The sequence below is a fragment of the Salmo salar genome, chromosome ssa21 (assembly GCF_905237065.1).
Source record: "Salmo salar chromosome ssa21, Ssal_v3.1, whole genome shotgun sequence".
Taxonomy (NCBI): Eukaryota; Metazoa; Chordata; class Actinopteri; order Salmoniformes; family Salmonidae; genus Salmo; species Salmo salar.
In genome coordinates, this window is record NC_059462.1 from 48,280,105 (window position 1) to 48,568,462 (window position 288,358).

The 288,358-nt window shown below is 41.9% G+C and overlaps 3 protein-coding genes and 1 pseudogene across 4 annotated transcripts; 1 reads left to right on the top strand and 3 right to left on the bottom strand.

Moving 5' to 3' along the window:
- Positions 1-20,542: 20,542 nt before the first annotated feature.
- Positions 20,543-181,130, top strand: LOC106582440 (glypican-6). Its single transcript, XM_014165554.2, has 9 exons — positions 20,543-21,047; positions 53,825-53,983; positions 87,559-87,950; positions 93,869-94,034; positions 143,216-143,346; positions 144,507-144,653; positions 166,451-166,590; positions 175,859-176,034; positions 178,023-181,130. The coding sequence occupies exons 1-9, from the start codon at positions 20,894-20,896 to the stop codon at positions 178,238-178,240; spliced, it is 1,683 nt and encodes a 560-aa protein (XP_014021029.1). The 5' UTR covers positions 20,543-20,893; the 3' UTR covers positions 178,241-181,130.
- A 16,524-nt stretch (positions 181,131-197,654) lies between these two features.
- Positions 197,655-202,490, bottom strand: LOC106582441 (L-dopachrome tautomerase). Its single transcript, XM_014165555.2, has 8 exons — positions 201,968-202,490; positions 201,319-201,618; positions 200,950-201,050; positions 200,692-200,858; positions 199,226-199,411; positions 198,950-199,091; positions 198,333-198,534; positions 197,655-198,195 (listed from the first exon to the last, which is right to left on the bottom strand). The coding sequence occupies exons 1-8, from the start codon at positions 202,284-202,286 to the stop codon at positions 198,023-198,025; spliced, it is 1,590 nt and encodes a 529-aa protein (XP_014021030.2). The 5' UTR covers positions 202,287-202,490; the 3' UTR covers positions 197,655-198,022.
- Positions 202,491-203,848: 1,358 nt separating this feature from the next.
- LOC106582423 (L-dopachrome tautomerase-like) lies at positions 203,849-213,366 on the bottom strand (annotated as a pseudogene).
- A 34,237-nt stretch (positions 213,367-247,603) lies between these two features.
- LOC106582442 (transcription factor Sox-21-B) lies at positions 247,604-250,704 on the bottom strand. Of its 2 annotated transcripts, none has more exons than XM_014165556.2 (2): positions 250,431-250,704; positions 247,604-250,223 (listed from the first exon to the last, which is right to left on the bottom strand). In XM_014165556.2, exon 2 carries the CDS (start codon positions 250,199-250,201, stop codon positions 249,476-249,478), a length of 726 nt encoding a protein of 241 aa, XP_014021031.1. In that variant the 5' UTR covers positions 250,202-250,223; positions 250,431-250,704; the 3' UTR covers positions 247,604-249,475. The 2 variants fall into 2 exon arrangements, with proteins under 2 accessions (XP_014021031.1, XP_014021032.1); XM_014165557.2 differs by having other exon boundaries at positions 250,456-250,701.
- Between the last annotated feature and the right edge of the window lie 37,654 nt (positions 250,705-288,358).

Below are 288,358 nucleotides of genomic sequence, written 5' to 3' on the forward strand. Positions count from 1 at the left end.
ATCTGCCAGCCACATTGTCACAGTGAAGAGTAGATCCTAACATAAGGGAAGTGGTGGGAGTAGGTATACAATCCGTATGGGCCTACTCCCTTAGCCTCATTCTCCTCCCTTAGCCCCAACCTCCCTTAGCCTCAACCTCCTCCCTTAGCCCCAACCTCCTCCCTTAGCCCCAACCTCCCTTAGCCTCAACCTCCACCCTTAGCCTCAACCTCCTCCCTTAGCCTCAACCTCCACCCTTAGCCTCAACCTCCTCCCTTAGCCCCAACCTCCCTTAGCCTCAACCTCCTCCCTTAGCCCCAACCTCCCTTAGCCTCAACCTCCTCCCTTAGCCCCAACCTCCTCCCTTAGCCCCAACCTCCCTTAGCCTCAACCTCCTCCCTTAGCCCCAACCTCCTCCCTTAGCCTCAACCTCCACCCTTAGCCTCAACCTCCACCCTTAGCCTCAACCTCCTCCCTTAGCCTCAACCTCCACCCTTAGCCTCAACCTCCTCCCTTAGCCCCAACCTCCCTTAGCCTCAACCTCCTCCCTTAGCCCCATCCTCCCTTAGCCTCAACCTCCTCCCTTAGCCCCAACCTCCTCCCTTAGCCCCAACCTCCCTTAGCCTCAACCTCCTCCCTTAGCCCCAACCTCCCTTAGCCTCAACCTCCTCCCTTAGCCTCAACCTCCTCCCTTAGCCCCAACCTCCCTTAGCCTCAAATAGCTCAGAGTGTTGCTGGCATGTTCAAAACAAAGTGAACAGACAGGAGGAAGTGGTTCCTAATCCTCTGACAGTTTCAGCTGCTCCATCTCAGCGCTGTGTACTCTACTGTAAGCCTTTGACTCACTGAGGGAAGGGATATAATAAAACTTGTCGGTGAGATTTATTGGCAGCTAAAATGACATAAAATTGATTTCCTGCAAGGAAATCCAAGGAGAGGAAGAAGTCTGGGGCCTCTTAGCAGGTTCTCATTAATTAATAGGTTGTCTCAGGGGGTGAAGACGTTATGTAACACTGTGGTGATTCAGTCCCATGGCGGAGACAGGGAAGCACTATAGGTGTCTCACACGATAAGCCTAACTAGTGCATTGAAGGAAGGAATTCTTCACCCAGATAATACATGTGTAGCGTAGCAAGGACAATCTGAGCAATAACGCCAATGAATCCTGGGATTTCAAATGAATAACATTGAATTCTGTCAGCAGTGTCATTTACTAAGGGGCTGCACCAAAGCCCACAATTAAGTGGGAAGGAATCTGAGATATTAATTTTCACTCTATTCCATTTCATGGATGAGAAACTGTGATTCAATTAAAGTGTCAATACACATTGTTTTGTCCTTGTTAGTTTAAGAAAAGAGAGCAACATAGCAAATCAGGTGTGAAAACTGCTAAGGCAGAAAGTCAGTCCCATTAGACCTCTCTTGTCACCCTGAAATCTGAGCTAATGACAACTCATGTGTGTGATCTAGATGTGCAAATACAATCCAGCTAATGTGATGCTCCTCGTTCTATCGGTCTCATCATTTTGGGGCGGCAGGTAGCCTAGTAGTTAGATGGGCCAGTAACCGAAAGGTTGCTGGATCGAATCCTCAAGCTGACAAGATGAAACATCTGTTGTTCTGCCCCTGAACAAGGCAGTTAACCAGTCTTGTTACAGTCCACCAAGTTAATCATATAATTCCCCTATCATCACGTGGTTCCCCTCTGAGCTAGTGTTACACAGACAACAATCAGAAGCACTGTATTCTAATTACTCAGCATTAATTAGAATATCAAACTTCAGCCTTATCCTCTCACGAAGTTTACAAAGTAAAGCTGCAAGTAATTATCTGTCACACCATCTTCATTCGGTTGTTGAATTGATGATTTGACTCTGTCAGAAGATCACATTGACACTTGTACTCCTGAAGGCAATGTTGAACATGACAGTGGGGGCAAACCCCATTAAGACTGACATCACCAGAAGTGCTGTTACCGATCATGTAATTTCACTGATATTTAAGTCATATTTCTAATGAGAATCAAGTCGATATCTATTTATTGGGCCTTAATGATACTAGCAATGGGATTGAAAACACATTATCATGCACAACAACAACAACTTGTAAATGTTGTAGTTGGTTTTGTCCTCTAAAGTACATATACTTGTTTTATGTCAAGCACCAGCATAGACCTGTTATTTCAGTGTTTTTATCCTACGACGCTGTCACAGATCCACTTCACACTTGTGAGGTGAGAGGTGAGCGGTGTCTCTGCCCCATGGTCTCCTCCACGGGAACTCTGTGAAGGTGGGAGACAGGGCCTACTGCTCTCAGAGTTTTGACACTGAACCTGTCATGGCTGTCAGATTGGATGCTGGAAGAAGTTCAATCTCATCCCCCAGAGAGACAGCCATCACTGTGGATTGGGTCAGCCGCTGTGATGGCTGCTCTGAAGGTTACCTGGCTGTACCTGTTCCTAGGACAAGGTTTGAATCTTTGGCTGTGTTCCAAGCGACAAGGACCCTGCCTTTGGAGGCACCATTTCAGGACGTAAAAAAATCCTGCGATTTAGAAGTCATCATCCAATGTATCCTCAAAAATGTTTTAAGATATATATCTTAGAAATATATAAGATAGCTGAGATAACATTAGATACAGTATATTTCTTATATCTCTTAGAATATGTTTTGGGTAGGATATCCCATAACATCTTGCGACTTAGCTAACTAAAAAAAAACAAGGTCTGTTAAATTTATGGCGGACGTAAGTCCCGCTTCTGAGAAACATTTCCAGAAGAATGAGAAATAACTTCATGAAATGTGAGTATTACATTTATTTATTCACCAAATGAATGTTAACATTTTCAACGAATTATTTTCATATGAATTTTAAATGCACTCATTTGGACATACAATTCCCAGTTTGCCCCACTAACAATTGACATGATCCAGTTAGCTTGCAACCGATCTCATCTGAATCAGCGGTTTAGATGTACAACTAAAATAATGTTAACTAGCTAATTGTGAATTCATGAATGTGTAAATGATGAAAAACTGGACAGTTTGTAAATCCTGAATTGGTGAACTTGCTAGCCAGCTAATGACAAATCTAGCAAAACATTTTCTTACGGACTTAAGAGGACATGCGCTCATTTCACTCCATTCGCAGGACACTCTTCCAACTAGTTTGGAGGTAAGACATTGTAACATTGTCTAGCTAGCTAGCTAGTAGTTTCTTTTGTCACTTTCCCTCCTCTCGTGTTGCCCCATTGTGTCTGAGGTCGATGTTACCAGTTCAAATGAGAGCCTAAGTCTATAAATTATTAGACTAACAGGTGATAACTTGAAGGTCTAAATCTCCTCTACCTTCATCCCCAGCACCTGCCATTGGATAGAGAGATTTAGACCTCCATTTAGACTAAATCATGAGTTTTTCTTTAAGTAATGCACAGCGGATCATAGGAAAAAGTAGCAACAATAGGTTTATGTAATATGCACTGTTTTCATATTATTATTAACTTACTACAACGTCAGGTTGACTGAGATTGTGTTTATTCAAATAAGCAGACTCTTTTCTCATGCATCCTGGTGTGACAGACTCCAAGGCTCTCCACAAACTTGTCGAAAAAAAGCTTCTTCTCATATTAATGTAGACTATTGCCTTATTTATTCAAAGTGACTCATTTCTTCCCACACTAACCCATACAGTAGCTATATTATGCCAAGAATACATGTCAGAGAGATACATCAGACTACTATTTTTCACCATTGTTATTCCCGTTTTTCTCCGTAGCTCCATGACTACCGAAAGTGTGGACCAAGCCTGAGAATCTGATGGCGCCATGGGCAACTTCCTGTGGCGGTTGTCATGGGTCCTGGCCCATCAGCGAATCACAGGCCACCCGGGCCGAGATCACTAACCTCGTACAACTTGTGAGACAAGTTTACATTCTGTTTCGCTACATGGATTCCGTGATAACGCAGCAGTAATCAGTCTGGTAATTATGAGGTCACCACAGAGAGCCAACAAAACAGCCTGCCCAACAGCATAATCTCCCAAACCCAGATCCCGCCTCTGGTAACTCTACTCAATTCTATTTAGTTCTAATTTATTTAAATAACTTCTTATTTGAAAAAGGTACATGCAGTCACTTTACATGGCTACTGTATGGTCTTTGCTTTCGCAAAATAACCACAAATAAAGTTTGTCTGTGCTACTAATAATTCAACAAAAATACAATTTGAAGAGGCACTAATCTAAGTGTTATTACAAAATGGTTTAAAATCCCCATCAGAGTATTACACTAAACAACTCTATATTGTAGACATATCCCTCTTAACTAAAGTGCTTCTAGAAATACAGAGGTTATCAACCTATAAAGGGTGCTACTCTGACATAATCTTGGTGTTCCAGGCATTGACTTAATGAGCTGCAGCCTGGGTGCAGCTGGCAGCGTCATTTTGGTAATGGACCATGGACTGGCCAAGTACACATCATTCAGCTACCCCTTTCAATAAACCACATAGTTGTCATATTTTAGCCCCTCAACCATGAATCTGGTTGGTCATTAGTTTTAAAAACTCTAATAGAAGATCCAATCAAAATCCTCTGAGCTTGTCACTCTTCTAGGGCTAAATGTGTGTGTGCTCACTGTAGCCCTTTCCTGCAGTTAAATGACCAAAGCACCCTCTAGTGGCCTTATGGGTGGAATGTTTCTCATTTTTTAAATAATTTCATAATGAATAAACATTGTTAAAAAAACGGATGAAAATCCAGTGTTTCTATGTCAAACGGGTTTTGTTATATTTCAGTATTCTGTGATGTATATAAAGTGTAATATTGGGATGCAAACTCAAAATGTAATACATTTCAACTCTATATCTGACATGGTACAGGTGTCTTCGTTTTTTTAAGCCCATAACCATATGTGTGAGGTGGATACTTTTGTTTCAAAGTAGATTTGTTTAAGACTACCAAGAAACACTGTGTGACCCTGACTTAGCCCAGTAATAATAATATAGCACTACTTCAGTCAGTGAGAGTGTGTCGCTGACTGAAGCGGTACTATATTATCAGACTCACACGTGTCCTAGCTTCAGCTTCAGCTTCAGCTTCAGCTGTATCCAAACCCTCACCCTGGTCCCTGCCATTACTCCAATCCATATTGACTCCCTGCCCAGTGCTTAAGCCATTATGACAATGGCTGACAGTGCAAAAAAGCCTACCAGTTATGTGTTCATTAAGCATTATCCTACTATAAGTGCTTTTTCATTGATACACAGTTAGTGCAGTTGCTGAGCTGAAAGTCATCTATCACACATTCAGTCTCCAGTTTCCAGTCAGCAATTCTTTCTAAATGCATTATTCTATGGACTGTGTTGTTTGTTTGCTACTCATTTCAAAGAATACATTTGCGTCTGAACTCTGTTATGTAATACTGAGTGTTATTTACATTTTTGTCTGCCTGGCAAGAGGACAATTGATGGCACGATAATAAACCGTTATACAAATCTGAGTCAACAAATCACAGGATAACACACGGTCTAATTTCTGAGCTCTGCACTTAAATGTATGGGGTGTGATAGAAAAGCATGTGTTCAAACCATCCTGGTACACTTAAGAATATAAAGCCTTTGGCCCTAATTCCCTGCTTGGATAAACATGTGGGAAGCAAATCTTATTGTTTATGTATTGTTGTTGTCCAGGCCTGGATGAATTTGTGTGACTTCTGAATTAAACATAATGCTATTTGCTAAAATGCAACGAATATGCCCCATTTTTTTTCTCCCAACCAATCAATTGTCTGGCCATATACAGTACTGCTTTGAAGAATCTCAAATATGATTTGAGTGATTTGTTCAACACTTGTTTTTGGTGTTATTTCATAGTTTTGATGTCTTCACTATTATTCTACAATGTAGAAAATAGTAAAAATAAAGAAAAACCCTTGAATGAGTAGGTGTGTCCAAACTTTTGACTGGTACTGTACATTAGCTTAGAACAATGGATCAGACAGTGGCTTCAAAACTTGTCAAACAGAATGATGATTCCTTGATTTTCATTCAAAGGGGATTTCATTTATGTTGCAAGCAGTCTGATGTCTGAAATTGGATCTGAAATTGTAAGGGTCTCTGAGGTGCTGGGACCCTTACAGGGTGGTGGTGCGGTTCAGCACTCTCAGAGCGTGGCACTTCCTTGATGGAAATTCTCTTTAATCAGAAGTTTCATCATCCCTTCTTTACTTGTTCACATCAGTTTGATTTGTTTTTCTGGGTTAGGGTTGGGGTTGGCTCTATATTCAACAAGACACTGGCAAAGTCTCAAGGTTGGTCAACAACAATTAGTATGCTGAAAACAAATGATTTACTTTCATTGCGATGATGCCTTATCTGTGAAGAAGTTATGTATTATTATTATTCCTAAAAAAATGTGTTTGGTAAGCCTTAGGAGCATGTGTGGATCACTGTTATTTACAGAAATAACAATCCAGTCTTACCACTGCAAATGTCTGACAATAAGAAATATATTGGAAATGTGTCAAAATGCTTACTGTATGACTTTCTCGGTAACTTGAGGTTACAATAGCTTTTCAGTGCTAGTTTTCGTGGGTGCCTTGCATGGAGTGGTATTCTTCTGGACTTTTGTGTATTGAAGAAAGAGAAACTCATTTTATTTTGCCTCCCAGTTTAATTGTTTTATTTAACTAGGCAAGCCAGTTAAGGACAAATTCTTATTTACAATGATGGCCTACCCCGGCCAAACCCTCCCCTAACCCAGACAACGCTGGGTCAATTTTGTGCCGCCCTATGGGACTCCCGATCACAGCCGGTTGTGATACAGCCCGGGATTGAATCAGGGTCTGTAGTGACGCCTCTAGCACTGAGACGCAGTGCCTTTGACTACTGCGCCACAGTTGTCTTGTGGCACAGAGCTTTCAAGATGTCTCTGGTGAAATGGAAACATATCCCAAAAAACATTAATTCAAATAAAAAGCAAAGTAAACTTTTACAATGGGATGGCAGCAAATGATCAGTCATGACGGAGGAGAGTTTTCGAGTTATTACTAATTCAACACATAGCACCAAAGCTTTTAAACCAGTAGCTGTTTTTAAAAGAATTTCTGAATGAATATGACAGGTTGTTTTTGGTTCAGTGTAGCTACCTTCATTGAAAATCATTTCATCACTAAGGTAAACTATTAGTTTCTCTTGATTTCCCATGATTAACCCTCATTTTTAAGTTCAATTAAATCTAGTTTTCACACTCAATTTCCTGAACTTGAAGAGACACACTCATGCAGGCACGTACGTAACCACCACGGGTGGCTGGTGGCACCTTAATTGGGGAGGATGGGCTGAACGTAATGGCTGGAATGGAATGCTATCAAACACATAGTTTCCATGTGCTTGATACCATTCCATTCATTCAATTCCAGACATTATTCTGAGCCATCCTCCTCTCACTAGCCTCCTGTGGTACCAACACACACCCACTCACCCACCCACCCACCCACCCATACTCCTGGGCACCTCTGACAGCTCTCCTAGAGGGGGCATTCTCTGCCCCCTGATGATGCCTGGTACAATATATCATCCACATCCGGTCTACTACATAGCAAGGGCAAGGGAATCCTCTACTGCAGGGTTTAGGGATAGTTAATGGATCACAGAGTTAATCAAGCAAAGAGGGCGCCTCTACAAAGTAAATTGTTATCATTTGAGATTACTGGATCAGATGCAGCGTTTTAAACAAGCCCCAGTGATTACAGGGTAAGACACAGTGCTTTAAAGAAGCCCCAGTGATTACCAGATCAGATGCAGCGTATTAAAGAAGCCCTAGTGATTACCGGATCAGACGCATTGTTTTAAACAAGTCCCAGTGATTACCGGATCAGAAGCAACGTTTTAAACAAGCCCCAGTGATTAGTGAATCAGACGCAGTGTTTTAAACAAGCCCCAGTGATTACCGGATCAGAAGCAACGTTTTAAACAAGCCCCAGTGATTAGTGAATCAGACGCAGTGTTTTAAACAAGCCCCATATTATCGCGTTTTAAACAGCCCCATATTATAATCAGACGCAGTGTTTTAAACAAGCCCCAGTGATTATTGAATCAGACGCAGTGTTTTAAACAAGCCCCAGAACAGACACAATTTTATAAACAAGCCGCAGTGATTAAAATCAAATCAAAGTTTATTTGTCACATGCTTGGTAAACAACAGGTTTAAACTAACAGTGAAATGCTTACTTATGGGCCATTCCCAACAAGAGAGAAAAAAAGTGAAAAAATAAATAAATTATAACACAGTAATGATAACTTGGCTATATACACAGGGTACCAGTACCAAGTCGATGTGCAGGGGTACGAGGTAATTGAGGTAGAAATGTACATATAGATGGGGATAAAGAGACTAGGCAACAGGACAGATAAACAGTAACAGCAGCATATGTGATGAGTCAAAAGAGAGTGCAAAAAGGGTCAATGCAGCTCTTATGGCCTGGGGGTAGAAGATGTTCAGGGTCCTATCGCTTGCCGTGCAGTAGCAGAGTGAATAGTTTATGACTTCGGTGACTGGAGTCTTTGACCATTTTTAGAGCTTTCCTCTGACACCGCCTGGTATAGAGTTCCTGGCTGGCAGGAAGCTTGGCCCCGGTTATGTACTGGGCCGTACGCATGACCCTATGTAGAGCTTTGCGGTAGGATGACAAGCAGTTGCCATTCCAAGCGATGGTGCAGCCAGTCAAGATGCTCTCAGAAGATTTTGAGGCCCATGCCAAATCTTTTCAGCCTCCTGAGGGGGAAGAGGCATTGTCGTGCCCTCTTCACAACTGTGTTGGTGTGTGTGGACCATGATAGATCCTTAGTGATGTGGACACAGAGGACTTGAATCTTTCCTCCTGCTCCACTACAGCCCCGTCAAGTCTTTGAAAATGTTTAGGGTCTTCCTCTGACAACGCCTGGTATAGAGGTCCTGAATGTCAGGGAGCTCAGCCACAGTGATTTTTTAAAATCTTATTTAACCTTTATTTTATCAGGGAGTCATACTGAGACCAAGGTCTCTTTTACAGATGAACCCTGAATGACAAATTACATAAAATACCCACATCAAAATATAAATACATAATGCAAGCAGAAAGAAAAACATGGTCATAAAGAACAAACACATTGATCAGTAATACGGTCCTCAATCAGCTTTCTGAATTGACCTAGAGGCACCAGAACATCACATTTAAGAACATTTTGAAGTTTGTTCCACAAATAAGGTGCAAGAAAACTCAAAGCTGATTTACCTAACTCAGTAGAGACCAAAGGAACTCCTATGTCTGAAGTTTAGTGATGATGTTAGGTGTAGTGGGACTTTTTGTAACAGGGCTTTATAAATGAAAACATAGCTATGTATCAATCTACGTAACATCAAAGGGGGTTAACCAACTTTCTGGTGATGTACTGGGCCGTACTGGGTCGTACGCACTACCCTCTGTAGCGCCTTGTGGTCTGATGCCAAACATTTGCCATTCCAAGCTTTCATGCAGCCAGTCAAGATGCTCTCAATGGTGCAGCTATTACCGGATCAGACGCACTGTTTTAAACAGGCCCCAGATCAGACGCAGCGTTTTAAACAGGCCCCAGATCAGACACACTGTTTTAAACAGGCCCCAGATCAGACGCAGCGTTTTAAACAGGCCCCAGATCAGACACACTGTTTTAAACAGGCCCCAGATCAGACGCAGCGTTTTAAACAGGCCCCAGATCAGACACACTGTTTTAAACAGGCCCCAGATCAGACGCAGCGTTTTAAACAGGCCCCAGATCAGACGCACTGTTTTAAACAGGCCCCAGATCAGACGCAGCGTTTTAAACAGGCCCCAGATCAGACGCAGCGTTTTAAACAGGCCCCAGATCAGACACACTGTTTTAAACAGGCCCCAGATCAGACGCACGTTTTAAACAGGCCCCAGATCAGACACACTGTTTTAAACAGGCCCCAGATCAGACGCACTGTTTTAAACAGGCCCCAGATCAGACGCAGCGTTTTAAATTAGCCCCAGATCAGACGCACTGTTTTAAACAGGCCCCAGATCAGACGCAGCGTTTTAAATTAGCCCCAGATCAGATGCCCCAGCGATTCCTGTTTATTCCCTTCTATCATGTATACTCAGCTGCTATTAGAACCACTCACATGAAGAGTATCACCTGTTTTGTTACAGTAATGTAACTGATTGATGTTTCTGCAGTTGGGTAACATTTTGCTGATAAATACCAGTGAGTTCTATGGAGAACAAAGTATATCTTCACAGTCAAACCGTACTGTTCACATGGGTCATTGGTTAGGGATGCAGCATACTTTTTGCTTTTCAACACAAAGTTGTCTCCAGTACAAAACGTATGATCATGAAAGTCTGTATGGTAGTATGGTGTACAGTAGTAGCCTGGTGGTGCTATATGGGTATATGGGTGTATGGTGTACAGTAGTAGCCTGGTGGTGCTATATGGGTGTATGGTGTACAGTAGTAGCCTGGTGGTGGTATATGGGTGTATGGTGTACAGTAGTAGCCTGGTGGTGATATATGGGTATATGGGTGTATGGTGTACAGTAGTAGCCTGGTGGTGATATATGGGTATATGGGTGTATGGTGTACAGTAGTAGCCTGGTGGTGATATATGGGTATATGGGTGTATGGTGTACAGTAGTAGCCTGGTGGTGATATATGGGTGTATGGTGTACAGTAGTAGCCTGGGGGTGATATATGGGTATATTGGTGTATGGTGTACAGTAGTAGCCTGGTGGTGCTATATGGGTATATGGGTGTATGGTGTACAGTAGTAGCCTGGTGGTGATATATGGGTATATGGGTGTATGGTGTACAGTAGTAGCCTGGTGGTGATATATGGGTATATGGGTGTATGGTGTACAGTAGTAGCCTGGCCATGTTGGTGCTATAACTCTTTAAATCTCTGTGCCCTTTCTCTGCATCATCCATCTTCCCTTATCAGTGTTTATACACCATCAGGTTTGCAGTGTCCTACACAGTCCCTCTGGTAATTTAACTTGGAATATGTTTTCAGAGCATCTTCCAGGCCCCTAGAATGCTCCAAGTCATTATTGTCTCTGGCAGGTACATAGAAGCAGATTAAACTAAAGAGGAGAGCCAGGGAGGATGTCAGGAGAAGGTCTGCCTGTTTCTATTGTTTATTTACCAAGCAGAGTCAGGGCGTTCAGCCGAGCCCCAAGGAGAGAGGAGGACTGTGGGACATCAGCAGCAATGCCAAGCTGACCCTCCATCTTCTCCTGTCCTCATCTGCAGGCTTCCTGTTTCAGCGTCAAGTGATTGACCATTGGCTCTAGATTAGAATTGATTGCATCATAGAAATAACAATGGAAGCCTATTAGTATTCACACATACTGTGGCAGGTAGTGTGTCTCACTGTGTAATCAGCAGATAGCAGAACAACTGGATCCATTATTAACAACACATTGTCTAGCAGGCTGATGCTAAAGATGAGACTGGGGCCTTTTGATTTGAGTAATGCAGTGGTTCTAACTGGGTCGTATCGATCCGTCTATCCGGCTCCTGTTCATGACTGAACAAGGATGGATGCCCTGGTGGTCGTTGAAGGGTAAAAATACTGGGGTAACCTGAGAAAAGCTATTATGTGCTGTTAGCTCATGTAGAGGTATGAGAAATACGTTTTTTTGCTTGACTTTCCATGGGAATGGCTTGGAAGCAGTCATGGTCTCCTTTAGAGGACAGGAGAGGGGAACAGGCTGCTCTTGTGTGGAGGATTGGGTCTGGCATCTTCATGGCTGGACATGACTGTTATCATTACCATGGTCTTTGATCCTGTCTCTTCAGACTAGAAGTGCTTTATTGGTCCATTTGCACGAATATTCTTTTTTTTTTGCTGTCACACTAACCAACCTGACACACAACACATAGATCCCAGAGCAGCAACCCTGGAACGCTTAAGTAAAGTGCCTTGCTCAAGGGCACAACGGTGGTAGGTAGTATACAGGGATATTGAAGCCGGTAACCCTCCGACAGCCGGGTCTTTCCCTGCAGATTCCCCAGCAGGCCGCTCAGGGGTTCAAACCGTCTCTCTAACCTCGAGGCTACAGGCGAGTTACCGGCCCGCCTCTCTAACCTCGAGGCTACAGGCGAGTTACCGGCCCGCCTCTCTAACCTCGAGGCTACAGGCGAGTTTACCGGCCCATCTCTCTAACCTCGAGGCTACCGGCGAGTTTAGTATCGCCTATCAAAGGGATTCTATGTGTGTCAATCATCCGTTATTGTATTGACACTGCAGAATTCAATGGTCTCTTTTATCCCAAGTCTATAAAAAGTAATAAAGTGGCTGACATTTTCTCTGGGGTACTTCCAATGGCTACATCTGTGATTCAAACCTGTAGCCAGGTGCAGCTAAACCCCTTGGCTACTCGCCCTTGCTCTTGACTGGGAGATGCCAGAAGCTTGGACTTTTCTAACAGCCTGATGTTTTTAACATTGACCTCTACATGCATTAAAATGACTTGGCTATATTATGAGTCATGTCCTGGTCTTTCACTCTGTCTAAAACATATGAATTACTAGGTGTCATACCTTAGATGAAATAAGAAGTATAGGCTTCCTCTAATGGCTAGGACCAATTTGAAATGTTCTTTCACCTTTAAAAAAAATCTGAGATCACTCCATCATTCACATTACCCAGGTGTCTATTTTAATGTGAATTACTGTAAAACATTGACTACACGTCTCGGAGCGTGCACAGACAGCTATGACGTAAAACATGCTGACTACACGTCTCGGAGCGTGCACAGACAGCTATGACGTAAAACATGCTGACTACACGTCTCGGAGCGTGCACAGACAGCTAAGACGTAAAACATGCTGACTACACGTCTCGGAGCGTGCACAGACAGCTATGGCGTAAAACATTGACTACACGTCTCGGAGCGTGCACAGACAGCTATGACGTAAAACATGCTGACTACACGTCTCGGAGCGTGCACAGACAGCTAAGACGTAAAACATTGACTACACGTCTCGGAGCGTGCACAGACAGCTATGACGTAAAACATTGACTACACGTCTCAGAGCGTGCACAGACAGCTATGACGTAAAACATGCTGACTACACGTCTCGGAGCGTGCACAGACAGCTATGACATAAAACATTGACTACACGTCTCGGAGCGTGCACAGACAGCTAAGACGTAAAACATGCTGACTACACGTCTCGGAGCGTGCACAGACAGCTATGACGTAAAACATTGACTACTCGTCTCGGAGCGTGCACAGACAGCTAAGACGTAAAACATTGACCACACGTCTCGGAGCGTGCACAGACAGCTATGACCTAAAACATGCTGACTACACGTCTCAGAGCGTGCACAGACAGCTATGACGTAAAACATTGACCACACGTCTCGGAGCGTGCACAGACAGCTATGACGTAAAACATTGACTACACGTCTCGGAGCGTGCACAGACAGCTATGACGTAAAACATTGACTACACGTCTCGGAGCGTGCACAGACAGCTATGACGTAAAACATTGACTACACGTCTCGGAGCGTGCACAGACAGCTATGACGTAAAACATTGACTACACGTCTCGGAGCGTGCACAGACAGCTATGGCGTAAAACATTGACTACACGTCTCAGAGCGTGCACAGACAGCTATGACGTAAAACATGCTGACTACACGTCTCGGAGCGTGCACAGACAGCTATGACGTAAAACATCTGACTACACGTCTCGGAGCGTGCACAGACAGCTATGACGTAAAACATGCTGACTACACGTCTCGGAGCGTGCACAGACAGCTATGACGTAAAACATTGACTACACGTCTCGGAGAGTGCACAGACAGCTAAGACGTAAAACATCTGACTACACGTCTCGGAGCGTGCACAGACAGCTATGACCTAAAACATGCTGACTACACGTCTCAGAGCGTGCACAGACAGCTATGACGTAAAACATGCTGACCACACGTCTCGGAGCGTGCCCAGACAGCTATGACGTAAAACATTGACTACACGTCTCGGAGCGTGCACAGACAGCTATGATGTAAAACATTGACTACACGTCTCGGCGCGTGCACAGACAGCTATGACGTAAAACATGCTGACTACACGTCTCGGAGCGTGCACAGACAGCTATGACGTAAAACATGCTGACTACACGTCTCGGAGCGTGCACAGACAGCTATGGCGTAAAACATGCTGACTACACGTCTCGGAGCGTGCACAGACAGCTATGACGTAAAACATGCTGACTACACGTCTCGGAGCGTGCACAGACAGCTATGACGTAAAACATGCTGACTACACGTCTCGGAGCGTGCACAGACAGCTATGACGTAAAACATGCTGACTACACATCTCGGAGCGTGCACAGACAGCTATGACGTAAAACATTGACTACACGTCTCGGAGCGTGCACAGACAGCTAAGACGTAAAACATGCTGACTACACGTCTCGGAGCGTGCACAGACAGCTATGACGTAAAACATGCTGACTACACGTCTCGGAGCGTGCACAGACAGCTATGACGTAAAACATGCTGACTACACGTCTCGGAGCGTGCACAGACAGCTAAGACGTAAAACATTGACTACACGTCTCGGAGCGTGCACAGACAGCTATGAAGTAAAACATTGACTACACGTCTCGGCGCGTGCACAGACAGCTATGACGTAAAACATGCTGACTACACGTCTCGGAGCGTGCACAGACAGCTATGACGTAAAACATGCTGACTACACGTCTCGGAGCGTGCACAGACAGCTATGACGTAAAACATGCTGACTACACGTCTCGGAGCGTGCACAGACAGCTATGACGTAAAACATTGACTACACGTCTCGGAGCGTGCACAGACAGCTATGACGTAAAACATTGACTACACGTCTCGGAGCGTGCACAGACAGCTATGACGGAAAACATGCTGACTACACATCTCGGAGCGTGCACAGACAGCTAAGACGTAAAACATTGACTACACGTCTCGGAGCGTGCACAGACAGCTATGACGTAAAACATTGACTACACGTCTCGGAGCGTGCACAGACAGCTATGACGTAAAACATTGGACTACACGTCTCGGAGCGTGCACAGACAGCTATGACGTAAAATATGGTGACTACACGTCTCGGAGCGTGCACAGACAGCTAAGACGTAAAACATTGACTACACGTCTCGGAGCGTGCACAGACAGCTATGACGTAAAACATTGACTACACGTTTCGGAGCGTAAACAGACAGCTATGACGTAAAACATGCTGACTACACGTCTCGGAGCGTGCACAGACAGCTATGACGTAAAACATGGTGACTACACGTCTCGGAGCGTGCACAGACAGCTAAGACGTAAAACATTGACTACACGTCTCGGAGCGTGCACAGACAGCTAAGACGTAAAACATTGACTACACGTCTCGGAGCGTGCACAGACAGCTATGACGTAAAACATTGACTACACGTCTCGGAGCGTGCACAGACAGCTATGACGTAAAACATTGACTACACGTCTCGGAGCGTGCACAGACAGCTATGACGTAAAACATGCTGACTACACGTCTCGGAGCGTGCACAGACAGCTATGACGGCGCAGGAAATAGTGTAAAAAGGGAAAGATGGGATCATGCTAATCTTGCCCTAAAGCCTATTGATTTTGAACAACGTAATGTTTTATTGTCCTGACATTTGAATATGATTAGTGTAGCACCAATCCGTTCAGGAATGTTGCGTGGATGATATTGTTGTTGCTGCTCTAATCCATTGACATTAAGCAGTCAGTCAGCTCAGTGCATGTCTATGTCGACTCTGCCGACATTTAAAACAAGAGCTTCATTCATTAGTACACAAACCACAAGTCCTGTAAACTGTAAATCTAGAAGAAATGTACTGACAAAAGTTTCAGGATTGTCTGGTTGATATGGACCACTGTTATGAGCAATGTTGTGGCAGTATATATTGATTGGACTGTTGGTTAATGCCACGTTGGTAAATTAACCACAGGGGAGACCATATATTTCACAGCTTAAAGGCTCTGCTTAGGCTGCTTAAACTGCCTGCACGTTAAACCTGTCCTGTTTAACATTCATGCAAATTCATTGGAAATCTGCAGAGACAAAGACATCAAAGAACCCACATCTGGAGAAAATGAATGATACAGCAGTTCGCTGTTATACAATTAATACTCTGTGGGAAAGGTATGTAAATGTAAATTGTCAATGTCTGAGGATATGACAACAGGACCAGAATCCTTCCTTTAATCTTGCATTAGAACAGGCAACCTGCTGTCACGCCGACGATGTCAGACAGCGACAACTGTCCATGACCATTCGCTGGTTATTAGATGCATCGACACAGTGGAAATTCTTTCAAGTGGTGTGCAGAATGTCAACATAATGGCCATGTTCAAGACAATCAAAACCGTAATGCATCATGGGTAAATTGTGACTGATCTACAAATTATAATGAGTAGTTATTTATGATGCAAGGTTCTTTGTAGATCAGTGTGCAATGTCGAAACAAGCCCAATGACTCTTCTGCAGGTTTCCAATCAACATTGTAATTCAATGTGCTCGATGTGAATACTGCCTGTAACTGCCTTGAGGCCACTCATTAGTGGATCGATCTAAAGTATCACGTCTCACGACTTCATAAAGTTTTAAGAGTAATTATTGTAAAAGCTCCTCATTAACACTTATCTTATACAAGTATTGCAAATGTTCTTAATTCCCCCGAAAATAGGGTCAATGTCTGTCGCCGTTAGCCGCAGATTGTCTTGATTAGATAAAGTGGCTTCATTTGAAACCAGAAAAAAACGAAAACATTTTTGATCTGAAATGAATGTGCCTCCATGTTTCCTATATATTTATTCAGCAGATTGCTTACATTGCCAGTTTTCCTCCCACTGCCCTGTGGCTGATCTACAGGCATCATTCATACTAAGCACTCAGAAATCCCCTAATGCCAGAGGATGTGGAGGTCAGAAGTGCATATTCATATTTATTTATTACGTCATGGTCCGAATTCTACGAACGCTTTACCCTGTCTTTATTCCTGGAGGTCTAAACAGGGAACACATAACAAAATGAAATCTAGCCATTTACCAGAGTGAGATACCTTTGGTCCCAGAGCGTGAATTAAACCAAGCAGGATGCTATGTTGTGGGGCGGATTAAGTCTGTTGGTCAGGGTATCATCCCTACTGTAGGTCTCAATCCTTCCTAGGGAAAAGGTTGTGTTTTATCAGGGAGTGATTCTCAGATATGTTAAGCCATGAACTGTAAAAAACTATTATCTTGATGCATCCAAAGCATAGGTTAACTCATTCATACCACAATAAGGCACATCACAATATCGAATTTCAATCAATTAAAATGCACAGGGATGCTATTGAAAGATTTGGCACAATTACACAATTATCTAGCTAATGATTCAATTGGACCTAACCTAACTGATGTACAACATTTGAATGTATAATTCTCTGCATTGGATGTCTGTACTGTTTAATGTTCATTATAATCAGAAATCTGCGTTTGGTTTTGTCCTTGTTTCGTCCTTGATTCCTCCTTGCGCCAGATGAGTCGGCATGAGATGCACAATAGGATGCAAAAAGCAAAAGATAGAAGTCTTGCAGAGCAAATGTAAATTAATAAAAAAACATTTATTTATCCATGATGTCTTTCCCCAAGACATTTCCGACAAGACTTTGAAATAGTGGTTGACTATCACAGCTTTACAGACAGTAATGATTTTTGGGGTGTGTCGCAGTGCATATAAAAGCCAAACTACAACAGCAGCAACCTAGATAACAGCAATCCTCTGTGACACGGTAATGGGGTCTTGTCTACCATCCTTGAACAATAATGTCATAAAAATTTCAGCCATGACTAAATTATTTCAGACCCATGTACTCCAGAGATACAGTAGATCATTGAAATGGTAAAATGCAATGGCAGTGCATTTACTTTTATTTCCTAATCAACCCAGTTTTATTGCTTCACCGGGCTGTTTGCTGATGGTTCACAGGCTGTGTCAGGTGAATTCCCTACTTTGGGTTGGCTACATTCAGATGATCCTGCTATGCTATCGCTGTTAAGATAATTATGCTAATTGGGGTTTGTGAAGTTGACAGGTCCTGGGAAGGAGTTTAGATTTTGCTTTTAGAAAGATCAGGAAGGGTAATGATTTTTAGCACTTATCATAACATATCTGAATTCCCAACCTGTCCTTTTCTCTTTGACAACTAAACCATGGTTTTCCACTGGTGTGTGACTATATTGAATATAATTGTTCTGCTATTGAATTAAATCAAAAGCCAGAGTCTGTCAAGGAGAACATTAATACAGTTGTTATTTCTCACTGTATATGCATACTGTTTGTTGTTACTTTTTATTATTCAGTAGCTTAATTTCTCAGAGTCAAACATACCCCAAGGACGTGTTTGTCTGACACAATGAGGAATTTCCTGAAAGTGAGGGAGGACTGAGCACTGTAAATGTATTCTGAGTCTTCACTTGCCTCAGGAATCTCAGAATGTTCGTGGGGAACTTTCTGACCATGCTTTTTACACTCCTATTCTTTGTGGAACAACTCTTCCAGAAAAGAGAGTTGCCTGGAAGATATCTAGCTCAGGAGCAATTGTCTTTGACATTCAATGAATATATTCAACAGACCTATGCATTGTGGCGTATATTTCTCCATCTCCCATATTCTATGATAAGATTCCTGTCATTACTATTTCCAAACAAACTTTGAGAGTTATTTGTTAAAGACATGTTTCTGAACTTTGTCGACTACTGAGCATTTTTTAAACCTTCTGCTTTGGGCTGGATGTGTCAATGTGTAGTTCACACATGCATAATCTATGAGCAGAATTACTGTTTTACCTCAATTAGCCACAAAATCCCTAATTTGAAAGTGACTGTTTTCTTGAAGCTGTGCCGCAACATTTTCCCTACATTTCCCCCCCACGTGGGCCAGCCCCCTAGCAATTCGAGTTCTAACCAATGAGCTTCAGCCCCTCGCATTTGAGTGACAGTTAGCAAGAGGCCTGCCCAGCATTATCCAATGAGGTTGCAGGGCGGGCTCAATGGCTCAGTGGACACAGCAGAGAGAGAGGACAGAGAGAGAAAGAGAGCTTAACAACTTGGTGCACATATCTGCACATATGTGACGTAGTACACAATTTTCGTGGAACACTTTTGGCTCATGAGTGTTACTTTCAGAACTGCTGGCTAAAACGTATACAAGAGGATCAGAGAATCGCTTTAAGCCTTGGAAATAAGCTGGGGGGGATAGCCTACCTCCCATGTGAATTAAATAATTAATGTGTCTTACACAATATGTAGCAAAGCCAAGGTAATATCAATGCTTTGTTGACATAGAACATTTCACTGTGCCTAGATACAATCAGTTCATCTACCGTTTTTCAAATTTCCACAATTGGTTATCACACCCTAAAGGGTCAGTAATGCAGTATTTGGTTAACATGTTGCATTTTAGCTCACTATGGAGAAAATACCCTGTCACTGGAAGTGTAATGATGTCGGACTATGGAGAAAATACCCTGTCACTGGAAGTGTAATGATGTCGGACTATGGAGAAAATACCCAGTCACTGGAAGTGTAATGATGTCGGACTATGGAGAAAATACCCTGTCACTGGAAGTGTAATGATGTCGGACTATGGAGAAAATACCCAGTCACTGGAAGTGTAATGATGTCGGACTATGGAGAAAATACCCTGTCACTGGAAGTGTAATGATGTCGGACTATGGAGAAAATACCCTGTCACTGGAAGTGTAATGATGTCGGCTACAGTATGCTGTGTTAACACCCCTGAACACTGTGCGCCAGTCAGTCTGAATGGAACCGTACATGTAACTCTGACATCTAACGGAGGTGGAAGTGTAGCTGCTATTGCAGCCATTATGATAATCCACTGTTGATCTACTCCGCTACTAAAGCTGCTCAAAAATCATTAAAGCACTGAAAGGTTCAAGCATGGTCTCCACACAACACAGCCAATATACCAGTACCACCTCAGTCACACCGCGGCTGTAAGAAGATTACACCTGAGCTAGTCATAAAATCCACTGATAATCAATGTCAGGTTTGACCAAATCCATCAATCATTGTCACCTTGTCCTGATTCAGTCGATTCCACGTACAAGCACAGCCCCATTGTTCAACACAGGCTCTGAAATGGAGAGTTCTCTCATAGAGAACCACTGTCATAGACAATAGGCTGTAAACTACTGGGGTATATTTATTTGGTAGGCTTACCAACTGACTGTTGAGTTGATCAAGCAATATAATAATGTAATAAACATATAATATGGTGTAATATGAAGAAAGACATATGAAAGAAATGCTGTTAAATGCTGTTAAACCAGGACAGTACATCCCTTTAACTGCCAGTAAAACAATTATAGGCTTTATCACCAATTCAGGAGCAATCCAATCCATGTGAAATCTAGTTTGACAGTCTGGCGAGACTGACTCCACTCCGTGTTTTCCCACCCTCTCTGATTTATTAATGCATCATAGGTGTCTCCCTCCTCTTCAGTTCTGAGTATTTTGACTTTCTACAGTAACGTATAACAACACCCAACGGCGCTTTCTGAGTGAAGTTGAGTGAACACGTTGAGATCCCGTTCTCTGTTGGATCAATGTGGTTTTACCTGGACTCACAACAACATTCTGTTTTGCGTCAACGCAGGACCGTCAACCATCGTTGGCAAAATAAACAGATTTTGATTGAGAAAGATGTTATGATAGACAGTTGTAGAAAAGTGGTGACCATTAGACGTTGAGTTGTTAGTACCTACTACGTCCGGATGCACTGCAGTGGAGTTCCTCTCTAATCGGGAATCTGCAGAGGATTAAAGAAGGATTAATCACAGAAGTGCACGATGTTGAGAATACGGACCGTCCTATGGACTTTATCTGTCGCGCTGTCCGTTGTCGCTGGACCAGATTTTAAAGCACATAACTGCAGTGAGGTTAGACAAGCTTCTATCGCAAAAGGCTTCAGCTTTGAAAATGTTCCTCTGCAAGAAATGTCAGGTAAGAAGGGAATGTAAGATGTCAGTGCTACCTGTCAATATAATGATGTATTGAACACAGTCGTAAAGTGGGTATAGTTATGGCATAATAAACCATATCATGTGGATAAGAAGAACAAATCTTATACTGTATTATGCAAAACTGTAATGTTCTAATTTACATCACTTACTACTATAATGCGCGTGAATGGACATTTTGATAACCGGCGCCTTGGCTTTAGGCTACAAAGCATTTTATTTAGGGATATAGTTGTTTATTATGATAATGCACAGCCATATGAAAGTATTGTTGCTATTGAGTGAAGGCTATACTCGCCTGTCATCCATGAAGTTGTGGTTGATTTTGCTTTATGAAGGAAATGTATGTGTGATATAAAGGTAGCCAGAATAATGAATATAACTGAACACACACGGACCTTAGGCCTACCTAGGTTACTTTAACATTGTACAACATGTTTAACTGAACCTTTATTTAACTAGGCAAGTCAGTTAAGAACAAATTCTTATTTACAGTGACAGCCTACACCGGCCAAACCCGGATGACACTTGGCCAATTGTGTGCCGCCCTATGGGACTCCCAATCACAGCTGGTTGTGATACAGCCTGGATTCGCACCAGAGTGTCTGTAGTGACGCCTCAAGCACTGAGATGCAGTGCCTTAGACCGCTGTGCCACTCAGGAGCCCCAGCCTATAATACAAACCCCTTAGAAATAAAACTCTAGCCATTTAAAACTCTCGATTAATTCCTAATCAAAGTAGCCTAATGCAGATATGTCTCAGTAGCCCAGTTTATAACGTTCCCATTCGTGATACTTTCGTTCATTGTTTCAAAGTTAAACCTAAATATATCCATTAGCCTACATTTAAAATATAATAGAAGTAGTCCTGGACATAATGCTATTTTAATATTTGACTGAATAAAGTCAATTTCTTTGTTTATCTAACATTGTGAATAATATGTAAATGGAAGCAACAGAATAAACCTGCTGGTGTGTCCAGTAGAGGTCTCTGAGTCTTCTTTGTGCCTCTGTGTCGAAATAATTCAGAATCGTCAGCCATCCATTCACTGGATTGAGTTCTGTCTTGTTAATAAAGTAACAATGACGCCGTCATATAATGCTACCTCAAGTCATTGCAAACATCAGTGCAATTCAATTATCCAACCAATATCCATTCTCCTTCACATGTGTATCAACCACAGGGTAATGCTGGCATGATGCTATTATGATGCTTCTTGTTAATGTAAATACATAATGGTAGCCTGCTGGTCTTCAGAAATATTTATATGGACTTTCCCTATTTCAGGCCATGGAGGCTTGAATTTTTCAGACCCACCCAAGTGAAACTGTGACTGGCTCAGTCAGAACCTACATTATTGCTCCAGTGTTCTGCTCCAGGGTTCTGCTCCAGGGTTCTGCTCCAGGGTTCTGCTCCAGGGTTCTGCTCCAGTGTTCTGCTCCAGCATTCACAAGGATAGATTTGCTCAAGGAGAGTTGTCATAAGGAACATTTGAATTATTTTGTTTAGGTAATAATTATCGATTGCATGCATGAAGTGGATCAAATAGTTGTTTCCTCTTTCCCTTCCCATATGAGTATAAACTTTGTCCGGCCAGACCATTAATATCATGATGTCATGATCCCATAATTCTGTAGTTGGACAGAAATCTGGCACAGGTGAAAGGTTGTGTATTTGATAACAAGCACACCTGTTCATAGACGGGCTTGAAGATCTACCTGATTTGAATCCCTCAGATGTAGGCACGCTCCTGTCATTGACGTCTAATCTCCAAATGAATGAAAAGCTCAGTCTGTCATCTCTGAGTGATGCAGCTGTATGGAAGCACTGTGATCACATCCACAAGGGTGTTGACCTCATTTGTCTTCAAGAATGGCAATGACCGATTTAATGCAATGTCAACACCTCAGCAAATTGATTGCTGAAAGTCTGAGAGAGTGCATATTTCAGATTTGTGCACTGTGCATATTGTCTGTTTAGCCGACACAATTGTGTACATATCCTTTATTTATTAATAATAGTGATGTAAACATCTCTGTGTCACTGCCACTGGTGCAAATGGTGTCTCATCTAATATCCTTGTACAACCAGCATGCCAGTCAATAGACCATACAGAGCTGAGCATGCCCTTAGAAAAACGGTTTCCAAAAGGTTTCTTTGGCTGTCCCCATAGGAGAACTCTTTTTGGTTCCAGGTGTAATCCTTTTTGGTTTCAGGTAGAACCTTTTTGGGTTCCATGTAGAACCCTCTGTGGAAAGGGTTCTACCTGGAACCCAAAAGGGTTCTTCAAAGGGTTCTCCCATAGGGACAGCTGAAGAACCCTTTTAGGTTCAAGATAGCACCCTTTTTTCTAAGAGTGTGTTACAGTATTGATTCAATGTACAATTGAGATGGAAAAAACCCCAAGTCTCTATATTGTATAATCAGGTTGATATTTTCATTCGCTAGCCTATTGGTGTGAAGCCAATCCTTCAAATATTTAATGTGAATTCTAACCGTAGTATAGAGCAGGAAGCTCTGTGTATCGTTTTACTTTGTGATTGAATCCTGTCCAAAGCTCTTCACTGCATAATCAGTTGAGTTGAGGTCTGTTGCTTTTGGCCATGTCCTCAAGAGGAGAGCCGTCAATTTCTAGTTGTGGTCAAAGAGAGATGGGTTGATGTCTGACACCTCAGAGACTGATGATATTGTACATCATCAAATTATATTGAAGGCACCGGAATTCCCCTCATATCCTTACAAAATCCCTTTGGCTTCATATTGTACATGGTTCTACTCTTTTTCAGTGGTGTCTGATATGCAAACATATGTGATTTTTATTCGCTATAGGCTAATTGAGCTCAGTTGACTGACTTTAGTGCTTGAATATTGTGCTCAGCTTTTGGAGTGAATGAAAGATGTCCGTGGCACTGTCTCAACCCCGTTGCTTTGTATCTCACTCGTTATAATTCATTAGGGGTTTAAATATAGCTTCATTTGATTGTAATTCCTTCATTTAACCAGATGGTGTCTCTGCACAACTTCTTGTGAAAACATGAATTTACAGGTTATTAGCATTAACAATGTCAAGGTAAACAAGTTGTGAATGATAATTTAGGATTATTGAAGGTGATTAGGCTTGTTCAAAGCTACTTTCAAGAGAGTCTAATCTGCAGTTAGCATGCTATTCCACTCCTATTGTTTGAGACCGGTGGTTTATATTGAATGTGTTTGTGGGACTCAGTTGGAGCAGCCAGGTCCTGACCAGAGTGTGTGGTCAGAATTAGCCAGGTCATGTAGAATGTCAGCAGGGGTGTCAGCATTATTGACAGAAGTGCTGCTATGTGTCAAAGCCTGCAGGCCCGGATGGAACGGTAATACCGTGGGCCCTGGCCTGTGCATTTTCAATAGGCCCTGGTCCAAGTTGACAGGAAGTACAGTGGCGAAGGCTTAAAAACTAAGAGTGACTGGGAAAGTGGACCGGCTGCACAATGCACTTCATGTCCTTAGTCATTGGACTGTCAGCGCAGCTAAAATTGTCTGGTGCTCCTCCAGTTCTCCTCTACAGGTTATTGACTCTGTATTTAATTTTTTTTTTTTAAATCGGTCAGTGAGTTCATTATATACCTCCTTAATCCAAGCCCATCACTGCCCTGGTGAAAGACTAGCCCTGCACGCAGGCTTGTGACAGATCTGTCTCAGGTTCCATTCACTGACCCAATGAATTACCCAATGCCTGAGACGAGACGCGACGACAGGGGGACTTGGAAGATGAGTCAGACAGACTGCTAGACCCTTCCTGGTAGATGTGTGTTATTAGGAACACAGACACACACACACACACACGTCCAAACTGTGTCTGTGGAACTTCTCAAGCTGTCCCAGCTCCACCCTATCATTTCACGTCCTGCTCAGCCTTCCTGTTCCCAGCAGTGGAATGGGACAGAAATAACGGTGCTGATATTTGATGTGGTCCATGGCTGCATATACAAGCAGCCAAATGATCTCTGCTGAGCCGTGTAATGTGTGGAATGGATTGAAAATAGCTAAATGGGAGAGCCAGGCCAGCAGAGAGAACAGCCAAGTGAATGTGCTGGTCTCTGGCATGATTCATCCGTATTACTATGCTGCATTATCAGATTATTATGTCCCACCCACTAAACACACAGTTGAGGTGATGGATCAAGGATCACATGTGATGGTGTGGTGGTGGTGGTAACCCTCTGCATTTCAATGGCCAACTCATAAAAAGGATGGTGATGGAATTGTTCTTGATTGGACAGTTGGGATTGGCATTGATTGAAAGTGTTGTAAATAGCAGTGTTGGCGGTAGGGCTGTTGGGGTTATAATCTGTAGATTTAATCATGTATCATCAGGAAAGCCAGGGACCCAAACAGTCTTTTTCTCCAAAGTGGATTTCTCAAACGCCTCTTCTATCTCCATGCCAATAATCATGCTCATGAATACTAAAATGGGCTGCATGACAGGGTTTCTCTCTTGGATCAGGAGGAACGACTCCGGTCTGTCTGCTGCTGTTTCATCCTCGCAGGGAGAATAACAGAATAAAAGGGCAGTCGCTCAAAGCATATCAACAAGCTCCTGCAGCGTAGACGCTGGTGGCAGTATCTTTTGTCAAGAAATTAAGTTGTCAAGGGGACACTGTTTTCTCCTCCACTTTTGTCTTTAGTTCTTTTATATTGGATACAAATGTGTAATTGAGCATTTCAATTAAATTCAATTTAAGGGCTTCATTGGCATGGGAAACGTATGTTAACATTGCCAAAGCAAGTCAAAATGGATAATTAACAAAAGTCAAATAAACAATAAAAAATGAACAGTAAGCAGCAAGAGCGTTTCTCTTACTGCTGCATACTCAATCTATTTTTCATTCTAGGGTTCTTGTTGATATTTTTTATTTATTTAACTAGGCAAGTCAGTTAATAACATATTCTTATTTACAATGACGGCCTAGGAACAGTGGGTTAACTGCCTTGTTCAGGGGCAGAACGACAGATTTTTACCTTATCAGCTCGGGGATTCGATCTAGCAACCTTTCGGTTACTGGCCCAACGCTCTAACCACTAGGCTGTATAGCTCACTGTTTGTTCACACTTGCCACTGTTTTGATCATATTCCCAACAGTACAATTTTAGATACGGTATAGTGTCATTATACTTCACATTATAAAGGAGATATCTTTAGATACGGAGCTTGGAAGATGAAAGGCTCATTTCTGTACCACTACACCCCTGTAGTTGATTTTTAGCACGTTTTCAGTGTTGTCATTCTTCCTAAGCATCTTTTCTTTAAGGCTCTCTGCACACTTGTTGATTTTAAATTAGTCTTAATAAGGAATACACACCATAATATATCTCTTAAAAGTCATTGGTTATGGATAATAGTCAAAAGTAAGTCTCTCCATTTATATAAAACAATATATATACTTGTCCCTGTTTGAACTTGAAGGTCTCGACCAATAGTGTGAGGGTTTGTTAAATTATTTTCATTGTTATTTAAGTTAGACTTGTCAGCTCTCTCATGTAATCTCAGAGAAGATAACACACTGACTCTGTATCGGTACCCCCCTGTATATAGTCTCGCTATTGTTATTTCACTGCTGCTCTTTAATTGTTTGTTACTTTTATCTCTTATTCTTATCTGTATTTTTGGAAACTGCACTGTTGGTTAGGGGCTCGTAAGTAAGCATTTTACTGTAAGGTGTACACCTGTTGTATTCGGAGCATGTGACTAATATGATTTGATTTGACACATTGTCACAGGCAGGGCATCCTCCTTGGCACTAATAATGATAAATGATTAATAAATCAAACATGTCTGACAATCTCATCACTGTCTAATTAAGTATATATAGCATACATATTTACAAGAAATTACCAGTGATTCTCGTGAGATTGTAAACAATAAATGTTTTAAAAATGCAAGTCATCATTACTTTTTTGTGTGAAAGAATATACTTTCACTGTCGGAATGGAATCCATGTCTTTCAGAATCTGTCAGAGCTATCCACTTAAAATACAACCAGAAGCTATGGAGAATAAGTTATTCAATTGCTTTGTCATGTTAATATAATCCAACATTAATATATGGTTTTGGTTGGGGATCTTGTTGAAGATTATTTGATTGGAGTGATATGAAACCTATGTGAAAGAGCACTATTTTAGGAAATTGAAAGTCATGTATAGTCACCTTAGCCCACAGCAGTGAAAATGTGTGTAACGTTTGGTCAACTCTTAACTTTTTAAACAACTCTGGAAGTAATGATCACTTACATACACCCCCGGTGAATCAGTGGATCTTCTTGGATTAACAAAGACCTGGCCCGTGTCTACAGCAACAATGTTCAGTCATACATACGTTATATCTCCCTATTCCTCCTCAACCTGTCAAAGCAGTGAGCCATCAAAAAACAAAGCCCCTTAGATTCCAACGGCGGTGGCTAGGTATTCAATCTTTAGCCCCATGTCTGTCACGTCAGTCCTGTTGACAACAGACTAGACATGTGTACCTGTAGGAGTGCTTTGCCTTTTCACCGCTCCTGGGCAGGGGCCAACGAGGTTGCGTAAGCGGCCATGGGGGATGTATTGAGCGCTCCTCTCAGTCCACTTGGCCACAGAGTGGAGGTATACCAGAAGAGTAACAGGGCACGAATGAAGACCAGAGCTGCGGTACGGTAGTAAGCTGTAAATGAGTAGTGAAAGGTAATGATCAGTACAGGCCTTAGGGCCTTCCTAGTGTCTAGTCTCAGCCACCAGCTGCTACCTGGCTGTAAGTCCTTAGCCATGCTCCAGTTAGCAAGTTGATGCAGAAGAGTCACACTTCTAGGCCCGCTGCCCATGAATATCAAATGTCCTCAGCCGTGTTTCCATTCCTGCACCACTCCTTTTATTACATACTGTAGTCCCCAATAAATATCAAAGCCAGACATGGTTGTACGTATGCTGATTATGCATAGCTTGTCATTCCACACTGTAATATACATAGTGTTTTGGGATCCTCTATAGGTTTACCATTCTTTATGGGATCCTCTATAGGTTTACTATTCTTTATGGGCTCCTTTATAGGTTTACCATTCTTTATGGGATCCTCTATAGGTTTACCATTTCCAGTGTATGCCATCTAGTTGTGTGTATCATTGTTGAAGGTAGCTATTCTGGTATCATCATAGACATTCTTATCCAATGAGGTGCTATCCCAGTCAGATTTATAGTATTGGTTCCAGATCCAACATTTAATCATCTTTATTTTACTCTTATTATTATTATCTATCTACCTCAAATACCTTGTACCCCTGCACATTGATCTGGTACTGGTACTCCCTGTATATAGCAGCACATTGATATGGTACTGGTACTCCCTGTATATAGCAGCACATTGATCTGGTACTGGTACTCCCTGTATATAGCTCCACATTGATCTGGTACTGGTACTCCCTGTATATAGCAGCACATTGATATGGTACTGGTACTCCCTGTATATAGCTCCACATTGATCTGGTACTGGTACTCCCTGTATATAGCAGCACATTGATCTGGTACTGGTACTCCCTGTATATAGCAGCACATTGATATGGTACTGGTACTCCCTGTATATAGCAGCATATTGATCTTGTACTGGTACTCCCTGTTTATAGCTTCATTCTTGTGTATTTTATTTTTTCATTTTAATATTTTTTAAAACCCTATCGTTGGGAAGGGCTTGTAAGCAAGAATTTCACAGTAAAGTCTATACCCGTTGTGTTACTTTGAAGTGACTTCCACAATACTTTTGGGAAGTCTTTTTTTAGACAGTAAACCTTTAGCGTTGAACTTTAAGGGAGTCCACAGCAGGGCGATCTATGACGTACAAGTCACCTCAGCTGCAGCATGAGGGCCTTTAGAAAAATGGAATGGACCAGATTTCAAATGTCATTGAATGGCTATTTTCTGTATATGGCAGAATCAACAGATCCTGAAAGTACGTTATATTGGCTAGAGAGCTCATTTACCTACAAGCCCTTTTCAAATACACCTGAGAATAAGGCACATGAATATGGTCTTTGAAACAGCATTTCTGTGCAGTAGCAGAGGGACTAGCCTAATTTTAAATGATTTTTCTTGCTTGTGTGAATTCCCTTAGGTGATTTCTTTCCCTTGCAATGAAACATCTTATTCTAATGAGAATGAATTCGCTTACAAATCAATTCTTCTTGCCACACACCCCTACAATGACAGAGTTGCGAGTTTGTGGCACATTTTGAAATGCATTGACAATGGCATTTCATCATTGTGACATTGGTTTAGATATTAACATTTTGATATTCCATCATATTTGACTCTCCTGAGGACACAGACCACCATGTCATTGTGTTGAAGGTACACTGTGACACTGTCATGTGTAGTCCTACTGTGCTGCTTTTACCTCTCTCTGAGGACATGTTCAATATTCATATAAGAACATACACTGATTATACCAAACATTAGGACACCTTCCTAATATTGAGTTGCACCCCTCCCTTTTTGCCTTCAGCACAGCCTCAATTCGTTGGGGCATGGTCTCTACAAGGTGTCGAAATGTGGACCATTTTTGATACACACGGGAAACTGTTGAGCGTGAAAAACCCCAGCAGCCTTGTAGTTCTTGACACACACCGGTGCGCCTGGCACCTACTACCATACCCTGTTCAAAGGCACTTAAAACTTGTTGTCTTGCACATTAAACCTCGAAATGGCACATAATCCATGTCTCAATTGTCTCAAAGCTTAAAAATCATTCTTTAACACTGATTGAAGTGGATTTAACAAGTGGCGATCATAGCTTTCACCTGGATTCCCCTGGTCAGTCTTTGTCATGTTTTGTATAGTCAGTGTATAATACATGAAACATGTCAGAGGTTTTGCAAAAGAGCTCTTGAGAGAAACCTTCAGCACCACAGAGGAGATGGAGAGAATTTATGCAGAGTAAAAGCATTTGGCTGCATACCTATGTCACCTGGTGATGAAAAGCTTATTTTTTTTCCTCATGTTTGTTTTGAAACGTTTGCTGTGCCAACCTAAAAAACATTGGACATCCCTCTCATCTGAAGTCTTGGCATGGTCTAGTCATTCCATATTGATTTATGTAAGTCCTAGCTAGAATCCGCTATTCTAAATAACACTTCATGGGATATTGTTAAAAGGATGAGGCTCGGGTATTGAGGAAAACACTGAAGGCAATTTTCACTTTTCATAAATGTTAATATTTTTTAACACCCATTGCATATTGAAATTGGCTAACACTCAAAAAGGCACGATCAAGTTCCTTCTCCATAACCTCAATCACTTTATTTAGAACGTTGTGATAACTCATCTTAATAATTCGCAAGGACACATTTGAAGTTGCTGCAATGTGTGAATATTAAAATGAGGGGGAAAGTGCTCTGACATTAATGGGTGGTAAAACTCTCTTGTTCTTGCTGGTTTTACCATAATACCTTTACTGTCTCACTCATAAATATTGTGCCACAGGAAAATATTGTTTTTCTAACTTGGCATTTGTACCAACATGCATGCTGTATTTTTTGTTGTTGTAATTTTTATTTATATATTTAACCTTATCCTATTAACCTATCTCAGGTTTTGGCCTGCCAAATGAGTTCTGTTATACTCACAGACACCATTCAAACAGTTTTAGAAATGGAGTATTTTCTATCCAAAGCTAATAATTATATGCATATTCTAGTTTCTGGGCAGGAGTAATAATCAGATTAAATCGGGTACGTTTTTTATCCGGCCGTGAAAATACTTTTTCAGTTTTTTTGTTTTATTTCTTGTTTGTTTCACTTTAAAAAATATTTAGCATCTTCAAAGTGGTAGGCATGTTGTGTAAGTGAAATGATACAAACCTCAATTTTAATTCTAGGTTGTAAGGCAACAAAATAGGAAAAATGCCCAGGGGGGGTGAATACTTTCGCAAGCCGCTGTATACCAGATGGCAGACCCATACTTTTACTGTTTGACCCACCCTTTCTGGAAATCAGGCTAGTCCCAGTAGAGTAACTTGTAGTGTTACTTGTAGAGTAACTTGTTCTGCAGTGGTGGTCCTAATGTTTTTGTAAGTCATTTGAAATAGCTCAGTGTAGGTTGGGAATGTAAAATATTGTGACAACATTTTTTATATTTTAATGGCACTGCAATGAATAGCTGCCATTTTATGGGCTGCTGACCAATTCTGCTGTTTTGTGTGTTTTTTTGCACTGTAACTTTTGTTTTTACATAATGTTTCTTTATAGTAAAGTGTACTGTTAACTAGCTAACGTTCAGTGTATGCTCTCCACTATCTGGAGAAGCGAGTTTTGAAATCAGTGGAATTCGAGTATGATAGCTGGGGCGGCAGGTAGTCTGGTGGTTAGAGCGTTGTGTCAGTAACTGAAAGGTTGCTAGATCGAATTCCCGAGCTGACAAGGTAAAAATCTGTCATTCTTCCCCTGAAAAAGGCAGTTAACCCACTGTTCCTAGGCCATCATTGTAAATAAGAATTTCTTCTTAACTGACTTGCCTACTTAAATAAAAACAGCTTAGGAGATGGAGAAAACACCGGTCTCCAGATCACATCTTCAAACTAAGCTCAACGATGGCATCCGACGGGAGACACGTCCACCCATCAATGATGTATACGGGTAAAATAGTCTATCAAGCATGAGTTGGGATTATTGTTCATTGCTTAGCTAGCTCTCTAGCTACATGTCTTAACAAAATACTCTACTATGCAAGTATCCATTTCAATAGAATGTCACTGCAACAACTGTTGATAGACGTACTAGCTGGTAAATTCGCTCTGGGTATCGATTTCAGACCACGGGTAAGATAATCTAGCTAGCTATATTTTTCATATATTACACATTTCTATTTTCTACAAAGTGTACTGTTAGCTAGCTAGCTAACGTTAGCTGGCTGGCTGGCTGGCTCGCTAGCTAACATTATGTGTATGATTTATTGGCCAGTTTGCGATTATTATTTACCAGCTAGTATGTATTTTTATTGCCCAGTCTGAGATATGGCTTTTTCTTTGCAACTCTGCCTAGAAGGCCAGCATCCCGGAGTCGCCTCTTCACTGTTGATGTAAAGACTGGTGTTTTGCGGGTACTATTTAATGAAGCTGACAGTTGAGGACCTGTGAGGAGTTTCTCAAACTAGACACTCTAATGTACTTGTCCTCTTGCTCAGTTGTGCACTGGGGCCTCCCACTCCTCTTTCTATTCTGGTTAGAGCCAGTTTGCGCTGTTCTGTGATGGGAGTAGTATACAGCGTTGTACGAGAGCTTCAGTTTCTTGGCAATTTCTCGCATGGAATAGCCTTAATTTCTCAGAACAAGAAGAGACTGACAAGTTTCAGAAGAAAGGTGCAAAAAGGTTTTCTAATGATCAGTTAGCCTTTTAAAGTGATAAACTTGGATTAGCGAACACAACGTGCCATTGGAACACAGGAGTGATGGTTGCTGATAATGGGCCTCTGTACGACTATGTTGATATTCCATTAAAATCAGCTGTTTCCAGCTACAATAGTCATTTACTACATTAACAATGTCTACACTGTATTTCTGATAAATTTGATGTTATTTTATTGGACAAAAAAAATTGCTTTTCTTTTAAAAACTAGGACATTTCTAAGTGGCCCCAAACTTTTGAACGCTTGTGTGTATGTGTGTGTGTGTGTGTGTGTGTATTTTATTATTATGAACAAAACAAATACAAAAACAGAAATATACAAACAAGAGTACATAATTTACATCCATTTGTCAAGTTTTATGGTACGTATTGCTTTTTTGTTTTTACACTGACTTAAAAGTAAGTGGTTTGTTCTCTGTCCACTTCATTTTATGGATAAAGAATCTGCATGGAAAAATAAACAAATTAACAATGAAAGTTAAATCAGGGTCCATATACTTTGGATCAAAATAAAACCTGATATCAGAGTCTTTAACATTAATAGTAGTTTCTTTTCAAATAAAATATTCTAACTCACTCCCAAATCTTCTGACATAAGAACAGTCCCAAAATAAATGGTCAAGAGTCTCTGGGTCACAACCACAAAATACACATTTGTTATCAATAGCTATTTTGAATCTGTGTATAATAAAGGTCTTTACAGTGGTGCTTCACTGCTGTTGTTAGCACAGAATGCTCGGATCAACCCTTCAAGAGATGGGTGGGGCTAAAGCTTAAGAGTGTAATGAACGATGCTGAATGGGTGTAGACAAAGAAGGGCTCTCCCATAGTAGAACCAAAACATTCAAAGGCCATTTTCTCAAAAGTGAGTTTACAAGTTTATCAACTTTTAAAGCAAAATTACTTCCCCATTGTTCCTCAACTGTAGTGTATGATATACCATTTTGTAGCTCTGAAATGTAAAAAACACAATTTCAAATTTTTCTACATAAGACCGATTTGAGCCGGTGCACATGCTGAGCACTTGCTGGCTGCTTTTCCTTCACTCTGTGGTCCAACTCATCCCAAAGCATATCAATTGGGTTGACGTTGGATGATTGTGGAGGCCAGGTCTTCTGATGCAGCACTCCATCACTCTCCTTCTTGGTCAAACAGCCCTTAACCTCTCTGGGCTAGGCGGGACGAATTCGTCCCACCTACGCAACAGCCAGTTGAATCCCGTGGCGCGATTTTCAAATACCTTAGAAATGCTATTACTTCAATTTCTCAAACATATGACTATTTTACAGCATTTTAAAGACATGACTCTCGTTAATCTAACCACACTGTCCGATTTCAAAAAGGCTTTACAACGAAAGCAAAACATTAGATTATGTCAGCAGAGTACCCAGCCAGAAATAATCAGACACCCATTTTTCAAGCTAGCATATAATGTCACATAAACCCAGAAGACAGCTAAATGCAGCACTAACCTTTGATGATCTTCATCAGATGACACGCCTAGGACATTATGTTATACAATACATGCATGTTTTGTTCAATCAAGTTCATATTTATATAAAAAAACAGCTTTTTACATTAGCATGTGACGTTCAGAACTAGCATACCCCCCGCAAACTTCCGGGGAATTTGCTAACAATTTACTAAATTACTCACGATAAACGTTCACAAAAAGCATAACAATTATTTTAAGAATTATAGATACAGAACTCCTCTATGCACTCGATATGTCCGATTTTAAAATAGCTTTTTGGTGAAAGCACATTTTGCAATATTCTAAGTACATAGCCCAGCCATCACGGGCTAGCTATTTAGACACCCGGCAAGTTTAGCCTTCACCAAAATCAGATTTACTATTATAAAAGTTTGATTACCTTTTGTTGTCTTCATCAGAATGCACTCCCAGGACTGCTACTTCAATAACAAATGTTGGTTTGGTCCAAAATAATCCATCGTTATATCCGAATAGCGGCGTTTTGTTCGTGCGTCCCAGACACTATCCGAAATGGTAAATCAGGGTCGCGCGCATGGCGCAATTCGTGACAAAACATTTCTAAATATTCCATTACCGTACTTCGAAGCATGTCAACCGCTGTTTAAAATCAATTTTTATGCAATTTATCTCGTAAAAAAGCGATAATATTCCGACCGGGAATCTCCTTTTCGGCAAACAGAGGAAAAATCACAAAGACGGGGCGGCCAGGGCACGCGCCTAAGCCCACAGTCCCTTGATCGGCCACTTGAGAAAGGCGATAATGTGTTTCAGCCTGGGGCTGGGATGACGACATTCAGGTTTTTCCCCGGGCTCTGAGCGCCCATGGAAGACGTAGGAAGTGTCACGTTAGAGCAGAGATCCTTTGTAAAAGATAGAGATGGCAAAGAAGTTCAAGAAATGGTCAGACAGGCCACTTCCTGTAAAGGAATCTCTCAGGTTTTGACCTGCCATTTGAGTTCTGTTATACTCACAGACACCATTCAAACAGTTTTAGAAACTTTGGAGTGTTTTCTATCCAAAGCCAATAATTATATGCATATTCTAGTTACTGGGCAGGAGTAGTAACCAGATTAAATCGGGTACGTTTTTTATCCAGCCGTGAAACTACTGCCCCCTAGCCATAACAGGTTAACACAGTGTCCAAAGAAGGGCCAGATGTATACAGAATGGTGTTGTCTGCGTAGAGGTGGACCAGGGAATCACCCGCAGAAAGAGCGACATCGTTGATATATACAGAGAAAAGAGTCGGCCCGAGAATTGAACCCTGTGGCACCCCCATAGAGACTGCCAGAGGTCCAAACAACAGGCCCTCCGATTTGACACACTGAACTCTATCTGAGAAGTAGTTGGTGAACCAGGCGAGGCAGTCATTTGAGAAACCAAGGCTGTTGAGTCTGCTGATGAAAATGCAGTGATTGACAGAGTCGAAAGCCTTGGCCAGGTCGACGTATACAGCTGCATAGTATCGTCTTTTATCGATGGCGGTTATGATATTGTTTAGTACCTTGAGTGTGGCTGAGGTGCATCCGTGACCTGCTCGGAAACCGGTTTGCACAGCTGAGAAGGTACGGTGGGATTCGAAATGGTCTGTGATCTGTTTGTTAACTTGGCTTTCGAAGACTTTAGAAAGGCAGGGCAGGATGGATATAGGTCTATAACAGTTTGGGTCTAGAGTGTCACCCCCTTTGAAGAGGGGGATGACCGCGGCAGCTTTGCAATCTTGAGGGATATCGGACGATACGAAAGAGAGGTCGAACAGACTGGTAAAAGGGGTTGCAACAATTTTGTAGGATAATTTTAGAAAGACAGGGTCCAGATTGTCTAGCTCAGCTGATTTGTGTGGCTCCAGGTTTTGCAGCTCTTTCATAACATCTGCTATCTGGATTTGGGTGAAGGAGAAGCTGGGAGGCTTGGGCAAGTTGCTGCGGGGGGTGCGGGGCTGTTGGCCAGTGTTGGCGTAGCCAGGAGGAAAGCATGGCCAGCCGGAGAGAAATGCTTATTGAAATTCTTGATTATCGTGGATTTATCGGTGGTGACAGTGTTTCCTAGCCTCAGTGCAGTGGGCAGTTGGAAGGAGGTGCTCTTATTCTCCATGGACTTTACAGTGTCCCAAAACTTTTGGGATTTAGAGCTACAGCATGCAAATTTCTGTTTGAAAAAGCTAGCCTTTGCTTTCCTAACTGACTACGTCTATTGGTTCCTGACATATCGCGGTGACTTTTTGATGCTAGTGCAGTCCGCCACAGGATGTTTTTGTGCTGGTCGAGGGCAGTCAGGTCTGGAGTGAAAATGGAGTACCATGATTAATGAACAGTCCAGCAGGCATCAGCTATGTAGCCAAGTGATCATAGTGTCCAGTGAAGAGCAATAGATGAAACAGGGAAGCTGCTAGGTAGTCATTACTATGCTAGCAAGCGGGAGACATGGCGTTCAAAAATAAGTTTGCAGGCCGGGGCTAGTAGAAGAGTCTGCGCCGACGTGACCAATACATTTAGATTTGTACATTTGGGCTGCAATTTCTGAGGCTGGTTACTCTAATGAACTTATCCTCATAAGCAAACAGGAAAATGCTCATCCAGAGGTGGCACTCCTAGTGACCGATGATTTTAATGCAGGGAAACTGAAATCGGTTTTACTTCTACCAGCATGAGGAGACAAAACTCTAGATCACCTTTTCTCCCCACACAGAAACACTGGTTAAAATACAAAGCGCTCCCTCACCCTCCATTTGGCAAATCTGACCATAACTCTATCCTCCTGATTCCTGCTTACAAGCAAAAACTCAAACAGGAAGTACCAGTGATGCGCTCAATATAGAAGTGGTCCTACAAAGCGGATGCTAAACTACAGGACTGTTTCACTAACTCCGGCTGGAATATGTTCTGGGATTCATCCGATGGCATTGAGGAGTATATCACATCAGTCACCAGCTTCATTAATAAGTGCATCGATGACGTCGTTCCCCATAGTGACCATACGCGTCAAGACAAAGCATCAATACAGTACTAAGATCAAATCCTACTACGTCGGCTCTGATGCTCGTTGGACGTGGCAGGGCTTGCAAACTGTCATGGATTACAAAGGGAAACCCAGCCATGAGCTGTCCAGTGACGCAAGCCTACCAGATGAGCTAAATGCCTTCCATGCTTGCTTTGAGGCAAGCGTCTGTGAACCATGCATGAGAGCACCATATGTTCCGGACGACTGTCTGATCATGCTCTACGTAGCCGATGTAAGACCTTTTTAAACAGGTTAATGTTCACAAAACCTCAGAGCATGCGCTTACCAGCTGGCAAGTGTCTTCACTGACATTTTCAACCTCAACCTGACCCAGTCTGTAATGCCTACATGCTTCAAACAGACCACCGTAGTACCTGTGCCCAAGAACGCCAAGGTAACCTGTCTAAATGACTATTGCCCCATAGCACTCACATTTGTAACATGAAATGCTTTGAAAGGCTGGTCATGGCACAGACCAACACCAACATCACAGGCACCCTGGACCAACTCAAATTTGCATACCGCCCCATACTGCACTCCACAGTACCCTCTCCCACCTGGACAAGCGGAACGCTTATGTGAGAATGCTGTTCATTGACTACAGCTCAGCGTTGAACACCATTGTGCCCTCCAAGCTCATCACTAAGCTAAGGACCCTGGGACTGAACACCCCCCTCTGCAACTGGATCTAGGATTTCCTGACGGGTGGTGCCAGGACAATAACCTCTTCCTCAACGTCAACAAGACAAAGGAGCTGATTGTGGACTACAGGAAATGGAGGGCTAAGCACGCCCCTATCCACATTAAAGGGGCTGTTGTGGAACAGGTCACGAGCTTCAAGTTCCTCTGTGTCCACATCATGTTTGTTCTATCATGCTACACACACACCAACACAGTCGTAAAGAGGGCATGTCAGCGCCTCTTCCCCCTCAGGAGGCTGAAAAGATTTGGCATGGGCCTCAAAAACTTCTGAGAACATCTTGACTGGCTGCACCATCGCTTGGTATGGCAACTGCTTGGCATCCGACTGCAAGGCGGTACAGAGGGTAGTGTGTACGGCCCAGTACATCACTAGGGCCATGCTCCCTGCCATCCAGGAACTCTATACCAGGCGGTGTCAGAGGAAGGCCCGAAAAATTGTCAAAGACTCCAGCCAAGTCATAGACTGTTCTCTCTGCTTCCGCACGGCAAGCAGTACCGATGCACCAACTCTGGAACCAACAGGACCCTGAACGGCTTCTACCCCCAACCCATAAGACTGTTAAATAGTTAGTCCTGGTCGCACTAACTCATCACATCCGCTGCTGCTACTGTTTATCTATCGTGTTGCCTAGTTACTCTTCCTAGTTATATGTGCATTTGGAAAGTATTCAGTCTCCTTGTTACATTACAGCCTTATTCTAAAATGTATTAAATCTTTTTTTTTCCTGATCAGTCTACATACAATACCCCATAATGACAAAGAAAAAACAGGTTTTATACATTTTTGCAAATGTATTGAAAATACAAAATAAATGAAATATTACAACCTCAAGCCTCTTCTAGGGTCTGATGCTGCAATCTTGGCACACCTGTATTTGAGGAGTTTCTCCCATTCTTCTCTGCAGATCCTCTCAAGCTCTGTCAGGTTGGGGAGTGTCGCTTTACTGCTATTTTCAGATCTCTCCAGAAAAGTTTGATCGGGTTCAAGTCCTGGCTTTGGCTGGGCTACTCAAGGACATTCAGAAACTTGTACCGAAGCCACTCCTGTGTTGTCGTGGCTGTGTGCTGAGGTCCTGAGTGCTCTGGTGCAGGTTTTCATCAAGGATCTCTCTGTACTTAGCTCTGTTCCCTCGATCCTGACTAGTCTCCCAGTCCCTGCCGCTGAAAAACATCCCCAAAGCATGATGCTGCCACCACCATGCTTCACCGTAGGGATGGTGCCTGGTTTCCTCCAGAAGTGACCCTTGGCATTCAGGCCAACGAGTTCAATCTTGGTTTCATCAGACCAGAGAATCTTGTTTCTCATGGTCTGAGAGTCTTTAGGTGCCTTTTGGCAAACTCTAAGTGGTCTGTTATGTGCCTTTTACTGAGGAGTGGCTTCTGTTTGGCTACTTAACCGTAAAGTCCTGATTGGTGGAGTGCTGCAGAGATGGTTGTCCTTCTGGAAGGTTCTCCCATCTCCACAGAGAAACTCTAGAGCTCTGTCAGAGTAACCATCGGGTTCTTGGTCACCTTCCTGACCAAGGCCCTTCTCCTCCAATTGCTCAGTTTGGCCCAGTGGGCCAGCTCTAGGAAGAGTCTTGGTGGTTCCAAACTTCTTCTATTTAAGAATGATGGAGGCCACTGTGTTGTTGGGGACCTTCAATGCTGCAGAAATTTTTTGGTACTTTCCCAGTTCTCTGCCCTGACAGAGTCCTGTCTCTGAGCTCTACGTACAATTCCTTTGTACAGACAGGTGTGTGCTTATCCAAATCATGTCCAATCAATTGAATGTACCACAGGTGGATTCCCATCAAGTTATAGAAACATCTAAAGGATGATCAGTGGAAACAGGATGCACCTGAGCTCAATTTCGAGTCTCATAGCAAAGGGTCTGTATACTTATGTAAATAAGGTATATCTTTTTATTTTATTTTAATACATTTGCAAACATTTCTAAAACCTATTTTTGCTTTGTCATTATGTGGTATTGCGTGTAGCTTGATGAAGAGGTTTTATTTAATCCATAATAAAATAAGGCTGTAACTTAACAAAATGTAGAATAAGTCAAGCGGTATGAATACTTTCTGAAGGCACTGTATCTACCTCAATTACCTCTTACCCCTGCACATTGACTCGATACTGGTACCCCGTGTATATAGCCAAGTTATCATTACTCATTGTGTATTTTTTATGACTTTTACTTTTTATTATTTCTCTATTTTCTTTCACTCTGTTCTGTTGGGAAGGGCCTTTCACTGTTAGTCTACACCGTGTTTACGAAGCATGTGAAGAATAAAATTCGATTTACACAATGACTTGCCATGACTTGATTTAGCAGTATAATTTTCTGTCCTTTTTTAGCTGACTGTTTTTAAGAACATTGCACAAATGTCTTCGTGTAGATTACAGGATGATTATCTAGACTAATATGTACGGGCGTCTGTGCTTCTGTCATGGTTGACCTGTGATCTTCTGAACACTAAAATCATAGCACAGTTAGAATCAGAATCAATCCATGAGTAAATTCATGTCTAAGTGCCAGTAAGGAGCTTTCTTACTACCTGGCATTGAGTATGTGAAGTCAAGACGAGAAGACCTTTAGTGGGGGAGTGTATGGAATATGAATGTCTTCCTGTATTAGGCCCCGGGAAAGGATTCATCAGCACAGATAATGGGAGGGGTGATCTGACTGACACCGCTTGATTACAGACACTGGAGTGACAGGAAGTATTGCAACTCACGAAGGCAGCTCATATAGCTGTTGATGAAACACTGAATGCATGCATAAGCCCCCCTCATTACTTCACTGCATTTGCACATTTACAGTCAGGGTTGGGGAGTAAGGGATTACATGTAATCCGTTCATTTTTTGGGCATTTAACTCTGATTTAACTAGCTATGTATGTTGTCAGGTTTCGACATGAGAAAATTAGTGAAGTGTCAAATTCCCCCCAGATACTGCGAGAATTAGCGAACTCACGGATACAAAGCCTCAGAAATAAAAGATCCAGTCACAGATTAGGAGTCACTTACTGTAACTGTAATCTGTTACCAGCTAAAATATTGTAATCAGATTACAAATACTTTTGAAAAACTAGATTACTTCTAGGATTACTTTTAAATTCTGAAACAGTGTTTCTGAAAGAAATACATTGACACCTTTCTGTATTCCCAATGACATTCACATCATTTATTGGTCACATACACATGGTTAGCAGATGTTATTGCGAGTGTTGCAAAATGCTTGTGTTTCTAGTTCTGACAGTGCAGCAATATCTAACATATAATCTAACAATTCCACAACAACTACCTAATACACACAAATCTAAGTAAAGGAATAAGAATAAATACATATAAATATATGGATGAACAATGACAGAGCGGCATGGGCAAGATGCAATAGATGGTATAAAATACAGCATATACATATGAGATGAGTAATGCAAGATATGTAAACATTATTAAAGTGATTTGTGATCCATTTATTAAAATGGCCAATGATTTCAAGTCTTAAGTGATGGCTGTTTAACAGTCTGATGGCCTTGAGATAGAAGCTGTTTTTCAGTCTCTCGGTCCCAGCTTTGATGCACCTGTACTGACCTCGCCTTCTGGATGGTAGCGGGGTGGACAAGCAGTGGCTCGGGTGGTTGATGTCCTTGATGATCTTTTTGGCCTTCCTGTGACATCAGGTGCTGTAGGTGTCCTGGAGGGCTGGTAGTTTGCCCCCGGCGATGCGTTGTGCAGACGCACCACCCTCTGGAGAGCCTTGTGGTTGTGGGCGGTGCAGTTGCCGTACCAGGCGGTGATACAGCCCGACAGGATGCTCTCAATTTTGAATCTGTAAAAGTTTGAGGGTTTTGGTTGACAAACCAAATTTATTCAGCCTCCTGAGGTTGAAGAGGCGCTGTTGCGCCTTCTTCACCCCACTGTCTGTGTGGTTGGACCTTTTCAGTTTGTCTGTGATGTGTACCCTGAGGAACTTAACTTTCCACCTTCTCCACTGCTGTCCCGTTGATGTGGAAATGGGGGTGCTCCCTCTGCTGTTTCCTGAAGTCCACAATCATCTTATTTGTTTTGTTGATGTTGAGTTAGAGGTTGTTTTCCTGACACCACACTCTGAGTGCCTTCACCTCCTCCCTGTAGGCTGTCTTGTCGTTGTTGGTAATCAAACCTACTACTGTTGTCGTCTGAAAACTTGATGATTGAGTTGGAGGCATGCATGGCCACGCAGTCATAGGTGAACGGGGAGTACAGGAGGGGGCTGAGCACGCACCCTTGTGGGGCCCCAGTGTTGAGGATCAGCGGAGGGGGTGTTGTTTCCTACCTTCACCACCTGGGGGCAGCCCATCAGGAAGTCCAGGGCCCAATTGCACAGGGCGGGGTTGAGACCCAGGGCCTCAAGCTTAATGATGAGCTTGGAAGTTGAATGCTGAGCTATAGTCAATGAACAACATTCTTACATAGGTATTCCTCTTGTCCAGATGGGATAGGGCAGTGTGATGGAGATTGCATCGTCTGTGGACCTATTGGGGCGATAAGAAAATTCAAGTGGGTCTAAGGTGACAGGTAAGGTGGAGGTGATATGGTCCCTGACTAGTCTCTCAAAGCACTTCATGATGACAAGTGGGGCGATAGCCATTTAGTTGCCTTCTTAGGTACAGGAACAATGGTGGCCATCTTGAAGCATGTGGGGACAGCAGACTGCAATAGGGAGAGATTGAATATGTCCGTTAACACTCCAGCCAGCTGGTCTGTGCATGGTCTGAGGATGCTGCTAGGGATGCAGTCTTGGCCGGCAGCCTTGCGAGGGTTAACACGTTTAAATGTCTTATTCAGCATTGAAAAAAGGCGCAAGTTATAGTTTGTTCCGCCTGAGCGAGCCTGACCACAAGCCAGAGACCGCTGTGACGGCACCAAATGTGTTTGATGGATTGCTGTTAAAGAGCAGGAATAGGCTTTTGCAGGCTACAGTCCATGTCTTCCAATGGTGCGACTGCTGTCGGCATCCAAAGATTAGCCTATACATCCACACTTGGAGGTAAGGATGACAGAAGTAGTGTAGGCAATACAGGTATTTATTTATCCAGACAAATCAATTAACAACAAATTCTTATTTACAATCACGGCCTTGCCCGGCCAACCCCGGACGACGCTGGGTCAATTGTGCACCGCCTCTATGGGACTCCCAATCATGGCCAGATGTGATGCAGCCTGGATTTGAACCAGGTATTTGAGTGAGACCACTTCCACTGAGATGCAGTGTCTTAGACCACTGTGCCACTCAGGAACCCACTTATTGAGGTCTACATTGATGTGAATCACACTGCTGCTCTCTCATTGATGTGAATCACACTGCTGCTCTCTCATTGATGTGAATCACACTGCTGCTCTCTCATTGATGTGAATCACACTGCTGCTCTCTCATTGATGTGAAACACCGCTGCTGCTCTCTCATTGATGTGAAACACACCGCTGCTCTCTCATTTAGCCATTTGCGCCTTACAGATTTGCACCTTACAGATTGTGCCTTACATAAACATTTGTGGATGGTTGTTCACAAATGTATATGTGTATTGTAACCCAATAATGGTTGAATTAAGGAAGTTTAACCTGTTTGGGCTAGGGGGCAGTATTGAAAAATATGTGCCCATTTTTAACTGCCTCCTACACCAACTCAGAAGCTAGAATATGCATATTATTGTTCAGGTTTGGATAGAAAACACCCTAAAGTTTCTAAAACTGTTTGAATGGTGTCTGTGAGTATAACAGAACTCCTATGGCAGGCAAAAACCTGACAAGGTTTCACGCAGGAAGTGGCCTGTCTGACAAGGAGTCGTGCGTCTTGCATCTGTTTATTGAAAAGTAAGGATCTTAGCTGTAACGTGACAATTCCCAGGGCTCCAATAGGCTCTCAGGACGCGGGAAAATCATGAAGGTTGACGAGGCAGCCTCAGGCTGAAACAGATTATCATCTTATTCAAGTGTCCCATTAGGTGACAATGGAGTGAGGCGCGTGCGCGATTAGCCCCCGTGGAGTATTTTAATTCGGCTGTTTAGTTTATTGCAGATTCCCGGTCGGAATATTATCGCTTTTCTACGAGATAAATTGCATAAAAATTGGTTTTAAACAGCGGTTGACATGCTTCGAAGTACGGTAATGGAATATTTAGACATTTTTTGTCACGCCATGCGCTATGCTCGTGACCGTTGATTACCATTCTGATAGTGTCTAGAACTCACGAACAAAACGTCGCTGTTTGGATATAATGATGGATTATTTGGGACCAAACCTACATTTGTTATTGAAGAAGAAGTCCTGGGACTGCATTCTGACGAAGAACAAGAAAGGTAAGAACATTTTTCTTAACGGAAATGTGATTTTGGTGAAGGCTGAACTGCGTGGGAGTCTAAATAACTAGCCCTGTGATGCCGGGCTATGTACTTAGAATATTACAAAATGTGCTTCATCCGAAAAGCTATTTTAAAATCGGACATATCGAGTGCATAGAGGAGTAAAGAATCTATAATTCTTAAAATAATTGTTATGCTTTTTGTGAACGTTTATCGTGAGTAATTTAGCAAACTGTTAGTAAATTCCCCGGAAGTTTGCGGGGGGTATGCTAGTTCTGAACGTCACATGCTAATGTAAAAAGCTGGTTTTTGATATAAATATGAACTTGATTGAACAAAACATGCATGTATTGTATAACATAATGTCCTAGGGTTGTCATCTGATGAAGATCATCAAAGGTGAGTGCTGCATTTAGCTGTCTTCTGGGTTTTGGTGACATTATATGCTGGCTTGAAAAATGGGTGTCTGATTATTTATGGCTTGGTACTCTGCTGACATAATCTAATGTTTTGCTTTCGTTGTAAAGCCTTTTTGAAATCGGACAGTGTGGTTAGATTAACGAGAGTCTTGTCTTTAAATAGCTGTAAAATAGTCATATGTTTGAGAAATTGAAGTAATAGGATTTTTAAGGTTTTGAAAATTGCGCCACATGCTGCAAGTGGCTGTTACGTAGGTGGGACGAATTCGTCCCGCCTAGCTTAAGCTGCCTATCAATCAATGTTTTTGCGACCAGTGGACAGTCAGTGAAAAATGTGTTCTTGCAACAGCGCTGCATAGTCGCGCTGATCCCAGTGGTCCGCTCCAAGTTTGAGGGACTTCCTTCCTTAATCTCCTCCATGGTATTGTGCTCCATACTGTCAAAAACCAAGTTTATTTTAAGAAGACCACAAGAGGGGCTTTTATTGCTCAGTGTAATTTGTGCTGATCAAAAAAATTATAATAATTCATAGGCCTAATGGACACATGCTCAAACTGCACACTTTTGAATTGAACAGCTGTAACTGATCAAGATATCAAAGTGTCACCAACAAAAACATATAAACAATAGGCAAATAAAAAATGCAACATATGGCATACATTTTTCACATGCATATAGCATTTTCCGGTAGTGCTCAAAGCATTCCATTCCATGAGAGCAGCATTTCTTCTTCAACTCGAAGCAATGAGACCAATCAGTCCTCCATGAAAACAAAATCATAAACTACAGAGAGGCTAATAAGTCCTTAGTTTTGGGGTTATGATCAGGTAAAACAATTTGGCTAATCTACATTTCCAAGTCCTATTCTTGAAGAAGAAGGGTTTTTTAATGAATAGTAATGGCTGGAAATCTGTAACACTTTTGTTTTAAATGTAAAAATATAGCCTAATCATATTATTATCTATATTGAAGTAGAAAGCAATGGGTTAGAAGAAGCCTACATAACTCATAACGTAAAGTAAATTGCAACATCCATTTATGGCAAGCTATGTAAACTCTAACATGGATTTGTCCTGCAATAGATGTCATTCAATTGGTAATATTCATTTGTCTTATTCTGAGGGGAAAGTAATGTAAAATAACACTAAGTGTGGGTAATCCACTAGTAACTGATTACGTTTAGAAAGTAACTTCCTGACCCTGTGTACAGTGAGGAATCTGTATGCCCCCACTCACCTTTAGTTTGTGCCTTTTGAAGAAACATGCAAGTATAGCCTATTCATTTACATCATTTAGCAGATACTCTTAACCAGAGCGACTTACAGTAGTGAATGCATACATTTCATACATTTTTTTCTCTCCGTACTGGTCCCCCGTGGGAATCGAACCCACAACCCCGGCGTTGCAAACACCATGCTCTACCAACTGAGCCGCATGTCTGTGAACGTTATTGTTCAGGATCTGACTCACTCTCACCAGTATGCTAATCACTGCAATGACATTCTATATATATATATTCTATATATATATATATATATAATTTTTTTTCACTTACATGACAATGTGAGGACAAGCAGATGCTTGCATGCATGTGTGAAATGTGCCGTGTCTGGGGGAAGCAGGAAGCAGTGGAGCCCTGTTCTGCACCCTGACAGCTCTGATAACCAACTGAGTGGACAGGGATTGGGCTAGTGCTGATGTGAGGTTGCATTGGGACACATCTCTTCATTTCACCATCACAGCCCTCTTAATACTAGATGACTGCCAGAGGCACACTTTGATGCCAGGATATTAGCAGGAAATAATGTCCTCCTCAGCCATCAGAGACCAGGTTCACTCCGGATCACATTCAGCCATCAGAAACCAGGTTCACTCAGGTTACATTCAGCCATCAGAGCCCGGGTTCACTCCGGATCACATTCAGACATCAGAGACCAGGTTCACTCAGGATCACATTCAGCCATCAGAGACCAGGTTCACTCAGGATCACATTCAGCCATCAGAGACCAGGTTCACTCCGGATCACATTCAGCCATCAGAGACCAGGTTCACTCCGGATCACATTCAGCCATCAGAGACCAGGTTCACCCTGGATCACGTTCAGCCATCAGATACCAGGTTCACTCAGGATTACATTCAGCCATCAGAGACCAGGTTCACCCCGGATCACATTCAGCCATCAGATACCAGGTTCACTCAGCACCACGTTCAGCCATCAGAGACCAGGTTCACTCAGGATTACATTCAGCCATCAGATACCAGGTTCACTCAGGATTACATTCAGCCATCAGAGACCAGGTTCACCCCGGATCACATTCAGCCATCAGATACCAGGTTCACTCAGCACCACGTTCAGCCATCAGAGACCAGGTTCACTCAGGATTACATTCAGCCATCAAATACCAGGTTCACTCAGGATTACATTCAGCCATCAAATACTATGTTCACTCAGGATTACATTCAGCCATCAGAGACCAGGTTCACTCAGCACCACGTTCAGGACCAGAGTGAAGGAATGGAGAGAAGCCTATTATCATTGACCAGGTGACCCTGATATACAGTACAGTATTCTGCACTATAGTCAGACATGCGGTGAAAGTAGCTTGCAATCTGTACAACAATACTAAAAAACATATTCCTTTCACCAGAAAGGAATATAATAAATGTGTTTATCATACTGCTGGCATATTCTGTGTTCCTCTAAAGATAGGCCTTTAATAAAAGAAAAGCTATTCAAAGAGTATGCTCTCTGTATCACTCTTTCTTCTCTGGCTAATGGGGAATTTATTGTATTCCATTGTGTACCAACGGAAACATATCCCTGTGTTCACTGTGCTGTTTTAACCTTGGCTGTGTAGCACATGCAGGGCACCTTGGTTGAGTGGAGAGGTCCCTTGAAAGCTCCTTATGGGATGTAGACTCATTTTAAGTGATGTTTTTCTCTGTTGAGACTGTGGGAACACACTGCTGTGTCTACTTGTCGGTGCGGAGGACCTCTTTGTGTGTGACACGTTGCTGATGGAGAGCTGCACTCAGACCTTTGACCAATAGGACCTCCCTGACTCCCACCAACCTTTGGCCCATTAAAGTGTTCACTAGATCTCAAACGTTTCCTTTTATAGACAGTCAGTGACCTACCTAAAGCTGAGTTTTCTTTTGACCTGTGAAGTAAACAAAACCAGTGTTTATGGTGCAGTCATAAGCTGTGGAAAAAAGAAAAATAGCTCCGAACAAACTGTGCGTGGGTTCAAACCTCATGCCTTCACATAATGCAGGTTGGCATTTACTTGGATGACTCATGCACTGGAGGCAGCTCTGCATGGTAGTCACTAGCTGGCACAGCCACAAAGTCATAAAGTCTGATTTAAACCTAACCTGAACTCTGTTAGGTTCTGAACAAACAGAGTAAAAACTCAAACGGACGACTAGGAAAATCTCAAACCATGTTTATTCACCCACTGGGTCATACAGCTGCAAATACATAGACATGTTTACAGAAGCACATACAGTATATTTATACCCTCCTACTAGGTGACGTCAACTCCTTGCACATCTAGACAGCCAATGCATCTCTGTTGCTAGTCAGAAACTTAATTGGTTCCTCTCACTGGTGTAGTCATGGCCCTGCCTCATGCTAGAAACAATTTTTTGGCCGTGGATGTGTATGCGTGTGGGATACGACTGTTCCTTCTCACTTCATCTGACCTGACCTCGGGCAAAATTCCTCACTTCTCCCTAATCCACGACTGTCCTACCTTATCAGTGACTGAAACCTGACTGTTGCCCTTTGCCTCCCTCCTTAGGAGCCATGAGATTTAACAATAACATGTTTTGACAGAATGTAAACTTCCTGCACTCCCCCTTGTCTCACTCCGTAACTTTCCATACACCTAGTTGTTATCCACCCTCCATTGACCCCAACGCATACATTCCTTATATATGTAAAGTAATCAATAAGTTCTAGTGTGGTGACATAAATAAGTATATTTCAAGCTAGAATCCAACAGATAATCCGGGTGGCCATTTGATTAGTTGTTCAGCAGTTTTATGGCTTGGGGTAGAAGCTGTTAAGGAGCCTTTTGGACCTGGACTTGGCGCTCCGGTACCGCTTGCCATGCAGTAGCAGAGAAACCAGTCTATAACTTGGGTGTCTTTCACAATTCTTTGGGCCTTCCTCTGACACCCCCTAGTATATTGGTCCTGGATGTCAGGAAGCTTGGACCCAGTGATGTCTGTTGTGCAAGCTTGGACCCGTCGTTGTTAATGGGGACCTGTTCGGCATGCCTTTTCCTGTAGTCCACGATCTGCTTCTTTGTCTTGCTCACCTCACATTGAGAGAGAGGTTGTTGTCCTGGCACCACACTGCCAGGTCTCTGACCTCCTCCCTATAGGCTGTCTCATCGTTGTCGGTGATCAAGCCTATCACTGTGTCGTCAGCAAACTTAATGCTGGTGTTGGAGTCGTGCTTGGCCACGCATTCGTGGGTGAACAGCAAGTGCAGGAAGGGACTAAGCACGCATCCCTGAGGGGCCCCAGTGTTGAGGATCAGCGTGGCAGACGTGTTGTTGCCTACCCTTACCAGCTGGGGGCGGCCCGTCAGGAAGTCCAGGATCCAGTTGCAGAGGGAGGTGTTTAGTCCCAGGGTCCTTAGCTTAGTGATGAGCTTTGTGGGCACTATGATGTTGAACGCTGAGCTGTAGTCAATGAACAGCATTCTCACATAGGTGTTCCTTTTGTCCAGGTGGGAAAGGGCAGTGTGGAGTGCGATTGAGATTGTGCTGGATATAATGAAAATTAGGTTTAAAAGTGGTGGAATTGCCCCAACATATTTCTTTTTTTTCATGAATGTTTACGCTGACTTTGCCACTGCCCATCTAGTAGAAATAGCTCAGCTCTACCTCCAGGACGAGATTTACCCAATAAACGTCAACCTACTCACATATCTCCTACCCTAACTGGTGGATGTTACTGTTCTTCTTCATGGTCAAATTTATGGTCAAATCTTTAAGGTCAAATCAGCTCCTACCAGAGGAAGCTGAACTGATTCCCAAAGTTTGGTTAACCTGCAGGTTTCTGACTAAATAACATCTAAATTCTATTTTGGCAGTGAGAGGGCGAGGCGAATTCTGAAATTAGCCCATTTTTAGAGGGCTGATTGAGGTACTTGCTTGGTTGCTTTTAGGTTTTTAACAAAAAAATGACAACACCCTCAACATATTTTTTATGTCAAGAATCATTGGTTCGCCATCACGTGATTTAGATGATTTCTCCACATTTGGTCTTCAAAGTGATTGTTGTCATAGTGTGACATGCAGAGAAAAAAGGTGAATCAGCGTTGTCCATGGAAAATAGAATGGGGATGTAGATCATTAACTTGTAATTCAGTTCAGCTTTTCATGCATGTCATCAATAGTAATGTGATTTTCATCTGAATGGCAATATCAGAGATCACATTTAACTCTGTTCTCTCTACAGGCTACACACAGAATACTTATTGGCAATATTAACATTTACGTTATGAAAAATGGGAAAATAGAAGCCAGAAAGACATGGAATGTGTTGATTAATACATTATGATCTAAGGACATTGGACAAGTTGTAAATATTATTAAACAATCACCTATCGTCCCATACAAATGTAAATCCTTTAGCCAATGTCATATCAGTTCTCATGATTCCTTCATGTACTGTAAATATTTTGGGCAAAAACCACCAGGAATGTTTTCTGAACGCTCTCCTAGTATGATAAACAAGACAGAAACATGATGATAAACAAGACAGAAACATGATGATAAACAAGACAGAAACATAGTGATAAACAAGACAGAAACATGATGATAAACAAGACAGAAACATGATGATAAACAAGACAGAAACATGATGATAAACAAGACAGAAACATGATGATAAACAACACAGAAACATGATGATAAACAAGACAGCAACATGATGATAAACAACACAGAAACATGATGATAAACAAGACAGCAACATGATGATAAACAACACAGAAACATGATGATAAACAACACAGAAACATGATGATAAACAAGACAGCAACATGATGATAAACAACACAGAAACATGATGATAAACAACACAGAAACATGATGATAAACAACACAGAAACATGATGATAAACAAGACAGAAACATGATGATAAACAACACAGAAACATGATGATAAACAAGACAGCAACATGATGATAAACAACACAGCAACATGATGATAAACAAGACAGAAACATGATGATAAACAACACAGAAACATGATGATAAACAACACAGAAACATGATGATAAACAAGACAGAAACATGGTGATAAACAACACAGAAACATGATGATAAACAAGACAGAAACATGATGATAAACAAGACAGAAACATGATGATAAACAACACAGAAACATGATGATAAACAAGACAGAAACATGATGATAAACAAGACAGAAACATGATGATAAACAACACAGAAACATGATGATAAACAAGACAGCAACATGATGATAAACAAGACAGAAACATGATGATAAACAAGACAGAAACATGATGATAAACAACACAGAAACATGGTGATAAACAAGACAGAAACATGATGATAAACAAGACAGAAACATGATGATAAACAAGACAGAAACATGATGATAAACAACACAGAAACATGATGATAAACAAGACAGAAACCTGATGATAAACAAGACAGAAACATGATGATAAACAAGACAGAAACATGATGATAAACAAGACAGCAACATGATGATAAACAAGACAGAAACATGATGATAAACAACACAGAAACATGATGATAAACAACACAGAAACATGATGATAAACAACACAGAAACATGGTGATAAACAAGACAGAAACATGATGATAAACAAGACAGAAACATGATGATAAACAAGACAGAAACATGATGATAAACAACACAGAAACATGATGATAAACAAGACAGAAACATGATGATAAACAAGACAGAAACATGATGATAAACAACACAGAAACATGGTGATAAACAAGACAGCAACATGATGATAAACAAGACAGAAACATGATGATAAACAAGACAGAAACATGGTGATAAACAAGACAGAAACATGATGATAAACAAGACAGAAACATGGTGATAAACAAGACAGAAACATGATGATAAACAAGACAGCAACATGATGATAACCAGCACAGAAACATGGTGATAAACAAGACAGAAACATGATGATAAACAAGACAGAAACATGATGATAAACAACACAGAAACATGATGATAAACAACACAGAAACATGATGATAAACAAGACAGAAACATGGTGATAAACAAGACAGAAACATGATGATAAACAACACAGAAACATGATGATAAACAAGACAGAAACATGATGATAAACAAGACAGAAACATGGTGATAAACAACACAGAAACATGATGATAAACAAGACAGAAACATGATGATAAACAAGACAGAAACCTGATGATAAACAACACAGAAACATGATGATAAACAAGACAGCAACATGATGATAAACAAGACAGAAACATGATGATAAACAGCACAGAAACATGATGATAAACAAGACAGCAACATGATGATAAACAAGACAGCAACATGATGATAAACAAGACAGAAACATGATGATAAACAACACAGAAACACATGTCTTTGTCCTCAAGTGATAAATTAATCCTGGCATGAATTTCATCTCTGGGCTGCTGGCAATTTTAATTTCATTTGTTTGTGTTCTACCAACATAGGGAGCTGGCTGAAAGTTGTGAGAACGGAATGATTGCATGGGGAGAGGGAACAAGTCTGACAAACGTGTGTGTGTGTGTGTGTGTGTGTGTGTGCGTGAGAGAGAGAGATAGGAAGCAGCGTCTGCCACTGTCTCATCCAACCAGACCTAAGATTACTGTTATATACTATTTCTGGTTATGTTTTCAAGGCCTTTACTTTGTGACACTAGCTAGTGCTGATAAATGCTGCATGTATTAATGCTGCTTTGGACTGAGGTGTGCTGTAGCATGATTTAATGGCTGGCTTCACAGTCACGCACCATGGCTAATTCACATAGAGGGATCGAATCCCCGAGCTGACAAGGTAAAAATCTGTCCTTCTGCCCCTGAGCAAGGCAGTTAACCCACTGTTCCCCGGGCGCTGACGACGTGGAGGTCGATGAAGGCAGCCCTCCGCACCTCTCTGATTCAGAGGGGTTGGGTTAAATGCGGAAGACACATTCCAGCTGAATGCATTCAGTTGTACAACTGACTCGGCATCTCCCATTCCCCTTTCCCATCAGGCACAACCGACTTTGTTCTGCAGGAGAATGTCATACAGTACATTTCACAGGCACACCCTCATCCCTTTTAATACATTAATACATTAACATGTAGAGTCAACAGAAACACTGTAAAGCAGTGATCATACACTAGTTTCAGCTGCGGGACCATTTTTTCTTGAGCGGATGGTCAGGGGGCAGGAACATAATTACAAATAATTTATAGACTGTAAAGTGACCGCAAGAAGCCAAAACAGAGGACTAAAATATAATCACTTCAAACATAGCTTGCATTTGTATACAATCACATATATATCTATTTTATGCGTGGTAATACTTTGGAACAGATTTCCAAAATGAAAATCAATTGGAGCTGATTTATTTTATGCCCCCCCCCCCCCCCATGTTTATTTATTATTTGCTCAGAAACGTTGGGGGCCAAATAAAATCACCCGCAGGCTAAATTCTGATTACGGCCCACCAATTGTGGAACTGGAACCCTGCACTAGAGGAATCACTGTATTTTATTCACTCTCATAGCATTGTGTTACAGGCCCTCAAAATATAATGTAATTCTCTTACCGGTAAACCTGAAATTATCTGGCAGTTCTGGCTCTTTAATTAACTTCAGTAATGGTTGCATGCAGAGACTGGATCAAATTGAGAACACAGTGTAATAAAAAGCTGTTATTAGAATTGATCCAGTCATTTTAAGCAGCTAACCCCTAGGCTTGTGGAGATATTGTGGATTTAGGCTCCCTCTCATTTGTCTTAAAGACATTGACAGCACTTTATTATCATGTTTTGAGTAGCACAGTTTGACAAATGACTTTTTAAATAATTAAATAGTGAAAAGTGACTGCACATTGACAGTGAACGAGATGTGCACGGCATTGTTAGAGCATCAACAATACTTCAAATGTCTAAAGATGAGGATTTTTTCTATTTTTAGTCTGAAATCAAAGAGTAATATCAATCTATAGAGAAATCACTGATATTACTTTATTACAAAAAAATATTAAAATCAGCGTCCCGTTTGTCAGAGAAGAACCGTAGTTTATTAATCAGCCCTCCTTGTGTTAGTTGAATATGATTCATAAATGTGTTTGTGACTGAAGAGCATCTCTGTGTTTTTCCAGGCGACCATCTTCGTGTATGTCCTCAAGGGAGCACCTGTTGCACCTCCGAAATGGAGGACAAGTTTGGCCAACGGAGCAAGCTGGAGTTGGAGAACCTGGTCGATGAAACTAGTCATGAATTACGAAGCACCTTTGTCTCCAGACATAAAAAGTTTGACGGTAAGACATGTTTCTGGTGTTCTTTCTAAAAACTCTGCTTTTGTTTACCTGCATACCCTCTTCTCAATTGTTGCTCACCTACGTATTCTTTCATTTTGAGCCACCTATAGCAGGCGGCTGAGGGGAGAACGGCTCACAGTAATGGCTGGAACTGAGCGAATGGAATGGCATCAAACACCTGGAACCATGGAAATTATGGTTTGTTGTATTTGATACAAGTCCACTTATGCCCCTCCAGCCATTAACCTCTATGGGCTAGGTGACGCTCGTCCCACCTACTCAACAGCCAGTTGAATCCTGTGGCGCGGTATTCAAATCCTTAGATATGCTATTACTTCAATTTTTCAAAAATATGACTATTTTACACCATTTTAAAGATAAGACTCTCGTTAATCTAACCACACTGTCCGATTTCAAAAAGGCTTTACAACGAAAGCAAAACATTAGATTATGTCAGCAGAGTACCCAGCCAGAAATAATCAGACACCCATTTTTCAAGCTAGCATATAATGTCACATAAACCCAAACCACAGCTAAATGTAGCACTAACCTTTGATGATCTTCATCAGATGACAATCCTAGGACATTATGTTATACAATACATGCATGTTTTGTTCAATCAAGTTCATATTTATATCAAAAACCAGCTTTTTACATTAGCATGTGACTAGCAATCCCACCGAACACTGCCGGTGAATTTACTAAATTACTCACGATAAACGTTCACAAAAAGCATAACAATTATTTTAAGAATTATAGATACAGAACTCCTCTATGCACTCCATATGTCCGATTTTAAAATAGCTTTTCGGTGAAAGCACATTTTGCAATATTCTCAGTAGATAGCCCGGCATCACAGGGCTAGCTATTTAGACACCCAGCAGGTTTAGCACTCATCAAAGTCAGATTTACTATAAGAAAAATGTTCTTACCTTTGTTGTCTTCGTCAGAATGCACTCCCAGGACTTCTACTTCATTAACAAATGTTGGTTTGGTCCAAAATAATCCATCGTTATATCCAAACAGCGGCGTTTTGTTTGTGCGTTCTAGACACTATCCTAAAGGCTTAATAAGGGTGACGAGCATAGCGCAATTCATGACAAATGAATTCTAAATATTCCATTACCGTACGTCGAAGCATGTCAACCGCTGTTTAAAATCAATTTTTATGCCATTTTTCTCATAAAAAAGCGATAATATTCCGACCGGGAATCTGCGTTTAGATAAACAGACAAAGGAAAAGAAAGCATTCGGTCGAAGCGGGCACGCGCCTAAGCCCATAGTACTCTGAGTGGCCACTTGCCAAAAGCGATAAAGTGTTTCAGCCAGAGCCTGCCTCGATATCGTTCAACTTTTTCCCGGGCTCTGAGACCCTATGGAAGACGTAGGAAGTGTCACGTTATTGCACAGATCCTGAGTCTTCAATAAAAAGAGCCAAGATGAAACACTACTTCTCAGACAGGCCACTTCCTGCTAGAAATCTTCTCAGGTTTTGGCCTGCCATAGGAGTTCTGTTATACTCACAGACACCATTCAAACAGTTTTAGAAACTTTAGGGTGTTTTCTATCCAAAGCCAATAATTATATGCATATTCTAGTTACTGGGCAGGAGTAGTAACCAGATTAAATCAGGTACGTTTTTTATCCAGCCGTGTCAATACTGCCCCCTAGCCCTAACAGGTTATCAAGAGCCTGTCCTCCCCAATGAAGGTGCCACCAACCTCCTGTGCTCTATACACAGCTACTTGAGGATCCTTGAACAAAGTTTGTTCTGTTGACTTCTATTTCAGTTTTGCTTACTGTTGTGTTTGCAATTTAGTTGACTTTCTCAGGAGGGCATTTGAATTCTAAATCATCATGAAGTCTGTGAGGACCTCCTTTGGGTTAGACAAGCATGGCCTCTTGCACAACAGATTGACAGCTGGAACTAGTAGCGTAGAGCATCCTCCTCCTCTAATACATCTCCTACAGCAGGTCTGCTGCGGCAGTATGGAGGATCCTGACTTCCACAGAGACTCTTCTGACTACCTCTCCTGACCCCCCTCGGCTCAGAGAACGGACTTTCTCTTTGCGGAGATATATTTGTTTTTATGCCTCAGCCTTGACTTTCACACACACGTCCTGCTGATCGTCCTCTTCCCAGTGAGTCCCTGCTTGTTATGGTTTAATGAGCAATAACACAAATCTTTCCAATGGCACCTTCAGCAGTGTGGGCAGCAGCTGCTCATCAGGACTATGAAGATAGAGGAGATGGGGGTAAATCATGTCAATTATGGGATGCCATCCCACAGCCATACATCCTCCTGTCACATCTCAGTCAGCGGCTTTTTATAAAATATAATTTTAATATGTGATTTATGTTAGAGAAACTCTGTGGAGAAGTGTCTGTGTGCTGGCTCTCCCTGCTCCAGATGGGGCTTATTTTAACCTTTATTTGGTTAAACCAAAACCATATTGTGCTTCTGTTTTGGGTTGGATATGCTTCAGTTGGCTCACTGTTAACACAGGGAATTCAGGGAGTTTGTAAACGTTAAGCCAAGCAGTGGCCTTGATTCAACAGTGCTCTCTCCAGTGTGAGGAGCTAAGGGCTTTCATAGATTAGTCCACAGTGTCAGTGCAATGCTTCTCAATAACAATGATCTCTCTCTCTCTCTCTCTCTCTCTCTCTCTCTCTCTCTCTCTCTCTCTCTCCACATTTCAATCTCCCCACTTTCTGCACAACTAAGCCAAACGCTTTATGATTAAATAGTATTACACTTTTGACTGTTAACACTTGTTAAAAAAAATACATTCATCTAAATGTCTAGGGCAAACACTGCTTTGATGTTTATTGTGTGGGATGTGAAAAATGAGCTAAAGCTGTTGAGTAAGTGCCTCAAATCTGAGAGCAGTGCTGAAAAAGCATATATTGAATACAGGCCCCACAATTATTCAATGGAGAGCAGTGCATGTTAAATCCTGCAGTCATCTGCACCTGAGAGTTAAAGCAGAGTCATTTTTCATGCAATACGATGCAGAAGGAGTATTACTACACATCTCCACATCTCCCTAACAGCATTAGGGCCACTACTGATTGTTGGAATACACTAGCAAAATAGTATAGGCTAATATTTATAATGATTCCACTTCTTAAGGATTGGCATTCCGTCAACAGGACAGTTGTAATTTCATGCAGCGCGTTATATCAAGATCGCACATTTTTGAGTAACAACAAATGTCGGTACATAGAAGTGTCTTACATCGGCGGAAAGCTTAAATTCTTGTTAATATAACTGCACTGTCCAATTTACAGTAGCTATTAATGTGAAAAAATGCCATGCCATTGTTTGAGGAGAGCTCCTAACAACAAAACACTTTTTTCAACGTTCTGAAAGAGCTGCAAAACCTGGACCCGTACAAATCAGCTGGGTTAGACAATCTGGACCCTCTCTTTCTAAAACTACCCACTGCCATTGTTGCAACCCCTATTACCAGTCTGTTCAACCTCTCTTTTGTATCGTCCAAGATCCCTAAAGATTGGAAAGCTGCCGCGGTCATCCCCTCTTCAAAGGGGGTGACACCCTAGACCCAAACTGTTACAGACCTATTTCCATCCTGCCCTGCCTTTCCAAAGTCTTCGAAAGCCAAGTTAATAAACAGATCACTGACCATTTCGAATCCCACCGTACCTTCTCCGCTGTGCAATCCGGTTTCTGAGCCGGTCACGGGTGCACCTCAGCCACGCTCAAGGTACTAAATGATATCATAACCACCATCGATAAAAGACAGTACTGTGCATCTGTCTTCATCGACCTAGCCAAGGCTTTTGACTCTGTCAATCACAGTATTCTTATCGGCAGACTCAATAGCCTTGGTTTTTCTAATGACTGCCTCGCCTGGTTCACCAACTACTTTGCAGACAGAGTTCAGTGTGTCAAATTGGAGGGCATATTGTCCGGCCCTCTGGCAGTCTCTATGGGGGTACCACAGGGTTCAATTCTCGGGCCGACTCTTTTCTCTGTATATATCAATGATGTCGCTCTTGCTGCTGGCGATTCCCTGATCCACCTCTATGCAGACTACACCTTTCTGTATACTTCTGGCCCTTCCTTGGACACTGTGCTACCTAACCTCCAAACGAGCTTCAATGCCATACAACACTCCTTCCATGGCCTCCAACTGCTCTTAAACACTAGTAAAACCAAATGCATGCTTTTCAACCGTTCGCTGCCCGCACCTGCCCGCCCGACTAGCACCACCACCCTGGACGGTTCCGACCTAGAATATGTGGACCACTACAAATACCTAGGTGTCTGGCTAGACTGTAAACTCTCCTTCCAGACTCATATTAAACATCTCCAATCCAAAATCAAATCTAGAATCGGCTTTCTATTTCGCAACAAAGCCTCCTTCACTCACGCCGCCAAACTTACCCTAGTAAAACTGACTATCCTACCGATCCTCGACTTCGGCGATGTCATCTACAAAATAGCTTCCAATACTCTACTCAGCAAACTGGATGCAGTCTATCACAGTGCCATCCGTTTTGTTACCAAATCACCTTATACCACCCACCACTGCGACCTGTATGCTCTAGTTGGCTAGCCCTCGCTACATATTCGTCGCCAGACCCACTGGCTCCAGGTCATCTATAAGTCTATGCTTGGTAAAGCTCCACCTTATCTCAGTTCGCTGGTCACGATAACAACACTCACCCGTAGCACACGTTCCAGCAGCTATATCTCACTGATCATCCCCAAAGCCAACACCTCATTTGGCCGCCTTTCATTCCAGTTCTCTGCTGCCAGTGACTGGAACGAATTGCAAAAATCGCTGAAGTTGGAGACTTTTATTTCCCTCACCAACTTTAAACATCAGCTATCTGAGCAGCTAACCGATCACTGCAGCTGTACATAGCCCATCTGTACATTGCCCACCCTATCTACCTACCTCATCCCCTTACTGTTTTTATTTTATTTACTTTTCTGCTCTTTTTGCACATCTTCATATGCTCATTTATCACTCCAGTATTAATCTGCTAAATTGTAATAATTTGCTCCTATGGCCTATTTATTGCCTACCTCCTCATGCCTTTTGCACACACTGTATATAGACTTTCTTTTTCTACTGTATCATTGACTTGTTTATTGTGTTATTGGCTTTTTTGTTTACTCAATGTGTAACTCTGTGTTGTTGTCTGTGTCACACTGCTTTGCTTTATCTTGGCCAGGTCGCAGTTGTAAATGAGAACTTGCTCTCAACTTGCCTACCTGGTTAAATAAAGGTGAAATAAAATAAATAAAAAACACGATAGGTTTGATAAATTCACCTCTGAAGGTGAAATGTGTACTTACATTCTGAAATCTTGCTCTGATTTATCATCCAAAGGGTCCCAGAGATAACATGAAGTGTTGTTTTGTTAGATACATCTTTTTTCATATCCTAAAAAGGTCCATATAGCACGCATGATTGATTTTGTATTTTTCCACTCGTTCAATTTGCAAAGAAAGGAATCTGTGAAAATCTCACCCTAAACGTTGTTTTGAACGAGTCAAATCACATTCGTATCTATTCTTCAGAGATTCTAGAAGGTAACAAGACTTCACTATTTCATTAGGGGTGTAGTATATCCTATAAGACACCATATTTGGTCAGAGAGCGACGCCTTCATGGCATGCCGATGACGCGGGCGGCCATCACTTGAACAACTGTATCTTTGTCAAATAAGCACCAATCAGGGTCAAACAAAGCCAGCTAGATAGCCAATGAGCAGGGCTTTACGGGAAACCATATATATGTCGTAAAATGTACCTTCTAACCTTGCACGACAGCATGCCTTTTCATTTTAGACAAAAATTATAAGGCTATTCAGAGTTATGAAGTTATGAAAACTGGTTGTTTTGCAAATGTTGAGCTTATAATATGGCTACTATCACTTGGTAAGATGAAATCAAAGTTTAAGTATACAGATTTGACGATATTCTTGCAGAAAAATGTAATATGAATGCGAATGTCTTCTTCACGATTTGCCCAAATGTACCTGGGGACTTCACACTAAAAGTCTTGTTGTTCACTCATTTTTCAAGTTATCCATCTGAAACTTTGCACATACACTGCTGCCGTCTTGTGGACACTATTGGAATTACAACCAGAGTGATGGTCATAACTATAACCTTTCTCTTGCATTTCAAAGATGGTGGCAGAAAAAGACTGGTTAGTTTTTCTTTGCATTTTCTTCTACCAGATCTATTGTGTTATATCTCCTACATTCAATTCACATTTCCACAAACGTCAAAGTGTTTCCTTTCAAATGGTACCAAGAATATGCATATCGTTGCTTCAGGTCCTGAGCTACAGGCAGTTAGATTTGGGTATGTCATTTAGGCGAACATTTAAAAAAAGGGGGCAACCCTATTAATAAATCAGTCATTGTTCATGCAATACGATGCAGTATTACTACACATCTCCAGTAACAGCATTAGGGCCACTACTGATTGTTGGAATACACTAGCAAAATAGTATAGGCTAATATTTATAATGATTCCACAAATGACGATGAATATGTTTTATTACCAAGTCGTTACCAGTTTACTGTTGCTAATGTTGTCAACTGACTTTTATTTGGCAAGGGGACCCAAAAAGATTTAAGAGTAAGCAAATGTTTAAATTTATGGCTATATATTTAGCTATGAATAATTTAGTCCAAATTATGCATTTCCTTCTGCTTCTGTTTTCCCAAGTTTATTGTAAAATGGTTATGCTGTTGATATTGTTCTTCCACTGTCATCTCATACTTTATTATAATACACCAAGTTCAATGGCTCTCCATGTGAGATGTCCTCATTAAACCTGCTCTCACCATAGTAAACTACAACCTAAGTTCTTGAAAATCTCACGAAGACTCCAGTCACCCTGGTCATAGACTGTTCTCTCTGCTACCGCACGGCAAGCGGTATCGGAGCACCAAGTCTAGGTCCAAGAGGATTCTAAACAGCTTCTACCCCCAAGCTATAAGACTGCTGAACAATTCATCAAATGGCCATCGGACTATTTACATTGACACCCCTCCCCCCTCCGTTTGTTTTTACACTGCTCCTACTCGCTGTTTATTATCTATGCATAGTCACTTTACCCCTACCTACATGTACATATTACCTCGACTAACCTGTACCCCCGCACATTGACTCAGTACTGGTACCCCCTGTATATAGCCTCATTATGGTCCCGTGTGGCTCAGTTGGTAGAGCATGGTGTTTGCAACGCCAGGGTTGTGGGTTCGATTCCCACGGGCGACCAGTACGGAGAAAAACATTTATGAAATGTATGCACTCACTACTGTAAGTCGCTCTGGATAAGAGCATCTGCTAAATGACTAAAATGTAATTATTGGTATTTTATTGTGTTACTTTTATTATTTTTTACTTTAGTTTATTTGGTAAATATTTTATTAACTCTTCTTGAACTGCGCTGTTGGTTAAGGGATTGTAAGTAAGCATTTCACGGTAAGGTCTACACTTGTTGTATTTGGCGCATGTGACAAATAAAGTTTGATTTGATTTTAAAACACAACTGCATCAATCTCTGTATTTTGAGCCCAATAGCCCTCTATTTAGAAGACCAGAGTTTACCTTCATGGAAGACAACTGTCACTTTTTAGTTTTCACACATTTTATAAACCAAACACAATTGCAACTTCAGACACCTCTTTGAGTGTTTCGGATTTCAGCCCAATTCCCAGCAGCAAGTGACATGATTTACCATGCCCACTCCTTTTAAACTGTTCCTCATCGTATCTGGGGCTATTGAATTACAGCCTATAACTCTCAAATGATCGGATAGTTGCACAGAAACTCAATGTCAGAACGTCGGTGTGTTCTTTTTTTCCAGGAAAACAAAAATCTTTAGCACGTGTGCCGTTCCTGGAAGCAAGCGTGCATCAATAAACAGGTGTATATTTTGATCGGCCTCTGTCAGGGAGAGGAGGGCTCCAAGGATGAAGATGGGGGAAGTAAATGGGGTTTGTCCAGCAGCACTTATGTCCATGACTCCAGGCACCCACGTTTCTCTAGGGGACTCCTGCCACTCTCCATAATTTAATCAGTGTCAGGATGGATGCTGTGTGCAGGTTTCCATGCTGCAGCTTTCTGCTGGCTGCGAGCTTTACAGGAGACACAGAGTCTGGAGAGGGTCTCTGCTGACTAGCAACACAGGAAACATGAGACATTCCTATTTGGACTCTGATTTAATTTATGTGTTGGTTATCTATACTTTCAATCACATTGGAGAAATGTTCAAACCTGGAGAATTCTACAGTTGTTTTGGCAAGGTCAACCTTCACCTCCCTGGACGCCAAGGAATATTAGGAATATTTAAACATCTAGACTGGCTTTGGGTTTCACCAGCTAGTGTATATTAGGAATATTTAAACATCTAGACTGGCTTTGGGTTTCACCAGCTAGTGTTAGGAGGATGGAATCAGAGACCAACTATTGTACAGTATTTGATGAAAAAGTCAACACCAGGGAAATGATTGGAGTCTGGTTAAACCAGGATGGCTCATCATTTGTTTGAAGTGAAACAATGTTATTTATTTACTTGTGTTACACTTTTTAAAATTTAAAATAGAAATAGTATCTTTAACTGATTTAATTTATTTGAATGGTGAGAACGGCGTTTAACCAGGCTACAATTATTGTGTCAACAACATTGAGTATGGTCACATGCACATGTAACAGTATAGCTTCCGTCCCTCTCCTCGCCCCTACCTGGGCTTGAACCAGGGACCCTCTGCACACATCGACAACAGCCACCCTCGAAGCATCGTGCCACAAAAGCCCCGGCCCTTGCAGAGCAAGGGGAACAACTACTTCAAGGTCTCAGAGCGAGTGACGTCACCGATTGAAACGCTATTAGCACACACCACCGCTAACTAGCTAGCCATTTCACACCAGTTACACTCACCCCCCTTTTGACCTCCTCCTTTTTCACAGCAACCAGTGATCCGGGTCAACAGCATCAATGTAACAGTTTAGCTTCCGTCCCTCTCCTCGCCCCTACCTGGGCTCGAACCAGGGACCCTCTGCACACATAGACAACAGCCACCCTCGAAGCATCGTTACTCATCGCTCCAAAAAAGCCGCGACCCTTGCAGAGCAAGGGAAACAACTACTTCAAGGTCTCAGAGCCAGTGACGTCACCGATTGAAACGCGGTTAGCGCGCACCACTGCTAACTAGCTAGCCATTTCACATCGGTTACACAAACAATAAGACAATTATAGTGGATAGTCAGATTAATATAATAGTTTGATTTAAACGTTTATGTGCTTTGGAAGAAGAACGTCTTCCCTAAAAATCCTGTTAACATGGACACATCTGAAATCAGGCTACCTGATCGCGCTCTGATAAATGCTGAAAATCACTAATCAAAATGAAGGTTCTACCACAGCGATCATGTTATTTTTGGGAAGCATATTTGATTCTGAGTTCGGGACATATAAGTTTGTATGTGAACTACTTCTAAGACGCATACGTTCAGTTGTGCCGAACTCACTTCACTCGCGCTAAAGAGGGAGGCTCTCGGCTGGTGCTAGCTCTAAAGAGGGAGGCTCTCGGCTGGTGCTAGCTCTAAAGAGAGAGGCTCTCGGCTGGTGCTAGCTCTAAAGAGGGAGGCTTTCGGCTGGTGCTAGCTCGGCGTATGACGAGTGAAAGCAGAATGAATTTCTTCCCGGTACAGGACCTCTTATATTTTTATGGGCCTAATTATAGAATTACATACACACTGAGTATACAAAACATTAAGGACACCTTCTCTTTTCATGACATAGACTGACCAAGTGAATCCAGGTGAAAGCTGATCCCTTATTGATGTCACTTGTTAAATCCAAGCCTTGAGACATGGATTGTGTACGTGTGCCATTCAGTGTGAATGGGCAATACAAAAGATTTATGTGCCTTTGAACGGGTTATGGTAGTAGGTGCCAGGCACATCGATTTGTGTCAAGAACTACAACACTGCTGAGTTTTTCACACACAACAGTTACCCGTGTGTAACAAGAATGGCCCACCACCCAAAGGACATCCAGCCAACTTGACACAACTGTGGGAAGCATTGGAGTCAACATGGGTCAGCATCCCTGTGGAATGTTTTCATCAACTTATAGTCCATGAGGCTGTTCTGTTCATGAGGCTGTTCTGTCCATGAGGCTGTTCTGTCCATGAGGCTGTCCTGTCCATGAGGCTGTTCTGTCCATGAGGCTGTTCTGTCCATGAGGCTGTTCTGTTCATGAGGCTGTTCTGTTCATGAGGCTGTTCTGTCCATGAGGCTGTTCTGTCCATGAGGCTGTTCTGTTCACGAGGCTGTTCTGTTCACGAGGCTGTTCTGTTCACGAGGCTGTTCTGTTCATGAGGCTGTTCTGTTCACGAGGCTGTTCTGTTCACTAGGCTGTTCTGTTCATGAGGCTGTTCTGAGGGTGGGGCCGGGGGGCTGCTGCAACTCAATATTAGAAAGTTACAAATTTTTGCTATACTCAGTGCAGAATCCCTATTCATTCAATAGGATCTCTGGGGCCTTGTCCTAAAGATTTGTCATTTCACTTTTTAAATATATAAACTTTTTTATTGTGGTATAAAAACAACCAGTCATGATGGTGTTTTCATCTGATTGTCAAATAATCACTTCAAATCACTTCTGCCTTGGCAAAAATGTTTGTGTTTTCGTGGAACCACATTGCATTTTGGAGCGTAGACTATACCACCTGTTTTCAAGTCCACCACTATTTATTTTGCCGGGACGCCGTACCGTACCGGACCGCATTACTTTCACCCCTGGTGTGTGCTTACTTCCATTTTGACCTTACTCCAATTTAAGATAAGTAGAGTAAGGTGTTTACATGACTATTCGATAATCTGCCCACTGTCAGTGTAATATCAAATTATTAGTGTGTATGTAAACGTACTCATTGAGTAGGAGGACACTGAACAAGTAAGCCTCACCACTATGTACAGTGCAAGCTGTCTCATTTAAATGCTATTTACCATGTATTTAACACCTGTTCGTGGAGTCCCACCCACATAGAGTAAGAGTTCATGTATTTCTTACAGTCTGTGTGGAGTGGGCCCATGATCTTTACTGTAGCTGACAAAGCAGCCTACGCATACCTTGACAACATTGCCTACGTGTCACTTCCACAACAGTGAGAGGACACCGTCGCTATCCTCTGCCAAGCTGTTCCAGGCAGAAGTATCCCGCATCACCCCCAAAGATCTAGACTACTCCGTCAGTGAGCCAGCTGTAACACAAGACCTACAAGAGAGAATAGAGGCCATCATCTCAACTATCCATGTCACCAACATGGCTCCTATTAGTGGGATTTATTATGATTTTCCTCGGTTCTGGTGGATCATTTATGCATGCGTACCACGTAGCATATTTTTCAGTGGCTTGGCTCCAATCCATATCCCAGGACCCTGGGAAACAGTACTGTTGTGCTCTGAGAAATTAGAGAAAGAACAGGCCTGCAGATTTCTCTCCCGTTAAGCTCATTAAATGCTAAGGTGGGGGTCTTAATTACTAATCAATGTCCTAGCTCTCCGCTGACCACTAACACCATGGTGCTGCCGATCTACACAGAATATTAATGTAGTGAGACCGGCACGATCGATTCCATCTAGAGCTGCAGACTCTTAAACAGCCCTATGCCTGTGGTGCAGTGCTTTTAGCTGAACATTTGAATATTTGAGTTTTTCACACATACAGATGAATAGCGTCTTTTGCTCGGACAGGTCTGTCTGCTCTGTGGTAACCATCTTTGCTCTGACAGTTGTCTGTCTGCTCTGTGGTAACCATCTTTGCTCTGACAAAGGTCTGTCTGCTCTGTGGTAACCATCTTTATTCTGACAAAGGTCTGTCTGCTCTGTGGTAATTATCTTTGCTCTGACAAAGGTCTGTCTGCTCTGTGGTAATTATCTTTGCTCTGACAAAGGTCTGTCTGCTCTGTGGTAATTATCTTTGCTCTGACAAAGGTCTGTCTGCTCTGTGGTAATTATCTTTGCTCTGACAAAGGTCTGTCTGCTCTGTGGTAATTATCTTTGCTCTGACAAAGGTCTGTCTGCTCTGTGGTAATTATCTTTGCTCTGACAAAGGTCTGTCTGCTCTGTGGTAACCATCTTTGCTCTGACAAAGGTCTGTCTGCTCTGTGGTAACCATCTTTGCTCTGACAAAGGTCTGTCTGCTCTGTGGTAACCATCTTTGCTCTGACAAAGGTCTGTCTGCTCTGACAGAGCAAAGATGAGATAATGATGTGTTGTCATTTAGAGATCATGTGATCATGGCGTCAAGAGTTAGTGTTTATTCCAGTTGTATTTCTCTTCCACACTAATAGGTCAATGTGATTTGAATTGGGCTTCTTAAAGACTAAGAGGCGTTTGTCTATCATATTACCGGCCTGAGATCATATTGGTTTCCATTGCCTCTCATGTGGGTGAACACTATGCCATAACAATTATACCCACTCAAGGAGAAGAGGGGAAATATAAATCTGTTTAAATTTTTTTTTTTTTTGAACTAGTTGATTTGACAGGGCCCACTCCAAACAGCCCTCTCACCCAGCAACGACACAACAGCAACCGCAGAGGAATAATCCCCAGGCATGCATGGTATAAAAGGTCAGGCTGTCATGTTCTCCACAGTAACAGAGGTCCTCCTCTCAGACTCATTCCTGTCCCTCAGACAGCACCCTCCCTATTAGACTGATGGCAGGATCCTCTCCTCTCGGTAATGCCAGCCTCTGATTGACAGGTGGAATTAGGATGCTTTTCCCCAGAGAAAAGCATCTCTCTCTCTCTCTCTCTCTCTCTCCAAAATATATAGAGTACTGCACACATTACAATTACTTAGGTTTAAAAATAAGCTCAACTGGACACCTTAATGATGCAGTGAATTAAATTTGGCTAAAACTAATTGAATGTGTCATTGAACCAATTGCACATTATGGCAGCGAGGTGTGGGGTCCACTTGCAAAATAAGATTTCACCCAATGGGACAAACACCCCATTGAAACCCTGCATGCAGAGTTCTGTAAGATTCCCTTACATGTCCAGAGGAAAACTACAAATGATGCATGCAGGGCAGAATTAGGCCAATATCCACTAATAATAACAACTAAAAAAAGAGCAATTACGTTTTGGAAACATCTAAAATACAGTGACCCCCTCTCATATCACCAAGTCCTGCAAGCCAAGAGAGAAAAGAGTCCCCTCATCAGGGGCTGAGTTCACAAACCTGTTCTACTAACACACTGAATCCTCAGGACCCTCATCCAGCTGGTCCTGGGGCTGAGTTCACAAACCTGTTCTACTAACACACTAAAGCCTCAGGACCCTCATCCAGCTGGTCCTGGGGCTGAATTCACAAACCTGTTTTACTAACACACTGAAGCCTCAGGACCAGAACATCTAATCAATCAGAATAAAACAAATTACAACACAGTCAAAACAAAACTACATTGCTTATTCTGGGCCTAAATCGACAGTACACCGTGGCTAAATATTTGACCATGGTTACTGATCAAAACCTTAGAAAAACCTTGACAAAGTACAGGCTCAGTGAGCACAGCCTTGCTATTGAGAAGGGTAGACCCAGGGAACCTGGCTCCCTGTAGAGGAAAGGCTGTGCAACCACTGCCCCACAGCAGAACCTGAGACGGAGCTGCATTTCCTGACAAAATGTAAAAAATATAAAACAATTAGTGTCATTTTCCCAAATTTGAAACCCTTATTCAAGGTTTCAAAGACCTCTCTGATGAGGATAGGCTACCCGTCCTGTTGGGGGAGGACGCAGAGAGCTGTGGGTTGGCAGCGCACTACATTGCTGCCTGCCACAAGATGAGGGACAGTGTCTGACAGACCAATCAACCTGCACATGTACTCTACTGTATGCTTATTGTTATTGTTGAATGTATGGTTATTTTGACCCTTGGTTATTGTTGTTACTGTTGTCCCGTTGACAATTTTGATTCTCATTTTTATTTATTTTTATATTGTAAATATCCAAAATAAGCTTTGGCAATATGTACATTGTTACGTCATGCCAATAAAGCAAATTTAATTTAATTGACTTGGATAGAGGGACTGAGAGAGAGACTGGGAGAGAGAGAGAGAGAGAGAGAGAGAGACTGGGATAGATATATATATATATATACTGCTCAAAAAAATAAAGGGAACACTTAAACAACACATCCTAGATCTGAATGAAAGAAATAATCTTATTAAATACTTTTTTCTTTGCATAGTTGAATGTGCTGACAACAAAATCACACAAAAATAATCAATGGAAATCCAATTTATCAACCCATGGAGGTCTGGATTTGGAGTCACACTCAAAATTAAAGTGGAAAACCACACTACAGGCTGATCCAACTTTGATGTAATGTCCTTAAAACAAGTCAAAATGAGGCTCAGTAGTGTGTGTGGCCTCCATGTGCTTGTATGACCTCCCTACAACGCATGGGCATGCTCCTGATGAGGTGGCAGATGGTCTCCTGAGAGATCTCCTCCCAGACCTGGACTAAAGCATCCGCCAACTCCTGGACAGTCTGTGGTGCAACGTGGCGTTGGTGAATGGAGCGAGACATGATGTCCCAGATGTGCTCAATTGGATTCAGGTCTGGGGAATGGGCGGCCCAGTCCATAGCATCAATGCCTTCCTCTTGCAGGAACTGCTGACACACTCCAGCCACATGAGGTCTAGCATTGTCTTGCATTAGGAGGAACCCAGGGCCAACCGCACCAGCATATGGTCTCACAAGGGGTCTGAGGATCTCATCTCGGTACCTAATGGCAGTCAGTCTACCTCTGGCGAGCACATGGAGGGCTGTGCGGCCCCCCAAAGAAATGCCACCCCACATCATGACTGACCCACCGCCAAACTGGTCATGCTGGAGGATGTTGCAGGCAGCAGAACGTTCTCCACGGCGTCTCCAGACTCTGTCACGTCTGTCACGTGCTCAGTGTGAACCTGCTTTCATCTGTGAAGAGCACAGGGCGCCAGTGGCGAATTTGCCAATCTTGGTGTTCTCTGGCAAATGCCAAACGTCCTGCACGGTGTTGGGCTGTAAGCACAACCCCCACCTGTGGACGTCGGGCCCTCATACCTCCCTCATGGAGTCTGTTTCTGACCGTTTGAGCAGACACATGCACATTTGTGGCCTGCTGGAGATCATTTTGCAGGGCTCTGGCAGTGATTCTCCTGCTCCTCCTTGCATAAAGGCAGAGGTAGCGGTCCTGCTGCTGGGTTGTTGCCCTCTTACGGCCTCCTCCACGTCTCCTGATGTACTGGCCTGTCTCCTGGTAACGCCTCCATGCTCTGGACACTACGCTGACAGACACAGCAAACCTTCTTGCCACAGGTCGCATTGATGTGCCATCCTGGATGAGCTGCACTACCTGAGCCACTTGTGTGGGTTGTAGACTCCGTCTCATGCTACCACTAGAGTGAAAGCACCGCCAGCATTCAAAAGTGACCAAAACATCAGCCAGGAAGCATAGGAACTGAGAAGTGGTCTGTGGTCACCACCTGCTGAACCACTCCTTTATTGGGGGTGTCTTGCTAATTGCCTATAATTTCCACCTGTTGTCTATACCATTTGCACAACAGCATGTGAAATGTATTGTCAATCAGTGTTGCTTCCTAAGTGGACAGTATGATTTCACAGAAGTGTGATTGACTTGGAGTTACATTGTGTTGTTTAAGTGTTCCCTTTATTTTTTTGAGCAGTGTATATATATATATATATATATATATATAGAGAGAGAGAGAGACATAGAGAGAGACACTGGGATAGATATATATATATATAGATGGAGAGACATAGAGAGAGACACTGGGATAGATATATATATATAGAGAGAGAGATATAGAGAGAGACACTGGGATATATATATATATATATATATAGAGAGAGAGATATAGAGAGAGACACTGGGATATATATATAGAATAGAGAGAGACACTGGGATAGATATATATTATATATATATTAAGAGAGAGAGAGAGACACTGGGATATATATATATATATATATATATATATATATATATATATATAGAGATAGAGAGAGAGAGAGAGAGAGAGAGAGAGAGACTGGGATAGATATGTATAGAGAGAGAGACACTGGGATATATATAAGAGAGAGAGAGACTGGGATATATATATATATATATATATATATATATATATATAAAAAGAGAGAGAGAGAGAGAGAGAGAGAGAGAGAGAGAGGAGAGAGAGAGAGAGAGAGAGAGAGACTGGGATAGATATATATAGAGAGAGAGACACTGGGATAGATATATAGATAGAGAGACATGGAGAGAGACACTGGGATAGATATATATATATATATAGAGAGAGAGACACTGGGATATATATATATATATATATAGAGAGAGAGAGAGAGAGAGAGAGAGAGAGAGAGATTGGGATAGATATATATATATAGAGAGAGACACTGGTATATATATATATATAGAGAGAGAGAGAGAGACAGACTGGGATAGAGAGAGGGACTGGGATAGAGAGACTGGGATAGAGAGAGAGACAGACAGACTGGGATAGATAGAGAGACAGACTGGGATAGAGAGAGAGAGAGAGAGAGAGAGAGAGAGAGAGAGACTGGTGTCGTGTCTTTGGCTATGCCGGATTAAGTGATATGACATGCTGTTCTATAAGATCCTTTCTCTGTAATTAATATTACCTGATTAAGCTAATCATGTAAATGTAATTAACTCCTTTCCTAGCCCACGTTTACAGCGGCCGCTGCTAACTCAACGGCTAGGAGGTATCACTTCTGTAGTGAATAAGAGTTCAAAGTTCATACCATTCGCAACCAAAGCTCACGCTGAGGTTGGCTTAGTTCTGTAGTTGACATGTTAGTCCTTTTAACGTGGAACCGTCATCCTCATGTCCTCGGAACAGCTTATTATCTGAATCCTTCTGACATCGGACCGTCGCCCTAATGTACCCGGAACAGCTTATTATCTGAATCCTTCTGACATCGGACCGTCGCCCTAATGTACCCGGAACAGCTTATTATCTGAATCCTTCTGACATCGGACCGTCGCCCTAATGTACCCGGAACAGCTTATTTATTATTCATAAAGGGCTTATATAGTGGAGGGAGAGAAGGGCGTGTTTCATAGTTTATAACCCATGTCTCTTCACATGGGCGGGCCACTGAGTGAGCAGAGCTCTAACCTTATGAAAACCCAATTCTCTCATTTGGAAGCTAAAATTACATTTCATCTTTTCAGAAATAGTTTCATATTTAAATATTTAAATTGCACAACAATTCCATGTGAATCTGATAACTATAATATGTAGACTTTCCCAGATACAGTTTATGTCGTCCTGTCATCAGTCATAATGTCTCAGATGACTGAACTGAACTGACATCATATTCATTAAGTACCAACGCATATTTTCAACTGCTTGGATTACCGAAATATGGTTCCTTTCCCCCCACCTTTTGATGTTCCCGACTCTCTATGTTTAACAAAGGCTTTTCAAGAGTCCTTCAGTAGTGTCATGAGAGGAAAGGGAGAAAGGTATTTATGGGGGAACATAAACTTTACCCACAGGCCAACGTCATGACACTGGGATAGAGCGAGAGAGAGACTGGGATAGAGCGAGAGAGAGACTGGGATAGAGAGAGAGAGAGACTGGGATAGAGAGAGAGAGAGAGACTGGGATGGAGAGAGAGAGAGACTGGGATAGAGAGAGAGAGACTGGGATGGAGAGAGAGAGAGACTGGGATAGAGAGAGAGAGAGTCTGGGATGGAGAGAGAGAGAACTGGGATGGAGAGAGAGAGACTGGGATGGAGAGAGAGAGAGACTGGGATGGAGAGAGAGAGAGAGACTGGGATGGAGAGAGAGAGAGAGACTGGGATGGAGAGAGAGAGAGACTGGGATGAAGAGAGAGAGAGAGAGACTGGGATGGAGAGAGAGAGAGACTGGGATGGAGAGAGAGAGAGACTGGGATGGAGAGAGAGAGAGACTGGGATGGAGAGAGAGAGAGACTGGGATGGAGAGAGAGAGACTGGGATGGAGAGAGAGAGACTGGGATGGAGAGAGAGAGAGAGAGAGAGAGAGACTGGGATGGCGAGAGAGAGAGACTGGGATGAGAGAGAGAGAGAGAGACTGGGATGGCGAGAGAGAGAGAGACTGGGATGAGAGAGAGAGAGAGACGGATGGAGAGAGAGAGAGACTGGGATGAAGAGAGAGAGAGAGAGAGACAGACTGGGATGGAGAGAGAGAGAGAGAGAGAGAGAGAGAGAACTGGGATGGCGAGAGAGAGACTGGGATGAGAGAGAGAGACTGGGATGGAGAGAGAGAGAGACTGGGATGGAGAGAGAGAGAGACTGGGATGGAGAGAGAGAGAGAGACTGGGATGGAGAGAGAGAGAGAGACTGGGATGGCGAGAGAGAGAGAGACTGGGATGAGAGAGAGAGAGAGACGGATGGAGAGAGAGAGAGACTGGGATGAAGAGAGAGAGAGAGAGAGACAGACTGGGATGGAGAGAGATAGAGAGACTGGGATGGAGAGAGAGAGAGACTGGGATGGCGAGAGAGAGAGACTGGGATAGAGAGAGAGAGAGAGAGAGAGAGAGAGAGAGACTGGGATGGAGAGCGAGAGAGACTGGGATGGAGTGCGAGAGAGACTGGGATGGAGAGAGAGAGAGAGACTGGGATGGAGAGAGAGAGAGAGACTGGGATGAGAGAGAGAGAGACTGGTATGGAGAGAGAGATGAGAGAGAGAGAGAGAGAGAGAGACTGGGATGGAGAGAGAGAGAGAGACTGGGAGAGAGAGAGAGAGACTGGGATGGAGAGAGAGAGAGAGACTGGGATGGAGAGAGAGAGACTGGGATGAGAGAGAGAGACTGGGATGAGAGAGAGAGACTGGGATGAGAGAGAGAGACTGGGATGAGAGAGAGTGAGACTGGGATGGAGAGAGAGAGAGAGAGAGACTGGGATGGAGAGAGAGAGACACTGGGATGGAGAGAGAGAGCCTTGGATAGGGAGAGAGCCTGGGATGGAGAGAGAGAGAGAGCCTGGGATGGAGAGAGAGAGAGAGCCTGGGATGGAGAGAGAGAGAGCTTGGGATGGAGAGAGAAAGACTGGGATGGAGAGAGAGAGAGAGAGAGACTGGGAGAGAGAGAGACTGGGAGAGAGAGAGAGACTGAGATGGAGAGAGAGAGAGAGACTGGGATGAGAGAGAGAGAGAGAGAGAGAGAGAGAGAGAGACTGGGATGGAGAGAGAGAGACTGGGATGAAGAGAGAGAGAGAGAGAGAGAGAGACTGGGATGGAGAGAGAGAGAACTGGGATGGAGAGAGAGAGAGACTGGGATGGAGAGCGAGAGAGACTGGGATGAAGAGAGAGAGAGAGAGAGACTGGGATGAGAGAGAGAGAGACTGGTATGGAGAGAGAGAGAGAGAAAGAGAGAGAGAGACTGGGATGGAGAGAGAGAGAGAGAGACTGGGATAGAGAGAGAGATACTGGAAAAGCGAGAGAGAGACTGGGATAGAGAGAGAGATACTGGAATAGCGAGAGAGAGAGAGACTGGGATGGAGAGAGAGACTGGGATGAGAGAGAGAGACTGGGATGAGAGAGAGAGAGACTGGGATGAGAGAGAGAGAGACTGGGATGAGAGAGAGCGAGACTGGGATGGAGAGAGAGAGAGAGAGAGAGACTGGGATGGAGAGAGAGAGAGACTGGGATGGAGAGAGAGAGCCTTGGATAGGGAGAGAGCCTGGGATGGAGAGAGAGAGAGAGCCTGGGATGGAGAGAGAGAGAGCCTGGGATGGAGAGAGAGAGAGCCTGGGATGGAGAGAGAAAGACTGGGATGGAGAGAGAGAGAGAGACTGGGAGAGAGAGAGAGACTGGGAGAGAGAGAGAGACTGGGATGGAGAGAGAGAAAGACTGGGATGGAGAGAGAGAGAGACTGGGATGGAAAGAGAGAGAGACTGGGATGGAGAGAGAGAGAGAGACTGGGATGGAGAGAGAGAGAGAGCCTGGGATGGAGAGAGAGAGAGAGCCTGGGATGGAGAGAGAAAGACTGGGATGGAGAGAGAGAGAGAGACTGGGAGAGAGAGAGAGACTGGGATGGAGAGAGAGAAAGACTGGGATGGAGAGAGAGAGAGACTGGGAGAGAGAGAGACTGGGAGAGAGAGATACTGGGAGAGAGAGAGACTGGGATGGAGAGAGAGAGAGACTGGGATGGAGAGAGAGAGAGACTGGGATGGAGAGAGAGAGAGAGACTGCGATGGAGAGAGAGGGAGAGACTGGGATGGAGAGAGAGAAAGACTGGGATGGAGAGAGAGAGAGACTGGGATGGAGAGAGAGAGAGAGAGAGACTGGGATGGAGAGAGAGAGAGACTGGGATGGAGAGAGAGAGAGACTGGGATGGAGAGAGACTGATAGATAGATAGAGTGATAGATAGATAGAGAGACTGATAGATAGATAGATAGATAGATAGATAGATAGATAGATAGATAGATAGATAGATAGATAGATAGAGAGAGAATGATAGAGAAAGAGAGACTGTGATAGATAGAGACAGAGAGAGAGACTGATAGAGAGAGAAAAATACCGCAGTGAGCAGTCACAGCAGCAAGATGTGTGTCCCGTTAGCAAAAGAAAAGGGCAACCAGTGGAACACAAACACCACTGTAAATACAACCTATGTTTATATTGTTATTTATTTTACCTTTCATACTTCAAATATTTTCACATTATTACAACACGGTATCCAGTAATATAATATTGTTAAAACACAGTAGCCAATAATATAACATTGTGTCATGTTTACTGATGATATATTTCCCTTGTTTATTTCACTTTTGTTTGTCTATTCCATTTGCTTTGGCAATGTAAATGTTTCCCAATTCAATAAAGCCCTTTGAATTAAATTGAAATTGAGAGAGATACTGTGATAGAGAGAGACTGGGATGGAGAGAGAGAGACTGGGATGGAGAGAGAGAAAATGGGTTTGAAAGCGAGATACTGGGATGGAAAGAGAGGCTGGGATGGAGAGAGAGAAAATGGGTTTGAAAGCGAGATACTGGGATGGAGAGAGAGGCTGGGATGGAGAGAGAGAGAGAGACTGGGATGGAGAGAGAGATACTGGGATGGAGAGAGAGACGGATGGAGAGAGAGAAAATGGGTTTGAAAGCGAGAGGCTGGGATGGAGAGAGAGAGAAAATGGGTTTGAAAGCGAGAGACTGGGATGGAGAGAGAGAAAATGGGTTTGAAAGCAAGAGGCTGGGATGGAGAGAGAGAGGCTGGGATGGAGAGAGAGAGGCTGGGATGGAGAGAGAGAGATAGACTGGGATGGAGAGAGAGAGAGAGACTGGGATGGAGAGAGAGAGGCTGGGATGGAGAGAGAGGCTGGGATGGAGAGGGAGAGAGAGAGGCTGGGATGGAGAGAGAGGATGGGATGGAGAGAGAGGGAGGCTGGGATGGAGAGAGAGAGCCTGGGATGGAGAGAGAGAGAGGCTGGGATGAGAGAGAGAGATGCGTCAACAGCAACCTTGGTAAAATCCTCTGCATTATCATTAACAGCAGACTCGTACATTTCCTCTGCGAAAACAATATATTGAGCAAATGTCAAATTGGCTTTTTAACAAATTACCGTACAACAGACCACATACTGTATTCACCCTGCACACCTTAATTGACAAACAAACAAACCAAAACAAAGGCAAAGTCTTCTCATGCTTTGTTGTTTTAAAAAAAGCTTTCGACTCAATTTGGCACGAGGGTCTGCTATACAAATTAATGGAAAGTGGTGTTGGGGGGAAAAACATACGACATTATAAAATCCATGTACACAAACAACAACTGTGTGGTTAATATTGGGAAAAAACAGGGCCGTGGGGTAAGACAGGGATGCAGCTTAAGCCTCACCCTCTTCAACATATATATCAACGAATTGGCGAGGGCACTAGAACAGTCTGCGCAACCTGGCCTCTAGAATCTGAAGTCAAATGTCTACTGTTTAAATGATGATCTGGTGCTTCTGTCACCAACCAAGGAATGCCTACAGCAGCACCTAGATCTTCTGCACAGATTCTGTCAGACCTGGGCCCTGACAGTAAATCTCGTTAAGACAGAAATAATGGTGTTCCATAAAAGGTCCAGTTGCCAGGACCACAAATCCAAATTCCATCTAGACACCGCTGCCCTAGAGCACACAAAAAACTATACACACCTCGGCCTAAACATCAGCACCACAGGTAACTTCCACAAAGCTGTGAACGATCTGAGAGACAAGGCAAGAAGGGCCTTCTATGCCATCAAAAGGAACATAGAATTCGACATACCAATTAGGATCTGGCTAAAAATACTTGAGTCGGTTATAGAACCCATTGCCCTTTATGGTTGTGAGGTCTGGGGTCCGCTCACCAACAAAGAATTCACAAAATGGGACAAACACCAAATTGAGACTTTAAAGCCCCTTAAATCAAAAATGAAATTGAATTAAATTTGTCGCGGAGGGAGAGCGACGCGCGACGCGGAGGGAGAGCGACACGGAGGGAGAGTGACTGATTAGAGACTGATAGAGAGAGCGAGCTCTCTGTGGACTGGCTTTCTTCCTGCAGGATAGCCCCCAGAGTAGAATAGGTGGAGATAAGATGGTGTGTGTGCTATGCTCAGAAATCACTGGCAATGTTATTTTTATTATGTGATAAAACTCAATGGGGAACTTTGTGGATACAGTACTCTTGAATGACTTTCTTGTATGAACGAGTGTAGCTTTTTTATCTATAGATGAGGTGTGGATTTAGGGTTTTATCACATGATAGAAACCTGCCCAAAACTTAATTAAATACCCAGCTGTTAGCTAACTCTGACGATAATTTATGGATCTATTCAATTCAAACATTATTTGAAGTCTATAATTGAAAGCATGATCCTTTGATCATTTCTGTGTAGTGATCTATTGTTCCATCCTGCTGTGATGAGGTTCACTCACAGAGATCTGCTTTGTGAATTCTGGCTCAAACTCTGATGCTCCATGTTGCCAAATTATGGTCATGTAAGGTCAATGTTGAGGGGCTGTATCTTAAACATTGAGGCTGTTATAAATGACCTGCCGTATGGTGATTGATGACAGTGTTGAAATAGTCTCCCGTTATCGAGGCATGTTGCCTTAATTATGTAACGTCCATATTTTGACTGTCAGTTTAAACGCTTGTGGCTTTGCGTATTTGCTTGAAGGTATAATCTCTCACGGCAGAAACATCAGAACATTCTGGGTTGCATTTAGGATCCACAATGTCACTCGGTGAATGCTGCAACTGTCAAGTGTAGTTTTGAAGAGTGGGGGCATTTTTATTTGTTTCTTTTTGTGCAGAAGGCTTTAGATCACTGGGAATCTCTGTCATTTTGATTTGTCCCATAGCTTTCATGAATCACAATTACACGGCTGCTGTGTTGTTTTACAAAGCCCTGTAGTGAGAGTTACTGCTGGTCATGTCTCGGGGGGAGTTGCTGTAATTAACTATAGCCCCGCAGGGCCTAGCTCTACACTGTGGCCATGAACAATGTCCCAAAGCAGCTCACTGTCATCGCTATGCACATCTGCTGCTGACGGGTAGATGGTGGCCCCAAAACAATTTTCTTCAAAATAAAGATCGAGACACTTGAGCGCCTCTAAAATAAATCTTAGTTTCCAAAGAGTTGTGAAAAGCATGTTTTGGCTGTTCTCTCTGTGTATATTCTCTTATACAAATATTTAGATTTTGTTAGAACAGATTTGACGTTCTTCAGAATGCTTTGGCAAGAGACTGGCTGACCTCATAGTGACTCCTAGTGAAGCGGAGGTGTAGCTACACTTGTCAAAGTGAGAATGGCTCTGTTTAGCCTGTCCTCTCCCAGCACTGTGCTCTGTGTGAGGAATATGTGGCCATATTGAGCTTAATCTGCTGAAAGTAATGAACTCTGTGCCAGTTATAAGTCTGAACATTTCTGCCTCATTGTTCTCTCGGGCTCACAGCCTTTCATTTTTGGTAGATCTCTTAATTACTGCCATGTTATTGAGGCCTTACATGAGATCTACATACCCCTTAATACCAGATTTGGAAAAATATGATCCTATTCATGGATTTTCTGTAATTATACTAAGTTGTCTTTTTTCCTAAATGTAAACATTCACTGAACTGTGTTATGGTCACCCCATAATGTCTGTGTTTATTATTCGTCCTAATTATACTGATATTGAGCTTGGCATTGTATCAAATATTCCGACTATATTTAAAATGAATCCCACCTCAATTATGTTGATTATATTGGATTAATAGCCGAGCTGATCCGGAAAGGAGAAACATTGACTCCACTGATAATTCTGATCCTCAATTCAGTTTCAAAGCTGTCATTAATCACAAAGGATATCAATGGGTGCCATGCACTCTGATTTTGTATTAATGAAGCCAATTCGAATAAGCACAAGACAAGTTTAAAACACAAATCTTTACTTAAATAATTCACTGTATATTCTTCCACTGTATCTCAATTCTCTCAAGGGTGATCAAGAATGACCTTATTTAAACAAACTTCACTGAAGTCAAAACTTTACTTTCTGGACGTTGTTTGTAAGTACTAAGCAAGTGCCACTTCTTTCTGGAAGTGATAAACAAGTAAATATACTCAATTAAATGACATTCTTTCTCATTATTATTTCTTCTGAACGCGTCACACTGGTAAAAGGTAAAGGTCTGGAAAGATAATTTGATGTAATTATGTCCCACGGGACACAAACATGTCACTGGAGTCCAACAGCAGTAACATTAAAGAACCGGTAAAAACAGAAATAACAAAGGATTTGTTCTAAACTGAAAATGGAATTCAGACATGCCAATAACACTCCATAGTACAAACACCCATATTCTCTGACATTTCAATCTGTCATGCCTCAGAGAAGTGTAAACAGTCAACCACCACACTCTTTCAGCATACTGCATTACTATTAGTATAACGAAAGCCCTTAATACACGTTTGGACCAAGATAACAACTGTATGCCTCGTTAGTATTTTTTTAATTATTTTTTTTACAAGCATTTCGCTGCACCTGCTATTAACATCTGCAAATCTGTGTACGCAACCAATAAACTTTGATTTGATTTAGTACCGCTCATCTCTTTCCTCTCAGCGGGCTTTAGATGTGTTAAATACTGAGCCGTGTTGATTAGCAACAAACTGCTGGTAAATCTGAAGCAATCTATTTTAAGGGACAAGGATGTAAATAATCAAGGATATTTTCAGTCACAGATGGGCAGGTGTGAGACAGCCCCTTGAATTGAATTGAATTGATAGTAATGAAAGAGCAATGGTGTCGATTTGATGCACCAAGAACATATAACAGGTAGTTGGATAAAGAGTGCATATGGAGTTACAGTAGCTAGATATCTTCAGGTAGGGTCATTAATGACGGAAGACAGAAATAGAGAGCAACACAAGACAACTTGAGAATGTCTTAAATGCAGATGCATTGAATGAAGATGGCAAGCACATCCTCCAGCAAAAGATATTGAAACAGATACGATTCAGCATTACAGGATTTCAGATCAGATTTCCCATGGATCTTTTCTCTCTGGTGTTTAGAGTCTCACTAATGTGTTGCTCCAAATGTAATTTAATTTCACTAGCTTTGCAGAGCGCTAATGAACACTTAGAGCCATTACAGTTTGAACAAGGCCCTTTGATTCTGGCCTGATAAGTGAGAGGAGAGCATCTCTGGGCTCCTGGCTGAACAGCATGTGACCCAACATGAACTGCACCAAAGACTGCCCAGGGTATTACTTCCTATATCATGCACTGTCATATTTAAGAAGATAAGAACATCTTGATATTTTGCCTGTAGTATGAATAACTGAGCCAGTAGTAATGGATTTCAACCAAGCTCTGATGCTTTCCTATGTTTAGTATGGAAGCCATGGAAATGTCTGCTATGATTAGTCTTAAACTGTTGCACCCTGTCTCCTAATTTGGAGGAAGTGGCATGAACTCTATTCAAATTGAATCTGGTTCCTTGAGAGGCAAGGCTATCATCATCCATAGCAGATGGTGGGAAGACCTAATCACCTCATTCTTGTTACTGACAACCCATAGAGGCCATTCGGTAAACAATAAGCTGTGTGTAGGAAGTGAATAATAAGTGAGTGGGTCAAGCATTCCCTCTGTTCTTTATATCGTCACTTGAAAAGTTTTTTGTTGTTGTAATATGTTGTATGTATTCCATGCGTTGTCATTCCCATTAACGTGCATTGGACAGTTTTTGGAGCATGGCAGGTGTCATTTAAACATATATAACGATCCACCTTCACTGCAATAACAGGCCTTATTAGTTTCTACCTTCACCACAAACACAGTCCTCATGGGTTTCTACCTTCACCACAAACACAGTCCTTATTGGTTTCTACCTTCACCACAAACACAGTCCTCATGGGTTTCTACCTTCACCACAAACACAGTCCTCATGGGTTTCTACCTTCACCACAAACACAGTCCTTATTGGTTTCTACCTTCACCACAAACACAGTCCTCATGGGTTTCTACCTTCACCACAAACACAGTCCTCATGGGTTTCTACCTTCACCACAAACACAGTCCTTATTGGTTTCTACTTTCACCACAAACACAGTCCTTATTGGTTTCTACTTTCACCACAAACATGGTCCTTATGACTTTCTTCATTTTTCACAAAGTTGTTCTGGTATTCTGGTTGTTCTGGTATTCTGGTTGTTCTGGCATTCTGGTTGTTCTGGCATTGTAGTTGTTCTAGTTGTTCTGGTTGTTCTGGCATTCTAGTTGTTCCGGCATTCTAGTTATTCTGGTTGTTCTGGTACTCTGGTTGTTCTGGTATTCTAGTTGTTCTCATATTCTAGTTGTTCTGGTTGTTCTGGTATTCTAGTTGTTCTGGTTGTTCTGGTATTCTAGTTGTTCAGGTATTCTGGTTGTTCTGGTATTCTAGTTGTTCGGGTTGTTCTGGTGTTCGGGTTGTTCTCGTGTTCGGGTTGTTCTGGTATTATAGTTGTTCTGGTTGTTATGGTATTCTGGTTGTTATGGTATTCTGGTTGTTCTGGTATTCGGGTTGTTCTGGTATTCTGGTTGTTCTGGTATTCTGGTTCTGGTATTTGGGTTGTTCTGGTTGTTATGGTATTCTAGTTGTTCTGGTTGTTATGGTATTCTAGTTGTTCTGGTTGTTCTGAATATTCTAGTTGTTCAGGTATTCTGGTTGTTCTGAATATTCTAGTAGTTCAGGTATTCTGGTTGTTCTGGTATTCGGGTTGTTGTTCTGGTATTCTGGTTGTTCTGAATATTCTAGTTGCTCAGGTATTCTGGTATTCTTGATATCCTTTGTCCTCGTCTTGTCGTGTCCCGTGTACAGTGGGGAGAACAAGTATTTCATACACTGCCGATTTTGCAGGTTTTCCTACTTACAAAGCATGTAGAGGTCTGTAATTTTTATCATAGGTACACGTCAACTGTGAGAGACGGAATCTAAAACAAAAATCCAGAAAATCACATTGTATGATTTTTAAGTAATTAATTTGCATTTTATTGCATGACATAAGTATTTGATCACCTACCAACCAGTAAGAATTCCGGCTCTCACAGACCTGTTAGTTTTTCTTTAAGAAGCCCTCCTGTTCTCCACTCATTACCTGTATTAACTGCACCTGTTTGAACTCATTACCTGTATAAAAGACACCTGTCCACACACTCAATCAAACAGACTCCAACCTCTCCACAATTGCCAAGACCAGAGAGCTGTGTAAGGACATCAGGGATAAAATTGTAGACCTGCACAAGGCTGGGATGGGCTACAGGACAATAGGCAAGCAGCTTGGTGAGAAGGCAACAACTGTTGGCACAATTATTAGAAAATGGAAGAAGTTCAAGATGACGGTCAATCACCCTCGGTCTGGGGCTCCATGCAAGATTTCACCTCGTGGGGCATCAATGATCATGAGGAAGGTGAGGGATCAGCCCAGAACTACACGGCATGACCTGGTCAATGACCTGAAGAGAGCTGGGACCACAGTCTCAAAGAAAACCATTAGTAACACACTACGCCGTCATGGATTAAAATCCTGCAGCGCACGCAAGGTCCCCCTGCTCAAGCCAGCACATGTCCAGGCCCGTCTGAAGTTTGCCAATGACCATCTGGATGATCCAGAGGAGGAATGGGAGAAGGTCATGTGGTCTGATGAGACAAAAATAGAGCTTTTCTGTCTAAACTCCACTCGCCGTGTTTGGAGGAATAAGAAGGATGAGTACAACCCCAAGAACAACATCCCAACCGTGAAGCATGGAGGTGGAAACATCATTCTTTGGGGATGCTTTTCTGCTAAGGGGACAGGATGACTGCACCGTATTGAGGGGAGGATGGATGGGGCCATGTATCGCGAGATCTTGGCCAACAACCTCCTTCCCTCAGTAAGAGCATTGAAGATGGGTCGTGGCTGGGTCTTCCAGCATGACAACGACCCGAAACACACAGCCAGGCCAACTAAGGAGTGGCTCCGTAAGAAGCATCTCAAGGTCCTGGAGTGGCCTCGCCAGTCTCCAGACCTGAACCCAATAGAAAATCTTTGGAGGGAGCTGAAAGTCCGTATTGCCCAGCAACAGCCCCGAAACCTGAAGGATCTGGAGAAGGTCTGTATGGAGGAGTGGGCCAAAATCCCTGCTGCAGTGTGTGCAAACCTGGTCAAGAACTACAGGAAATGTAGGATCTCTGTAATGGCAAACAAAGGTTTCTGTACCAAATATTAAGTTCTGCTTTTCTGATGTATCAAATACTTATGTCATGCAATAAAATGCAAATGAATTACTTAAAAATCATACAATGTGATTTTCTGGATTTTTGTTTTAGATTCCGTCTCTCACAGTTGAAGTGTACCTATGATACAAATTACAGACCTCTACATGCTTTGTAAGTAGGAAAACCTGCAAAATCGGCAGTGTATCAAATACTTGTTCTCCCCACTGTATATATATATTTACATATTTTCTTCGCATATCTTTTTATATATTTTTTTCTAAAAACTCAACTTCAAAACACTCTCCTGCAACCCGCCTCACCAATTTAAAAAAAAGAAAGTATTTTTACCTCAAATCTGAAATCCAGAACAGAAGCTAGCCAGAAGTTAGCCAGAAGTTAGCCAGATCACTAGCTAATGTTAGAATTCAGCTAACCACGGTTGGCAGTCATCAGCTATCCCTTAGCTCGAAAAGCTATCGCCAGTTTTGTACAACGCGACTCAGACCAGAGCATACCGGATCTTTTTTCTCTCCATATCCCCGGATTTCTACCGCAAGCTCTGGACATTTACACCTGGATCTTGCAGCTAGCTAGCTGCTATCCGAGTGACTATTGGCTAACGTCGGTCCCGGAGCTAACATCAATTATTCCGGAGCAAACCAGCTGAAGAGTTCCGTCAGCCACTCCTGGGCTACAATCACCTATCCGGACCCGCTTTACTGCCGATGCGGAGCCCCATCGGGCCTTCATGACTGGACTACCGACGTTATCTGCCCGAGGGAGTTATCCAACTGGCCCCTCCGTTGCGATGTAACCTGAACGCTCATCTGCGGCCAGCTAATCGTTAGCTGTCTTATCGGCTGCTATCTGAGTAGGTCTATTGGCCAATTTTCTTGGGCCACTATACCTATAACTATTTTTGCAAGGATTGGTCCCCTCTACCACACGGCACCCCACTAATCTACCGACGGAAACGCACGAGGTGGCTAAAAACAGACCATCTTCTGCCAACTTGCTACCCATGACCCGGCTAGCTGTCTGAATCGCCGTGACCGCAACCGACCTTACTACTCACTGGACCCTTTTGATCACTTGGCTAAGCATGCCTCTCCTTAATGTCAATATGCCTTGTCCATTGCTGTTCTGGTTAGTGTTTATTGGCTTATTTCACTGTAGAGCCTCTAGCCCTGCTCATTATATCTTATCCAAACTCTCAGTTCCACCACCCACACATGTGATGACATCATCCGGTTTCAATGATGTTTCTAGAGACAATATCTCTCTCATCATCACTCAATGCCTAGGTTTACCTCCACTGTATTCACATCCTACCATACCTTTGTCTGTACATTATACCTTGAAGCTATTTTATCGCCCCAAGAAACCTGCTCCTTTTACTCTCTGTTCCGGACGTCCTAGACGACCAATTCTCATAGTTTTTAGCCGTACCCTTATCCTACTCCTCCTCTGTTCCTCTGGCGATGTAGAGGTGAATCCAAGCCCTGCAGTGCCTAGCTCCACTCCTATTCCCCAGGCGCTCTCTTTTGATGACTTCTGTAACCGTAATAGCCTTGGTTTCATGCATGTTAACATTAGAAGCCTCCTCCCTAAGTTTGTTTTATTCACTGCTTTAGCACACTCTGCCAACCCTGATGTCCTAGCCGTGTCTGAATCATGGCTTAGGAAGACCACCAAAAACTCTGAAATCTCCATCCCTAACTACAACATTTTCAGACAAGATAGAATGGCCAAAGGGGGCAGTGTTGCAATCTACTGCAGAGATAGCCTGCAGAGTTCTGTCCTACTATCCAGGTCTGTACCCAAACAATTTGAACTTCTACTTTTAAAAATCCACCTCTCTAAAAACAAGTCTCTCACCATATCTGCCTGCTATAGACCACCCTCTGCCCCCAGCTGTGCTCTGGACACCATATGTGAACTGATTGCCCCCCATCTATCTTCAGGGCTCGTGCTGCTAGGTGACCTAAACTGGGACATGCTTAACACCCCAGCCACCCTACAATCTAAGCTTGATGCCCTCAATCTCACACAAATTATCAATGAACCTACCAGGTACCACCCCAAAGCCGTAACACGGGCACCCTCATAGATATCATCCTAACCAACTTGCCCTCTAAATACACCTCTGCAGTTTTCAACCAAGATCTCAGCAATCACTGCCTCATTGCCTGTATCCGTAATGAGTCAGCGGTCAAATGACCTCCACTCATCACTGTCAAACGCTCCCTGATACACTTCGGCGAGCAGACCTTTCTAATCGATCTGGCCCGGGTATCCTGGAAGGATATTGACCTCATCCCTTCAGTAGAGAATGCCTGGTTATTTTTTTTAAATGCCTTCCTCACCATCTTAAATAAGCATGCCCCATTCAAGAAATGTAGAACCAGGAACAGTATAGCCCTTGGTTCTCTCCAGACCTGACTGCCCTTAACCAACACAAAGCATTTTGTGGCGTTCTGCATTAGCATCGAACAGCCCCCGTGATATGCAACTTTTCAGGGAAGTTAGAAACCAATATACACAGGCAGTTAGAAAAGCAAAGGCTAGCTTTTTCAAGCAGAAATGTACTTCCTCCAACACAAACTCAAAAAGTTCTGGGACACTGTAAAGTCCTTGGAGATTAAGAGCACCTCCTCCCAGCTGCCCACTGCACTGAGGATAGGAAACTCTGTCACCACCGATAAATCCACTATAATTGAGAATTTCAATAAGCATTTTTCTATGGCTGGCCATACTTTCCACCTGGCTACCCCTACCCCGGTCAACAGCAAGTACCCCCCACAGCAACTCGCCCAAGCCTTCCCCATTTCTCCTTCTCCCAAATCCAGTCAGCTGATGTTCTGAAAGAGCTGAAAAATCTGGACCCCTTCAAATCTGCCGGGCTAGACAATCTGGACCCTTTCTTTCTAAAATTATCTGCCGAAATTGTTGCAACCCCTATTACTAGCCTGTTCAACCTTTCTTTCGTGTCATCTGAGATTCCCAAAGATTGGAAAGCAGCTGCGGTCATCCCCCTCTTCAAAGGGGGGGACACTCTTGACCCAAACTGCTACAGACCTATATCTATCCTACCCTGCCTTTGTAAAGTCTTCGAAAGCCATGTCAACAAACATATTACCGACCATTTCGAATCCCACCGCACCTTCTCCGCTATGCAATCTGGTTTCAGAGCCGGTCATGGGTGCACCTCAGCCACGCTCAAGGTCCTAAACGATATCTTAACCGCCATCGATAAGAAACAATAATGTGCAGCCGTATTCATTGACCTGGCCAAGGCTTTCGACTCTGTCAATCACCACATCCTCATCGGCAGACTCAATAGCCTTGGTTTCTCTAATGATTGCCTCGCCTGGTTCACCAACTACTTCTCTGATAGAGTTCAGTGCGTCCAATCGGAGGGCCTGTTGTCCGGGCCTCTGGCAATCTCAATGGGGGTGCCACAGGGTTCAATTCTTGGGCCGACTCTTTATCTCTGTATACATCAATGATGTCGCTCTTGCTGCTGGTGAGTCTCTGATCCACCTCTACGCAGACGACACCATTCTGTATACTTCTGACCCTTCTTTGGACACTGTGTTAACTACCCTCCAGACAAGCTGCAATGCCATACAACTCTCCTTCCGTGGCCTCCAACTGCTCTTAAATACAAGTAAAACTAAATGCATGCTCTTCAACCGGTCACTGCCTGCACCTGTCCAGCATCACTACTCTGGACGGTTCTGACTTAGAATATGTGGACAACTACAAATACCTAGGTGTCTGGTTAGACTGTAAACTCTCCTTCCAGACTCACATCAAACGTCTCCAATCCAAAGTTAAATCTAGAATTGGCTTCCTATTTCCTATTTTTGCCTTTACCTCCCTTATCTCACCTCATTTGCTCACTTTGTATATAGACTTATTTTTCTACTATATTATTGACTGTCGGTTTGTTTTAATCCATGTGTAACTCTGTGTTGTTGTATGTGTCAAACTGCTTTGCTTTATCTTGGCCAGGTCGCAATTGTAAATGAGAACTTGTTCTCAACTTGCCTACCTGGTTAAATAAAGGTGAAATAAATAAATAAATAAATATCCACAGCAAATGCTCATCATTCCCAAAACCACGCTATCTGTGAAAATCCATTGTCTTTTCACCACTAAAGAAATAGTTACAAGTAAATATAGCAATTTGCATGCGACAATCTTTTCATTTATCACATATCAATGGCAGTATTGAATGTATGAATATACAAACCTCTACTTCAAAGTCACACTGCCAACTCCACTGCATTTCTACAAATCAACGTGAGCAATACAGATTCTTATTGCTGAAGCAGTATGTACAGTAGCAAGTCCAAGTGTGTTTGAATAGGGCCAGCCTATAGAGAGTGACTGACAGTATAGCATTACTAATCTTTAACACTTCTGAAGTCTAGAGGAGAATATGAAGATGGGTAGTATTGGTGTGAATAAACACTGTGTTAACCTGAGAAACCTCTGCCTGTTCTCCGTTTAATTTTAGCAACAGTGTAATGTAAAAACCTCATGGAAGTATGCCAATCTTTGACCCAGACACCCTTCAGCTATGAAAGACAAACTGGTGTACAGTGTCTTTACATTTTAAAGATTACAAATGTTAACTCAAGTCAGTAGGTATCTCATTCTATTAGCATGCCCATCTTAACAGCATCAGAGTGCTCGTATTTGAAGACAGATGTAGGCCTACATAAGCTATAATGAACAATATTTTAATTGTCTCCTATTCCTCTTGACCCAGAGTTCTTCCTGGAGTTGTTGGAGAACACGGAGAGGTCGTTGAACGAGATGTTCGTGCGGACCTACGGAAAGCCGTACATGCAGAACTCGGAGGTGTTCCAGAACCTGTTTGCCGAGCTGAAACGCTACTACACGGGAGGTAACGTGAACCTGGAGGAGATGCTCAACGACTTCTGGTCGCGGCTGCTGGAGCGCATGTTCACGCTGCTCAACTCCCAGTATGTCATCACTGAGGACTATCTGGAGTGCATCAGTAAGTACACGGACCAGCTAAAGCCCTTTGGAGACGTACCCAAGAAGCTCAAGGCTCAGGTTACCAGGGCCTTCATCGTGGCACGCACTTTCGTCCAGGGCCTCTCGGTTGGTAGAGAGGTGGCCAGCAGGGTGTCCAAGGTAAGCCCTCCGTCTCTGCCATTCATAAGAAAACTGAGTTGAGTGGTTTTAGTTTGGGCTAATTTGCTGCTATTGTGCAGCAGGGGATGATGGTAATTTTAATAAGGAATATATACCACTTCCCCAATGGGAATTTCTCCCTGAAACCTTTCACCCAATTTGATCATGTAAAATTAATGTCATAGATTTATATCAACACTTTCCCCTGAATTGAACAATTGACTGATTTTGTTGGATCCATCATTATCACATATCAATATTATATTTCAAACCTCATAGATCATAAAACAGAGTATTTTGTTGGTGTTTGGGGCTGGAATGGATTGTGCTGGTGGAGAGAGAAGTACAACATAATATAACAGTGTATCCAACACATTCTTAAACAAGCTGAAGGTCTCTGTTTTGCTTTTTGGGTTTTCTTTCCTCTCAGGAGATCCCCCACAGGCTGGTATTTCGATCATACACTCTTCTGACTGACTTACCACTGCCTTCCCACCACTACCATCTCTTTGTATGGGCCTATGGGCTGGTGGGTTAAGGCTCAGGGCTGCCTTTTCAAGGATCCTATAATGACCTCTGGTGGGGCCTCCCATTGTTCAGGAGGAATTCTCAAGCATGGGAAGACTATTTGGCTCCAAGCTATGGGGATATATATGTATTTCTTTGGTATCTCTATCACCTAATATTTTTTAAGTCTGTATACCGTCCCCATTAATCTTGCTGTAAGTATTCTGTTTGATGTAATGTTAATGCAGCTAGCTGCTTTTGCTGTATATCATTGCCTTGGGAGTGTGTAGTTTCGATCTTATGCAAAGGAAGATTTAAAGGCATAGCAAGAGATGTATGCTTGACATTGGCTCGACTCAACAACAACAGCTGTTTTCTAGATGTCTTGTTTTCAGTTAATATCAGTGGTGGAAAAAGTACCCAATTGTCATACTTGAGTAAAAGTAGAGATACCATAATAGAAAGTTACTCAAATAAATGTGAAAGTCACCCAGTAAAATACTACTTAAGTATATTTAAAACCAAATACTTTTACTTAAGTATCAAAAGTATAAATCATTTAAAATAACTTATATTAAGCAAAGCAGACGGCACCATTTTCTTGTTTTTAAAATGTATGGATAGCCCAGGGCACATTCCAACACTCAGACATTACTTACAAAAGATGCATTTGTGTTTAGTGAGTCCGCCAGAACAGAGGCAGAAGGGATGACCACGTGTTCTCTTGATAAGTGAGTGAATTTCACAATTTTCCTGCCCCGCTAAGCATTCAAAATGTAACAAGTACTTTTGGTTGTCAGGGAAATTGTATGGAGTTAAAAGTACAATATTTTCTATAGGAATTTAGTAAAGTAAAAGCTGTCATAAAAATATGAATAGTAAAGTACACATACCTCAAAAAAATTACTTAAGTCGTACTTTAAAGTACTTAAGTACTTTACACCACTGGTTAATATCAACATTAGAACACTGGCTAGACTTGTACTGTAGATCAAGTTTGCTTCCATTGCCTCGTGGTCTCAAGCAATTTATCTGAATTGTATGCGTTTGTTACCGTTATTGGTGTTAATAGTAGTGTGTACACTGTTCTGTGTTGTTAGAGGAGAAGCCTGGACATCAAGGCTAGTAAACAGTTAATATACTGTTTGGAAATGGAGTCCTTTTGCAACGGTTGCTGGCCAATGAGTTTATGTTCACCATAATTCATGATGGGGTGTGTATCATGCAGATTGTAGCACAGCTATGAGTGGTCAAAGGCACAAGGAAACCCAAAGCAATAGGCTGCCTGGGGAGAATCACATGTATAACCCCCGAACATAGAACAAACTCAACCTTTCCACTGCTGGTCATTCATTACCGGCAAGCATGGTGAACTCTGTGAACCTCAATGGTGTGATCACGTCATGCACCTCCAGGCCATATCACTTCCCTATGTCCAGCCAGGGCTGCCTGATGAAGCACTTTCATGAGGATGAGTTGTTACTGTCTGTGGTAGTGACACACGTCCTGGGTTCCCTGGCAGCCGCCGTGTCCCCACCTCAACTCTGACATTTCCCAGGGACCTGTGACACGAGTCATGTGGCGGGGCCTTTGATCCAAGGGGCCTCAACTCATCTGGAGAGATTGGGTGTAAGCATAATGGAATAGGACACCCCAGAGGAGGGGTGGGACATGTGACATCTATGCCTAGTGCTGCTGAGGGGCTTTATTGAGTTCCAGGAGCTGCTGCACTACCTCACATCACAGCAGTTTACAGTTTATGACTAAGACACTACACTGCTTATCTATATCCCAGGTCAGGTCAGTTTATCCATGGTCAATCAGAGTTTATCCATGGTCAATCAGAGTTTATCCATGGTCAATCAGAGTTTATCCATGGTCAATCAGAGTTTATCCACGGTCAATCAGAGTTTATCCACGGTCAATCAGAGTTTATCCACGGTCAATCAGAGTTTATCCATGGTCAATCAGAGTTTATCCATGGTCAATCAGAGTTTATCCACGGTCAATCAGAGTTTATCCACGGTCAATCAGAGTTTATCCACGGTCAATCAGAGTTTATCCACGGTCAATCAGAGTTTATCCACAGTCAATCAGAGTTTATCCACGGTCAATGAGAGTTTATCCACGGTCAATGAGAGTTTATCCACGGTCAATCAGAGTTTATCCACGGTCAATCAGAGTTTATCCACGGTCAATCAGAGTTTATCCACGGTCAATCAGAGTTTATCCACGGTCAATCAGAGTTTATCCACGGTCAATCAGAGTTTATCCACGGTCAATCAGAGTTTATCCACGGTCAATCAGAGTTTATCCACAGTCAATCAGAGTTTATCCACGGTCAATCAGAGTTTATCCACAGTCAATCAGAGTTTATCCACGGTCAATCAGAGTTTATCCATGGTCAATCAGAGTTTATCCATGGTCAATCAGAGTTTGGCATTCAGTTACACTTATTTCTGCATAAATACCAGCATGGACTAATGTTTTCCCATTTTCTAAACCTCTGAAATGAAAAGATATGCCCAGGGATATATCAAGGCTCCAACACTGTCATTATGGGCACACAGCGTATTTCTATTATTCAGTTTTGCAAAGCGGTGATGTGGCTATTGATTGATTCTAATAATAGGACTCTCTTTGATGAGCTCGAATCATTAGAATAATATCTGCTCTGCAAACGCTATAATGCACTCAAAGAAGCCAGCAGTCCAGGGAGATAGGGGGAGAGTCATGCAGACATTATGGCAACTTACTGAGTGCTGGTCTGCACCAAAGCCATTTGTGGAGGAAGAAAGCATTTGTCAGGTGTCAGTTCTGCAAATTGAAAAGGGAGGAAGCAACGCTATACCATATCTTACTGTACGGAAATGCACATTAAGGATTCTGTCAGTAGAGTATTTTAAAATAAAGTGCATCTCAGATTCAAATGAATGAAATTGGAATCTGAAAAAGACAAATTTTTATAGTGTCAATGTGAAATGTATGAATTGTGTTTACCAACAGTTGCTATGTTGCTAGATTATAGTGACGACAGGTACCAGAGATTATAGTGACGACAGGTACCAGAGATTATAGTGACGACAGGTACCAGAGATTATAGTGACGACAGATACCAGAGATTATAGTGACGACAGATACCAGAGATTATAGTGACGACAGGTACCAGAGATTATAGTGACGACAGGTACCAGAGATTATAGTGACGACAGGTACCAGAGATTATAGTGACGACAGATACCAGAGATTATAGTGACGACAGGTACCAGAGATTATAGTGACGACAGATACCAGAGATTATAGTGACGACAGATACCAGAGATTATAGTGACGACAGGTACCAGAGATTATAGTGATGACAGATACCAGAGATTATAGTGACGACAGATACCAGAGATTATAGTGACGACAGGTACCAGAGATTATAGTGACGACAGGTACCAGAGATTATAGTGACGATAGGTACCAGAGATTATAGTGACGACAGATACCAGAGATTATAGTGACGACAGGTACCAGAGATTATAGTGACGACAGGTACCAGAGATTACCCCCTTGATATTTTAAACTCGCTACTCGCAACATGTGAATTTGTGGGGGTGTCAGTGGGAACATGACATTGTGTGAGTGATCAGCATCAGACTGTGTGTTAAATCAAGCCTATGACGGAGGAAGCTAGCAGTAGATGTTTAAGGCATATCAGTCAGTCACGGTAGTGTATGTATTTGATCTACTAGCCTGACTCTGTGGAGGCGGCTGATGATGCCTCCCTCTCCTCAGCAATCCTCACTGGTGGGTTGGGAGAAGCAGGGGTCCAATCATATCAAACATGAAGACAGCTCAGAAACCACTCAAAACACTGACTTCCAGCCGAGCTGTGGCTCTTCTCTCACCTCATGCGTGCAGTGTCTGGGTACTTTGGAAAATTTAGACCAGTACCTGACAACTCCCTTTCGCCCCGCTGGGACATCCCTACTCCTCCCTCTAGCTTTGTTGGATTTGGTCTGAAATACACAAAATAGTTTGAGCCTTGTGTAAAATTAGACTTCTTTCAGAATTTATTTTTTAAATTCAGAACAGAGACTAGGTGTTTTATTTTAATTTTAACAGATGTTGTGATTAATTGGAAAATACTCTGATGAAATGGGAATGTTTTTATTTTATCGATTTTTGCCAGAGTAACAAGAATCTTTGACACTTAATAAAATGCATAAAACATGTAGAAACACACACAAACGAAAGCAAACTGAAGCACTGACAGAAATTATGGTTAGGGAATAGCTATTTCATAGAGGGCTGAGCTGCAGTAACAAGGTTAAGAAATGATTTAAGAACCTGTCTGTGTTTGAAAAAGAGATGAAGCCATTAGCCATTACCTGGGAGTCTTGACTTTAAACAATAGGGTGTGGATATTTGCATTATTGACAAAAACATTTCTGGTGCTGTATTGTTCACAGATTTTCAATTTCTCCAGCTACAACTGTTCCTGTTTATGTATGCTGAGCTTCTGTTCAGCAACATAGATGTAAGAGCTGTATGTGGAGCTAGATGGAGGACAGTGGCGCAAGATGGAGGACAGTGGCGCTAGGTGGAGGACAGTGGTGCTAGGTGGAGGACAGTGGCGCTAGATGGAGGACAGTGGCGCTAGATGGAGGACAGTGGCGCTAGATGGAGGACAGTGGACAGTGGCACTAGGTGGAGGACAGTGGCGCTAGATGTAAGAGCTGTATGTGGAGCTAGATGGAGGACAGTGGAGCTAGATGGAGGACAGTGGTGCTAGGTGGCGGACAGTGGCGCTAGGTGGAGGACAGTGGCGCTAGATGGAGGACAGTGGCGCTAGATGGAGGACAGTGGCGCTAGGTGGCGGACAGTGGCGCTAGGTGGAGGACAGTGGCGCTAGATGGAGGACAGTGGCGCTAGATGGAGGACAGTGGCGCTAGGTGGAGGACAGTGGCGCTAGATGGAGGACAGTGGCGCTAGGTGGAGGACAGTGGCGCTAGATGGAGGACAGTGGCGCTAGATGGAGGACAGTGGCGCTAGGTGGAGGACAGTGGAGCTAGATGGAGGACAGTGGCGCTAGATGGAGGACAGTGGCGCTAGGTGGAGGACAGTGGCGCTAGGTGGAGGACAGTGGCGCTAGGTGGAGGACAGTGGCGCTAGGTGGAGGACAGTGGCGCTAGATGTAAGAGCTGTATGTGGAGCTAGATGGAGGACAGTGGCGCTAGATGTAAGAGCTGTATGTGGAGCTAGATGGAGGACAGTGGAGCTAGATGCTTTTTAATCCAGCTGATTTCTTTATATACATGAAACACGGAAAAATACAGTTTACTGGATTAATTTCCATGTGTAGAACAGCCTTGTATGTTGTGTCCGATGTATAGCTGGCCTTTGTTCTCACATCTACCCACTAGGTGAGCAGCACCCCAGCGTGTATCCGAGCTCTGACCAAGATGATGTACTGCACATACTGCCAAGCCATGCCCTCCGTGAAGCCCTGCAACAACTATTGTCTGAATGTCATGAAGGGCTGCCTCGCCAACCAGGCTGATCTGGACCCAGAGTGGAACCAGTACATCGGTAAGAGCCCTCCCTCCCTCCCTTTGTCTCTGACTTTGATTTGGACTGTTCTGACTTTGCTTCGTATAAAAAATGCATTCTGTGTTGAATTGTTGTTCAGTGTTGTCATTTGTCTGCATTTAGTTCCATGGGCAGAACTTGGGCGCTGTGATAAGGTGCTTTTTACTGTTTGAAGCCTTCTTTTTACCTTTGACAATTTATACTGGATGAAAATGCCATTATTCATTGGCTGGTGGGCTCGTGCTGTATTGAATGGGCACTTGCAGTGTGGTAGCTACACACTATGAGGAACGCAAAGCTTTGTGAAAAGCAGTTCAACAGCAGCTTGTTCAGCTCGGGGAGATTACAAACATGAATATAACATGGACATTATTTATTTATTAGAATACCTTATTCAGTTTGGAGCCTTCATTTTGACATGTCAGGACTGCTGGAGTGATCTAAAGCAGATCAGGCTAGCTGTGAGCTGCACTTTAAGAGACACATGTCAAGAATGCCACTGTCAGAAACGGGGCCACAGCTCTCTGGATAGTTGTTTCATGTCAGAAGTGCAGAGGTCCAATGTAAAGTACAGCGCACTGAGATGTTGTTGGAGCAGCATAACGTGCGTCAGATGAATATTCAATGGTAAAATGAGGTTGACTGTTAGAACCTTGTTACTCACAGGTAAATGTAAGCTGATGGTATGTGTTTTACTGTCTGATGTCCTAATACAGAGCTCGGCTACTTCAAAGGCTCCCTACTGTAGACTACATCAGTCACTACAGTGAATGGTCCAGCAGTACTTGTCACTGAACCACTTCGTTATAAGATTTGTCTAAGTGTATTACAGAAACCTTTTGTCATGGTGTGTTTTTATGTTCTTCTATTTGAAAATTGGGTGGTCTACACTGTTGCACAAATTGTTGGACAACCTACCTGAAATAGTCATTTTTTTCCTAGGTTTGAATTGTTCATACTCTAAATTGGAGGATTGTTCCCAGGGTGTAGAGTAAATGTCAGTTTCATATATTTTGGCTCTCTGACATTTCATATTCATTATAGGCTCAAAGATTTTCAATTAGCTCAAGGTCCAACCACAAAGAGATATCGATCCTGCTTTCAGAGCTTACAGTAGTGATTGCATGTCTGCCAGATGTCCCCTGAGCTTCTCGTTGTTCTTTAAGTAGTTTACATTTTTTTTTAAATAATAAACTGCTCAAATAATTAACTGCCATCTGTAATAACACTAGCATTGGTGGTTTCTGCTGTGATGGTGAAATCCATTTAGTTTGCATACGAGCTCACAAACAATGTAGGATTATCATACACTTCAACATGCCTTTTCATCCACAAATAGGACTACAGTGTAGTAATGTACTTCAAACTCACATGAAAACCAGCTATTCCAGTTGCTGTGAATAGAAGGGAGAAGCTGGTGACTGCAGGGCTTTGAGTGAAAATAGAACACAAAAGCCTGGACTGACATGGAACTTGCATGGAACCCCTTACACTTGTGGGAATTGGCCTATATAGATAGGGTTAAATTGAAATGTGTCTTACAGCAGAAATATGGAAAGCATATGCATAACCATGGTAGCAATTAACAGTTTGGAGATTATGGGAAAATTATGAGATTAAAGGTGAGGACAAAACAGTTCACCTGACACAAGACTGAATCCAAACATTACACTGTTGATTTGATGTGCATTTTACATCTACTGTACTTTTTGCCGCATTTGTTGATAACGAAATCTGAAAATACTCTGGATACATTCAGTAACATTAAAATAATATTATTGGAAAATTTGAGGTAGGTGCAACACAAGACAAAAAAATGACAAAGGTTTGAGTGAGGGTCTAACTGGGGTTTCCAAGTGGCTACAAACCTCTCCAAAGTGTGCACAGTTCCTAAGTCATTTCAATGCACTTTTATGACTCAAAGAAGAGTCTCCAACTATAAGGTGTTTTTTTGAGCTCTCCTAGCTGTGGTGTTGAGGAACTAGAACAAGCACACTTGTACAGTAGTTGTTTTGTTTGGAACACAGCCCTGCATCCCCGCCTTTAAACAATTACTGTTGTTGTTTACGCAATCCAAAAACGGTCCATTATAAATCGTAATATGGGTCAGGTGGGCATAATTTGAAAGCTTGTTGTGTTGCCAACATGACTAACTAAATGATAAAATAGGATCTTACAGTGTTAGGCTTTCACAAGGCAATTCAGAGAAGCAGATGGTAATTTTACTGCGCAGACTGGAGTGCATTCAGATGCCACGGCAAACGTTCTTCACAATACAACAAACGGGCTCATTCTGTTCAGGGCAACCCAGGGTATGACGCCATGTCATTTTGCAACTCTACATCAAACACCGTGATTATAAACTCTGTCACTGTGTATTACATGAGTTTTATGTGCACATTTGGACTCTCAGGTGTTTGGCTTGCTTGTATGACATCAAAGCAGTATTTATTATAACCCTCAACATTTTATCTTATACATAGAATCCTTGTCATTTACAGCATTTCCCTCACTCGGACATTAAAACATTTGCAAAAGTTGCCCAATTAGCTGGAGGGATAAGGGCAACTTCTTGTCACGTGCGGTGTTCAAGTTCACATTGGCTGTCAGTCAAAACCCATTCAGAGCTGTGAAGCGCAGAGCCAGGGCTCTGACGTCATGTATAGCACATTACTGTACAGCCACTGTGTTCCAATTTAGGTGCTTATCATTGTCCAAATCTGCCATTTTCAACCCGTATAGGGGTACATAAAGGTATTCATCTTGATTCCAGTGGCATCTATCCAGCCCTACAGTGTCTGCTCCACTGACTAGACGAGATACCGGAGAGGTGAAAAGCTAATTCAACCAAGGACTGAAAAATCCTTTTTCAGCTGGAAGCTGAGCTCCCGATAGCAACGATTTTTCCCTCAGCACCTGCTCGTTGCTAGAACTCCACCAGCAGGAAATTTCACTCTCTGACACAGTGCATAGGAACTCCTGACAGAACTTGGACAAGAGGGCAGTCATTCACATTACCCTCAGCCTGACCTTCATTTATCTTCAGTGTGTGTGGGGTTAGAGGAGGGACTCTGGTAGCACGACCTTGAGCATTCCAAAACAGATGTTCATTCAATGCAACTGTGCTTCTGCTTCCATTCATTCATTCAGTCAAACTAGCTAAATATGTCATGCTTAAATATCCATCTCTTCTCAGAATAGCTGTGTGTATATGATGGTGTGTATAGACATTATGGGCAGTATATGAATACAAAAGGTATGCACAGCAGTAGTTATACTACAGTAGGATGAGCCTTGACTAGAATAGAGTATATACAGTTGAAGTCTTATGTTTACATACACTTAGGTTGGAGTAATTTAAACTTGTTTTTCAATCACTCCACAAATTTCTTGTTAACAAACTATAGTTTTGGCAAGTCGGTTAGGACATCTACTTTGTGCATGACACAAGTCATTTTTCCAACAATTGTTTACAGACAGATTATTTCACTTATCATTCACTGTATCACAATTCCAGTGGGTTAGAAGTTTACATACCATAAGTTGACTGTGCCTTTATACAACTTGTAAAATTCCAGAAAATGGTGTCATGGCTTTGGAAGCTTCTGATAGGCTAATTGATATCATTTGAGTCAATTGGAGGTGTACCTGTGGATGTATTTCAAGGCCTACCTTCAAACTCAGTGCCTCTTTGCTTGACATCATGGGAAAAGGGGGAGGCTTGCAAGCCGAAGAACACCATCCCAACCGTGAAGCACGGGGGTGGCAGCATCATGTTGTGGGGTTGCTTTGCTGCAGGAGGGACTGGTGCACTTCACAAATAGATTGCATCATGAGGGAGGAAAATTATGTGGATATATTGAAGCAACATCTCAAGACATCAGTCAGGAAGTTAAAGCTTGGTCGGAAATGGGTCTTCCAAATGGACAATGACCCCAAGCATACTTCCAAAGTGGCTTGAGGACAACAAAGTCAAGGTATTGGAGTGGCCATCACAAAGCCCTGACCTCAGTCCTATAGAAAATTTGTGGGCAGAACTGAAAAAGCATGTGGAGCAAGCAGGCCTACAAACCTGACTCAGTTACACCAGCTCTGTCAGGAGGAATGGGCCAAAATTCACCCAACTTATTGTGGGAAGCATGTGGAAGGCTACCTGAAACGTTTGACCTAAGTTAAACTATTTAAAGGCAATGCTACCAAATAATACTAATTGAGTGTATCTAAACTTCTGACCCACTGGGAATGTGATGAAAGAAATAAAAGCCTAAATAAATCACTCTCTCTACTATTATTCTGACATTTCCCATTCTTAAAATAAAGTGGTGATCCTAACAGACCTAAGACAGGGAATTTTTACTAGGATTAAATGTCAGGAATTGTGAAAAACTGAGTTCAAATGTACTTGGCTAAGGTGTATGTAAACATCCGACTTCAACTCTATGTTTAAGAACTACATACAAATAATAGCGCAACTCAAAAGGTATAATCAGTTTCTACATAATCATTTTATTCTATTGATCTGTTATCAGATAAAACAAACCTCGCATAAATTATGCGTAAATGCTATAAGGGTTGGTGAAATGCCAATGAATTTGTTCCTGCTTTACAGTGGCACTATTTCAATAGTGTAGTTTCAATATTATACTTTTTAAAACCTTTACCCCTTTTTCTCCCCAATTTTTGTGATATCCAATTGGTAGTTACAGTATTGTCCCATCGCTGCAACTCCCACACAGGAGTTAAATGTATTTGGCTAAGGTGTATGTAAAATTCCGACTTCAACTGCACATACTGTATGAAGTGGGTACAACTAGTGCATCTCTGTTTGTGTGGATCAACCATTTCAGCTTGTCAGCACGTCGAGGATTTTGAAGCTTTTCACCGTGTCAACTGGATGGAGGCTCTGAAGTTCATCAGCTCCTTCGTTTTGTTGAGGGAGAGGTTATTTTTCTGGCATCACATCCTCCCTATACGCTGTCTCGTCGTTGTTAGTAATCAGGCCTACCTCTGTTGTATCGACTGCAAACTTTATGATTGAGTTGGAGACGTGTGTGGCCACTCAGTAATGGGTGAACAGGGAGTACAGGAGGGGGTTGACCATGCGCCTGTGTTGAGGATCAGCGTAGCGGAGGTGTAATTGTTGGAGTAGACGAACATCCACAGGTAGCCTAGTTTTTTTTAAGTGATTTGTTTGACAATAAGATGAAAACATCATAACTGATTGTGTTCATGCCAAATTAAAAGGTAATAATAAAAAAAAGACTGTTAAATGAAATGTTTAGCTAGTAACGTTAGCATATCAAAGGGCTGAGATTAAGCTTGGCAGATGCACTGTGTACTGTAAACCATGGAACTATTAGTATGTTGAGCACAAGAGGCTGGTGAGGGGAGGATGGCTCACAATAATAGCTGGAATGGTATCAAACACATGGAAACTGTGATACCATTCCATTTATGCCGTTCCAGCCATTACTATCCACCCGTCCTCTACAATTAAGGTGCCAACAGACGCCTGTGGTTGAGTGGCACTACAAATCAGTTCAATTATTTGTGGTTTTGCATGTGTTAATGTAATAATTGATTGGATTTATATAGCACTTTTCTACCAACTGAGGTAGTCAAAGCGCTTTACATAGTAGGGGGAAACTCACCTCACCCACCACCAACATGTAGCACCCACCTGGGTGATGCACGGCGACCATTTTTGTGCCAGCGCGTTCACCACACATCAGCTATCAGGTGGAGAGGTGAGGAGAGATATATGGCTATTAAAGGAGTCCATAGCCAACCCCCACTGCCAACACAACCCAAATGATATACCCCTGCGGGAACCTGCTTTCAGTAATTTATTTATGCAAAGAAAATGTTGTTTGTTTTATTTGTCTCTCAGTTGGTAAGACTAGCAAGTTTGCACTTTCTCTTTTCTTGCCTTAGGCGGGAAACAAATGGGCCAAGCGAATGACAAATGACTGAGTTATTTCACGTAGAATAAAATGTCAAATATTCAGTGAACCTAGATGAATTCACTGCTTAAATAAGCACTGCTTAATTTCAGTATTTCAAACTATTAAGAAAAGGGCTGAGTGGGAAAGGTGCTGTACCTTTTAAAGATTGATTGAACCCACTGTGACTATTAAAACCTACCCAAACCAGAAACCGTGGATAGATGGAAGCATTCGCGCTAAACTAAAAGCGCAAACCATCGCATTTAACCATGGCAACGTGACTGGGAATATGGTTGAATACAAAACAGTGTAGTTATTCCCTCCATAATGCAATCAAACAGGCAAAACGTCAGTACAGAGACAAAGTGGAGTTGCAATTCAACAACTCAGACACAAGAGATTGATTAATCGTAAAGGTCATGACGCAGTTATCACACGCATAACATATCAGACACCAAAACATTTCCAGACTAAGCCAGTGGTTAAGACGTATCAGATTAAACATTACAGCATTGAAGATCATTTTCAGAGGCTTTTATCTATGCATACCACCTGTCTGCACATCGAACATATGCCTACTGCTGTTTTAACATGAATCAGACAGTAGAAAGGACAAATGTTTAAATATGCTAATCTGTCAGCTGAATTCAAGCAAAATGGTTAAAGGCGTTGTTTTTCTTATACATGTAATTAAAATAGAAGCAATACATCATGGATTATATTGGTTCCACTGAGTGGCCAGTGTCTAATCCATTTGTTCCCATTGCAGGATAAATCCATGCTGACCCCTGCATGAAAAAACAACAAGAATGGCTCAGTCTATGAATTATGGAAACAGGTGGCAGACATCCTTTATTCAACCTGCATTATGAATTATGGCATGCATGTGAATCATTTCACTTCAGGGGTTGTTTGGTTTTACAAAAACGATGTTCATATTGTATGCCAGCAAGAACATGTACTCTTACATTCTCCACCTAGCACAGCCAGAAGAGGACGGGCCACCCCTCAAAGCCTGGTTCCTCTCTAGGTTTCTTCCTAGGTTCCTGCCTTTCTATTGAGTTTTTCCTAGCCACCGTACTTCCACATCTGCATTGCTTGCTCTTTGGGGTTTTAGGCTGGGTTTTTGTAGAAGCACTTTGTGACATCTGCTGATGTAAAATGGGCTTTATAAATACATTGGGTTTGATCCAGTAATAGAAAAACTGAGTAGTCATGTGAAGGAAGATTAGATGAGATTATATTTTGTAATTTTTTTGATAGGATGAATCATCTGAAGCATTTAGTAAACTAACTGATGAACATCTGTCAGTCAACACCTGATTACTCCTCACTGAACATATGCTGCGTTCACCAACCAAGGGTTTAGTACAGAGTGCAAATTATGTGGGGCCCAAGGGTGGTCTCAGACCCCCTGAATGGGGGGGGGGGTCTTTAAATAATGCTAATTTAACTAACCCCTAAATGAAACGAACACCCCCACCTCTGTCATGGCTTAATCTTGTTTTTCCCCATGTGGCTGTACTTGTCATCTCGGGATAGACCCGCCCCTTCTCAGGTGTCCCAACTTTTCTTTCTACCCCCAAATATATTTTTGTCAGCAAGACGCATTAAATTCATTTAGGCTACAAGTGTCATTACAATCACTGAATGTCATGAAACTTTTTGGGGTGTTGTGTAACAGATGTTTCTTTCCATTCATCAAATGGCACTAGTGAACTTTTTGAATTCTGGAGTGGACGAACATGCGCAGGTAGCCTACTATCATGACTGGTTGTGTTCATGCCAAATGAAAAATATATATTGTTAAATGTCTAGCTATTAATGTCAGCATATAAAACATGAATGTTTACCCCTCTCATATGAATATAAAAGTACAGTTTCAGCGTTTTAAAGTTACCTTAAAACAAACCATCAATATCATCATTATACTGTACGAGTCACTATATGAGGCAAATGCAAAATTGTGACTGAAGATGTTGATAATTTCCCTGGTGAGTTAATCAGCTTCTTGCTGCATGCATCCTGCCTGGACGGTGGCTCAGAGCAGCCAAGGTGGGGAATAACACCCTGTCTTAAAGATACAGCGACAGTTTCAGAATGTAACAGGCTGTTACTGCTATTTCAGGTAAAACTTCAATAAAACAAGTCTCAAATATAATGTCCAAATTTCAGCTGTGCTATTAGTATTTTTACTGTAAGCATTTTAGGATCAGTGAGACAATTCTGTTTACACTTATATTTATTTATTTATTTATTTCACCTTTATTTAACCAGGTAGGCAAGTTGAGAACAAGTTCTCATTTACAATTGCGACCTGGCCAAGATAAAGCAAAGCAGTTCGACACGTACAACAACACAGTTACACATGGAGTAAAACAAACATACAGTCAATAATATAGTAGAAAAATAAGTCTATATACAATGTGAGCAAATGAGGTGAGATAAGGGAGGTAAAGGCAAAAAAGGCCATGGTGGCGAAGTAAATACAATATAGCAAGCAAAACACTGGAATGGTAGATTTGCAGTGGAAGAAAGTGCAAAGTAGAAATAGAAATAATGGGGTGCAAAGGAGCAAAATAAATAAATAAATAAATAAATACAGTAGGGGAAGACGCAGTTGTTTGGGCTAAATTATAGATGGGCTATGTACAGGTGTAGTAATCTGTGAGCTGCTCTGACAGCTGGTGCTTAAAGCTAGTGAGGGAGATAAGTGTTTCCCGTTTTAGAGATTTTTGTAGTTCGTTCCAGTCATTGGCAGCAGAGAACTGGAAGGAGAGGTGGCCGAAGGAGGAATTGGCTTTGGGGGTGACCAAAGAGATATACCTGCTGGAGCGCGTGCTACAGGTGGGTGCTGCTATGGTGACCAGCGAGCTGAGATAAGGGGGAACTTTACCTAGCAGGGTCTTGTAGATGACCTGGAGCCAGTGGGTTTGGTGACGAGTATGAAGCTAGGGCCAGCCAACAAGAGCGTACAGGTCGCAGTGGTGGGTAGTATATGGGGCTTTGGTGACAAAACGGATGGCACTGTGATAAACTGCATCCAGTTTATTGAGTAGGGTATTGGAGGCTATTTTGTAAATGACATCGCCGAAGTCGAGGATCGGTAGGATGGTCAGTTTTACGAGGGTATGTTTGGCAGCATGAGTGAAGGATGCATTGTTGCGAAATAGGAAGCCAATTCTAGATTTAACTTTGGATTGGAGATGTTTGATGTGAGTCTGGAAGGAGAGACACCTAGGTATCTGACCAGACACCTAGGTATGTGTAGTTGTCCACATATTCTAAGTCAGAACCGTCCAGAGTAGTGATGCTGGACGGGCAGGCAGGTTGAAGGTCATGCATTTAGTTTTACTTGTATTTAAGAGCAGTTGGAGGCCACGGAAGGAGAGTTGTATGGCATTGAAGGTCGTCTGGAGGGTAGTTAACACAGTGTCCAAAGAAGGGCCAGAAGTATACAGAATGGTTTCGTCTGCATAGAGGTGGATCAGAGACTCACCAGCAGCAAGAGCGACATCATTGATGTATACAGAGAAAAGAGTTGGCCCAAGAATTGAACCCTGTGGCACCCCCATAGAGACTACCAGAGGCCCGGACAACAGGCCCTCCGATTTGACACATTGAACTCTATCAGAGAAGTAGTTGGTGAACCAGGCGAGGCAATCATTTGAGAAACTAAGGTATGTGTAATGGCAGGTTATATTACCGTAGACTCAGTTTGTGTAATGGCTGGTTATATTTACATGTCTTTGAGGTGCCTTTGAATTTTTGTATAGGGAATTGTACTTTTCATTGAATAATGTTTTGAAGTGTCAAATTTTGTACAAAGTTTTTTTATGAGGCTTTTGTTGGGCTGTCCTAGAGAATTGATGTCTCGATCAGCCTATGCCGTTGGAACATCCATCACCTGCTGTGGTGATGAATGTGGCCCTCTCTAGTTTACACCCCACGTGACATTATACTTTTTTGTGTTGACAGGTGGTTGAAACCGATGATAGTAAGCGATTTTCCTTCCTGCTCGACTACTGCAGTGCACACAACAAGACCACCCGTTGTCCTTGACTCACAGTTTTCTGTTCAATTATTTGGCTTCGTTGTGATATTGACTAGTGTCGTTCTCTCTGGAGGCCGTATGTCACCACACTGATTTTATTAGCTAATTTATTTTTAATTTGTGTGATTTGTTTCACCGGGGTAACCGGAGACAGACACAACCTCACTATTCATGACATTTCTAACCAACAACATTTCTTGTCCTTTGTGGAGATATCCTCATGAATAAAATATAGCAGAGGAAGGGAAGAAACTCCCAGCAGCACACCACTAAAGGACTGGCTGAGAATTAGACCTCACAACTGGCCAAAAGATTGTCCTCTTCTGCAAAGGCACTGCACTAAAGGGAATTGAAATAGTGAATATATTGTTCATTAATTGTGTGTCCTGTCCTTACATTTGTTTAAACATTGATCTAATTAATTGCCTCAACACCACAGCTGCTAATGAAGTCAGTCAGTAGGGACCTAATGCAACAGGGTTTTATTAAAGGTCAGGCACAGTCAAACTTGCGTTATTCATCAAATTGGGTCATGTGTGGAGGATGCCAGGTGAAAGTATAATCAATAAAGTATGAAAAATGACAACTGTTGGCTCATCTATAAAACCCAGTGTGAAAACGCCTTGATCAAAAGAAGGAGTTCAGGGGGAGCAGCCTATTGGTCGAACGAGTCATGTCACCCGTTCATAAATGTGCATACACCAATGGGAATCCTTATTTGCCCGCCAATCACAGGTCTCCCTCCGAATAGGGGTTGGCTCACCATCTTCCATGCCAAGAATGCTGCCGGGCAAAACAAACTTCTAGCTAGCCAGTAGCAGTGTGTGGGTAAAATCACTAGGGTAGCCAAGCCCCCCAAAAAAGAAAAAAAGCCATAATACAACCTATGTGTTGTGATAATTGCGTTGTTTGCTCTATAACCTCTTAATTCGAATGTCTTGCCACCGTGATATATAGACCTAAGGCTGAGACAATAAGAAGACACAGTGGCAGAATAAATTCAAACACACCTTTGTTTCATCACAAAACCAGATATCAGCCTCTGTCCGGTGAAGTCCACAAAGCATTTTGCATGTAACAAACAGTTACATGACCTACAGCATGGTCAAGTAAGTTAATGTTTCCGACATTTTCAGACCACTAAACAACTATTGATTTAGAACCACAGAGAGTTACCACAAGTCACAAAGAAAACAGGGGCTGCCTCCACTATTCCAACACCATTTTAACTTTAACATTTCAACATCATCAAATCACCTATGCTTAGTCTAATACAGTGACAACTAAAAGATACCAAAAACAATTTAGTCCAATCAACGTAAGCAAAATATGATGTGGCTGTCCATGGTTCTGATTTATGTGCGCGTGCGTGCAAGTAGAAAAACATGGTGACTCACTAATACCATCCTCCTCTCTTTCATGTTGATGAAACGGTCTATCACTCTGCCATACAGTACACACTTTTATTTTGAGTTGTCCTAGGCTACCTGGCTAAAATGTTTGCCTGCTAGCCTAACTTCCATTCATGGGCAACGTTAGCTAGTTAATATTAGCCTTCTACATCTAGCTACATATTGAACCTCCATCTCCTCAGGCCAGGGGCACAACAATGTAATAATTATTGATTGGATCAGAATAGTTGTTATAAACATTGGCCATTACGGAGAATTAAGTAAAACCACAAGTCCAAATCCCTATCTCCATCCATGGCTAAATTAGGAAAGAGCTAATTTTAGTTAGCTGGCTAGATAGCCACCAGAGGACAACAACACAACGAGATGCAACAATTCAAGTTTTTCTGTCAAAGACGTATGCTCTCAATGGGATTTTTAGGAGTGATGCCAAATCCAAGCTGGTTTCCCTTGATACTTTTTTTGGTGCGCTCAGACCATTCACAGCTGAGCTCGCTCAGTTTAGGTCAACACTGATTGGCTAATTCTGGATACTTTTTTTGTCAAGGGAGAGCAGATGCTTGCTGGCTTCCCTTGCCTTCAATGCTACGGGCGGCAACAATGTCAAATTCGTTGGACCAAACAGCATCAGATAGATGGCCTACACGTAGAGAGACAGAGGGGCGTTGTTTCGCTCACTCGGATGTTTTCTCCTGTGAGATACATTCAGCCTTTTGCGAATTGAAGGAAAATTCTGAAACACAGAGAGACGAAAGATAAATAATTTTATGTTTATTTATTTTCCCAATTTTTTTAGGGGAGCCTGGAATCCTTGGCATCCATGAATACACGCCACTGTAGCTAGCTAGCAGGTGTTCAGCTAACATGGCTACGTATCGCATTGTGCCACGATGCCAAAGTAAAGATAAAGATTTGCCTTTATTTCCATTATGGATCATATTTCATACATTTCTGCTCTCAAATCAAACAGCATACAGCCTCACTGATAGTCAAAGATGAGAGGTTTAATTTGATCAAATTCAGGTTAATTTTTATCGGGAAACAATATTATGGGTGATGTTTTTTGTCACTCTAAGACTATTTTTCTGGGAAATAGGATGACTGTGCATTCCCTTTAAGCTTCGTATGTCTCTGTCGCTCAGAGAAATATAAATCTTGGTGTTCACCATTTGACTTGCATGGTGTCTCAAAGAGACACTCTTGTTTGCACAAATGTAACCTTGAGTCACGTATAATTTGAGATGGATCTGAATGAAAGACAAAAGCACCAGATACATACTATGAAGCAACACAGCAGTACTAAATGGATAATTATGATGGTTGTAATTGTCTTTGTATCTGGCAGACAGAAGAAGTGAATCTTCCCTATCTGGATTCTCTGCTTTGTTCACTACGCAGCGTGTGTAAGTCTTGGCTTGACTGTATGCTTAGAAGAAAAGCAGAGAAATGACATGCAATTTGATAATGTATCTAATAATAAAACATATGAAGGTGCAATCAGGGGGAGGGAGGGAGGTGGGGTGTGTGATTTAGCACGGTCTTCTTCCAATGCTATTCCACCCCACCACTGGAACCTCTGCTAAATGGATTTATAATGGTTGTTTGCTCTCGGACAAATCTTTGTGGCCAGTTCCACCACACAGGAACACATGGTTAAGCAAATACAAATAAGTAATCTTATATCCTTTGTGATATGTGTCCACAGTTGATAGAATCCTGGAATCCATTCATGTCCCTAGGTGTGGGGAAAGGTAAGGGTTGAATAGTCAAAGCTGTTAGAAGAAATGGCAATGAGCCCTGCCTTGCTGGAACATTATCCCAAATACATTAAGAATATATTCCTGATGGACTGTAGGCAGAGCCTTTGAAATAATGTATTTACGTAATCTGTCACCAGATTGAAGGCAGACCAGAAAACATGTTTTCTTTAATAAAGACGTAGTGGAAACAGTAGTTGTGAGCCTGTTACTAAAAGATGATCATAATTCACCTGAAATAAATTACTTTCACCATCATTTTTAACAAAAATGTTAAGTTTTGTAAAAGAGTTGCTGAATATGTGTATATATACAGTACCACTCAAAGGTTGGACACACCTACTTCCAAGGTATTTCTTTATTTTTACTATTTTCTACATTGTAGAATAATAGTGAAGCCATTAAAACTATGAAATAACACATATGGAATCATGTAGTAACCAAAAAAGTGTTAAACAAATCAAAATATATTTGTATATTTGAGATTCTTCAAAGTAGCCACCCTTTGACTTCATGACAGCTTTGCACAGTCTTGGCATTCTCTCAACCAGCTTCATGAGGTAGTCAACTGGAATGCATTTCAATTAACAGATGTGCCTTGTTAAAAGGTCATTTGTGGAAATTCTTTCCTTAATGCTTTTGAGCCTATCAGTTGTTTTTTAAATGTTTTATTTAACCTTTATTTAACTAGGCAAGTCAGTTTAGAACACATTCTTATTTAACAATTACGGCTTAACATGGTAGGGGTGGTACACTGAAGATAACCCTATTTGGTAAAAGACCAAGTCCATATTATGGCAAGAACAGCTCAAATAAGCAAAGAGAAATGACAGTCCATCATCACTTTAAGACATGAAGTTCAGTCAATCTGGAAAATGTCAAAAACTTTCTTCAAGTGCAGTTGCAAAAACCATCAAGCTCTATGATGAAACTGGCTCTCATGAGGACCGCCACAGGAAAGGAAGACCCAGAGTTGCCTCTGCTGCAGAGGAGAAGTTCATTAGAGTTAACTGCACCTCAGATTGCAGCCCAAATAAATATTTCACAGAGTTCAAGTAACAGACACATCTCAACATCAACTGTTCAGAGGAGACTATATGAATCAGGCCTTCATGGTTGAATTGCTGCAAAGAAACCATTACTAAAGGACCAATAAGAAGAAGAGACTTGCTTGGGCCAAGAAACACGAGCAATGGACATTAGACTGTTGAAATCTGTTTTTTGTCTTGATGAGAGATTTTTGGTTCCAACCGCCATGTCTTTATGAGACCCAGAGTGGGTGAACGGATGATCTCTGCATGTGTGGTTCTCACCTTGAAGCATGGAGGAGGAGGTGGGGGGTGCTTTGCTGGTGACACTGTCAGTGATTTATTTAAAATTCTAGGCACACCTAACCAGTATGGCTACCGCAGCATTCTGCAGCGATACGCCATCCCATCTGGTTTGCTCTTAGTCCCACTATCATTTGTTTTTCAACAGGACAATGACCCAACACACCTCCAGGCTGTGGAAGGGCTATTTGACTAAGAAGGAGAGTGATGGAGTGCTGCATCAGATGACCTGGCCTCCACAATTACCTGACCTCAACCCAATTGAGATGGTTTGGGATGAGTTGGACTGCAGAGTGAAGGAAAAGCAGCCAACAAGTGCTCAGCTTATGTCAAGACTGTTGGAAAAGCATTCCAGGTGAAGCTGGTTGAGAGAATGTCAAGAGTGTGCAAAGCTGTCATCAACGCAAAGGATCGCTACTTTGAATCTTAAATATAAAACATATTTAGATTTGTTAAAGACTTTTCTGGTTACTACACGATTCCATGTGTGTTATTTCATAGTTTTGATGTCTTTACTATTATACAATGTAGAAAATGGTAAAAATAATGAAAAATCCTTGAATGAGTAGGTGTGTCCAAACTTTTGACTGGTACTAATATATATATATGGTAGCTCTTTTGCAAATCTTCAAAATCTCTCTATATAGAGACATCAATGGGTGTCATAATGCCATGTGCCTGCTGCAGTCATTGCGTCTGAAAAAAGCTTTTCATTGCATTGGTCACATTCCTTCTCTGATTTAAGAGCAGTCCAGCTGGTGGGACTGGGTGCAGATTATGTTGGGTTTTGTGGTGATCATGTGTTCTCAAACATGTGGTTTTACGAGGAGAAAATGGATGTTGACTGGAAACAAGGTTTTCCTCTACATATTTGTGGACAGAATAGTTGAAACAACCCTGTCAGCTTGCATTAAAGATCTGTGGACAGATGCTCTGTTCAAAAGACAATCCCCATGACATCCCTCACCCCATTAGTAACGGGATCCATTGGAGAATGCCTCACTATTGGGTTCTGCTGCAGAGTTTCATTAGGCTTAGCTGCTCTGTGCATTCACAGGTACCCCAGAGAGCATACTGGTTTCCTATAGCAAAACTATGCCTATTATCAGCTATTGTACTGTTACAAGTGATAATCACATGTTGGATCTGAAGAAAAATCAGATTAACGCATGCAGCATTTCCCTGTTTTGTATAAGTTCAGCTGTCATGTGAGCACATCCTACAGTAATAGTGTAACATTTGGAAGTATACGTTGCTGTTCTGTGTTGCTGAGGGCAATACACACCTACAGTTGTTGTGGGAAGTTTACATACACTTAGGTTGGAGTTATTAAAACGCCTTTCTCAACCACTCCACAAGTGTCTTGTTAACAAACTATAGTTTTGGCAAGTCGGTAAGGACATCTACTTTGTGCATGACACAAGTAATTTTCCCAACAATTGTTTACAGTCAGATTATTTCACTTATAATTCACTGTATCACAATTCCAGTCAGAAGTTTACATACATTAAGTTGACTGTGCCTTTAAACAGCTTGGAAAATTCCTGAAAATGGTGTCATGGCTTCAGAAGCTTCCAATAGGCTAATTGATATCATTTGAGTCAATTGTAGGTGTACCTGTGGATGTAATTCAAGGCCTACCTTCAAACTCAGTACATGTTTGCGTTATACATCATGGGAAAATCAAAATTAATCAGCCAAGACCTCAGCAAAAAAACTGTAGACCTCCACAAGTCTGGTTCATCCTTGGGAGCAATTTCCAAATGCCAGAAGATACCACGCTCATCTATACAAACAATAGTACGCAAGTATAAACAACATAGGACACGCAGCCGTCATACAGCTCAGGAAGGAGACGCATTCTATCTCCTAGAGATGAACGTACTTTGGTTCGAAAAGTGCAAATCAATCCCAGAACAACAGCAAAGGACCTTGTCAAGATGCTGGAGGAAACAGGTACAAAGGTATCTCTATCCACAGTAAAATGAGTCCTTTATCCTAAGAACACCATCCCAACCGTGAAGCACGGGGGTGGCAGCATCATGTTGTGGGGGTGCTTTGCTGCAGGAGGGACTGGTGCACTTCACAAATAGATGGCATCATGAGGGAGGAAAATGATGTGGATATATTGAAGCAACATCTCAAGACATCAGTCAGGAAGTTAAAGCTTAGTCGCAAATGGGTCTTCCAACTTGACAATGACCCCAAGCATACTTCCAAAGTTGTGGCAAAATGGCTTAAGGACAACAAAGTCAAGGTATTGGAGTGGCCATCACAAAGCCCTGACCTCAATACTATAGAAAATTTGTGGGCAGAACTGAAAAAGCGTGTGTGAGCAAGGAGGCCTACAAACCTGACTCAGTTACACCAGCTCTGTCAGGAGGGATTGGCCAAAATTCATCCAACTTATTGTGGGAAGCTTGTGGAAGGCTACCCGAAACGTTTGACCCAAGTTAAACAATTTAAAGGCAATGTTACCAAATACTAATTGAGTGTATGTAAACTTCTGACCCACTGGGAATGTGATGACAGAAATAAATCACTCTACTATTATTCTGAGATTTCACATTCTTAAAATAAAGTGGTGATCCTAACTGACCTAAGACAGGGAATTTTTACTAGGATTAAATGTCAGGAATTGTGAAAAACTGAGTTCAAATGTATTTGGCTAAGGTGTATGTAAACTTCCGACTTCAACTCTGTGTTTAAGAACTACATAAAAATAATAGCGCAACTCAAAAGGTATAATCAGTTTCTACATAATCATTTTATTCTATTGATCTGTTATCAGATAAAACAAACCTCGCATAAATTATGCGTAAATGCTAGAAGGTTGGTGAAATGCCAATGAATTTGTTCCTACTTTACAGTGGCACTATTTCAATAGTGTAGTTTCAATATTATACTTTTAAAAACTTTTACCCCTTTTTCTCCCCAATTTTTGTGATATCCAATTGGTAGTTACAGTATTGTCCCATCGCTGCAACTCCCACACAGTCTTGGGAGAGGTGAAGGTCGAGAGCCATGCGTCCTCTGAAACACGACCATGCCGAGCCGCACTGCTTCTTGACACACTGCTTGCTTAACCCGGAAGCCAGCTGCACCAATGTGTCAGAGGAAACACCATGCAACTGGCTGCCGTGTCATCGTGGATGCGCCCGGCCCGCAACAGGAGTCACTAGAGCGCGATGGAACAAGGACATCCCCCTCCCCTAACTCTCTCCTTTACTTATAATGGACTTCAACAATCAAGGACTGCTGTTCACGAGTTGTCTCTCCAATCCATATCCTCTTGAGATTTAAGGGATTACTCCTATTCACAAGGGGCCCGATTCAGACCTGTACGCCTTTCGTACGCACGCCTTTCCTACGCACTTACATTATGCAGGTGCTTAATGGGCTTTGCAGGCGTGGTTCTCTTGCGCACGGTGAATAAATGTAATTCAACTGCTGAAAACCCTCCCACTTCCTGGTCAACAGATTATCTCGTGGAGTTTTCATTCAATAGCACTGTCAATAAATGTATCTAAAGCCATCCCATTAAATGTGGTTTACCTTTTTAATTAGAATTTTCGCAATAGACGCACTAGAATACATGGAGAGAACGGTTCAGAATATCAATGACAGAGGGCCATGCTGGCCTAAATACATACATATTCATCTTCTTTACAGAACCAATTGGAAGATTTAAAAAATACTCTAACTTGTATGTTATTTAGAGTTAGGAAAGTAAAAAAAACAAGTAGGGGTGCCTTTACACACAAAATATATTAGTAAATAAAAAATGGTGGTTTGATTCATCCTGAAAGTTGCCATATTTAATTGTTCAATCCATGAAATATTGGAAGGTGAGAAAACTGTACAATAGGGGTTGAACAGTAGCCCTATTAATCTACACTAATAATCCTCACTAATCATGGAACTGTGATGACAATGATCCAGTCATCGTGAACCTTGTGCCAGGCTGCAGGTTTAAATGGCTACGTGTGGTCTGTGTTCCATAACGATTCCAATAGGCTACATGCCCCAAATTATTGCACAACTTGTAATACATTGGCCTAATATGATCCACTATCGGTAGAGATCATCAAGAATATCCACATGAACGTGACAGAGGAAAGAAAGGTAAACTAACTATGTAATGTAATACTGTAAGGAAACTAACACTAAAGTGACAGTTATAAATCTACTGTACAGTATGTGGGTATAACTGACGGTGGCAAAAGACGGTGGCTAATACTTAACAAGATACACATTTTAACATACAGTGAAAAGTCTGGGCATATAATTAAAACATTATTGAAATCATAAATCAACTCTAGGTTTGGCACTACACATTTGTCTCCAGAGATCACAAGGTAAAATAGGTCTAAAACAATCGTCATTCATATTTACAATCCCCTTATTCAAACGGCTTATTCATTTACCTAGCTCTTATGAGTTTGTAAATTACAGTGCATGGAGAATGCTGTTATTTCTATCGGAACAAAGTAGATGCTCCACTTGGATCCGAACGGTTGCTCCACCTTACTAATCATTTAATTGTGCGTAAAGGTGGTGGAATTATTAGAGAATTAAGTCGAGGTCAGAATATGGCGTATCTGTTGACTAGGGCTGACCCCGTTTAGTCGACTGGTCGATTGTTTGGTTGATAGGCTGTTGGTCGACCGAGATTTTTTACGGCGAGCAGTGACAAATGTATATAAATAATTTATGGCACATGAGACACTTGTCTGATTCATGCTTGTCTGAGTGGACTAATCCATTACCTGTCTGAGTGGACTAATCCATTACCTGTCTGAGTGGACTAATCCATTACCTGTCTGAGTGGACTAATCCATTACCTGTCTGAGTGGACTAATCCATTACCTGTCTGAGTGGACTAATCCATTACCTGTCTGAGTGGACTAATCCATTACCTGTCTGAGTGGACTAATCCATTACCTGTCTGAGTGGACTAATCCATTACCTGTCTGAGTGGACTAATCCATTACCTGTCTGAGTGGACTAATCCATTGTAGAGGCCTGTCTCACTGGACTAATCCATTGTGGAGGCCTGTCTCAGTGGACTAATCCATTGTAGAGGCCTGTCTTAGTGGACTAATCCATTGTAGAGGCCTGTCTTAGTGGACTAATCCATTTTGGAGGCCTGTCTCAGTGGACTAATCCATTGTAGAGGCCTGTCTCAGTGGACTAATCCATTGTGCTGCTCGCTGTTTATTATTTATGCGTAGTCACTTTATCACTACCTACATGTACAAATGACCTCGACTAACCTGTACCCCGGCACATTTACTCGGTACCGGTTCCTCTTGTATATAGCCTTGTTATTGTTATGCAATTTCTTTTTTTTTCTTTCTTTTTTTGTACTTAAGTTTGTTTAGTAAATATTTTCTTAATTCGATTTCTTGAACTGCATTGTTGGTTAAGGGCTTGTGAGTAAGCATTTCACGTTAAGGTCTACATCTGTTGTATTCGGTGCATGTGATTTGATTTTATTATTATTATAGTCTTACCGTTGTAATTGTAGGAGTGGACACCTTGTTTGCAGAGCGCAAAAAAGTTTTGTTTTATTTTATTCCATTTATGAGTTGTGAATTTATTCATTGTCTTTTGTTTGGAGCGCTTCTGTCAATCTTGAGTAAGGACACGCACCTCATTACACATAGAAGTAGGACTAGGCTACCTGGCCTGCGCGCAAATGTAGGCCTATAAATGTTCCCATTTGGGGATCTGATACTATTTCTGAGTGTCTAAACTCACCATCACTGTGGAGCTTCTCAAAGTATTTTATTAATCTCCTCAAAAAGCAAGTAAACAAAGTCTGTTTTTACATCCATTGAGAATGACAATAGTTCCTCAACGTAGCCTATTCAAAAAATCTTTCCAGCTCTCTGCCTTTCGATAACCACTCAGCATGAAAGGGGAAAAAAATGTCATGCTCTGATCCCGTGGAAACGTCATAAAATAGGCCTACCTGATTACTTCTCATCCTTTGTGGAAATAGCCTACGGCTGTGTCTTTCCAGAGCTCACTGGCAGAGAAACTCGGAGGCTCCAGAATATTTGATACAATGTTGCAAGTTTGTTAGCACAACCAAGTTAATAGTTGATACAATGTTGCAAGTTTGTTAGCACAACCAAGTTAATAGTTGACACAATGTTGCAAGTTTGTTAGCACAACCAAGTTAATAGTTGATACAATGTTGCAAGTTTGTTAGCACAACCATTTAAAAATGTGATACAATGTTGCAAGTTGTGAGCACAACCACGTTAATAGTTGACACAATGTTGCAAGTTTGTTAGCACAACCAAGTTAATATTTGATACAATGTTGCAAGTTTGTTAGCACAACCAAGTTAATAGTTGATACAATGTTGCAAGTTTGTTAGCACAACCAAGTTAATAGTTGATACAATGTTGCAAGTTTGTTAGCACAACCAAGTTAATAGTCAAAACAATGTTTCAAGTTCCTTGCAGACAGGCCATGCATATGATTTATAGGAGGTTTATTTTTATCAGGATATTTTCTACCTGTGGGCTGCAATATTTTCATTTGTTGGCTCTATGTAGGCTATTTTTACATATTGGCAATGGCAGTAGAAGTTACTTTTTAGGTTTGTATTTTCATTTAGGTAGAATTTTGATTGACCTCATGACTATGATTTTGAGATATGAAGACTTTATTATAAATATTATTGAAACTGTTCCACGAAAATGTGCATATGAAAATCATAACTGGCATGAAGATCAGTAGAAATGGTATGATAACTTAGCACTCCAAATGGAAAAGGTTGCCGAACGCTGGTGTAGCCTATTACTACTGGCAACTTCAGGAGCATAAAGGCAGAATCTGCGAAGAGGAGGAAGGTTGGGAACAGGTTTTTTTCTTCTGGTTAGGCTATACTGATCTCTGGTTTCCTCTTTAGTAATTTGTGTCTTCATTTTTAATTGCCATGCTTTAAGCATCACACAAGCTCAGTAGCCTACATACATATGATTTTATTCAAACATATGGAAAAATACACTTTTTACAATTTTAACCAATCGATTGGTCAAAAGACCAGATGACTCTTGGTCGACCAAGATTTTTTTTTAGTCGGGGACAGCCCTATGTAAACACATCTCCAACACACCTTTATTTCTTAGATATATACCCCAAACTAATATTGGGTGAATAGCATGCTATTCTCATGCTTAAATTCAAGGTCAGAATACGCTTAGAGAGAAATGTGCATAAAAAGGGAATTACGTTCCATTTACGCACGCTTAACTCTGGTCGGAATTCCCTGTTTTTCGTCGATCAGCTTGGAAAGGACGTCATCTATGTAGATCGTTTTATCTGTAAATGAAATATTCAAGGCTGTGTTTAAAACGAGGCTATTTCCCCAGTGTTATCCTAAGATTAAAGGCAAACTGTGTCAGACATCGGCTGCTTCTCTAGTTGTAAAGCTGAACATGATGTAAGTGCCAGTGGTGTCAGCACTATCAGATGTGAGCATTTCAATCTTCTCTAGACATATCCTGTACATTTAAACCAGCAATTACTACTTTCTTGCATGTTTCATTTTGTTTGACTATTTGTAAGCTTTACAAGTCAAATAAGCTTGCCTCGTTGGATCTATGAATCAGAAAGAAAATGAACTGTCTGTGATTTTGTCTTTCTGGTAGAATAGAAAGAACAAGTCTCCAGAGAAAGGTATCAGGAATCTGCTACTGTCCGGAGTGATGTGGCCGTTTGGAAACTAACTATGTGAATGAATAGAGAGCTTTTTAGGAAATTCATTTCTGTTTGGGAAAGGAAATTACCATGTGCACAAAGCTTTTAAGGCTTGAGAGAAAAAGATTAAACTCATCCATTTGTCTTTTTTTTATGTGTATCATAGCTATAAATGTTTCAAAAGAGCAGTGGATTGTCTCATCTGTTAATCTCTGGTCTGTGTGGAAGAGTGTGTGTGTGAGAGAGAGTGAGAGAGAGAGTGTGTGTGTGAGAGAGAGAGTGTGTGTGTGAGAGAGAGTTTGTGTGTGAGAGAGAGTGTGTGAGAGAGTGTGCAAGTACGTGTGCTCAAGGACTTTTTTTTATCAGGACAAATTGTGAACAAGGAACAATATGCCCATTTTTTTTCAGTGCCATACTGCACCATTCGTTGGCTGAGTGAACTGCAGATGAGCTATGCTTTACAGAATCCAAATTACACGAGAGCCATTTTTCATCCCAGGGATTTCTTCAGAGCCATAGATGGGCCTTTTCACTTTCCGTATTTGTCCTTGTCTGCTGGAGGTTTTGTAGCAGATGGCCTCTATTTTCGAGGGCAACCGTTTCGATAGCTGAAGATAGGAGAATGTCTATAGGATGGGCTTTTTGTGTGGCTGTATTACAACATACTGTAATAGAGTGTTCAAATAAATTTGGCTAAAGGCCTCATCATAATTTTTGGTCTCTCGCCTCAAAATAGGACAAGATGGGCCCTATTTGCTGTCTGGTGATGATAACCAGATTTCATCCTGTTGGTCGGTGGCCTATTGCCAAACTGCAGCAGTGATGACTGGGAGAGCTTAGCTTGGCTCGCAGCAGCCCTGGCACAGTGGACCAGATTCTCTGATCTCCTCATAAAAATAAGACTTATTCATTCTCCATGTAGGTAGAGAATGTTGCTACGTGCCGCCTCCTCCTCAGGGAGGTAGTGTTGTGGCTAACGACAGATAACTGCCCTGACTAGGGCTGTTACGGTGACCGTGTTACCAGCACACCAGCAGTCATGGCTGGTGGGCGAAAATCTGATATCAACTTTGGAGGGGACAATTACATGAAATTTTCTCCTAACTACCGGTACCCAAAACTACACAACTAATCACAACAGCAATACCATTGCCTTTAACAAATCTTAGTTCAGTCACCAGTTTAAGTTGAGAGTGGGGGTATCCATGGCATTTTCCAATTATGTTCCTATTTTACAAGTTAAAAAAAATTGAGAACCTTTCATAATGTTGCCAAACAAAGACTCAACAAACTTACCTGAGACTCCCTGTCTCTGCCAGTCTGTCCCTGCATATCTGTCCCCAACTCTGCTGTCTGTGTGCCATCTGTTGCCTGCTCTGCATAATGACATCATTGTGAAACATTTCCATTAGAATTTCATTTCTTTCTTATGAACATTTTATCAACTAGTCTTTGAGATATTAGGCTACTAGGGTTCTTACTTTGCGTTTTGGTGTACTGAAAAATACTCTGATGTCCGTCTTTTATTTTTCCTGCCATTTTTCTACCTGGCTGGCTGTCTACACACACACACAGTGTGTAGGTTATTTACAGTAGGAGATGGGCTTCTATCATCTTATCTTTTATCATTCTATTTGGGCTTTGATCTAAAAGGTAGCTAGCAAATGTGAAACGGATTAAAATGACAAGAGTTGACAGCTGTATGAGTTCACCATTTACACAACATATGCTGCAACCTTTTGTAATTTCAATAGTTTGTTTCATATTGGCTGGCTTCCAACAATAGCTGAATTTGCAAAGCTAGCGAGCACCAATTCAGTTTCAGTGGTGTTTGCTATAATCTTTGCTACCCGGGTTAAATAAAGGTGAAATAAAATAAATAAATAAAAGTTCCCTTGCGACAAATTTAGCTTTTGCAACGAGACCATTAAATATATTTAAGACAATGGTAGAAGAGAGTGTAGTTCTGTTCAGTTTGGATTTCAGTTTATCGCTAACCTTATCACAGGGACTTTGAAGCACTAACTTACATCATCTGCATGCTGATCTTGGAATAAATTGACGATAGCAAAGATTCCATCTTTGACGACGCTACATAAATGGAATAGGTACTAGCTAGCTTAATAGTTAATATTTGCGCGCTACCTCTGCATATTCAGCTAGTGTGTGTGCGCGATTGACTGGATTAACCTCATGTCATTTGGCATTGAGTGCCTTTCAGACAGTAGATACGACCTCTCTGTTACCTAGCAAGCTAAGGAACTGGCAGTGGATCAAACCATTGTGAGGCAAAGAGTGGGGGGGTCGCAATCTTTTGAAACTTAAAAACACGCTATTAAGTGTCTATAATCAGCACAATTGCTTTCATTGCGTATTATTAATATTATTTAAATTACATAGTTATGTTTCAGTGATATATTGGGGGGGGACAAATCATATTTTTCCCAGGATGGGGGGGTCGTGTCCCCCCCGTCCCCCCCGGGATTTCCGCCCCTGCATGTGACCGTTGAGTCACTGTAACTAGGCTTCTCTAAAATGGCACTCTTCAAATTAATCAAATCAAATGTTATTTGTCATATGCTTCGTGAACAACAGGTGTAGACTAATAGTGAAATGCTTACTTATGGGTCACTACCATCAGTGCAGAGAGAAAAATATAGAAACAAACGGAATAAATACACAATTGTAACGACTGTCTTGAAGAGGGAACCAAGGTGCAGCAGAGGATGTGTTCATCATTAGAGTTTTAATTCAAATAAACAAGAGAACACTACAAAATGAACAAAAAACGACAGCAAACAGTCCTGTGAGGAAAATACTCAAACAGAAACAATTACCCACCCCAGTGACAAACAACTCCTACATATGTGACTCCCAATCAGGAACAACGATTCCCAGCTGTTCCTGATCAGGAGTCACAAGACACACACCAGACTGCCACGTCCTGACCCCCAAACTACTACACCAGCTCCATCTGCTGGTCAGGACGTGACAGTACCCCCCCCCCTCAAGGTGCAGACCCCGGAATGCACCTAACCACAACAACAAAAAACCACCAACAAACAAAATCCCCAACAAAACCCTAAAACAGTAACCCTAAACAATAAGGGAGGGAAGGGAGGGTGGCTGCCGTCAACGACGGCACTGTGCCTCACCCTCCCTCCCCAACCCACCTATCCTGGAGGCGGCTCAGGCTCTGGCCGTTCCAGGCAGTCTGGGCAGTCTGGCAGCTCGGGGCAGTCTGGGCAGTCTGGCAGCTCGGGGCAGTCTGGGCAGTCTGGCAGCTCGGGGCAGTCTGGCAGCTCGGGACAGTCTGGGCAGTCTGGCAGCTCGGGACAGTCTGGGCAGTCTGGCAGCTCGGGACAGTCTGGGCAGTCTGGCAGCTCGGGACAGTCTGGGCAGTCTGGCAGCTCGGGACAGTCTGGGCAGTCTGGCAGCTCGGGACAGTCTGGGCAGTCTGGCAGCTCCGGCAGTTCAGGGCAGTCTGGCAGCTCCGGCAGTTCAGGGCAGTCTGGCCACTCCGGCAGTTCAGGGCAGTCTGACCGCTCCGGCAGTTCACGCGGGCAGCTCTGGCCACTGTTACCGGGCAGCTCTGACGCAGTTGACTGGCGGGCAGCTCTGGCCGACTTGACTGGCGGGCAGCTCTGGCGACTCGTTGACGGGCAGCTCTGACGACTTTGCTGGCGGGCACTCTGGCGACTGTTGACTGGCGGGCAGCTCTGACGACTGTTGACTGGCGGGCAGCTCTGATACGACTGTTGACTGGCGGGCAGCTCTGATGCGACTGTTGACTGGCGGGCAGCTCTGATGACGACTGTTGACTGGCGGGCAGCTCTGATGACGACTGTTGACTGGCGGGCAGCTCTGATGACGACTGTTGACTGGCGGGCAGCTCTGATGACGACTGTTGACTGGCGGGCAGCTCTGATGACTGTTGACTGGCGAGGCTGGGTTGACACACTAGACTCCTGATGCGCGGGGCTGGTATAGGACGTGCCAGCCCGGAGACACGCACCTCCATGCTAGTGCGTCTGGCGGGAAACACCGGACCGAAATGGCGCGCTGGCGGTCTTGATTGTAGGGTTGGCATCACCCCTTTCCGGCTCGATGCTCCCCTTGCCCTGGCACCTGCGGGGCGCTGGTACTGGGCGAACTGGGCTGTGCGTCCGTATCGGCGAGATGGTGCGTACCACAGCGTAACATGGCGCCCTCCACCTCCTATGCACCTCCCTGTAGTCACGGGTAGCTGGCTTACGGCTCTTCCCTGGCCTGGCCAAGCTACCCGTGTGCCCCCCCAAAAAATAATCTTGGGGCTGCCTCTCGGGTTTCCTAGCCAACCGTGTTCCAGCGTAACGTTCCCGATGGTTCCTCTGTCCAGCTGCCTCCACTCTCCTGAGTGCCTCCACCTGTTCCCATGGGAGGCGATCCCTTCCGGCCAGGATCTCTTCCCAGGTGTAGACTCCCTTGCCGTCCAGGACGTCCTCCCATGTCCATTCCTCCCTTTTTCTCTCCTGTCGCTGCTCCTTCCTCTTCCGCTGCTTGGTCCTTGTTTGGTGGGTAATTCTGTAACGACTGTCTTGAAGAGGGAACCAAGGTGCAGCAGAGGATGTGTTCATCATTAGAGTTTTAATTAAAATAAACAAGAGAACACTACAAAATGAACAAAAAACGACAGCAAACAGTGACAAACAACTCCTACATATGTGACTCCCAATCAGGAACAACAATTCCCAGCTGTTCCTGATCAGGAGTCACAAGACACACACCAGACTGCCACGTCCTGACCCCCAAACTACTACACCAGCTCCATCTGCTGGTCAGGACGTGACAACAATGAGTAACAATAATTTGGGTATATATTGTACACGGGGTACCAGTACTGAATCGATGTGCAGGGGTACAAGGAAATTGAGGTAGATATGTATGTATAGTTAAGGGTAAAGTGACTAGGTAACTGGTGTCATGACGTTGGCCTCTTTTGGTACAGGGAGGACAGTTGACCCCTCCCTTTTGCACCACCAACCCTTACCTTCCCCCCCAATCCACCCTGTGTGTAAAGGGTCATAAAAACTCTAAAATTCCAGGAGAGTCTCTGGCCACATGGCCCATAGAGAGACACAGGAAATTCTTCCAACTCATAGAATTGGAGAGCCAAGCGACATTTTGTGTTCTGGAGAAGGTATGGAAGATTGGTGAAGAATCCAGCTACGAACTGATCCGCTTGGTACAATTTTGTGATACTCAGAAGAGACAATATAGCCATATTACCATAAAACTGTTTATATAATAGCATCATAATGGTTGTATAGAATGTATTAATAAGGATAAAGCTTTTGTAAGACATTGAGATGCTATTGTACTGATGTAATGTGATAGAATTGTATTTCTGTAACCAAATCTAACTCAGTCATAGGCACGCCCCCAGGGACCCATACAGGACCAGGCGTCATTTGACAAGCCTGTTCTATGGGCACTATAAAACACCCCCTGATTTACATTTCTTCAGACCAGGCCTACACTCTATGGCCAGAGGTTTGACCATCCAAGTACTCTACTGAAAGTGAACTATACCACGTGGTTAACTTTTAGACTATTGATACTGACAGAATAAGAACAAGTCTTTGATATTAATTATTAGTCTGCAGCTAAGTAAATTATATCATTGAACGCGAAGACCAACGAAACAACCATTCGATGACGACATTAATGAATGTCGCTTTGAAAGATCCATTCTAACCGAGAGAGAGACTCTCCAACAGAACCGAACTCTCCAACAAAGAACGACGACACACTGAGCGTAAATATATATTGATTGCAATTGTTCCCGAATGAGTGAGCCTTCAATTGTCAATTGTTAATATTAATGAACTCTGTGTAACTTCTCAGCTGACCGTTTATGACCCATTGTCTAACAGACCAGCCATGCTTGTTAGCCATTAGGGTACATTACTATACCAATCCTTTGTGACGATAATTACTGTTTATGTTTTCTGTTAATTACTTAGTGTAGTAAATAAATGATTTTAAGACAATTGATGTATGGATGATTTTAGTAAAGACTGGGTTCGTGCAGATACAACAATTTACGACGTTTGGAATGAGACTGGACTAGAGGTAAAATACACCATTTAAACCAGAAGATAATCGGCCTATACTATAATAGAATATAATATTATAGTACAGGAAAGTTATATTAGGAAAATTATAGCTTTGTAATCTGAATATTCTCCTTGGTGCCCCGATCTCCTAGTTAATTACAATTAAACGATTAATCAGTTTAATCGCGTGATAATAATTACAGGGAGCTAATTGATAAACATATCTTCAGTTTAACGGTACCCCAAAGACACGACACTGGATAGATAATAAGTAGTAGCAGCAGCGTATGTGATGAGGCAAAAGAGTTAGTGCAAAGAGGGTCAATGCAGATAGTCCAGGTAGCTATTTGGTTAACTATTTGTAGTCTTATGGCTTGGGGATAGAAGCTGTTTTGGGTCCTGCTGGTTCCAGACTTGGTGCATCGGTACTGCTTGCAGTGGGTAGCAGAGAGAACAGTCTGTGACTTGGGAGGCTGGAGTTCTTTGACAAGTTTTTGGGCCTTCCTCTGACACCGCCTGGTATATAGGTCCTGGATGGCAGGGAGCTCAGCCCCAGTGATGTACTGGGCCGTACGCACTACCTTATGTAGCACCTTGCAGTCGGATGCTGAGCAGTTGCCATACCAAGCGGTGATGCATCCAGTCAAGATTCTCTCAATGGTGCAGCTGTAGAAATTTGTGAGGATCTAAAAGTCCATGCCAAGTCTTTTCAGCCTCTTTCAGAACTGTGTTGGTGTGTGTGGACCATGTTAATTCCTTAGTGATGTGGACACCGAGGAACTTGAAGCTCCCCACCCGCTCCACTACAGCTGATGGTGGTCAGTAGCCTACCAAAATTGCTAACGGCCCTGAAGTCGCTAATGACCTGGTGCTCAGCGCTCTACTGTCCCTCTTATCTCTTTGAAATCAATGCAAATGAGATTTTGTTTCAAAACACAGCTACAGCCATTTGGTACATTTTGGATGCGAGGCTAATAATTAGCTGGTTAATAAGATGAATCAGGTTAGTAACATCTGAGTTTGGAGTGAAAACCTTCAGGAGGGTAGATATTCAGGAACCGGGTTGGAGAGCCCTGACATTCAGAGTTTGAGCTGAATATCAACTGTCATACAGCGAGAGCCAGCTCCTCAAATAGCTGGTTGATGCATGGAGTGAAATAAGTGTTTTTATAAGCCCAGTCATTGTGCACCATTTCTATAGACTATGCAATTGTGTGTGGAAACAGAGTTTTGATGGCCTGTATTAGGGCCAGGCACCACAGGCAGATTTTTGCATCAACCTATCAATTTTGAGATTTGCTCCATTCATATTAGTATGTCAAAAATGTATGAAAATGTATATTTTCTTTGGTTTATCATACTACCGTCATCAAGCTATATGGAATTGTTTTAAGAAAGTCATACCAATGATCATTTAGCTATTTGATTTAAAATGTTAAGACCCCTTGAAGTTTCAAAAACAATATATCCCCAAAATGTTATGAAAAATAAATTGGGCCTTACTGCTATTAGCCCATGCAAACGCATTGAATATCAGATTCACTACATGGAACAACAGATCCATAGATGGGTCATGATAGTTTTGTAGGCCAAACCGTTCGGACGCTATAGACGATTTAGTGAGAAGACCGATTTTCATGATGTCTCATGGTCTAACCAACACCGCTTTAATCTCAGCAAAAAAAGAAACGTCTTCGCTGTCAACTGCATTTATTTTCAGCAAACTTAACATGTGTAAATATTTGTATGAACATAAGATTCAACAACTGAGACATAAACTGAACAAGTTCCACGGACATGTGACTAACATGAATGGAATAATATGTCCCTAAACAAATGGGGGATCAAAATCAAAAGTAACAGTCAGTATCTGGTGTGGCCACCAGCTGCATTAAGTACTGCAGTGCATCTCCTCCTCATGGACTGCACCAGATTTGCCAGTTCTTGCTGTGAGATGTTACCCCACTCTTCCACCAAGGCACCTGCAAGTTCCTGGACATTTCTGGGGGGAATGGCCCTAGCCCTCACCCTCCGATCCAACAGGTCCCAGATGTGCTCAATGGGATTGAGATCCGGGCTCTTCGCTGGCCATGGCAGAACACTGACATTCCTGTCTTGCAGGAAATCACGTACAGAACGAGCAGTATGGCTGGTGGCATTGTCATGCTGGAGGGTCATGTCAGGATGATCATGCAAGAAGGGTACCACATGAGGGAGGAGGATGGCTTCCCTGTAACGCACAGCGTTGAGATTGTCTGCAATGACAACAAGCTCAGTCCGATGATGCTGTGACACACCGCCCCATGCCATGACGGACCCTCCGCCTCCAAATCGATCCCGCTTCATAGTACAGGCCTCGGTGTAACGCTCATTCCTTCGATGATAAACGCGAATCCGACCATCACCCCTGGTGAGACAAAACCGTAACTGGTCAGTGAAGAGCACTTTTTGACGATCCTGTCTGGTCCAGCGACGGTGGGTTTGTGCCCATAGGCGACGTTGTTGCCGGTGATGTCTGGTGAGGACCTGCCTTACAACAGGCCTACAAGCCCTCAGTCCAGCTTCTCTCAACCTATTATGGACAGTTTGAGCACTGATGGAGGGATTGTGCGTTCCTGGTGTAACTCAGGCAGTTGTTGTTGCCATCCTGTACCGATCCCGTAGGTGTGATGCTCGGATGTACCAATCCTGTGCAGGTGTTGTTACACGTGGTCTGCCACGGCGAGGATGATCAGCTGTCTGTTCTGTCTCCCTGCCTCCTTGCAGCATGCCTAAGGCAAGTTCACGCAGATGAGCAGGGACCCTGTGCATCTTTCTTTTGGTGTTTTGCAGAGTCAGTAGAAAGGCCTCTTTAGTGTCCTAAGTTTTCATAACTGTGACCTTAATTGGCTACCGTCTGTAAGCTGTTAGTGTCTTAATGACCGTTCCACAGGTCCCATTTCCGTTCATTAATTGTTTATGGTTCATTGAACAAGCATGGGAAACAGTGTTTAAACCCTTTACAATGAAGATCTGTGAAGTTATTTAGATTTAGATTATCTTTGAAAGACTGGGTCCTGAAAAGGGGACGTTTCTTTTTTTGCTGAGTTTATCTATGCCACCTTTCACTGCAGGATCCAATGCAAAAAAATGATATCTTTAGCTTAAACTGACAGATTTTTATGGAGATGTTTTGATTATGCTAATTCGATTTTGGCAACCTTAAAAAAAAAAGTAGGGGTGTGGATAAAAAGATAGAATTAGCGCAAAACATTATCATGCTGAAACATGAGGTGATGGTGGCGGATGAATGTCACGGAAATGGGCCTCAAGTTATCGTCACAATATCTCTGTGAATTAAAATTGGCATCGATAAAATGCAAACGTGTTTGTTGTCTGTAGCTTATGCCTGCCCATACTACAACACCACCGCCGCCATGGGGCACTCTGTTCACAACGTTGACATCAGCAAACCGCTCGCCCACACAACGCCATTCTGTGGTCTGCTGTTGGAGGCCGGTTGGACGTACTGCCAAATTCTTTAAAATGACGTTGGAGTGATGTCACCAACATTGAGAGAAATAAGCTTTTTGTCCATATGGAACATTTCTGGGATCTTTTATTTCAGCTCATGAAACATGGGACCAACACTTTACATGTTGTGTTTATATTTATGCAACACGCAAAACACTTGTGTAATTAAACTGTCATTCCTGACAATAGTGTATCATCATAACAAATTGTTATGTGGATTTGGCACACGAAATGAATTACCGCATCTCATTGCAGCAACACAATATTATGTAGCATGAACGCTTCTGGGGGTAAATTCAATTTCTATGTAGGTTAACGCAATGGAGTCAATATAATTTAGTTATACAAAATAAAATGAACAGTGTTGATGAGTCATTGTTTTAATAGAATTTCTCAAAACGAAGCACTTTGAGGTCTTATTTACATCTCTCCCTCTCAACTCTCTCTCCTCCCCCCTCCTCTCTCTACTCGCCATCTCTCTCTCTTTTAATCCCCCGCTCTCTATCTACTCTCTCTGCTCGCGCTCTCTCTCCACTCTCTACTCTCCGTCTCTGCCTCTTTAACCCCCCTCTATCTGCTCTCTCTCTCCTCCCCCCTCCTCTCTCTACTCTCCGTCTCTCTCTTTAATCCCCCCTCTCTATCTACTCTCTGCTCACTCGCTCTCTCTCCTCCCCCTCCTCTCTCTACTCTCCGTCTCTCTCTTTAATCCCCCGCTCTCTATCTACTCTCTCTCTCGCTCTCTCTCCTCCCCCTCCTCTCTCTACTCTCCATCTCTCTCTTTATTCCCCCGCTCTCTATCTACTCTCTGCTCACTCGCTCTCTCTCCTCCCCCCTCCGTCTCTCTCTCTTTAACCCCCCCTCTCTATCTACTCTCTCTGCTCACTCGCTCTCTCTCTCCTCCCCCCTCCTCTCTCTACTCGCAGCTCAGTTTCCACTTCATTTTGTGAGCAGTGTGCACATAGGCAGACCTGGCTCTCAAGAGAAGACAGGCTATCTCTCAATAGCAAGACTATGCTCACTTAGTCAAGTATTTTCTTCATTTGGGTCAGCTACGGTGGTCAGGTATTCTGCCACTGTGTATTCTCTGTTTAGGGCCAAATAGAATTCCAACTTGCTTTGTTTTTTGGTTGATTCTTTCATGTGTGTCAAATAGTTACAGTATCCTTTTGCTTTCTCATAATTCGGCTGGTTCTAATTGTGTTGCTGTCCTGGGGTTCTGTGGGGTCTGTTTGTGTTTGTGAACTGAGCCCCAGAACCAGTTGGCTGTAGGTACTCTTTTCTAGGTTAATCTCTATGTAGGTGAGGGCTTTGCTGTGGAATGTGTGGGCATTGCTTCCTTTTAGGTGGTTGTAGAATTGAACAGCTATTTGTGAGTAAAGTTATAATTCTGCTCTGCATGTATTGTTTAGTTTTGCATTGTATATTCTTTCCATGCAGTCTCAATTGGGTGTTTGTCAAATTTTGGTGAATACTTGGTTAGTGAGTGGAGCCCAGACTTCACAAACACAGAGGGCAATGGGTTCTATAACTGATTTGAAGTATTTGTAGCCAGATCCTAAATGGGATGTCGGGTTTTATGTTCCTTTTGATGGCATAGAAGGCCCTTCTTGCCTTCTTAGATTGTTCACAGCCTGACAAGTTACCTGTGGGGTTGATGTTTAGGATGAGGTAGGTATAATTATTTGTGTGCTCTAGGGCAGTGGTTCCCAAACTTTTTATAGTCCCATACCCCTTCAAACCTCCAGCTGTGTACCCCCTCTAGCACCAGGGTCAGCTCACTCTCAAATGTTGCTTTTTGCCATCATTGTAAGCCTGCCACACACACACTATACGATACATTTATTAAACATGAGAATGAGTGTGAGTTTTTTGTCACAACCCTGTTCGTGGGAAGTGACAAAGAGCTCTTATAGGACCAGGGCACAAATAATAATATTATAATAATCAATAATTTTGCTCTTTATTTAACTATCTTGTATATAAAACCTTATTTGTTCATCGAAAATTGTGAATAACTCACCACAGGTTAATGAGAAGGGTGTCTCTCCACCCGGCACAGCCAGAAGAGTACTGGCCACCCCTCATGCCTGGTTCCTCTCTATGTTTCTTCCTAGGTTCTGGCCTTTCTAGGGAGTTTTTCCTAGCCACCGTTGTTCTACACCTGCATTGCTTGCTGTTTGGGGTTTTAGGCTGGGTTTCTGTACGAAGGGCTTTATAAATAATTTTGATTTGATTTGAAAGGATGCACATAACTCTGCAATGTTGGGTTGTATTGGAGAGAGTCTCAGTCTTAAATAATTTTCCACACACAGTCTGTGCCTGTATTTAGTGCCTGTATTTAGCTTTTGCGCCATCAGTACAGATACCAACATGAGCAGCAGCTACGTTTGGCTACACTCGGACCGTTAGTGGAATTCCCGAGAGAGAGAGTAACGGTTAATGTGATTGGATGTTAATTATCTGACTAGGCTACCTGTATTTGAAATTGTGTTGTTATTTTGCTGAACACTAGATGGTTTAATTGTATTTTTGGCAGTGAAACAAGGCTTCTCAGGCGAGGAAAAAAACTCACCCAAATGTATAGCCCCGTTGGAAAATATAAATGGACTGTTTGAAAATGTGAAGAATTATTATTATATTTATATTATTAATGTGAATCACATTTTTATTTGGCATACCACCGACGGCATTGCGCGTACCCCAGTTTGGTAATACCTGCTCTAGGGCAACGGTGTCTAGATAAATATCATTTTTATTTGTTGTCCTGGCCACTGGACCTTTTTTGGAACACCATTATTTTTGTCTTACTGAGATTTACTGTCAGGGCCAAAGTCTGACAGAATCTGTGCAGAAGATCTAGGTGCTGCTGTAGGCCCTCCTTGGTTGCGGACAGAAGCACCAGATCATCTGCAAAACAGTAGGGTGAGGCCGGGTGCTACAGACTGTTCTAGTGCTCTCGTCAATTCATTGATATATATATGTTGAAGAAGGTGGGGTTCAAGCTTCATCCCTGTGTCACCCCACGGCCCTGAGGAACGAAATATGTGTGTTTTTTGCCAATTTTCAACTGCACACTTGTTATTTGTGTATATTGATTTTATAATGTTATATGTTTTTTTGCCAACACTGCTTTCCGTCAATTTGTATAGCAGATCCTTATGCCAAATTGAGTCAAAATATTTTTGGAAATCAACAAAGCATGAGAAGACTTTGCTTTTGTTTTGGTTTGTTTGTTTGTTTGTCAATAAGGGTGTGCAGGGTGTATACTTGGTTTGTCATACAGTAGTTTGGTAAGAAGACAATTTGACATTTGCTCAGTACATTGTTTTCACTAAGGTCATGTTGGAGTCTGCTGTTGATACTGCAGATGGTTTTTCAGAGATTGCTGTTGATGCAGATTCCATGGTAATTATTGGGGTCAAATACGTCTCCACTTTTGTGGATTGGTGTGACCAGACCTTGGTTCCAAATATTGGGGTTGATGCCAGAACTAAGGATAGTGTTGAAAAGTTTAAGAATAGCCCATTTGAATTAGTGGTCTATATATTTTATCATTTTGTTTAGTATACCATCAACACAACAGGCTTTTTTGGGTTGGATGGTGTGTATTTTGTCCTGTTGCTCATCAAATCAAATTGTATTGGTCACATACACATGGTTAGCAGACATTAATGCAAGTGTAGCGAAATGCTTGAGCTTCTACTTCCAACAGTGCAGTAATATCTAACAAGCAATCTAACAATTCCCAACAACTACCTACCACACACAAATCTAACAAGTAATCTAACAGTTCCCAACAACTATCTAATACACATAAATCTAACAAGTAATCCAACAATTCCCAACAACTACCAAATACAAACAAATCTAAAGGAGTGAATGAGAATATGTACATATAAGTATATGGATGAGCGATGGCTGAGCGGTATAGGCAAGGTGCAGTAGATGGTATAAAATACAGTATATACATGTGATATGAGTAATGTAAGATATGTAGACATTATTAAAGTGGCATTATTCAGAGTGGCATTGTTTAAAGTGACTAGAGATCCATTTATTAAAGTGTCCAGTGATTGGGTCTCAATGTAGGCAGCAGCCTCCTCTGAGTTAGTGAGATATTTTGGATTCTCCAATGTAATTGGAGATTCCAAAGGGTTCTGTGGTCTTAAATAGCTGATTCTAAGTTTTTTAATGATCATGTATATGTTTTTGCTCTTGATTCTTTGTTATATGGCTGAAAAGGTTGGAGGACTGGTTTATCCATAGATCTCCATTTTGGATAGATAGCCCTTTGTGTTGTTGTTTGTTTAGGGTGTTCCAGAAGTAATTTCCTTCAATGGATTCTTCAATCACATTGAGCTATTTTCTGACATGCTGTTCCTGCTTTTTTCTGTATATCTGTAGTGTTTTAGTGTTTCCTCATAGTGAAGGCGTAAGCTAAGGTTTTCTGTCTCTGTGTTTTTGATTGGATAGGGTTCTAAATTTCTTTAAGGTTTTTGCATTCCTCAGCAAATCATTTCTCTTTGTTTGTTTTCTTAGGTTTTCTGCTTGAATTTAAATGTGATATGTTAGCTGATAGGTCAAATATACTGTTCAGGCTTCCTACTGCTATGTTTACACCTTCACTATGCCAGGTAAACATTTTGTCCAGGAAGTTGTCTAGGAGGGATTGGATTTGGTTTTTGGTAGGTTTCGACACTACCTTCCTTCTATCTTTCTGTGGGCGCTGCATCCTGGGCTCCCTGTGTTTGTAGTGCCCATCTGATTAAACGTATCTTAACTCCACACGACTGGGAAAGATTGCCATCTTCCCTGGTGCTGCTGACGGCAGCTCCTTTCACTCTTTGCATTAGAGATCAGAGGAGGACCTCACCACTGACTGCTCTGACCTGGATTGTCACTTTTTGATTTTGAAATACTGTTTCTTTGAGTTCTGGAACTGTTTTTTGTCCCTACAACATTCCTAAGGCCTGTTGCATACATTCAGATTATACTGTATGTATATTATCAACATGGATACTGGCACTGTCTGATAAAGGATTATGTGTACGTAAAGCTTTGTTGACGTACATTCTTTGAAAGTACAAGGTTATTGTCTTCAGATCTGCATAATCATATGAAAATATAATTTGAAGCTTAATTTCTTGCTCAGGAGGTAGGAAACCACAAGATCCAGCCTAGTCCCTGGCCTTAGCTGTGTTGATGGATATCTTACAGAACGTCACAGGCTATCTGCCGCCTCAGTGTAAACAAACAGTTTACTCGTCAAAGCGCCGGCCTCAGACATAAAGGAAATGGTACCGGAGCTGACTGAGGTAACATTGCCCAGCCATTTCTCAGCTCCTTTCCCTGCCATTAATGATAGGAAGTCCCCAAAGACCACTGTCATCCATATTCTGAAATCATCTAGCCTAGCTATGGGACACTGGGAGTTTCACTACTATACAGTGCATTCTGAAAGTATTCATATACACCCTTCCCTTTTTCCAAGTTTTGTTACGTTAAATAATTATCCCTCGTCAATCTACACACAATACCCCATAATGACAAAGCAAAAACAGGTTTTTAGAAATGTTTGCAAATGTATTAAAAATGAAAACAGATACCTTATTTACATAAGTATTCAGACCCTTTGCTATGAGACTTGAAATTGAGCTCAGGTGCATCCTGTTTCCATTGATCATCCTTGAGATGTGTCTACAACTTGATTGGAGTCCACCTGTGGTAAATTCAATTGATCAAATCAAATTGTATTGGTCACATACACATGGTTAGCAGATGTTAATGCGAGTGTAGCGAAATGCTTGTGCTTGTAGTTCCGACCGTGCAGTAATATCTAACAAGAAATCGTAGACCTAATTTGGAAAGGCACACACCTGTCTTTAGGTCCCACAGTTGACAGTGCATGTCAGAGCAAAAACGAAGCCATGAGGTCGAAGGAATTGTCCGTAGAGCTCCGAGACAGGATTGTGTCGAGGCAGAGATCTGGGGATGGGTACCAAAACATGTCTGCAGCGTTGAAGGTCCACAAGAACTCAGTGTCCTCCATCATTCTTAAATGGAAGAAGTTTGGAACCACCAAGACTCTTCCTAGAGCTGGCCGCCCAGCAAAACTGAGCAATCGGGGGAGAAGAGCCTTGGTCAGGGAGGTGACGAAGAACCTGATGGTCACTCTGACAGAGCTCCAGAGTTCCTCTGTGGAGATGGGATAATCTTCCAGGAGGACAACCATCTCTGCAGTACCAATGGTAGAGTGGCCAGACGAAAGCCATTCCTCAGTAAAAGGTACATGACAGCCCGCTTGGAGTTTGCCAAAAGGCATGAAATACAAAATTCTCTGGTCTGATGAAACCAAGATTTAACTCTTTGGCCTGAATGTCACATCTGGAGGAAACTTGGCACCATCCCTATGGTGAAGCATGGTGGGGGCAGCATCATGCTGTGGGGATGTTTTTCATCGGCAGGGACTGGGAGACTAGTCAGGATCGAGGGAACGGAGCTAAGTACAGAGAGATCCTTAGTGAAAACCTGCACCAGAGCACTCAGGACCTCAGCACACAGCCAAGACAACACAGGAGTGGCTTCGGGACAAGTCTCTGAATGTCCTTGAGTGGCCCAGCCAGAGCCTGGTCTAACATATCTGGAGAGACCTGAAAATAGCTGTGCAGCAACGCTCCCCATCCAACCTGACAGCGCTTGAGTGGATCTGCAGAGAAGAATGGGAGAAACTCCCCAAATAAAGGTGTGCCAATCTCATAGCACCATACCCAAGAAGACTTGAGGCTGTAATCGCTGCCACAGGTGCTTCAACAAAATACTGTAAAGGGTCTGAATACTTATGTAAATGTGATATTTCATTTGATTTTACTTTTTTTTTTGCAAACATTCTAAAATCTGTTTTTTGCTCTGTCATTATGGGGTAGTGTGTAGTTTGATTAGGACATTTAAAAAAAAATACATTTTCGAATAAGGCTAACGTAACAAAATGTGGAAAAGGTCAAGGGGTCTGAATACTCTCTGAATGGACTGTAAATTCTTTGAAATCATCAAAGCTCCGCTCTATATCATTTTATACCAGTAAGCTATGATTTTCAAACGAGGAATTTCAATGTTTATGCGCAATATCGCATTAACAAATTGTTCCCCTTGTTCTGTCTGCATTCTTTTAGTTCTACCATTTCATGGCAATCAAAAGCCAACTGTTCTCAAAAATTACTTATTGAATGATGAAGGCGAGACTGTGGCAGCAAGCCAAAAGGATTTGTATTACAACACAAATCCACATCATAGAACCAATATTTATTGTATTTGAACAAACTGGAACTGTGATGTTGGGATGGTTGCACTCCTGGTGAAGACATAAAAACAGAACTGTTGTATTGTCACACAGTGGATAGGTGCAGAGAAATGTGGTGTTTTACAGGGTCAGCCAAAGTAGTATGGCGCCCCTGGAGCAAATTAGGGTTAAAAATCCTTAAGAGTCTATTGACACACCAATGCGTCAATCTAAGTAAAATCAAATAAAAATGCCCATCAAAATTTGTCAATTTTAGCTAGAGACATCCCGAAAATCAATACACCACATTCGCCTATGACGGCCTTCCGCATCTGCGGTGGAAGGTGACCGAGCTACAGCGGTGTTTCAGACCACCATCCCGAAAATCGGTCTTCTCACAAAAACGTCTGTAGCGTCCAAGCGGCCAAATGAAATCACATGGTATTTGTCACATGCACCGAATACAACAGGTGTAGGCGTTACAGTGAAATGCTTACTTACAAGCCCTTAACCAACCATGCAGTTTTAAGAAAAATACCTAAAAAATAAGAAATAAAAGTTACAAATATTTAAAGAGCAGCAGTAAAATAACAATAGTGAGGCTATATACTGGGGGTACCGGTACAGAGTCAATGTGCGGGGGCACCGGTTAGTTGAGGTAAATGAGGTAATATGTACATGTAGGTAGAGTTATTAAAGTGACTATGCATAGATAATAAACAGAGAGTAGCAGCAGCATAAAAGGTTGGACAATGCATATAGTCTGGGTAGCCATTTGATTAGATGTTCAGGAGTCTTATGGCTTGAGGGTAGAAGCTGTTTAGAAGCCTCTTGGACCAAGACTTGGCGTTCTGGTACAGCTTGCCGTGCGGTAGCAAAGAGAACAGTCTATGACTAGGGTGGCTGGAGTCTTTGACAATTTTTAGGGCCTTCCACTGACACCGCCTGGTGTGGAGGTCCTGGAATGCAGGAAGCTTGGCCCCAGTGACGTACTGGGCTGTACGCACTACCCTCTGTAGTGCCTTGCGGTCGGAGGCCGAGCAGTTGCCATACCAGGCAGTGATGTAACCCATCGGATGCTCTCGATGGTGTAGCTGTAGAACCTTTTGAGGATCTGAGGACCCATGCCATGTCTTTTCAGTCTCCTGAAGAGGAATAGGTTTTGTCGTGCCCTCTTCACGACTGTCTTGGTGTGCTTGGACCATGTTAGTTTGTTGGTGATGTGGACACCAAGGAACTTGAAGCTCTCAACCTACTCCACTACAGCCCCGTCGATGAGAATGGGGGCGTGCAAACTTAATTATGGTGTTGGAGTCGTGTCTGGCCATGCAGACATGGGTGAACAGGGAGTACAGGAGGGGACTGAGCACACACCCCTGAGTGGCCCCCGTGTTGAGGATCAGTGTTGTTACCTACCCTTACCACCTGGGAGCGGCCCATCAGGAAGTTCAGGATCCAGTTGCAGAGGGAGGTGTTTAGTCCCAGGGTCCTAAGCTTAGTGATGTGCTTTGAGGGCGCTGAGCTGTATTCAATGAATAGCATTCTCACATTGGTGTTCCTTTTTGTCCAGGTGTGAAAGCGCAGTGTGGAGTGCAATAGAGATTGCAGCATCTGTGTGTCTGTTGGGGTGTTATGCAAATTGGAGTAGATCTAGGGTTTCTGGGATAATGGTGCTGTTGTGAGCCATGACCAGCCTTTCAAAACACTTCATGGCTACAGACGTGAGTGCTACAGGTCGATAATCATTTAGGCAGGTTTCCTTAGTGTTCTTGGGCACAGGGACTATGGTGGTCTGCATGAGGGATTTCTTATAAGCTTCCGGGTTAGAGTCCCTCTCCTTGAAAGCGGCAGCTCTACCATTTAGCTCAATGCTGATGTTGCCTGTAATCCATGGCTTCTGGTTGGGGTATGAATGTACAGTCATTGTGGGGACAACGTCATTGATGCACTTTATTGATGAAGCCAGGGACTGATGTGGTGTACTCCTCAGTGCCATTGGAAGAATCCTGGAACATATTCCAGTCTGTGCTAGCAAAACAGTTCTGTAGCTTAGCATCTGCTTCATCTGACCACTTTTTTATTGATGCTTCCTGCTTGTTTTTGCTTGTAAGCAGGAATCAGGAGGATAGAATTATGGTCAGATTTGCCAAATATATAAATTTCTACGCATCTGTGTTTGCCAGTGTCTAATGTGATGTACTCCTCAATGCCATTGGGAGAATCACGGAACATATTCCAGTCTGTGCTAGCAAAACAGTCCTGTAGCGTAGCATCCGCGTCATCTGTAGCGTAGTGGTCAATGTTAATGCAGATTACTAGTAGTCAATGTTTTTTTCGATCCCTATATTAAATGATTACTTCATTCAGTAGGGTGGTAATGATAGAGTGATGATAATTGCTAATAGTAATTTTGACAGTGTATGTGTGGTGAGGTCCACTGGCTGTAGACAGGGACTCTGACTTGGTATGGCTGAGGAGTTCTCCATGATAGGGGAGCCTTAGAATAGTGTTACCTAGGTCTCAGTGTTCCCCTCTGGAGTGCAGGTTGATGTTTATTGTCATGAGTCTTGCCCTGAAGGCAGAACTGAGCCTTTTCCGCTAGATGGACCAGCTGTAAAGTCAAAGTTGGCTAAATCTCTAAATTAAATTGTGCTTTTTGGTCTTAAATTACGGTTAGGCATCAGGGGTTATCAGAGTGATTAAGGTATGAATAGGATTAAAATCAGATTTTCAGACTTTGTGGCTGTGCCAGCTAGTGACCGCTCTCCAGGTCAAGACTCATGACTATAAATGCCAACCTGCCTCTGGGGCTGCTAGCTGGCCAGGTCCCCTTGTGACTGTAGATTTTCCACTCCTGTCATTCCACAGACAGTCTCAGTCCCACATTACCATTAATATATATCCCCCCCAGGATAGACTCCAGTAGCTCTGCTCCATGACAATAACAATTAACCCATGGCTCTTGTTAAAAAAAAATATATATATGTACAGTTGAAGTCGGAAGTTTACATACACTTAGGTTGGAGTCCTTAAAACTAGTTTTTAAACCACTCCACAAATTTCTTGTTAACAAACTATACTTTTGGCAAGTCGGTTAGGACATCTACTTTGTGCGTGACACAAGTAACTTTTCCAACAATTGTTTACCGACAGATTATTTCACAGTTCCAGTGGGTCAGAAGTTTACATACACTCAATTAGTATTTGGTTGCATTGCCTTTAAATTGTTAAACTTGGGTCAAACATTTCGGGTAGCCTTCCACAAGCTTCCCACAATAAGTTGGGCAAATTTTGGCCCATTCCTCCTGACAGAGCTGGTGTAACTGAGTCCGGGTTGTAGGCCTCCTTGCTCGCACACACTTTTTCAGTTCTGCCCACACATTTTCTATAGGAATGAGCTCAGGGCTTTGTGATGGCAACTCCAATACCTTGACTTTGTTGTCCTTAAGCCATTTTCCACAACTTTGGAAGTATGCTTGGGGTCATTGTCCATTTGGAAGACCCATTTGCGACCAAGCTTTAACTTCCTGACTGATGTCTTGAGATGTTGCTTAAATATATCCACATAATTTTTCTTCCACATGATGCCATCTATTTTGTGAAGTGCACCAGTTCCTGTTGCAGCAAAGCATCCCCCACAACATGATGCTGCCACACCCGTGCTTCACGGTTGGGATGGTGTTCTTCGGCTTGCAAGCCTCCCTTTTTCTCCTCCAGGCATAACGATGGTCATTATGGCCAAACAGTTCTATTTTTGGTTCATCAGACCAGAGAACATTTCTCCAAAAAGTACGACCTTTGTCCCCATGTGCAGTTGCAAACCGTAGTTTGGCTTTTTTATGGCGGTTTTGGAGCAGTGCCTTCTTCCTTGCTGAGCGGCCTTTCAGGTTATGTCAATATAGGACTCGTTTTACTGTGGATAGAGATACTTCTATATCTGTTTCCTCCAGCATCTTCACAAGGTCCTTTGCTGTTGTTCTGGGATTGATTCACACTTTTCGCACCAAAGTACGTTCATCTCTAGAAGACAGAACGCGTCTCCTTCCTGAGCGGTATGATGGCTGTGTGGTCCCATGATGTTTATACTTGTGTAGTATTGTTTGTATAGATGAACGTGGTACCTTCAGGCCTTTGGAAATTGTTCCCAAGGATGAACTAGACTTGTGGAGGTCCACCATTTTTTTCAGAGGTCTTGGCTGATTTCTTTTGATTTTCCCAAGATGTCAAGCAAAGAGGCACTGAGTTTGAAGGTAGGCCTTGAAATACATCCACAGGTACACCTCCAATGACTCAAATGATGTCAATTAGCCTATCAGAAGCTTCTGAAGCCATGACATCATTTTCTGGAATTTTCCAAGCTGTTTAAAGGCACAGTCAACTTAGTGTATGTAAACTTCTGACCCACTGGAATTGTGATACAGTGAATGATCAGTGAAATAATCTGTCTGTTAACGATTGTTGGAAAAATGACTTGTGTCATGCACAAGTAGATGTCCTAACCGACTTGCCAAAACTATAGTTTGTTAACAAGAAATTTGTGGAGTGATTGAAAAACGAGTTTTAATGACTCCAACCTAAGTCTATGTAAACTTCCAACTTCAACTGTACATATATATATTTTTACATATTTATTTAACCTTTATTTAACTAGCAAGTTAATTACAATTTCCAATTTAAAAGGGCATCTCTGGTTCGCTAAGTGATTGTAGACAACAATGACAGGCAGAATATTTTCTTATACAGTAGACAATTAATAAGAGAGAGAATGAGATGTGTATTTCTCCTGAAGTGGACTTCGTCAGCTCTTTGGTTCATGGATCACATGATGTAATTTTTTTTCCAGACCAGTGATTGAAGTGCTGTAAGTAAATGCAGTGTTGTGATGAAGTTATACATTTCAGACGATGCCATATGGTTTCAGTCCACACAGTGATATTAAGTGACCTTATAGCATCCATGCCCACGGCAGATGTAAGTAAGACCTCAGTGACCTTATAGTGTCCGGGCCCACGGCGGATGTAAGTAAGACCTCAGTGACCTTATAGTGTCCGTGCCCACGGCGGATGAAAATATGACCTCAAAGTGATTTTATAGCGTCCATGCTCTGGGCGGATGTACAGTTGTGGCCAAAAGTTTTGAAAATGAAACAAATATTAATTTTCACAAAGTCTGCTACCTCAGTTTGTATGATGGCAATTTGCACATGCTCCAGAATGTTATGAAGAGTGATCAGATGAATTGCAATGTCCCTCTTTGCCATGCAAATGAACTGAATCCCCCAAAAAACATTTCCACTGCATTTCAGCCTTGCCACAAAAGGACCAGCTGACATCATGTCAGTGATTCTCTCGTTAACACAGGTGTGAGTGTTGATGAGGACAAGGCTGGAGATCCCTCTGTCATGCTGATTGAGTTTGAATAACAAACTGGAAGCTTCAAAAGGAGGGTGGTGCTTGGGATCATTGTTCTTCCTCTGTCAACCATGGTTACCTGCAAGGAAACACGCGCCGACATCATTGCTTTGCACAAAAAGGGCTTCACAGGCAAGGATATTGCTGCCAGTAAGATTGCACCTAAATCAACCATTTATCGGATCATCAAGAACTTCAAGGAGAGCGGTTCAATTGTTGTGTAGAAGGCTTCAGGTCGCCCAAGAAAGTCCAGCAAGCATCAGGACCGTCTTCAAAAGTTGATTCAGCTGCGGTATCGGGGCACCACCAGTACAGAGCTTGCTCAGGAATGGCAGCAGGCAGGTGTGAGTGCATCTGCACGCACAGTGAGGCGAAGACTTTTGGAGGATGGCCTGGTATCAAGAAGGGCAGCAAAGACGCCACTTCTCTCCAGGAAAAATATCAGGGACAGACTGATATTCTGCAAAAGGTACAGGGATTGGACTGCTGACTGGGTTAAAGTAATTTTCTCTGAATCCCCTTTCCGATTGTTTGGGGCATCCGGAAAAAAGCTTGTCCGGAGAAGACAAGGTGAGCGCTACCATCAGTCCTGTGTCATTCCAACAGTAAAGCATCCTGGGACCATTCATGTGTGGGGATTCTTCTCAGCCAAGGGAGTGGGCTCACTCACAATTGTGCCTAAGTACACAGCCATAAATAAAGAATGGTACCTTCACATCCTCCGAGAGCAACTTCTCCCAAACATCCAGGAACAGTTTGGTGACGAACAATGCCTTTTCCAGCATGATGGAGCACCTTGCCATAAGGCAAAAGTGATAACTAAGTGGCTCGGGGAACAAAACATCGATATTTTGGGTCCCTGGCCAGGAAACTCCCCAGACCTTAATCCCATTGAGAACTTGTGGTCAATCCTCAAGAGGCGGGTGGACAAACAAAACCCCACAAATTCTGACAAAATAAAAGCATTGATTATGCAAGAATGGGCTGCCATCAGTCAGGATGTGGCCCAGAGGTTAATTGACAGCATGCCAGGGTGGATTGCAGAGGTCTTGAAAAAGAAGGGTCAACACTGCAAATATAGACTCTTTGCATCAACTTCATGTAATTGTCAATAAAAGCCTTTGACACTTATGAAATGCTTGTAATTATACTTCAGTATTCCATAGTAACATCTGACAAAATTTCTAAAGACACTGAAGCAGCAAAGTTTGTGAAAATTAATATTTGTGTCATTCTCAAAACTTTTAGCCACGTCTGTAAGTAAGACCTCAGTGACTTTATAGTGTCCGTGCCCGGGGCGGATGTAAATAAGACCTCAAAGTGCTTCGCTTTGAGAAATTCTATTAAAACAATGACTCATCAGCGCTGTTCGTTTTATTTTGTGTACCTAAATTATATTGACTCTATTGAGTTAATCTACATAGAAATTGAATTTTACTCCCAGAATTTTACTCATGCTACATAATTATGTGTTGCTGCAATGAGATGCGGTAATTCATTTAATGTGTCAAGCCCACATAACAATTTGTTGTGATGAGACACTATTGTCAAGTATGACAGATGAATATTGACAAATACCAAGTGTTTTGCGTGTTGCATAAATATGCTGAACAAAAATATTAATGCAACGTAAAATTTTGGTCCCATGTTTCATGAGCTGAAATAAAAGATCCCAATTTTTTTTACCTGTAAGAAAGCATTTCTCTTTTGCCAAGATAATCCATCCACCTGACAGGTGTAGCATATCAAGAAGCTGATTAAACATCATGATCATTACATAGGTGCACCTAGTGCTGGGGACAATAAAAGGCCACTCCAATATGTGCAGTTTTGGCAGACAACACAATGCCACAGATGTCTCAAGTTTTGAGGGAGTGTGAAATTGGCATGCTGACTGCAGGAAGGTCTACCAAAGCTGTTGCCAGAGTATTGAATGTTCATGTCTCTGCCATACACTGCCTCCAACATTGTTTTAAAGTATTTGGCAGTACGTCCAAACGGCTTCACATCCGCAGACCTCGTGTATGGCTTTGTGTGGGTGAGTGGTTTGCTCATGTCAACGTTGTGAACAGAGTGTCCCATGGTGGCAGTGGGGTTATGGTACGGGCAGGAATAAGCTATGGACAATGAACACAATTGTATTTTATCAATGGAAATTTGAATGCACAGAGACACTTTGACGAGATCCTGAGGCCCATTCGTCCGCTGCCATCACGTCATGTTTCGGAAGGATAATCCACGGACCCATGTCACAAGGATCTGTACACAATTCCTGGAAGCTAAAAATGTTCCAGTTCTTCCATGGCCTGCATATTCACCAGACATGTCACCCATTGAGCAAGTTTTGGATGTTCTGGATCGATGTGTATGACAGCGTGTTCCAGTTCCCACCAATATCCAGAAACTTCTCACAGACATTGAAGAGGAGTGGGACAACATTCCACAATCAACAGATTAATCAACTCTATTTCATTTGCATGAGGCAAATAGTGGTCACACCAGATACTGACTGGTTTTCTGATTCACACCCCTACCTTTTTTTTAAGGTATATGTGATCAGCAGACGCATATCTGTATTCCCATTCACGTGAAATCAATAGATTAGTGCCTAATTTATTTATTTAAATTGATTGATTTCCTTATATGAACCATAACTCAGTAAAATATTTTAAATTGTTCTATTTTGCATTTATATTTTTCAGTGTATATACCATATTCTGTATACTGCCTTCAGAAAGTATTCAACATTGGCTTAACAAGTCACATAATAAGTAGTGTTTAACAAGATTTTTGAATGACTACCTAATCTATGTACCCCACACATACAATTATTTGTAAGGTCCCTCAGTCAAGCAGCGAATTTCAAACACAGATTCAACCACAAAGACCAGGGAGGTTTTCCAATGTCTCGCAAAGAAGGGAACCTATTGGTAGATGGGTAAAAATCCAAAAAGCAGACATTGAATATCCCTTTGAGCATGATGAAGTTATTAATTATACTTTGGATGGTGTATCAATACACCCAGTCACCATAAAAATACAGGCGCCTTGTCTAACTCAGTTACCGGAGAGGAAGGAAACCGCTCAGGGATTACACCATGAGGCCAATGGGGATTTTAAAACGGTTAAAGTTTAAAGGGATACTTTGGGATTTTGGCAATGAGGCCCTTTATCTACTCTCCCAGAGTCAGATGAACTTGTGGATACCATTTTTATGTCTTTGCTTGCAGTTTGAAGGAAGTTGCTAACTAGCGCTAGTTAGCTCACGCTAGTTAGCTCAATTGCTAACTAGCATTAGTGCAACGACTGCAAGTCTATTAGTACACTTTGGATACCCAAAGACTTCCAGTCATTGTGCTAATGTTAGTTAGCATTGGCTCGTGAAACTACCACAGAGACATAAAATTGGTATCCACAAGTTCATCTGACTCTTGGGAAGTACTTCATTGCCAAAATCCTGAGGTATCCCTTTAATGGCTGTGATAGAAGAAAACAACATCATAGTTACTCCACAATACTAACCTAAATGACAGAGTGAAAAGAAGGAAGTTTGTACAGAATAAAACTATTCCAAAACTTGCATCCTGTTTGCAATAAGGCACTAAAGAAACATTTTATGTTCTGAATACAAAGCGTTATGTTTGGGGCAAACACATCACTGAGTACCACTCTTCATATTTTCAAGCATGGTGATGGCTGTATCATGTTATGGGTATGCTTGTCATTGGCAAAGACTAGGTCGTCTTTTTAGGAAAAAAAGTAAATATCCTAGAAGAAAACCTGGTTCAGTCTGCTTTCCAACAGACACTGGGAAGAAAATTCATCTTTCAGCAGGACAATAACCTAAAACACAAAGCCAAATATACACTGGAGTTGCTTACCAAGACAACATTGAACGTTCCTGAGTGGCCTAGTTACAGTTTTGACTTAAATTTGCTTGACAATCTATGGCAAGACCTGAAAATAGCTGTTTAGCAATGATCAACAACCAACTTGACAGAGCTTGAATAATTTTTTTAAGAATAATGTGCAAATATTGTACAATCCAAATATTGTAAAGCTCTTAGAGAGAGCAAGAGAGACTCACTGCTGTAATCACTGCTAAAGGTGATTCGAACATGTATTGACTCGGGTATGAATACTTACAGTACCAGTCAAAAGTTTGGGGTGTTTCTTAATTTTTACTATGTTCCACATTGTAGAATAATAGTGAAGACATCAAAACTATGAAATAACACGTATGGAATCATGTACTAACAAAAAAAGTGTTAAACAAATCAAAATATATTTTTGATTTTAGATTTTTCAAATTCTTTGCACACTCTTGGCATGGAAATTAGATATTTCTGTATTTCATTATAAATACATTTGCAAACATTTTGAAAAACATGTTTTCACTTTGTCATTATGGGGTATTCTGTAGGTGAGTGAGAACAAACAATATATTTAACAAAATGTGGAATACGTTAAGGGGTATGAATATTTTCTGACGGCACTGTACATTTTGCTGAAGAGATACATGAATTTACATATTGATAGCATGGTAAAGCATTGAATGCAAATGGGGATACTCTGCTTTCTCTGGACACCCATACATCCTCAAACTCAAGCAAAGCTTTTGGAAGACATTGTGGCTAAATTTCTCTTTTCTTTATTTCGTGACAGATGCCATGTTGCTGGTGGCACAGAGGCTGGAGGGACCCTTCAACATTGAGTCTGTCATGGAGCCCATTGATGTGAAGATTTCAGAGGCCATCATGAATATGCAAGATAACAGCGTCCAGCTCTCCTACAAGGTATGTCAACCAAATTAATCAAACTGATTCCCGGAAGCAAATAAAGTGTCTAGAGTCCAATAAAACACAAATGAGAAGTGTATGGCGTTTCTTGTCCTGTACTCCCACATTAAGTCTGTAAGGACAGTAGGGCACAGCTGTATTCTGTCAGGTACAGTTTATATTTGAAAACCAACTGAATCGTGATTTAGGTGAATATTGCAAACCATTCTCATTATATCCAATTTTAGGTCTTTGTATTTGAATTACATGTTTCCCATTGGTTAGATAATCTTAGTTCAACTAACAGAAGTTAACGTGTTTCCTGTCTTTTACGGCATTTTACTTTGCCCACAAAATTGTAGTCATTGCAAGAATAAACTGAAGTGGTTGTGAGGAGATTTTTCAGCCTACACAGTCTTGAATACTTGCTCTCGTTCAAGGCTACATGTTGAATGCTTGCTCTCGTTCAAGGCTACATGTTGAATGCTTGCTCTCATTCAACGCTACATGTTGAATGCTTGCTCTCGTTCAACGCTACATGTTGAATGCTTGCTCTCGTTCAAGGCTGCATGTTGAATGCTTGCTCTCGTTCAAGGCTACATGTTGAATGCTTGCTCTCGTTCAAGGCTACATGTTGAATGCTTGCTCTCGTTCAAGGCTACATGTTGAATGCTTGCTCTCGTTCAAGGCTGCATGTTGAATGCTTGCTCTCGTTCAAGGCTGCATGTTGAATGCTTGCTCTCGTTCAAGGCTGCATGTTGAATGCTTGCTCTCGTCCAAGGCTACATGTTGAATGCTTGCTCTCGTTCAAGAAAAATACTCCAGTAGCTTTCTCATGATACAGATTTGTTTATCTTTAAAGTACAGTATATGTGGTGAATTGCCCATAATCCTTTATAAAGTGAACTCCATGATATTTTACAAGGCTGGTTATGCACCATTTGAAAAACCTATCAGCTCTGGTTAGATAAATGTGACTTTGAGCACTGTCATGTTGGTGATCCACAAGGCCTTAGGATGCACAAGGCCATTGGATCCACAAGGCCATTGGATCCACAAGGCCTTAAGATCCGTAAGGCCTTATCAAAACATCTTGTTTTCCATCTTTTCCACATCCCAGGTAATTCTAGCTTCTCTCGCAGTCCAACAGTTGGATGTCCTTCTCTGTGTAATTGCAGGTTTTTCAAGGCTGCGGCCAGCCAAAGCCCTCAGGAATGGGTGGCAGGTCTACCCGGGGCGTTTCGGATGTGTTCAATGCCCGTTTCAGGCCCTACAGCCCAGAGGAGCGGCCCACCACTGCAGCTGGCACCAGCCTGGACAGACTGGTAAGGAGAGGCAGAGACACACAGCCCACAGAGCTACTGCCTCAGAATAAACATCATTTGTCTTTCTGTCTTGACACTGTTGATTAAAACGCCCTCCGTTCAGGCCCCTCTCTCTCTCACTCTATCGATCTGTGCAAAGAGAAGTGTGCAGCAACCCATGCTTTTCCTGTCTTTGTGTACCTCACAAATAAGAAAGAAAAGATTCATAGAATTTGTGAGATTGACAGAGTCAGGTGTTTGCTGTACAAAGTAAACCTTTACTTTCGATCAGATTAGCTTTGTTTTGAATCATTGAATCGTGTTCCGATTTTTATCACAGTGACATCTAACTTGGCGTTTTGGTAAGGGTCGAGCTCAATATAAAGCTGACAGTCCAATTCAGGTGAGAGAAATGTATCTGCAGTCAAATTGTCTGCATGCAGAGGATAATGTGAAGGCCAGGAGTTAAGGCTTGTCAAATTGACCGATTTGAAAAGTCTGTCTCTATCATGCAGTGCTGTTTTTGTAGGAGAACAAAAACCTTGACGTTAAATGTGTTTTTCTCAATAATCCTCAAGCTCTTAAACACATTTTCAATAGATTCAAAGGTATCTATTCAATATGTGTCTGTTTGATGAATAACATTTGTAGCTGCAAGTTGAACAATATTCAACTTACGCACAGACCTTCCTTTCATTCGGTATTTCAATTATGGACTCAATTGAAAGTCAACTCTATTTTGTAACACAGGAAAATAATAACTGGATTGAGAAAATGATGTTCTGCATGACTTCATGCTAAAGCCAGAATACCATTATAAGAAAATAGACATTTTCTTCCATCTATTTAAGTAATGAATAGTAATTATTATTTCCCTTAACTTTGTTCTTCCTCTTAACTCTTTTTGAAGGACTCTGATGTCTTCGGATTAATGCATTTGGATGTCATTTCTGTGTGTGTACCTCCCTCTTCCTGCTCTATTTAATTAAAGTGCTTCTCTTTCTTATTCTATGCTGCTTACCAGAGGATTGTCTGGAGTGCGATGCAACACAGTGTAAGCTTTATGAATTCTACTGTTAACTTTTATAATTTTGTCTGGGACTCTATTGTATTTTATTGTCTCCTATGCCCTACTCTCTAATGTATTGTCACTGAAAAATAAGAATTACAGATATCGGATCTTAACTTTATCACTCTTTTGTCGCTGAGAAATTTCCTGATTCATCTTGAAATTCAAATGAGCCTTGAGTGGCTGACAATGAGCAGTTCTCTTTCCATGCGGGGGCAGTCGAGTCATTGGGATCAGGGCTTGCTATCAAAATAATGTTTTCTCTCACTCGCTCAAACGCTATAGACCTAGGTCCTATTACCGCAACATTCAAATAAATGTCAAAAATGTTTTTAAAATTAAACGCAGCCCTACACATCAACACCCGTTGTTTTATATAGCTGAATAAAACAAGCTAGATATTGGTCTCCACTAGGCTACGACATACACGTGTCTAGTGTATCCAAAGGTTACAGATGAACTGTCAAAATTGAGTTCATTCTTGGCCTGGGGTGGTCTAGTGGTTAGGACGCACATATAGGCCTACCTCGTCAGCGTGGGTTTGATTCTGGCCCACGCTCTTCTGGCACAAATAACTCAACCCCCTGATTGACTTGATGTAGTTTCAAATATGGACATTCCAGGGTTATTTTACCCCTGATATTGATAAGAAATGACCATACCAGACACTTTTGAATAAAATCGTTGAAAGTGTTTATTATATTTATATTTTTGTTTAGTATAGATAAATCGCCCTTAGTCTGTTCAAAATTACTATGTCGTTGCGATGACAATACCAACCAGAGGGCGAACATATCTTGAAAGACTTTGGTTGCAAGCAGGACACCGACATAATATTTTAGGGAGCGGTAATGAGGTGACCAGTAATGGTTGTAATTGACATTAGCGGTGCGGATGGATTTAGCATGTATTGATGGTTTAAGTTTAACGAGACATCAGCTGGCGATAATAAGGATGCTGCCTTTTGAGGCAGAATTTCTCAGCGGGACGTCAAAATTGGCCAATCCCATGTATCCTTCGCCGAGGATGGACTAAAGTTGGGAACCTGATCACGTTTCACTCCATTGCATTGGCTTGGCAGGAGAAAACGGTCCTGCCCAACTCGTTTTGGAGGTAAGACATTTTAACAACATCTGATGAATAACATAGGACATTTTGCCAGCTGTGCTCTGTTCAATCAAGGCTTGCTAGCCAGGTAATTAATGCATTCTGAGGATGAGCATGTTTTGCTAGCTAGCTGTAAGCAGTGTCTGTTTAACGTTGCTTATGTAACGTTAGCTAACTTTCTCTTGCCACTTTTCATTCCCCTATTGTGTTACTAATCCAAATTAGAGCCTAAGTTATTCTACACTTATTGTAAACAACTTGACCGAGCCTAAAAATATGCAAAACTGTAATAAAAATGATTGCACATTAATAAAGGTAGTTGTGGCTTCAGCAACTTGAACCAGCATAGAAGTTTGAGCAGTGTGGTTCATTTCTCCCCCTTATCTCTGCATGTTCCAGGTTGAAGGACATCCCACCCCGACACCCTGCAGATGTAAATACCTTGTTGTGAACCTCCCAGCCACAAGGATAATCACCATAGTTCTATCTAACACCACAATGTTAGATAGAAATAGATTTACCCATGTTATTGTTTATCATGCAGGTTTGTCAGGACATTGTAACTTATGAAGCTCATTCTTGAATACAGACTTGATTTCTGTCACAGGTGATTGCATTGAAGGGCTGGAACTAAAACCTGTAAACTCCTATCCTGCCTGTGGCTGTCATGATTAAATTTGCCCTCATGTACTGAATAAACTTATGAATGTTGGAGGTTAATCTCCTTGACATGTCCCTCACTTGGGAATTACTTATTTGTACAATGGATTGTGTTTTAAGGACTAATGCACAGATATAGGAAAAACGATACAAATGTTAGCATTTATTCCAAAGTGTTGATGTCTCCACAAGTTCCTGGTTCATCACTTTTCAATATTAGTTATCAACAAATATAAAATATAAAAATACATTTTATTTTGAATATTGGTGTCATTTAATAATAAATGTACATACATTATCTTCACAGTGAAACACCACTGGCTATAAATCATTCTTAAAAAGTCAGTAAAATAGGTTATCTCAAAAAATTGTAGCCTGTGGGATGTCATGCATACAAGCTTACCTGTCATGTCCACACCGATGGAGCAGCAGACCAAGCAATATGTGAGAGGAGGACCCTATACCGTAGGATAATTATTCTGATCTGTGTCGACTTCATTAACATGTACTGAGGAGATCGATTTGGTTACTTGTTTACTTCATGTCAGATATTTCCATTTTGGGATAGTTGTTCAGTGAATTTCTAGTTGCTCATGCTGCTATAGTGATTTTAAATATTCATTGAGATTCTCCTGCTGCAGGAATCTTATTTTCCTCCTGCGACGCAATGGATCAAATTAAGTTCCGACATCTGTACAGACGAGATAGGGTTGTGTATTGCCTGGCCACTACTGTTGTAAACAAGCACAGTGACATCCAACGCTCCAACGGTATACCTTATATATATATATATTCCATCTCAGCCACTGTCTCAGAAGCTACTCCCATAAGAGTACTCTTTTAAATAACATTTTTTATGTTACTGCAGAGTGGTCTGTGTTTGATTACAAAGCATTGTGTTTTTGGAGCTGTTGAGACCTTAGTCATGGCCTCTGTGTTTTATGGTGTTCTGTAACAACATTGGCTGTTAAACATTGTATTAGAAGTCAGGTGTACCACCAGGACCGGTGCTGTAGATAGTAGTCAGGTGTACCACCAGGACCGGTACTGTAGATGGTAATCAGGTGTACCACCAGGACCGGTGCTGTAGACGGTAATCAGGTGTACCACCAGGACCGGTGCTGTAGATAGTAGTCAGGTGTATCACCAGGACCGGTGCTGTAGATAGTAGTCAGGTGTATCACCAGGACCGGTGCTGTAGATAGTTGTCAGGTGTACCACCAGGACCGGTGCTGTAGATAGTTGTCAGGTGTACCACCAGGACCGGTGCTGTAGATAGTTGTCAGGTGTACCACCAGGACCGGTGCTGTAGATAGTAGTCAGGTGTATCACCAGGACCGGTGCTGTAGATAGTAGTCAGGTGTACCACCAGGACCGGTGCTGTAGATAATAATCAGGTGTACCACCAGGCCCGGTGCTGTAGATAGTTGTCAGGTGTACCACCGGGGGTGGCGCCGGTGGCAGTCGTCATCATCGTCATCTGGGTGGCTGCTCAAATGGCAGACAGAGTGAAATGAGGCCTCCAGACTGCCTCATGAATAACTGGGCAATTAGCCAGCTTGGAGATTCCCTTTAGATGTTGAGGTGAGTGACAGAGGCTGATTATGGACATGTGACGGCTAGACAAGGACACCTGATGAGGGTATGCGTTATGAGCATCCATGTGCACTGTAGTCATGGCATGTCAAGTTCTCTGCTGTGCTGGTTGGTTCATAGAACTTCCTGGCTCCATAAAAAGTTTGAGTTACTACAGTACTGTAGCTTTCCACAGTCAGCCGTCCTCTCAGTTTCATGATGCCATAGAGTTCATGCAATAATAATGCAAGGAGCTGTTGTGGTGTTGGCGAGAGCCAGAATGTTAAACAGACACACTGGTATGCTTTTCTTTATGCAAAGCCCGTCATTAGCATGAAATGTGAAGCTGGACATTGTCTTAAAATAATCACACTGCCCACAGAGAAATGAATTTCTGCTGAAAAATCTATTTCTGAATAGAATATGCATTTTGTATGTCAGAATGTATTTTCATTGATGTATGAGTTATAGGGGGTATTAAAGCAGTGTAAAAATGCTTAAGGATATAGTGCAGACACATGGTACTGTAACTTCATCATTCTGTAGCCCTTTCCTGTAGTCAAATTACCTAGTGGCCTCATCGGTGGAATGTTATTCATATTTTTTCATAATTTCAAAATGTATGAACATTACAAAAAAAGAATATGCCGAAAATCCGGTGTCTCTCTGTCAAACAGTTTTGTTATAGTTCAGTCTTCTGTGATGTATATAAAGTATAATCTTGGGCTGCAAAGTCAAAATGTAATACATTTCAACTCTATATCTGACATGGTACAGGTGTCTTCTTTTTTAAGCCCATAACCATGTGTGTGAGGTGTATACTTTTGTTTCAAAGTAGATTTGTTTAAGACTACCAAGAAACACTCTGTGTTATCCATATTTAGCCCACTTCAGTAAAGGGTTAGCTTTAACAATTAATGACCAGACAACAAAAATATGAATCCAGAAGTGGGCATGATAAATGTGATAGAGGAGGCAATACTGTAGGTTGCTGCAGTTTGGATTAGGCTTGGGGTTGTGGGGGTGTCTGCTCATCCAGAAGCAGCCTACCTCCAGCTGCCAGGTAGCAGCCCACCTCCAGCTGCCAGGTACCAGCCCACCTCCAGCTGCCAGGTAGCAGCCCACCTCCAGCTGCCAGGTTGCAGCCCACCTCCAGCTGCCAGGTAGCAGCCCACCTCCAGCTGCCAGGTAGCAGCCAGTTATTAACCAGGATCCTGTGGCCTCTCCTACTGTAGCTGCAGTCTCCCACAAATGCAGCAGTTATCACTGCTCCTGTCTGTTTATTCATCATCAGAGCTGTCTGGGTTCACTGTGGGAGGCCTCTTTCATTTCCTCCTCTTTCACTTCCTTACACCACTCACCGTCCTCCTTTAACTTCTCTAATATCATTATCATTTACACTCCCGGTGATATCGCATGTATGAAAAGCTAAGGTGTCCTTTGATTCAGAGTTAGTGTCTGACTTCATCGCTGCATTAGCTAACCAAGAGATGGGAGCCGAGCCTGGGATGGCTGGGACTTAGGAAGTGTCTCTGTCTGTGTGTCGTCGTCTGGCTGCGTTGCGGTGTTTACGTGGGAGCCCTGAGGAGCCAACATACCTCCAGGCTCCAGCTCCATGAGTAATGACTGCTTAATTGCCTGACATCCTGTCACCATCCGCCGTCACAGTCCTGAGAGAGGAATGGATATTTTGAACGTCCAAAGGGAGATGAAGACACTACAGAGTGTCAGGCTGAGAGGACCTTTAATGGCTGATATTTGATGATAGGGCAGGCCTTTATTGTACCATTTAGTATAAGTTAAGGTCTAGTTTTATTCAGTGTCTTCTCCTGCCGCGTTCTTGTCTGGACTGCATGGATACACAACCTGTTTATTGCATGAATACGCAGCCTGTTTACTGCATAGATACGCAAACTGTTTACTGCATGAATACGCAGCCTGTTTACTGCATGAATACGCAGCCTGTTTACTGCATAGATACGCAGCCTGTTTACTGCATGAATACGCAGCCTGTTTACTGCATGGATACGCAACCTGTTTACTTGATTTATCAGGATTTGGTGGGAAATGTATTCCAAGATAATTTTTCAATCACAGGAAAAAGCAGGAAGCAAAAAAGTTATATGATTGAATTATAAAATAATGTTTTGTTGCTATTTACAACCATTTAGTTAGAAATGTATGCACGTAAAACATTTTTGATTTAGATATTGCTCCAGTCTCTGCATAATTTGGTGCACAACTGAATGTGGATGTCGCAACAGGTTGATAAACCCTGTTAAATTATTTCTGTGCAATTATACTCTTGGCTTCAGATTTCTATAACTCGATAGGGTGATGTCCATTTCCATGTTCTTGCAAATCTGTGTGCTCGCCATCCCCAGTTCATTTATGTGGATGTAAATTAATTGTGCCTGACTCATTGATTGCTTTTTGGGAGACTAAAGTCCTCTAGCTGTGCATGGATGTGGCGCCTCATGTGCAGTAAAGGAAATTGGATAGCTTCAGATCAGTGTCATAGATACCACACTACAGTCTATCTTCATTAGCTAGATGAGCATCATCTTGGAACACAACAACAGTCTGATGCAGCTGAATCTTATATTCTGCCCTCTGAGCTGAAGTTTTGCTCCTTCTTAGTGTTTTATATGCTACCTGTAATATTTTATTACTTATATTTACCAATTTCTCTCTGGAGCATAGTAGATTTAGGTCTCTTGTAGAATTGGAACTCATAGAATTAAGTCTCTCATTCATTTGAAACAACTATACATATCCTGTGTTATTTGCAGCCAATACGCATTGGAACACATGTGAAATGCCAGTGTGGTGGCCTGGGTTATACCACTGCCAGGAAGCCTTCATCCTCTCCTTCTCCAAAGACTTGACCCATACATAAACCATCTTCAGTCCAGAATCACTTAAAGACACTGAAACATTCTTGTTTTGGATACGGCTTAGTGGAACTAAGTTGGCCAGTCCACATATCCAGTGGTTGTATTTGTCCATTCTAGCCTAAGCCATGCTATTATGTAGATTCCACAGATTCTAACATAATTGTTAGTTTTCCCGAAACCACATGAAAATAAACAGTGTAAAAATGGATAGTCCTATTATTTGACAGTGTATTTAGGAATCTCTGAACGGAGGGCGGTACTCAAGCATACAAATGTAATGGTTGAAAAATGGTAGCCTGACAAATACCAGCAATCTTGGATAACCACCCGAGACTACATTCAGGATATTGCGAATCACAATGGGTTTGACACTAGTGGTTTAGTGTTTTCTTCAAGGCCACTAGAGCCACTTGTATGCTAAATAATTTGCCAGGCCGTTTCCAGGGAAATGAGGATGAACAAACAGGTGACTAGTTAGCAAATGTTTCAGTCAGCATGGTTCTATCATTATGGATTTATCAGCGTGGTACTATCAGTGTGGTTTTATCGCCGTGGTTCTATCAGTGTGGTTTTATCGCCGTGGTTCTATCACCATGTTTGTGTGTGGAGCCAGGGCTCCACAACCATGTCAGGATGCCAGTCTGCTTGGAGATGTGAACAGTTGAACAGCCAGAGCTTCACAACCATGTCAGGATGCCAGTCTGCTTGGAGATGTGAACAGTTATGTTCTCATAGGAGAGTTACCAAATAACACATTCCCTCCCATCGCCAGACGCACATACACACACCACCACCACCACCACCAAACCACCTACCACAACCACAACCACAACCACCCACCCACCTACCTACCTACCACAAACACCAGTTGGCCTACCCCAGCCAAACACTGACCCGGACAACTCTGGGTCAATTGTGCGCAGCCCTATGGGACTCCCAATCACGGCCGGTTGTGATACAACCTGGAATCGAACCAGGGTCTGTAGTGACGCCTCTAGCACTGCGATGCAGAGCCTTAGACCGCTGTGCCACTCGGGAGCCCCTGAATAGGGCAGTACCAATAACCTCTGCACATAGCTTGAAACTAACTGCATGTAATTTCAAAAATAAATATGGCTATTAGTACGCAGATATTTAATGTCATACTTGGCGGAACAGTGCTATAATCATCCAGGGATTTGGCATGAATCATTTCTGGCGTCTTCACATCAAGTTCCTGCTGGTCTCCTGTTAGCCGGATCTCTGTCTATGGATCATTCCTTCATCTTAACTAATGGTGTTGCCGGGGGAGGGACGGCCCAGCCGGGGGAGGGACGGCCCGTGATTGCTCTGAGTTTCCCTTTAATCATCTCCTCTCGCTTAACTACTTCTCCAGTCCTAGCCTAGGGCAAATCTCTACCACAAACTTACAACCATTTCATCAATATTCTGTCATTTTGCCTCCCCCAAGGGATCCCTGTTTGATAAATGGAGTGCACCATGATAAAGTGTATTGCCTAACTGCCTAGTCGCTGAGGGACTGAGCCCGGGGTATTCAGCAAGATATGTAAAATGGGGCTACTCTGAATACTGGGTCAATTTGACTGTGGGTAAAATAGCTGCGATAACAGCAACTAATTGAAAGAAGTCACTTGGTTGTTGGATCCTGTTCACCTCCTTTTAATACACTCCCATTGGAACCTGCAAGCAAGAGGGAGGAACAACGTGGGTACTGTACACATAGAGTGGACAGTGACATACTGTATGTTAATACAGCAGGTTTGGTGCTATATTTTCAGAGCATAAACATACTGTATTTCTTTCATTAGTTGAACATGGTACACTTTAACACACTTACTCTTCCTTGTAAAGCATTGGTTTCTTCAAGCAGTATATATTTGGTCTTGTCCTGTCCTCTCAGCGTTATTATCTATCCGTGAAGGTTTAGAGATGAGAAAGAAGCAGCCTGATTTGTCTGTGATGGCACTTGAACAAATTATCCCTCAGAGAGAGAAGACTGATTTGTCTTTGATGGAACTTGAGCAAATGATCTCTCTGAGAGAGAACCCATTAACAGGTAATTATGTGTCCCCTGAAACAGCACTATCACAGCTATTTCAGGATCTAGAGAAGTAACAAGATGGAAACACAGCAACATGAAATGATGTTTAAAGGATTTATTTCATGCAAGTATACTGACGTGTTGAATAGTAGAGAGAGTAAAAACGACATCTCAAGGTATTTTAGAAATAAACGCTACAATTCAATATATATTTGGAAATGGAATCAAAACAGCAGTTTATTGTCACCATAAATAACACATGACACCAGTCATAACTGTACTGTTTATTTATTGTACTGTAATTGAAGAGGCACTGGATCATGGTCAAAGTCGCTCACCGTTATTTTGTAGATATGAGTTGTTGTTTCATCATCGCTCTACGGGTGCTATCCCTTTGACTAAACGGAAGGCTTGCACATTCCCAACAGTTGATATACAGTATGTGGAGACCTTGTGAGTGGTAACACGTTTTCATTTCCATTGTTCTGTAGCCTTGCTTGTCTCCGTTTTATCTTCTCAACTGTAACACTGAGAAAGATCCTGCTTCATTTCTCCCACTGTTCCAAAGTTAAATCAAATCAACCTGAAAATAATAGGGCCATTTGAATGACAATAAGACTCTCGCCTCACGTCAAGTATGTGCTGCTGCCGGGAAGCATTGTAATAACAAAGACAGGGCTGTCACAGACGTATGGTGCCATCAGTCTTGGGCATTGGAATGATACACAGGCAGGACACACCACCGCCATGCTGGGATCTCTGTGTTAAATCATAGCCTTCCGCTCGGGGCAGATTTAATGCAGAGACGTAATCAGGACTCTAGGGAACTGAGGCTGGGTGGCTGGGGCTGCATAGGGCTGAGGCTGCATAGGGCTGGGGCTACTCGGACATAGGGCAGCTGGGGTTATGGCTGGAGCCGGCGGTAGGACTTGGGCTGCTGAGACTGAAATGTGGGGGTGTGGCAGAAGCTAGAGGGCTGGAGCTGCAGGATGATAGGCCTCCACCTGTTGCAGCATGGATAAATAGTCAATGGCTTCCAAATGCTTTTATCTTGTAGCCATTGAAATACAGTATACCAGAGTACCACAAATTCGCCACAGTTTGGCATTGATTGAAGCGCTTTATTCAAATCCATTTTCAGAGTACTGCTGATACAATGCGACAAGTTCAGAATGCTGCGGTTGACAGCTAACTTTCTCCCTATTGTTTCCCGAAATACAGCTATGATATTACTCACCAAGATATTCTCTTTAGTCTTTACAATAATGGATGGCCGTTTGCCAATGGCATCAGGCTTTTTGTGTTTTGGAAGTTTAATTTTGTTTCTTGCAAGTGAGTGTACTGCAGTAGGCTATAGTTTTATGATACAAACAACCCTTTTGAAGTTACTGTAAAGAGTGACCGTGTCATTTCCTGACCCGAGTCGGAAGGAAGAACTGTTCAGGTGTATCCATCCTGTCTGTGCTTAACCTGGAAGCATAAACAGCTGTTTGTTCTATTTTAGGGGTCAGAGAGGGGAAACATGTTTGTATTTGCCCTCTGTTGATTGTTATTGATTAGGGTGAAATGAGCCCACACATCCACTGCCTGCTCTAAGCGGTGAACCCTGTCGTCTGTCAGATACAGCAGTTCTCCTTCAAGGACACACACACACACACACACACACACACACACACACACACACACACACACACACACACACACACACACACAATGTCTTATTGTCGAACGTCTTATTCAAAACACAATCACAGAGGTCATTTACTCATTATGTGTATTTTTGGGGGGGGACAATATTATTTTTGTTCTAGATTTTTAATATGCAGAGTGGGTTTGGGGACAGATGGTGTGTCGTGGTTGAGAAGCTGTGCTGTTTATGAGGATACCCAGGCCCAGGAGGAAGGGTTTATGAGGTGATAGACACCAGTGATTAAATAGCCGTGTCGAGGGACACACACCCACAGGGCCTCACAGCACCGCCACCATTCTCCACACTGGAGCCGAAGAATGGAGAATGACTAGGGAACAGGGGACAAGGACATCTGCAGTCTTCAAAAGCATAGGTATTGTTTTTTAAGATTGCTTAGATTTCACTTTTGTTGAATACAGTAATGTAACAGGTACTGTAATATATATTTGACCAACCTTGTCAAAGGGCAGGGCTGTCTAATTCAGCCCTTATCCCAGGCCTGAATCAGTCTCTACTGATATCTAGAACCAGCAGTGTTGCCCAATGCAGTAGCGTAGGGTCTGATGAGCAAGCTGAAATATTCATTTTGCTGTGGACAGAGATATGTGTATCAGGGGGGCATCCATTCCACCTCAGTGTTGGTCATAGTCAGACACTATGTGTATAGCAGGAGTATGGTGCAGAGAGCAGACTCTGTCATCTCTGTACTGTAATTGAGATGCTGCTAGTATACAGCTCTGTACTGTAACTGAGATACAGCTAGAATACGGCTCTGTACTGTAATTGAGATGCAGCTAGAATACAGCTCTGTACTGTAATTGAGATGCAGCTAGAATAAAGCTCTGTACTGTAATTTAGATGCTGCTAGAATACAGCTCTGTACTGTAATTGAGATGCAGCTAGTATACAGCTCTGTACTGTAATTGAGATGCAGCTAGTATACAGCTCTGTACTGTAATTGAGATGCAGCTAGAATACAGCTCTGTACTGTAATTGAGATCCTGCTAGAATACAGCTCTGTACTGTAACTGAGATGCAGCTAGTATACAGCTCTGTACTGTAATTGAGATGCAGCTAGTATACAGCTCTGTACTGTAATTGAGATGCAGCTAGTATACAGCTCTGTACTGTAATTGAGATGCAGCTAGAATACAGCTCTGTACTGTAATTGAGATGCAGCTAGAATACGGCTCTGTACTGTAATTGAGATGCAGCTAGAATACAGCTCTGTACTGTAACTGAGATACAGCTAGAATACGGCTCTGTACTGTAATTGAGATGCAGCTAGAATACGGCTCTGTACTGTAATTGAGATGCAGCTAGAATAAAGCTCTGTACTGTAATTGAGATGCAGCTAGAATACGGCTCTGTACTGTAATTGAGATGCAGCTAGAATACGGCTCTGTACTGTAATTGAGATGCAGCTAGAATAAAGCTCTGTACTGTAATTGAGATGCAGCTAGAATACAGCTCTGTACTGTAATTGAGATGCAGCTAGAATACAGCATTTAAATCAAATGAAAACCTATTTAAATGCAGACAGTAGCGACTGTTGCCATGGAAAATAATTTGATCATGGAGTTCTCTGCCCCTTGTTGTTTCTGCGGCCAGACCTTCTGTACAGGCTATGATTAGACTCATTTACTAGCAGTGTTGTGACTGAACGATAGCTTTTATACACAGCAGTTGATGACATCCTTTGTTATTCATTTAGAAAACCCATAATTAACAGCTGATTTATCATCAAAGTGGACTTTGTAAGTGACATTAAAGACACTAAGGGTTATTGACACGTTGCCTTAATAAAGATTGGAACGAAAATGTTTAATTACCGCAGCGCTGAATCAAGTGAGGGCATGAACCCTTTTAATACATCTGACCTCAGCAGTCTGACAGCCAGTGGATATTGACATTTTGACATGTAGTTTAGTCACCTTGGTCTTTCTTCATCCAGTAGACAGTTTAGAGGTTGGTTATGAGGCCTGGCAGCATTGTAGAGCAGCCAGAGGAGGAGGGGGACTTTGGCTTCAGAGCTGGTGACACGTCAGATTTTGATCTGGAGGCAAGGGCATCTGAACACCACCAACAGAGGTGACAGACAAGTGATATGCCAGGTGTCATTTTATCAATACACACAGATATTCTAGGTTTATTTTTTTTTTTTTACTGTTGTAGCATAGGTAGTGATAATCATCTGTAAATATTCTGTCCGCCCAATTATTTCCCACAATGAGAAAATAGATTTGGAACATACTGCTTTGAATTTGAAGGCACTTTAGTTGATCAGAGTTTAAAAGTAAAGTCATGTCCCTGGATGACAGGTAGTGTGTGTGTTATTTACAACCAACATTAGCACATTACAGCTTCCTTTTTAATCATGTTTACAGCTGGATTAATCCCCAGTACTGCTGTTTACATCCATTAGTTAGACCTGCTGGTTTCCCACTGGTAATCTGCCTGCAGACAGCTGCAGGGAGAGGGAGTGGAAGAGAGAATTGTAGAGAGAGAGAGATGTATGACTCAGGACAGGGAGAGAGAGTAGGCAGCAGACAAGGCTGGATGGACTGCTGCAGCATTTGATCTTCTCTGTTTAATTTCATGTTTCATCTTCAATGTTTTCACACATTATTCTGTCCAAACCGTAACACTTTTCTTATTTTCCATGACCTTTATGTGAAAAGCTTGGTGGCAACGGTATGCATTTCACTATATGAATACAAACAAGTGATACCTGAAATGTCGTTTGAAATTCAGAAAGCCTCGATACCCAGCAATCCTGAAACACTTTCACTTTTCCCAATTAAGTTTTGCCCTGTTTGTCAGGTTCTGTGGCCATCCCTGCATGTCGGTGCAATCAGCAGGCACGCGTACTCTGGAGGTATTCTAAATATTCTGTCATTGGCTTAAAGGACCGCTCTGTGCTTTGAAGAGCGATGGATTATAGATGGCATGATGCATTAAACAGAATGTACATATTAGTTCAGAAGCAGAGAGACAAGCCCAGGCTCTTTGATAGGGTAGTCCTGTTTTTGTTTTTTTTACCTGAAAAGACCGCACAATGAGATTAGCTAGTAAAATACAGAAACTCTGAACAGTAACAGTACTCTCTTGATGACTGTTATGATATATTCTTTATCAAATATCCTGGACATTATTACCACCATAAGTTAGACTGTAGGCTGGCAAATTAAGTCTACAGTGATTTGTATGCAGGTCAGCGTTTTACATCATGAATGTTGTTTTGGAGGCAGCTCTGCAGAGTGGTCTCTAGCTAGCACAGCCACAAAGCCATAAAATCTGATTTTAACCCTAACCTTAACCCTAACCTTAACCACACTGCTAACCCTAATGCCTAAACCTAACCTTAAATTAAGACCAAAAAGCTAAAAAACGAAATATATATTGAATTTTTACAGTTTAGCCAATTTTGAGTTTGCAGCCGGCCCATCAAGTGGAAATCAGTCAGCTCTGCCTCCAGATCAAGTTTCATGACGATAAACGTCAACCTGCGATTTGCACTGTATTTATTTTCTCAACAGGGAATACTGCCAGCTATCCATTTAACACCCAGCTCATATATAATGGTACATTTTCTGTTTTTTGTAGTGCAACATGTAATTGTGTTCATAAAAGTGGCAAATGAAAGGAAATGAGTAAATAAACATACGTCTGTCTTCATGGTGAACACTTCTCAATCCTAATCAGAGGACCATGTAATAATCACACCTCACATTTGTCGGTGGTGGATGTTAGAGAAGACAGAAAGTGTTAATTTCCCGAGGGGTATTTTCATCTATTTCAACAACCTGATGCTTCTAGGATGTTTGCCATGTTAGTTTGTACGTTTTTGATTTGAATGGGAATATCTCCTATTGTGAACATAATCTTAGTTCTCTCTGTCTTTCTCTCGATCACAGTCTCTCTCTCTCTCTCTCTATCACAGTCTCTCTCCCTCTCTCTCTCTCGATCACAGTCTCTCTCCCTCTCTCTCTCTCGATCACAGTCTCTCTCTCTCTCTCTATTTATCTCTTCTCAATATTCCCTCATTGACAACCTGCACATACTGTACCTGTCAGTCAGTGTTTCTCATCCTCCACTTTCTATGCATACACTAGAGAATACAAACTTCCTCCCCAGTGTTTCTGGCACTATGGAGAGCTGAGATGATGTGCTCTACTTTACATTCTGAGGATCCCCAGTGTTTCTGGCACTATGGAGAGCTGAGATGATGTGCTCTTCTTTACATTCTGAGGATCCCCAGTGTTTGTGGCACTATGGAGAGCTGAGATGATGTGCTCTTCTTTACATTCTGAGGATCCCCAGTGTTTGTGGCACTATGGAGAGCTGAGATGATGTGCTCTTCTTTACATTCTGAGGATCTTTATGTATCTCTGCATTTTACCTTAAATGCATGAAGATATTTTTGCCATAAAGCATATTAACCAATTTGTATTATCACTTGCTGGTCCAGATACTCCAATTCCCATGGCATATTAACAGGGCAAGAGGCAGAACAGTTTAATGTGTGGCCTTGTTTCTTTTTCTGCATGAGTATTAACTATGAATACCATTTGCATAATCTATACTTTTTTTAAATTGACTATTTGTTTGTGTGTGTGCTCGTACATGTCTTTATGTGCGTGCATGTGTGTATACATTAATATACAATGTCTGGTACAGTATGTTAGGTTTAGATGGTTGAATATGCAGTCTTTCTCTCTGTCTCACTCTCTTACACTCACACTCACCAGTAGAACGTACATACAGTACTGCAGTATTTCCCAAACTCAGTCCTCGGGACACAAGGGGTGCACATTTTGGTTTTTACTTAATACTGTCTGCATTAAGCTTGATGACTAGTTGATTATTTAAATCAGCTGTGTAGTGTTAGTGTAAAAACCAAAACGTGCACCCCTTGGGGTCCCGAGGACCGAGTTTGGGAAACCCTGCCACACACACTCCTTCAATTTATAAGAGATGGACTGCCATCTAGTGGTCATATCGCCAGCCTGCCAGTATCAGCTTATTGATGCAGTCCTCATACCATTTTATTTATTCATAGGGAATGCAGAATAAAGATGGAGACTGACTCAGATAGCCAAAAACAGTTTATAGAAGTAAATTGCATCTGGTCTACTTGTGAAAAAGCACACTCTCTCTTCTCCTCTTTATTTATTCTCACTCCTTGGGTGTGCTGAAATATTTGAAGGTGAGGTAGAAAAGAAAAGTCAAATTCCATTTAGATGGTATAAAAGCAAATTTTCTCTCTCTGGAGATGGCCTTTATTCACTCTGTAGGAATATCAGTTATATATTTAAATGTTCATAGAACGAGGGCTATCAATAAATCATAGAGATGTATAGAGTACTCTAGTGCCCAAAAGCCAGTTTGACGATTTTGAAGTAGTCAACTGGGTGGGACTTCCTATGGTTTAAGGAAGGATCACATAATCCCATCCTGGTTATCAGGAGGGTCAGCCAATGAATTATACTCCTGAGCAAACATTCCATAACTGCAGGTGGTAGTAAATAGCCAACTATGGCTTTATACCTGTTCCAACAACACTCTCTAGATGGCAATATACTGCACACCCTTACAGTTTGTTTACCAACTCCAAGTAGTAATAGAAGAAGAACATGGACTACTTCAAAATGGAGATAGCCTCAATGGCACTGCCCGTATGCTCTCAGACGCTATAATGGGACAGATACGACATTGCGATCTCTTTACATCTCTATAAAATAAATACATATTTCATGTATTCAGTTATTTTGTTATGAAACTGAATTTTGTGACTATATCACCCCCTAAATCAATGAGAATATCTAACTACTCTAAAAGCCAGTTAAATCTGGAGACTTTTCATATTTTCATGTCTATGCCATTAAACTCCCATTAAACACATTAATTGCTTTTGTTTTACAGAACATAAAGCTAAAGCCCTCATTTATTGTCAAAGCTCTGTATTACAGACTAGACAAAATTAATATTTTATTTCCTGTTTCCACCATCCATCGACCCACACAGACCCCTCGCCAACACAGCCCCCTCGCCACACAGGCCCTCGCCAACACAGCCCCTCACCAACACAGCCCCCTCGCCAACACAGCCCCTCGCCAACACAGCCCCTCGCCACACAGGCCCTCACCAACACAGCCCCTCACCAAGACAGCCCCTCGCCACACAGGCCCTCACCAACACAGCCTCTCACCAAGACAGCCTCCCAGTAGTTCTTTAGATGCACAGTACAGTACGTTCAGTTCTGTCAGAAGGGAATCGTGGTCCACTCAATATGGGGGAGGTGTCAGTACTGTGTCAATGTAATCTCTGCTTTTGTTTCAATTGGGATCACATGAGATCGATGTTTACCTCTCCGTGGTAACTCATATAGCTATATGACGCAGATATATAAACATTAAAAGTTTTAGAACACCTACTCATTCAAGGGTTTTTCTTTATTTTTACTATTTTCTACATTGTAGAATAATAGTGAAGACAAACTATGAAATAACACATATGGAATCATGTAGTAACCAAAAAAGTGTTAAACAAATCAAAATATATTTTATATTTGAGATTCTTCAAATAGCCACCCTTTGCCTTGATGACAACTTTGTACATATATTAGTATGTTGCTTGGTGTTTATGAGGATGTATTGTACAAAAAAATGATAACCTAATCACTATGGTGTGAATTACTGTCTGGTCAAAAGTAGTGCACTATATAGGCAATAGGGTACGATTTGGGACACATCCAGTGTATCCCCGAAGCGTGGTATCCTGGTGCAGTCAGTTGTGTGGTTTAGTTAATTAAATATGGCCAGTGATGTTAGTCCTCTGAGTGGAGTCCTGACCCCTCTGGGCAGCAGTATCAGAGCTGCTAAAGTGCTTTGGCATCCGTGTGACAGCATGAACACCTCAAAAGCAGTGGCGGCGACCCCACTGTAAGTACTGCACCTTTCATGTTCAACTATTGCAAACACCATGCTCTACCAACTGAGCCACACAGTCCCATTTGGCTCAGTTGGTAGAGCATGGTGTTTGCAATGCCAGGGTTGTGGGTTCGATTCCCACGAGGGGCCAGTACGGGGGGAAAAAACCAAATGTATGAAATGTATGCATTCACTACTGTAAGTCGCTCTGGATAAGAGCGTCTGCTAAATGACTAAAATGTAAAATGTAACTACAGGTTCACTACAATTTAACCTGCAGCCAACAGCGTGACAGGGGGAGACAGGTAATGGGAACACCCTGATGTTATCAGTTTTCCCTTCAGCTTTTGTGAAACACGTAAATCCAAACATTTCAATACAACATCCAGCTATTGATATTTATTATAGATCCCTGTTAGTTCCTGCCAAGGCAGGAGCAACTCTTCCTGGGGTTTATTATGGATCCCCATTAGTTTCTGCAAAGGCAGCAGCTACTCTTCCTGGGGTCCAGCAATTTTAAGGCAATTTACTTCGGAGTTAAAACATTACACTTCCCTACACATTACTACAACATATTTACAATACAAAATCCAAATGTGCGTATGTATAGAGTGCGTGTGTTAGCGTGTGTGTGCGAGCGTGGGTCTGTGCCTGTATGTGTCTCTTCACAGTCCATGCTGTTCCATAAGGTGTAGTTTTATTTTTTTTAATTATCTGACTTTACTGCCTTCCTGAGTTATGTGATGTGGAATAATGTTTAATGTTGTCATGGCTCTATGTAGTACTGTGTTTTGGCCTTGGTGGCATGTCTTGTGGAGGTATGCATGGGTGTCTGAGCTGTGTGCTAGTCGCCTAAACAGACAGCTCGGTGCATTCAATACGTCAATACCTCTCACAAATAATGTGATAAAGTGAGCCAGGGGAGATTGACATGCATATTATTCATGTTGTCCCAAATACAATGCTTTTAGTTTTAGAAATATTTAGGACTAACTTATTTCTTGCCACCCATTCTGAAACTGACTGCAGGGATTTCACTTGCTGTGGTAGCTGACGTGTACAGTGTTGAGTCTACATAGACACACAGGCTCTACTCCGAGACAGTGGTAGGTCATTAGTAAAGATTTAAAAAAAGTAAGGGGCCTAGACAGCCACCCTGGGGAATGCCTGACCCTACCTGGACAATGTTGGAGAGGCTTCCATTAAAGAACACACTCTGTGTTCTGTTAGACAGGTAACTCTTGGTCCACAGTAGAGTAGGGGATGTAAAGCCATAACACATATGTTTTTCTAGCAGCAGATTATGATCAATAATGTCAAAAGCTGCACTGAACTCTAACAAAACAGCTCGCACAATCTTTTAATTATCAATTTACCTCTGGCAATCATCAGCCATTTGTGTAAGTGGGTAGATGTTAAATGCCCTTCCCTATAAGCATGCTGAAAATCTTTTGTTAATTGGTTTACTGTGAAATAGCATTGTATCTGGTCAAACACAAAAGTTTACTAAGGGTTGGTAACAGGCTGATTGGTCAGCTGTTTGAGGCAGTAAAAAGTGCTTTGCTATTCTTGGGTAGCGGAATGACTTTTGCTTCCCTCCAGGCCTGAGGGCACAGTATTTCCTGTCGGCTTAGATTGAAGAGATGGCAAATGGGAGTGGCAATATCGTCCCTATTATCCTCAGTAATTTTTCATCCAAGTTGTCAGGCCCAGGTGGCTTGTCATTGTTGATAGACAACAATAATTTGTTCACCTCTTCCACACTCACTTTACGGAATTCAAAATTACAATGTTTGTCTTTCATAATTTGGTCAGTTATGCATGGATGTGTAGGTTCAGAATTTGTTGTTGTCATGCCTACATTTGCTAATCTTGCCAAGGAAAAAAAATCATTCAAGTAGTTGGCAGTATCAGTGGGCTTTGTGATGAATGATGTTATCTAGCAAGTTATTGATTTCATGGACCTTGTTTTTTTGGCTACATATGTTTTTGTGTTTTTTTTGTGGGTAGATCAGCTTTAATATTGTGGATAGATTAGCTTCCATCAATGTAATTGTCTGCATCATTTCCAACCTCCATATATATATTTTTAAAACATATATTTTCCTTTTATTTCCCCCCTAACTCCCTTAATTGGAGTAACCTAATAGACAACAACACTTAGGCATCTACTTCCGTCTTATACATACTATATACATTTTATGGAGTGCATTTCACAATAGTTATCTTTTGTTTGTTTTTAATCCCATCTCTGAAGACCATCCAGTTTTGATTTCTATTTGCCATATATTCTTTACTGTGCTGTTTCACATAAATTCTGAACCTATATACATTTTACGGACACAGTATATTTTACATTAGTTATCTTGTTGTTTTTAGTCCCATCCTTCAGCTCCACTCAAAACCTTCCATCTATCCCTGAACACCATCCAGTTTTGATTTTCTATTTGCCATATATTTTTAACTGTGCTGTTTCACAAATGTTCTGAACCTTTCTATTCTCATAGTTTCTGCAGATTGTAAATTAAAGGCTACATATGTTAATGTGGGCTACTTTTAGCACTTTTCTGCAATTCTTGATTGTTTTTATTGCTTTACTGGGAGGCTTATCAGAGGTAGACATGACAGTGATATTTATGTTTGAGCTGATAGTGCAGGGTTAGCTGCACACAGTGGACTTCCTACAAGGGCAAACCACCTCAAAGCGAACAGTATATCTCAGGTTCGTAGGTGATTGATTACTGCTGACAATAGCTATAGGATTGACATAAGCATTCAGGGGAGTTAGAGGGACATACATTAGGTTACTTACAATATGACTGACAACACCCCTGGGACAATGTACATTTGCAGCAGCACTACGACTAATCAGCGACACAATGGTAGGGATTATCTGAGCAGGGCTTGGGTCACAGATAAGTCATTGTCTCAACGCAGACTTGAAATGTACGGACAGGATCCATGAGCCAAGATGATTTGGATGGACTCCGTTTCCAAAAGGTGTCAAAGTTATCTATAAAAGTTATGCCAACAGAGCTACAGTAGCCTTTTAGCCAGGTGTGTAATGCCAGTAGCCTGCTGAATCTTTCACAGCCGTGGCCCAGCGATGGTACCTGGTCTGAAATAATTGGCCGCTTTTTGGAATCTTTCAGAGCTAGAATCAATTCTTTTAAATACATTTTCAGCAGTTCTGAGCTAGTCCTCCTAATGCCGTTTGACTCCACATGGACTGCGACAGCGTCAGCCCCCAGCATCTTTCGTAGAACGGTAGGAAGCAGCCTTGTAATGTCCTTTACTTCTGCTCCAGGATAGCGAAGGGTTTTTGCCCTGGAAGCAAGATTTCTCACCATAGAGCTGCCAATGATGACAGCTGGTGAAATGGCTGAGGTCCTGTCGTTCTTTTGCCTTGAGTGGTTTAGAAGAACCCTCAAAGTTTATGGTGCAAGTCACTAAGCATGTTGTGGTTGTTATATAAATGTGTCTGAGGATGACTCTGTGGGGTGCTGGTCTGGACCATAGAGAGATACAATATTCTGTATCTATGGTCTGGACTAAGCTTTTCTCAGCATTAGCCTTTATCAGTTATTTATAGGGCACAGGTGAAATGCTTGAGCTCTGGGTGAAATTCATTTTTAAACATGTATCCTCTCAGAATGTACACTGACAATTTACCATTCTTTTAGCTGCAATATATGTGTTCAATGGCATGATAAATTGTCAAGTGTACACTGCAGTCTTTATCCCAATATGATGTACCCCTCCTTGATGAGTTTGTGGAACATAGCATCTCATCCTCAAGTCAATGTGATGTTAAATCTACCTACCTCTCCTTCTTTCACATGCTCAGGTGATTGACATCAAGGAGAAACTGAAGCTGTTCAAGAAGTTCTGGTCCAACCTGCCTGAGGACATCTGCAAGCCACACAGGGTGACAGCAGGGAATGCCACCGATGATGACCAGTGTTGGAATGGGCACACCAAGGGCAGGTAAGACTCGACTACAATAAGTGTTCCCACCCGAACACAGGCTGCTTACCCCAAACACTTGGGTAAACTAGCACTAAATGACTTCCACGATATGTCTGGTCCCTGAATTAAGAACCATTCTGATTATTTATTTTGCACTGGCCCAAATACGGCAGCTCGCTATTGGAGAGCCTTGACATTTCTGGCTGAGGCATTGCAAAACAAGTGGAAGACAAACACTGCTATGCACTCGAAAGTCCGAGGAGTTTGGAGACATAAAATCACCCGACCAAACTGAGTCTTAACAGATGCCTTCCCTGGTGAAGCCCTTTAAAGCTGAAATTCGCAGACTGTGGGCAACCCCAATTCTTCTGTTGTTTTTTCACTTTGAAAGAAAACATAGGGGTTGAGCCCTGAGCAGAAAGAAGCATCATCCTTGGTTCTTGGATCTGAATCAGCTCGACCCCAAAAGAGGAAAACAGATAGTAAAAGGCTACTCCAATCCTGACTGATCCAGAATCCGGATAAACATTACATTGGGCATCCTTTTGAAAGGTTGGAAGAGTGACTAAGAAATGGCCAAAGTACTCCTGTTCTACATAACAAAATAATACTAATTGTTACTGCAATAGTACACGGTACAATGCTAAATAATATTCCCGTATACGCCCCACTGTATCCTGTACATATGCCAAACACATTTTGATTTTAATTTGATATCAGTAAATTATATTGAGAACGTATGGACCGTTTATGAATTCAACCATCAATGCTCTGTTAACAACAGCTAAATGACGGGGGATATTAATTCAGTCGTTCTGGTGGGTAGTTCACACTAGGTAGCAGTGTTTGGGGTAATGCGTTACGACAGGGATGTCAAACTCATTCCATGGAGGGCCTAGTATCTGCTGGCTTTTGGTTTAAGACCTAGACAACCAGGTGAGGGGAGTCTCTTACTAATCAGTGACCTTAATTCATCAGTCAAGTACAAGGGAGGAGCGAAAACCCGCAGACACTCAGCCCTCTGTGGAACGAGTTTGACACGTGCATTACGTAATCAGATTACTTTTATGACTAACGCGTTACTTTTTCAAATTGGGTAATATTACTACGGTTACTTTGTCAAACAAACCGATCTCGACTTGTTTTTCATCATTTAGTTCTCGAGCGAGCAGAGAAAGACTGTTTTAGAAAAATCTTATGACAGCTGCTGTCCATAGAAATGCATAGAGGGCACATACACCTCTGATCTTTGCAATTGATGGCTTCTGTGATGGCAAAGCCCATAGATGGCTCTCCCCCCATCTATTGGCAATTGTGCCCTCTATTACATCTCTATGGGTCCTACGTGTGTTATAACCAGAACTCACGGCTCTAAAGAAATATTTTCAATGAAAAGATGAGAAATATGCAGATGTTTGGCTGACAGTATAGTTTGGATTACCAGTCAAAAGTCAAAAGTTTGGACATACCTACTCATTCAAGGGTTTTTATTTATTTTTACTACTTTCTACGTTGTAGAATAATAGTGAAGACATTAAAACTATGAAATAACACACATGAAATCATGTAGTAACAAAAACAGTGTTAAACAAATCAAAATATTTTTGAGATTCTTCAAAGTAGCCTTGATGACAGCTTTGCACACTCTTGGCATTCTCTCAACCAGCTTCATGAGGTAGTCACCTGGAATCCATTTCAATTAACAGGTGGGTTAAACGTTAATTTGTGGAATTTCTTTCCTTTTTAATGCATTTGGGCCAATCAGTTGTGTTCTGACAAGATAGGGGTGGTATACAGAAGAAAGCCCTTTTTGGTAAAAGACCAAGTCCATATTATGGCAAGAACAGCTCAAATAAGCAAAGAGAAATGGCAGTCCATCATTACATTAAGACATGAAGGTCAGTCAATCTGGAAAATGTCAAGAAGTTTGAACATTTCTTCAAGTGCAGTCGCAAAAACCGTCAAGCGCTATAATGAAACTGTCTCTTTTGACCCAGAGTTACCTTTGCTGCAGAGGATAAGTCCATTAGAGGAACCAACCTCAGAAATTGCAGCCCAAATAAATGCTTCACAGAGTTCAAGTAACAGATACATCCCAACATCAACTGTTCAGAGGAAACTATGTGAATCTATTGCAGCATAAATACTGGAGGCTGAGACAAGCGGGGTCGGGAGACACTATGGCCCCATCCGACGATACCCCCGGACTGGGCCAAACAGGCTGGATATAACCCCACCCACTTTACCAAAGCACAGCCCCCACACCGCTAGAGGGATATCTTCAACCACCAACTTACTATCCTGTGACAAGGCCGAGTATAGCCTACGAAGATCTCCCCCATGACACTCACCCAAGGGAGAGGCGCTAACCCGGACAAGAAGATCACATCAGTGACTCAACCCACTCAAGTGGCGCACCCCTCCTAGGGACGGCATGGAAGAGCACCAGTAAGCCAGTGACTCAGCCCCTGTAATAGGGTTAGAGGCAGCGAATCCCAATGGAGAGAGGGGAACCGGCCAAGCAGAGACAGCAAGGGTGGTTCGTCGCTCCGTTCACCTTCACACCCCTGGGCCAGACTACACTCAATCATAGGACCTACTGAAGAGATGAGTCTTAAATAAAGACTTAAAGGTCGAGACCGAGTCTGCGTCTCTCACATAGCTAGGCAGACCATTCCATAAAAATGGAGCTCTATAGGAGAAAGCCCTGCCTCCAGCTGTTCGCTATGAAATTCTAGGGACAGTAAGGAGGTCTGCATCTTCTGATCGTAGTGTACATGTAGGTATGTACGGCAGGACCAAATCGGAAAGATAGGTAGGAGCAAGCCCATGTAATGCTTTGTAGGTTAGTATTAAAACCTTGAAATCAGCCCTAGCCTTAACAGGAAGCCAGTGTAGAGAGGCTAGCACTGGAGTAATATGATCACATTTTTTGGTTCTAGTCAAGATTCTAGCAGCCGTGCTTAGCACTAACTGAAGTTTATTTAGTCCTTTATCCGGGTAGCCGGAAAGTAGAGCATTGCAGTAGTCTAACCTAGAAGTGACAAAAGCATGGATACATTTTTCAGCATAATTTTGGACAGAAAGTTTCTGATTTTTGCAATGTTATGTAGATAGAAAAAGCTGTCCTTGGAACAGTCTTGATATGTTTGTCAAGAGAGATATCAGGATTCAGAGTAACGCTGAGGTCCTTCACAGTTTTATTTGAGACGACTGAATAACCATCAAGATTAATTGTCAGATTCAACAGAAAATATCTTTGTTTCTTGGGACCTAGAACTAACATCTCTGTTTTGTCCGAGTTTAAAGTAGAACACTTGCCGCAATCCACTTCCTTATGTCCGAAACACAGGCTTCCAGGGAGGGCAATTTTGGGGCTTCACCATGTTTCATCGAAATGTACAGCTGTGTGTCGTATGCATAGCAGTGAAAGTTAACATTTTGTTTCCGAATGACATCACCAAGAGGTAAAATATATAGTGAAAACAATAGTGGTCCTAAAACGTAGCCTTGTGGAACACCGAAATGTACAGTTCATTTGTCAGAGGACAAACCATCCACAGAGACAAACTGATGTCTTTCCGACAGATAAGATCTAAACCAGGCCAGAATTTGTCCGTGTAGACCAATTTGGGTTTCCAATCTCTCCAAAAAAATGTGGTGATTGATGGTACCAAAAGCAGCACTAAGGTCTCGGAGCACGATGACAGATGCAGAGCCTCGGTCTGACGCCATTAACCTCTTACATCTAGACGTTCCGCTAGCGGAACACCTGCTCCAATATCCAATGATAGGCGTGGCGCGAATTACAAATTCCTCAAAAATACAAAAACTTCAATTTTTCAAACATATGACTATTTCACAGCATTTTAAAGACAAGACTCTCCTTTATCTAACCACACTGTCCGATTTCAAAAAGGCTTTACAGCGAAAGCAAAACATTAGATTATGTCAGCAGAGTACCAAGCCAGAAATAATCAGACACCCATTTTTCAAACTAGCATATAATGTCACAAAAAACAAAACCACAGCTAAATGCAGCACTAACCTTTGATGATCTTCATCAGATGACAACCCTAGGACATTATGTTATACAATGCATGCATGTTTTGTTCAATCAAGTTCATATTTATATCAAAAACCAGCTTTTTACATTAGCATGTGACGTTCAGAACTAGCATACCCCCCGCAAACATCCGGTGAATTTACTAAATTACTCACGATAAACGTTCACAAAAAACATGACAATTATTTTAAGAATTATAGATACAGAACTCCTCTATGCACTCGATATGTCCGATTTTAAAATAGCTTTTCGGTGAAAGCACATTTTGCAATATTCTCAGTAGATAGCCCAGCCATCACGGCTAGCCATTTAGACACCGACCAAGTTTAGCCCTGATCAAACTCCGATTTACTATTACAAAAGTTTCATTACCTTTGGTGTCTTCGTCAGAATGCACTCCCTGGACTGCTACTTCAATAACAAATGTTGGTTTGGTCCAAAATAATCCATCGTTATATCCGAATAGCGGCGTTTTGTTCATGTGTTCCAGACGCATGGCGCAATTCGTGACAAAAAAATTCTAAATATTCCATTACCGTACTTCGAAGCATGTCAACCGCTGTTTAAAATCAATTTTTATGCCATTTTTCTCGTAGAAAAGCGATAATATTCCGACCGGGAATCTCCTTTTCGGCAAACAGAGGAAAAAAATCACAAAGACGGGGGCGGTCAGGTCACGCGCCTAAGCCCAGAGTCCCTTGATCGGCCACTTGAGAAAGGCGATAATGTGTTTCAGCCTGGGGCTGGGATGACGACATTCAGGTTTTTCCCGGGCTCTGAGCGCCTATGGACGACGTAGGAAGTGTCACGTTAGAGCAGAGATCCTTAGTAAAAGATAGAGATGGCAAAGAAGTTCCAGAAATGGTCAGACAGGCCATTTAGCAGACGCTCTTATCCAGAGCGACTTACAGTAGTGAATGCATACATTTCATACATTTTTTGTTTTTGTTTTTTGTACTGGCCCCCCGTGGGAATCGAACCCACAACCCTGGCGTTGCACACACCATGCTCTATCAACTGAGCTCAAAAGACGAAAATGCTGTCGTTTTTTAATATTTTTTGTAAATTGAAATTTGCTATCGTGAATGTTAGCAACACCTCCGCATTTGTGGGATGCACGGGGGATATGGTCACTAGTTGAGATAGTTTTCGATAAGTTGGACTGCAGAGTGAAGGAAAAGCAGCCAACAAGTGCTCAGCATATGTGGGAACTCATTCAAGACTGTTGGAAAAGCATTCCAGGTGAAGCTGGTTGAAACAATGCCAAGAGTATGCAAAGCTTTCATCAAGGCAAAGGGTGGCTACTTTGAAGAATCTCAAAATATAAAATATTGTTTAACACTTTTTTGATTACTACATGATTCCATAGGTGTTATTTCATAGTTTTGATATCTTCACTATTATTCCACAATGTAGAAAATAGTCAAAATAAAGAAAAACCCTTGAATGAGTAAGTGTGTCCAAACCTTTGACTGGTACTGTATATGGCCAATTAAGGAGCCCACATGATAGCGCAGCACTTCCATACTAGTACAGGAAAGCAGCGGCATAGATGAAAGGAGAAACTAGTGATCAAACCTCTGTTAGTAAGAAGCGTATGTTTGGTAGAGCGTGCACGGCTCGCCTTGCTCTCTCCAGCAGATTTTTGATTTCATGAAGGTAATGCAAAGTAATATAACACGTTATTTTCCACACAAAGTTCTATTATAAAGTAACACGTTACTTTTGTTAAATGTAACGAGTAATATATAACTTTTTCAAGTAACTAATCCCAACACTGCTATGTAGGAATCAATGCTGTATATAGGCAGGCAATGTGCTGAACAGGCAAACATAGCTAACTATTTTGGTCGATTTAGCAACCCTATCATTATCGAATCATGAAGCATAATAAAAAATGCATATAGAATTTCTTACCTCTCTTTCAGTGTTAGGGTTTGCACCACAACTTGTACAGCCCCAGGTTCCCTCTAAATCAGATTGTCTTCACCAGTATCTCCCTGAGAAATGCATGTTTCTGTGATGTTACTGTACCAGATTTAATAGCTGATGCACTTTTTTGGGGTGGTCCTGGGCCTGAAATGATGTTTACCACCCAGCTAGCTAGCATTATAATCTACAAACCAAACCCACTAATGTTGTGATGTCTACAATCTGCATATCAGGCTTTAGTTAGTTGAAATAAAGACATTTGGCCATCTTGTGGAGTTTATGCAGTGTAGCTATATGATGTAACTATCGTTAGATTAGTTTGAGTACAAAACAGTCAGAATACACAGGACGTTAGCTTGCTAGCTAAGTAGCCATGTTAGCTAGCTTGAACTTTACACACACTAAGGTTAGCAGCTAACTTAGCAAGTAGACTAAAAACAATCCAACACTTACCTACCAGTCCATGAGAAGGGTGGCAGTTTCAGCTTCACACTTCTAACCTTTCAATGCTCGCCACCTTTCAACATGAATTTCAATGTTTATCTCGTTTCTGGATTGAGCAGTCTTTATTTCTCTTCTTTTTCTCTTATGGGGTTGTTGATTCAGATCCAAGAACCGAGAAGGATGATGCTTGTTACTGTCGACATTTTCTGAAAACATTGTACCTTCTACCAGGACAGTTCAATCGCAAACAAGTTAACTAGCTTGTTGGCTTTGTCTGCTCTTTGTTTGTTTCTGGCGGCTGTAGCTTGCAAGTGACTTTCCCTTCCTCTCAAGCTCCGGAGCCATGCTCCAGCTGGGTTGTTTGAGTAGGCGGGGTTAATGCAAATACACACCTTTCCCAGAAGGTCAGCCCAAGGCAGCTCAGGGCTCAACTAAAGACACACCTTGCCCAGAAGGCCAGCCCAAGGCAGCTCAGGGCTCAACCAAAGACACAACTTGCCCAGAAGGCCAGCCCAAGGCAGCTCAGGGCTCAACCAAAGACACAACTTGCCCAGAAGGCCAGCCCAAGGCAGCTCAGGGCTCAACCAAAGACACACCTTGCCCAGAAGGCCAGCCCAAGCCAGCTCAGGGCTCAACCCCCATATTTTCATTCAAAGTAAAAAAAACAGAGTGGCATCGATGGGTAGCAGATTCCATCTTTAATGTTGGTTTTAATTTGCTTTGATGTCTTTTTATAACCAGCATAATGCCTCGTTGCTGGAATTAATTTCATTAGTAGCCAAAATGTTTGAAAACTGAAGTTAAATTCTGCTTTGTCCCAAAAGGGAAGACTAATAAACTACTGTTATTCCAAAGTCATAATACAACTTGTACTTTTATGTGCATATTACTTAGTGACCTTGGGACTTTAAGGTTCTATCTGCGCAAAGCATAGTTCTGAGATATTGAGAATCAATGTTTTTACATCCCAGATCTCGAAACTGTTTTGTAGTGAATTCTTATTTCATAACCCATTAAGGTTCTCACTTTAAAGTTACTTAAAGTACAGAGTATCAAACTCCTGAGATGCTTGTAAATCAGTTTTTTTAGGAGGGTGCAATCACAGATACAACCTTATGGCTCTGAAATGTCAATCTGTGTTCAGCCATAAGGTTCTTTCTGACAATTGTTCAGTTTTTAAGACTACTGCAGCTATTTGAATGCATTACTGATAGAATAACACTGTTTTACTAAGATAGAGTCCGAACACATCATCAAATACATTAAGCCATGTATTATGGTCATCAGACAAATTACTATCATCACTGAACAATGATGTGACAACATTTACTTTAAGATTTCTGACCGCATTGTTATTTTGCTTCCGTGCCATTATTGCTGGCAAGACTAGCCTAGACCATACTTAGAGGGACATGGCAAAGACGAGTTCGGATTGGTCCGTCGATATTTGTTCAGGCTTGTAATTGAATTGCAGATATAACCTTATAGTGCCAAGTTCAAATGGGTTTATTCAGATCCAACTTTCTAGTTTTTCCATTTGTTTCACTTAAAATGTTATTTTTCGAAAATCTAACTTCACAGACATATGAAGAACCATCTAAAGATCAATTATATGTGACTAACTCATTTTTTACATAAAAATTCAGATATAACAGTATAGTCCCAAGGACTGGACTTGCTGGCTGACTTCACTTGAGTAATATTAATAACATTGCTAATTTCTGTTTCTCATTCAGTCATTATGAATGTAATATTTAGTTGTGTCCTATGTGTATGATAATTACATAGAGGTTGCATTTATCTTAGCGTTCTTGAATTGTGATCTCTTCCCCGTCTTTCTTGATATGCCAGGTTGTCTAGGTGCGGAAACATACTTCCCCTACTGGTTATCCTTCGGGTTTGAACACCCAAAGGTTGAGATACAAACATAACTGAAGATGCTGAAGGCACTGTTACCATGTAAACAATTGTTGGTTTTGTTGCCTGACCAATATAACCTGTGATAGGTTGTGTGGGTGTTCCAAATAGATTGTCAGACAGGTGTTTATTAAACATATTATTATGTCGTAGTTTTTTTTTTTGCATTAGTAATTGGTAAGAAAACTGATTTTTGTAACAGCTCATGTCTTGTTTGAGATTTTAGGTTTTTATCAGGTTTTAGTTGAAATATGTTTTTTTTAAAAGGTATACCTCTTGGTGTGTTGTTACCCGAAGCTGTCCGACTGTTTCAGAGCAGCACGGACTGGTGGATGTGGGGAAACATTGCACAGACTTGGAATGGTGGCACTGGTGACTGAGTTGTGAAATAATAAATAGGAAGTGACCCCTGTAACAATTTCCCTGGAGAAATATCTTCAAAGTATGTCAAAACATCCCAAGACAAGTGCCTTTCAAGAGCTCACTCTACTCACCCTGGTCACCCCTGACAGACCTGTGCTATTCCAGCCTGTCAGAAGGAGAGCAGAGGACAAAAATAACACTGTAGAGAGTTACATGGTGGGTCCAGCCTTTGTCTCTGTCCTGTCTTATCCAACTGGAGGGTGCAGAGCCCACAGCCTCAGTTCCGGAGAATTCTGTTTGACAGACACAGCATGCAGGGGAGGCCAGACCAGACTATAATGAGGCTGTCGAGTGTCATTAACTGCTCTGCCATTACTCTCATTCACCCGAAGTCTCTGTGTTGCACCAATGTTCCACATGAAATGTTCTACTAATTGCCTAACAAATTGGTGTTTGCCTCGGTGTGCAGAAGACATGATTTCTTTAAAAAACAGTTGCATTGGTAACTATGGGAACTCTTTTTAGTATGAAATGAAAAGGAATGGTTATTGTCTGGCCTGGCAGGTATTTCCCAGAGGTTCTGAAAGACGGATTGACCAATCAGGTGAATAACCCTGAGGTGGGCGTAGACATCACCAGGCCGGACACGTTCATTCGCCAGCAGATCATGGCTCTGAGAGTGATGACAAACAAGTTAAAAAATGCCTACAATGGCAATGATATCTACTTTCAAGACTCAAGTAAGTAACACTCCACATATACAGTGCATTCGGAAAGTATTCAGACCTCTTGACTTTTTCCACATTTTGTTACATTAGAGCCTTATTCTAAAATTGATGAAATAGTTTTTTTTTCATCAGCAATCTCCACACAATACCCCATAATGACAAAGCAAAAACAGGTTTTTATGAAAAAAATCGAATTCAGTAAAAAAAATTACGGAAATATCACATTTACATAGGTATTCAGACCCTTTACGCAGTACTTTGTTGAAGCACCTTTGGCAGCGATTACAGCCTTGAGTCTTCTTGGGTATGACGCTACAAACTTGCAACACCTGTATTTGGGGAGATTCACCCATTTTACTCTGCAGATCCTCTCAAGCTCTGTCAGGTTGGATGGGAAGCTTCACTGCACAGCTATTTTCAGGTCTCTCCAGAGATGTTGTATCGGGTTCAAGTCCGGGCTCTGGCTTGGCCCACTCAAGGACATTCAGAGACTTGTCCACTCCTGCGCTGTTTTGGCTGTGTGCTTAGGATTGTTGTCCTGTTGGAAGGTGAACCTTAGCCCCAGTCTGAGGTCTTGAGCGCGCTGGAGCAGGTTTTCATCAAGGATCTCTCTGTACTTTGCTCCAAGCGGGCTGTCATGTGCATTTTACTGAGGAGTGACTTCCGTCTGGCCACTCTTCCATACAGGCCTGATTAGTGGAGTGCTGCAGAGATGATTGTCCTTCTGGAAGGTTCTCCCATCTCCACAGAGGAACTCTGGGCCTCTTTCAGAGTGGCCATCAGGTTCTTGACCAAGGCCCTTCTCCTCCGATTGCTCAGTTTGGCAGGGAGTCTTGGTGGTTCCAAACTTATTTAGTTTAAGAATGATTGAGGCCACTGTGTTCTAGACTTTCAATGCTGAAGACTTGTTTTGGTACCTTTCCCCAGATCTGTTCTTCGACACAATCCTTTCTCGGGGCTCTATGAACAATTCCTTCGACGTCATGGCTTATTTTTTACTATGACATGCACTGTCAACTGTGGGACCTTTATATAGACAGGTGTGGATTTCCAAATCATGTCCAATCAATTGAATTTACTACGAGTGGACTCCAATCAAGTTGTAGAAACATCTCAAGGATGATCAATGGAAACAGGATGCACCTGAGCTCAAGTTCGAGTCTCATAGCAAAGGTTCTGAATACTTATGTAAGTAGGGCTTTTCAGTTTTTTTTTTTTTTATACATTTGCAAACATTTCTAAAAACCTGTTTTCACTTATGGGGTATTGTGTGTAAGTTGATGAGGAAAAACATTAATTTAATCAATTTTAGAATAAGGCTGTAACGTAACAAAATGTGGAAAAAGTCAAGGGGTCTGAATACTTTCCGAGTGCACTGTGTATATACAGTACCAGCCAAAAGTTTGGACACACCGACTCATTCAAGGTTTTTTAAATATTTTACAAATTTCTACATCAAAACTATGAAATAACACATATGGAATCATGTAGTAACTAAAAAAGTGTATAACAAATCAAAATATATTTTAGATTTTAGATTGTTCAAGAGCGTGATGACAGCTTTGCCAAGAGTGTGCAAAGCTGTCAAGGCAAAGGGTGGCTACTTTGAAGAATCTCAAATATTATATATATTTTGATTTGTTTAACACCTTTTTGGTTACTACATGATTCCATATGTTTTATGTCATAGTTTTGATGTCTTCACTGTTATTCTACAATGTAGAAAATAGTAAAAATAAAGAAAAACCCTTGAATGAGTAGGTGATCTAAAACTTTTGACTGGTGCTGTATACATATATATTATATTATTAAACGTTTTCATATTCAAAATCTGCAATAATTTTTTCTGTATTCATGTTTTCATTTTAACATTGAAAGTGTAGTTTATATCAATAGTCTCTGTCAGTTGCGCTTTCTGTTATTTGTTCTCTGTCAGTTCCTCTCTCTGTATATCTATGGACTGCTCATTGTGTTCTGTGTGTTCCTGTGCTGTTGTCCAGGCGACGAGGGCAGTGGCTCGGGCAGTGGCAGCGGCTGCACGGAGGCCTGCGTCACTGAGTTTGACTTTGCCAGCACCGAGGCCCCGGTGGTGGGAGCGGACCGGAGCGGGAGTGGCCCGATGGAGGATTCAGCAGCAGCCACACACCCTGCCCCCTCAGCAGCCCTGCTGGCCAGCCTGGCCCTTTCAGCCCTGGCACTGCACAGACTATGGAGATAATGCTGGGGGAACTCACCCAACGTGGACAGTAGGATCTCTCTCTACGCTGTGTTTTTCTAGCCAAACAGACTGGAGCTACAGTCAAGCAGACAGTATTCAGGCAGCCTTGGCCTTTCGGATAGATAGAGGGGTCTACTCTGCTCTGGAGACAGCAGTCATGCATCCTGGTTCCCCTTTCCTCCTCCCAAAGAGTGTCTGGTTGTTGATTCCATCCTTAGGCAGGGCTTCACATGACTGCCGTCACTCCAAGATAGAAACAGATGATCTCCTGTTAAACATTGTTCAAGAATTACTTTTGTCTGGCACAAGGCAGATGTTATTAGGTCTCCATGAGAAAAAGCCCTTGCACTTTTGGTCCTATTTTATTTTTTATTTTTTTCAATGCTATAGAAGGTTATTATGTTTTATCACTGTGAGTATGTGGAGAGGTTACACCTAGTGGTGACCAGGAGTCACAGCTAGAACACGTTTACTATGGTTTACTGTTATACCACATACTATGAGGTGATCTCAGTTGACAGGTCTTTTACTTGTTGACAGGTTAGAAGTGCGTTTCTTCATTCAAATAACAAACCTCAGACGACCCCAAAATCATATAAAAAAAAAATTGAAACAGTACGGCTGTCACAATAATTGTTGGTTTCTACCTTGTTTCCTCTGCTTTAAATATTATTGATTACATCTATATTGACAGTAAATAATACCAATGAAACATGTTTGTTGTTAATGTTAATCAGGTAAAGTAAGATATTCTATTACCAGTGTTGAGGAAGCTACTCTGAAAATATAGTTTACCAAGCTACCAATTACTTCACTCTGGAAGAAGTTAAGCTACACAAAAGCTACCCTAATAATGTTAACGCTAATATTACAATATATATATATATATATATATATTAGTTAACTAAAGTTACTTTTAAAAAGTATTTCACTACATCCAAACTACTTAAAAAATGAATGATCATATGCAAATCTGAAATGTCATAGACTACAAATTGCATCTTTGGGATAAAATGTGTAACGGAATGAGTAATTTTGTCTATTAAACACAAACACAATGTTCCAAGTGAGAATTAGTCAGGTCTGATGCCGAAAAAGAAAAAGAAAGGAAATTATTTCCTACCCGTATCTTGCAAAAAAATTAATGTGTAATTCCAGTAGTTAGCTACACTGCTACATGGCTAACAAGTCATTAACTACTGAAAACACAACCTAGATTAGAATGTAGTTCAACTACCACCAAGCTACTTCAAAATGTAGTTAAATTACTAGTTGAACTACATGTAGTTCACTACTCCTCAACACTGTGTATTGCTCATATCTGATATGAGTTTCTACCATTTACTGCGTTCTATTCTTTTGAGTGCAAATGTTATCATATCACAAAGAACCTCATCAGAAATATTGCTTTATGTTCTATGGTGATATCCACTACGTATTTTCTAATCATTGAAAAGAGTAAGAGAATGGTCAAAGGTGCAAGCTATCGGCCTGCATTTATTGGTGGGAGGTTATTGGTGGGAGGTTATTGAAGGTTTACATTCATTTAGTCCCTTTTAAGTGTCACTATTTTTTATATCCTCCAATATGAACCTTTACCTGATAACTCAGGATTGATATGTTTTTAATTATGTTTTTAATGTTAATTCAACTTTAACTGCACATGCTTAACTTCATAAGAATACTGCATGTTCATCTGCCTTGCAAAGGGTTTTCATTACCAACAATGTGATGTCTTGAACTTCCCATCTGTCATTATAAAGGCAAATTTAGATACAGGAAGACACCTTGTTCTAACAATTCTAGCAAGCCCTTCTCGTGTACAGTACACGTAACATTGATTCAAACCAGACTGTCTGCATTCATTCATTCATTACTAAAAACAATAAATAATGACTGAGGATCAACATGATGACGTGCCAAATTGTAGTAGGTTAAAAGCACATTGAAGGCTAAAAATGCAGAAGACCTGAAAAAAGGACCCTGAATTTATCTCTGGCGCCTGAGGGGTTCTGTCTGCGGTGACAGGCTCAATGCCGACCACAGACACCTGTGAAATTAGAATTATAGGAGGTAGAGAGTGTCTGGACAGGGTTGAATGCTCCAGTGAGGATAGGCAGTAGAGCATGCCTACAGAGACTAGGAAGAGGATCGGTATTACTGAAAGGAGAGTTCTGTATTCCCCCCTTCAAACGCTAGCCAACAAAACCAGTCTGTGTTCGGTGTTCTCAGAGGGCCAGCCGGTCAACTCAGTAAACCACAAAAGGCCAGCTAAGCTTACATAACAAGGGAGTTAGGATTATATTAAAATCCTTCAGCTTTTATCATGGTCTCTTAATGGACTCAGTGCAGCATATAAATTGTGTGAGCTTGCTTCGTTGCCTCTTGATAAACCAGTATTAGTGTTCATCTTGTATGAATGTAAGGCAAAATTATGATGTGCAAAATTATGGAGAACAAAACATTTTGTCCCTTTGTCAGTGTGTCCTTAAAATAAGATTCTTTAATATGAATAATTATCTTGCAGGATGCTGTTTTTTATTTTGTGTATCATTGCACTTTTAATGGTAATATATTTGCAATATTTTGTCTTGAAAATTGATGTTTATGGATCAGCAAATTAATGTCAAACAAATGTTTCAGAAACATTATTCATCAACATTTCATACAATCAAATGCATTCTATTGTAACAAAAAGAAGATCATGATGACATCTGTTGCTTAGAATTGGAAAACCGATTCAAGCCAATAAGGTTGATGATCTAGTTAACATAAAGACCGTACGAACAAAAATGCCTTACAGTTTTTTAATGCAATTAAAATGGTTGCATCTGAGTTTTGTTACTCTTTCTTGCAAATAAATATTTATTAAAAAGATGGTAACAGCTTTGCAATTTGATGACTTACATTTGTAATTTCAAGAAAAAAATGATTGAAATGCATAATACAAAAAAATGAAGTATAATGTATATTATAACGGATGCTTCAGTTAGGGAAAAACACAGGATAATATCAATCTTATGGGTTATAATGAGATTTAGGTGACAATATCCTATTATTAAATCATTTTACATTTTTATCTTTATTTAACTAGGCAAGTCAGTTAAGAACAAATTCTTATATGATGGCCTAGGAACAGTGGGCAGAACAACAGATTTTACCTTGTCAGCTTGGGGATTCAATCTTTCAACTTTGCGGTTACTGGCCCAACGCTCTAACCACTAGGCTACCTGCCGCCCCAAAATCATCAGGGTAGGGTAGGTACAAGGATAAGCGAAGCACTGTAAACATTGTACTGTAAATTCCCATCAATAATGTCTTGTATGACAGGGTGCGAGCAAGTTCAAGTTTCTATCATGAATAATAGCTAAAGCATGAAAATATATGAATCACATATACATAGGAGTTCTACTTTACAGTGCTATTGGCAGGTTTCACATTGTTCCTGGTTACTTTACAGTGCTATCTGCAGGTTTTACATTGTTCATCGTAACTTTACAGTGCTATCTGCAGGTTTTACATTGTTCCTGGTTACTTTACAGTGCTATCTGCAGGTTTCACATTGTTCCTGGTTACTTTACAGTGCTATCTGCAGGTTTTACATTGTTCATCGTAACTTTACAGTGCTATCTGCAGGTTTTACAACGTTCCTGGTTACCTTACAGCGCTATCTGCAGGTTTCTCATTGTTCCTGGTTACTTTACAGTGTTATCTGCAGGTTTTACGTCGTTCCTGGTTACTTTACAGTGCTATCTGCAGGTTTCACATTGTTCCTGGTTACTTTACAGTGTTATCCATGGACTTATTTTGGACCTAAGCTTGTCGCCTGCGTTCCCACCTTTGGGACAACGACTCCCATTGTTAGGGCGGAGACATGAGTGTCTCGTCATTATATACAGATCTCTGGTTGCAGTCAAATTTCTTTACAGGGAGGAAAGCATGATGCTCGTTAATTTGCACGTCCAATGCAATTTAAGTGGTAATGATGAGTCAATCCATCAGTTTGGCTAATTATTGTTTTCTGACACATTCATTTGTTTTCTTTTGCGCGTTTCACATAGCCAGCCACGCATAATGTGGGTGCATAGTAGACTATTTTCTGTGTGTTGACTGACAACTGAACAGCAAAGCGATAACTGGTTTATAATAGATGTCGAACTAACTGAATGAAGTCAATCTCCTATAATCAAATCAAAGTTTATTTGTCACATGCCCAAATACAACAGGTGTAGACCTTACAGTGAAATGCTTACTTACTAACCAACAGTGTGATTTTAAGTAAGAAATGGGTATTAGGTGAACAATAGATAAGTAAAGAAATAAAAACAACAGTAAAAAGACAGTGAAAAATAACAGTAGCGAGGCTATATACAGTAGCGAGACTATATACAGGCACCGGTTAGTCGGACTAATTGAGGTAGTATGTACATGTAGGTATGGTTAAAGTGACTATGCATATATGATAAACAGAGAGTAGCAGTAGCGCAAAAAAGGGGTTGGTGGGTGGTGGGACACAATGCAGATAGTCCGGGTAGCCAATGTGAGGGGGCACCGGTTAGTTGGGCTAATTGAGGTAGTATCTACATGAATGTATAGTTAAAGTGACTGTGCATATATGATAAACAGAGAGTAGCAGCAGTGTAAAAGAGGGATTGGTGGGGGTGCGGGACAATGCAAATAGTCCGGGTAACCATTTGATTACTTGTTCAGGAGTCTTATGGCTTGGGGGTAAAAACTGTTGAGAAGCCTTTAGGTCCTAGTCTTGGCGCTCCGGTATCACTTGCCATGTGGTGGTAGAGAGAACATTCTATGACTGGGGTGGCTGGGGTCTTTGACAATTTTTAGGGCCTTCCTCTGACACCGCCTGGTGTAGAGGTCATGGATGGCAGGCAGCTTAGCCCCAGTGATGTACTGGGCCGTACGCACTACCCTCTGTAGTGCCTTGTGGTCAGAGGCCGAGCAGTTGCCGTACCAGGCAGTGATGCAACCAGTCAGGATGCTCTCTGTTGCAGCTGTAGAACCTTTTGAGGATCTGAGGACCCATGACAAATCTTTTTAGTTTCCTGAGGGGGAAGAGGCTTTGTCGTGCCCTCTTCACGACTGTCTTGGTGTGTTTGGACCATTCTAGTTTGTTGGTGATGTGGACACCAAGGAACTTGAAGCTCTCAACCTGCTCCACTATAGCCCCGTCGATGAGAATGGGGCCGCGCTCGGTCCTCCTTTTCCTGTAGTCCACAATCATCTCCTTTGTCTTGATTATGTTATTCTGGCACCACCCGGCCAGGTCTCTGAACTCCTCCCTATAGGCTGTCTCGTCGTTGTCGGTGATCAGGCCTATCACTGTTGTGTCATCTGCAAACTTAAAGATGGGGTTGGGGTCATGCCTGGCCAAGCAGTCGTGGGTGAACAGGGAGTACAGGAGGGGACTTAGCACGCGCACCTAAAGGACTCCAGTGTTGAGGATCAGCATGGCAGATGTGTTGTTACGTACCCTCACCACCTCGGGGCGGCCCGTCAGGAAGTCCAGGATCCAGTTGCAGAGACAGGTGTTTAGTCCCAGGATCCTTAGCTTAGTGATGAGCTTTGAGGGTACTATGGTGTTGAATGCTGAGCTGTAGTCGATGAATAGCATTCTCACGTAGGTGTTCCTTTTCTCCAGGTGGGAAAGGGCAGTGTGGAGTGCAATAGAGATCATCATCTGTGGATCTGTTTGGGCGGTATGCAAATTGGAGTGGGTCTAGGGCTTCTGGGATAATGGTGTTAATGTGAGCCATTACCAGCATTTCAAAGCACTTTATGGCTATGGACGTGAATGCTACGGGTCTGTAGTCATTTAGGCAGGTTTCCTTAGTGTTCTTGGGCACAGGGACTATGGTGGTCTATTTGAAACATGTTGGTATTACAAACTCAATCAGGGACATGTTGAAAATGTCAGTGAAGACACCTGCCAGTTGGTCAGCACATGCCTAGATCACACGTCCTGGAAATCCGTCTGGCCCCACGGCCTTGTGAATGTTGACCTGTTTAAAGGTCTTACTCACATTGGCTATGGAGAGTGTGATCAACAGCTGATACTCTCATGCATGCCTCAGTGTTGCTTGCCTCGAAGCGAGCATAGAAGTGATTTAGCTCGTCTGGTAGGCTCGTGTCACTGGGTAGCTCGCGGCTGTGCTTCCCTTTGTAGTCTGTAATAGTTTGCAAGCCCTGCCACTTAAGACAAGCGTCGGAGCCAGTGTAATACAATTCAATCTTAGCCCTGTATTGGCGCTTTGCCTGTTTGATGGTTCGTCGGAGGGCATAGCCGGATTTCTTATAAGCTTCCGGGTAAGAGTCCCGCACCTTGAAAGCTGCAGCTCTACCTTTTAGCTCAGTGCTAATGTTGCCTGTAATCCATGGCTTCTGGTTGGGGTATGTACGTACAGTCACTGTGGGGATGACATCCTCGATGCACTTATTGATAAAGCCAGTGACTGATGTGGTGTACTCCTCAGTGCCATCGGAAGATTCCCGGAACATATTCCAGTCTGTGCTAGCAAAACAATCCTGTAGTTTAGCATCTGCTTCATCTGACCACTTTTTTATAGACCGAGTCACTGGTGCTTCCTGCTTTAGTTTTTGCTTGTAAGCAGGAATCAGGAGGATAGAATTGTGGTCAGATTTACAAAATGGAGGGCGAGGGAGAGCTTTGTATGTGCCTCTGTTTGTGGAGTACAGGTGATCTAGAATTTTTTTCCCTCTGGTTGCGCATTTAACATGTTGATAGAAATGAGGTGAAACTGATTTAAGTTTCCCTGCATTAAAATGCCCGGGCCCCTGAGCGCCGCCTCTGGGTGAGCGTTTTCCTGTTTGCTTATTTCCTTATACAGCTGACTGAGTACAGTCTTAGTGCCAGCTTCCGTCTGTGGTGGTAAATAAACAACCACGAAAAGTATGGATGAAAACTCTCTTGGCAAATTGTGTGGTCTACAGTTTATCATAAGATACTCGACTTCAGGCGAGCAAAATCTAGACTTCCTTAGATTTTGTGCACCCGCAGTTGTTTATAAATATGCACAGACCGCCGTCCCACTTGTCTTAGCGGAGTATGCTGTTCTATCTTGCTGGTGCAGCATATATCCCGTTACCTAAATATCCATATCCCTTTGCCATTCATGGATCATGCAAAGTGGTTATAGGTCCATGCTGTGGTATCACATCGGGACGAGTAAACCAGCAGTGCAAGTTTCAACATGGTATGGACTAGCCTAGACAGCCAATCAGGATATGGTGATATGTTAGGCACATTAGAATTATTAGAATGTGGCAAATATTTGTAAATTATTGCATTCAATCCATGCTGGCTTTTGCGGGCTACCTGAGACATGGAACTGATAAGTGGGAGGGCGTACAGCTGTCGGCAATTTATTAATGCGCAATTTGCCTAAATGGGTAATGGAAACACTTCAAACACAAAAAATGTATTTGACACTGTAGGTTTTTGTGAAAAATCATTTTCTTTAGATGTGACATCATTACGTCCAGCTGTTTTTATCTACACGATAGTTAAATGGAAACGCATCCCAGCAGGCAATTGTCGCATATATTTTCTATGCAAACTTTATAAATGTTGACAAAAATATCACTGGACAAGTTAATGGAAACATAGCTAGTATAGCTTACCGAAGCTCGGTGAGAGAGAGTCGTTAATTTGGCTCCCTAATTTGCATAGGCTACTGGTAGGCCTAGGCTTTTGGCGATTATCTGCAGATGAACTATGAAACATTAGATGAAGATGGTGAATCGTCACTGCAGGAACAAAATATGATAATTAGATCCCTCACCAACATGGTCTCAGAGCATTTAGTATTATTCTGTACGTGAATACATGACACACTCCATTTAGAGATAGGGGGAGGGTTAGCTAACATGCTAATTAGTTGCAAAGTAGCTAAAAAAGTGGTAGTTAGTTAAAATGCTAAAGTTGCCTGTGATGAGATTTGAATTCGCAACCTTTGGGTTGCTAGACGTTTGCGTTATTCACCCACCCACCCATCCTGACCAACCCACCGTACTTTATTTTTGTTTACATTTACTTTTTTATTTTTTTATTTACCTTTATTTAACCAGGTAGGCAAGTTGAGAACAAGTTCTCATTTACAACTGCATACAGTCAATAATACAGTCAATAATACAGTAGAATAAAAGAAAACAAAAAGTCTATATACAGTGAGTGCAAATGAGGTAAGATAAGGGAGGTAAGGCAATAAATAGGCCATGGTAGCAAAGTAATTACAATATAGCAATTAAACACTGGAATGGTAGATGTGCAGAAGATGAATGTGCAAGTAGAGATACTGGGATGCAAAGGAGAAAGATAAATAAATAAATACAGTATGGGGATGAGGTAGTTGGATGGGCTGTTTACCGATGGACTATGTACAGATGCAGTGATCTGTGAGCTGCTCTGACAGCTGGTGCTTAAAGCTAGTGAGGGAAATATGAGTCTCCAGCTTCAGAGATTTCTGCAGTTCGTTCCAGTCATTGGCAGCAGAGAACTGGAAGGAAAGGCGGCCAAAGGAGGAATTGGCTTTGGGGGTGACCAGTGAGATATACCTGCTGGAGCGCGAGCTACAGTTGGATGCTGCTATGGTGACCAGTGAGCTGAGATAAGGCGGGGCTTTACCTAGCAGAGACTTGTAGATGACCTGGAGCCAGTGAGTTTGGCGACGAGTATGAAGCGATGGCCAGCCAACGAGAGCGTACAGGTTGCAGTGGTGGGTAGTATATGGGGCTTTGGTGACAAAACGGATGGCACTGTGATAGACTGCATCCAATTTGTTGAGTAGAGTGTTGGAGGCTATTTTATAAATGACATCGCTGAAGTCGAGGATCGGTAGGATGGGCAGTTTTACAAGGGTATGTTTGGCAGCATGAGCGAAGGATGCTTTGTTGCGAAATAGGAATCCGATTATAGATTTCATTTTGGATTGGAGATGCTTAAGGTGAGTCTGGAAGAAGAGTTTACAGTCTAGCCAGACACCTAGGAATTTGTAGTTGTCCACATATTTTAAGTCAGAACCGTCCAAAGTAGTGATGCTGGACGAGCGGGCCGGTTGCGGGCAGTGATTGGTTGAAGAGCATGCATTTAGTTTTACATTCATTTAAGAGCAGTTGGCGGCCACGGAAGGAGAGTTGTATGGCATTGAAGCTCGTCTGGACGTTAGTTAACTTGTTATGGACAGGGGGCAGTATTTTCACGGCCGGATAAAAAATGTACCCGATTTAATCTGATTATTACTCCTGCCCAGAAACTAGAATATGCATATAATTATTAGCTTTGGATAGAAAACACTCCAAAGTTTCTAAAACTGTTTGAATGGTGTCTGTGAGTATAACAGAACTCATTTGGCAGGCCAAAACCTGAGAAGATTCCAAACAGGAAGCGCCCTCTCTGACTATTTCTTGGCCTTCTTGATCATCTCTATCCAAAACAGGGGATCTCTGCTGTAACGTGACATTTTCTAACCCTCCCATAGGCTCTCAGAAGGTGCCAGAACGGGAAATGATGACTTTGCAGGCCATGGCTGAAAAACTGTAGCGCATTTGGATAGTGGTCGATCTGAGAACAATGAGACTGGGGGCGCGTGCACGAGAAGACTCCATGTTTTATTTTTTCGTCTTTGAACGAAAACAGGGTTTCCCGGTCGGAATATTATCGCTTTTTGACGATAACAATCGCATAAAAATTTATTTTAAACAGCGTTTGACATGCTTCGAAGTACGGTAATGGAATATTTTGACATTTTTTGTCACGAAACGCGCCGGGCGCATCACCCTTCTTTACCCTTCGGATAGTGTCTTGAACGCACGAACAAAACGCCGCTATTTGGATATAACTATGGATTATTTGGAACCAAACCAACATTTGTTATTGAAGTAGAAGTCCTGGGAGTGCATTCTGACGAAGAACAGCAAAGGTAATCCAATTTTTCTTATAGTAAATCTGAGTTTGGTGAGGGCCAAACTTGGTGGGTGTCAAAATAGCTAGCCTGTGATGCCGGGCTATCTACTCAGAATATTGCAAAATGTGCTTTCACCGAAAAGCTATTTTAAAATCGGACACCGCGATTGCATAAAGGAGTTCTGTATCTATAATTCTTAAAATAATAGTTATCTTTTTTGTGAACGTTTATCGTGAGTAATTTAGTAAATTCACCGGAAGTGTTCGGTGGGAATGCTAGTTCTGAACGTCACATGCTAATGTAAAAAGCTGTTTTTTGATATAAATATGAACTTGATTGAACTAAACATGCATGTATTGTATAACATAATGTCCTAGGAGTGTCATCTGATGAAGATCATCAAAGGTTAGTGCTGCATTTAGCTGTGGTTTTGTTTTTTGTGACATTATATGCTAGCTTGAAAAATGGGTGTCTGATTATTTCTGGCTGGGTACTCTGCTGACATAATCTAATGTTTTGCTTTCGCTGTAAAGCCTTTTTGAAATCGGACAGTGTGGTTAGATTAATGAGAGTCTTGTCTTTAAAATGGTGTAAAATAGTCATATGTTTGAAATATGGAAGTTTTCGGATTTTCGAGGACTTTGTATTTCGCGCCACGCCCATCATTGGATATTGGAGCAGGTGTTCCGCTAGCGGAACGTCTAGATGTAAGAGGTTTTAACACGGTGTCCAAAGAAGGGCCAGAAGTACACAGAATGGTGTCGTCTGCGTAGAGGTCGATCAGAGAATCACCAGCAGCAAGAGCGACATCATTGATGTATTCAGAGAAGAGAGTCGGCCCGAGAATTGAACCCTGTGACACCCCCATAGAGACTGACAGAGGTCCGGACAACAGGCCCTCCGATTTGACACACTGAACTCTATGAGAGAAGTAGTTGGTGAACCAGGCGAGGCAATAATTTGAGAATTCACCACGGGCTGGTGATTGACATAGTCGAATGCCTTGGCCAGGTTGATGAATACGGCTGCACAGTATTGTCTCTTATCGATGGCGGTTATGATATCATTTAGGACTTTGAGCATGGCTGAGATGCACTCATGACCAGCTCTGAAACCAGATTGCATAGCGGAGAAGGTATGGTGGGATTCGAAATGGTCGGTAATCTGTTTGTTAACTTGGCTTTCGAAGACTTTAGAAAGGCAGAGTAGGATAGATATAGGTCTGTAGCAGTTTGGGTCTAGAGTGTCTCCCCCTTTGAAGAGGGGGATGACCGCGGCAGCTTTCCAATCTTTGGGAATCTCAGACGATACAAAAGAGAGGTTGAACAGGCTAGTAATAGGGGTTGCAACAATTTCGGCAGATCATTTTAAAAAGAGAGGGTCCAGATTGTCTAGCCCGATTTTGTTATGTCTAGTCTGAGACCAGGCTGCCCTCACGGAATCCAGGCATTACAACGGAATCCAGGCATTACAACGGAATTCAACAATATAAAAATATATCTACCTTAGTAGGGAATCAACTAAATGTATTAATTTGCCCAAGTTTATTATAAGACATGAACAGAATGTATCAGTGATTCGTATTTCCTGCAACTTTCTGAAGAGGCAACCAGAATAGTGTGTGTGTGTGCGTGCGTATCTACCACTTTGTACAGTCGTGGCCAAATGTTTTGAGAATGACACAAATATTAATTTTCAGTCTGCTGCCTCAGTTTGTATGATGGCATTTTGCATATACTCCAGAATGTTATGAAGGGTGATCAGATGAATTGCAATTAATTGCAAAGTCCCTCTTTGCCATGTAAATGAACTGAATCCCCCAAAAACATTTCCACTGCATTTCAGCCCTGCCACAAAAGGACCAGCTGACGTCATGTCAGTGATTCTCTCGTGAACACAGGTGTGAGTGTTGACGAGGACAAGGCTGTAGATCACTCTGTCATGCTGATTGAGTTCGAATAACAGACTGGAAGCTTCAAATGGAGGGTGGTGCTTGGAATCATTGTTCTTCCTCTGTCAACCATGGTTCTCTGCAAGGAAACACGTGGCGTCATCATTTCTTGGCACAAAAAGGGCTTCACAGGCAAGGATATTGCTGCCTGTAAGATTGCACCTAAATCAACCATTTATCAGATCATCAAGAACTTCAAGGAGAGCAGTTCAATTGTTGTGAAGAAGGCTTCAGGGCACCCAAGAAAGTCCAGCAAGCGCCAGGACCATCTCCTAAAGTTGATTCCTCTGCGGGATCGGGGCACCACCAGTACAGAGCTTGCTCAGGAATGGCAGCAGGCAGGTGTGAATACATCTGCACACACAGTGAGGCAAAGACTTTTGGAGGATGGCCTGGTGTCAAGAAGGGCAGCAAAGACGCCACTTCTCTCCAGGAAAAACATCAGGGACAGACTGATATTCTACAAAAGGTACCAGGATTGGACTGCTGAGGACTAGGGTAAAGTCATTTTCTCTGATGAATCCCCTATCTGATTGTTTGGGGCATCAGGAAAAAAGCTTGTCCGGAGAAGACAAGGTAAGCGCTACCATCAGTCCTGTGTCATGCCAACAGTAAAGCATCCTGAGACCATTCATGTGTGGGGTTGCTTCTCAGCCAAGGGAGTGGGCTCACTCACAATTTTGCTTAAGAACACAGCCATGAAGAAAGAATGGTACCAACACATCCTCCGAGAGCAACTTCTCCCAAACATCCAGGAACAGTTTGGTGACGAACAATGCCTTTTCCAGCATGATGGAGCACCTTGCCATAAGGCAAAAGTGATAACTAAGTGGCTCGGGGAACAAAACATCGATATTTTGGGTCCCTGGCCAGGAAACTCCCCAGACCTTAATCCCATTGAGAATTTGTGGTCAATCCTCAAGAGGCGGGTGGACAAACAAAACCCCACAAATTCTGACAAACTCCAAGCATTGATTATGCAAGAATGGGCTGCCATCAGTCAGGATATGGCCCAGAAGTTAATTGACAGCATGCCAGGGCAGATCGCAGATGTCTTGAAAAAGAAGTTTCAACACTGCAAATATTGAGTCTTTGCATCAACTTCATGTAATTGTCAATAAAAGCCTTTGACACTTATGAAATGCTTGTAATTATACTTCAGTATTCCATAGTAACATCTGACAAAAATACATAAAGACACTTAAGCAGCAAACTTTGTAAAAATAAATATTTGTGTCATTCTCAAAACATTTAGCCACGACTGTAGAGATTTGCGATAATGCTAATGAAAAGTCTTCTGGTCGATGGAACAACTTTCCTAAAACCCTTCTCAAGTAAATGTTAACTACAAAGTAGCCTATGGTTACGTGGCAGAATGGTATCATGATTATTTTCATCAATCCAGTTGGTATTTGTTTTGCAAATTCTACTATCACATGTTCACTACAAAAACACAGCTAAACAACAATTAAAGGGTAACTACTCCCAAAAATCTACATTTCTCAGATTTTTCCCAGACATCAAAAGTGGTCTTCTGATGTGGTTTAAGCATTGTTGTATACTTAAACAACCAATTTTCTTGTTTTTCTATCAATCTTTAACACTCGTGCCTCAATCGTATCAAGATAAGACAAAACCCCATCAAAATCCGTCTGTTTAAGCTAGAGACAGTGTCTTAGGAAAGTATTCACACCCCATTGACTTGTTCCACATTTTGGTGGGATTAAATTATTTTAAATGTATTTTTTTTGTCACAGATCCTCACAAAATACTCTCATGTCAAAACATATGCAAGAAATATACTGCTCAAAAAAATAAAGGGAACACTTAAACAACACATCCTAGATCTGAATGAAAGAAAAAATCTTATTAAATACTTTTTTCTTTACATAGTTGAATGTGCTGACAACAAAATCACACAAAAATAATCAATGGAAATCCAATTTATCAACCCATGGAGGTCTGGATTTGGAGTCAAACTCAAAATTAAAGTGAAAAACCACACTACAGGCTGATCCAACTTTGATGTAATGTCCTTAAAACAAGTCAAAATGAGTCTCAGTAGTGTGTGTGGCCTCCACGTGCCTGTATGACCTCCCTACAATGCCTGGGCATGCTCCTGATGAGGTGGCGGATGGTCTCCTGAGGGATCTCCTCCCAGACCTGGACTAGAGCATCCGCCAACTCCTGGACAGTCAGTGGTGCAACGTGGCGTTGGTGGATGGAGCGAGACATGATGTCCCAGATGTGCTCAATTGGATTCAGGTCTGGGGAACGGGCGGCCCAGTCCATAGCATCAATGCCTTCCTCTTGCAGGAACTGCTGACACACTCCAGCCACATGAGGTCTAGCATTGTCTTGCATTAGGAGGAACCCAGGGCCAACCGCACCAGCATATGGTCTCATAAGGGGTCTGAGGATCTCATCTCGGTACCTAATGGCAGTCAGGCTACCTCTGGCGAGCACATGGAGGGCTGTGCGGCCCCCCAAAGAAATGCCACCCCACACCATGACTGACACACCGCCAAACCGGTCATGCTGGAGGATGTTGCAGGCAGCAGAACGTTCTCCATTGCATCTCCAGACTCTGTCACGTCTGTCACGTGCTCAGTGTGAACCTGCTTTCATCTGTGAAGAGCACAGGGCGCCAGTGGCGAATTTGCCAATCTTGGTGTTCTCTGGCAAATGCCAAATGTCCTGCACGGTGTTGGGCTGTAAGCACAACCCCCACCTGTGGACGTCGGGCCCTCATACCACCCTCATGGAGTCTGTTTCTGACCGTTTGAGCAGACACATGCACATTTGTGGCCTGCTGGAGGTCATTTTGCAGGGCTCTGGCAGTGCCTCTCCTGCTCCTCCTTGCACAAAGGCGGAGGTAGCGGTCCTGCTGCTGGGTTGTTGCCCTCCTATGGCCTCCTCCACGTCTCCTGATGTACTGGCCTGTCTCCTGGTAGCGCCTCCATGCTCTGGACACTACGCTGACAGACACAGCAAACTTTCTTTCCACAGCTCGCATTGATGTGCCATCCTGGATGAGCTGCACTACCTGAGCCACTTGTGTGGGTTGTAGACTCCGTCTCATGCTACCACTAGAGTGAAAGCACCGCCAGCATTCAAAAGTGACCAAAACATCAGCCAGGAAGCATAGGAACTGAGAACTGGTCTGTGGTCCCCACCTGCAGAACCACTCCTTTATTGGGGGTGTCTTGCTAATTGCCTATAATTTACACCTGTTGTCTATACCATTTGCACAACACCATGTGAACTTTATTGTTAATCGGTGTTGCTTCCTAAGTGGACAGTTTGATTTCACAGAAGTGTGATTGACTTGGAGTTACATTGTGTTGTTTAAGTGTTCCCTTTATTTTTTTGAGCAGTGTATATGACAAATAAAACACTATATCTTGATTGCATGAACATTCAAACCCCTGAGTCAATACATGTTAGAATCACCTTTGGCAATGATTACAGCTGTGAGTCTTTCTTGGTAAGTCTCTAATAGCTTTGCACACCTAGATTGAACAATATTTGCACATTATTCTTTTTAAAATTCTTCAAGCTCTGCCAAGTTGATTGTTGATCATTGGTAGACAGCCATTTTCAAGTCTTGCCATAGATTTTCAAGCTGATTTATCAACAACAAAAAACTCCCTAGTCCTTGCCAATGACAAGCATGCCCATAACATGATGCAGCCACCACCATGCTACTCCCATGCTACTCAGTGATGTGTTGGATTTAACCCACACATAACGCTTTCTATTCAGGAAATGAAGTACATTTCTTAACCACATTTTTTTGCAGTATTATTTAAGCACCTTGTTGAAAACAGGATGCATGTTTTGGAATGTACAGGCTTCCTTCTTTTCACTCTGTCATTTAGGTTAGTATTGTGGAGTAACTATAATGTTGTTGATCCATCCTCAGTTTTCTCCTATCACAGCTATTAAACTCTGTAACTGTTTTAAAGTCACCATTGGCCTCATGGTGAAATCCCTGAGCGGTTTCCTTCCTCTCCAACAACTGAGTTACGAAGGGCGCCTGTATCTTTTAGTGACTGGGTGTATTGATACCTCTTCCAAAGTGTAATTAATAACTTCACCACGCTCAAGGGGATATTCAACGTCAGCTTTTTATTTTATTTCACCGATCTACCAATAGGTGCCCTTCATTGCGAGGCGTTGGAAAGGCTCCCTGATCTTTGTGGTTGATTCTGTGTTTGAAATTCACTGCTCAACTGATGGACCTTACATATCATTTTATGGGTGGGGTACAGAGATTCAGTTGTCATTCAAAAATCATGTTAATTAGGGATCTGTCCTGTCCACGGGACGGTTAAGCTAACATAGGCTAATGCAATTAGCATGGGGTTGTAAGTAACAAGAACATTTTCCAGGACATAGACATATCTGATATGGGCTGAAAGCTTAAATTCTTGTTAATCTAACTGCACTATCCAATTTACAGTAGCTAGTACAGTGAAATAATACCATGCTATTTTTTGAAGAGGGTGCACAATTTTGAATATGAAAAGTTATTAATAAACCAATTAGGACATCTGGGCAGTCTTGATACAAAATTTTGAACAGAAATGTAATGGTTCGTTGGATCAGTCTAAAGTTTATGCATACATTGCTGCCATCTAGTGGCCGGCTGGAATAATACATTATGGCCTTTCTCTTGCATTTCAAAGATGATGGTACAAAAAAATACAAAAGAACGGTTGTTTTTTTCTTTGTATTATCTTTTACCAGATCTATTGTGTTATATTCTCATACATTTCTTTAACATTTCCACAAACTTCAAAGTGTTTCCTTTCAAATGGTACCAAGAATATGCATATCCTTGCTTCAGGGCCTGAGCTACAGGCAGTTAGATTTGGGTATGTCATTTTAAGCGGGGGTAAAAAGGGACGGATCCTTCCAACTTATTATGTGACTTGTTAAGCACATTTTTACTCCTGAACTTATTTAGGCTTGCTGTAACAAAGGGGTTGAATACTTATTGACTCAAGACTTTTCAGCTTTACTTTTTTTTAAAATTAATTTGAAAAAATGAAAAAAACCATCCCACTTTTACATTATGGGCTATTGTGTGTAGGCCAGTGACACACAATCTCAATTTAATCCATTTTAAATTCAGGCTGTAACACAACAAAATGTGGAAAATGTGGTGTGAATACTTTCTGAAGGCCCTGTATCTGTTTTCTTGTATGGGCTGCTCTCTCAATCCACTGCATCCGCCTATGTCAGCCTTCCATATCTGCTGTAAAAAGTGGCAGAGCTACAGCACTGTTTGTCAGACCAGGAGAAATCCCCAAAATATGTCTTCTCGCGGAAACGTCTGTAGCGTCTGAACAGTTTGGTGTACAAAGTAGTATATTAACTATTTTGCCCCCACGGGACTCGTCTGCTGTTGGTACCGCTGATGTGCCAACATCTGGCTGTAACGGCCGAACTGTTTGGTCTACAAACTAATATGAGCCTTACTGTGATGCACACGATAGTGTTCTCTGTTTTGATCTACAAACAGGGATCATCAACTAGATTCAGCAGTGGGCTGATATTATTCTTGAGCGGATGGTCGGGGCCCGGAACATAATAATTTGTAGACTGCCAATTGAGCGCAAGCAGCCCAAACAGATATAATACTGGACTAAAACATAATAATTTCAAACCTAACATTTGTATATGATCCTGTCTCTCTATTATGCGTTGGGAATACTTGGGAATAGATTTCCAAAATTAACATCATTTGGAGCTGATTTCCTGGTGTTTTTACAGTCTTTTGAGTACAACAATGATATAAAAAAATATCTTTCAGAAAACTTGGGGGGCCAAGTAAAACCACCCGCAGGCCACATTCAACCCGCTGTTGCCAGTTGGGGAGCCCTGCTCTACGACCCCCAGAAGCATCACTTGCCTGAAGGTAACCTGGTACCGGTTTAAAGAATGGAAGTATGTGAGTAGTTTTGCGCAATCAAAAAAGGGGGATAAATATGTTTTCCAAAAAATGTATATATTCCTGAGAATTCCTAGATATAGGAGAGACATTTCTTAACCTTATTCCTTATGACTGATTTTGTTGGAATATCTACGGGGGTCCTACAATTCAAATAGCTAAATAATCCATGGTATGACCATTTAAAAAAAAATCCATATACACTGATCAAAAATATAAACACAACATGTAAAGTGTTTTCCCCATGTTTTATGAGCTGAAATAAAAGATCCCAGACATTTTCCATGCACACAAAAGCATATTTCTCTTAATTTTTGTCCACAAATTTGTTTACATCCCTGCCAAGATAATTCATCCACCTGACAGGTGTGGCATATCAAGAAGCAGATCATTACACAGGTGCACCTTGTGCTGGGGACAATAAAAGGCCACTATAAAATGTGCAGTTTTGTCAAACAACACAATGCCACAGATGTCTCAAGTTTTGAGGAAGCGTGCAATTGGCATGCTGACTGCAGGAATGTCCACCAGAGCTGTTGCCAGGGAATTTAATGTTAATTTCTCAACCATTAGCCGCCTCCAACGTTGTTTATAGAACTTGGTAGTACTTCCAACTGGCCTCACAACCACAGACCACGTGTATGACATCGTGTGGTCGAGTGTTTTGCTGATGTCAACGTTGTGAACAGAGTGCCCCATAGTGGGGTTATGGTATGGGCAGGCATAAGCTACGGACAATAACCAAATTGCATTTTATAGATGGCAATTTCAATGCATAGAGATACCGTGACGAGATCCTGAGTCACATTGTCGTGCCGTTCATCCGCCGCAATCACATCATGTTACAGCATGATAATGCATAGACCCATGTCACAAGGATCTGTACACAATTCCTGGAAGCTGAAAATGTCACCGTTCTTCCATGGCCTGCATACTCAGACTTGTCACCCATTGAGCATGTTTGGGATGCTCAGGATTGACATGTACGACAGTGTGTTCCAGTTCCTACCAATATCCAGAAACTTCGCACAGCCATTGAAGAGGAGTGGGCCAACATTCCACAGGCCACAATCAACAGCCTGATCAACTCTATGTGAAGGAGACGTGTCGTGCTGCATGAGGCAAATGGTGGTCACACCAGATACTGACTGGTTTGCTGCTCCACATACCTACCTTTTTTAAGGTATCTGTGACCAACAGATGCATATCTGTATTCCCAGTCATGTGTAATGCATAGATTTTGGCCTAATGCATTTATTTAAATTGAGTGAGTTACTTTATATGAACTGTAACTCAGTAAAATCTTTTAAGTTGTTACATGTAGCATTTATGTAGCATTTATGGCTTAGACTTTTAAGGGTGAAAAAAAGTGATTTTGAGAGCAAAAACCTGAAAAAAATGGGAACAGAGAACTGTAAAAACAAAACCTTTAATTTATTTTTCTAGATAATGTGGGCTATTTACTTAATTTGTCTGTTTTAATAAAATATATAATTTGAAGAACAAACATTGTGGCAATTCATATCTTGCGGCAAAACTATAAATAAGACTTTAATCTCAAGAGAATGTTAAAAAAAGGTTTAATGTTCTCTGACATAGACAGACAATATCCAAAACAACTAACAATACAATGAATTCATACATTTTCAGCAATACAAATTGTAAAGTCTTTCTACACAATACCACAAATCATTTTTCCAACTTGGAGGTAAACTCTATAAAGTATTCAATCATTTCACTGTGTATTTCAGATGGAGTCAAGTCATTAGAATGTACCAAAATAGAGCTCTTTCTGGAAAAAAAAATGTAGTCCAGGGGAGCAAGCACCGCCGGACCCCCCTGGCTTGGGGACGCCTGGTTGGCTACGTTTTCTAGTTGGCTGCCTACTCTATGTAGCTGTGCAAAACACTGCCAAAATGTACCTACAGTCTCTAGGCTTCCTCTGTGTACTTTTTGTTGGTGAACTCTGCTTTGATAAGGGGTTCAAAGCTGTGTTTCCTACACTGTTGCAAGTAGAGCACCAGGACAAGTAGAAGAACCAGGGCACCCAGGAAAACACCACATAGACTGGAGCCCAGCACAAACACGATTCCACCGTCTGTAGCTGAGGAAGGGATAGAAGAAGATAATTAATGCAACAAGATATTTATCAAAGTGTTCTTATTTCATTGACCTGCATTTAAAACAAGCGGCAGTTGATGACGATTATTTAATTGCAAAGTTATCTGTGAAATCACCAACCATCGAGTTCAATGGCATAAGAATATCCCAGTTGATCAGAAGCCACGTAAATCTCCTCGTTGGTCACAGGAGGGAAGAATGGCACCATGTTATAATGTCTGTTGTGACCAATGGGAGCCATCTCATCTGGGAAGCTGGAGTTTGTTGGAACAGACTTCCTCATCCACTCATCAAAAATGGCGTCAGTGAAAGCATGGATCACCTATAGAGAGAGAGATAGTTATGTAACTGTAAAACATTGTTGCATCGTCTGCACAGAAATCTGACCAACTACCAATTCTTTACATTATCTCACATGACAGTCAAATACATGGACTCATAGGCAACCACACCATAACTCTACCTACATGTATATATTACCTCAATTACATCGACTAACCGGTGTCCCCACACATTGACTCTGTACCGGTACCCCCTGTATATAGCCTCGATATTGTTATTTTACTGCTGCTCTTTAATTATTTGTTAGTTTTATTTCTTATTTTTCTTGAGGTATTTTTCTTAACTGTATTGTTGGTTAAGGGCTTGTAATTAAGCATTTCACTGTAAAGTCTACACCTGTTGTATTCGGCGCATGTGACAAATACAATTTCATTTGATTTGAACTAGATAATTACCAGAAAGATGGGGTCATTGGCTGCAGAGTGAGACCGAGCGCTGGTTCCACTGAGGAAGGAGTGGACCAGGTTGTGCAGGTTGTTCACTGTGGAGTCAAGCTCTGCCTCGCCATCTGGCTTGTCATAGCCTTCAAGAGCATTCCTGTATAGAAGACAAAGTATATTTGGAAGTCAGAAACAATGCAATTTAGAGAGTTCATTCGACTTGACTTCATTGAATAACAGCCTGTAGGTGAATGTGTAAGGTCCCAGGTCAATGTGAACAGTTTCGGTTGCCTGAAGCTGAAGGTAGAGTTAGTATAGTAGGGAGCGTTGTCAAAGTCTCTGAGGTTTAGACAGCTTCTGACATCATTCATGGTCGGCAGACTCATGTTGGTTCTCGCGCCTCCCATCTGACCTCTCCTTATATGTCCCTCACTGGTCCCATTACACAGAGTGACCAGGCGGTTATATTCATCCAAGCTGGGGAGGGGAAAAGATTCAAGCAACATTTAAGGACAATGAGTCTGGTACAAAATACATGATGAACATGTACCCAGTAGTATAACAACCAGCATACGTGCACAAAGCATAAACAGCACAGATATATTATATACACTACCGTTCAACAGTTTGGGCTCACTTAGAAATGTCCTTGTTTTTGAAAGAAAATAACATTTTTTGTCCATTAAAATAACATCAAATTGATCAGAAATACAGTGTAGACATTGTTAATGTTGTTAATGCCTTCTTTAGGCTAGTTGAGTATCTGGAGCATCAGCATTTGTGGGTTCGATTACAGGCTCAAAATGGCCAGAAACAAAGGACTTTCTTCTGAAATTCGTCAGACAATACTTGTTCTGAAAAATGAAGGCTATTCCATGCGAGAAATTGCCAAGAACCTGAAAACGTTGAGACTGGTGTTTTGCGGGTACTATTTAATGAAGCTGAAAGTTGAGGACTTGTGAGGTGTCTGTTTCTCAAAATAGACACTCTAATGTACTTGTCCTCTTGCTCAGTTGTGCACCAGGGCCTCCCACTCCTCTTTCTATTCTGCTTAGAGACAGTTTGCGCTGTTCTGTGAAGGGAGTTGTATACAGCGTTGTATGAGATCTTCAGTTTCTTGGCAATTTTTCACCTGGAATAGTCATCATTTCTCAGAACAAGAATAGACTGACGAGTTTCAGAAGGTCTTTGTTTCTGGCCATTTTGAGCCTGTAATCGAATCCACAAATTCTCCAGATACTCAACTAGTCTAAAGAAGGACAGTTTTATTGCTTCTTTAATCAGTACAACAGTTTTCAGCTGTGCTAACATAATTGCAAAAGGGTTTTCTAATGATCAATTAGCCTTTTAAAATGCTAAACTTGGATTAGCTAACACAACGTGCCATTGGAACACAAGAGTGATGGTTGCTGATAATGGGCCTCTGTATGCCTATGTAGATATTCCATAAAAAATCTGCCGTTTCCAGCTACAATAGTCATTTACAACATTAACAATGTCTACACTGTATTTCTGATCAATTTTATGTTATTTTAATGGACAGAATTTGCTTTTCTTTGAAAAACAAGGACATTTCTAAGTGACCCCAAACTTTTGAACGGTAGTGTGCATACAGGGCTGGTTTCCTAGACATGAATTACGCCTGATTTAAAAAGCACTTTCAATGGAAATCCTTCAGGAAACATGCATTTTATTCCAGGACTAGGCTTAATCTGTTTCCTACAATGTTTTAAACACATTTCTGTCCAACAGCGCACCTGTCACACACCACCCCCCAATGGGAGAACCTGGACTGGTTACTGATGAGGGAGGAGTCATCTGGGTTGTGCCCCCCCAGGAGATCGTCTGTACAGACGTCACACTCAGTCTGCCCTGTGGCGAAGTTCCAGTATGGAACAGCAAAGTTCTCATTGCCAGTCAGTCTCTGCAGCAGAGAGGATCGTTTTGCTTTTATTTTCATCAATGTTTGAAGCTATTTTGTTCTTCATGTCCTCAGCATTCAAATCCACTCTTACCTGCAGGTCTCTCTCCAGACTAAGGAGGTGGTATCTGTGCCAGGTGACGAACGCTGGTCCTTTGTGGGAGAAGTCAATGGCCTTGAAGGGACGACCTGGACCTACAGAAGAAACAAATAAGGTGGTTTATGAGCAACTTTTGAATGTTCTCTTCTGCTAGATTTCCAGTACATAGAGAGTCATATAACTCAGAACAAGTAAGTAAGTAACGTAGCAAGTGAGTCATTTATAACATTTGTCTTTCATTTTCATTCATTTTCAACCAAAAAGAAATTAGTTTGAAGGTTGAATATAATTTCATAATTTGTTGATATTATTTATTGAATCTATAAGCTTATGACTTCAGAAAACAATAAATTGGTGTTTTACCTAAAAGTGTGTCTCTGACAGAGTAGTAGTGCTGCCATGCAAAGAAGTCATAAATGGAGATGTTGGAGAACTGGGGCTGGGTTCCATTTGGCCCCAACAGGGCCAGCCAGTGCTGTGTGGCAATGACATAGTCTGGGTGGGTGGTGTTCTTGGCCAGGTCCAACACATCCAGGAACTCCCGGAGCTCAGCTGGAGTCAGAGAGTGGATGTTCTTCCTCACCACTGGGGATTTATGCACGTCACAGTTTGGTCCTGTCCAGCCAAACTTACACTGGCCACAGTCAAAGCCACCAAAGTTACCTAGACACAGGGATGGAATATAAACAAAATATAAACCAAACCAAGTCAAGACTATGGGAATGGCCAAGAAATTTGGTTTCTGTAAATTAATCTTATTGGAATACATTTTAGAAACTAATACATTAATATGATACATTGATTTGATGATATGTTATTGTCAAATACCTGCAGTTCAGCCACCAATTTTAGGTTAACTAAATGGTCTCAAAGTTCACCCAACAGTCTTGAAATATTTTACATACGTCTTCCTAATAATCATAATTTAACAATGACTAAACATATTTTATGAAATTTTAAACACTGATTTGCTATTAACACTTAAATGTAACACTATTAACATGTTACTTACCTGAGCACCTGCATGTCTGATTGAAGAATTTGGTCGGCCACCTTTCTCGATCATCAACATTTCTCAACTTATATGGTCCACCCCAGGGTTTGGTACTGACTCTGATGTCGGAGCAGTTTCCTCGTCCAGATAAAAGTCCACACACGTTAGCAGGATCAGACCCGAGGGCAGGGCAGCACTGCTTTGAGACGATCCCTTCCACCGTGCTACACACTCGAGGAAACTGAGCCTCTGTAGAATCAGGCCATGTCACATAACAGACCAACCCTAGAACAAGAGCCCTCATTGTCTTCAACACCTCTGGTCCTCTTCTGTCCATGTCTGTCCACTAACAAATCAGTTTGTATACCAGTTCACATCAATGCTTAATTAGTTAATTCCTCCAAAAGCGCATGGAATTAAATATGTAATGCTCCAAAGTTGTGTATTCAACATTTGGCTACAGTCATAAATGTTAACTAAGAGCCAGCCTGAGAGTAGACTGTGTTCCAGTCGGTCTCATCAACTTTAACAAAGCCTCCAATTCATGTGCTCTCTTTAAGTCTGGGCAGAACGGATTAAGGTCTCGTGGTAATCACCTGACAACTATGAGCTTGGCTCCTACCAGAGAAATGCCTCAGGCCAAAATGCATGGGGTTGTCGGTTAGACCATCAGTTATCTACAGGTCAATTTTTACATTCTAGTCATTTAGCAGACACTCTTATCTAGAGCAACTAGGATTAAGTGCCTTGCTCAAGGGCACATCAACATATTTTTCACCTAGTCAACTTGGGATTTGAACCAGTGACCTTTCGATGACTGGTAAAACGCTCTTAACCCCTAGGCTACCTGCCGCCCATCTAATATGAAGTTTACAACGTTAGACCCATGAATAATATTTTTTGGAAGTATTTGAGAGTAATTTCTCATTTATGAGGTTGTTTTTGCCAGAAATGAAATCCACAGTAGACTGATTGATAGTACATTTGCATAATTACAGATAGGATTTTTGGTTTCTTGTTGGCTTCCCTCTATCACATGACATATCATACATATAATCCTAAATCATTTAAATCATGATAGCCTAATCATATCGTGTGTCTATACTGTATTACTACTAATCATATCGTGTGTCTATACTGTATTACTATCATTTTTCTCATACTCCACTGAGAAAAAGTCATCAACTGATTGTTGAATTCCTCTGAGAAACAAGCATTCTTTGTTCTGTGGGAGGAGCACCAAACACATCAATGAAGACATATGATTTTTGGTACGTCAGTGCAGAAATAGCTGATATGCTTGTGTCATTAGCTAGACTTTCCCTACCCCCTGTTACCTATGATCTGGCAAGTGACTGTTGAATGGTGAGTGAAAAGTTACATTGCCAATCACACCATAGCTACACACATAAGGGAATGAGATTTTTTTTTAAATCTAAAACTGAATTAAAAATAAATATCCTAAATCGAAAAATTACATATAATTCAATGTAAGCTAGTAGAAACAATGTGCTGGTATTGTAACACCTTTAATTATTGTCATAAAGAAATATACTATAATATACTATAGAATGAAAGGATGTCGAATTCACTTTTATTCTCAAACAGACTACATTTTTGTCCGAAATCATTCATGGAACAGGCACTGAAAATAACAGGCACTAGCTTTAGTAATGATTCAGTATGTATTCATTATTCTGTATAGGTTCATGCCTAAGTTATTATTATTAGCTGAATAGACATAATGACTGTGCTCAAACATTCTACCCTCAGGAATCTATGTTGAAGAAATAGGTACTTTCCTGAGTTATGTTTCAATTGATCTTCTCAGTTGGACCATTTATTACAATAACATGAAAATTGCATAGAGGCATAATCAGATAAACTGTAGGCTTACTGTTAGTTCCTGTTAGGCTTTAGTTCAAGAGTTGTCTGTGTACTTTCCATTGTATTGAAGTAAGGGTTCAAAGCCATGCTGTCTTCGCTGGTGCAGCATGTTGGTCCTCCTATTTGACCTTCCCTTATACATCCCTCACTGGTTCCATTACACAGAGTGACCAGGCGGTTATAGTCATCCATGCTGGGAGAAAAGACATGGTGGTTAATTATAATAAAAAATAACAGTAATTTGATTTGTGGATGCTGATTGGCTGAAATAGCATTTCATCTGTGTGTATATCAGACAATATACCACGGTATGAAAAATACAAAATTACTGTTCTATTTATCTTGGTAACCAGTTTATAATAGCAATAAGGGACCTCAGGAGTTTGTGGTATATAGCCCATTAATCTCAGAACTAAAGTCTTGCGTAATTGGTCAGATGCTTTATTCGGAACCGGAATGAAGAGCTCCACTCTCTCTTTGCAAGTTAAGGGCAAGTCTATGGGCCAAATGTCCCCTCCCTTTCCAAAATTCTAAAGATGCTAACACCTGAGATATCGGGATTTTTCCAATGCACTGGAACTAATGCTGTTCGTTATCTCACACATCCTGTTGTATCATGACATATCTATGGTATCATTTATGTTTACATAGTCTGTCCACGAGAAATTAATTAAGCAAGAAGGCCTGAGGGTGTGTGGTATATTGGCCAATATACTACGGCTAAAGGCTGTTCTTAAGCATGACGCAATGCGATAATACAGCCTGGATACAGATGTGGTATATTGTCCATGTAACACGAACTACTGAGGTGCCTTATAGCTATTATAAACTAGTTACCGACGTAAATAGAACAGTAAACAACTATTTTTGCATCATTCCGTGGTACAGTATATTGTCTGATAGACACACGGATGAAATGCTTTTTCAGTCAATCAGCATCCAGGACCTAAACTACCCAGTTTATAACAGGAAATATACCACAGCTAAGGGCTGTTCTGATGCATCACGTGGCGTAAGCATCGGCCTCTGGGGCCAAAAGTTGCATGTTCGAATCCAGCGATATAGTTTTTTGAGATTTTAGTTTTAAGCCTATCCCAAGCCTTAACCCTTACCTTAACCATTTTGAGTTAATGCCTTACCTTAAGATTATTGAGTTAATTACTAAACTTAACCCTAAACTAAAAATTTGGAGTTAATGGCTAAATTTAACCTTAAACACCAGGAAATTTGACATTTGAGAAAAATTGGATGAACATCTAATTCTAACATGAGACTGTTACACACGCTTGTTACACACACACACACACACACACACACACACACACACACACACGGTAAGGCAGAGTCAAAGAAACTAACTTTCATCAACACACCCACACACCATAATAGGAAAGTTACTGTAGATTAAGAAACAATCACAATCAAATACAAATTTTTAACCCTTCTCCTACAATTTCGTAAATCAAATTATTCTATTTAAAAAAATATAGAAAAAATTTTTTGTAAATGTTTTGTATTTTAATTTAATGATTTTTTAAATTTATTTATTTTGATTAAAAAAAAATATATAATTATTTATAGATTTTTTTGTGCCCCTTTTACTCCCCAATTTTGTGGTATCCAATTGATAGTTAGTCTTTTCCCATCGCTGCAACTCCCGTACGGACTCGGGAGAGGAGAAGGTCGAGAGCCGTGCGTCCTTCGAAACATAACCCAGCCAAGCTGCACTGCTTCTTGACACAACGCCTGCTTAACCCGGAAGCCAGCCGCACCAATGTGTCAGCGTAAACACCGTAACCTGGCGACCATGTCAGCGTGCATTGCGCCCGGCCTGCCACAGGAGTCGCTAGTGCACGATGGGATAAGAACATCCCTGCCGGCCAAACCCTCCCCTAACCCGGTCAACGCTGGGCCAATTGTGTGCTGCCCCATGGGTCTCCTGGTTGCGGCTGGCTGAGACAGAGCCTTGTCTCGAACCAGGATCTCTAGTGGCACAGTTAGCATTGCAGTGCCTTAGACCACTGTGCCATTCCGGAGGCCCTGGAAATCGAATTAATGTAATAAATAAATCCCCATCAAAATCCATCTGTATAAGCTAGAGATACTTGTGTATATATAGTGTATGTGAACACCCCTTCAAATTAGTGGATTTGGCTATTTCAGCCACACCCGTTGCTGACAGGTGTATAAAATCGAGCACACACCATGCAATCTCCATAGACAAACATTGGCAGTAGAATGGCCTTACGGAAGAGCTCAGTGGCACTGTCATTTTTTTTTTGTCTGTCCTCAGTTGCAACACTCACTACTGAGTTTCAACCTGCCTCCGGAAGCAATGTCAGCACAGAACTGTTTGTCTGTTTTCGCATCTGAGGTGAACGGTAGCGCTAGAGCGGTGTTTGTCAGAACATGAGACATCCTGAAAATTGGCCTTTTCACAAAAAAAACTTTGAAAGCATCTGAACAGTTTGGCCTACAAAGCTATTATGCACAGGAGGCTGCTGAGCGGAGGACGGCTCATAATAATGGCTGGAATGGAGTGAATGGAATGGTATCAAACATATGAAAACCATGTGTTTGATGTGTTCGATACCATTTCATATTTTCCGTTCCAGCCATTACTATGAGCACGTCCTCCCCGTTTAAGGTGCCACCAGACCCCTCTGTGGAAAGATGAGACTCTACACAGGACTGATCTGAAGTCGGTACAGACTCTTCTGCCAACTTCTGTCTGTAGCGTCCGAACAGTTTTGGGCTACACACCTCTGTGGAATGGTGTCTCTCACGAACACATACTGTATATGTCCGTACTGTATATGTCAGTACAAGTAAGATGGTGCCGACAGACATGGCAGCTCTACTTCTAGCTCCTAAGCAACTTTTCCTTCTTTTTTTTGTGTGTTACTTCTTACATTATTAGCCCAGAATGTTTTTTTTTTTGTTATTACAAAGTAAAGAACTTTTGGATATGTATTTTTTATTTTATTTCACCTTTATTTAACCAGGTAGGCCAGTTGAGAACAAGTTCTGATTTGCAACTGCGACCTGGCCAAGATAAAGCATAGCAATTTGACACATACAACAACACAGACTTACACATGGAATAAACAAAACATACAGTCAATAATACAGTAGAACAAAAGAAAACAAAAACTCTATATACAGTGAGTGCAAATGAGGTAAGATAAGGGAGGTAAGGCAATAAATAGGCCATGGTGGCGAAGTAATTACAATATAGCAATTAAACACTGGAATGGTAGATGTGCAGAAGATGAATGCGCAAGTAGAGATACTGGGGTGCAAAGGAGCAAGATAAATAAATAAATACAGTATGGGGATGAGATAGGTAGATAGCCCATCTGTAAACAGCCCATCTATGTACAGGTGCAGTGATCTGTGAGCTGCTCTGACAGCTGGTGCTTAAAGCTAGTGAGGGAGATATGAGTCTCCAGCTTCAGAGATTTTTGCAGTTCGTTCCAGTCATTGGCAGCAGAGAACTGGAAGGAAAGACGACCAAAGGAGGAATTGGTTTTGGGGGTGACCAGTGAGATATACCTGCTGGAGCACGTGTTACGAGTGGGTGCTGCTATGGTGACCAGTGAGCTGAGATAAGGCGGGGCTTTACCTAGCAGCGACTTGTAGATAACCTGTAGCAAGTGGGTTTGGCGACGAGTATGACGCGATGGCCAGCCAACGAGAGCGTACAGGTCGCAGTGGTAGGTAGTGTATGGGGCTTTGGTGACAAAACGGATGGCACTGTGATAGACTGCATCCAATTTGTTGAGTAGAGTGTTGGAGGCTATTTTATAGATGACATCACCGAAGTCAAGGATCGGTAGTATGGTCAGTTTTACGAGGGTATGTTTGGCAGCATGAGTGAAGGATGCTTTGTTGCGCTATAGGAATCCGATTCTAGATTTAATTTTGGATTGGAGATGCTTAATCTAAGCCTGGAAGGAGAGTTTACAGTCTAACCAGACACCTAGGTATTTGTAGTTGTCCACGTATTCTAAGTCAGAGCCGTCCAGAGTAGTGATGCTGGACGGGCGAGCAGGTGCGGGCAGTCATCGATTGAATAGCATGCATTTAGTTTTACTTGCATTTAAGAGCAGTTGGAGGCCACGGAAGGAGAGATGTATGGCATTGAAGCTCGTCTGGAGGTTAGTTAACACTGTGTCCAAAGAAGGGCCAGCAGTATACAGAATGGTGTCGTCTGCGTAGAAGTGGATCAGAGAATCACCAGCAGCAAGAGCGACATCATTGATGTATACAGAGAAAAGAGTCGGCCCGAGAGTTGAACCCTGTGGCACCCCCATAGAGACTGACAGAGGTCCGGACAACAGGCCCTCCGATTTGACACACTGAACTCTATCAGATAAGTAGTTGGTAAACCAGGCGAGGCAATCATTTGAGAAACCAAGGATGTCGAGTCTGCCAATAAGAATGTGGTGATTGACAGAGTCGAAAGCCTTGGCCAGGTCGATGAATACGGCTGCACAGTAATGTCTCTTATCGATGGCGGTTATGATGTCGTTTAGGACCTTGAGCGTGGCTGAGGTGCACCCATGACCAGCTCGGAAACCAGATTGCATAGCAGAGAAGGTACGGTGGGATTCGAAATGGTCGGTGATCTGTTTGTTAACTTGGCTTTCGAAGACCTTAGAAAGACAGGGTAGGATAGATATAGGACTGTAGCAGTTTGGATCTAGAGTGTCACCCCCTTTGAAGAGGGGGATGACCGTGGCAGCTTTCCAATCTTTGGGAATCTCAGACGATACGAAAGAGAGGTTGAACAGGCTAGTATTAGAGGTTGCAACAATTTCGGCAGATAGTTTTAGAAAGAGAGGGTCCAGATTGTCTAGCCCGGCTTATTTGTAGGGGTCCAGATTTTGCAGCTCTTTCAGAACATCAGCTATCTGGATTTGGGTGAAGGAGAAATGGTGGGGGCTTTGGCGGGTTGCTGGGGAGGGTGCCGTGCAGTTGACTGGGGTAGGGGTAGCCAGGTGGGAAGCATGGCCAGCCGTAGAGAAATGCTTATTGAAATTCTCAATTGTAGTGGATTTATCAGTGGTAACAGTGTTTCCTAGCCTCAGAGCAGTGGGCAGCTGGGAGGAGGTGCTCTTATTCTCCATGGACTTTACAGTGTCCCAGAACTTTTTTGAGTTAGTACTACAGGATGCAAATTTATGTTTGAAAAAGCTAGCCTTAGCTTTCCTAACTGCCTGTGTATATTTGTTCCTAACTTCCCTGAAAAGTTGCATATCATGGGGGCTATTCGATGCTAATGCAGAACTCCACAGGATGTTTTTGTGCTGGTCAAGGTCAGTCAGGTCTGGAGTGAACCAGGGACTATATCTATTCCTAGTTTTTTTTTAAATTGAATGGGGCATGCTTATTTAAGATGGTGAGGAAGGCACTTTTAAAGAATAGCCAGGCATCATCTACTGATGGGATGAGGTCAATAGCGACGGTAACTCACCAGCATTAAGACTAGGAATACGACTTTCCCAAATGTAATCCTTTGAACATTACTCGCTAATGTTCAGTCTCTGGACAATAAAGTAGACAAGCTCAGGGCGAGGATCTCCTTCCAGAGAGACATCAGGGACTGTAACATACTCTGTTTCACAGAATCATGGCTCTCTCGGGATACACTGTCCCCGTCCATACAGCCAGCTGGGTTCTCAGTACATCGCATAGACAGGAATAAAGAACTCTCCGGGAAGAAGGGTGGTGGTTTACGTTATATGATTAACTAGTCATGGTGTGATTGTGGTAACATACAGAAACTCAAGTCCTTTTGTTCACCCCCCCTAGAATACCTCCCAATCAAATGCCGACCGTATTACCTCACAAGAGAATGACTGTTATAGTCACAGCTGTGTATATTCCCCCTCAAGCCGATACCACTATGGCCCTCAAGGAACTTTTACATTTTTTTTACCTTTATTTAACTAGGCAAGTCAGTTAAGAACAAACTCTTATTTTCAATGACAGCCTAGGAACAGTGGGTTAAGTGCCTTGTTCAGGGGCAGAACGACAGATTGTTACCTTGTCAGCTCAGGGATTCAACCTTGCAACCTTTCGGTTAATAGTCCAATGCTCTAACCACTAGGCTACCTACACTTGACTTTATGCAAACTGGAAACCAGATATCCTGAGGCCGCATTTATTGTAGCTGGGGATTTTAACAAAGCAAATTAGAGAAAAATGCTACCGAAGTTCTATCAACACATTGACTGTAGTACTCACTCTGATAAAACACTCAACCACTGCTACTCCCCCATTTGAAATGCCTACAAGGCCCTCCCTCGCCCTCCCTTCGACAAATCAGAGCACGACTCCATTTTGCTCCATCCTTTCTATAGGCAGAAAATCAAACAGGAAGTACCCTTGCAAAGGTCTATTCAACACTGGTCTGACCAATCGGAATCCATTCTTCAAGATTGTTTTGATCACGCGGAGTGGGATATGTTCCGGGTAGCTTCTGAGAACAACATTGACTTATACACGGACACGGTGACTGAGTTCATCAGGAAGTGTACAGGGGATGTTGTTCCCACTGTGACTATTAAAACCCACCCAAACCAGAAACCGTGGATAGATGGCAGCGTTCGTGCAAAACTGAAGCGCAAACCACCACATTTAACCATGGCAAGGTGACTGGGAATATGGTTGAATACAAACAGTGTAGTTATTCCCTCCGTAAGGCAATCAAACAGTCAGTATAGAGACAAAGTGGAGTCACAATTCAACGGCTCAGACACGAGACGTATGTGGCAAGGTCTACAGACAATCACAGATTACAAAGGGAAAACCAGCCACGTCGCGGACACTGACGTCTTGCTCCCGGACAAGCTAAACACCTTCTTCGCCCGCTTTGAGGATAACACGGTGCCACCGATGCGGCCCTCTCCTAAGGACTTTGGACTCTCGTCCTCTGTGGCCGACCAGAGTAAGACATTTAAGCGTTGCTTCCGGACCAGACGGCATCCCTAGCCGCGTCATCAGAGCATGCGTAGACCAGCTGGCTGTAGTGTTTACGGTCATATTCAATCTCTCCCGATCCCAGTCTGCTGTCCCCACTCAAGATGTCCACCATTGTTCCTGTACCCAAGAAAGCTAACGTAACTGAACTAAATGTCTATCGCCCCATAGCACTCACTTCTGTCATCATGAAATGCTTTGAAAGGCTAGTTAAGGATCATATAAACTCTACCTTACCTGACACCTTCGACCCACTTCAATTTACTTACCGCCCCAATAGATCCACAGATGATGGCATCGCACTGCACACTGCCCTATCCCATTTGGACAAGAGGAATACTTACAGTAAGAATGCTGCTCTAAACAAGCATTTCCCTACACCCGCAATAACATCTGCTAAAAATGTCTGTGACAAATAACATTTGATTTGATTGTGCTTTTGATTTGTTTTGCTCTAGGACACCCACAAGCCTCACAACACTTGTCTGATGGTCCCCTGTTACCCGTTTAAAGAAAATGAATAGAAGTATATATGGAGATAGTTTAGTGCCTACAAAAGGGGTTAAATACATTTACAAAAATGTGTTTCCTGATCTTTCTTATATCTCTCAGATAAACTGTAGGACAAACACTTCAGAACAAACTTCCTTAACGTTTTTGGAAGGATTATCTGTTGTTCCATATAGTGAATCTGTTATTCAATGCATTTCTATGGGCTAATAGCAGTAATGCCAAATTCAGCGTTTCATCAAATATTTTTTTTTACATATTTTTTTGATACCTTAACGGGTCTTAAAATTCAAAATCAAATAGCTAAATGATCCTTGGTATGACCATCTTAAAACAATTCCTTATGTTAGCTTAGACTCTAGAGCAGCATTTCCCAAACTCGGTCCTGGGGACACCCAGGGATGCACGTAGATATTTATTTTTTGCCCTAACACTGAACACCATATTCATATAATCTAATCTTGATTATTTGAATCAGTTGTGTAGTTCTGGGGCAAAAAAACTAAACGTTGCACCCCTTGGGGTCCCGAGCACCGAGTTTTGGGAAATCCTGCTCAAGAGTCTACGCTAACATAAGGAATTGTTTTAAGATGGTCATACCAAGGATCATTTAGCTATTTGATTTTGAATTTTAAGACCCATTAAGGTATCAAAAAAGATGCAAAAAAAATATTTGATGAAACGCTGAATTTGGCATTACTGGGTTAAGAAACAGTACCCATCAAAATACACATTTATTTATGTAATCAGCTTAGCTGCATGCATTCAATATTGTGACACAAATTGCTCCAGACCTGTCACACACCACCCCCCAATTGGAGAACCTGGACTGGTTACTGATGAGGGAGGAGTCATCTGGGTTGTGCCCCCCAGGAGAGCATCTGTACAGACGTCACACTCAGTCTGCCCTGTGGCGAAATTCCGGAATGGAACAGCAAAGTTCTCATTGCCAGTCAGTCTCTGCAGAGGACAAATTATTCAGATTCAAATACACGCATTCAAGGAAGCTGACATTTTCCCAAGTACATATTCATATTGTGTAAGACAAATACAACAATTAATTTACCTTTACACTCTTACCTGCAGGTCTCTCTCCAGACTGAGTATGTGGTATCTGTGCCAAGTTATGAAGGCAGGTCCTTTACGGGAGAATCAATGTGCTTGAATGGACATCCAGATGAAACATTCTAGTCTTAGAAGTGAAATCATATCCATAGAAGTTAAATTGTTCAACATTGTACACATGTAAATTATTATCTTTATAATATATTGTTTGTGTTTGCTTGTTTGTTTTTGTGTAATGGATCACATTCCCCAAGGAGTGTCTCTGACAGAGTAGTAGTGCTGCCATGTAAAGAAGTCTTAGATGGAGATGTTGGAGAACTGGGGCTGGGTTCCATTGGGCCCCAACAGGGCCAGCCAGTGCTGTGTGACAATGACTCTGGGTGGGTGGTGTTCTTGGCCCGGTCCAACACATCCAGGAACTCCTGGAGCTCAGCTGGAGTCAGAGTGGATGTTCTTCCTCACCACAGTTTGGTCCTGTCCAGCCAAACTTACACTGGCCACAGTCAACGCCACTAAAGTTACCTAGACACAGGGATAAAATATAGATCATAGTTTATAGCTATACTGCAAAACATACTAATACACTTTTTACATTGAATTTTAACTTGAAGTTAGACATTTCTTGCGTGGGTAAGAAATTTTATAAAATGCAGATATCTTAGAAGTGTACAGTTTAACATTTTCAACATTATAATTTCATTAGTTACTGAAGCACCTGCAAGTTTGATTAAAACATGTAGTTGGCCACCTTTCACGGTCATCTCGGTTTCTCATTCGAATTGGTCCACCCCAGGGTTTGGTGTCCTCATCCAGATAAAAGTCCACACACGTTAGCAGGATCAGACCCGAGGGCAGGGCAGCACTGCTTTGAGACGATCCCTTCCACCGTGCTACACACTCGGATACTGAGCCTCTGTAGAATCAGGCCATGTCACATAACAGACCAACCCTAGCACAAGAGCCCTCATTGTCTTTTTCACACTGCTGTAATCTTCTACTTTCACCCTAAAAAATGTATTTGTACACCAGTTCCCAGCAATGATGTGGTCAATAAGTTCCAATAAGACACAGAGATGGAACTAATTCGATTTTATGGTCTTCGTCTTTCCCATTTTCCAGAAAATAAAACTTCAAGGTTCACTTTGGAATTTCCAATCCATTCCGCATGATGACAGATAGCATTGACAGTGGGCTGCAGGCCTACAAGAAATTAAACCGCTCTTTCCAGGAATAATTATCCAACTAAGATTTCTGTGGACAAGCGATACAAATACCCAGACAGTGTCTTTTAAGAGCCCAGATAACAATGTTGTCAGTATGTATGCACAATGCTCGCCCTCAAATAAAGATCACGTGGTAGCAGATGAGATGCACAGTAAGAGATAAATTTAAAAGTATTGGCCCTCCAAGACAATTTGCGATTTTTTTCTCAAATCATTAATTTGATACCCATTCTCATCCACAGAGATACCCCAGTAGCGAGCTATATTACACCATTCACACCACGCTCAACTCTACCACTGCTTTCTAAAACTGCCCTCTGGCAGTAGGTATAAACTTCAACCTCAACTTTGGTGCCTTTACTGCAAAAAGGCATAGTTCAGTAGGAATTTCATCATAAACAATTTGAACATTTGAAATAACTTTTATCATCCGAGTCTACCTTTCTCTGTTTACTGTTATCTGGTCTTCACTGTTTAACATATAGAACTGTACATGTACATATCTGAGGAAGGGTTTGTTTGTTTTTACAATTGACATCATCCAATGGATGACTAACCTTTAATGTACTGTACTCTACAACGGTATGGTACGAGTCACACTGGAATCCTCTCATAGATCCCTAAGGAGCTCTTTTGAAATCATGTGTTCAACTGAATGTTTCCCAAACCACCATGAGTATGCACTTTTTAACAAAACAACTTTAGACTGTGTGCATATGTTTCTCATTATGTATCTTTTCATACAGAATACACATTATATCCTGTTTAGAAATGCATTACCAATTTCCTTACATCTAGAAGTACAGTTTCAAGATATATCTCTCCACAAACAATCACATTTTCTTGGCCCAAAAAATAAATAAATCCTGCTGGTTTAACATTCCTTTCAATAGATCTTCGGAGCACTTTGAATTAATTACGTTATATCTTTCACTGAAGCTTTTGCATGTCGTGAAATGGGAACTTTGTGTCACATAGACCCCCGAAGCCTCCATTGGAACACATGGGGGTGCTAGAGAGCCATCTTTGAGGCAGAATCAGCTCCCTGAAACACTATGGCGGCAAGTGTTCTTGAAAATAGTATTTGTGGGTATGTACAGCGGTATAAGTGAATTCTTATGTGCCGCTTGTCACTGTAGTCCAGCACTCCATTGTTACAAGGTAATATGATACCATTTTGTCCTGCGATAGCTTTAGAAAGTAGCAGTATATGCAGGTAAATGGGTTCTATTCAAACTTAAAATGTATACGTTGTTTTCCTGAGATTTGGCACCTACCGAGACCTAAACTGTCCCTGATGTCCTGAAGTTACACAAAATTCTAAGAAAACACAGGAAATATTCAGAAAGTGTTTTTAGGACCTATTATGAGCACAAGAATGATGATGATTCCTAGAAATGGATTGATCAGTTCTTGAAAATCATGCCTTGTGTCTTTCATTAGTTTTTTTTGTGGCAGAAATGTAGCAGAAGGAGGTGCAATTGAAACATTATCTGCCATATGAAAAGGAAGATTCCATAAGCATTTGGATAGAGAAAACCCAGTATGGCCCTTATATTGGTCTCCCTCTGCTTTCGCTCTTGTTTTTGGATACATATACTCTATTCTATCAAAAAGTATGCTTCTATTGTGTATATGTAAATCCCCTCTAAAATTGTAGATAAGGAAGTATGGGTTTTATCCTTTCCATTTGTTCAACCTAATTCCCAGTATTAATTTAATATTACCCTTTGATTTTGCACTGAGTGATTGGACATTGTATGAGAACAATTTGAGCGCTGTTGATTTTTCGAGTTGCCATTTGCACCGGCGTGGAATATGCATGCAGTGTATTGTCGTCTTTTGTTTGGGAGACAATGTTGCCCGGTTGTGTCGAGAGTCCTCTGTATCAGCCCCAATGGAAGTGGCACTATTCTAAAATGGAAAGTTCCAAATGAAAGGCCAGCGTTGCGTGAAGGGAAAGTGCTGCTCAACCTTTGAAGTGCTGCAAATTGACATTCTCCTTTAATAATATTTCAAAAGACATCACAGGAGGTAATGTGTTTAATTTGTAAAATGATCTACTCATTACCATGTTGATGGCAAAATGCACCCATTTCCTTAATGGCTATGCGAATATTATGTCCAGTGTGTTGTGCTCTGCACACATTTGAAGGAATATAATGTGTTGGTTGGGAGAAAGAGGGTCTTTTCTAATGGTAATGGAGAGCACGGTTTCATTCACTGAAAACAGAGCTCAGTTGTCTGAAAACGGGAAGAACTGATTGGAGGAGCAGCTGAATCACCTGATTTAAACCAGTACTCTGAACAGAGAGGAAGAAGCGAGACGAGAGATAACTGTGGCCAAAATCTGTCTTCTCCAGCAGATGGCGCTCTTCATTTTTTTTCTTTCACCAAGAGAGGAGTTTTTGTATGGAGGTCAATGTGAGAGTGTCGAATTTGGTTGACAAAATATTTAAGGGCTTATTTGCTACATCTGGCTTATTTGATCGAATAGAAGTTTCGTAGTGATAAGATTGTTACAAGAGTACTGATATAAGAAGGACACGTGACAATCTGGCATCTTTGAAAAAAACAACAACTTTATATCAGAGTTGTGCCTGGTCATCACAAGTTACCACAATCACAAAGGCATAAACCTCGCCTATTTCTACAATTTATTTCTGAATATTTGATTTTAAACCTAATCCTTACCTTCACCACACTGCTAACCGTATGCCTCCATAACCTTACATTAAGACCAAAAAGCACATTTTTGTTTTCATACATTTTCACAATTTAGACAGTTTTGACTTTGTGGCTATAGTAATTAGTGGAAACTTAGGCAATGATTTTTTCATTGGCAAGATTAGAAAACTTAGCCATGACATGCCAGCAACAAACTCTGACACTACACATCCAAGTATATCTGACCAACTTATGAAAGACAAGCATTGTAATATTGAATTCCGTAAAGTGAGTGTGGAAGAGGTGAAAAAAATATTGTTGTCTATCAACAATGATAAGCCACTGTGTTCTGACAATTTGGATGAGAGATTACTGAGGATAATAGTGGATGATATTGCCACCCCTATTGCCACCCCAAAAGTCATTCCGCTACCTAAGAATAGTAAAGCCCCCTTTACTGGCTCAAATAGCAGACCAATCAGCCTGTTACCAACTCTTAGTAAACTTTTTGAACAACATTGTATTTGACCATATACAATTCTATTTTACAGTAAAAAATTTGACAACAAACTTTCAGCATGCTTATAGGGAAGGACATTCAACAAGCACTTACACACATGACTGATGATTGGCTGAGAGAAATTGATAGAAATATTGTGGGGGCTGTTTTGTTAGACTTCAGTGCGGCTTTTGACATTATCGATCATAGTCTGCTGCTGGAAGAAGATATGTGTTATGGCTTTACACCCCCTGCTATATTTTGTGGATAAGATTTACTTGTCAAACAGAACACAGAGGGTGTTATTTAATGGAAGCCTCAAACATAATACAGGTAGAATCAGGAATTCCCCAGGGCAGCTGTCTAGGCCCCTTACTATTTTCAATTTTTACTAATGACATGCCACTGGCTTTGAGTAATGCCAGTGTGTCTACAGTGAGGGAAAAAAGTATTTGATCCCCTGCTGATTTTGTAGGTTTGCCCACTGACAAAGAAATGACCAGTCTATAATATTAATGGTAGGTTTATTTGAACAGTGAGAGACAGAATAACAACAAAAAAATCCAGAAAAACGCATGTCAAAAATGTTATAAATTGATTTGCATTTTAATGAGGGAAATAAGTATTTGACCCCCTCTCAATCAGAAAGATTTCTGGCTCCCAGGTGTCTTTTATACAGGTAACGAGCTGAGATTAGGAGCACACTCTTAAACTTCTTATGGCTGGAATCCCGTTAGCGGGATCGATATGACAACAGCCAGTGAAAGTGCAGGGCGCCAAATTCAAAACAACAAAAATCTCATAATTAAAATTCCTCAAACATACAAGTATTATACACCATTTTAAAGTTTTACTTCTTGTTAATCCAGCCACAGTGTCTGATTTCAAAAAGGCTTTACGGTGAAAGCAAACCATATGATTATGTTAGGTCAGCGCCTATACACAAAACAACACAGCCATTTTCCAGCCAAAGAGAGGAGTCACAAAAAGCAGAAATAGAGATAAAATGAATCACTAACCTTTGATGATCTTCATCAGATGACACTCATAGGACTTCATGTTACACAATACATGTATGTTTTGTTCGATAAAGTTCATATTTATATCCAAAAATCTCAGTTTACATTGGCGCGTTATGTTCAGTAATGTTTTGCCTCTAAAACATCCGGTGATTTTGCAGAGAGCCACATCAATTTACAGAAATACTCATCATAAATGTTGATGAAAATACAAGTGTTATGCATGGAACTTTAGATAAACTTCTCCTTAATGCAACCGCTGTGTCAGATTTCAAAAAAGCTTTACCGAAAAAGCACACCATGCAATAATCTGAGTACGGCGCTCAGACACAAAACATGCCATACAACATATCCGCCATGTTGGAGTCAACAATAGTCAGAAATAGCATTATAAATATTCACTTACCTTTGATGATCTTCATCAGAATGCACTCCCAGGAATCCCAGTTCAACAATAAATGTTTGTTTTGTTCGATAAAGTCCATCCTTTATGTCCAAATACCTCCTTTTTGTTCGTGCCTTCAGTTCACAAATCCAAATTCACGACGCGCAGGTCAGACAAAAACTTTTTAAAAATCCATTACAATTCGTAGAAACATGTCAAACGATGTATAGAACCAATCTTTAGGATGTTTTTATCATAAATCTGCAATAAAGTTTCAACCGGAGAAATCCTTTGTCTTCGGAAATGCAATAGAACTGAGCTACCTCTCACGTGAGCGCGCATGGCTGAGGCTCATGCCCTACTGGCAGTCCTCTCACTCAATGAGCTGTTATTCTCCCCCACTTCACAGTAGAAGCCTCAAACAAGGTTCTAAAGACTGTTGACATCTAGTGGAAGCCTTAGGAAGTGCAAATGACTATAGTTTGGATAGGCAATCACTTGAAAAACTACAAACCACTTCCTGTTTGGATTTTTTCTCAGGTTTTTGCCTGCCATATGAGTTCTGTTATACTCACAGACATCATTCAAACAGTTTAAGAAACTTCAGAGTGTTTTCTATCCAAATCTACTAATAATATGCATATCCTAGCTACTGGGCCTGAGTAGCAGGCCTGTGCATGCGGCTGGCACAGGTGGCGCCAGACTGGTAACACGCACCTCAGGGTGAGTGCGGGGAGCAGGAACAGGACACCCCGGACTGTGCAGGCGCACTGGAGGCCTGATGATTGGGGCTGGCACAGGTGGCGCCAGACTGGTAACACGCACTTCAGGGTGAGTGTGAGGAGCCGGGACAGGATATACTGGACCGTGGAGGCGCACCGGAGGTCTGAAGCGTATGGCTGGCACAACCCGTCCTGGCTGGATGCTCAGTGCGGGGCGCTGGCACAGGACGAACTGGGCTGTGAAGACGTACTGACGACACAGTGCTAGAGTTGGCGCAGGATATCTTGGACCGAGGAGGCGTACTGGAGACCAGGAGCGCTGAGTCGGCACACTCCGTCCTGGCTGAATGCCCACTCTAGCACGGCAAATGCGGGGCGCAGGCACAGATCGCACCGGGCTATGAATGCGCACTGGTGATATAGTGCTCATCACAGCATAACTCGATGCCTGACTGGTCACATGCTCCCTACGGTAAGCACGGGGAGTTGGCTCAGGTCTACAACCTGACTCCGTCAATCTCCCCGTGTGCCCCCCCAAAATTTTTGGGGGAGCTGTCTCTCGGGCTTCCGTCGTTGCCGTGCTAGTTCCTCGTATTGTCGCCGTTCCTCTCTCGCTATCTCCGCCTGCTTCCATGGCAGGGTCTTGCCCCCTGCCATTACCTCCTCCCAGGTCCAGGATATCCTCCACTCTCTTCTCTCCCGAGCCCAGGATCCCTGCTCCTCCTGGGCACGCTGCTTGGTCCTTTGGTGGTGGGAGATTCTGTCACGTCGTTTGTCGGAAGGAGCGGACCAAAGTGCAGCGTGTGTATCGTTCCACATATTTTTTTGAACTGTGAAACTATGCAAGATACACAAATAAACTAAAGAACAAAAACAACAAACAGTGACGAAGAGGTGCAACATACACTAACTCAAAAACAATCTCCCACAAACCCAGGTGGGAAAAACAACTACTTAAGTATGATCTCCAATTAGAGACAACGATGACCAGCTGCCTCTAATTGGAGATCATCCCAAAAAAAGCCCAACATAGAAATACAAAAACTAGAACATAACAACATAGAAAATCTAAACTAGAAAAATAACCTATCACGCCCTGATCTACTCTACCATAGAAAATAACAGCTGTCTATGGTCAGGACGTGACAAAGGCAGGTCTTACAAGCCCTAGTTTTTTCGCACCTGGACTACTGTTCAGTCGTGTGGTCAGGTGCCACAAAAAGGGACTTGCAATTAGCTCAGAACAGGGCAGCATGGCTGGGCCTTGGATGTACACAGAGAGCTAATATTATTAATATGCATGTCAATCTCTCCTGGCTCAAAGTGGAGGAGAGATTGACTTCACTACTTGTATGCACGAGCTGTCTGTTACAACTAATGGCGCACAGCTCGGACACCCATGCATACCCCACAAGACATGCCACAAGAGGTCTCTTGACAGTTCCCAAGTCCAAAACAGACTATGGGAGGCGCACAGTACTACATAGAGCCATGACTACATGGAACTCTATTCCACATCAGGTAACTGATGCAAGCAGTAAAATTATATTTAAAAAACAGATAAAAATACAACATATAGAACAGTGGGGACTGTTAAGCAACACAAACATAGGCACAGACACATGCATACACACACACTATAACATACACATTATACACATACACGTACACATGGATTTTGTACTGTAGATAAGTGGTAATGGTGGAGTAGGGCCTGAGGGCGCACAGTGTGTTGTGAATGTATTGTAATGTCTAAAATGTTTTTAAAACATGTATAAACTGCCTTAATATTGCTGGACCCCAGGGAGAGCTGCTGCCTTGGAAGCAGTTAATGGGGATCAATAATAAATACAGCACCTACAGTCTATATGGAGGAGCAGCTGTGTCCTTTGATTTGAACCAGCCCTCTAATGGGCTGGTTGCAGTACGTCTAATTGACTTCAGGGGGCAGTATTGTGTTTCTGGTCTTTGTTCAGAGGCATGATCGACCAAGCCACCTAAGTTGCCTTCATGATGCTTTCCTAAACACACCATGAAATAACCTGGGTATGGAAAGCTTTGTACTTGAACTGACACATTTTTCAAATTCCAACCATGCCAGGCAATGACTTACTGTATATTGCCTATACATTGAACTGGGTGGCGTAGCCTATAGATATAGGGGCCCAATATAACGTCTTAATCCTTAAATGTGATATTTCTTTTTTTTGTTCTTTTTTTTTGCAAGAAATTCTAAAAACCTGTTTTTGCTTTGTCATGATGGGGTATAGTGTGTAGATTAATGAGAGAAAAAAATATTGAATCAATTTTAGAATAAGGACGTAAGGTAAAAAAAAAATTGAATAAGGGAAGGGGTCTGAATACTTTCTGAATGCTCTGTATATGGGAACTACAGTAGCATACATGCTCATTACATGCATTCAAAGGGCCTAATTAGTAATCAGCCCCTTTGTACTGTTAGAGATGGAAATTAGAAATACAAAAAGACTTTGGGCACTTTTCAATCAGAATACATTAAAGTTGCATTATAGAGGGATAAAAAGATTGTTGAGTGGTTAAAGTGCTTGGCTGTTAATGCTCTTCTCACAAGCCTTGTCAAAAGCCTGTAACGCATGATCCTCTTTAAGTAAGCATTTAACCTCTGTTCCTCTGTACCAGGTCTCAGGATCTTCCAAGCGCAGACAGAATTGTTCAACAATTACAGTATAACAAGGGAATAAAATATGGTATATTGTTTTGGAATTGACTGCTGAAAACAAAATGACTATTTTTCACTATGCCAAAATCGGAATATTGGCTAGACCATTCAGTGATTCTTTCTCCGGTGCTTCCCGCCCACCTGCTTCCCGCAGCTTACTGATTCCCATTTGAGCATAATGCAGGCATTAGAGGAGGCACAAGGCGGCCCTGATAAGTTACAAAGCGCTCCAGGGGTAAACCTCGTAAGAAGAGGTTTTGGAGTTATTTACAGTTATTTAAAAATGCATGGCTGGGGGAAGAGATTGGTTTTGCAGTTGATGCTTTGTACATAAAGCGAACACTACACATGTGGAGGGTGTTTAAGCTGTAAATGACCAGATGACAGTGTATGCTAATCGACTGATCACATGACCCGGGTGGAGACTATGACACAACAAAGGACAACCAGCCTACTGTCGGATGTTACCTACAAGACACAGGAGGCTGCTCAGGGGAGAACGGCTCATAATAATGGCCGGAACGGAGCAAATGGAATGGCATCAAACACCTGCAAACTATGTGTTTGATGTATTTGTTACCATTCCACTTATTGCACTCCACGAGCCCGTTCTCCCCAATTAAGGTGCCACCAACCTCCTGTGCTACAAGAAACACAGGCTCTGCTTTTAAAATAGAGGGGAAATAAGAGACTAAAATGATCATTTATTTTAAACATTTACATTTGAAATGAATAATTCTTTAAGTTGTGTGGAATTTTCTCTACAAATATATGTTTTTAATTGTGCAATTCATATAATAAAATATTTGCCCCAAAATGCAAAACCTTAACAAAGGAGGTTAAAAGCAATGGATTTCCATCTCACCATAATAGCTTTCTGTACAGCTGTTCAATTTGAAATGCATTTAATTGCCAATCGAAAAGAAGAGAAAGCCAACAATGCGAAGGCTGCAGCATTCTCTCAGCAACAATGCGAAGGCTCTAAAGCATTCTCTCAGCAACAATGTGAAACTGAAGCATTCTCTCAGCTGCACAGAGTGAGAGTATTCAAATGTAAGGGGCCAGATGATGAATGAGAAGAACCATGCTCTGCATACCCTTCTCTGTCCCCCTTTCACTCCTAGGCAAATCCAAGGCCTCTTCCTTACCCAGAGGGGCAGGCTTTCCTCTCTCAGATCAAACTTCCCCATCGCAACACTGTAGAATAAACACAGCCGTCTGACAGCCTGGCTATATTTGACATGTATCTAGGCACTATTGAATGTTTCACTTTGCTAGCATTGAAACTGTTATAGAGTACATCTGTTATTGCACTTGATAGTATTTTTTGTGACACTATTCATGCCAATGCGTAAGACCATGTTGCTGCAGTGTGGTCTGTTCAGTGGATGCCTTGAGATGGATCATCATGCTGCTGTACGGCCAGTCCTTACCAATCTGAGCCAGACCATCTCTCCTCTCTGTCTCAACATTGAGGGGGGGACTACTGGGATCTCCCGGGGCACAAAGCGGTCCATGCCTGTGTCTTTGTGGGGCTAAGCTCATTGTGTCTGCCGTAGGTTTACTGGAGGTAGCAGGGGGACAAGTGGAGGGAAGATGTTGCACCTTTCAAAAAGTTTCCACTACAGCTGGGAATTCAATTTTTTCCTCAACGGGGATTTATACATATTTAAACAAGCCCAAATGCTGATAGGAATGTGGTATAACAAATATTTGAATTGCAGAGGTAAACTATGTGTAAATGACATAATGTAATAGACTTGTAGTGCAAATCACACCATTTATCTTTCATTTTGCTTTCCCCTCCCCCATCCTCTTTCCTCTGGCTTAAAGGTGTATCAGAGATATGCATTTAAGCATATTCAGAACACGGGGCGTGAAATTAAATGTGTGGCAGAGTGAGAAAAATATACAGCAGCTGGAGATGCCTTAAAAATAGTCCTTTATGCAGATAGAGAGGAGTGAAATAATTTGCAATGGGATGACCCTCTCTCTCTCTCTCTCTCTCTCTCCAAGCATTTCTCCCCTCACTGTTCTTCCCTTATCTTGCACTGTATCTTCATTTTTTTCATTGAACTCGCCAGTTTGCTGCTAAGCAGCCTTGTAGATAAGGCAAAGTGGTACCAGGAGAGGACAGAAGGAGCTCAGTGGGCACATATCTATTGTACTTTCACCCAAGGCAATGGGCAGAATTGAACGGATTCCTTCCAACATATGTTTTTGCCAGATAAGTAAACAGTGTGTGTCGGAAATGAAAAAAAAAAAAAAATGGAGAAAAAAAAAAAGCATTTGCAATTTAATGACATTACAGCTCCCAGCTTAGCCCGCCGTGCTGCGAGGCGAAGAGCAGAGAAAGGCGAGAGCGGAAGAATGGAACCGGGTGTCATCAATGTTTTTTCTTCTTCTCTTTTCCCTTGAAGAAGCAGCACTGAATTCTCCTTATTCTTTTCGTAGCACGTCACTTCTCCATACCTTCCTGCTTTTTTCTCCTCTTTCCCATAGTTTCCTCTCTTTGTCAAAATGAAATGATCAATTATTTTGATTCAGAAAAAATGTCTTGCCACCAGACCCTCTCTTACATCAGATTTCTGGGGCTAGGAAAGATCCAGCCTGATTTGGAGACCTCCTGTCTGTCTGTCTCTCGCTTTATCTCTTCATGTCTGTTTCTGTCTGGCTTTGTTAAAGTACAGTGGCCAGCCAGCAGTCTCTGCACAATAAAACAGCAGTTTCTCTGTGTTGTCATAACTTTCACACTTAATAGCAGCACAGCAAGTGGGAAAGTAAGAGGAAAAAAATAACCTTAGCCTCTACGTTTCTGATGAACTAAAGATGGTAATCTGTAAAGACTCAGTGATTTCTTCTTTCTTTCTTATTATAGAAGGTTAATTGTGCAGGAAAGCAGATTATGAGAGTGGTAGGATGTACTCCTTGACCATGTGCTAATGTGATGACAAGTTTGGAGACCTTCTAAGTGAAAGGCATTGCATGCCAGGGCACTTTTTGGCACTGGCTTTAATCTGCCTTTGGTATGAACTCAGCAAACCGGTTTGTTTGAGTACGGATCAATCACTCGCTCATTATTTTTACAAGAAAGCTTTATATTCCAGACGCCTTACTGGTGTTGATCTCCCATTAACCATGCTATGTAAATGCACTGGCAATCCCTGTGTAAGGGATACGATGTCACCCCCGGGCCCAGGCTTGCAGAAGCACGTAACCGAGAAGAAGGTTCGCTGTCTTCGCTAAAACTTGAATTTCAGGTTTCTGCTTAAACCCCCTGCTCTGCCATTCTCCTTTAATGTATGTTTTGTTTAGTGATGTTCTGTTTGAAATGTCAGCCCTGGAGCTGTCCAGCAAGTCAGGATTCGATTTTCGATTTATTTATTAGCTGCTGAAGAAGCAGCAGCTACTCTTCCTAGGGTCCAGGCAAAACACAGAACATGACCTAATATAGAACATGACCTAATACAGAACATGACCTAATATAGAACATGACCTAATACAGAACATGACCTAATATAGAACATGACCTAATACAGAACATGACCTAATACACAACGTGACGTAACACAGACCATGACATAACACTGAACATGACATAACACAGAACATGACATAACACAGAATATGACATATTACAGAACATGACATAGCACAGAACATGACATAATACAGAACATGACACAACACTGAACATGACATAACACAGAACATGACATAACACAGAACACTGAAGGACAGGAACAGCAACACAAATCCAAACTAAGAACACCATGACTACTTGAAAAAGAAAAACGAATAAATTAAAAATACTAAGAATAATGTGTGTGTAGTGTGTGTGTATGCCTGTGTCTTTTCACAGTCTGCGTTGTTCATTGAGGTGTTTTATCTGCTTTAAAAAAAAACGATTTTATTGTTTGCCTGAGTTACCTGAGGTGGAAGAGAATTCCATGTAGTCAATGCTCCTCTATACAGTACTGTGCATCTCCCCGCGTCTGTTCTGGACTTGGAGACTGTGAACAGACCCTGATTGCGTGTCTTGTGGGCTATGTATGGGTTTTGATCTGTGTGTTAACTGGCTGAACAGACAATTCGGTACTTTCAGCACGCCAATATTTTTTCCAGGGTTGGCTAGTTTACTTTCTATATGTAATCCACTACATACCGGTCCAAAAATGTAATCAGTAATGTAACTTTTGGATTACCCAAATTCAGTAACGTAATCTGATTACTTTCATTAACTTTTGAATTACTTTCCCTTAAGAGGCACTAGAAGAAGACAAAAAGGATCCATCAAGCACATTTGGTGTGTCATCACAATGGTCTCTGACTTGTGGACAGACTCTCATGGCAGAACAAACTACAACTTCCGCATTTTTTTCAATGCTGATTTGAATGTCACTGAGAAAACAGAAAAGTCTCATAATGTATTTTTTTTCTCTCGCAAACATCAGCTCTGAATTTACAAGTAATACAATAAGTAATCATCTGTTTTTTCAAAAGTATCTGTAATCTGATTACAATATTTTAGCTGGTAACAGAACAGATTACGTTTTTTTTTTACATCATCAGTTACTCCCCAACCCTGCTTGTTAAAGACCAGCAGTGATGCAGTCAATCTGTGCTCCACTCTTACCTGTTAGGGCTAGGGGGCAGTATTGACACGGCCGGATAAAAAACGTACCCGATTTAATCTGGTTACTACTCCTGCCCAGTAACTAGAATATGCATATAATTATTGGCTTTGGATAGAAAACACCCTAAAGTTTCTAAAACTGTTTGAATGGTGTCTGTGAGTATAACAGAACTCATATGGCAGGCAAAAACCTGAGAAGATTCCAAACAAAAAAAGCGCCCTCTCTGACAAGTTGTTGTTCATCTTGGCTCTTTTTATTGAAGACTGAGGATCTTTGCCGTAACGTGACACTCCGTTTCAGGCCAGCTGCAGCTTTTCTAGGTCATTTTTTCACAAGCACCTGACCATACAACTGGGCAATAGACAAGATGAGACAAAACCAGAGCTTGTCAGGACTAGTTTGGTTGCGTGTGATGTAAAAAAAAAAAAAAACTGCCCTAATCCAAGTGTTCATGTTACCTCTGTAATTGCTGCTGTCCTTCACTATATTTACTGTATGGTTCCAGGGGGCTGTGTGAGGAATAGGCCTTCACCTTATTTACTGTATGGTTCCAGGGGGCTGGGTGAGGAATAGGCCTTCACCTTATTTACTGTATGGTTCCAGGGGGCTGGGTGAGGAATAGGCCTTCACTATATTTACTGTATGGTTCCAGGAGGCTGGGTGAAGAATAGGCCTTCACCTTATTTACTGTATGGTTCCAGAGGGCTGGGTGAGGAATAGGCCTTCACCTTATTTACTGTATGGTTCCAGGGGGATTTTTGAGGAATAGGCCTTCACTATATTTACTGTATGGTTCCAGGGGGCTGTGAGGAATAGGCCTTCACCTTATTTACTGTATGGTTCCAGGGGGCTGGGTGAGGAATAGGCCTTCACTATATTTACTGTATGGTTCCAGAGGGCTGGGTAAGGAATAGGCCTTCACCTTATTTACTGTATGGTTCCAGGGGGCTGGGTGAGGAATAGGCCTTCACCTTATTTACTGTATGGTTCCAGGGGGCTGGGTGAGGAATAGGCCTTCACCTTATTTACTGTATGGTTCCAGGGGGCTGTGTGAGGAATAGGCCTTCACCTTATTTACTGTATGGTTCCAGAGGGCTGGGTAAGGAATAGGCCTTCACTATATTTACTGTATGGTTCCAGGGGGCTGGGTGAGGAATAGGCCTTCACCTTATTTACTGTATGGTTCCAGGGGGCTGGGTGAGGAATAGGCCTTCACTATATTTACTGTATGGTTCCAGGGGGCTGGGTGAGGAATAGGCCTTCACTATATTTACTGTATGGTTCCAGGGGGCTGTGTGAGGAATAGGCCTTCACCTTATTTACTGTATGGTTCCAGAGGGCTGGGTAAGGAATAGGCCTTCACTATATTTACTGTATGGTTCCAGGGGGCTGGGTGAGGAATAGGCCTTCACTATATTTACTATATGGTTCCAGGGGGCTGGGTGAAGAATAGGCCTTCACCTTATTTACTGTATGGTTCCAGAGGGCTGGGTAAGGAATAGGCCTTCACCTTATTTACTGTATGGTTCCAGGGGGCTGTGTGAGGAATAGGCCTTCACTATATTTACTGTATGGTTCCAGGGGGCTGTGAGGAATAGGCCTTCACCTTATTTACTGTATGGTTCCAGGGGGCTGGGTGAGGAATAGGCCTTCACCTTATTTACTGTATGGTTCCAGGGGGCTGTGAGGAATAGGCCTTCACCTTATTTACTGTATGGTTCCAGGGGGCTGTGAGGAATAGGCCTTCACTATATTTACTGTATGGTTCCAGGGGGCTGGGTGAAGAAGAGGTCAGATAGGGTTAGAGTTGAGTCATACAGATATGGGACTAAATAGAACATGAATGATTGGATCACTAAGTCAAAGGGTCGTCTTGATAACATAATGGGATGACTACTACCCATTTTGTAGGCTACGTTGTTCAGGGGGAAATGAAACTGCATGAAAAACTGATTGTGCTAAGAATCAATCTACCTGAAATACCCAAGCAGTCAAGATGAAATGTACATCAAATTAGAGAGACATATTCCAACATGTCTACATGCTGCACACCAACAAACAAACAAACATGTACAGTTGAAGCCGGATGTTTACATACACTTAGGTTGGAGTCACTAAAACTCATTTTTCAACCACTCCACAAATTTCTTGTTAACAAACTATACTTTTGGCAAGTCGGTTAGGACATCTACTTTGTGCATGACACAAGTAACTTTTCCAACAATTGTTTACAGACAGATTATTTCACTTATCATTCACTGTGTCACAATTCCAGTGGGTCAGAAGTTTACATACACTAAGTTGACTGTGCCTTTAAACAGCTTGGAAAATTCCAGAAAATGATGTCATGGCTTTAGAAGCTTCTGATAGGCTAATTGACATCATTTGAGTCAATTGGAGGTGTACCTGTGGATGTATTTCAAGGCCTACCTTCAAACTCAGTGCCTCTTTGCTTGACATCATGGGAAAATCAAAAGAAATCAGCCAAGACCTCAGAAAACAAATTGTAGACCTCCACAAGTCTGGTTCATCCTTGGGAACAATTTCCAAACGCCTGAAGGTACCACGTTCATCTGTACAAACAATAGTACGCAAGTATAGACATCATTGGACCAAGCAGCCGCCATACCGCTCAGGAAGGAGACACGTTCTGTCTCCTAGAGATGAACGTACTTTGGTGCGAAAAGTGCCAATCAATCCCAGAACAACAGCAAAGGACCTTGTGAAGATGCTGGAGGAAACAGGTACAAAAGTATCTATATCCAGAGTAAAACGAGTCCTATAGCGACATAACCCGAAAGGCCGCTCAGCAAGGAAGAAGCCACTGCTCCAAAACCGCCATAATTAGTACAATAGTTTTCAGCTGTGCTAACATAATTGCAAAAGGGTTTTCTAATGATCAATTAGCCTTTTAAAATGATAAACTTGGATTAGCCAACACAATGCGCCATTGGAACACAGGAGGGATGGTTGCTGATAATCGGCCTCTGTACGCCTATGTAGATATTCCATAAAAAATCTTCCGTTTCCAGCTACAATAGTCATTTACAACATTAACAATGTCTAAACTGTATTTCTGATCAATTTGATGTTATTTTAATAAACAGAAATTAGCTTTTCTTTGAAAAACAAGGACATGTCTAACTGACCCTAAACTTTTGAGCTCTAGTGTAGATAAATCTATGTCCATTAGTGCTTTGTGGCAACTGTGTCTTTGTACACCTTCCTTCCTTAATCTTGTCAGTAAAGTCTGGAGCTGGTTTGAACTCATTCAAGTTCCTTGTGTGTCTCCCATGACACTTTCCATGGATAGCATTCAGAAGAAAATGTTATGTTGCTGGTGAAGTCGTTCAACCCGTCTTGAAATAGCAATTCAAGAAACACTTTTCCACATGACCCATTTCAGATTATAACAAACAGCTATATTTCCTATTTGCTTGAACAACTTTGTGTACAGGCAGTTTCAGACCTTTTCCACCTAGGAAAGTTGAATGTGGCCTCAGACCATAGAAGCAGTTCTGCCACTCGGTAGGCTACCATTGGCCCAAATAACTATCCTTCATATTCATGTTACTATCGGTGTCACGTCCTGACCAATATTTAGGTATTATTTCTATTATATTTGGTCAGGACGTGGCAGAGGTATATTTGTTTTGTATTATGGGGTTTTGTGTGTGGTGTAGTGGGGTGTATTAGTTTGGTATAGGTTCTAGGTTTGTTTTTCTATGTGTAGTTTTGGGTGCTGGACTCTCAATTGGAGGCAGGTGTTTCTAGTTGCCTCTGATTGGGAGTCCCATAAGTAGGTGTGTGTTTGTTTGGTTTTCGTGGGTAGTTGTTTTTGCACTGCGTGTTGTGTGCCTGCAAAACTGTTCCTGTCGTGTATATTGTTTTCCAGTGGATGCGTTACTCCTTTTTTGAATTAAAACATGAGCATCCATATTCCCGCTGCAGTTTGGTCTATTCAACACGGCTCTTTTTGTACAGAACCACCCACCAAAGGACCAAGCAGCAGAAGAGGAGGAAGCCACAGGAGAAGAAAATGGAGGAATGGACCTGGCAGGACGAAAGAAAATTCTGGGCGGACAAGTTAAGGGAGCTAAGGGAACCCGAGAGGCAGCCCCAAGATTTTTTTGGGGGGGGGCACACGGGTAGTTTGGCCAGGCCAGGGAAGAGCCGTAAGCCAGCTACCCGTGACTACAGGGAGGTGCGTACGAGGTGGAGGGCGCCATGTTACGCTGAGGTGCGCACCATCTCGCCTATACGGACGCACAGCCCAGTTCGCCCAGTACCAGCGCCCCGCAGGTGCCAGGGCAAGGGGAGCATCGAGCCGGAAGGGGTGATGCCAACCCTGCACTCAAGACCGCCAGTGCGCCCTTTCGGTCCGGTGTTTCCCGCCAGACGCACTAGCATGGAGGTGCGTGTCTCCAGGCTGGCACGTCCTATACCAGCCCCACGCATCAGGAGTCTAGTGTGTCAACCCAGCCTCGCCAGTCAACAGTCACCAGAGCTGCCCGCCAGTCAACAGTCGTCAGTGCTGCCCGCCAGTCAACCATCACCAGAGCTGCCCGCCAGTCAACAGTCGTCAGAGCTGCCCGCCAGTCAACAGTCGTCAGAGCTGCCCGCCAGTCAACAGTCGTCAGAGCTGCCCGCCAGTCAACAGTCGTCAGAGCTGCCCGCCAGTCAACAGTCATCAGAGCTGCCCGCCAGTCAACAGTCGTCAGAGCTGCCCGCCAGTCAACAGTCGCCAGAGAGGTCAGACTGCCCTGAACTGCCGGAGTGGCCGGACTGCCCTGAACTGCCGGAGTGGCCGGACTGCCCTGAACTGCCGGAGTGGCCGGACTGCCCTGTTCTGCCGGAGTGGCCGGACTGCCCTGTTCTGCCAGAGTGGCCGGACTGCCCTGTTCTGCCAGAGTGGCCGGACTGCCCTGTTCTGCCAGAGTGGCCGGACTGCCCTGTTCTGCCAGAGTGGCCGGACTGCCCTGTTCTGCCAGAGTGGCCGGACTGCCCTGTTCTGCCAGAGTGGCCGGACTGCCCTGTTCTGCCAGAGTGGCCGGACTGCCCTGTTCTGCCAGAGTGGCCGGACTGCCCTGTTCTGCCAGAGTGGCCGGACTGCCCTGATCTGCCAGAGGTGCCCGCCTGCCCTGATCTGCCAGAGGTGCCCGCCTGCCCTGATCTGCCAGAGGTGCCCGCCTGCCCTGATCTGCCCGAGTGGTCCTCCTGCCCTCCGGTCCAGCCCGAGTGGCCCGCATGCCCTCCGGCCCAGCCCGAGTGGCCCGCATGCCTTCCGGCCCAGCCCGAGTGGCCCGCATGCCTTCCGGCCCAGCCCGAGTGGCCCGCATGCCTTCCGGCCCAGCCCGAGTGGTCCGCCTGCCCTGATCTGCCAGGGTGCCCGGCCTGTCAGAATCAGCCCGAGTGGCCCTCCTGCCCTCCGGCCCAGCCCGAGGGGCCCTCCTGCCCTCCGGCCCAGCCCCAGGGGCCCTCCTGCCCTCCGGCCCAGCCCGAGGGGCCCTCCTGCTCTCCGGCCCAGCCCGAGTGGCCCTCCTGTCCTCCGGCCCGGCCCGAGTGGCCCTCCTGTCCTCCGGCCCGGCCCGAGTGGCCCTCCTGTCCTCCGGCCCGGCCCGAGTGGCCCTCCTGTCCTCCGGCCCGGCCCGAGTGGCCCTCCTGTCCTCCGGCCCGGCCCGAGTGGCCCTCCTGTCCTCCGGCCCGGCCCGAGGGGCCCTCCTGCTCTCCGGCCCGGCCCGAGGGGCCCTCCTGCTCTCCGGCCCAGCCCGAGGGGCCCTCCTGCTCTCCGGCCCAGCCCGAGGGGCCCTCCTGCTCTCCGGCCCAGCCCGAGGGGCCCTCCTGCTCTCCGGCCCAGCCCGAGGGGCCCTCCTGTCCCCCGGCCCAGCCCGAGGGGCCCTCCTGTCCCCCGGCCCAGCCCGAGGGGCCCTCCTGTCCCCCGGCCCAGCCCGAGGGGCCCTCCTGTCCTCCGGCCCAGCCCGAGGGGTCCGTCTGCCTGGCGCAGCTATCGGCTCCACCGAAGTGGGCGACGCCGAGGGTGGAGCAGGGTCCACGTCCTGCACCGGAGCCACCTCCAGGATAGGTGGGTTGGGGAGGGAGGGTGTAGCACAGTGCCGTCGTTGACGGCAGCCACCCTCCCTTCCCTCCCTTATTGTTTAGGGGTATTGCTTTTTGGTTTTGTTGGGGTAATGGAGATTTTTGTGTTTTCTTTTAAGGTGCATTCCGGGGTCTGCACCTTTAGGGGGGGTAATGTCACGTCCTGACCAATATTTAGGTATTATTTCTATTATATTTGGTCAGGACGTGGCAGAGGTATATTTGTTTTGTATTATGGGGTTTTGTGTGTGGTGTAGTGGGGTGTATTAGTTTGGTATAGGTTCTAGGTTTGTTTTTCTATGTGTAGTTTTGGGTGCTGGACTCTCAATTGGAGGCAGGTGTTTCTAGTTGCCTCTGATTGGGAGTCCCATAAGTAGGTGTGTGTTTGTTTGGTTTTCGTGGGTAGTTGTTTTTGCACTGCGTGTTGTGTGCCTGCAAAACTGTTCCTGTCGTGTATATTGTTTTCCAGTGGATGCGTTACTCCTTTTTTGAATTAAAACATGAGCATCCATATTCCCGCTGCAGTTTGGTCTATTCAACACGGCTCTTTTTGTGACAATCGGCAGCTTTACATAGGAGCTATTTCATACTCACTTTAAGGCCCCACCTGGGCAGAATGAGACCAAGTAGCTAAGTTATGTAAAAAAATCATTAACATTATTCAACACACTCTAACAAATGAAGGGCCTCTCACTGACTGAGGAGTGAACAAGAAATGTCCACAGGTCCTCTAACATGTCAAGCCTTGTGATGTTGTTGTTAGTCGAGTCATCACAATGAGACGAGGGCAGATGGACAGACCTCTGATTTGTCCCTCTCCCTCTCTTCCTTTTTCTCTCCTACTTTATTTCGCTCCTTCTCCCTTTTTTCGATCCCTCTCTCCTCCTGACTTGTGCTGAATCAATGAACATGTTACATCCAGGATGGTTTCAAAGCACCTCAAAACAAAGCCAAACACTAATGCTTTGTTCAAGAGTCGTTACGATTCTATAAAACTGTCACGAAAAGCAACAGACATTACCACAGTTGCTCTGTGCTTGATATGTTCACACAGTAATGTGAAGTCTGAGTGGACCATTCATAATAGATTAGCTATGAAGACCTTGCCATTCTTTTCCAATTAAGGTATGAAGTCATGCTCTCAATGAGGACAACATAACGGCGTGCTTCATCCACTGACCATGTTTAAAGATTGACAATGTGCATTTGCTGCTGAATATGACATGGGTCCCATAACAGTTATGATCATCAATGCACTATGGAAGCACAGACAGAACATACAGAGCTGTAACGTTGACACAGGGAGTCAGGAAGCAGATACCGTTAGTGAGTTTAATAATAATGACCGTAGACCGATACAAAACACGCTAAACGTCTGACAAGGAAACAGAGCCAATACTGCTTGAAGAGTGATGCTGGGGAGTGCCGGATAAAGGGGAAGTAATCAGGGTAGTGATGAAGTCCAGGTGTGCCTCATGATGAGCCACAGATGTGCGTAATGAGGATTGCCAGGTGTGTGTAAGGATTGGTTGCCAGGACCGGTGGTAAATAGACCGGCGACGTTGAGCGCCGGAGAGGGGGAGCGAGAGTAGAGCCTTCAGAAAGTATTCACACACCTTGACTTTTTCCACATTTTGTTTTGTTACAGCCTGAATTTGAAATTGATTAAATTGAGATTTTGTGTCACTGATCTACACACAATACTGCATCATGTCAAAGTGGAATTTTGTTTATAGAACATTTTAGAAATTCATAAATTTAAATCTGCAAATAATGTCTTGAGTCAATAAATATTCAACCTCTTTGTTGTGTCAAGCCAAAGGTTCAGGAGTAAAAATGTATTTAACCAATCACATAATAAGTTGCATGGACTGTTCAATAATGTTAAATAATAGTCATTAACATGATTTTTGAATGACTAACCCGTCTCTGTACCTCACACATCTGTAAGGTCCTTCAATCGAGTAGTGAATTTCAAGCGCAGATTCAACCACAAAGACCAGGGAGGTTTTTCAATGCCTCGCCAAGATGGGCACAGATTGGTAGATGTGTCAAAAAATAAAAAGCAGACAGTAAATGTCCCTTTGAGCATAGCGAAGTTATTAATTAGGCGTTGGATGGTGTAGCAATACACCCAGTCACTACAAAGATACAGGTGTCCTTCCTAACTCAGTTGCCGGAGAGGAAGGAAACCGCTCGGGGATTTCACCATGAGGCCAACGGTAATTTTAAAACAGTTAGAGTTTAATAGTTGTGACATGAGAAAACTGAGAATGGATCAACAACATTGTATTTACTTCACAATACTAACCTAAATGACAGAGGAATATATTCCAAAACATGTATTCTGTTTGCAACAAGGCACTTAAGTAATACTGCAAAAAATGTGGCAAGGAAATTAACTTTTTGTCCTGAATACAAAGCGTTATGTTTGGCACAAATCTAACACAACACATCACTGAGTACCACTCTTCATATTTTCAAGCATGCTGGTGGCTGCATCATGTTATGGGTATGCTTGTCATCTGCAAGAACTAGGGTGTTTCTTTAAGGACAAAATGAAACGAAATAGAGCTAGAGGAAAACCTGGTTCAGTCTGCTTTCCAATTGACACTGGGAGACAAATTCACCTTTCAACAGTACAATATCCTAAAACACAAAGCCAAATCTATGCTGGAGTTGCTTACCAAGACAACATTGAATCTTCCTGAGTGGACTAGTTACAGTTTTGACTTAAATCTGCTTGAAAATCTATGGCAAGACTTGAAAATGGCTGTCTAGCAATGATCAACAATCAACATGATGGAGCTTGAGGAATTTTAAAAGGAATAATGTGCAAATATTGTACAATCCAGGTGTGCAAAGCACTTAGAGCTACCCAAAAACACTCACAGCTGTAATCGCTGCCAAAGGTGCTTCTACAGAGTATTGACTCTGGGGTGTGAATATTTAAGTAAATTAGATACTCTATTTCTGTATTTCATTTTCAATAAATTTGGAAAAATGTCTGAAAACATGTTTTCACTTTGTCATTATGGGGTATTGTGTGTAAATGAGGGAGAGAAAAAATTATATTTAATCCATTTTGAATTGAGGCTGTAACACAACAAAATGTGGAATAAGTCAATGGGTACAAATACTTTCTGAAGGCACTGTACAAAGGTATCTGTATACAATTTTAAGTATTATAATAAATAAATAATGATAACCTCCATTTAGATTTTACTTTACATATTAGATATGTGACTAGTCTGTACTATCTACAGAGACAGCGTAAAGGCAGAAAACAGTTTAAAGTGTTTCTGTTACAGTAGACATGGGGTTGTTGTTGATGATGCCATGAGCGATTCAAGATAATAACAACATAAACAGCCATCAGGAAATCGGGATTAAATTCACCTTTTGCTTTTTAGAATCCAATCTTGACGGAAGCTCTTCTGCAGAGGAGCTATATAAACCAGGTGGTGCACCTCATTCCACTGATAAAGCCAACGTTGTCATCCACTAAAGTGGGGGCTGAGGATTCTAACATTTCAGTACATGGAGATTAGTAATGGAACAACGTATCATTTGGCAATGATCTATTTTGCTGCGGTTGTTAATTAAAGCAAGTATGCAGAATGTGTGTGCAAAGCCATGATATCACAATGCACCAAGTGAATCCCAAATCAAGCTTTGCATATTATAATCCTGTTCAAATGTGAATAAATAAAACCTATGCATTAATGTGGGCAAGATTTCATTTTAATAAGTGAAGGGAGAAATGGAGAAAAAAAATGGCATTACATCTCACTTCAACTTGTTGTGGAGAGTGTGGGAAGGAATCGTTCCTTCTCATTAAAGGTGCAATCAGGAGCCCCCCAGATCTCCAATGTAATAACCAGTGAAAATAATCTGTTTTATTGATAGGCACATGCAGCAGAGTGTGTGCCAACTGCCTGTGTCTTATAGGAGGATATAATTCTTTGTGACTGCTCCTCAGGGCATCAGCTCTTCAAGTTCATCGTTTCTCTTTCTGATAGATATAGTTTGCCCTAAAAACCTGAGATTTTAATATGAGAGCTAACAATCTCTGCCAGCGGACATTTGGAAATGGAACAAAAAATGTCATGTCAGTTGACAGAATATTTTTTAAAGCTGTACACCTTCCATCTTATTTTAATTTATTGATGGATTCAAAAAGTAATCCTACACACGCCAGACACTTTGTTTTTTTTAAAGGGGAGAGTGGATGCTCTTGGTGCACACTGAGCTCTATTAGAATGGAATATTTCAACAAAGTCTAACTTTGTCAATTGATTGACTGTGCCTCACAATAGGTTTGTGTCTACATAAATACATGTTTGGCTCCAGAGTGGTGCAGCGGTCTAAGGCACTGCATCTCAGTGCTAGAGGCATCAATACAGACCCTGGTTTGATTCCAGGCTGTATCACAACCGGCCGTGATTGGGAGTCCCTTAGGGCGGCGCACAATTGGCCCAGCGTTGTCTGGGTTTGGCCGAGGTAAGCCGTCATTGTAGATAAGAACTTGTTCTTAACTGACTTGCCTAGGTATATAAAAGTTATATCTTTTTTTTTTTTAAATGGCTCATGAGAGGGATCTTATTTCTTTTTTTAACACAACGTTTGTACTTATCGGTCATGTCTCCGTCAGTCAGATCATAGGTAATCTCATCACATCACAAGAAAATACGTCATATTTCATCATCATCTTTAATCCAATCCAAATCACACTGCTTATTTGACTATAGAGGTCTTAAGGTGAAAGACCACATAATGTAAAAAACTGACCTCTCCATAGATGTTTCTAAATTCTTTCTGTATATTACTGAACCATGTATAGATCTTGAACACATTAGAGTTATTATATTATACTTATCATGTTAGAGTTATCATTCAACTGGGTGGCAGGTATCACATATGTCAACATTCAACTGGGCGGCAGATAGCCTAGTGGTTAGAGAATCCCCGAGCTGACAAGGTGAGAATCTGTCATTCTGTCCCTGAACAATGTAGTTAACCCACTGTTCCTAGGCTGTCATTGTAAATAAGAATTTGTTCTTAACTGACTTGCCTAGTTAAATAAAGATAAATACAATTGGAGTTATTATACCTATCATATTAGAGTTATCATATTAGAGTTATCATATTATACTTATCATATTAGAGTTATCATATACTTATCGTATTATACTTATCATATTAGAGTTATCTTATTATACTTATCGTATTATACTTATCATATTAGAGTTATCTTATTATACTTATCGTATTATACTTATCATATTATACCTATCATATTAGAGTTATCATATACTTATCGTATTATACTTATCATATTAGAGTTAGCATATTATACTTATCGTATTATACTTATCTTAATAGATTTATCATATTAGAGTTATTTTACATTTGAATTGACAATTCCCAGTAATCCTAGACATTGACTAATGGATCAGTAATTCCTACAGTGAACCAGTACAGTGAGTAGTCACTTAGTAGGAGTCACATTGTGTCAGTGGGAGGCTGTCATACTGTACCATGGACCCAAGCACTAGGATTCGTCAACTTAAATGAGGCCAGGTACCACAGGCTGAAATGACATTTTTGTATCTACTTATAAATGTTGAGATGTTTTGGTAGTTTGGTCCTTTATTATGACTATTTTTAAAATGTAAACATGAAATTGTCAAAAACGTAATGTAAATGTATATTTTCTTTAGTTTGTCATACTAGTGTTATCAACATTTCATGCTTTTTAACTACTTTTAAATGGATATATATCCATTATTTAAAAGTTCAATACATTGAATCACACATAATTTTAAAGCCCATTTCATAGAGAATGTTACAAACTGGACTATATGTAGTAACTTACTTTGAAGAGATGGCGATTGGGTCAAAATAGGCATTTAGCAATTGGTAGTCTATATTCAATGTACTTGTCTTTAACTGCCATTTCCTGAAAGTCAGACTCTTCCCACACGTCATTTTTCTCAGCTTCAGAAGCATCTGCATTCACCAGTGTTTGTGTGGTTATGTTCTTCAGACTTGATATGTTGTAAAAATAAATCTTCTAGATAATGTTTGCTTTGAAAAATGTGCCAAAGATTCATTTTACTTACATATTTATCCATAATCGGGTCTGAATAAGTCCGGTCTTGGAGTGTCTTAGCAAAATTAAACCAAAACATTTAGGCTGTCTGCATCCAGTGTCCAGAAAAAGGAATTTGATATTTAATTAAATATCACCATTTGCATATTTTGTATAATATTTCAGACAAATGTAAATACATTTTTTGTTTGTTTGTGTGTCTACATTCAACTGGTAAACGTTGATTGTGATATGATTAAGAGAAGAAAATAAAAAAACTACTCGAGTGTGGTGCCTGAACTTAAATTACACAATTTAGAACAATGGTATTCAAAGTCTTGGTAAGGGGGGAATTGCAATGGGGTTGCCAAAAATGTAATTAAAATATATTTTTTTAATGGTGTCCCCCGAATATTCTGCTGAAAATAATGGGTTCCCCACTGAAAAAGTTTGAATACCACTGATCTAGAATCATCAAGCAGCTCTGCTCCACTGTTTCTGATGGAGAGATTGTCAGTGTAGTAATTTCTTCCAGACCATAGTGGGAGCTTTAGTGTTATACAGCCTATTACAGTAAGGACATGGGAGAATCTGTGCCTCACAAAGTGTTGTTTAAGAAGGGATACAAGTGCACAGTAATGACATGAAGACAATGGAATACAGATGTAGGATCTTAATTTGAACAAGTTTGTTACAGCAGGAAAATAATCCTGCAGCAATAGGAAATGTGAATTATGATGTGGATTATAATGAATGGACCTTTTTGTAACACTTTACTTGACACCCAGTGTCATAACATGTTATGACACGGTCATAACCATGTCATAATATGTCATATCAGCTGACATAACTTGTCATAAGCTGTGATGATATGGTCATATCACATATATTTACACCTGTTGTGACATATATGGTGTTATTTTATGGCTGGTTATGACATCTACATAAGAGTGTCAAAACCCCATTTTTTTCCCTGCCAAGAAGTTTCCTTTCGTTTGAAACTTTGTTTCTTAAATCCTTTGTTGTTGTCATAATGAATTCTTTACAGTCATGGCTTTAAGTCACATTTTAAACAACTTGTAGAAAATACACTTTATGACACTGTCATGAAGCATTATGATTGTCCTTTGTCAATTTCTTGTGTCACTTTCTTGGACTAAGAAAATACACTTCATGACACTGTCAAGAAACATTGTGACCATCAGAATCATACAAGCCAGATAGGCCTATCACATACATGCCCTTATATCAGTTATCAGTCGAAAAGAGAGTCCTGCCCCTAAAATCTGCTTCTGCATTCATCCCAGTCATCAGCAACAGAGCATTGATGGTAGGTGCATGTCTGACATCAATGTGTGCACAATTACAATGATAATTTAATATGGTCAATAAGAAAGAAAAAAAATATATATATATATATAACATAAACATATTGTTGACATGTAAGCTATGTTGTAATGGATTGTTTTGCCTTGTGGGGTAGGTTTTGTGGGTTTTGACACTCTTAAGTAGGTGTCATAACCAGCCATAAAATAACACAATATATGTCACAACAGGTCTAAATACATTTACATTTACATTTTAGTCATTTAGCAGACGCTCTTATCCAGAGCGACTTACAGTAGTGAATGCATACATTTCATACATATTTTTCCCGTACTGGTCCCCCGTGGGAATCGAACCCACAACCCTGGCGTTGCAAACACCATGCTCTACCAACTGAGCCACATAAATATATGTGTCACGACAGTGTTATTACCATATTATAGCAGGTTATGACAAGTTATGTCAGCTGTTATGACATATTATGACATGGTTATGACAGTGTCATAATGTACTATGACGCTGGGTGTCAAGCAAAGTGGTACCGACATAGTAGGGGATGATATATTTTCAATAAGTGCAAATTACAAACTTCAGAAGGCTTTTTAAACCTCAAATACACTACAAAATTTACAATTTACATTTCCTGCATTGCAGGAAAGTTCTCCTGCAACAGGGTGATCAAATTAAGATCCTACATCTTTAGACCTAGTATCTTACAGCTCTACCTGTCAACAGCTATGGCAAGTTGATTCATGTTCAAATCCTCTTACTCCTATGAGTAATTTGTACTTGATTTTGACAGTAGACATGCTATTAATACAGTTATTACTGCTAGATAAGGGGGCTAAATAAGGTCACACAGAGGGTTTCTTGGTAGTCTTAAACAAATATATTTGAAACAAAGTATACACCTCACACACATGGTCATGGACAAAAAAAAGACACCTCTACCATGTCAGATATAGAGTTGAAATGTATTCAACTTTGAGTTTGCATTGCAATGTTACACTTAATATACATCACAGAAGACTGAAATATAACAAAACCTTCTGACATAGAAACACTGGATTTTCAGCAGGTTTTTTGAAATATTTAACCTTTATTTAACTAGGCAAGTCAGTTGAGAAAAAATTCTTATTTACAATGACGGCCTACCCCGGCCAAACCCTCCCCTACCCCGGACGACGCTGGGCCAATTGTGCACTGCCCTATGGGACTCCCAATCACGGCCAGTTGTGATACAGCCTGCGATCAAACCAGGGCCTGTAGTAACGTCTCTAACACTGCGATGCAGTGCCTTAGACCACTGCGCCACTCGGGAACCAACAATAATGATGATTAATTATGAAAAATATTAACAACATTCCATCCATGAGGCCACTAGAAGAAGATTTTGTCATTTGACTCCAGGAAAGGGCTACTAAAGACACCATTTTGAATTATACTCTATCTGTGACATACCACAACTATTCGGAAAAGGCAATGAAAACTATTTAACCTTGATACTGTCAATAAAGTCAAGTTGTTCTCTAGAAATGGTTACGATATGACCTAGCAAGCTTTGTCTGGCAGGCCACAGAACACAAGAGAAGTGACCGCTGAGACAACTGATGCCACTTTATCTACTGTAGATCATAATTTCAATCCTTTTCGTGCAAAGATCACATGGAAATCCCAGTCCTCTCCCTCATAATATCTTGTGTAACTGCTTGACTTCATTGGATGAATTCTCGGCCTGGGGGGAAAACTATGAGTAATTTGATGACCATACAAACGCAGAACAAACCTTCCCTGAGTAATTGTGTATAGTTATGCCAAAAATATTTACAGATAATCTAAGATATCCTTCCTTAGTGACTCCGAAGCATAATGTTCTACAAACACAAGAACGAGGAAGTAGTTTCACCATTTCCTCCTGCAGCAATGTACCACAGTGAGAAATGTACCACAGTGACAGTGCAGACATAAGTCAAGTTGTTGGAATTTAACCCAGTTATCTGAGTAAAAAAATGTATTATGTTGTGGTGGCCTTCAATAATATGGATTTGTAAAAGTAATATTCGGTCAAAGACCAAATATACACTTCAAATATTTCAGAGATACCCGTGGATAATGTTAGTGGAAATGTGATAAATAACATGTTCTCCACCATGCTCTCACCTGGGCAAGAGGAGACACCTTCAGCTCACCCCCCTGTTCCTAATTTCAGAATGCCTCCCTGAGCCCCAGCAGGAGTCCATATACCCATTACATGATGTACTTTTAAACAAACTTGGACCTCCTGAAAGTGAAGCTAGACTTCAGAGGATGTGGCATGTTTATGGGAATGTACTGTAAAGATTTTCTCATTTCTTCTGGTCACCTTGGGCACAGTGACATGTATGCTTTGGAGCCTTTGATATGAGACATGGAGGTTTGGTAGGAAAGGTGCAAATGAAGATATTTTGGGGGCATTTTCCCCTCCTGTGAGCATAGAGAAGTAAGAAATGGAGCCGGTCCTTCTCTGGAGATTACAGGTAATATGGGCATAGCCTTCATAAACATTCTTGACGCAACCTGATGATGGAGAGATTGCTCCAGGAAAAGACATTTTCACACTTTGATTTGCCTGAAATGAGCTGGAGAAGTCAGCGATATCTTTGAGGTTCTTAACAGAGAAACCTGCCCTTTAGCATTAGATCTCTCTTTCTCCACCCATACTATATTGAACAAAAATATAAACGCAACATGTAAGGTGTTGGTCCCATGTTGCATGAGCTGAAATAAAAGATCCCAGAAATTTTCCATACACACAAAAAGCTTATTTCTTTCCAATTTTGTGCACACATTTGTTTACATCCCTGTTAGTGAGCATTTCTCCTTTGCCAAGATAATCAATCCACCTGACAGTTGTGGCAAATCAAGAAGCTGATTGAACAGCATGATCATTACACAGGTGCACCTTGTGCTGGGGACAATAAAAGGCTGCTCTAAAATGAACAGTTTTGTCACACACAATGCCACAGATCTCTCAAGTTTTGAGGGAGTGTGCAATTGGTATGCTGACTGCAGGAATGTTCCCCAAAGCTGTTGCCAGATAATTTATTGTTCATTCCTCTACCATAAACCATTTCCAACATCATTTTAGAGAATTTGGCAGTACATCCGACCGGCCTCACAACCGCAGAACATGTGTAACCACGCCAGCCCAGGACCTCCACATCTGGCTTCTTCACCTGCAGGATCATCTGAGACCAGCCACCCGGACAGCTGATGAAACTGAGGAGTATTTATTTCTGTAATAAAGCCATTTTTGTGAGAAAAACTCATTCTGATTGGCTGGGCCTGGCTTCCCAGTGGGTGGGCCCAGTCATGTGAAATCCATAGATTAAGGCCTGATTTCCTCATATGAACTGTTACTTAGTGAAATCGTTGAAATTGTTGCATGTTGCATTTATATTTTTGTTCAGTATAGAATATACAGATCTGTTCCAAAAATGCGTCCCAAGTATATAAATTCATGAAATAAAACACAACAAAGAGCTGATGATGGTTTATTAGTATTCATCTCTGAGAAAAATGCTAAATTTGATCCAACTAAGCCATTGAAGACAGGCTTTAATCCAAGCCCTTGTGGGGTAGCCTCGAGCAAATTAGGAATGTAGAACGTCTGTATATCTATCCGAGGTCAGCATAGAGTTGACCCAGTGCTACATATGCATGTTAATTTGCCTAATCTCTCCTCTACAAATGTCTTACAGGCACATAAAAAGGTTTATGAAAATCTGAGACAGCCAAGGCTTGAAATCATGAGAGAAACCTTTACGTTGCCTCTTGATCTACTGTAACGCAGATGCATTATTTATATATATTTTTTTAAATAATGTGAAACTAGAAAAAACATTTGCATATGTTGACAATGATGAGACTAAATATGATGTGTATGATATGGGCTGGAGGTAGCCTATCGGTTTAGAGAGTTGGGCTGTAACCGAAGAATCTCTGGTTCAAATCCCTGAGCTGACAAGGTGAAAAATCTGTGTGCCTTGAGCACATCCTGTAAAGCACTCTGCATAAGCGTGCCTGCTAAATGACATACAATTACATATATATATATATATATATATTATATTCCCAAGATGATGTATAATGGGACTAATATAAGGGTTTAATGAATTCAGAACTAAATATTGAATAAACTATAATGAATGTAATCTGTGGGAAATCATAGTGCTTTACTGCATTGATCTTATGTGACCGCCCCTCATCTGGAGAGATGTAGTTATTTCAAATACACTGTGGAAATTACGTAAATACAACTCTTCTAGCACAAGGTGATTGTGTCATTCTGAGTAACGGTGGATAATTTTACTCCACAGGTTCACCATGCAAGATGGTGACAAAAACGTTGTCCCCTGCAACAATTCCAACAGCCATTAGTTAACCACTAGGCCCAAGACAATGGCAATAGCCAGCATACTAAAACTCATATAAATAAAAAAGGATATATTATGGCTGTATCACAGGCTGTATCACAACCGGCAGTGATTGGGAGACCCCTAGGGCTGCGCACAATTGGCCCAATGTCGTCCGGGTTTGCCCGGTGTAGGCCGTCATCGAAAATAAGAATTTGTTCTTCTCTGACTTGCCTAGTTAAATAAAGGTTAAAAGTAATTATTATTTTTAAATGGCTACTGTAGCAGTAACCCACATTAAGCATGCTGAATAACACACATGTAGTGTCCATTGAGTTGGTGTGTAATAATAACCACCTCATTGAAGGTGGAAAATATGTTTTTCTCTTACAGCAGGTACCCCAGTATCTTTGAAATGTCAGTGATCCCAGACATGTGTAATGGTCTGGGTGTAGCTGGTGCAGAGGAGTCAGGCGCAGGACAGCAGAGATGAGTAATAAAAGTAACTTTACTCAAAAATCACCAAATACATGAAGATATACCAAGCCCACACAAACGGACCGAAAAACATAAAACAAACACGCACAAAAACCATGGGGAAAACAGAGGGTTAAATAAAGAACATGTAATTGGGGAATTGAAACCAGGTGTGTAAAACAAAGACAAAACAAATGGAAAATGAAAAGTGGATCGGCGATGGCTAGAAGGCCGGTGACGTCGACCGCCGAACGCTGCCTGAACAAGGAGAGGGACCGACTTCGGCGGAAGTCGTGACAACATGCCTTTAACCAGCGAAAGCTAAAAGATGCAGGGCCTTTTTCCCAGCAACTAACAAGCTACAAAACACAAACTGTCATCCCCAACCCCAAGACAGGACCATAACCATACCATAACCATACTGTAACTCGCACTCAGCTCAGACACCCATCCATACCCCACAAGACATGCTATCAGAGGTCTCTTCACAGTCCCCAAGTCCAGAACAGACTATGGGAGGTGCACAGTACTACACAGAGCCATGACTACATGGAACTCTATTCCACATCAGGTAAGTGATCCAAACAGTAAAATCAAAAAAAAAAATCTGTTGTGAAATCTATGGTAATGTTTTTACAATTGTATAACTGCCTTAATTTTGCTGGACCCCCGGAAGAGTAGACGTTGCTTTGGCATGTACTAATGGGGATCCATAATAAATAAATAAAAAATACAAAACACAGGCACCTTACTCATTTCCATAAGTATATATGTATTAAGATGTTCCAAGACATGTCTGGGCATGTGTGGGTGAAAAGGTTTATTTCAATTACTAGTATAAATATTCAGTTCCATTTCAATTTCCCTTATCTACATGGAAGTGACCATCTGCCAATTATAGCAAGACAGAAAGGTTGCCGGCTGCTTGACCACTGTAGACTCCTGTTTACTTTGAGACAAAGATATATTTCTAATTTCTATCAGAATCATGCAATTTATTCACAGAAAGGTATTACAATATTTAATTTCAGACCTGAATAGAATTATATAAATAGATGAGATTCTGGGGAAAAGTGTAAAGACATGATCAACAGCGGACAAGCTGAGACAAACTGTTTCCTTCCATACTGACCCGTTGGCCATATTCACCCCAGCAGTGTCCCAGTGGAGCGGTGTCCCAGTGGAGCGGTGTCCCAGTGGAGGGGTGTCCCAGTGGAGCGGTGTCCCAGTGGAGGGGTGTCCCAGTGGAGCGGTGTCCCAGTGCAGCGGTGTCCCAGTGGAGGGGTGTCCCAGTGGAGCGGTGTCCCAGTGGAGGGGTGTCCCAGTGGAGCGGTGTCCCAGTGGAGCGGTGTCCCAGTGGAGCGGTGTCCCAGTGCAGCGGTGTCCCAGTGTCACCCTCCATTCCCCATGGGTTTAGTGATGAGGGATGGCCATCTCAAACCCTGCTCTAACTTCACGTTTCTACATCATGCCATTTCAAACAAATATGGTCAAACCTTGATTTATACTGTATACAATGTGTTTTTGGATTGTCACACAACATACATACCACTACAGCCATTCTGGATTCTACAAGTGTGAGTCTGATAAATGGCAGATGGTGTTTTGGGGGCCATGGTTTTGGCTAGGAGGCTAAACCAATCGGAGACATTTGAGATGTGATTGAGGGATTTGACAATGATCATCATTCAGTCTCCATGCATCCAGTTTAAATAAAAAAATATGAAAATGAAATGATCATGAAATTCAATCTTGCTTACAAGCATGATTGTTGAAAAGGTTTTAGTCATTATCAATACTGACACTGACATGGCTGTATTTCTATGACCTGCCTATCTTGGAATCAACTCTGGAAAAAACTATTCTAAGAAAAAAGTTTTCTCCCAGTTATTTGCATAGTTGCATCTCCACCTTTCCCATTGAGGCCCCTTTTCTCCCAAGGAGAAAAAAAACCATAGGCTTATCTATTCAAAAGGCATTTAGTCCATTTCTTTTCCTTTGCCGGTAAACCTATTCACCAATTGTTAAGCCTTGTAGATTGCATTCTAATGCTAATCTAGCGTGTTAAATATATTTTAGTTCCTCCGTTCACCGTTTTGTCATTCAGTTTATCCAGTTTTGGCCACCCATTTTATTTATTTATGCGCCTACCTCTATTCATGTGCTCATGTATTTTTTATTGTGTTGTTTCACTGTCATGCAGTGTCAACTCACTCTATTCAATGTGGGCTACTTGAAGGGCTTGGAGGGACAAAGCGTGTACACATTGCAGTGCTATTCACTCCGGCCAGCTGGATCGGCTGAAAAAAACCTTGTGAAAAGAAATCCTCCACAATGGACACAGAAAAACTGCACAATGCTAACAGTTTTCCAAATACCACTGATTGCTTTCATCACAATGAAGGAAAGCAGACGCTTTTGCTGAGCTCCACTTCAACAAACAACACTCTCACAAAAACCTCCCAACCCACGTTTTGTTCCCAGACAAAACCTCCTCGACCGTCTAAACGCTCCCAGTGAAGAAACAGTTCTTTCAGGTTTCTCCCCCTTTCCTTAAAAGTAAAATGTAGAATACAAGGCCACATAAAGAGAGCGATTTTTTTCACTGAGATGGTAATGCGCGCTCTTTTATTAACCTGGCGACCTTCTCAGGCGTTTCGGTCAGCCAACTGTTGACTACCCTTTAACAATATCTGCTTTACTTCCTACCAAAAACGATCAAATAAGTGATACCTTCAAGAAAACAATAATCAAAATAAATATCCGTTCCGTTTTCGATTTTTTTTTTCTTCCCATAATAGCCTAGCGTACTCTACTGATGTGTATGTAGGCTATTCTCCAACAAGGCCAAACTGCTGGTTATAAAACACTGGTGTCAGAATGGACACCAAAAGATACAGAGAAAAGTCCCCCGTGAAGCGTTGACTTCGTTTGTTTTAAAATGTGCAGAAATAATTTTGAGAGGATAAATGTTGAATTTGATATTTATTTTATTTTATACTGAATGAAACAAGGTCACTTGTGCGTTATTTCCAGGGCTAAGCAGAAAGTTCCGTTGAAAGAAGTGATCGGGGTGTTACAATAGAGAATGCAGAATGGTGAAAGGGTTTAATTAACCGTGTCGGATGATAATTATCCCTGGACAGTCCAAATTAGTTTTGCATAATCGCTCTGATCCATATGAATTAACTTCTTAATGTAATCTAGGAGGGGTAGTTTGCTTAAATATCATGTCCAATGTATTACATGTCATAATATGAGCATAAATTCAGAGATATCACCAACACACACGCACACGCGCCCACACACACGAACATACACAAACCGTGCCATAGTGACGAATGTTGAAGAAAGTATATATAACAAAAATACATTAAATACAATGCAATTAGTTGTGTTTTGTAATTGGAAGCTGACACTTAATTCAGGCCTTGTTTTAAACCTCAAAGAGATTTCTGTTCTACAGGCTTAAAGAGCTCATTTTTACTGGGAGGGCTTAAAGAAACCCACTCAGTTTTATCTTCCTTCCTATTCACGATTAAAATTGTGATAAATCAGGTTTTGGCTCTTGATTACAATGGGTTGATTTAGATTTCCGAGTAATGCTATTCACAGCGCGAACAAAAACGGCCTTTGGAGGATACATTACACTCCACCTGGGCTGACCATGTCAGGGCAATTCAGATAAAAATCTTGTTAGCAATTCAACAAGAACTACAGCGCGATTCTTTCTGTTTGTCCGCAATAGCTTTATTATAACCCTTTGTTCAACAAATGAACATAATAGCATTTACGAGTTTAAAGTACATGTAAGTGGTGTTTAAATAAAACACAAAACATACAACTTCATTAAGAGTTAGTAAAAACGAGTGCTGCTCCTTATGCACATAAATGCGAAGGTCTCAAGAAACTGAAATAATAAATGACAATTTGGTGAATTGCCAATGTTGAAAGAAAGGATACCGATTATTGTCGAATTAAAAAAAAACGTTTAGGCTCGTCATACTTGGCAGTGTGATTCCTTTAAATAAATTACATCCCATAAGCATTTAATATTTCCTGTGCAAATGTTACAGGACAAGGTATGTCCACTGTTCAATCGACTGGGTCAGCATAATGATTCCCACTAAACAATAAATATTACAGACATCTATAAAACAGTGTTTGAAAACTTAAAATATCAACTGGATTTTGAGCCAAACCACCCAGTCAGTTCCAGATCACATCTGAAATACTAGCCAAATGGCAAATTAAATATTACCATCATTTAGGCTATCTGTACACATTTACAGGCTTATGTCGTTCTGATTGAAACAGGAAAGCAACATGGGCGTAGCCAGAAGCACAAGAAATTAGCAATCCTTCTTGACCAACAATATAAATCATATAAAAGCAAGTGATTATATTTCTTAAACAATATTTAATTATCAGATAAAATATATGAAGATAAGTATGACCAGTTCATGTTTATATCTGATTTGTTGTGTGATGCAGTAAACTGTATACTTGATAACAACCCAGTAAAGCCGGTGCTTTAGCAACAGACATGGTACCTTTCAAATGAGTATTCACATTGACAAGGGCCCTTTGCTCTCTGTAGTCCTGCCATCCTTTTGTTCTGGCCCTCCGGGATTTGACAGATGATGGCTGAATATTAGTTTCGAGAGTTCTCTAAATAAGCATTAGGCCCTACCTTAGATAAAGGCATTAATCAATATACATACACATGTGATATCTGAGACGACGAGCACTTTATCACATGTACAAGTTTGTGCATGCATAATAAACTCTTGCATGAATATTTTATCACATTTAAACTTCCCCTAAGTCCAATAGGCTATCATAATGCCGCTGCATATGCAGGGTAGTCAAGTTGAGGTTTGCCCATCCCGGGGAGTAGGATGTAGGCTAACGGTGGCTGGAGACCCGCAGAGGGCCAGCCCGTACAGTTACAGGGGATCATGTAGCCTGGGTTGCCCGGGGCTGGATGAGAGTGAGTGTGGGTGTGAGTTCCACCGACACTGCCAGTTCCAGAGAAAGCCGTGCCACCAGGGTAGCCCAGAGATGGGTAAGGAAACGAGGGCGAGGATAGCTCTGACATCTTCGCTCCGAGCTCAAAAAACGAATAGGGGTTCGTGGACATGGACGGGTTGAAAAATACTCTCGCTGCTGCGGCCGCCGCTGCCGCCTTGTCAGGGTTCCCTAATAGGTGCTCGGAAAGTGCTCCATGAGATAAACCGCTAACTTTAAGCGCGTCGTGCTCCCCAAGATTGTAGGGCACTGGGAAGGCAAACTTGTCTTTTTTCATCAGAGTCTTTGGCTTCCGCCTAGGTCTGTATTTATAGTCAGGGTGTTCCTTCATGTGCATGGCTCTCAGTCGTTTAGCTTCGTCAATGAATGGCCTTTTCTCCGACTCAGTGAGAAGTTTCCACTCTGCTCCCAATCTTTTGCTGATTTCGGAGTTGTGCATTTTTGGGTTCTCCTGAGCCATTTTTCTTCTCTGCGCTCTGGACCAAACCATGAATGCATTCATCGGTCGTTTTACGTGATCCATTGGTTTAGACATGTTGGTACAAAGTACTTATGGTCTGAAAAAGGAAATATCACAGACAATATGTCAAGTCTCTTTCTAGTATTTACTGACAGTAAAGCCTCAGGTTGCCAAACAACGCAAATCAAAGTTACATAGGTCTACATATATGATACAACTAAGTAATCTAATTAAAGTATATTTAGCAGAGAAACAATAATTGTGTGAGATAAAATGCTTAAAATAGCATATTTCATTAACGTACGTAAAATCTCAGTACTTCATCACACCGTTGTAAGATATCCGTTAGGAAAAGAGCGATGCGCTGCGTCCTGATGAGAAACTCTGTAAAAGTTAAGTTTTCTGATGCATGTTGTTGTCCGACGAGAAAAATCTATATTGCATAGAAGACAGAAGGCAATATGCCTAGCGAAGTTCTTATCTTGTTTTGCTACTATCGCCAGACTGTTAACCACCACTCAGCACTTGAATCCAGCGTTTACGCAAATGGTTGATAACTCCGGGCTGCCCCATGTGAAATAAGGTTTTCAGAGGCAGGTAGTGAAAGTGGTCCAGGAGCATGCGCAGTACATCTGACACACACTGACGGATTCGAAAGAAAACGCATCACTGTATATTTGGCTATATCCCCTCATTTCATGGCATATGTCCTTCATAGTGAAATGAATAGTGTAGTTCTTTATAGCATATTATCATATGGATCATCATTACTAACCTATTATTGTCACGATATATTATTACATTAGAATATATTAATAATATTATTAGTAAGACTACCTTTATTTAAATAAACATTTCATTTTAGTCTAGACATATTCAGGCGCTAAATAACGTAATGGGCTTGTAACCAAACTGTTCCTGAGAAGTCTAGGCTTATCTTAAGAGTACGTTGAAAATACACAGCAAGTTTAAGATCACTCAGAACACTGGGTTTCCGTAAATTAAATAAAATGATTCTTTTAAAACAATTGATTGCACATGCCGCCCAATGAAAGAGGTAATGAGCGATCAATAGGCTACTCGCTCTCTTTCTTTTCTCTCTCTCTCTCTCTCTCTCTCTCTCTCTCTCTCTCTCTCTCCCTCTCTCCCTCTCTCCCTCTCTCAATTCATTTAAATGTTTCAATGTAAGTGCTTTATTGGCATGGGAAACATATGTTAACATTGCCAAAGCAAGTGAAGTAGATAATAAAAAAAGTGAAATTAACAATAAAAATTAACAGTAAACATTACACTCAATAAAGTTCCAAAATAATAAAGACATGTCAAATGTCATATTATGTGCAAATAGTTAAAAGTACAAAAATAAAAATTAATACATTTAAATATGGGTTGTATTGCCAATGGTGTCTGCTTCTTTTTCCTCTCTCTCTCTCTCTCTCTCTCTCTCTCTCTCTCTCTCTCTCTCTCTCTCTCTCTCTCTCTCTCTCTCTCTCTCTCTCTCTCTCTCTCTCTCTCTCTCTCTCTCTCTCTCTCTCTCTCTCTCTCCCAACTACCCAATTCTATCTGAGTTGACCCTTGTATTTATTGTTGCACTCTCTCTACACACTCACAGGACTCTACACACTCACACGCACACACTGTCTCTCTACACACTCACAGGACTCTACACACTCACACACACTGTCTCTCTACACACTCACAGGACTCTACACACTCACACACACTGTCTCTCTACACACTCACTGGACTCTACACACTCACACACACTGTCTCTCTACACACTCACTGGACTCTACACACTCACACACACTGTCTCTACACACTCACAGGACTCTACACACTCACACACACTGTCTCTCTACACACTCACTGGACTCTACACACTCACACACACTGTCTCTCTACACACTCACACACACTGTCTCTCTACACACTCACACACACTGTCTCTCTACACACTCACAGGACTCTACACACTCACACACACTGTCTCTCTACACACTCACATGCCTCTACATACTCACACACACTGTCTCTCTACACACTCACATGACTCTACATACTCACACACTATGTCTCTCTACACACTCACATGACTCTACATACTCACACACTATGTCTCTCTACACACTCACATCACTCTACATACTCACACACACTGTCTCTCTACACACTCACTGGACTCTACACACTCACACACACTGTCTCTCTACACACTCACAGGACTCTACACACTCACACATACTGTCTCTCTACACACTCACATGACTCTACATACTCACACACACTGTCTCTCTACACGCTCACATGACTCTACACACTCTTACTTTTTGTGTTTTTGTTCTACCATATATTATTGTTAGTGCTACATTGATATTGACTACTGCATTGTTGTGTTTGGAATTGGCAATAAAGTAATTTCACTTGCGCATGTGACATTAAAGCTTGAACTGCACACTATTTTATTTCTAAATAACTATGGTCTTTACTTTTTATTTGATCTAAATATCCTACTGTTATAGGCTACTCTGCACTGGCTCTTACATCTACAGTATAATGTCATTAATCTCTTCCTGAGTGGCGCTGCCTGTTCCTTGCTCCATGGGTGGCACTGGTATTATAGAAATGGTACATGCCTAGACGCAAGATAGCTAAGTAAAGAATGTCTTCTTTAATTTTCTGATATTGTGAAAAGCAGTTTGTCATAAATACGCCTAAATATTGACGAGGGTAGAGTGTCTCTAATCGCGTTTGGTGAAATTAATTATTTTCCTGAATTTCCCCTTTCACTTTCACTTCAAAGGACTTTCCCAAGGGCGGAGAATCGACAACCGAAATTAGGTTGTCGAATATTCAACTAAGCAATTACAGTTATCTGAAAGACTCGTTGAGTAAATCGTCTGTTTAAGTGGTTTGTTCCCGCACCTTCTCGGTTGTGCATAATTATTAAAATGAAAAAGTAAAAAAAAAGGCTGCATCAAACAATTGACATGTCGATTTGTAGTCCCTGCATTTCATTTGATATAGTGTATGAATTAATGCCAAATTGAATTAAATATAAAGTCGGCTTTCATGAATGATTTGCATTTGTACTTGAGTCGGAATTTATGACAACTCAGCTGGTAAGACAGGTAGCCTACTGAACAGTGTCAATATTGAGTCTTCCTTCCTCCCGTAATTTCTATATTATTATTATTATTATTATTATTATTATTATTATTACATATTAGTATGAGTATTATGATGATTATTATTATTACATATTGGTATTATTATTATTATTATTATTAGTGCATACACATACTAGGTCTTGTCCTAAAATCGTAGCCTGTCCGTAATTTCAATCAGTTCTCATGAAAACTCTCATGTTCATGCCATCTCATCAGCCATTACAGTGTTGAAATAATCAGTAATACAGGATGAGGGTTTGATGGGATACGTTGAGATATAATGCGCTATACATCATGCAGGAAAAACAATGAATGAAGAAAACAAGTTATTTGATTGAATGACATTGGAACGTTGGATGAACTCAATAGGATGCGCTAATTAGAAGGGACATACAGCTCCATTGACTCCTGTAGTTGTCCGTCCTCTTGTTGGTGTGATATACTTTTCGCAATTTGATGAGCCTAAACGAGTAACGCTAATGTTGTTTCATTGTGGCCGGGAAACAGTGGCCTTGTCACTGAAACTGCTCCATTGTCTCAATTTGGAGGCAGTCTGATCGTCAGGAGATGATGCGAGTCAAAAGGACCGGCCGCTGATTGACTAGTGCAACTTGACGTTTTCAGAGAGACAAGCTGCAGCCTCAACTGAAAGTATTCGCGTCTCTCTCAACACTATGTTGTGCTCCTATTGTGGGGCTGTCATTACTTTAGATAACTTTCCAGCAGAGAACCACGCGAATCACTGTGAAGAGCATCTCCCTTTATGACACAAACACGCAAATAGCTATGAATGATATGAATAAGTTAAGGGAAAAGTTGTTATCATCTGTAGATAGTAAGTGTACAGTCCATTGAGTACAAAAATAGATGCTTTTCATCTTCTCATAATCGTGAACCTCATAAATGTTACTCCCCACTATTGCAATTTGTTGGATAAAAAAATAAAACACATTTAATTCTGTACTCAGCAGCATTTATACTGTGTATAATAACTGTTTCATAATAGCCTGTTGCTGAAGCATGACCAGCAGATTATAGTGTGCACGCTGAGATTGACTTTCCTGATGATAAAGCCTCGCTGATTAAACCCTCAATTCAATTAGTATTTCCACACCTGAACCTCACTCCTATTTGATTTGGCAATGATTCATTCACTGCCTTTTCTATTTACTGAAATAGTAACACAATTTCCCAGTTTGGCCAACACATGTAATTAAGATCTAATAAATTGATGTAAATTAGTGTTTTTTCAGCCCCTTTCTGTTGTGTTGTGTTTCCTTCTCCCGTGGGCTAAGGTTAGAGTGGGAATAAGATGGGCATAAGAATTACCTGGTGATAAAGCCTGGGTCCATCCTCTGAGACGGAGGGAGCAGAGCCCTCCCACTTCACAGCACACTGACTGGTGATAAGGCTGACACGAAAAAGATCATGCATTTGGAAGGCAGACAGCAAAACAAGCCCACAGGGGACATTTTTATGGAGAGATCTCACACGGTTCACTCCAAAGCCCTAGCCATCATGTAGTCTGAAATGGAAGCACAAGAGGTGAGATAATTTGCAGACATAGCTGCACAAGTTGGTTGTTTTACTTGCAGTAAAAATCCCTATATCTGGGGGGCTTGAACTGATGTGGTGGTCTTTTCTATGTGCTTGCCTGATCACAGCCCTGCCTTCTGTCTTCTGCCCTATTGTTTCATCCTCCTTCCTGACAACTAGACTGAACAGGTCTTCTATAGGATGAGATTAAGGACCAGACTAAACCAGGCCTTCTATGGGAAGAGATTCAGTACCAGACTGAACCAGGCCTTCTATAGGAAGAGATTAAGGACCAAATTGAACCATGCTTTCTAAAGGAAGAGATTAAGGACCAGATTGAACCATGCCTTCTGTAAAATGAGATTAAGGACCAGAATGAACTAGGCTTTATATAGGAAGAGATTAAGGACCAGACTGAACCAGGCCTTCTATAGGAAGAGGTTAAGGACCATATTTAACCAGGTGTCTATGGGAAGAGATTAAGGACATATAAATACTGTAACTCTTTGCCAAGTAGATCACTAGGAGGAGAGTGAAACCATTATTAAACCCCAAGTAGTCAGGTTCTTTAACCAGGTAGTCAGGTTCTTTAACCAGGTAGTCAAGTTCTTTAACCCATTTCAAACCATCCCTATTGTTCCAATTTGTATAGCCGCTTATCTTTGTGCCACATGCATGTGCACATCATGATTCGTTTATTTTAATTAAACAATTGTGTTTTGCATCGTTCAGATGGTTTTGAGATATTTTGAGATATTAAAGCGCATATGGCTGAAGAAAAACAGGCTCGATATTTTCTTCTCCATGAACACACGAGAGCTCAGTCAGCTTTCCTCACATAGGCAATTCTGTGGTTTAAGCATTGAGCAATACTGTGTATTGAGAATTACGGGACAATGACAAAAAACATCTATTAGAAATGATGATGAAATTCTTTACATTTGAAAATAAAAAATGACAGAGCAGTGAAAGCTGTTCAGTTTCAATTTAATCCAATTAAACATAGTGGATGTTCTCTGCATGATCTCCTGAGCCAGACGCTATTGAAAGAAGTACATTTTTCATCCATTGAATACCATTTGCTTCAGTTTCTTATCTTAATACATAGATAGAGCTAATGACTTGAACAGTTCAGTCGTGTGTAAAATCCAATTGATTACTATTTAAAGATGTTTGTTGTTGTATTGAGATTAGAAGTCATTTGGTCCCATGTCTTCTGTGTTTGTACAATGCCTGGTAGACGTTCCCAAGTGTCAAGATACATAATGACAGGTTCAGCAAATCAACAATAAGGTCTCCTGCATTACATGTAAACAGTCATATCAAGCTTGGAATAAATACATAATTGATGTGAGCAAAGTTAATATTTTGTCGTGGGTTTAAAAATGTAATGTGACCTGTTTTGCATGATGTGTTCTTAAAACATATTCAATAAGTGCCAAATTACTTCTCCAGTTGTGTAATTATTTGAATTATACAGTCTGTATTGCTCCCCATGGCAGACTTGAGTGTCTTTCTTCCACTGTGAATTACTTTTGTAAAGGAGCAACACATTTACTCCAACAAAACCTAAGTAGTATGAATTTAAAAACGATTTAATGAATTCAAATAATCCTCTCGTAAAGCGGAGCATTAACCAGAGAAGCAGTAAACAAAGTAGAAGTCAAGATGGTGAATTCTAGACAGCGTCTGTCGAGCAGCTCACCTGCCTCACTCAGCACGGGGGGGGGTGCTTGTCAATTCAAGCCCTGAGGACCTGAGAACTGGCAGAAACAACACAAAATGGCTAAAGTTTGAAAGCACATTATGGGGCAAGACAGGGTTTTTTCCTATTTTGTTGCATTACATCCTGTAATTTAAATGGATTTTTATTTGGATTTCATGTAATGGACATACACAAAATAGTCCAAATTGATGAAGTGAAATGTAAAAAATAACTTGTTTAAATAAATAAAAAAGAAAAAAATGGTAAAGTGGTGCATGCATATGTATTCACCCCCTTTGCTATGAAGCCCCTAAATAAGATCTGGTGCAACCAATTACCTTCAAAAGTCCCATAATTAGTTAAATAAAATCTACCTGTGTGCAATCAAAGTGTCACATGATCTGTCACATTATCTCAGTATATATACACCTGTTCTGAAAGGCCCCAGAGTCTGCAACACCACTAAGCAAGGGGCACCATGAAGACCAATGAGCTCTCCAAACAGGTCAGGAACAAAGTTGTGGAGAAGTACAGATCGGGGGTGGGTTCTAAAAAAATATCCGAAACTTTGCACATCTCACAGAGCACCATTAAATCCATTATAAAAAATTGAGAGATTATGGCACCAAAATAAACCTGCCAAGAGAGGTCCACCCACCAAAACTCACAAGGAGGGCATTAATCAGAGAGGCAACAAAGAGACCTAAGATAACCCTGAAGGAATTCCAAAGCTCCACAGCAGAGATTGGAGTATCTGTCCATAGGACCATTTTAAGCCGTACACTCCACAGAGCTGGGCTTTACAGAAGAGTGGCCAGAAAAAAAGCCATTGCTTAAAAAAAAATAAGCAAACACGTTTTGTGTTTGCCAAAAGGCATGTGGGAGACTCCCCAAACATATGGAATTAGGTACTCTGGTCAGATATGACTAAAATTGAGCTTTTTGGCCATCAAGTAAAACGCTATGTCTGGCGCAAACCCAACACCTCTCATCACCCCGAGAACACCATCCCCACAGTGAAGCATGGTGGTGGCAGCATCATGCTGTGGGGATTGTTTTTCATCGGCAGGGACTGGGAAACTGGTCAGAATTGAAGGAATGATAGATGGTGCTAAATACAGGGAAATTCTTGAGGGAAGCCTGTTTGTCTTCCAGAGATTTGAGACTGGGACGGAGGTTCACCTTCCAGCAGGACAATGACCCTTAGCATACTGCTAAAGCAACACTCGAGTGGTTTAAGGTGAATTGTTTAAATGTCTTGGAATGGCCTAGTCAAAGCCAAGACCTCAATCCAATTGAGAATCTGTGGTATGAGTTAGCAGAACCCAGCAGAACCCAACCAACTTGAAGGAGCTGGAGCAGTTTTGCCTTGAAGAATGGGCAAAAATCCCAGTGGCTAGATGTGCCAAGCTTATAGAGACATACCCATACCCTTGTGTAAATATACTTCTGTAAATCTATTTTAATTCCAGGTTGTAAGGAATGCCAATTGGGGTGAATACTTTCGCAAGCCCCTGTAGGACAAGGAAATCACAAGGTTGATAAGACCTCCAAGTCTTGTCACGAGGTTGATAAGACCTCTGAGGTTGATAAGTCTTGTCAGTGCTTTACATATAATCATCCATTGAAGGATATCTCCACACCTTTAGGCAAAACCAAATAACAGCGGTGGCTAAATAGACTTCCTGAATCATTATAGAGCAACATTTAGCCTTTTGTCATAAAGTCAGATATCCCTGCAACCTTCCACAGGGCACAATTTTTTTGCTTAAAATAAAACATCCACATTTTCTCTCTCGCCACGTCCTGTGATTTAAATCCCTAAGACACTTGTGTCCCTGCAGGCATTGAGATCACTTTGCCATGATCCACTATTTCCCACCATTTAGCGGGTGCATTAAAGCTGCCCCCTTTTCCTTATCGGGCCCAGGATCGTTGCACAGCACAAATAGAGAGTTGTAATTACCCATCCTGCCACCTGATACCACCAGCTTTATCACCAGGTCCTGCCAGCTCATCACAGGCACACAGGGAAGAAATTAGCTGCTTGTGGCACAGCCTGCCATACTGTAGGTAGACAGCGGCTGCTTGTGGCACAGCCCGCCATACTGTAGGTAGACAACTCATCTCTCAGATACATGTATAGTTCCAGTTGGGATCAGAGAGAAACTAACACAACAAGGCAATTTTTCATCCTCCCTCTCCCTTAGCCCCCACAAAGTCTGTTCTTTCTCAGTTCTCTTCCAGTCTCACGCCACTTTTCTGTGGAGGCAGAATTGAGTCCGTTTGGCACACAAAAAGTGATCCAATCCCCTTGAACCTGCAGAAGTGCACTGACATGCTATTTGGGCCTTCACATTGTACCTTCAGCGAACGAGAGTGAGTACCTTGTTCATCGGTGACACTGTATACAAGCTCAAAGGCAAGCAGAGTAGAGACTGCTGGCACTTCTGTGTAAATGTTGAAAGTGCATCTATCTTGTTCAACCTTTGAGTTTCATTAATACTTTTTGTTGACATCACTTTTGACCTGAAAATAGAGCCTTGAACAGCTGTATTCACATGTGTCACAACAGCACCTAAGTTAAAACCTAACTATTCTGAGTATAGATGTGTGGATGTGACTCAGGGTATTGGAACAAATTTGACTGACTGGCTGAAATCGGTCTTATAGAAACATTTGAAATTCTGTTTTTTACATTGGATAAAAGTAGAGACAGAGGTAGAAAATTGTATATCATACACTACAGTTGAGGAACAATGGGAAGTACTTCTGCTTTGAAAGTTGTTAAACTTGTAAACTCACTTTTGAGAAAATGGCCTTTGAACCCTCTTAAGCATTAGCCCCACCAAACTCTTTAAGGGTTGATCTGAGCATTCTGTACTAACAACAGCAGTCAAGCACCTAAGATAACTTGCTAGCTACTTCCAGACACAAATGAGAGAACAGCTCACTGAACATTACTCGCCCTAGCAGATCTGATTAGGCTGTTATTCAGAGCTTTGGTGACTGCAACTGTGCTGTCAGATTGTCCGTTCGTAAATTCAGAGCGTTTCGCTCCTGGAGCGTTCAGAGCCCACTATGGATGCTCTGGCCGATGAGTAGGGTTGGTCCGGACATTTTGACCTCACAACGGCAGTCAAGCACCTAAGCTAACTGACTAACATTAGCTAGCTTGCTAGCTACTTCCAGACACATATGAGAGAACACCCCACTCTGACCATTTTACTCACCCTAGCAGATCTGGTTAGCAGTTTTCATATTCTCCAGAGTGTTGGTGACTGTATCTGTGGTGCTGGCAACAATTGAATTACAATTTTTTGCCGACGTTTACTGACACCATATTCAACGCCATATTCAACGGGTGTTGAGCGTTCGTAAATTCATCAGTTATTCTGCGCTCTGGCAACCTCAGACACGAGTGCTCTGAAATCGGAGTAAATCGCCAGACTGAATTAACAAACGCACCCGAAATAATTACTTGCATAGTGGAGTCTTTTGTTAAGACAAGTAGCTAGCTAGCTAAACAATGAACCATAATCCAAAATCATGACATTACTACCCTGCATGAATATGCAGGTATTAACCAACCAGGTTCAATGTTAGCTAGCTACCCAAACAAATTGCTCTGAGATACGAATAATAAGATCATACACTTAACGTTAGCTAGCGAGCCAGCCAGCTAACATTAGCTAGCTAACAGTACACTTTAACTTGAAATGAAACCACGTTCTGTCAAAATTAGAAGCGTGTAATATCTGAAAACGTAGCTAGTTAGACTATATTACCCGTATACATCATGGATGGTACGCGTCTCCTGTCGGATGCCATGGTTGCCCTTAGTTTGAAGATGTAATCCGGAGACAGGTGTTTTCTCCATCTCCTTAGCTATCATACTCAAATTTCACTGATTTCAAAACTTGGTCCTCCAGAAAGTGGAGAGCAAAACTTATGCAGTTTTGCTACGCAATAAATAAAATAAAAAAGCCGTGTTAGACAGGATTACCTAGACATGCTGACCAGCTGAAATAGACAGTAGCGTGCTATATGGCCAATCCAAACTCATCTCTCGGTATGTCCAACCCACTCATTATTACAGCCAATAATGGCTAGTGGGAAGTTTGCTGTGTTTTTCTGTGGCTAAACCAACTAGGCTCATAATTTAACCATTTTATTCGTATTTACAAATGGCATACAAGTTTGTTATTAAGGCACATGAAAGTTGCATGTTCGAGAAGGCATTTTTGCCAAAAAACGCATTTTGATGAAAAAAAAAGTTTATGTTCAAACGTCTCTCCTGTGAAGTAGTAACCCGTGACATACGCTTAGTTTCCTGAAACGGGTCACAAGTGGGACCGTTACACAAATGTTAGACAACTGTACAAGCATGGATCACAAGCTAATGTAGGCTAATAACTTCAAGCTATTACTCAAAATATCCAGCACACAACATTTCAAGAGCTATTTTACAACATGTGTAAGGATAACTTGTAATGGATTTGCAAACATAAATACATAATTTATAATTATGTCCTGCCAGTGTCACTTGGCAAAAATTGAATGAAATGTGAACGAAAGTAAGAACAAAAACAGCTCATTTGTATGGTCACCTCCACTGTGTGTAAAACAATAACATCACAGAATTCTAGCAAGGTGACCATCTCCTTATTGTCATCCGCATGTCTATCAAGATGCACCAGATTGTCTTAAATAAAGACAATTTGCATTTATATGACAGACACAAACCCATATCTCTTCCCGGAATGAATTGCGGAGGTATTTCTGCTCTTCTCAATCAGTTATAACAATGAAAAAGCCTTTGCATGTTTGGCCATCAGTATGTCAAGGGAGCAACCATAGTAGCTGTGACCTCTAGCAAATGAAGAAATTGTGAGGATGCATTGGAACCTTGACTATGGTTCCCAGGGTCTGGATGCTTTCCAACAGAGCTGCCCTAACAGTGCTTGGAAAGGGAAATCAATCTTATTTGAGGAGAAAAAGTGATCATCATGATAATAACCATGTCATTGAGAGAGAAAAAAAGTCCCTCTTTTCAATAGAGTGAAATAAGAGTGTTCCTGCAGACGGCTCATTGTCGCAGGTGAATGTCACATCTCTCAAAATAAACCTCTTATAGCGATGGGCCTGACATGCTAAAGTGACAACACGTGTCCATTCCTGAGAAGACTGGGATGTTTTTTCTGGGTTATAACATGGAGGCCAACTTCATGGAGGCCAATTTCTTATATTAACTACCTGCTGCATTGTGTTTCTATTCCTGATGTATATACAGTACCAGTCAAACGTTTGGACACACATACTCATTCAGAGGTTTACATATATTTGTATTTCTACATTGTAGAATAATAGTGAAGACATCAAAACTATGAAATAATACATATGGAATCATGTAGTAACCAAAAGTGTTAAATTAAAATATATTTTATATTTGAGATTCTTCAAAGTAGCCACCCTTTGCCTTGGTGACTTTGGAAGTTTCTTCAAGTGCTCAGAGTAGACTACGTGAATCAGGCCATCATGGTCGAATTGCTGCAAAGAAACCACTACTAAAACAAACCAATAATAAGAAGAGAATCGCTTGGGCCTAGAAACACGAGCAATTGACATTAGACCGGTGGAAATCTGTCCTTTGGTCTGATGAGTCCAAATTTGATATTTTTGGTTCCAACAGCCGTGTCTTTGTGAGACGCAGAGTAGGTGAACGGATGATCTCCACATGTGTGGTTCCCACCGTGAAGCATGGAGGTGGAGGTGTGATGGTGCTTTGCTGGTGACACTGTCAGTGATTTATTTAGAGATCAAGGCACAATTAACCAGCATGGCTACCACAGTATTCTGCAGTAATACGCCATCCCATCTGGTTTGCGCTTAGTGGGACTATAATTTGTTTTTCACAGGATAATGACCCAACAATCAAATCAATCAAATGTATTTATAAAGCCCTTCTTACACCAGCTGATGTAACAAAGTGCTGTACAGAAACCCAGCCTAAAACCCCAAACAGCAGGCAATGCAGGTGTAGAAGCACGGTGCCTAGGAAAAACTCCCTAGAAAGGTCAGAACCTAGGAAGAAACCTAGAGAGGAACCAGGCTATGAGGGGTGGCCAGTCCTCTTCTGGTTCTGCCGGGTGGAGATTATAACAGAACATGGCCAAGATGTTCAAATGTTCATATATGACCAGCAGGGTCAAATAATAATAATCACAGTGGTTGTCATGGGTGCAACAGGTCAGCACCTCAGGAGTAAATGTCAGTTGGCTTTTCATAGCCGATTATTGAGAGTATCTCTACCGCTCCCGCTGTCTCTAGAGAGTTAAAAACAGCAGGTCTGGGACAGGTAGCACGTCCGGTGAACAGGTCAGGGTTCCATAGTCGCAGGCAGAACAGTTGAAAGAGAGAGAGAATTAGAGAGAGCATACTTAAATTCACACAGGACACAGGAGAAATACTCCAGATATAACAGACTGACCCTAGCCCCTCGACACATAAACTACAGCAGCATAAATACTGGAGGCTGAGACAGGAGGGGTTGCCCCAACACACCTCCAGGCTGTGTAAGGGCTATTTGACCAAGAATGAGAGTGATGGAATGCTGCATCAGATGACCTGGCCTCCACAATCACCCGACCTCAACCCAATTGAGATGGTTTGGGATGAGTTGGACTGCAGAGTGAAGGAAAAGCAGCCAACAAGTGCTCAGCATGGGAACTCCTTCAAGACTGTTGGAAAAGCATTCCAAGTGAAGCTGGTTGAGAGAATGCCAAGAGTGTGCAAAGCTGTCATCAGGTCAAAGGGTGGCTACTTTGAAGAATCTAAAATCTACAATATGTAGTAACACTTTTTTGGTTGCACTTTTTTGGTTACTACATGATTCCATATGTGGTATTTCATATTGTTGATGTCTCCACTATTATTCTACAATGTAGAAAATAGCAAAAATAAAGAAAAACCTTGATTGCGTAGGTGTGTCCAAACTTTTGACTGCTACTGTATGTGTGTGTGTGAGAGAGCATGCGTGTGTGTTTAAGCAGAGAATAGGGGGTTTGAATGACAGTTTGATCAATGGGAGGGCATGTGTCCAGTTACTACGTCCTATTTGAAGGGGCAGTGACAGCGGCTTTCTCAGGTGATCTCATAATTGATGGACACATCAGTGGAGAGGCTCCAGTCACACAGACCCCTCACATGTTGCTTATTCAGCCCGTTCTCCATGCATAGCACATGAGACACTTATGGGAATTATTGATCACATTTTGACAGAGTACACTCTCCTCTCCATAAGCTGTTACTGTAGGAGCTGTTACTGTGCACAGAGCAGCACACAATGCTGCAGTCTTATTAGTTCCTTCGGCAGAAGGGTTTATACTTCATAAACGGGTTATTTGAATCCTGGATCCTGGATGCTGATTGGTTGATAGCACCACAATTCCCGCATTCCACAGCTAATGTCTGTTAACAGTTCCATTAGATTTATCAATGTGCATCCACTGTCCCACAGCCCACCGTGCCATTCATGTGAATGTGATGAGACTGACAGTTTCTCTGATCCAGGCAAATTAATTTATCAGGGTCATTTTAATGGATATATCCAAAGAATGGCAATAGAAATTAAGGTAAAACAAACGAAAATGCACATGGTTTGCTGTCATTTAAGCAGCTTGATGTTTGTGTGCTAGCTTTTGTTGGCTAGCTAGCTAGCAAAGGACAAGTTATGTTAACACCCAGCCTGCACAGTGGATCTGGGCCGATTCCGGCTGAGAGTCGGGACACTCGGCTGAGAGTCAGACTCGGCCGACGTCATGTGGTCTGAGTCTGGGCTGCCTTTGGCAGCATTACTTATGGCTAGGATGCGGGGATTGAGCTCGGGCCGATTCCGGTGTGAGTTGTCTGGCCCAAATGTATTACTTGGGGCTTGGGCCGATTGGGGCTACTCTCTGGCAGATGATTATAGGGGCTGCTTTATAAAATTAACATATCATTATTTATTTATTTTTCCATATTTTCCTCATTGTTTCTGTGATCAAAAAATACAATTAACATTTAAATGAAATTCTTTAAGAGTCCTGTGTAGTATTTAAGTATTTTGATACTTTGTGCAAGGCAACTGATAAACATTAAAAACTTTGTGGATACAACCTCCCAAGTGGCACAGCGGTCTAAGACACTGCATCACAGTGCATACTGCATTGCTACAGATGCTGGTTCGAGACCTGTGCCGGCAACCCACAATTGACCATGCATTGTCCAAGTAAGGGGAGGGTTTGGCTGGCCAGGATGTCCTTGTCCCATCACACTGTGGCGGGCTAGGCGCTGACAAGTTCACAAGGTGTATGGTTTTCCTCTGACACCAAATGTTTTTTTTTGTGGATGGGTATAATTTGTATGTATAAAACGTATAATAGTAATATTTAAAATTACAAAATCGGCTAATTTTGTATACATTTATTTCAATTTGAATCGGGCCGCTTGTGGGGGGATTCTGGTAAGATGCCGGCAAAGTCGGCTGAATTCCGGTAGACGGAAACGGCCCGAAGTACTTGGGCCGATTCTGGGCGGTCATTCATTTTGATTCCGGGCCGAGTCCGACACCCGATTCTGGGCCGATTCAATCAGTTCCAGTCCCCCGGAAGAGGGCCACTTCTGGGCCGATTCCTCATTGCTAGCTGGGCATTAACCTAGCTATTCTCCATAACTAACTATTGATAAATTATTTATTCAATCATTATTTATTAAAGTGCTTGTGTCTCATCATCATTGAACCTCTGCTAGCTCGCTAGCTAAATGCCAAGGATTTGTTTAACCTAGCAACGTGAAATGAATAGAATGAACGACTGGGTCAAAACATGAGAACAGAATTAATTACCAGCGTGTTTGGTTAGCAACTTCGGAATTTCAGATCTAACTACTGGCTTTTGTCTGGACTATATCATCTGGTGGAAGGATGAAATACAACAAACTTAATCATTCAAATAACGTTTTGCTTGGCATCCGACTGCAAGGCGCTACATAGGGTAGTGCGTATGGCCCAGTACATCACTGGGGCTGAGCCCCCTGCCATCCAAGACCTCTATTCCAGGCGGTGTCAGGAAGGCCTTAAAAACTGTCAAGTACTCCAGCCACCCAAGTCATGTTCTCTCTGCTACCGCACAGCAAGTGGTACCGATGCACCAAGTCTGGAACCAACAAGACCCTTAACAACTTCTTCCCCCAAGTCATAAGACTGCTAAATAGTTAGTCAAATAGTCAACCAAATAAGCTAACCGGACTATCTGTATTGACCCTCATCACATATGCTGCTGCTACTATTTATCATCTGTCACTTTATTCCTAGTTATATTTACATATCTACTGTACCTCAATTATCTCGTACCCCTGCACACCAACTCGGTACTGGTATCCCGTATATTTAACCAACTTATAGTTACTCATTGTGTATTTATTATTACTTGTATTATTACGTGTTTTACTTTTCTATTATTTCTCTATTTTATTTCTCTCTGCCTTGTTGGGAATGGCCCATTAAGTAAGCATTTCACTGTTAGTCTACACCTGTTGTTTGCGAAGCATGTGACAAATAAATGTCACAGTATCCACAGAAGGTGGCGCCCCTCCCCGGTCGGGCGGTGCTCGGCGGTCGTCGTCGCCGGCCTACTAGCTGCCACCGATCTATGTTTCTGTGTCTTTTGGTTTTGTCTGTCTAGGTCTGCACCTGTTCCTTGTTTGTCATTAGTGGGGGGGTATTTAGTTTGTCCTTTTGGTTCGGGAATTCGTGCGAGATTATTTCATGTCGTGTGTGTGGCAGTTGGTATTTTGCGCTGCCTTTTCCCTACGCAGCGTACTTTGCATCATATATTGGGATTGCTGGGCTGCGCCCCGTGCGTTTTAGAATTTTGGAGTTGTTCTCCTATCGTGTGTTTTGCGCACCCTGCCTTGTGGCTACCTTATTTTATACAGTGTTTAACCTGTTGGGGCTAGGGGGCAGTATTTGCACGGCCGGATAAAAAATGTACCCGATTTAAACTTTTCACCGAAAAGCTATTTTAAAATCTGACACCGCGATTGCATAAAGGAGTTCTGTATCTATAATTCTTAAAATAATTGTTATGTATTTTGTGAACGTTAATTGTGAGTAATTTAGTAAATTCACCGGAAGTTTTCGGTGGGTATGCTAGTTCTGAAAATCACATGCTAATGTAAAAACCTGGTTTTTGATATAAATATGAACTTGATTGAACAAAACATGCATGTATTGTATAACATAATGTCCTAGGAGTGTCATCTGATGAAGATCATCAAAGGTTAGTGCTGCATTTAGCTGTGGTTTTGGTTTTTGTGACATATAGGCTTGCTTTGAAAATGGCTGTGGGATTATTTTTGGCAGGGTACTCTCCTGACATAATCTAATGTTTTGCTTTTGCTGTAAAGCCTTTTTGAAATTGGACAGTGTGGTTAGATTAACGAGAGTCTTGTCTTTAAAATGGTGTAAAATAGTCATATGTTTGAGAAATTGAAGTTATAGCATTTATGATGTATTTGTATTTCGCGCCACGTGATTCCACTGGCTACAAGCGTCCCACCTTGCCCAGGGAGGTTAATAAACATCTGTGATAACGGACCTCAGTCTCCTGTGCTTGACTCTGCCCCTTTCCTGCTGCCAAGGATATCGTTGACAGAATCCCGCACCAATACAGATGGAGTCAGCAGGAGCAGAAGCGCCGTCCATGGCTGAACAGGTGTCGCAACACGCCAGCCTCCTCCTCCGCCTGGGCTCGGCTATGGATCAGGTACTAGCCCGGTTGGAGAGCTGGGAGAGAGGTGCTTCCCCAGCCACATCAGCCCCGGTTCCCCATCCTACGCCCCTACCGGCACCCACTGAAGCAAGCTCAAGTGGGATCAGGATTACGCCTCCCGGGGACTTCGATGGGACGACCGTGGGGTGCAAGGGGTTTTTACTCCCTTTAGAACTGTACCTGGTGTCATGACGTTGGCCTCTTTTGGTACAGGGAGGACAGTTGACCCCCTCCCTTTTGCAAAACCACACCCTACCTTCCCCCCAATCCACCCTGTGTGTAAAGGGTCGTAAAAACTCTAAAATTCCAGGAGAGTCTCTGGCCACATGGCCCATAGAGAGACACAGGAAATTCTTCCAACTCATAGAATTGGAGAGCCAAGCGACATTTTGTGTTCTGGAGAAGGTATGGAAGATTGGTGAAGAATCCAGCTACGAACTGATCCGCTTGGTACAATTTTGTGATACTCAGAAGAGACAATATAGCCATATTACCATAAAACTGTTTATATAATAGCATCAGCTTGAGACTTGCAACTTAATGGTTGTATAGAATGTATTAATAAGGATAAAGCTTTTATAATTCACATGAGATGCTATTGTACTGATGTAATGTGATAAAATTGTATTTCTGTAACCAAATCTAACTCAGTCATAGGCACGCCCCGAGGGACCCATACAGGACCAGGCGTCATTTGACAAGCCTGTTCTATGGGCACTATAAAACACCCCCTGATTTACATTTCTTCAGACCAGGCCTACACTCCGTTGGCTAATAGGTTTTACCTTCCAATTCCTCTACTGAAAGTGAACCATACCACGTGGTTAACTTTTAGACTATCGATACTGACAGAATAAGAACAAGTCTTTGATATTAATTATTAGTCTGCAGCTAAGTAAATTATATCATTGAACGCGAAGACCAACGAAACAACCATTCGATGACGACATTAATGAATGTCGCTCTGAAAGATCCATTCTAACCGAGAGAGCTAGAGAGAGAGAGAGAACGCGGACAAAACTCCCCAACAGAACAGAACAGAACTCTCGAACAAGGATCACGACGACACATGAGCGTAAATATATATTGATTGCAATTGTTCCCGAATGAGTGAGCCTTCAATTGTCAATTGTTAATATTAATGAACTCTGTGTAACTTCTCAGTTGACCGTTTATGACCCATTGTTCAACAGGCCGACCTGCCTGTTTAGCCCACAAGGGCACATTCCTCTACCAATCCTTTGTGATGATAATTACTGTTTGTATGTTTTTCTGTTAATTACTTAGTGTAGTAAATAAATGATTTTAAGACAATTGATGTATGGATGATTTTAGTAAAGACTGGGTTCGTGCAGATACAACAATTTACGACGTTTGGAATGAGACTGGACTAGAGGTAAAATACACCATTTTAAACCAGAAGATAATCGGCCTATACTATAATACAATATAATATTATAGTACAGGAAAGTTATATTAGGAAAATTATAGCTTTGTAATCTGAATATTCTCCTTGGTGCCCCGATCTCCTAGTTAATTACAATTAAACGATTAATCAGTTTAATCGCGTGATAATAATTACAGGGAGCTAATTGATAAACATATCTTCAGTTGAATGGTACCCCAAAGACACGACATATTGGAGCCCCCGTGCGAGGAATCTAAGATAGAATTGGACTTTGCTGTGAAATTCTATATATCAATTGTGCAAACAGAATTGTACAAACAGCCTGCTATGTAAACAAAGTGATTGTGCATTTTCCATTGAGAGAAGCTATTTAGAGTAGCTCCGGTCTTATGTCGATAGCAGTGAGGGATAAATTCCAGATTTAGTCCGTTAGGCCAAACGGTACTATTTCTGTCGGTCAATATTAACTTCTAGAGTAAGGTTAGAAGTTAACTGTCCAGTAACCGAGCCGAATAATTTGCCTACCGCACTAAGACAGTGTGGGCAGACCGTATGCGTATTTGTAGTTAACATCTAGACGTTCCGCTAGCGGAACACCTGCTCCAATATCCAATGATAGGCGTGGCGCGAATTACAAATTTCTCAAAAATACAAAAACTTCAATTTTTCAAACATATGACTATTTCACAGCATTTTAAAGACAAGACTCTCCTTTATCTAACCACACTGTCCGATTTCAAAAAGGCTTTACAGCGAAAGCAAAACATTAGATTATGTCAGCAGAGTACCAAGCCAGAAATAATCAGACACCCACTTTTCAAGCTAGCATATAATGTCACAAAAAACAAAACCACAGCTAAATGCAGCACTAACCTTTGATGATCTTCATCAGATGACAACCCTAGGACATTATGTTATACAATGCATGCATGTTTTGTTCAATCAAGTTCATATTTATATCAAAAAACAGCTTTTACATTAGCATGTGACGTTCAGAACTAGCATACCCCCGCAAACATCCGGTGAATTTACTAAATTACTCACGATAAACGTTCACAAAAAACATAACAATTATTTTAAGAATTATAGATACAGAACTCCTCTATGCACTCGATATGTCCGATTTTAAAATAGCTTTTCGGTGAAAGCACATTTTGCAATATTCTCAGTAGATAGCCCAGCCATCACGGCTAGCCATTTAGACACCGACCAAGTTTAGCCCTGATCAAACTCCGATTTACTATTACAAAAGTTTCATTACCTTTGTTGTCTTCGTCAGAATGCACTCCCAGGACTGCTACTTCAATAACAAATGTTGGTTTGGTCCAAAATAATCCATCGTTATATCCGAATAGCGGCGTTTTGTTCGTGCGTTCCAGACACTATCCGAAATGGTAAAGAAGGGTCGCGCGCATGGCGCAATTCGTGACAAAAAATTCTAAATATTCCATTACCGTACTTCGAAGCATGTCAACCGCTGTTTAAAATCAATTTTTATGCCATTTTTCTCGTAGAAAAGCGATAATATTCCGACCGGGAATCTCCTTTTCGGCAAACAGAGGAAAAAATCACAAAGACGGGGGCAGTCAGGTCACGCGCCTAAGCCCAGAGTACCTTGATCGGCCACTTGAGAAAGGCGATAATGTGTTTCAGCCTGGGGCTGGGATGACGACATTCAGGTTTTTCCCGGGCTCTGAGCGCCTATGGACGACGTAGGAAGTGTCACGTTAGAGCAGAGATCCTTAGTAAAAGATAGAGATGGCAAAGAAGTTCCAGAAATGGTCAGACAGGCCACTTCCTGTAAAGGAATCTCTCAGGTTTTGACCTGCCATTTGAGTTCTGTTATACTCACAGACACCATTCAAACAGTTTTAGAAACTTTAGGGTGTTTTCTATCCATATATAATAAGTATATGCATATTCTAGTTACTGGGTAGGATTAGTAACCAGATTAAATCGGGTACGTTTTTTATCCAGCCGTGAAAATACTGCCCCCTAGCCATAAGAGGTTAAGTACCGTGTCGCTCCGGTCAACATAAACGCCAGCAGAATATGCTGAATGGGGTTAAGGTGAGACGTCACTAGAAAACCCACCCTTTCCATAAGTGAAAGGATCCTATTTTGGTGCTTGGAAGGATACTCCTGAACCAAGTAGCAATAGCTTAGCATTACGGGTAAGCTAACAGAGAGGGAACATTTTACCCTCCACCGTAACACTTTTAAAATTTCTCCACTAACGCGACGGAAGTCCGACCTTTGTACTTCCGTTTAATTTCAGCATTCTGCACCCTGGTGGTGAAGAATTGCCAGTACATCTCTAGGGGAAATTCAAACGTGGAGCACGGTAACATATCCAGACAATCACAATTGACTGGATATGACGTCTCATTCAATTTAACTAACAAGTGAAATTGCCAGATTTACCTTTTCAAGTGGATCTTTCAAATAATATCCAAAATTGATTGGGCGTCTACAATGAGACATGATTAACTTTTTCCAAACTTAACTTAGATGAAGCAATACTCTCAGGTTAATTGAAAGTTAATTCCCAGATAGCCTATACGGGTTTGATTTATCATAAATAGATTAATCAGTAAAATCTGCTTCAGCAAGGCACAGTCAGTAAAACCCCTTTACTGATGTTCAGCCCCAGGGAGGAGCGTACCCTAGTGGTGAAGGGTCCCAACATTTGAACTACGGTTTACACTTATGATATCCAATCAATGGAGATTGTATGGATTATCGTCTCATTCAATTTATTTAGTTAAATTGTCGAACATACCTTTCTAGGTTCTTCCAATTAAATGAGACAACTTAAACTTTGCATATTAACCGGGATGAAGCAACCTCTCAGGTAATTCAAAGTTAATTCCCAGATAGCCTATACAGGTTTGATATATCATAAATAGATTAATCAGTAAAATCTGCTTTAGCAAAGCACATTCACCAAACCCATTACTGACGGGAGTGAATCCCATGTGGCTCAGCCCCAGGGAGGAGTGTACCCTAGTGGTGAAGGGTCCCAACATTTGAACTACGGTTTACACTTATGATATCCAATCAATGGAGATTGTATGGATTATCGTCTCATTCAATTTATTTAGTTAAATTGTCGAACATACCTTTCTAGGTTCTTCCAATTAAATGAGACAACTTAAACTTTGCATATTAACCTGGATGAAGCAACCTCTCAGGTAATTCAAGTTTAATACCCAGATAGCCTACCCAGGTAGGACTAATCATTGGCATTGATTAATTCAATTTGCTTTTGCAAATTCATTCACTTCCAACTTCCACAGTACTGTACAGTACTGATGGTTCATTAACGTCTATAAATAGATTAAAATCGTCTTTGCAGTTTTCCACATTCCAAAACCAAATTTTGGAAAATTAGAAAAAAAATGTTTTCGTTTCAAATGTTCTAATAATGTGCAAGCTATCAGAGGGGGTGGTTCCCACTCGCCGCTAATTAGTGAACCTCCACCCGTAAATGGATTGATCTCTGACCTCAGCAGCGATAACAACCCTAATTATGCCATTAGTGGAAAAGCAGACAACAATGTTTTCCAAAATCAACCATCGGGCGCAGGCCTCGTAAAGGTTCTCTCCAGTCTAGCTCTGATGTCTTGCCATCCGAGATTGCCATCTGTCCAATACCGCAGCGCACAGCTGAAGCACGAGCAGGTAAAGGTAGACATAAAGGGACAGGTGGAGAGAACCGGGAAACCAATGACAAATGCAGAAAAGGGAAAAATTCTGCTAGCTATGGAACTGCGTTCGAAAACTGAACAATTAAATGTAATTGCAAAAACGTATGACGATGAACAAGCACAAGCTCTTCAACAAAATCGTTTTCTACAGGAACAAAATCATATGCTACAGGAACAACTCGATTTAGCCAAAACTAAATACGATGAGGTCCACGCCAAACTAGATAAATCTGAAGAGTTATCTACAAACAGGAGCGCTCAACTTGACAACATGCATGCTGTTTTGTTGAATGTTACTCAAAATAACACGGTGCTCCTCAAAGCGCTGCAGACCAAAGACGATCAGTTAATGAATACAATGACAAAGTTGGATGATAAATCAGCAGAACTTATTGAAGTCGCTGACCAAATGAATGATGAGAGAACTCAGGTGATGAGGTTGGAAATATTGATTTCTAAGCAAGCAGAGGAAATCTCATCACTGAATCTCTCGCTCCGTACTCAAGACCTCTATCTGCAAACCATGACAGATATGTTTGAGACCGAAAGGAGCAGGTGTGACACTCACGTGTCCAAAATCAGTACTCTAAGCGCTCAAGTGGACTCTGCAATGCAGCAGAATTCCACCCTTAGGTACCATCTGGAGGAAATCCAGAATGGTCACGCTCTACAGTGCGACTTCCCATCCAAGCAACCGGAGCCCTGTACTCACAGGAGTGAAGACAATAAGTTTCAGACCTTGCCTCCCTCATGTGTCCCTCAGTCTTCTCCTCTTGGCCCTTCGGCACTGAGTAATATGGCGCCTCTTGGCCAACAACAACAAGGCTTGGCTTCTTCTCTTGGCCTTTCGGCCCCAATCTCTCCACAGGATGAAGCCAACCCTCTCCGCCCGCTTGGCGCGGAATACCTTGACAAACTCGTCAAGAATTTCCCCACCTTTGACCCCGTTCAGAGTCAGCCAAACGATACTGAGACGTTCCTAGCTGACATAGAGGACGCGTTGGGTGGCTACCCGAACGCTACGGGTTCTGACAGGGTTTACCTGTTGAAGCGAACGTCGAATAGACACGTGACGAGGTTCATTCATCTACAACAGCAACACGTGCTAAATGACTATGCTAAACTTGCCACAGCTTTGAAATTAGAATTCAGTGGTTCTGCGACTCGCAAACACGATAGCTCACTGGCTAACACCGTCAAACAAGCTCAGAACGAACACCCACAAGCTTTCTATCATAGGCTTCGTTCAGCTTACTTTGGCCTACTCACAGAAACAGGAATGGAAGAGCTGTTACCATTCAAACAAATGTTTCTGTCGAACATGTATCCCACCTTCATTATCTACTTGGGCCCTGCAGCCCACGTTGGCTTGCCTATCTTACAACTCAGAGAGCTTGCAAGCACAGCTTTTGAGGCATCAAAAGTTCACAACGCTAAGAGCCCTGACCACTCAGTTTTGAAGTTTAACCAGGAGCACTCACTCCAGTTAGAGGGTGCATTATCAGGTATTGGAGCGTCGAGAGATGACGCACAACAACAGTTTCTACCACGAATCCCTGATTCCAATAACCTCCGCGGTCTAAATAACCGAAAAATACGTAGCCATCAACATGACTACCGCTACAATCGACCCGTTCGCTACGTTCCTGCACCCAACCCACCAAAAGTGTCAGAGCACAAGGGTAACAAAGGGTTGAAGGACGATCAAAATGTAGACCAATGTTCTCCAGAAGTCCCACTACAGGAAGAACTTAAGCAAGAACAATTTGAGAAAAGGGTAAAAGATAAGTCACAAGGACTAGACGGGGAATTACCGGACACCAGGTCCGCAGGAATTAACACCCATAGCATGGGCGTTAAAGTTCAAATTTCTCCCGCTCTCATTCAAGACCCTATCCAGGGCCCGCTTGATCAAGAAACAAGCCCCCGGGCTCTGTCCATAGACTCTGATACAAAAGTTGCGAAGAAAAAGGTCAAACGCTTCGTTAAAGCCAAGCCCACTCAAAATCGGAAAAGTCAATCTGCTTCCATCTTGAACAGACATGGCACATCACGTCGTTGTGAACGACCACTCCACTTTGTGGGGAATATGTCCACTAACCACGAATCTAAACGGCCATACCTGGAAACAGTCCTGGAGGACTGCTTAGCTTGTCATGCACTAATTGATTCGGGTGCGACAATATCACTCATCTCTCAAACATTGTTTGATGATCTCAAAAGGGCTTTGAAGCCAACTAAACGTTGGTTAAAAGTGGAACGATGCGACACTAAACTTCGAGGGGTCACTCAGACTACCTCGCCTCTCACATTGAGAGTCATGCTGAAACTACACTTCCAGGACGTATCGCTCGTTCACCCTGTGTATGTTACCAGCCTCGAAACTGTAACCCTGCTACTTGGAGCAGACTTGATGGATCGGTTACTCCCATTGATGGATTGGAAAACCAACCAGGTATGGTCACAGGCCACAGTGCCTTCTCCACTGACCACACTGTCTTCCCCTAACGCTAGCTGCAACGCAGTCCTTCACGAGGGGTATCTGTCGAAAGCACCCCTTGGGAAAAAGACGTTTAGAAACCTCTTGGTACAGAATCCGATCCACGGAGATAGTACGATATCTCGACACATTCCATCAGCCAACCTGATTGACCATTCTTTTCATGATTTCGAGCCAGCTGTCTCTGTGAATAAGCAACTTCCCTCCTCCTTGCAGTCATGTAATACGGTAGTTGAGATGAACTTTTCTTTCCCTTTGGACACTTCCGCAAGCACTGCGGCCGTCCCAGCAAGAAAAACATTGATGCGCAGAGTATACTCTGCTTCCGATGATACACCTTCCGCTTTGTTGGGGAATGTCACCCCTTACAATGACACTAATGGCGTCAGTCCAGCAACTGACCCGATGACTCCCACTTGTGAAACACTTTGCGATATCACAGACCGATATCCTCGTCTCAGTTCGCAGGTAATGAAGAGGTTGCCACACGCGGACGTGGTGGTGACTGACATGCCTCGACAGCCACTGAGCGTTTTGAAGCACAAACACCAGGAGATTTGGTTGAAAGGTTACAGCCACTCTCATAAAAACGCGGCCGCTGACAACTCGTACATAGGGTCCGACCTTTTCATTTGCGCATCGGACACCAACACCACCCGCTGGTGGGGGGGTCCCGAGGCACAAAGGGGGGGAATAGTAGCCCAGACCCATGATGAGCCTCATTGAGTGTTGTCTACGGACAACACCGTACGAGGCCGCCAGAGCATAAATCAAATCTAGTTGTAAACTCTCCTATGAGAACAGTGAGGAGCAGACAGGCCCCTAGATGGGGATTATCTTAGAACACATCTAAGATAGTACTGAGGTGTACCACACTGGTCGTAAAGGAAGTCCAGTGGACTTGTCCACCTCCAAAACAAATGGCAACAATAATCATTCTTTGCCATGCGTAGGTTCAACTACAATACAACTAGTAAAATGCTCCAATCATGTGTTCCGGTAGATAATATTTCAGAATAAATTGGAAGGATAACTGGTCCCCTTGAGTACCAGTACCAATACTAGCAACAGTCAGTCCAGCTACAATCAGTAAGAAGGTTAGAGACTTAACCAATCAAATTATCATTGACAACAGCGACATAGGAGTCACTCAGAGTGCAACACGTGGAGGGGAATCTCCAGTGCACTCTTCCAATGGTTAACACACGTCACTAATAAATAGGACCCTCCATTCAGGAGGAAAATTATTAGAAGTCATGAACCATGATCACACCACGTATGACTGGTCCAATACTTAAAGAGTACTTCCGTCGTGAGGTTAGCTCCTCCGTGGACAACATAGCTATGAAATAGACTTCATACCTATCGCCACTACAAAAGTGGAAGAAACAGTGACTTGTAGAAAAACTACTACAGACTCCCTTGACACCAATTCTGACTGACCTCCAGGCATTGACCTGAAAATTGCCTGACTACGTCAGACTCATTCTGAACAAGTTGTAATCTGCCCGGATACTTGGTTTTCTTCCCTTGACATGAGCGCTTGTGTAAGCATAAACGCACATGCACAACGGAACATCCAATCAGGATTTATGCTAGGACCACTTAAGGGCCCAAGCAATATACCAGCCTTAGTAAAGTTGAATATTTACTTCTAGGCCTTTGACTCTACAGCACTCACCAGTTTTCTTCCCAGAAGTCTGTAGGTCATACCTGTAGACTGCCCAAAACTAGTGCATTACAGCTGTAGACTTATCATATAGTTATCAACTTAGGATAGTGCCTAAGCAACACACCAAGTAGGAAAACCCTAGATATTGCATTAGAGACAATGCCATGATAATCATTTTGCCAGAACATTGGACGTATATAGAATACAGTCCAATTAGATGATTTTTTTTGTGTGAGAACTATATTTTGTATATTTTTGTTTTGTTTATGCTTTCATTCCTTTTCGGTTCAGTTCCTTTGACACTTAGGAAGTGATAGAGCCATAAACAAAGTCCCCATACAACCATCACTTAGTGCCACAACGCCGCTCATTGGGGAATGAATGTAATTATATATATTTCATGAGTGTGTGTGCGTTGTTAACCTGTTAGGGCTAGGGGGCAGTATTTGCACGGCTGGATAATTTTTTTTTACCCGATTTAATCTGGTTACTAATCCTACCCAGTAACTAGAATATGCATATACTTATTATATATGGATAGAAAACACTCTAAAGTTTCTAAAACTGTTTGAATGGTGTCTGTGAGTATAACAGAACTCATTTGGCAGGCAAAACCCTGAGACATTTTCTGACAGGAAGTGGATACCTGATGTGTTGTATTACCTTTAAACCTATCCCATTGAAAAACACAGGGGCTGAGGAATATTTTGGCACTTCCTATTGCTTCCACTAGATGTCACCAGCCTTTACAAAGTGTTTTGAGTCTTCTGGAGGGAGATCTGACCGAACAAGAGCCATGGAACGATGATGGCCCATTATACACCTGGAGCGCGAGTTCATGTTGGGTACCCTCGTTCCAATACGTTATAAAAGAGTATGCATTCGTCCACCTTGAATATTATTCATGTTCTGGTTAAAAAAGGCCCTAATGATTTATGCTATACAACGTTTGACATGTTTGAACGAACGTAAATATATTTTTTCCCCTCGTTCATGAAGTGAAGTCCGGCGGGCTTAGATCATGTGTTAACAAGACGGAGATTTTTGGACATAAATGATGAGCTTTTTTGAACAAAACTACATTCGTTATGGACCTGTGATACCTGGAAGTGACATCTGATGAAGAGAATCAAAGGTAATGGATTATTTACATAGTATTTTCGATTTTAGATCTCCCCAACATAACGACTAGTCTGTATCGCAACGCGTATTTTTCTGGGCGCAGTGCTCAGATTATTGCAAAGTGTGATTTCCCAGTAAGGTTATTTTTAAATCTGGCAAGTTGATTGCGTTCAAGAGATGTAAATCTATAATTCTTTAAATGACAATATAATATTTTACCAATGTTTTCTAATTTTAATTATTTAATTTGTGATGCTGACTTGACTGCCGGTTATTGGAGGGAAACGATTTCCTCAACATCAATGCCATAGTAAAACGCTGTTTTTGGATATAAATATGAACTTGATAGAACTAAAAATGCATGCATTGTCTAACATAATGTCCTAGGAGTGTCATCTGATGGAGATTGTAAAAGGTTAGTGCATCATTTTAGCTGGTTTTATGGTTTTGGTGACCTTGTCTTTGAATTGACAAAACATTACACACAACTCTTGTAAATGTACTGTCCTAACATACTCTAAATTTATGCTTTCGCCGTAAAACCTTTTTGAAATCGTAAAACGTGGTTAGATTAAGGAGATGTTTATCTTTCAAAGGGTGTAAAATAGTTGTATGTTTGAAAAATTTGAATTTTGACATTTATTTGGATTCAAATTTGCCGCTCTTGAAATGCACCTGCTGTTGATGGAGTGCACCACGGGGGGGACGCCTGCGTCCCACCTAGCCCATAGAGGTTAAACAATTAATCAGTTTAATCGCGTGATAATAATTACAGGGAGCTAATTGATAAACATATCTTCAGTTGAATGGTACCCCAAAGACACGACACTGGCGACCGTCCGCCCCTCTCCCTCTGATGAAGAGAGGGTGAGCGTCCTCATCTCGTGTCTCACGGGTAGAGCCCTGGAATGGGCCAACGCAGTGTGGGATGGCCCAGACTCGGCTAGGGGCGACTACCCGGAGTTCGCCCGCCGTTTCCGGGTGGTATTCGATCATCCCCCGGAGGGCAAGGCGGCGGGTGAGCGATTATTTCACCTGAGACAGGAGACGAGGAGTGCTCAAGACTTTGCCTTGGAATTCCGGACTCTCGCCGCTGGATCAGGGTGAAATGAGCGGGCCCTGATTGATCACTACAGATGTAGTCTCTGAGAGGACGTCCGCCGGGAGCTGGATTGTCGGGACAACACCACCACCCTAGAGCAGCTTATAGATCTGTCCATCAGGCTGAACAACCTGATGGCTGCCCGGGGACGTTCCAGTTGGGGCCCGTTTGTTCCACCTCCCAGCCCTCCTGCTCCAGTGCCCATGGAGATAGGAGGGGCTGCTTCGAGGAGGACCGGGGGGGGGGCTCTCCTGCACCCACTGTGGGCGTAGAGGACACACTGCGGACCGATGCTGGAGAGGTCCACCCGGGAGTTCAGACGGCAGGCAGAGCACTACATCGACCCCCCAGGTGAGTCAGCACCAGCCACACCCAGAGCCCCCTGTCCACCACATGTACACCTCAGTTTGTTTTCCTGAGTTTTCCCGTCACTTCCAGTATAAGGCACTAGTCGATTCAGGCGCAGCTGGGAGTTTTATGGACCGTGGGGTAGCCAAGAAGTTAGGGATTCCCCTGGTTCAGCTGGACCACCCCTTCCCCGTGCACGCCCTAGATAGTCGACTGCTAGGGTCCGGCCATGTGGGGGAGGTCACAGTGCCACTGGTCATGGTGACGTGGGGGGGGCCATGAGGAGCGTATCAGCCTATTCCTCATTGACTCCCCGGTGTTTCCGGTGGTACTGGGAATCCCCTGGCTAGCCACTCACAACCCTCAGATTTCGTGGAGGCAGAGGGCTCTTAACCTCTTGGGGCTAGGTGGGACGCTAGCGTGCCACCCGTGGTGCACTCCATCAACAGCAGGTGCATTTCAAGAGCGGCAAATTTGAATCCAAATAAATGTCAAAATTCAAATTTTTCAAAAATACAACTATGTTACACCATTTGAAAGATAAACATCTCCTTAATCTAACCACGTTTTACGATTTCAAAAAGGTTTTACGGCGAAAGCATAAATTTAGAGTATGTTAGGACAGTACATTTACAAGAGTTGTGTGTAATGTTTTGTCAAGTCAAAGACAGGGTCACCAAAACCATAAAACCAGCTAAAATGATGCACTAACCTTTTACAATCTCCATCAGATGACACTCCTAGGACATTATGTTAGACAATGCATGCATTTTTAGTTCTATCAAGTTCATATTTATATCCAAAAACAGCGTTTTACTATGGCATTGATGTTGAGGAAATCGTTTCCCTCCAATAACCGGCAGTCAAGTCAGCGTCACAAATTAAATAATTAAAATTAGAAAACATTGGTAAAATATTATATTGTCATTTAAAGAATTATAGATTTACATCTCTTGAACGCAATCAACTTGCCAGATTTAAAAATAACCTTACTGGGAAATCACACTTTGCAATAATCTGAGCACTGCGCCCAGAAAAATACGCGTTGCGATACAGACTAGACGTCATGTTGGGGAGATCTAAAATCGAAAATACTATGTAAATAATCCATTACCTTTGATTCTCTTCATCAGATGTCACTTCCAGGTATCACAGGTCCATAACGAATGTAGTTTTGTTCAAAAAAGCTCATCATTTATGTCCAAAAATCTCCGTCTCGTTAGCACATGATGTAAGCCAGCCGGACTTCTCGTCATGAACGAGGGGAAAAATATATTTCCGTTCGTTCAAACATGTCAAACGTTGTATAGCATAAATCATTAGGGCCTTTTTTAACCAGAACATGAATAATATTCAAGGTGGACGAATGCATACTCTTTTATAACGTATTGGAACGAGGGTACCCAACATGAACTAGCGCCAGGTGTCTAATGGGCCATCATCGTTCCATGGCTCTTGTTCGGTCAGATCTCCCTCCAGAAGACTCAAAACACTTTGTAAAGGCTGGTGACATCTAGTGGAAGCAATAGGAAGTGCCAAAATATTCCTAAACCCCTGTGTTTTTCAATGGGATAGGTTTAAAGTCAATACAACACATCAGGTATCCACTTCCTGTCAGAAAATGTCTCAGGGTTTTGCCTGCCAAATGAGTTCTGTTATACTCACAGACACCATTCAAACAGTTTTGGAAACTTTAGAGTGTTTTCTATCCATATATAATAAGTATATGCATATTCTAGTTACTGGGTAGGATTAGTAACCAGATTAAATCGGGTACATTTTTTTTATCCAGACGTGCAAATGCTGCCCCCTAGACCCAACAGGTTAAGGGGTGGTCGAGGGAGTGCTCAGGTAGGTGTATAGGAGTTTCCATCGGTACGACCACGGTGGAAAGTCCAGACCAAGTCTCCACCGTGCACATTCCCTCAGAATATGCCGATTTGGCTATCGCCTTCAGTAAAACGAAGGCGACTCAATTACCCCCTCATCGACGAGGGGATTGTGCGATAAACCTCCAGGCTGATGTGGCCCTTCCTAGGAGTCACGTGTATCCTCTGTCTCAGGAGGAGACAGCGGCTATGGAGACATACGTCACTGAGTCCTTGAGATAGGGATACATTCGGCCATCCAAGTCACCCGTCTCCTCGAGCTTCTTTTTTGTGAAGAAGAAGGAGGGAGGTCTGCGCCCGTGCATTGACTATAGAGGTCTAAATTCTATCACGGTGGGTTTCAGTTACCCACTACCTCTCATCGCTACGGCAGTGGAGTCATTTCACGGGGCGCGCTTCTTCACAAAACTAGATCTCAGGAGCGCGTATAACCTGGTGCGTATCCGAGACGGAGACGAGTGGAAAACCGCATTTAGTACCACATCTGGCTATTAAACCCGGGGGACAGAGTCTGGCTCTCGACCCGGAACCTGCCCCTCCGCCTGCCGTACCGGAAGCTGGGTCCGCGATTTGTGGGGCCGTTCAAAGTCCTGAGGAGAATAAACGAGGTGTGTTGTAGGTTACAACTTCCTTCATATTACCGTATTAACCCCTCGTTTCATGTGTCTCTCCTCAGGCCGGTGGTAGCTGGTCCGCTGCAGGACGCTGAGGTGCGGGAGGTCCCTCCGCCCCCCCTGGACATCCAGGGGGCCCTGGCGTACACAGTCCGGGCCATCCTGGACTCCCGACGTCGGGTAGGGGACCTGCAGTACCTCGTGGACTGAGAGGGGTACGGCCCGGAGGAGAGGTGCTGGGTTCCGGTGGGGGACATCCTGGTTCCAGCCCTGCTGCAGGAATTTCACCGCCTCCATCCGGATCGACCTGCACCTCGCTCTCCGGGTCATCCCCAAGGCCGGCGTCGGCATCATATATTGGAAATTGCCGGGCTGCGCCCCGTGCGTTTTAAAATGTTGGAGTTGTTCTCCTATTGTGTGTTTGCGCACCCTGCCTTGTGGCTACCTTATTTTATACAGTGTTTAAAACCTGTTAGGGACAGACGTTCCGCTAGCGGAACGCCTCACCAATATCCAATGGTATAGCGTGGCACGAAATACAAACACCTCATAAATGCTCTAACTTCAATTTCTCAAACATCTGAGTATTTTACACCATTTTAACCTGTTAGGGCTAGGGGGCAGTATTGACACGGCCGGATAAAAAACGTACCCGATTTAATCTGGTTACTACTCCTGCTCAGTAACTAGAATATGCATATAATTATTAGCTTTGGATAGAAAACACCCTAAAGTTTCTAAAACTGTTTCAATGGTGTCTGTGAGTATAACAGAACTCAAATGGCAGGCCAAAACCGGAGAAGATTCTATGCAGGAAGTGGCCTGTCTGAGAAGTTGTGTTTCATCTTGGCTCTTTTTATTGAAGACTGAGGATCTTTCCTCTAACGTGACACTTCCTACGGCTCCCATAGGCTCCCAGAGCCCGGGAAAAAGCTGAACGATATCGAGGCAGCCTCTGGCTGAAACACATTATCGCTTTTGGCAAGTGGCCGATCAGAGTACTATGGGCTTAGGCGCGTGCCCAAGTCGACCGAATGCTTTATTTTCTTTCGTCTGTTTACCTAAACGCAGATTCCCGGTCGGAATATTATCTATTTTTTATGAGAAAAATGGCATAAAAATGGATTTTAAACAGCGGTTGACATGCATCGAAGTACGGTAATGGAATATTTAGAAATTTTTTGTCACGAATTGCGCCATGCTCGTCACCCTTATTTACCCTTTCGGATAGTGCCTTGAACGCACGAACAAAACGCCGCTGTTTGGATATAACTATGGATTATTTTGAACCAAACCAACATTTGTTATTGAAGTAGACGTCCTGGGAATGCATTCTGAAGAAGACAGCAAAGGTAATCAAACTTTTGTAATAGTAAATCTGACTTTGGTCAGGGCTAAACTTGGTGGGTGTCTAAATAGCTAGTCGTGATGGCTGGGCTATCTACTGAGAATATTGCAAAATGTGCTTTCACCGAAAAGCTATTTTAAAATCGGACACCTCGATTGCACAAAGGAGTTCTGTATCTATAATTCTTAAAATAATTGTTATGTTTTTTGTGAACGTTTATCGTGAGTAATTTAGTAAATTCACCGGAGGTTTGCGGGGGGGTATGCTAGTTCTGAACGTCACATGCTAATGTAAAAAGCTGGTTTTTGATATAAATATGAACTTGATTGAACAAAACATGCATGTATTGTATAACATAATGTCCTAGGTGTGTCATCTGATGAAGATCATCAAAGGTTAGTGCTGCATTTAGCTGTCTTCTGGGTTTTTGTGACATTATATGCTAGCTTGAAAAATGGGTGTCTGATTATTTCTGGCTGGGTACTCTGCTGACATAATCTAATGTTTTGCTTTCGTTGTAAAGCCTTTTTGAAATCGGACAGTGTGGTTAGATTAACGAGAGTCATGTCTTTAAAATGCTGTAAAATAGTCATATGTTTGAGAAATTGAAGTAATAGCATTTCTAAGGTATTTGAATATCGTGCCACGGGATTACACTGGCTGTTGCGTAGGTGGGACGATTTCGTCCCGCCTAGCCCAGAGAGGTTTTAAAATGGTGTAAAATAGTCATATGTTTGAAAAATTGAAGTTTTTGCATTTTTGAGGTTTTTGAATAATGCGCCACGGGATTACACTGGCTGTTACGTAGGTGGGACGATTTGGTGCCACCTACCCTAGAGAGGTTAAAGACAAGACTCTCCTTTATCTAACCACATTGTCCGATTTCAAAAAGGCTTTACAGCGAAAGCAAAACATTAGATTATGTCAGGAGAGTAACCTGCCAAAAATAAATCACACAGCCATTTTTAAAGCAAGCATATATGTCACAAAAACCAAAACCACAGCTAAATGCAGCACTAACCTTTGATGATCTTCATCAGATGACCCTCCTAGGACATTATGTTATACAATACATGCATGTTTTGTTCAATCAAGTTCATATTTATATCAAAAACCAGCTTTTTACATTAGCATGTGATGTTCAGAACTAGCATACCCACCGCAAACTTCCGGTGAATTTACTAAATTACTCATGATAAACGCTGACAAAAAACAACAATTATTTTAAGAATTATAGATACAGAACTCCTTTATGCAATCGCGGTGTCAGATTTTAAAATAGCTTTTCGGTGAAAGCACATTTTGCAATATTCTGAGTACATAGCCCGGCCATCATGGCTAGCTAATTTGACACCCACCAAGTTTGGCCCTCACCAAACTCAGATTTACTATAAGAAAAACTGGTTTACCTTTGCTGTTCTTCATCAGAATGAACTCCCTGGACTTCTACTTCAACAACAAATATTGTTTTGGTTCGAAATAATCCATAGCTTTATCCAAATAGCTCCGTTTTGTTCGTGCGTTCATGTCAGTGGGCGCATTTCGTGACAAAAAAATGCAAAATATTCCATTACCGTACTTCGAAGCATGTCAAATGCTGTTCAACCCCTGTGCGGACAGGACGGACATCCAGCAAAAAATCATATCGCCATTAGCATAACAAAATGTAATAATTTTTTTTTTCAATTTTTTTTTCAAATTATATCGTTTTATAGATACACCTCTCCTGAATCGACCCATGTTGTCCGATTTCAAAAAGGCTTTACATCAAAAGCAAAACATTAGATTATGTTAGAGGAGTATATCGTAAAAGTAGCCACATAGCCATTTTCCGACCAACCACATGCATCACAAATAACCAAAAAACAGCTAAATGCAGCACTAACCTTTGACAATCTTCATCAGATGACACAGCTAGGACATCATGTTACACAATACATGCATTCTTTTGTTCGATAAAGTTCATATTTATATATAAAAACAGCATTTTACATCGGTGCGTAACGTTGACTAACTATTTTCCCTCAAATGCATCCGATGAAACAGCGCTACAATTTACTAAATTACTATTCGAAAACATTTTTAAAATGTAATATTGGCATTCTAAGATTTATAGATGAATATCTCTTGAAAGCACCTGTAATGCCAGATTTAAAAATAACTTTACTGGGTAATCATACTTTGCGATGAAAGGGGATGCGATACTCTGAAAAATAGGCTAACGTTAAAGGTCAGCGCCATCTTGGAACAATCGCATATCACATCTAGTCTTGTATACTATTGTCAATAATCCCTTACCTTTGGTTGTCTTCATCAGAAAGCACTTCCAGGAATCCCAGGTCCACAACAAATGTATTTTCGTTTGAAAAAATTACTCCTCTATGTTCCAAGAGCTTGTTCTTGTTAGCGCGTCTGAAGGCTGATCCAAATGCTCCGTCGGCCGCGGGACAGCTATTTCGAGAAAATGCATTTTTTTTCGATTTAGGTTCGTTCAAACATGTCAAACGTTGTATAACATAAATCTTCAGGGCCTTTTTCAACAAGAGAGCCAATAAGATTCAAGGAGGATGATTGCATTGTCTTTCAAAACGTTTCGAAAGGGGAGGGAAGCCAGGGCCGCCGGCGTCATAATGGTGATGGCCCTCCTCATGTGACCAATTTCAACAGCGTCTCATTCATTCAGTTTTAACAGTAGGAGACTCAAACCACTTTGTAAAGACTGGGGACATCTAGTGGAAGCAATAGGAAGTGCTCAATGAACCATAGCTCACGGTGTGATTAATAGGCAACGTGATGAAGTTGAGTTCGCAATTCAGAATTCCACTTCCTGTTTCGATCTGTCTCGGGGTTTTGACTGCCATATGAGTTCTGTTATACTCACAGACACCATTCAAACAGTTTTAGAAACTTTAGGGTATTTTCTATCCACAAGTATTAATTATATGCATATCCTAGCTTCTGAGTTTGAGTAGTAGGCCGTTTAAAATGGGCACACATTTTTTTCAAAATGCGCTATCCTAGGCGACCGTCAAGAGGTTAAAATCAATTTTTATGCTATTTTTCTTGTAAAATAGCGATAATATTTCAACTGGGCGACGTTATATTCATTCATAGACTGAAAGAAAAACATGGCGTCGTCTCGTGCACGCGCACTCCATTGTCATTGTTCCCTGCCTGACCACACAAAAACTCCTGCTTTTTTTCGCCCAGAGACTGCAGAGACGTCATTCCGCTTTCTGGCGCCTTCTGAGAGCCAATTGAAGCCTTAGAAAATGTCACGTTACAGCAGAAATGCTGTATTTTTGATAGAGATGCCAATGAAGGAGAACAAATTGTCAGACAGGGCACTTCCTGTATGGAATCTTCTCAGGTTTTGGCCTGCCATATGAGTTCTGTCATACTCACAGACACCATTCAAACAGTTTTATAAACTTTAGAGTGTTTTCTATCCAAATCTACTAATTATATGCATATTCTAGTTTCTGGGCAGGAGTAGTAACCAGATTAAATCGGGTACGTTTTTTTATCCGGCCATGAAAATACTGCCCCTTATCCCAAACAGGTTAATAAACATCTGTGATAACGGACTTCAGTCTCCTGTGCTTGACTCTGCCCCTTTCCTGCTACCAAGGATATCGTTGACAATAAAAATGGATTTGAGTTGATGTTGCAGTTTTTGTTGCTGTTTTTTTTTTAATCTCCAATGTGCCATGCATATGAATGTGAGCCAAGCAAATTCATTTATCAGGATCATTATAGTAGATATATCCAAAGAAATGCAATACAGAAACGCAGGTAAAACAAACTAAAATGCACATAGTTTGCTGTCATTTCAGCTGTTTGATGTGATTGTGTGTAGTTGGCTAGCTAGGTAGCAAAGGAGAAGCAACATTAGCCTAGCTATCCTCTATAACTAACGTTGTCTTATTGACTTGAAAGTAAGCTGGGTTTTGCCTATTTATGCATTATTCATAAAATCATTATTTTATTAATTCTTCTTGCCTATTTACTGTATACATTATTTATTCAATCATTATTTATTGACGTTCTTGTCTCTCGTCATCATTTAACCTCTGCTTGCTAGTTAGCTACTACTATATCTACATGCCAATGATTTGTTTAGCATAGCAACGTGGAATGAATACAATGAACGACTGGGTCAAAACATCCCTAAAGAATGAACGACCAGACTGTTTGGTTAGCAACTTCAGAACCTCAGAATGAACAACTGGCTTTTGCCCTGTCTATATAGTCTGTTGAAAGGATGAAATAAAACAAATGTACTCATTAAGATAACGTTTTTAATGAAAGCATGTTGATAATCTCAGCTTCACCTCGGGCCTAAGAACAGCCCTTAGTCGGGAGTTGTCACACGATAATCTCTGTGTTCTCATGCCTTATTGCTTAAGCCTTCTACGGCAGGCAGTCTGTATTTGGGCTTTAAGATAATGTTTGCTTAATGAGTTAAATAATCTGTTTATTTGTGTTTATCTATGGAGCCTGAGAGGGAGGAGTAGTGATGCAGAGGAACAGGGGCATTTACAAATCAAAGACTTCAAAGCACTAATCGGTTGCGTCAGGATTAAAGTGGGGTCATTATGAACGCTCCTTTTGGTTTCCAAAGTCGATACCCATGCAGAGCAACATCTCAACCGGCTGGCTACACCGAAGGGTTAGGGTTACCTGCACCCTCACACAGCACATTGAATGATCCTTTGGGAGGTTAATCGGCTAAATACGCAAGTGACAGCAACATCCATAAAGCTTAGCTTCCCTACAGCCCCACAGAGCTGTTATAAGGCATCTGACACCCCAGAGTGTCTGTCTTAGCGATCCAAATTAAGCTCTGCCGAGGTTCAAGTCAAATCAATAAGGAGATCCATAAATTGTCCCAAGTGATAATTACTACAAGGAACAGTAATTACAAAAAGCATTCATTTACTGCTTAGATTTTGTGCCAGTGGAGGATTTCATGTGTTCCTGATTCATCTGCAGGCAGACAGTGTGAGAATAAAGTTTCTCTTTGGTTCTGTGAAGGAACAGTAGGCACACACAGGCTCAGGGTCGAAGCAGATTTGGGTTCGCCCCGGGATCGTGAGTAGGTTTGTGAACCCCTGTGTAGTCCACTCCAGGGTTCTTACATTGATCAGTCACTTACTATATAGGGACGACAAAGGTTTCTCATAATACACACTTTGTTGCTCCCGACAATGTGTCCCTGGCATTTGCATCATAAAACAAAAAAGTCCATGGGTCTATTTGGGTCTAAAACCTTGATGTGATCAGCTTCACTAAAG

What these genes read in the sequence shown, in the direction of transcription:
- LOC106582440 (XM_014165554.2), top strand. Translation starts at nt 20,894, where the DNA reads ATGTTGAGAATACGGACCGTCCTATGGACTTTATCTGTCGCGCTGTCC. An exon ending in CAGACATAAAAAGTTTGACG is followed by an intron (nt 53,984 to 87,558) that starts GTAAGACATGTT and finishes CTCTTGACCCAG; the next exon opens with AGTTCTTCCTGGAGTTGTTG. An exon ending in AATGGGCACACCAAGGGCAG is followed by an intron (nt 166,591 to 175,858) that starts GTAAGACTCGAC and finishes CTGGCCTGGCAG; the next exon opens with GTATTTCCCAGAGGTTCTGA.
- LOC106582441 (XM_014165555.2), bottom strand. Translation starts at nt 202,286, where the DNA reads ATGGACAGAAGAGGACCAGAGGTGTTGAAGACAATGAGGGCTCTTGTT. An exon ending in TGTCAGAGACACACTTTTAG is followed by an intron (nt 201,051 to 201,318) that starts GTAAAACACCAA and finishes TTTCTTCTGTAG; the next exon opens with GTCCAGGTCGTCCCTTCAAG. An exon ending in TTATGCCATTGAACTCGATG is followed by an intron (nt 198,196 to 198,332) that starts GTTGGTGATTTC and finishes TCCCTTCCTCAG; the next exon opens with CTACAGACGGTGGAATCGTG.
- LOC106582442 (XM_014165556.2), bottom strand. Translation starts at nt 250,201, where the DNA reads ATGTCTAAACCAATGGATCACGTAAAACGACCGATGAATGCATTCATG.